At 35.5% G+C, this 255,337-nt stretch overlaps 7 protein-coding genes across 12 annotated transcripts; 2 read left to right on the top strand and 5 right to left on the bottom strand.

Moving 5' to 3' along the window:
- Positions 1-11,106: 11,106 nt before the first annotated feature.
- LOC123537043 (dentin sialophosphoprotein-like) lies at positions 11,107-35,990 on the bottom strand. Its single transcript, XM_053527897.1, has 12 exons — positions 35,895-35,990; positions 34,308-34,394; positions 33,949-34,012; positions 32,642-32,819; positions 30,734-30,950; positions 30,284-30,402; positions 24,901-24,973; positions 23,621-24,383; positions 22,849-22,961; positions 20,259-20,413; positions 14,580-14,907; positions 11,107-11,165 (listed from the first exon to the last, which is right to left on the bottom strand). Exons 3-12 carry the CDS (start codon positions 34,008-34,010, stop codon positions 11,107-11,109), a joined length of 2,067 nt encoding a protein of 688 aa, XP_053383872.1. The 5' UTR covers positions 34,011-34,012; positions 34,308-34,394; positions 35,895-35,990.
- A 22,789-nt stretch (positions 35,991-58,779) lies between these two features.
- LOC123537136 (mediator of RNA polymerase II transcription subunit 25-like) lies at positions 58,780-157,696 on the bottom strand. Of its 5 annotated transcripts, none has more exons than XM_053528556.1 (22): positions 157,385-157,695; positions 145,359-145,404; positions 142,722-142,846; positions 140,808-140,909; positions 139,166-139,286; positions 138,709-138,774; positions 131,269-131,356; positions 130,639-130,695; positions 128,293-128,403; positions 124,340-124,524; positions 119,304-119,468; positions 113,496-113,727; positions 107,456-107,620; positions 104,474-104,579; positions 103,960-104,131; positions 102,262-102,420; positions 86,390-86,500; positions 85,838-85,903; positions 80,835-80,886; positions 73,672-73,710; positions 68,269-68,369; positions 58,780-64,790 (listed from the first exon to the last, which is right to left on the bottom strand). In XM_053528556.1, exons 1-22 carry the CDS (start codon positions 157,495-157,497, stop codon positions 64,608-64,610), a joined length of 2,565 nt encoding a protein of 854 aa, XP_053384531.1. In that variant the 5' UTR covers positions 157,498-157,695; the 3' UTR covers positions 58,780-64,607. The 5 variants fall into 5 exon arrangements, with proteins under 5 accessions (XP_053384531.1, XP_045176645.2, XP_053384533.1 ...); XM_045320710.2 differs by having other exon boundaries at positions 107,456-107,623; positions 157,385-157,693; XM_053528558.1 differs by lacking the exon at positions 130,639-130,695 and having other exon boundaries at positions 107,456-107,623; positions 157,385-157,694.
- LOC123536115 (uncharacterized) lies at positions 74,577-239,124 on the bottom strand. 2 transcript variants are annotated; one of them, XR_008368128.1, is made up of 5 exons: positions 238,973-239,124; positions 223,248-223,439; positions 222,851-222,895; positions 219,558-222,369; positions 74,577-77,044 (listed from the first exon to the last, which is right to left on the bottom strand). XR_008368128.1 is itself a non-coding variant. In XM_045318939.2 (4 exons), exons 1-4 carry the CDS (start codon positions 239,025-239,027, stop codon positions 222,215-222,217), a joined length of 447 nt encoding a protein of 148 aa, XP_045174874.1. In that variant the 5' UTR covers positions 239,028-239,124; the 3' UTR covers positions 217,184-222,214. The 2 variants fall into 2 exon arrangements, 1 of the variants encoding a protein (XP_045174874.1); XM_045318939.2 differs by lacking the exon at positions 74,577-77,044 and having other exon boundaries at positions 217,184-222,369.
- On the bottom strand, positions 162,532-165,511 carry LOC123536361 (actin-like protein 6B). The gene is made up of 5 exons (XM_053528560.1): positions 165,353-165,511; positions 164,927-165,007; positions 164,465-164,560; positions 163,726-163,812; positions 162,532-163,127 (listed from the first exon to the last, which is right to left on the bottom strand). The coding sequence occupies exons 1-5, from the start codon at positions 165,494-165,496 to the stop codon at positions 163,047-163,049; spliced, it is 489 nt and encodes a 162-aa protein (XP_053384535.1). The 5' UTR covers positions 165,497-165,511; the 3' UTR covers positions 162,532-163,046.
- LOC123536884 (complement C1q tumor necrosis factor-related protein 3-like) lies at positions 194,504-196,022 on the top strand. The gene is made up of 2 exons (XM_045320375.2): positions 194,504-194,819; positions 195,400-196,022. The coding sequence occupies exons 1-2, from the start codon at positions 194,615-194,617 to the stop codon at positions 195,852-195,854; spliced, it is 660 nt and encodes a 219-aa protein (XP_045176310.1). The 5' UTR covers positions 194,504-194,614; the 3' UTR covers positions 195,855-196,022.
- Positions 206,883-211,632, top strand: LOC123537034 (heavy metal-binding protein HIP-like). The gene is made up of 2 exons (XM_045320574.2): positions 206,883-207,426; positions 211,119-211,632. The coding sequence occupies exons 1-2, from the start codon at positions 206,982-206,984 to the stop codon at positions 211,580-211,582; spliced, it is 909 nt and encodes a 302-aa protein (XP_045176509.1). The 5' UTR covers positions 206,883-206,981; the 3' UTR covers positions 211,583-211,632.
- Positions 239,125-240,511: 1,387 nt separating the features above from the next.
- On the bottom strand, positions 240,512-253,802 carry LOC123536479 (uncharacterized). Its single transcript, XM_045319683.2, has 3 exons — positions 253,370-253,802; positions 244,259-244,411; positions 240,512-241,622 (listed from the first exon to the last, which is right to left on the bottom strand). The coding sequence occupies exons 1-3, from the start codon at positions 253,452-253,454 to the stop codon at positions 241,417-241,419; spliced, it is 444 nt and encodes a 147-aa protein (XP_045175618.2). The 5' UTR covers positions 253,455-253,802; the 3' UTR covers positions 240,512-241,416.
- Positions 253,803-255,337: the final 1,535 nt, after the last annotated feature.

Here is a 255,337-nt window from a genome sequence, read left to right as displayed (position 1 = left end):
ACATGACCCAGTTTTGAGTATGAAGTCGTTTTTTTCTATTATTTGTGACCTAGTTTTTAACTTGACCTAGATATTATCAAGATAAAAATTCTGACCAATTTTCATGAAGATCCATTGAAAAATATGGTCTCTATAGAGAGGTCACAAGGTTTTTCTATTATTTGACCTATTGACCTAGTTTTCGAAGGTAGGTGACCCTGTTTTAAACTTTAACTAGATATCATCAAGGTGAACATTCTCACTAATTTTCATGAAGATCTCATGAAATATATGGCCTCTAGAGAGGTCAAAAGATTTTAATAATTTTATACCTACTGACCTAGTTTTTGATCGCAGTTGACCAAGTTTCAAACTTGACCTAGATATCATCAGATAAACATTCGCCAAACTTTCATCAGACCCCATAAAATAGGCCCTCTAGAGGGGTAAAAAGGGTTTTTTTTTTTTTTTGACCTCTGACCATTTTTTTAACACGTGCCCCAATTTCAAACTTGACCTATTTCAAAAGGGAACATTCTCCCAAATTTTTTATAGATCCATGACAGTATGGCCTCTAAGAGTCACAAGTTTTTTCTATTTTACCCCTACTGACCTTTTTTGCCCGCACGCCCCCTTTTTGAACTTGACCTAATTCATCAAGAAACATTCAACCTTTTTCATCCGATCCAAAAAAATAGGCCTTTAGAGGGGCCCCAAAAGGTTTTTCTATTATTTCCCTACTGCCTATTTTTGACACTTACCCATTTTTCGAATTTGACCTGATTCACAAATGAACTTCGAAAAACTTTCATACAATCCCTAAAAAATATGCCTCTAAGAGTCAAATTTTTTTTATTATTTACCTAGACCTTTTTTTTTAAGGCCGTGACCCTTTTTTCAATTTGACCTAGATTAAAAGGGACTTCGCCCAATTTTATAAGACCTTTCCCAAAATTGGCCTCTAGAGAGGTCCCCCAAAAGGTTTTCTTTTTTTAGCCCTACTGACCTAGTTTTTGACCGCACTGACCCTGTTTAAAAACGACCTAGATATCATCAAGGAACTTAAACCAAATTTTCATACGATCCCATAAAAAATATCCCCTTTAAAGGCAAAAGGTTTTTTTTCTATTATTTGACCTACTGACCTAGTTTTGGGCACATACCCTTTTTCGAACTTGACCTAATATCATCAAGATGACATTCGACCTTTTTCTACAGATCCCAAAAAAATATGGCCTCTAAGGGGCAAAAGGGTTTTTTTTATTTGACCTACGGACCTAGTTTTTGATGGCACGTGATCACTTTCAAATTTAACCAATTCATAAGGTGAACATTCGAACTTTTTTCTGAAATCTCATAAAATAGGGCCTCTAGAGAGGTACAAGGGTTTTTTTTTTTTACCTACACCCTATTTTGACCACACTGACCGGTTTTCGAACTTGACCTAATTCATAAAGATGAACATTCAGCCCAATTTTCAACAATCCCTGAAAAAGGGGCTTTAGAATTTTCAAAAGGGTTTTTTCTAAATTTGACCAAACGACCTAGTTTTTTAAGGCACATGACCTGTTTCAAACTTGACCTAGATACATCAAGTGAACATTCCCCAAATTTTCTGAAGATCTTGGAAATATAGGCCTCTAAGAGGCACAATTTTTTTTCTTTATTTGACCTCGCCTAGTTTTTGATGGACGGACCCGTTTTCGAACTTGACCTAATATCATAACTAAACTTCTCCCAATTTTCATGAAGACTTGTGAAAATAAGGCCCTCTAAGAGGTCAAAAAGGTTTTTTTCATTTTTAACTACTGCCCTATTTTTGATGGCACAGCCCCATTTCGAACTTGCCCTAGATATCATCAAGCTAAACATTTGACCAATTTTTATAAAGATTTGTAAATTTGGCCTCTGAAGGTCCAAATTTTCTTTTTGACCTACTGACCGTTTTTTGATGGCATGTCCCCCGTTTCGAATTTTGACCTAGATATCATCAAGATGAACATTCTGACCAACTTTCAAAAAATTTCCAAAAAAAGTGCCCTTTTAAAGTGGTCACAAGCAAAAGTTTACGGACGGACGCACGCACCCCCCCGGACCACAAACGGACGAGGGGACGACGGACACCGCCGTCCCAAAACTCACCTTGTCACTTTGTGACGGTGAGCTAAAAATTTAGAACATTGGAACATCAAAAACCTTAAATACATGCGTAACAAAAATGCAAATTCAAGCCGCCCGGGGATTTGATCCCCCCCTCTCACAAAGGAGCACAAACATTTCCTTATAACAGCTGTATCAAAGCTGGGCTTTTTAAGTAAATCCTTATTCTCTCCAAAACTACATTCGTGAACGGGAAAAATTTTTGGTCTCCTGAATACACTTATTCTTTTTTGGTAAGGGCAATTTCGTGTAAAAAAAGTAACCCAAATTTCTGTAACAAAGGCCGAACCCTGAGAGTGGGCTAATGTTGTTACTGGTAGTATACCCCTCCCATTTTTTCATTTTTTTTTTTTTTTTTTTCCCAAACTAAAACAGAGATTTTGTTCAACAATGAAATTGCATTCAATCGTCCTAATAAAACTTTGATTAAAATTATACAAGTATTTAAACCCAAATTTTTCTCTAAATTGAAGGGGTTTGCAAAAAAAAAATTTAAATAAAAACTCTTTTTTACAGCTGACACAAGATACTCCCCTGCTAATATTTTTTTTCCAGTAAATTTTTCCCCCGGCTTACCAAAACGGGCAACATGGGCGGTATTTTTGCCATGAAAAATTTGAATATGAAAATTTATATTTAAAATTCTAATTTATAGCGCAAATTGCACTAAAATTTTGTAACAAGGGGCGAAAAAACGTTCGATATTTACAGATAACTAGCCGGGCTAACCATGCACACGCTGGGTGATGTAATTTTTAAAGTATACTTCTTTTTGCTTTTAAAAGATATTAAATGTTCTGAGTTCAATAAGGTCTGAAGGGTTTACACTACAGGAAAAATTGCGCATTCAAAACTAAGGGAATTATTGGGACAGCCCCAAATTTGGGAAAAAGAAAACCCGTATTAAAAAATGCGTTCTTTTTTATTAAACCCCATTATTCTTTTTCAGACCTTTAACCCCTTAAAAAACCTGTCGTAGCCCCAAAGTCATGCACTTTAAATTTTCCCTTTTGATCATGTGCAGAGGGGCCCCAGACGGGGCCAAAAAATGTTTGAGCCATTTTACGGGGTCGTAGCAGGGTGGGTTGGCGGGGGTTTTGTTTCCCGCTTTGAACGCGTCAGATTTTGAAATGGGCCTGTGGCAGGTGGAAAAAGGGGGCAAATGTCCAAACTGAAAGGGGAAATATGGGGGGGGGGTTGGGAGGAACCCTCAATAGGTTTGGGGTATCCCCACAAGAAAATTTGAAATTAACCCTTGATACACCCTTTTGGGGGGCTTTTCTAACAAAAATTTTAGTTTTCACTTTTAAATACCCCTAGATTTTTTTTGTATTACAATACCAAAGTAAAATGACGGGTCACTTCAATTTTTCTTTCGGTCTGCCTCAGACTTTTTTTTTTTTTTTTTTTTGTTTCGTTTAAAACCCCGTTTTTCACAGTATTTCATCTTTAAAAACGGCGGGCATTTAACCTAACCTGTCCTGGTTCTGTACCAACAAACTTTTTTCTCCCAAGAACTGCCATTTCCCCCCAAACATAAATTACAAGGGGGGACAATGATTTCAGACCAATGTTTTTTTAAATAAAATCGTCACGGAAACATACCCCCCCCCGGGGATCCAACCGCGCCCCCCCGCGACCCTTTTAACCATCGCTCCCCTAGGGGCTAAGGGGGCGGGCTCATGCCTCGATAAATATAATCTGATATAATTCATTACGGTTATAAAAAAAATTCTAGAAAAATTTCGTTAAAAATAATCTATCATTCTGTTCTTAAAATTTTAAAATTTCATAACACACCGATATTTACCCAAAATTATACCCGGATACTTCCCTTTTTCTTTTACTACCAAAATCTCCAACCCAAAAATTTGTTTTCCCAAATTGTATGACACAGACATTTGCAGAAATTGGGCGTATCTACATTGATTTTACGGATATTACCTCTTATTTAATTTTTTCAAAAACAAGAGCTGTCTCCTAGGAGACATTTCCCCCCCGGGGATTTGAATGAGTATTTGGCCTTTTAAGTTTAGGACCTTTGACCTAGGGACTGGGTTTTCGCCGACACGTCGTTTTAACTGTCCACCTTCATGCTAGTTTTTTTAAAATCCATCTAATGACAAAGATAGGACCGGACCCGCCCATCAATGCACTATCATAAAAAATGCCCTTTTAAACGTCAAAGTTGACCTTCCCTTTTGAGCTGGGACCTGGGCTTGCCTGACACTTGGGTTTTCTGTGACACATCATCCCAAATTATTTGAAATCCTCCTTTGGTTACAAAAAATTGGCCCGGACACCCCCATCAATGCACAAAATCCTTTAATGTCTAATGGACCTTCCCTTTTTGACTACAGCCCGGGGTCTTGCGCGCGACCGTCGTTTTACTGGGAACCTTCAGCCAATTTTTAAAATCCATCCCGATACAAGAAGGCCGGGACCAAAAATTGGGGACAGACTGACAACTGACAGACCGCAACTGACAACGGTTAAAAAACATACCCCCCTTGGGGGCAAAAATTGTTTCTTTCGTAAAAGCGTCTAACAAGACGTCTATTTTTCGATTTAAAAAACTACAAGAAATACAATTTAATTTTTCGCCGATTTGTTTATTTCTCAAAAAATAAGAAAAAATCTTTTTTTAAAATCGTAGTTAAAAACAAACCTAAGAGCTTCTTTTCCCGATAATTTTCCGCTTACTGACTCAAATTCAACCGTTTCATCAAAAACCAAAGGGGGGGCCGTTTCTTTTTTTTTTGGACCTGAACGTAAGCAATTATTCGAACCATTCAAAATTCCCAAAAAGGTTACGTTTTTAGAAAAAATTGTATGAGATTTTCTTTTTTCGCCCTCGGATTTTTGCATCTTTTTTGACCTGGCCGATCTTCGTAGTTTTTTTTTTGGGTGAACCATACCCCGATTTTCACGCAAAGTCGAAAAAGCGTTTTTAAAAACAGGTCCGGTGTTGGGCGACAGTGCCCAGATGTAATTATATTATCTAAAAAGTCCCCCGCGGAAAAAATAATGTACTGCACATATCTTATTCGCCTTTAAAGAAGTGTCATAATTTTTTTTCACCAATGTGGAAAACTCTTTGTAAAACAGCCAATGTTTTAGAGGTACCTGACCAAAAAAATACTAGCAGTTTTTCTGGAACTTATTTGTTTTTGCTGATTTTACCAAGCGGGAAACCGCGCAATTCAAAAAATGCACAGCGCAAAAAATTTGTTATTTCGAAAGGATTTTAAAGTTTTTTTTTTAAAACCGCCCGGGGTAAAAAAGGGAAAATTTGGGCAAATAATTAATAGGCTTTTTTTTATTTGAATTTGTAATTTCATAATTCTATTTTTGACAAAGGGCAAAAAATTATCCCAAATCTTTGCGAAAATTTTTAAAAATCCCGCAAATCTTTAAACTTGTTTTGCCAAATGGTTACCGCGGAAGAAAATCTGGCTTTATTTAGATTTCACATTACCTTCAAAAATTTGACAGATTACATCGTATATTGGTCATGCAAAGGGGATGACATAACTAAACTTTCACCGAAAAGAACTCTTTAAAATTAGAGACAACTAAGGGAAATACATCATTCGCTGTTTTTGGGAGCCATTTAAGAAAAATGAAAATCAGGGATAGCAAGGACTCGTAAAACGCTTTCCCTTTAGAACTAAAAAACCCTTTCCAAAAATTTCTCCCTTTGTGATTTTTTGATATGAACTTAAAACGGGTTTTACCAGACTAATTGACTTCAACCGTTCTTTTATTTTTGCCCCTTTAAGCAGGGGGAATGGAAAAGACGTGAGCTTTGTCCAACAGCTTTAAAATTTTACAAGTTTTAAGGGGATTTCAATGTTGGGAAAATTAATTTACAAACACTTTTCTGTTCTAGAAGTAACTTTTCGCTGTAAATCATATTATCAAAGATAAACTGCTTCATTTTTTTCCATGTTTCTTAACAAGTCCATTGTTGCATTTTTACTTGTTCCCCCGGGTGCCTTTTTAAAACCCACTAATTAAAAAAATAAAAGTACACGAAAAACTAGACGCTACAGATTTAAATAACTTTTCTAATACTTTCTCCCATCTAGCACACATCTCACCTCTCTGTGACGGTTTTTATGCTTTTTTTTGGGTTTTAAAATCAAAATGCCTTACTACCTATGGGGAATTTCCGCTTTTGAAGACCCAGTGCCCCTTTTGCACTATTTCAATCCAAGTGGCACAGGGTAGATCCACCTTCCCTAAGCCTCTCCCAGAAAGAGTTTTAAAAACCCCCAATTTAAGAAGTTTTGAACCCAAAAAAGTTTTGAAACCCCGACAAAAAAGGGCAAGTCATTTAATCAAAACTTTTAAACCCTCACCCCAGAACCCCCCTTTGAAAATTTTGTTAGCATTTTAGTTGGGGGAACGGAACTTAAACTCGCAACCCTCTCTTTCACGTCAGCAATTTTTCATCTAGTCCAGCTTGTGACATAATTTTCTCTTTATTTTTATTTTATAATTTTTTCCCTTTTTCTAACGAGATTCACTGAAAAAGGGGTAACATTAACAATCAACCAAACAAAATTGTACGCTGAGAATTTTAAAAATGATAAAAAGTTTTTAAATTGCGCGGTAAAATATTCATCTGGGGAAAAGATTCTTTTTTTTTATTCCCATAGAACGTAGACAAGGGGGGGTCTGATGACCCCTATATCGCTCACCTGTTAAAATTGGCCTTGGGAACATCAAGATAAACATTCTGACCAATTTCATGAAGAAGGGCAAGCTTTTTTCCCTTTTATTAATGAGACCGATTTTTTTACCCCACATGACCTAGTTTTAAAAGGCCTAGGGAAACTCAAATAAACATCTACCAAATTCATGAAAATGGGCAAATGTGGCCTCAAGAATGTTAAAAAACTTTTCCTTGATCGACGGGTGACCTGTTTTTGATCCCATATACCCGTTTTGAACCGGCATGAATCATCAAGAAAAATTCTGATCAAGTTTCATGAAAATAGGGTCAAATGTGGCCTCTAGGGGTTAACCAAACTTTTCCTTGATTGACCTGGGGCCCAGTTTTTAACCCACATGACCCATTTCTAATCTGGCCTAAATCTCAAAATAAAAATTCTGGCAAGTTTTTATCAAATCAAAAAAATAAAGAAACCTCTTATGGCTTAATGGGGCCCAAAAAGAAAATTTTTCCCCTTTTAGGGGCATAATGGAAACTGCTGTTTTTTTTTTTGACTTTAATGTTTTAAGTGTTTAAAATTGAATGTAAAATGTCACTTCTATTGTGTTTCGGTAAAAATTAACAATTTTGACTCTTTTTTAGGGGGCAAACAGGGGTAACTCCGGAAACCCATGACTGGATCGATAGATTCATCATGGAACCAAGATCTTTGTTTTTAAAATATTTTCAAGTTTGTATCAAATCAAACCATAAAGATTTTGTTCGGGTTTAACACTTTTTCAACATTTTTCATCATACAAACCCGGGGTTTTCTGTTGCATGACACAATGCCCAAATTTAACTGCGCCTCACTGGGAAAATTCCCCCACCGAGACACTGGGATAACCCTACCCGTCCTTTTACTGAACCACGACCTCCTAGCAATTTCCCCTTTTAAAGCTGGTGCCAAGCGAGGAAGCTACTGTACCCTTTTTTACGTCTTTGGTTGATCGGGGCCCGGGGGGGCAACCCCCACCTCCCCACTCAAAGCGGACCTCTACCACTACTACCGGACGGTCAGAAATCATAAAATAAAAGGTGAAAAAGCAAATATGAAATAGTCCTCGCAAATGTTTTTGTTAAATCAAATCCTGTCATGGTGTATCCTTATAACTACAGAGTGTCAATGCACTTAAAACTGAGATTTTGCTTTCCATAATATCAGGGCCCCGTTTTATGCTGAAGTATTTTGACTACAATGATTTAAAAAGAAAATTTCTATTTTTGGAAAAATTTTCTTTTTTCTGTTAAAATTTTACCAATTTTTGCAAACAGTTGGTCACAGTCAGGAAGAGAGCATAGTCCGATTGGCACTACTTATCACTGAACCATTTTCTTTATTAAAAACTTTCCTTTACAAATTTCCCCCAAGTTCGCATATCCCTCCACTCAGTCTTCTGTTTTTCATAACTTAATTGTGGATAGGCCTTTTTCTCTTTCTGAAAATAAAACCCCAGAGAAATAACTCTTTTAACATTTATACCAAAACAACAAATGTATCTAAATCTTGTACAAATTTTAAAATGAAATTCTTATTCTTTTTAAAGGGAATTTATCTCATCCCCTTTTTGGGATTTTTAAACAAACTCTCAGAAGAAACAGCTGCTTGACTATTTAAAAACTTTATGGGACAAAGGGCCCCCCCCATATCGAGAATGATGGTCAAAAGGGCCCCTATCATATCGGGAAGCTAAGCTTGATGGTACAATAACCACTTCTACTGGGGAAATGACTTGATGGACAATAGCCCTATCATAATCTGGGGAACAGGCTTGATGTACAAAAGGGCCAACCTATCGGGGAAACACACTTGAGGGACATGGCCACTATCATTCTGGGGAAACTAACCCTTTATGGGACAATAGGCCACTAACATATCTGGGGAAACTACAGCTTGATGGTAATAGGCCACTATCTACAGGGGAAAAAAGAGCTTGATGGTAATTAGGCCCCTATCATATCTGGGGGAAATAAGCTTTATGGTACAGAGGCCCTACAATCTGGGGAAACTAGAGCTTATGTACATAGGGCCCTATCATTCTGGGAAACTAGACTTGAAGGTAAAATAGGCCACACATTTGGGGGAAATGAGCTTTATGGTCAAAACCCCTTCAACTGGGAAAATAGAGCTTATGGTAATAGGGGCCAATATCATATCGGGGAAGTAGGCTATTCTGGGAAAAATTAAAGCCCCCAAATTTTTATGATGTTTTTGGAATACAGTGTAATTTTAGTCAACTTTATTTTGTATAACAGTGAATAATAGAGGAGGGTAATGAAAACTTAACCAAATTTTTAAATATAAAAGGATAAGTAAGGAATATTACTGCTAGAGTGATGCACTTGTCTAATACATGGTAGTGATTAGTTTATTTGGGTTTTTGTTTTTTTTCAAATATTTAAGTTCCAGTATGTAATGGAGGGGAGTTAAAAAAACCATGTTCCTAATTCTTTCCAGTACTTATTTGTTATCTGTAAGTAACTTCTAATTTCTCCACATGAATCAAGGTTGAAGATGAAATGACCTCCACACAATGTCTTCATTCAAATCATCTGAGGGAACATGAATAAAGTTCGAGGATAAAAACCTCCACAGTCTTTATTCAAAACACACGGGAACATGAATCAAGGTTGAGGGGAAAAATACCTCCAACAGTCTTCTTCAAACATCTGAGGGAACTGAAAAAGGTAGGATGAAAAGACCCCACACAGTCTTCATTAAAAACAGGGGAAATGAACAAGGGTTTGGGTGAAATGACCTCCCACAGCTTCATTCAAAACATCACAGGGAAAATGAATCAAGGGGTTAGGGTAATACCTCCACACGTCTCATTCAAAACCCTCACAGGGAACATGAACAAAATTAAGGATGAAAAGATTTCCCCACAATGCTTCATTCAAATCATTGCGGGGCGAATCAAGGTTTAGGAAAATGACTTCACCAAAGTCTTCTTCAAATCACACAGGAAAATGAAACAAGGTTGAGGATGAATATTTTTCCCCACAATGTCTTCATTCAAACTCACAGGGAAAAATAATAAGGGTTTAGATGAAATGACCTCCCCACGTCTTCATTAAAACATAAGGGAAAATGAATCAGGTTGAGGAGAAATACCTCCACACAGTCCCCTTTATTCAAATCACACAGGAACATGAATCAAGGGTTTAGGTAAAGACCTCCCACATCTTCTTTAAACCCACAGGGAACATGAATCGGGTTTAGAGAAAAGATTTCCCCCACAATGTCTTCATTTAATCTTGCGGGGAAAAGAATCAAGGGTTGGATGAAATGACTTTTACCCAATGTCTTTTATTTTTAAAAACATCACAGGGAAAAATGAAACAAGGTTGGAGAAAGATTTTCCCCAAAAAGTTTCATTCAAACACACAGGGGAACATAATCAAGGGTTTTGATGAAATGATTTTCCCCACAAGTCTTTTATTCAAAACATCGCAGGGGAAAATAATCAAAGGTTTAGGATGAAATATTTCCACACAAGTCTTCTTAAATCAACGAGGGAACATGAAACAAGGTTTAGATAAATGATTTCCACACAATGTCAATTCAAACAACACAGGGAACATAACAAAGGTGAGGATTAATGACTTTTCCCTTCTTCATTCAAACCATCGCGGAAAATGAACAAGGTGAGGTGAAAGATTTTCCCCCAATGCTTCATTCAAAACCGCAGGGAACATGTAAGGTTAGGTAAAAGACCTCCACACTTGCCCCTTTATTTCAATCATCAGGAAAAAAATCCTTGCCCCTGGCCTGAAACCCGGGGCTGTTCTGTAATATCTGTGCCTCCTTAAAAGGGGGGAAAAATTCTGGGTTATTTAAAATGGAGTTGTGGGCTTAAATTACTATGTCTGGATGATCCCCCACAACTACTTAATTTGAATCAAAACAAATTTTTTATCCTTAAAAGGTGAAAGTACATCAAAACTTTAAGCTGATTGAAAAAACTGTTGGGACAGTGAAACTGCTGAAAAAAAACAAACAAGGCAAAATTTGGGAACAATGATGTGTTCTTATAATGCGTCAAACGAAATGTTTTAATTCAACAATGTTCTACATCTTATTTTTTCCTCAAAAAAAATTTTTTCAAAAAGTGGCTGGGACAAAAAAACTTAACCAAATAGTCAGCTAAATATGCATGTACAGGTCAAATTTAAATTTCATTTGTAGATTTCAAATGTAATCGTCCTGAAGGAATTGTGAGCTTTCCTAAATTGATCCCAACCACTCACATATATTCATCACCCCCCCCCTCTGCCTCCAAATTTTTTCTTGGCATCAACTGTTCTGAAACAAAAATTAAAAAAACTTAAAACTCAGTCTTTTTTTTCATTTAAAAAATAAATTTTTCTGATTTTTTATTATCTATTAAGACTTGGTACATATTTAAAACCGTCTATCATGTAATTGCTGAAAACTTTTTTTACATATGAAAAAAAAGTGCATAAAGTATAAGCACAGTACAATAAGTTCTAAGACAACACCTCCATCTGAATTTATCTTTTTGCATCCAACTTTACATGTTGTATGTACAGGTATGTATAGAAAAAATGGCATAGCAGAGAACTTGTATCAAAACTATTATCACTACAACTATGGTCCATACACTTGAGACTTCTGTGTCAAAACATCTTTAATACATGTAAAAACTGAGGGCAATAATCAACTGAAAATACAGTAAATCCTGTGCTAAACACAACCTCTGAAAAAGGAGACCACAAGACTTAAAATCTAACTTCTAGTCTGCTGTATATTCCAGCTTGTAAAAACACCTGTAAACTAGACCTTGCTTGTGAAAAAAGTGCATGTCTCCCCATACTGCTTCATTTAAATGGCATGACCAATGGATATGCAACATTTGACCATAGCACAAAGACATGTGATCAAAGATAAGGTAAATTACAATATGTTTGGGGAAAATAGAAAGGTAACGATAACTTATCAGCATCAGCAAATAAAGAGGGAGCCATGGTCATTCTTTATCACTCACCTAAGTAATACTGCTTTTGTATCAAGGTCAAATTCAAAGACCTAACATAAATACAGCACACAAATGAATTCACATGTACTAAGTTTGGTATATGTATGTGTAGTAGAACAGGAGTTACATTGCATCTATACAGATTTTCAGTTTAGTTTTATCACCTAGTAATACGATATATTTAGAGTTGTCAAGTTTATTTTTCAACATCTAAAGTAGGATTTAGGACTGGTTAAGAAATGAAGGTGCTCAAGTGCACAAACAGTGAAATATGGCATTTCTAGAAAACCAAGGGCAAATAACTCTGGACTTCAAGCTCCTATCATTAATCTTAAACGAGATTTTATACATTACATTCTGTGTAAATATGAAGGACAATGTTAGAATGTAAATATAGCGAAATATAGTATATTTATTTCAAGTGCCCATTCAACCAAAATTATTAAACAACACATAACAAAACTAGGCCTAATACTGACCAGTCTTATTAATTTCAATGAAATCCAATGGGGAACATTAGTCAGTTACTTCTCTGATTATGTCCAAGAAGTAGATTGGTCCTTCCTCTGTTTTTATCATCGACTTCTTTGTAATTTTCAAAATCAATATCTATACTAAATTTCATTGAATTGGAAAATGATTAAGGACAAGTTTTCTTTTAGTGCCTCTCTGCTAAATTTAGGTTTGGTTAATCATTTTTATTTAGAAACTTACACATAAAATGTATATTTATTTTGACCAACCGCAACATCTTGGACAAAGGTTATAACGAAAAAGTCAGAGGAATCCAACTGAAAGGGACCAATGTTACATTTGGTTATCTTTGCGCTTTATCATACAACCTTTCAAGGGAAGTAACAAGCTAATGTTCCTCATTGGTAGTATTGGAGAAGTAGCCCAGACACATTTATTCCAACTAGAACTGTCTAGCTTTTGACAGACTAAATAATAACCCCTTAAAATTGCGTTCTTGTATGAAACAAAGACCTGTTTCACAAGTTTTAACTTTAAATTTGACCAAAAACTGCCCAAAATTGGTGGATTGTGACCAAAATCAAACCTGACCTTTATTTTACATTTATACACCTGTATACCACAAACGTATTCAATCCATTCACCCTTTCCAGTGTTACCAAACTGACATTTCACATTTTTCTAGAAGTAAAAAAGGTGCCGTAACTCTGACCAAAATGTGTGGATTGTAACTAAAATCATCCTTGTCTTGTATCATATGACAACATACCCGTGTACATACATTGAGCAAAATCTACCCATAATTTCAAGAGTAACCACAGGTGCATAGACAGGGATGCATGGACTTAGTAACTCCAGTATACTCCCTCCTAACCTTTGTTTACCGGGTCCATAATGACTGTAAAATGCTGATAACCTGCAAAACTAGTCTAGATACTGAGAACTTTTCTACATAGTTTGGATGCATTCAGACAAACTTCCAGACAAACTTTCGTGACAGATAGACAGTCAGATGAACAGATGGACAGTCAGATGAACAGATGGACAGACAGCACAAAATCAATAAATCTCCCCTCACATGGAGAGACATAATAAAAGACTATTTTTGGGCTCTCCCATATGTGGTCTGTATGCACGGGATTGACTGTAATGCATGAACAATTGAAAACTAGAGCTATCACTAAAGGTGATGAATGTACCCCCCACATGCACTGATACAGTACATTGCAATTTGACGCACACAAGATTGCATAATTATGTGGACTGTATGTATATAGACTGTATGTATACAGTATAGTAACAAAAAACAAAGTCCCATAACTATGCAGAATATTTATCTAAAAGAATGTAACATGCACCATGCACAACTAGGGTTGGTACTGATCACTTGTGTGAAGTTTCATTAAATTGTGTGCAAGGGTTTGGTAGATTAGGCACGCACAAGATTGCATATGCAGACTGTATGTACATAGTATGTTAACAAGAAACAAAGTCCCATAACTCTGCAATTTTTGTCACTGAAAGAACCTAACATGCCCCATGCACAACTACTGTTGTTACTGATCACTTGTGTGAAGTTTCATTAAATTGTGTCAAGGGATGAGGAGAGATGGTGCGCACAAGATTGTGTCTATGTATATAGTATAGTAACAAAAAAAAACAAAGTCCCATAACTCTGCAAATTTTTTTTCTGAAATAATCTAACATGCCCCATGCACAACTACTGTTGTTACTGATCACTTGTGTGAAGTTTCATTAAATTTTGTCAAGGGGATGAGGAGAGATGGTGCGCACAAGATTGTGTCTATGTATATAGTATAGTAACAAAAAAACAAAGTCCCATAACTCTGCAAATTTTTTTTCTAAAAGAACCTAACATGCCCCATGCACAACTACTGTTGGTACTGATCACTTGTGTGAAGTTTCATTAAATTGTGTCAAGGGGATGAGGAGAGATGGTGCGCACAAGACTGTGTCTATGTATATAGTATAGTAACAAAAAAACAAAGTTCCATAACTCTGCAAATTTTTTTTCTAAAAGAACCTATCATGCCCCATGCACAACTACTGTTGGTACTGATCACTTGTGTGAAGTTTCATTAAATTCTGTCAAGGGGATAAGGAGAGATGGTGCGCACAAGATTGCGTCTACAGACAGACGGACAGACAGACAGACGGACAGACAGACAACCTGAAACCAGTATACCCCCACTTACAACTTTGTTGTCGGGGGGTACAATAAAGACCTTTATAAAACTCATCATCACAGTCTTCCCCACCGGCTTTCAAAGCAAACCACAGAATGTAATGTTGAAGCAAATTTAATGTGCCATCATCATCTTTTTGTATTGCCCTTAACTGCTGTATATAGCTGCTCTCTACCGGACTCTCTTCAACCCACATGCCGTCCATGTCACCATGTCCAGAGTGATAACTGTGGGTATCGGAACTACTGCTGCTGCTGCTACTGTCTGTGTCTGATCCACTGCTGCCGCTGCTGTGTTCATCACCATCTTTCTCTTCCTGGTCTACAGACTTCTCAGTTTCTTGTGAAGATGTACATGTTGTCTTTATCTGTAAGTTTAAGAGTAAATAGACAATTTTAATTATAAACATCTAATACTATACCCACTGCTGAATACCGTCATTTGAGCACTTTTATGTGCAGGTCTGTATAAACTGATAATGCCTTAAAGAAGTGGTATTGACCTTGTCCATTGTAATTTTCACAGGGTGAAGTCACAGTTTTGTGTGTCTGATAAAAAAATGTGTAAGAAATGAGAAAACTGAAATGCAAATCCAATGCATTGTTGGTATGTACTATAACAATATATACACCTACGCTTCCATCAACATGTACAGTCAGTATCACTACAGGAAGATCAATAAAACTATATATTGATCTTACCACAAGTATATAATTGTGTAATAATGAACCATTACCTAAACATCAGAAAAAAAAACACAGAAAAACAGACAAAATTTGAAGAACTAAAATTAAAGGGTCATTCTGGTACATTCGATGTCAACAAACAACACTATGTGTGTGTGTCAACCCACACTCAGTATTTCCTGCAATCAGGGCACATGTAAGAAATACATGGGTTATTGAGAATTTATTCAGGAATCACAAGATTAATCCATCAATGCTTACAATTAAGGTAGTTCAGCACGTTTGAATTGATGGCGTAACATCATTTATCCGGAAAACGTAGAATAAAGCTTGGATTCGGCTGCGCAAATGAAAATCATTTTATGAATTAATGGCAACCTCTATGTAAATTTGTTACAATGGCACTGTTACTGTCTTTCTAAAGTTGAAATATGATATTAAAAAATCAGACGTTAAATAATTCAAAACAATGTCTTAAAATTAGCTTTAAATGTGCAGTTCACTTTAATCATGGTCAAATGTCTCAAAAATAAGCACACGGACCTAGAAATTTTATTTTATCACATTGTAGACCATATGTTTATTTACACCTGTGAGAAGTTTCATTAAAATCTACATTGTAGAAAAAATTCTATTTGTGAAAATGTTATGAAAGTTATAATTTTCCCATAGACTCCCATTACGAAAAATTGCGTGGTCCAAATTTTTCAAATCAGTCTAGCAAAAAATCAAGCACACAACCCTATCTTTTTTATTTGCTGTATTTCATAAGTATATTCTGAAGTTGTGAAAGACCAGAGTTTAATCAAATTCTACATTGAAGAAAAAATTTCGATCTGAACATGCAGAACTACCTTAAATTCAACTCATGGCAGCTCTAAGTCTCCCAGAAAGCTCTATACCTATCTGTAATCTGAGTGATAAATGACTGCTCACCGAGATCTAATAAATTTGTTTGTATGTAAGTTTATTTGTAACTGCAAACAGTTGTCCATATTGGTGACTCCTGAAGATTGTTATGTCAGTTAAGTTTGGTAGGATAGTGCTAGCTACAGACAATACTATGGCTAGTGCTCTGATACTGAGACCAGCCTCCTGTCGGTTTTAAACCAATGACCTTCACCTTCTATAGCCAGTCTACCGGTACTTACCACTGAGCTAGAAGAGGTTCAAAAATCTTATAGTCTTACTTTGAGCTGATAACCCCTGGAAGACCTGTACTCTTTCATTGCTATAGTATTTTCTTACCCCTGGAAGACCTGTACTCTTTCATTGCTATAGTATTTTCTTACCCCTGGAAGACCTGTACTCTTTCATTGCTATAGCATTTTCTTACCCCTGGAAGACCTGTACTCTTTCACTGCTATAGTATTTTCTTACCCCTGGAAGACCTGTACTCTTTCACTGCTATAGTATTTTCTTACCCCTGGAAGACCTGTACTCTTTCATTGCTATAGTATTTTCTTACCCCTGGAAGACCTGTACTCTTTCACTGCTATAGTATTTTCTTACCCCTGGAAGACCTGTACTCTTTCACTGCTGTAGTATTTTCTTACCCCTGGAAGACCTGTACTCTTTCACTGCTATAGTATTTTCTTACCCCTGGAAGACCTGTACTCTTTCATTGCTATAGTATTTTCTTACCCCTGGAAGACCTGTACTCTTTCACTGCTATAGTATTTTCTTACCCCTGGAAGACCTGTACTCTTTCACTGCTATAGTATTTTCTTACCCCTGGAAGACCTGTACTCTTTCACTGCTATAGTATTTTCTTACCCCTGGAAGACCTGTACTCTTTCACTGCTATAGTATTTTCTTACCCCTGGAAGACCTGTACTCTTTCACTGCTATAGTATTTTCTTACCCCTGGAAGACCTGTACTCTTTCACTGCTATAGTATTTTCTTACCCCTGGAAGACCTGTACTCTCTCACTGCTATAGTATTTTCTTACCCCTGGAAGACCTGTACTCTCTCACTGCTATAGCATTTTCTTACCCCTGGAAGACCTGTACTCTTTCATTGCTATAGCATTTTCTTACCCCTGGAAGACCTGTACTCTCTCACTGCTATAGCATTTTCTTACCCCTGGAAGACCTGTACTCTTTCATTGCTATAGCATTTTCTTACCCCTGGAAGACCTGTACTCTTTCATTGCTATAGTATTTTCTTACCACTGGAAGACCTGTACTCTCTCATTGCTATAGTATTTTCTTACCCCTGGAAGACCTGTACTCTTTCATTGCTATAGTATTTTCTTACCCCTGGAAGACCTGTACTCTTTCACTGCTATAGTATTTTCTTACCCCTGGAAGACCTGTACTCTTTCACTGCTATAGTATTTTCTTACCCCTGGAAGACCTGTACTCTTTCACTGCTATAGTATTTTCTTACCCCTGGAAGACCTGTACTCTTTCATTGCTATAGTATTTTCTTACCCCTGGAAGACCTGTACTCTTTCACTGCTATAGTATTTTCTTACCCCTGGAAGACCTGTACTCTTTCACTGCTATAGTATTTTCTTACCCCTGGAAGACCTGTACTCTTTCATTGCTGTAGTGTTTTCTTACCCCTGGAAGACCTGTACTCTTTCATTGCTGTAGTGTTTTCTTACCCCTGGAAGACCTGTACTCTTTCACTGCTGTAGTGTTTTCTTACCCCTGGAAGACCTGTACTCTTTCACTGCTATAGTGTTTTCTTACCCCTGGAAGACCTGTACTCTTTCACTGCTATAGTATTTTCTTACCCCTGGAAGACCTGTACTCTTTCATTGCTATAGTATTTTCTTACCACTGGAAGACCTGTACTCTTTCACTGCTATAGTATTTTCTTACCCCTGGAAGACCTGTACTCTTTCACTGCTATAGTATTTTCTTACCACTGGAAGACCTGTACTCTTTCACTGCTATAGTATTTTCTTACCCCTGGAAGACCTGTACTCTTTCATTGCTATAGTATTTTCTTACCCCTGGAAGACCTGTACTCTTTCACTGCTGTAGTATTTTCTTACCCCTGGAAGACCTGTACTCTTTCATTGCTGTAGTGTTTTCTTACCCCTGGAAGACCTGTACTCTTTCATTGCTGTAGTGTTTTCTTACCCCTGGAAGACCTGTACTCTTTCATTGCTATAGTATTTTCTTACCCCTGGAAGACCTGTACTCTTTCACTGCTATAGTATTTTCTTACCCCTGGAAGACCTGTACTCTCTCATTGCTATAGTATTTTCTTACCCCTGGAAGACCTGTACTCTTTCATTGCTATAGTATTTTCTTATCCCTGGAAGACCTGTACTCTTTCACTGCTATAGTATTTTCTTACCCCTGGAAGACCTGTACTCTTTCATTGCTATAGTATTTTCTTACCCCTGGAAGACCTGTACTCTTTCATTGCTGTAGTATTTTCTTACCCCTGGAAGACCTGTACTCTTTCATTGCTGTAGTATTTTCTTACCCCTGGAAGACCTGTACTCTTTCATTGCTGTAGTATTTTCTTACCCCTGGAAGACCTGTACTCTTTCACTGCTGTAGTGTTTTCTTACCCCTGGAAGACCTGTACTCTTTCACTGCTGTAGTGTTTTCTTACCCCTGGAAGACCTGTACTCTTTCACTGCTATAGTATTTTCTTACCCCTGGAAGACCTGTACTCTTTCACTGCTATAGTATTTTCTTACCCCTGGAAGACCTGTACTCTTTCATTGCTATAGTATTTTCTTACCACTGGAAGACCTGTACTCTTTCACTGCTATAGTATTTTCTTACCCCTGGAAGACCTGTACTCTTTCACTGCTATAGTATTTTCTTGCCACTGGAAGACCTGTACTCTTTCACTGCTATAGTATTTTCTTACCTCTGGAAGAGCTGTACTCTCTCATTGCTATAGTATTTTCTTACCCCTGGAAGACCTGTACTCTTTCACTGCTGTAGTATTTTCTTACCCCTGGAAGACCTGTACTCTTTCATTGCTGTAGTATTTTCTTACCCCTGGAAGACCTGTACTCTTTCATTGCTGTAGTGTTTTCTTACCCCTGGAAGACCTGTACTCTTTCACTGCTATAGTATTTTCTTACCCCTGGAAGACCTGTACTCTTTCACTGCTATAGTATTTTCTTACCCCTGGAAGACCTGTACTCTCTCATTGCTATAGTATTTTCTTACCACTGGAAGACCTGTACTCTTTCATTGCTATAGTATTTTCTTACCCCTGGAAGACCTGTACTCTTTCACTGCTATAGTATTTTCTTACCCCTGGAAGACCTGTACTCTTTCATTGCTATAGTATTTTCTTACCCCTGGAAGACCTGTACTCTTTCACTGCTATAGCATTTTCTTACCCCTGGAAGACCTGTACTCTTTCATTGCTATAGTATTTTCTTACCCCTGGAAGACCTGTACTCTTTCACTGCTATAGTATTTTCTTACCCCTGGAAGACCTGTACTCTTTCACTGCTATAGTATTTTCTTACCCCTGGAAGACCTGTACTCTTTCACTGCTATAGTATTTTCTTACCCCTGGAAGACCTGTACTCTTTCACTGCTATAGTATTTTCTTACCACTGGAAGACCTGTACTCTTTCACTGCTATAGTATTTTCTTACCCCTGGAAGACCTGTACTCTTTCACTGCTATAGTATTTTCTTACCCCTGGAAGAGCTGTACTCTTTCACTGCTATAGTATTTTCTTACCCCTGGAAGAGCTGTACTCTTTCATTGCTATAGTATTTTCTTACCACTGGAAGACCTGTACTCTCTCATTGCTATAGTATTTTCTTACCACTGGAAGACCTGTACTCTTTCATTGCTATAGTATTTTCTTACCACTGGAAGACCTGTACTCTCTCATTGCTATAGTATTTTCTTACCCCTGGAAGAGCTGTACTCTTTCATTGCTATAGTATTTTCTTACCACTGGAAGACCTGTACTCTCTCATTGCTATAGTATTTTCTTACCCCTGGAAGAGCTGTACTCTTTCATTGCTATAGTATTTTCTTACCCCTGGAAGAGCTGTACTCTTTCACTGCTATAGTATTTTCTTACCCTCTTGAACTTTTTCTTTGAAGACTTCTTAGAAGACTTAGTAACATCCTTTTCATCATTACTCTTGTCATCGTCTTCACCATCATCGTTATCCGAAGCTTTCCGTTTACCAGAGGAATTTGATGTTTCTAAATATGATACTGTGGCATCAGAGTCTATGGAAAAGAAGACAAATTATTCTACGGCATTTCTTTATGGCCTCTACACAATGAAATTCAACACAGTTTCAAGGTTCATTCAGTAATACTATAACAGCCATTCTTTCAAGGCAATCAAAGATACATCTAAAGTTTATTGCTAGGCATGTGAATCAAGTCAATAAATGAATTTCTACAATAAGTTTTACAAATTTGAGGGGACAAGTAAATAAAGAAACTGGTAACTGAATTTCACAAGATGACAGTTTTTAAAAATCTCATTTGGTCAAAAAAAAAAAAAAATAGAAAAAAAATTTAAGTGTGGGAAAATTACTGTTTATAGAGGAAATACTTCTTCTAACAAGCTACATCAATTGGTTTTACTCAATTCAAACTAGAGCTATCACTGAAGGTGATCAATATCCACAGAAACTACTTTTATACAGGGAAAGTAAAATACCGGTATGGTTATTATCACCTTTAACCTTTAAGTGTGACATTGACCTTAGACCTAGTGACCTGGGTTGTGCCCTCTGCATGTTGTCTTGGCAAGGTGAACAACTGATGCTAGTTTTATGAAAATCCTTCCTGTGTTAAAGAATAAATCAAGCAGACAAAAATTTAAGCTATTTGATCTTTGACCTCTACTTGTGACCTTGACCTTGGATCTAGTGGCCCAGGCATGAAGCTAGTTGAATGAAAAACATCAGTTTATAATATAAAGAGCACACATAAATTAAGCTACTTGATCTTTGACCTCTAAGTGTAAGCTTGGACCTAGTGACCCAAGTTAGCATTCTGCACGTCGTCTTGGTGAGGTAAACAACTAAAGTTAGTTTTATATAAATCTTCCAAGCTGTTTAGACACTATGGCGCGTATATCAAGTTATGTTATATTACCTTCGATCTCCAAGTGTGGCCTTGACCTTGGACATAGCGAACTGAAGTGAACTTTCTGCACATCCTCTTGGTGAGGTTAATAAATGCTAATTAAAAGTAAATCTTTGACAGACAGACAAACATGACTCCAATATATACTATGTATCTGGGGGTAAAATGACAAATAAAATTAAACTGGCATTTATAAAAAATTCTTTGTGCTGAAGAAAATACATGTATGTCAATAAACAAGACCTGTGTGTAAAACACATATGTCACCATGACAGTCTGTCAAATGCAAGTGGGTGCAAATGTGTATACTTTTATGTTGACCTTTGACAAAATGATGTCAAAAACTATAGACAACCATCCTATGGAGGCTGACATCCAAAGCTTTCTCTAACAAAAGACACAACTGACCCCCATGATGGCCTATTCCATTTTCATTGCCAACATCATTATGACCTTGAGTAACTTGACCTTTGACATACTTACCCCCAGTTTAATTCGGGAAATTTGCTAAGTACAGACAATCACCCTATGGAGCCTGACAGCCAAAGTGTTCTCTAACATAAAACATAACTGACCCTCATGATGGCCTATTCCATTTTTAGTGCCGACATCATTATGACCTTGACCTTTGACATACTGATCCCCAATATAATTCGGGAAATTTGCTAACTACAGGCAATCATCCTATGTTCAAGTGTTCTTTAGTTACTGAGCAGAAACTGTATTCAGTCACTATGGACCACTGGGTTCCAAAGCTACTTAGCAGAAACTATTTTCAGTTTTGAGGTCACCGTGACCTTAAACTTTGACTTAGTGACCTCCCTAACAGTAGGGGACATCTACTAACCACAGGCAGTCACTAAATGAAGTTTGATGACAGTATGTCAAACTGTCCTTTAATTATTGAGGGGAAACCATTTTGCAATGTCGAGGTCAATGCGACCTTGACTTTTGACAAACTGATCCCTAAAATAATAGGGGTTACGTATTGACAACAGGCAATCTCCCTATGAAGTCTAATAACCATATGCAGAGCATTCTTTACTATTGTGCCAAAATTGTTTTCAGTTTTCAGTATCAAGGTCACTGTGACCTTAACTACTGACCCCAATGAATTGAGGTCACAATCTGGCCACATGAAATCATTCTGAGAAGTTTGATGACTGTAGACCAAAGCATTATTTACTTACCGAGTGGAAACATTTTCGTCACAAGGTCATTGTGACCGTGACCTTTGACCTAGTGATCCTTAAAACATTAGAGGTCATCTACTACCCGCAGGCAATCGGCAATCATTCTATGAAACAAGAATATTGTGACACCAAGCATTCTCTAGTTACTGATCAGAAACTAAATGGTCTACCAACTAACAGACAGATGGACAATAAGCAAAACAATATAACCCCTCTATTTTGAAGTGGGGAATAACTCTTCAATATTACTTCTTTTCTTACATTTCTTTATACTGTCTTCAACTCATTACTAAAGGATCTAAGAACCCTGCTGCTCATAAATATAAATGACTATAAATAGAACTGGATATATTTAAGACTGAAATTTACCATCACTAGAGTACATCTTGCTAGCTTTTTTGGCAGATGACACTGGTTTTATACCATCATCATCAGATTCTTCATCAGTTTCAATAGAAATCACAGTGACAGGTCCTTGTAAGCTGCATCAGATATGAAATATAAATATGTGATATAAACATATACACCAATGACTGTATTAAGAGTTGGACTGTAAGACCAGGACCCACCAGAAAATTCTGGAGTAAACATATAATTACAAGTTTGATGAGCTACCTGGTGAGCAACCACTATAATATCAAACACTGCTACAAGATGTCAAGTTCATAACCACAGGAAGAATGTAGATCTGTGTATTCTTTTATCATAATATTTGTAAAAGCATATTAACTAATCAAGGCATTCCTGTCATTTATTTTCTAAATAAACCAGTGTACAAAGTTGAGATGTGCATGACTTCAACCACGTTTGTTTGTTTTGAAATATTTTTCACTAGCATTACTGTTATGCAAGTGAGGGCACTTTATCTAAACATTGTTCCCGGATTCAGTACCAGTTCTAATCTGCTCTCCGTAGTAACTTCTAACTTCTCCACATTGATTAGAGGTGGAGAATGAATGATTTCAGACACAATGTCATTTATCAAATGTCACAGAGAACATAAGTCTCACCTTGGGACTGAACTTACAACACTACAATATGCTGATCTGTTCACTCACTACTCAGCTAAGTGCCAAAAAAACATGCAGTTAGACACTGTCCTTTAATAAAATAAAAATTTTACCCTACCCAAGGTACATACCTGCTCGAAGCTTTTTTGGGAGAATCTGTAGTGGATTTCTGTCTTAACCTTGTAAGTCTGCCTGATGACGTTTTACTGGCACCATCGAGCTCTTTGTCCAAACTTCGCTTGCAAGGTCTTCCCCTTCTACGAGTCTTCATTCCATTTTCCTCATTAGCATCTTCCTTATCATTATCAATGGCATCATCATCATCAACATCATCATCAGTGTCATCAGAGTCATCATCACTATCACTATTATCATCATCTGCAACTGACATAGTGCTCTTCCTTGTACAATGTCTCACAGGTCTTCGCTTTTTCTTGTATTCTCTCAGATCGTCAACTTCAGAATCCTCTATGTCAGACTCCTCCTCATCATCAATGAAATCATCATTGTTGGTGACTGATCTCCGCCTTCCACGACCTCTACCCGTTCTGTTACCATCAAATGAATAGTTTCTCCTACCCCTTCTACCATGTCCAGGTCCACTTCCTCTCCTTCTACATATAGCACCATTGGTCAAATTATTCTTATTACATTTCCCTTTGCCAGTACTAGTACCGGAATCATTCCTCTTCCTATGACAAGCAGGGCTATTGCTTCCTCTACGTTTCTGACATCCCCTACAATGACTGGCATCATCTTCTGAATCTCTCATGTCATCAGACAATTCATCAACGATTTCAGCTATACCATGGATTTCTCGGAGCACTATGGCCTCTGGATCAGATGGCTTGTACTCAATTTCCGTGTTTGGAGTACTTTGAAGCTCAACTTCTCCTAACAGATAGAGATTTATAAGGGTTATAATTAAGGGTTATTATACGAGTAGCCTGATCTTCATTTTCCATTGCAGCCCAAGTGGATTTTGCCTGGCCTGGATCACACAAGGCATGCAATGTTAGTGTAAACCAGACATGTGAAATACGTAATATATAGACAGTCATTATAATAATAATATGCACTAAATACAGGCAGACAATACATTCAAAATAAAAAGAGACAGGGAAAATACTTTTTGATTATCATTATTTTTTGGTACCCATGTGTAATCAAAGAGATATCAATTCAGTTATTTTTAGGTTATCCAACAAGATTATACATATCAGTCCCATGTTCATACAAACATCATTTTCAATATAATTCTGTAGCAGGTTTATGAAGAACTTTACCTAAATAATGTCATTATATATTTTTTTATGAAACTTACTACATGTATATATTGTGCACATGTGAGCCTTCATCACTGGAGGAACTTAAGTAAGTAAACATTAAATCTAACAGAAAAGTTGTTTACCATTTTCTTTCTTCACTCTTACATTCTTCAAAGACACAACACTGCTTATTGACCTCACATCAAACTCGGTGGCCTGTGAAACAAAACAAATAGAACAGAAAGATATTACATATGAGCCGTGCCATGAGAAAACCAACATAGTGGGTTTGCGACCAGCATGGATCCATGCTGTTCGCTTTCAAAGCCTATTGCAATTAAAGAAACTGTTAGCGAACAGCATGGGTCCTGACCAGACTGCAGGTCTGGATCCATGCTGACGCAAACCCACTATGTTGGTTTTCTCATGGCACGGCTCATATAATTCTACCACATCTTCCTGCATAAAACAAGACTAAAATAACTTATTAAAGACCTGAGTAAACTGAAGAATCAAATTCTTAAAACAGTAGATTCTGGAGTCTGACAAGTAGTGGTTTTCTTTTATGGTTTTCCATTATAATTTTCCAAAACTTCTATTGAAACTTCACAGGTGAACTGTATAATTCATGCTTGATGAAAAATGTTTCTTTGTTTCTGCTAGAGAAGAGAAGATCCCATTCTACATTTGTACTTTTTACATCAGTAATCAAACAAGAGCTGTCGGAGGACAGCAACGCTCGACTATTCAACAGCCTTGTCAATTAAATAAATATGAAAGTCGAAAAAGTGGCATAATTTTGTAAAAATGGATAAATAGGGTTATGGAACCTGCACAGTGCTTATCAGCTCAAGACAGTGGACAAGTGTGTGAAATTTTGATCCATTCCCATTAGTGGGTACTGAGATACCAGCTTACATACTAAAACTTAACCAAAAACTCCTAAGTCGAAAAAGGGGCATAATTTTGAAAAAAATGCAAAATAGAGTTATGGGACCTGCATAGTGCATGTCAGATGATGACATTGAACAAGTGTGTGAAGTTTCAACCCATTCCCATCATTGGGTACTGAGATACCAGCTTACATACAAAACCTTAACCGCAATTTTCTAAGTCGAAAAAGGGGCATAATTTTGAGAAAATGCAAAATAAGTTAACCAAAAACTGCTAAGTGTAAAAAGGGGCATAATTTTGAAACAAGAGAGCCATGAAGGCCCTGTATCGCTCACCTTACCTATTGACCTAAAGATCATCAAGATAGTTTCATTAAGATATGGTCATAAATGTGCCCTCTAGTGTTAACTAACTTTTTCTTTGATTTGACCCGGTGACCTAGTTTTTGACCCCACATGACCCAGATTCGAACTTGACCTAAAGATCATCAAGATCAACATTCTGACTTAAGTTTCATGAAGATACAGCCATAAATGTGGCCTCTAGAGTATTAACAAGCTTTTCCTTTGATTTGACCTGGTGACCTAGTTTTTGACCCTACCTGATCCAGATTCAAACTGGACTTTGAGATCATCATGATTAAGATTCTGACCAAGTTTCATGAAGACAGAGTCTTAAATATGGCCTCTACAGTGTTAACAAGCTTTTCCTTTGATCTGACCTGGTGACCTAGTTTTTGACCCTACCTGATCCAGATTCAAACTGGACTTTGAGATCATCATGATTAAGATTCTGACCAAGTTTCATGAAGACAGAGTCTTAAATATGGCCTCTACAGTGTTAACAAGCTTTTCCTTTGATCTGACCTGGTGACCTAGTTTTTGACCCTACCTGATCCAGATTCAAACTGGACTTTGAGATCATCATGATTAAGATTCTGACCAAGTTTCATGAAGACAGAGTCTTAAATATGGCCTCTACAGTGTTAACAAGCTTTTCCTTTGATCTGACCTGGTGACCTAGTTTTTGACCCTACCTGATCCAGATTCAAACTGGACTTTGAGATCATCATGATTAAGATTCTGACCAAGTTTCATGAAGACAGAGTCTTAAATATGGCCTCTACAGTGTTAACAAGCTTTTCCTTTGATCTGACCTGGTGACCTAGTTTTTGACCTACCTGATCCAGATTCAAAACTGGACTTTGAGATCATCATGATTAAGATTTTGACCAAGTTTCATGAAGACAGAGTCTTAAATATGGCCTCTACAGTGTTAACAAGCTTTTCTTTGATCTGACCTGGTGACCTAGTTTTTGACCCTACCTGATCCAGATTCAAACTGGACTTTGAGATCATCATGATTAAGATTCTGACCAAGTTTCATGAAGACAGAGTCTTAAATATGGCCTCTACAGTGTTAACAATTCCTTTGATCTGACCTGGTGACCTAGTTTTTGACCCTACCTGATCCAGATTCAAACTGGACTTTGAGATCATCATGATTAAGATTCTGACCAAGTTTCATGAAGACAGAGTCTTAAATATGGCCTCTACAGTGTTAACAAGCTTTTCCTTTGATCTGACCTGGTGACCTAGTTTTTGACCCTACCTGATCCAGATTCAAACTGGACTTTGAGATCATCATGATTAAGATTCTGACCAAGTTTCATGAAGACAGAGTCTTAAATATGGCCTCTACAGTGTTAACAAGCTTTTCCTTTGATCTGACCTGGTGACCTAGTTTTTGACCCCAGATGACCCATTATCAAATTCATCCAAGATTTTATTCAGGGTAACATTCTGACGAAGTTTCATTAAGATTGGGTCAAAATTGTGACCTCTAGAGTGTTAACAGCAGGGCTCCAGATAAGATGCGTATTAGCGTAAATTACGTATAGAAATAATGCAAATACGCATGTCTAATAATTTCTAAGCGTATAAAAACGTATATGAAATTACAGAAACGCACACAATGCTTTTTTACTAGCGTAAAAACAAAATCTGAATCGTCTGGATGCGCTACATAACATAGCCAATCAGCATTGATTCTCCCACATTGAACGTATACACGCATCGTATGATCTCTATAAACCTAGGTTAAACTATACACTCAATGCGTGCATTAACTAATATTGATGGTACGGTAGTGTATTTAAAAGCGGTGTCGATTTAAATTATCAACTTCCGGAGTAATTACTCCTAGGCCAAAACAAGAGCACCGCCTTGCGGGTGCTGACGCTCATCTGATTTTTTTTTGTATAATAGAAATATTGTCCTACCCATGATTTTCTAAGTCTAAAAAGGGCCATCACTCTTGCAAAAAGCAGGATAGAGTTATGTTTCTTGATGTACAGTGTCCACTTATGATGGTGAAAAACTGTTGCAAGTTTTAAAGCAATAGCTTTGATAGTTTATGAGAAAAGTTGACTTAAACATAATATTCAACCAAGAAAATGATTTTTCTAAGTCCAAAAGGGGCAATAATTATTGCAAAAAGCAGGATGGAGTTATGTTGCTTGCTGTACAGGGTCAGCTTATGATGGTGAACAAGAGTTGCAAGTTTTAAAGCATTAGCTTTGATAGTTTAAGAGAAAAAGTTGACCTAAACATAAAACTTAACCAAGAAATCTGATATTTTCTAAGTCCAAAAGGGGCCATAAATCTTGCAAAAAGCAGGATGGAGTTATGTTTCTTGCTGTACAGGGTCAGCTTATGATGGTGAACAAGTGTTGCAAGTTTTAAAGGAATAGCTTTGATAGTTTAGGATAAAAGCTGACCTAAACATAAAACTTAACCAAGAAAACTGATTTTCTAAGTCCAAAAGGGGCAATAATTCTTGCAAAAAGCAAGATGGAGTTATGTTTCTTGATGTACAGGGTCTGCTTATGATGGTGAACAAGTATTCCAAGTTTAAAAGCAAAAGCTTTGATAGTTTAGGAGAAAAGTTGACCTAAACATAAAACTTAACCAAGAAATCTGATATTTTCTAAGTACAAAAGGGGCCATAAATCTTGCAAAAAGCAAGATGGAGTTATGTTTCTTGCTATACAGGGTCACCTTATGATGGTGAACAAGTATTCCAAGTTTCAAAGCAATAGCTTTGATAGTTTAGGAGAAAAGCTGACCTAAACATAAAACTTAACCAGGCAACGCCGACGCAGACGCCGACGCCGACGCCGACAACCGCTCAAGTGATGACAATAACTCATCATTTTTTTTCAAAAAATCAGATGAGCTAAAAATTATCTGGAGCCCTGAACAGTCAAATTGTTGACGACGGATGACGGACGGACGGACGACAACAGACGATGGACACAGGGCGATCACAAAAGCTCACCTTTAGCACTTTGTGCTCAGGTGAGTTTAAAATGCAAAGCAGAGTTATGGGACCTGCTTAGTGCATGTCAGATGATGACTGTGAACAAGTGTGTGAAGTTTCAATCCATTCCCATCAGTGGGTACTGAGATACCAGCTTACATACAAAACCTTAACCAAAAATTTCTAAGTCGAAAATGAGGCATAATTTTTTTAAAAAGCAAAATAGAGTTATGGAACCTGTGCAATGTAAGTCAGTTTATCACAGTGAATAAGTGTGTGAAGTTTCAATCCATTCCAACAAGTGGTTACTGAGATACCAGCTTACATACAAAAAACTTAACCAAATCGGGACACGGATGTGGAAGCAGATGCTGACGCGGACGCATGGGCGAGTCCAATAGCTCTACTATTCTTTGAACAGTCGAGCTAAAAATTTACAACTACACATACAGAATATGTAAACGAGTTGAAATTGTACATACATGTATAATGCTGGTATTACACCCAAGACATGCTTATTTCTTTAATATTTAATTGTCCATGTATCTCAAACATCACTCATCAATACTGCTCCTTTTCATTTTAACTAAAATCAATTTCATAATCACTTAAGTGTCATGGCTTCACAGAAACAGGTAAGTTTGGGAGATGACGCCTTAAAATTTCAGCCATAAATTTTAACATATACCTTAATTGGCCAAAAAAGTGAAAATAACAAGAGCTGTCTATACAGCAGAATGTACAACTATTAAACAACTCCTAAGCTGAACAAGAGCCGTAAGTTTGTAAGACTTATGTAACTCAATTATTCTATTAAAATTTACTACAAATCAAAGTTAAATTACAGCAATAGCAACAACTTGCATGCAAGATTTCTACCCAATTTTCTAAGTCAAATAAGGGTCATAATTAGAATTAATTTCAAACAAGAGTTATCTAACTTGAATATGTATGTCTAAGATGAAGGATTTCTTGTGTGAAGTTTCAATCATTACTGAAATATAGTTTGATAGTTAGTTGCACAGAGAACTTTAACTGAATTCACATCTAAGCTGAGAAAGAGCCATAATTTGTACATGATTCAACCAAGAGTTATCTAATTTAATTATTTCAACACACTTGGGTGAGTAGAACAGCTCTCACTATTCTTAGACAGGTTAGCTAAAAGTTCTAGCAAATAAAACGATTAACAGAGTAAGGGCTTAAAAGAAAACTGTTGTAGCTCATTGAATTAAAGAATAAGTAATGACAGTTTTCCATTCCATTTTCCCTAGATTTACAGTACTAGACAGAGAGAGAGAAAAGAATTACCAGTTTGCCCCATAATGCAACGTTAACATCTGAGCCATTCTCGTCTGTTATATTTATACTTCTGTATTGCGTGTATTTCATCTCCAACTTCCAGACTCCAGTCACAATACCAACAACATCTGAAAAATTGATACATAGTTACACAGTTATAACTGAGCTGAACAACATCTGTACACAGAGATCATCTGTAGAAAACAATCAATATTTACACAACTAAACCTGGGGTAATCAAAATGCTAAAAAAGTCAATCAAATCAAACTATGACTGTCAACGGCTTGAAATAGAAATAGACACCTGAGCCACATAAAAATAAGGTTTTACTAAAAACTTTACTTTTGCAAACTTAAAATGTATTTCATAGCTAAATGGAAACTACTAAACTACACTTTATTTTAAAAATACAGAACATAAATTTGAAAATGATACATTCAAAAAGTATCACTTCTCACCGACAAATGTTTTGGTGGACTGTTTGAGCTGTGTCACTGGTGTGAATGGACTTCTGGGCTGGTTCTCCTCACCACTGCATGTAACAACAGTTCCCGACTCTAGGTGTATTTGACATGGATGTCTTTTTTCTTTTTCTTCTTGTCCTTCATCACATCGTTGCTCCTCATTTGGAACATTTTCGTTCACTGTCAATTTTCCGTCCGAGATAAAGTAAAGCTAAACAATAGAAGATGGGTTTTATCAATTATTTGCTAAACAAAGCTGATTTCAGCATTTCAAACAGCATCCTACTTGATCTATAAATATATACTATTGATTTTGTAGCACAGGCACTTATGCCACAGTATAAAACTTGCATTATAAAAAACTCCTATAACCAGCTGAAAGCAAGTCTCAAGTCTGTGTGTCATATACTGGTGAAAACTAAAGATAGGAGTACCGACTTGTGGGTGCAGATGCTCATCTGATTTTTTTGTCTCTGTATAATAGAAATATTGTCCTACCCGTGTGTTTTTATGATATTTTCTAAGTCCAAAAGGGGCCATAATTCTTGCAAAAAGCAGGACGGAGTTATGTTTCTTGCTGTACAGAGTCAGCTTTTGATGGTGAACAAGTGTTGCAAGTTTTAAAGCAATAGCTTTGATAGTTTAGGAGAAAAGCTGACCTAAACACAAAACTTAACCAAGAAATCTGATTTTCTAAGTCCAAAAGGGGCCATAATTCTTGCAAAAAGCAATGTAGAGTTACGGTACTTGTTGTGCAGAATCAGCTTTTAATGGTGAATAACTGCTCCAAGTTTTAAAGCAATGGCTTTGACTGTTAAGGAGAAAAATTGACCTAAATGCAAAACTTAACCAAGAAATCTGATATTTTCTAAGTCCAAAAGGGACCATAATTTTTGCAAAAAGCAGGATGGAGTTATGTTTCTTGCTGTACAGAGTCAGCTATTGATGGTGAACAAGTGTTGCAACTTTTAAAGCAATAGCTTTGATAGTTTAGGAGAAAAGCTGACCTAAACATAAAACTTAACCAGGCAACACCAACTCCAATGCCGACGCTGATCAAGTGATGACAATAACTCTTTTCTTTCCAAAAAATAAGATGAGCTAATAACAACTGATCCTGTAGTGTTACATCACTGACTGTAAAACAGATTGTGTAGTTTTAGCACAAAGATTGTAACAACAGTTTCTATACTTTTAAAACACAGATTATAACAACAGATTCTGTAGTTTTAGCACACATGTTTTTATAACAACAACTTCTGCTATTTAAGAATATACAACAACTAATTCTGTACATTTAGAACAAAGATTGTAAGAACACATTGTAGTTTTAGAACACATACTGTAACAACAGACTGTGTAGTTTTCAAGAGACTTATTAAAATCTCTATCTGATTCTCTTTAATACTTTGTACAGAAAAGATTTCCAAATCCTGTTGCCTGCAACTTAAATGATTTAACACAACTTGGCCTTGGTGAGTCTTTAGAGCAGAAGAAAATTGGTTTGAATCTCTACTATGCACTCTTACACCTTTAGTCTTTGACATTTTAATACAGTTGAACCTTTTATCTTAAATTCCAAGGGATCAAGCATTTTACTTTAAGTTAACAGAAATTCGACTTAAAATAGTATTTTGTGCACAAGTTTTTGAGACAGGACTTAAAAATGTCTTCAAGAAAGCCAGAATCTGGAGATAAGTGGGTTCAGGATATTGAGTTTCAACTGTATAATGTAAAAGATTTACTGCAGATAACGTACAATCAAGCTGTGAGAAACAGTTGTTGTTGACTTACAGTATGCCAGTGTGATGCTCATCTATCATGTCTTAAACTAGCGGTACGATGCTAGGCAATTAAAGCCCTCAGCCAGATAGCTGACACCTCACAGATTTATATATCTACCTTATTTTCTTCAAATCTATCAAAGAACCTATGAACGTTCTGACTCCCAAAAGCAAGGGCTTCTATCTGTCCAGAATCATCTTCCAGGACAACTTTGAAATAATCTGTTCCATTTTCCAAGCTTGATTTCCCTGATTTACTTTTAACCTTCACACATATCTTCCATCTTTCACCAAAACTGAAAGAAAAAAAACAACATAAAATATCATTAATATTTACATTTCTAATGCATTTTGCCTGATAAATTCATGGAGAGACTTATTCAATTGTTATTCAATGAACTACAGGAAGGTATCAGTGAGCAGTTTGATTCCAGTGACTGCTGATATGGATGATTTACTTAAATTGGTACTGCAGCAGCAGTATCTGCCTACACCGGGTGTTGGGGAGGTAAATATGACACCAGACCTGACATGGGCTTGTGTGGAAACAAGTTGTTCCATCTATTCCAGACTGGTGACTATGCTAAATGACTTTACAGACAGAGCAATTCCAATGTCAAGGTTGCACTTGTTTCATCCTAAATGATATTAGATGTTGACTGTGTGCGAGCATGTATCATGACGTGATATTAGAATCTTCCTTCTTCAAACAACTGCCATATTGAAAGAGATATGAGAAGTCCACAAAAGTTTAGACATTGCAATATTGAAACTGAAAAAGGACATTGAAAAAGTGTAAATATGTCAAATGAACTAAAATTTAGGAATTATCTAGGTGTATAAAATCTAAAAACATGTCATTCCTTCCCTACATGATAAACTAGTATTAAGAATGTCACTATATCCTAACACTTTTCCATCAAAGAAATATGAAAATTTGGCTGCTCTTTCCCTTTGACAGCTCATTTCTCTGTGACAATTTGATAAAAGTCACTGTGTCTGAAACAATTTGTCTCTCGCCTCTAATTCATGTGGGGAAGTTAGCAGTTACTTGTGGACAACAGGTTAATACTGGTGCAGAATCCAGAAACACTGGATTCATCTAGGTTACCTGCCATGACTAACTGAAATATTGTTAAAAATTGCATTAAACCCTAAACACACTTTTCCTTGACAAGTCTAACACGAGGTGACAGCATCAATTTTTGGTCAAGATGCTTAAATATCAATCCAGATATTCTTCCAACCATTTCCTATCCTACTAAATCCTTTTCTCCTGTCCCAACATTCACAGATGCTGCAACGAAATACAGTCAATATTTTTAGTCCTGTCTTTTATCTAAAGTGGAAAATTGTGTTTAATAGCTATGAAACATTCATATGAATACTACATCTACATCATGCAGTTTAATGTCTAAATCCTACCTGTCACTTGTTAACGATGAAACTTTTGTAATTTCTGGTTTAACAGGTGTCAAATCTGCCATATCTACAACAAAACAATACTAAATTTCATATCAAAACATAAATTTTCCAGACTTGTGATATACAGCACTAACAACTTAACAGGGGGAAAACTGGAAATTATATATCTATGAATTTGCTTTATTTAATATAAAAAGTGTAACTGAATACACTGATTAATTTCAATAAAAAAATGCATATACATGCAGAACTAATTTAAACTGAGATAATGATTTGGCTAGTACATGGTTATTGAGCTGAATGTGTGAAAACTCTAATATAGTCGGTTATGTTGACAAACATACAAAAAAAAACTATACCTGTATTTAACAAAATCAGCTGTTTAATACATATATACTGTCCATCTATTCATGTTACCATACAGTAGCTGGCTGGTGGGTGTTTCCCTGTTGAATCAGATAAAACAGACATTGATACATGAATATTGCTTCAGGGAGATTCAAAATACATAACTAACAAAGATGAGACAGTTAAATCAGGTTAGTATGTGTAAGAATAATTATGGAATGCCGGTCACGACATGCCAGTTGCTACTTGGGTAAAATTTATATGTACACCGTACGATTGCATTTGGCATGATGCTTGGTAATTAGTGTAACGTTTTAGTGCCACACAAATCCCGTCAGTGAAAAGCTAGCTCATCACCAAAGGTGATTTAATGTGCATATATACTGTCATACTTACTCCAATGCACAATTGGACAGGTTTACAAATTTGATCATTAATGGAATTATCTTCCATTTATGCATTCAGTTATATGTTACATTACTTTTCCTCTCGAGAAATCTGTCCCGGATTTGGCCTGGGAATGACATGGGGGTAAGGCAACTCCTAGTCGGGCAGCTGACTTCATCCCACCCCCTGCCAACCATTTGTCAAGTTTCATTTGCCACACAAATCCGTCAGTTGAAAAGCTCAGATTCACAAAGGTGAATTTAATGTGCATATGTAATAATTCATTTTACTCCAATGACTATTGACAGTTTTACAAAATTTTGCATATTAAATACAATAACTCGCAATTATGCATTGAAAGTTGATCGTATCTTTAGACAAGTGCAACTGGCAACTAGCAACTGGCAAGTAGCAATTAGCAAGTGGCAACTGGCAAGTAGCAGTTAGCAAGTGGCAACTTGCAACTAGCCTGTCCCTACCCGCATTCCATAAAAAAGCAAAGTCCCATAACTGTGCGTATTTTTTTCCTGAAAGAACCTAACATGCACAATGCACAAATAGGATTACTAGCAATGTCTTAAAAATTGTGTTAAGTTTCATTAAATTGTGTGGATGGGTTCAGGAGATAAGCCGTGCACAAGATTGCATATGCAGACTCTATGTATAAAGTATAGTAACAAAAAAAGTCCTGTAAGTGATTTTTCTCTGAAAGAACATAACATGCACCATGCACAACGACTGTTGTAACTGATCACTTAATTGTGTGAATGAGGAAAGTTGGTGCGCACAAGGTTGTGTCTACGGACAGACAGTCTGACGGATGGGCAGACAGACAACCTGAAACCATTATACACACACCCCCCTCAACAACAACGAATACTTTCTCATCTCTCATTATCATTGTACAATAAGAGTGCCATTATCAGTTGTTCCAGACCCAAGTCAGATTTTCAGAAGATGGTAAATTTGAAATATGATATGTAAGTAAATTACAATCAGATGTTGTAGCCTTGTGGCACACATTTAATCTGCATGTGGATCTAGTCTGAAAAATAGTACTAAAATTTTACTCAAAAAAATCAGATAACCTCGCGAAAAGTAATGACAAATTGAAAAGTTGACAGCATATTCCTTTTATGAAGCATAACCTTTTTTTCAATTTAATACTGAAAAAAAAAAAAGAATAAAGACTGAGAGTTTTACATAGTCACCTTTGCAAAGTCACTTTTTGCCATAATTTTCCGTTTCGTCGATTCCCTTTTTTTTCTAAAGGGCGACAAATATACAAGAATGCGACAGCGTCCGCTTCTCGGTTATTTCCCTTAGTGCACGAAAAAAACCTATTCTCCATCCAGCTTACCAAGATATATAACCGTCCATCTAGATCTATAATGTACTCTGTGTTCTTGCTCGTGTATGGCATGTCAAACGTTGCTAAATTATATATGTATGTTCTGTATCTGTATCTGTTCAGTTACGTAGGAGGACCAATTCTGGTATAACCCTTCTGATATGTTATTATTATTGTAGATCTATGTTTGTCATTGTTATTCAATGTCTTGTCATTCATATTCTAAAAGTCATTATTGTTATTCTATATTTCGTTATTCTTATTGTATCTTTGATATTGTTATTCAATGTCGTGTCATTCATATTCTAAGTCTTACCATTGTTATTCTATATGTCGTTATTCTTATTGTATGTTTGATATTCTTATGGTAAACGTCATTATTATTATTCTATATTTCGTTATTCTTATTGTATCTTTGATATTTTGTATTTCAATGTCGTGTCATTCATATTCTAAGTCTTACCATTGTTATTCTATATGTCGTTATTCTTATTGTATGTTTGATATTCTTATGGTAAACGTCATTATTATTATTCTATATTTCGTTATTCTTTTTGTATCTTTGATATTGTTATTCAATGTCGTGTCATTCATATTCTAAGTATTACCATTGTTATTGTATATGTCGTTATTCTTATTGTATGTTCGATATTCTTATGGCAAAGTCATCATTTTTGTTCAATATCTGACGATTTTATTTACAAAACGTGTCATTCTTATTCTATGTTATGTGATTGTATTTGTATAGCGTCGCTTAGCTATTTATATCGCGGGAAATCGCACATACAATAAGAATATCAAGCTTACAAAAACAATAATGAATATACAACAACAATAACGTCTTTTACAATAAGAATATCGAACATACAATAAGAATAACAACATATACAATAACAATAACGAAACATAGAATAACAATAATGACTTTTACCATAAGAATATCGAACATACCATAAGAATAATGACATATACAATAACAATAGCAAATTTTAGAATATGAATGAAACGACATTGAATAACAATAACAAACATACAATAATAATAAAATACATATATAATTTAGCAACGTTTGACATGCCATACTCGTGTGCCAGTATCAACAGCTACCGCTGAAAGATCGATCAGTGTAATGGGACGAGTAAAGACATACTTACGGAACACAATGACCACTGACAGGCTATCGAGACTTGGTCTGTTAAACGTTTACCGGGAAAAGGAACTGAACAGCGAGTCTGTTCTAGACAACTTAACTAGAAGGAAGACTAGGAAATTGGCGCTTATTTTTGAATGAACTGAAACATGTTGTTAAAATTTAATGTCGGTACGTCGGATTTATGTTGTTCTTTGTTTGATTTTTCTAGTGCGACGTAACCACTGTGTTATACATCCGTCAATTCGATTTTCTATCGTCAGAACAATATGCAAATAATATTATTGCCCGACTTTATACAAATTAAAGTCAAGTCGCAAGTAAGACTCTTTGCAGACGACTGTCTTCTGCATAGAACCATCAGAACAGCCAGAGACCATGCCATGCTTCAAGATGACCTACTTCAACTGGAAAAAATGGGCTGAAACTTGGGGCATGAGATTCAACGCCAAGAAATGTTACATCCTCCGCATCCGCCAAGCATCATCTTACTTCTACCAGCTAAACAACACCTTTCTTCAACAAGTACCATGTAACCCATACCTTGGTGTCACCATATCTGAAGATCTGCAGTGGGGCACTCATATCACCAACATCTGCAAGAAAGCCAATTCCAACTTGGGCTTCTTACGGCGCAACCTCCGAAACTGTCCGCAAGACTGCAGGAAGCTTGCATACATCTCCCTCGTACGTTCTACGTTAGAGTATGCATCTGCCATCTGCGACCTATATCTTGGGAAGGAGGTGAACGCAATCGAACGAATACAACGACAAGCGGCACGCTTCATCAAGAAAGACTATAGATCCCGCGACGCGGGCTGTGTCACCAGGATGCTCCAGGAGCTACAACTCCCAACATTACAGCAACGGCGAGAGTACAACAGACTGACGCTGCTATTCAAGATAGTGGAGGGTATGGTACCGGCAATAGACACCTGTGACTACTTAGTTAGGCTAAGACCCCGACGTAAAATCAAACCCGTGAAATATAAAGACTGTGTGACCAAAAACATTCTTGAAAATCAGGTTACAAACAATTCTAAATGTTTTGAAGTTGATAATGCGAGCAGTGACCAATATAAAAACTCTTTCTTTGTAAGAACTGTTGTGGACTGGAACCATCTGGAAGAGAGCACTGTATGTGCCGGATCCGTCGAGGCATTCAAGAGTGCCATTCAGGCTCACGATTAGAGCGCACACACCCCCGAAGTCATACGCCAGTACTGGTTTCTGCTTCGTAACCTACAGATACAGATACAGATACAGATATCTGTGCTAAAATAACGCTATCATTTGGACGGGCAACCAGGATAGGAAAGTCAAGTCTTCAAATCAATTCCAGTGAAAATCTGACGTGTAATAAGAACTCGATGAACACAAATAAGTGTAAATAGTGAGTCAGTTACTTTCTAACAAATCCATTAATTAACTAAAATTTGATTGACCATCTATAACCGATACACAATGGATACAGTATATAGCCAGTCGCTCGACTGGGGCTTGACTGTACATAAAAGACGAATTGTTGCTACACATCGGACTGGCATTTCCGGTGATTTTAGCCATGACCGGTTATTCCCATCTGCATGTACAGCCGGTGACATATTATTATTATTATTATACCAGATTTATATAGTGCCCTTTTCATGATCAATTTCACGTTCAAAGGCGCTTTACATAGTTCAAATGCAGCCACACAGGGCGCATAATTCATCCTCTACTACTACAGACACAGCGATCTGACCAGAGGGACAGAGTGAGACAAAGCCCCCACGACAGAAAGATCAGATATCAGATACAGGCTTGTCCGGCTAACTTAGCCTAGCTCGTTGCGAATAGACATATATATAGCACTGATACACGCAAGGATTGCCTGCGTTCCTGACCAGTACACCTCTAGTTGGGTGGGAAACACTGAAAAGCGTTTCTGAAAATTCCCGAGTTCCCAGGATTGGAAGGCCAGTGTGCAAACCACTGAGCTATCCGTCCGTTATATTCTTGGAAAGAATGAATCGAAGTAATATTGTGAATGTGGGATTACATAGTTTAGATTCCTGGTGGGTTGAGGTGTTGTGATACATAGACTAGGTTATAGATCTAGGTAGAATGATCAAAGAGGTTTCATGACGGCGTTGTTCTAGGGTTTGCCAGTTAAGAGCATTGGTGGATGTTTTTACAAAAATGATGTAGATAATAATCCGTATCAAAGTTGGATATACATACATGTCTCGCAGATCTTGAATAAATCTTTGTTTGTCTTTTAGATATGTAATATCGTAATTCCGAACCAAGTTTTACTCAACCATTGTTTGGACATATGACGAAGTTTGTAAAGCCATGACAACATTTACGTCAAGTTTGTTCAGACAAGTAAATGATACTCCCATTGGAACACGATGAGCCGTGGTAAACTAGAAGATAAACCACAAGAATGCCTTGATTGATTTCATTTTTCTTCTTCATTGAAATATTATGATGAAAATTATGCCGGACTTCCTGTTGCGAGTACTAATGAACCGGATGTCATACGGCAATTTGTCGTCATAATTGACGTCACAATGCTCTCTTACCAGTCCGCGCGCCAGTTTTTTATCGCAGGAGATACAAAGCCTGACCATTTTGGCAATCAAATCGAGCCATAATGATTTAGATTAGAAGGTGTTAATTTCATTTCAAATTTATGCATGTGTCACGTGTACCGAGCGTAACTAATTATTAAACTGTATATATATATATATATATATATATATATATATATATATATATATATATATATATATATATATAATTTTCCTTAAGCTATCTGCTTTTGATTAGAATAAAAGTTGTATAAATAATTTTCCTTAAGCTGCCTTGCTTCTAATTGGTTTAACCAATGATTTGTAAATGATTGTTTGAAACATAATTAACTAAAAATCAAGCAAATAATCAATTCAATTTATGATCCTTATTGTTCACTTACTGGTATCAAACAACCTAGATTTCTGTCCATTAACCAGCTGTTTCAAACCGTACGTTTCAACACCTTGTCTCGAACCACTCGACCTAGAATGAGTATATGGACTGGAAACCCCACAAGTATGAGCATACGCTGCAAGGATGAGGGACTGACCTTTCCACAACCCACCTAGGTCCAAAGCTTAAAACTAATTCAACCGAAATGTCTCAAACACCCAACAATTTTGTCCTAAACCACTGTTTTAACCCTTGTCTCAAACTATGTTTTAAACCTTGTCTCAGACCTACCAAGGTTCCGCACTATAACCCTAAACCATCAGCTTATACTGCGACCCGGACCACTAAAACAATATAGCTATCAATAGGACCCAGCAAGGATGAGCCGAAGCTGCAAATATGAGGGTGCCTCACCTAAATTATTTATTACCAAAGTCCCAGTTATAATTATGGCTTATTTATTATAAATTATTTCTCCAGTTTCTCTTCGATGTGCACTCTTTGAGCTCCCAGGACGATCTGCCCAAAATGGATGCGCAGTGTATATTTATATGGCCGTATGACGTCATTTGCATACGGACATACCTCTGACTTTTACATAGACCGCCTATAACAAATTTACATGATTAAAACTTTGTACATTGTTGCTGACTGAGGGCAAAGAGATCGACAGTCAGCTGTGGCTGCTGCGAGAGGGTAACTCCATTTGCTCACTGTTCTAGGGCAGAACGAATAGTATAGGATCTTTGGATGTTTTAATGTGTCTGAAGCTGTTTATTTTACCATGTCCTTGACTTGTTCTTGAATCAGAGCCTTTCCAGATTCATAGCTGCTAATCTATTTTATGTAATATAAGTGTTAATCGTCATACATAGTGTGGCAATTTGAACAATATATGGCCTTGTCACACACAGGGCCAGAATTGACATATAAAAAAACTTTGAAAGAAATTCGAATACATAAAGAAATTTTAACCGACTCGTCGCTGCCGCCGCGATGAATGCTACAATATATAGCCCTCCTTCGAATAGTCGAGCTAAAATTAATAAAAAAACAAGAGCTGTCCGTAAGACAGCCAAGCTCGACTATTCCAAATATTGTCACAGAAGCAGAAAATTATTACCCAAAATGTTAAATATCAAAAGAGTTTTAAGTTCGAAAGGGGACATAATTTGACCAAAATGCATATCAGAGTTATGGGACTTGATGCTATCAACTAGTTTTATAACCCCGAAGAAACATGTTAAGTTTCAATTCAATATCTGCATTAGTTTTGGGATAGTAACTTGCATGTAAAACTTTAACCAGAACTTTCTAAGTCCAAAAGGGGGCATAATTTGCTCAAAATACATGTTAAGAGTTATGGAACTTGAAACAGAGAGGTTAGTAATTGACCTAGAAAAAGAATAAATAAGTTTCAAAGCTATATGCCTTTTGGTAACAGCTGTATGTACTTGCACGCAAAACTTTAACCAGGATTTCTAAGTCCAAAAGGGGGCATAATTTGCCCAAAATACATGTCAGAGTTATGGGACTTGATTCTATCAACTAGTTTTATAACCCCGAAGACACATGTGAAGTTTCAATTTAATATCTGTAGTAGTTTTGGAGATAGTAACTTGCATGTAAAACTTTAACCAGGATTTTCTAAGTCTAAAAGGGGGCATAATTTGCCCAAAATACATGTCAGAGTTATGGGACTTGACCCAGTGAGGTAGGTAATTGATCTAGAAAAAGAAGAAATAAGTTTCAAATCTATATGCCTTTTAGTAACAGCTGTATGTACTTGCACGCAAAACTTTAACCAGAATTTTCTAAGTCCAAAAGGGGGCATAATTTGCCCAAAATACATGTCAGAGTTATGGGACTTGACCCAGTGAGGTAGGTAATTGATCTAGAAAAAGAAAAAATAAGTTTCAAATCTATATGCCTTTGATTAATAGCTGTATGTACTTGCACGCAAAACTTTAACCAGAATTTTCTAAGTCCAAAAGGGGGCATAATTTGGCCAAAATAAAGGTCAGAGTTATGGGACTTGGTGCTATCAACTAGTTTAATAACCACGAAGACACATGTGAAGTTTCAATTCAATATCTGCATTAGTTTTGGAGATAGTAACTTGCATGTAAAACTTTAACCAGAATTTTCTAAGTCCAAAAGGGGGCATAATTTGCTCAAAATACATGTTAGAGTTATGGAACTTGACCCAGTGAGGTTGGTAATTGACCTAGAAAAAGAATAAATAAGTTTCAAAGCTTTATGCCTTTACATGATAGCTGTATGTACTTGCATGCAAAAACTTAACCAAGGTGTGACGCCGACGCCGACGCCAACGTGAGTAGAAGAGCTAGACTATTTTTCGAATAGTCGAGCTAATAAACATAATTAAATGACCCTTTCTATTCTATTTGACTCGACATTTTCGATTCCAGGTTGTGCATGTCTGACAATAACGTCATGTGGCAAGTAGACTTTATATAAAACCCTTAAATACTAAGTTAGAATTGAATGATTGTTTAAATTTATACCCAACTCTAACTATTAATATTTGACTTGATACTTTTTCAAGATATTGATACAGTTATTTGTTATTCTAATTTCTTCTCTTGCATATAGCTATAGAAATGTGTATACGCTATTACTAGTAATTAGAACTAGAGCCTAATTCAGAAAGAACTTGCTGCCAAAAACAGACATGATGTAGTAGTTTATGGTTAAATTTCTGTGTGAAGTGATTTTGAAATACATACATGCTGTAGTAGTTTATGGTTAAATTCAATTTCTGTGTGAAGTGATTGTGAAATACAGACATGCTGTGGTAGTTTATGGTGAAATTCAATTTCTGTGTAAAGTGATTGTGAAATACATACATGCTGTAGTAGTTTATGGTTAAATTCAATTTCTGTGTAAAGTGATTGTGAAATACAGACATGCTTAGGTAGTTTATGGTTAAATTCAATTTCTTTGTGAAGTGATTGTAAAATACAGACATGCTGTGGTAGTTTATGGTTAAATTCAATTTCTTTGTGAAGTGATTGTGAAATACAGACATGCTGTAGTAGTTTATGGTTAAATTTCTGTGTAAAGTGATTGTGAAATGCATACATGCCGTGGTAGTTTATGGTTAAATTTAATATCTGTGTGAAGTGATTGTGAAATACATACATGCTGTAGTAGTTTATGGTTAAATTTCTGTTTAAAATGATTGTGAAATACAGACATGCTGTGGTAGTTTATGGTTAAATTCAATTTCTGTGTAAAGTGATTGTGAAATACAGACATGCTGTAGTAGTTTATGGTTAAATTTCTGTGTAAAGTGATTGTGAAATACAGACATGCTGTGGTAGTTTATGGTTAAATTCAATTTCTGTGTAAAGTGATTGTGAAATACAGACATGCTGTAGTAGTTTAGGATTAAATTTCTGTGTAAAGTGATTGTGAAATACAGACATGCTGTGGTAGTTATGGTTGAATTCAATTTCTGTATAAAGTGATTGTGAAATACAGACATGCTGTAGTAGTTTATGGTTAAATTTCTGTGAAAAGTGATTGTGAAATACAGACATGGTGTAGTAGTTTATGGTTAAATTTCTGTGTAAAGTGATTGTGAAATACAGACATGCTGTGGTAGTTTATGGTTAAATTTCTGTGTAAAGTGATTGTGAAATACAGACATGCTGTAGTAGTTTATGGTTAAATTTCTGTGTAAAGTGATTGTGAAATACAGACATGCTGTAGTAGTTAATGGTTAACTTTCTGCATAAAAGTGATTGTGAAATACAGACATTTTGTAGTTGTTTAGTTTATACATGTTTAATTTTTGGTCGATTGTGAAGCAAGTAACCACTCAGGACACTTCATTCCTGATAGAATCCATCGCCACGAGGGTATGAGAGAAGAGGCCAGTTACCCTTTTAATATTGACCGCCAAGCAAGGGAGTTATACTGGTACCATTTTTCACGTCTTTGGTATGACGCTGCCGGGGATCGAACCCACGACCCCCCGCACTCGAAGCGGACGCTCTACCACATGGCTACTGAGATGTTGTAGTTGTTTATGGTTTCATTTCTGTGTAAAATGATTGTGAAATACAGATATGCTGTGGTGGTTTAAGGTTAAATTTCTGTGTAAAGTGATTATGAAATACAGACGTGCTGTGGTAGTTTATGGTTAAATTTCTGTGTAAATAGATTGTGAAATACAGACGTACTGTGGTAGTTTTCTGTGTAAACTAATTGTGGAATGCAGACGTACTGTGGTAGTTTATGGTTAAATTTCTGTGTAAAGTGATTGTGAAATACAGACGTGCTGTGGAATTTTATAGTTAAATTTCTGTGTAAAGTGATTATGAAATACAGACGTGCTGTGGTAGTTTATGGTTAAATTTCTGTGTAAAGTGATTGTGAAATACAGACATGCTGTGGTAGTTTATGGTTAAATTTCTGTGTAAAGTGATTGTGAAATACAGACATGCTGTGGTAGTTTTCTGTGTGAAGTGATTGTGGAATACAGACGTACTGTGGTAGTTTATGGTTAAATTTCTGTGTAAAGTGATTGTGAAATACAGACGTACTGTGGTAGTTTATGGTTTAATTTCTGTGTAAAGTGATTGTGAAATATAGACGTGCTGTGGTAGTTTATGGTTACCTTTCTGCATAAAAGTTTTAATTTCTTATTAATTTCTGTGTAAAGTGATTGTGGAATACAGAAAGAGGTTGTGAAATATAGACATGCTGAAGTTGTTTATGGTTAAATTTCTGTGTGAAGTGATTGTGAAATACAGACGTACTGTGGTAGTTTATGGTTGAATTTCTGTGTAAAGTGATTGTGAAATACAGACGTGCTGTGGTAGTTTATGGTTAAATTTCTGTGTGAAGTGATTGTGAAATACAGACATGCTGTGGTAGTTTTCTGTGTGAAGTGATTGTGGAATACAGATGGACTGTGGTAGTTTATGGTGAAATTTCTGTGTGAAGTGATTGTGAAATACAGACGTACTGTAGTAGTTTATGGTTTAATTTCTGTGTAAAGTGATTGTGAAATACAGACGTGCTGTGGTAGTTTATGGTTACCTTTCTGCATAAAAGTGATTGTGAAATACAGACATGTTGTAATTGTTTAGTTTATACATGATTTATTTCAGGTGGATTGTGAAGCAAGTAATCACTCTCGACACTTCATTCCAGATGGAATCCATCGCCACGAGAGTATGAGAGAAGAGGCCAGTTACCCTTTTAATACTGACCGCCAAGCAAGGGAGTTATACTGGTACCATTTTTCACGTCTTTGGTATGACGCTGCCGGGGATCGAATCCACGACCCCCGCACTCGAAGCGGACGCTCTACCACATGGCTATCGAGGTGTTGTAGTTGTTTATGGTTTAATTTCTGTGTAAAGTGATTGTGAAATACAGACGTGCTGTGGTAGTTTATGGTTAAATTTCTGTGTAAAGTGATTGTGAAATACAGACATGCTGTGGTAGTTTTCTGTGTAAAGTGATTGTGGAATACAGACGTGCTGTGGTAGTTTATGGTTAAATTTCTGTGTAAAGTGATTGTGAAATACAGACGTGTTGGGTAGTTTAAGGTTAAATTTCTGTGTAAAGTGATTGTGAAATACAGACATGCTGTGGTAGTTTTCTGTGTAAAGTGATTGTGGAATACAGACGTGATGTGGTAGTTTATGGTTAAATGTCTGTGTTAAGTGATTGTGAAATACAGACGTGCTGTGGTAGTTTATGGTTAAATTTCTGTGTAAAGTGATTGTGAAATACAGACAATATGCTGTGGTAGTTTATGGTTAAATTTCTGTGTAAAGTGATTGTGAAATACAGACGTGCTTTGGTAGTTTATGGTTAAATTTCTGTGTAAAGTGATTGTGAAATACAGACAATATGCTGTGGTAGTTTATGGTTAAATTTCTTTGTAAAGTGATTGTGAAATACAGACATGCTGTGGTAGTTTATGGTTAAATTTCTGTGTAAAGTGATTGTGAAATACAGACAATATGCTGTGGTAGTTTATGGTTAAATTTCTGTGTAAAGTGATTGTGAAATACAGACATGCTGTGGTAGTTTTATGTATGAAGTGATTGTGGAATACAGACGTACCGTGGTAGTTTATGGTTAAATTTTCTCTTTAAAGTGATTGTGAAATACAGACATGTTGTGGTAGTTTTCTATGTAATTGTGATTGTGGAAATCAGACGTACTGCGGTAGTTTATGGTTTAATTTCTGTGTAAAGTGATTCTGAAATACAGACGTAATGTGGTAGTTTATAGTTACATTTCTGTTTAAAGTGATTATGAAATACAGACGTGCTGTGGAAGTTTATGATTTAATTTCTGTGTAAAGTGATTGTGAAATACAGAAAGAAAGTGGTTGTGAAATACAGACATGCTGAAGTTGTTTATGGTTAAATTTCTGTGTAAAAGTGATTATGAAATACATACGTACTGTAGTAGTTCATGGTTTAATTTCTGTGTAAAGTGATTGTGAAATATAGACGTGCTGTGGTAGTTTATGGTTAAATTTCTGTGTAAACTGATTGTGAAATACAGACATGCTGTGGTTGTTTTCTGTGTAAAGTGATTGTGGAATACAGACGTACTGTGGTAGTTTATGGTAAAATTTCAGTGTAAAGTGATTGTGAAATACAGACGTAATGTGGTAGTTTATAGTTAAATTTCTGTGTAAAGTGATTGTGAAGTACAGACGTGCTGTGGTAGTTTATGGTTTAATTTCTGTATAAAGTGATTGTGAAATACAGAAAGTGGTTGTGAAATACAGACATGCTGAAGTAGTTTATGGTTACATTTCTGTGTAAAAGTGATTATGAAATACATACATACTGCAGTAGTTCATGGTTTAATTTCTGTGTAATGTGATTGTGAAATATGGACGTGCTGTGGTAGTTTATGGTTAAATTTCTGTGTAAAAGTGATTATGAAATACAGACGTACTGTAGTAGTTCATGGTTTAATTTCTGTGTAAAGTGACCGTGAAATATAGACGTACTGTGGTAGTTTATGGTTAAATTTCTGTGTAAAGTGATTGTGAAATACAGACGTACTGCGTTAGTTTATGGTTTAATTTCTCTATGAAGTGATTGTAAAATACAGACATGCTGTAGTAGTTTATGGTTAAATTTCTGTGTAAAGTGATTGTGGATAACAGACATGCTGAATTAGTTTATGGTTAAATTTCTGTGTAAAGTGATTGTGAAATATAGACGTGCTGCGTTAGTTTATGGTTTAATTTCTCTGTGAAGTCATTGTAAAATACAGACATGCTGTAGTAGTTTATGGTTAAATTTCTGTGTAAGTAATTGTGAAATACAGACATGCTGAAGTAGTTTATGGTTAATTGCTGTGTAAAGTGATTGTGAAATACAGACGTACTGTTGTAGTTTATGGTTTAATTTCTGTGTAAAGTTATTATGAAATACAGACGTGCTGTGGTAGTTTATGGTTAAATTTCTGTTTAAAGTGATTGTGAAATACAGACATGCTGTGGTAGTTTTCTATGTAATTGTGATTGTGGAATACAGACGTACTGTGGTAGTTTATGGTTTAATTTCTGGGTAAAGTGATTGTGAAATACAGACGTACTGTGGTAGTTTATGGTTAAATTTCTATGTAAAGTGATTGTGAAATACAGACGTAATGCGGTAGTTTATAGTTAAATTTCTGTGTAAAGTGATTATGAAATACAGACGTGCTGTGGTAGTTTATGATTTAATTTCTGTGTAAAGTGATTGTGAAATACAGAAAGTGGTTGTGAAATACAGACATGCTGAAGTTGTTTATGGTTAAATTTCTGTGTAAAAGTGATTATGAAATTGCATACGTACTGTAGTAGTTCATGGTTTAATTTCTGTGTAAAGTGATTGTAAAATACAGACATGCTGAAGTAGTTTATGGTAAAATTTCTGTGTAAGTGATTGTGAAATACAGACATGCTGAAGTAGTTTATGGTTAAATTGTTGTGTAAAGTGATTGTGAAATACAGACGTACTGTTGTAGTTTATGGTTTAATTTCTCTGTGAAGTGATTGTGAAATAGAGACATACTGTAGTAGTTTATGGTTTATTAGTGTATTAGTATATACAATATACATTTGTATACAGTCAATATTATATCAAAATTCAGCCTTTCTTTGAGGTATAATAGGTTAATGTCACCTGAAATAGTACCATCACAGATTTCAATAATTAGACATATATACAGTTATTACATAACTTCTTATCTAAACTGCCGGTCCGTCCATATTCAACATTTTCGGTATTTTGCAGGACTGAAGTCAAACCCTGAAGAAGAAGAAAATGACAAAATTGCTGATGTTATAATACACTCATTGAAATACTTCTCGGTAAAAACTGAAATACTTCTCGGTAAAAACTATTTACCTCTGGTCATTACCTCAGGTTATCTTTTATACACAGGAAAACCCAAACTTACTAAAAAGGTAGTTACAACAGTGTCACGGCTCACTGGAGATCTTCGATCTGAATTAAGATAATGATTTTAAAGATACAATAAAGTCAGATTTATAATAATGTTACTTTAAATATATTGCGAAATATATATTCCATAAATTATAATGATATGAACGGAGAAGAAGAAAAATACAGGATGCTTTCCTTATTCTTTGCCCTTTGTAAAAAAAAATGTTGCTCTTTTATTTTTGGTATTTTTAAAATAACATGTTGCTCTTTGATTTTGTGGTATTTTTATCATAAATAGTGATCACGCAATCTGTCTGTTATTATGTTTTAAAAAACAACACGGCTACTAAACAAGCTACTGCAGTCGGTGGGTTGTTCTGTCCGCGACCAGAAAGCCATAAGTGTCTGTTTAGTTGAACACAGTTTAAGTTAATCCAATCCTTTCCTCATTTTACAATATGTTCGTTTGTAGTATTCCGAATAAACACATTATTTACATTATATTTTTCATTTTCTACACGCTACAACACAGCCTATAATCAACTCAAAGGGATCAAAAAGAACATCCAGACCGAGGCTGACGATTAAAAAGACATGTTGCCAATTATTCAGATCTATTTCGTCTTTTCCGATTATTGTACCAGCGCATATGGTCGCAGCAAACAGCACGTTTATCGCTTTAAATGCCAAGAAAAACCAGTTCTTTCGTTTCTGAATTACCTCATCATCAGAGTCACCAACGATTGCTGCTATCACAAGTCCGGTTAAAATACAAATTACGATGAAAGACACACTGATCAAAAGCACGATTGCGACATTGGAAGCCATCTCTAGCTCGAAATTGTCTTCAGTCAATTCCTTCAGTACTGCGGACAGCACCAGTATTTCTGCCCCGTCTAAAAGTAGTCCAATTAGAACTCGGATGATGTAAAATATAAAGCTCCAATTGCCTTTGCAACATTTTGAAAGAATTTTCAGCACAAGTAAAGACAGATCCACCGGATCGCTGCATAAATCCGACACCATTTTTACATATGTTTATATAAAACACGTCAAGTAGGAATTTAAATTAAAGCAATTTGAATTAAGCCAGTCTTTCGAGTCGTGAAATCGATTTGCTGTCGTAATAAATAGGTTACTACACGGTCCGCTAGCGAAGACATTTCATCTCGGGTACATTCTATAGTGGCTTCGGGGCGACTTTGTCCGTTTAAAAAGCTATAAATCCGTTTCTCCTATACAAACACGTTACAGTCCAGTGGTTGGGATGTTTTATTTAATAGTCGGACATTAGTCCGAAAACACGCAAGACCAAAATTCAGGGGGAGGGACCGCTGTAACAAAAATGGCAGAAATTTAAACAGAAAATACACGTGGCAGGGATATTTTTGACTGGTAAGTGGGTTTTTGCTAAACATTTCACGAAATAAATATGCCAATGTTATGCGCAAAGCCTATTCTTTAGCTACATTGTTTTTTTTTTCAGTCGGATAAGTATAAAGACCAAAAAGTTTGATGCAAGGTTTTGCGCTCGAGTGCAATTTTTACAAATAAATGTCTTGATTTTTGACGTAATTTTGCCACATTCCCTCGTAAATATGACACTTTTCTGCATGTTATACGTGTCCGTTCATGTAGTTGTACCTACTTGCCAAAATTGATGGTTCCACTTCAACGACCCACATGTTCTGGCCATTGCTCAAATACTTAGAAATAATCAATTATCACCGTTGGAAGTGACAGAAATGTCTGAAAAACAAAGCCGCTTTGACAAATATATGTTTACAGCCAGACTAAACGTGCTTCATGTGTTTTCACTCTACCAAAACAGGGTTTACAGTTAAAGAAAATGGCCAGAAGATGTGGGTAGTTGAAGTGGAACCATCAACTGTGGTAAACAGGCACAATCACATGAACGGACACATATAACATACAGAAAAGTGTCATATTTACAGGGGTAAGGGGCAAAATTACGTCAAAAATCAAGACATTTATTTGTAAACGTTGCACTCGAGCGCAAAACCTTGCATAAAACTTTTTTGTCTTTATACTTTTCCGACTGTAAAGACGAATAGGCTTTGCGCCACAGCACTGGCATATCTATTTCGTGAAATGTTTAGCAAAACCCCACTTACCAGTCAAAAATATCTCTGCCACATGTATTTTCTGTTTAATTTTCTGCCATTTTTGTTACAGCGATACATTTCGCTCACTTAATCCTTACAGCATACCACCATACGTCCTCTCCCCTGAAAATTGTACTAGGCGGCCAAAAGTGTTGGACTAGGCTTTTGGGCTGTTTCGGTTTTGGACCACTCGGCTGTCATTCACACAGACTTGCCTTAGTCGGGACCGGTGCCACATGGATTGGGTGTGTTTAAATGTGGATGGCTTGTAGGGACTAAATATATATATAGAATATAATATGGGTCTTTTGTTTATTTTGGTTCCAGAACAATTAGATAAGTCGTTAAATTTATTCCAACCTCATAAACTACACAATCCATACATGTGGCGAACCCCTTTGGACCCGGCTTAAACCCCGCACAACAGCTATCGCTGGCAAATGGACACTAATTATTATTTACTTACATTTTTACAGTTATTGTTTTGAGGAAAGTGACATATATTACATCTGGTAATTGGTTCTTGCGTCCAATGTTGTAACTAAAAGCAACTTACGTGATGGGTGAACCCATGAGTATTAGTTGTTTTTACTAATTTTTACGATGAACGCTTTATTCGAGGCAAACTGCCTCGATTATAAATATGTATATTTAATGGGCATTGAACAGTAAATCCTCCTTAGTGTTATTGGTAGCGACTTAGTCTAAGTATTGCTGTGGCGGTCCTGGTTCGATTCCCCATGCGGTCATCTTTTTTTATTTGGCATTTTTTAAATAGTTTAGAATCAAAAACTCTTATTCTAATGTTCATGATATGAACAAACTTTAATATGAAAGAAAAATAATTTTCGCTAATATAGAGGTCAGTGCCTTTAAAATCCTGGATTATATTCTGAATAAAACGTGTGAAATGTATTTTACAGGCTTTCATATGTAAAATTTAGTTACTTACTTACGATGATAATAGAAATTATTGAAAGTATTGCTATGGTCATATCCATGTAGCTATCACAGGGAGACAATGTGCGCCAGGACTCGAACGGGGCCTCGAATAGTTCATAGCTATACTGACGTATGCTTACGGACCGCTCTTACAAATCTTCTCCCGTTTTATATTTAAGTCGACATAGTACTGGAAAGTTATGCTAAATGTATTTGTGTGTTAATGGTATATGGTTGATGAACAGGATATTTGATAAACTATATATAACCGGAAATTTGTCGAAATATCATTGAATTAAGACGGAATAGAAAGAGATTTTTAATGCAATATTACCTTCGAAAGTTGCAGTGTAAAACGTCCTTCTTTTATGCAGTTAACAACAGTTCTGCCTATGGAAATGTTCACAAAAATCTTTTGTGAATGAATCATTCAGGCTTTTTAAAACAAATTTACCTTCATTGGTGCAATTACAAATACAGCGATGTTTCTAAAGTATTATGAAAACTCCATTCTATTGGATAGAATATATATAAGATTTTCAGAACACCAATACGTTACGTTATTTAATATTAGCTAGTACGTGAGTGAATTAACATTCAGTGAGCCATTAATTGTGTATAGTTTTTTTGTAGGCCATAATTCTTCACGTTGGAAATTTTTAAGCCCCAGATACGTTTAGTTGTATCAACAATTATCAGGCTCATTAATGCATTACCAAAGTTGGCAGGTCCGCTAAAACCTTTAGTTGTATCACCATTTGTTTGTCAGGTCTACTCATACGTTTAGTTCCATAAACATTTACCAGGCGCATAAGTACGTTACGTTGTATCAACATTTGTCAGGTCCACTAATACGTTTAGTTGTATGAACATTTACCAGGTTCATTGATAATTACATTATAGTAAATTTGTCAGGTCCACTAATACCTTTAGCTGTATCAACATTTACCAGGCTCTTTAATACGTTACGTTGTATCAACATTTGTCAGGTCCACTCATACGTTTAGTTGTATAAACATTTACCAGGTTCACTAATACGTTACGTTGTATCAACATTTTTCAGGTCCACAATACCTTTAGTTGTATCAACATTTACCAGGCTCCTTAATACGTTACGTTGTATCATCATTTCGCAGGTCCACTAATACATTTAGTTGTATCAACATTTACCAGGCTCCTTAATACGTTACGTTGTATCAACATTCCGCAGGTCCACTAATGTGTTTATATGAATCAACATTAACTATGTTCATTCAGACGTTACGTTGCAATAGCATTTGCCATGTCCATTAATACATTACTTTGTATCAACATTTGGCAGGTCCGTTAACACGTTACTTTCTATCAACATTTGCCATGTCCATTAATACCGGTACGTTACGTTGTATCAACATTTGCCAAGTCCATTAATACGTTACGTTGTATCAACATTTGCCATGTCCATTAATACGTTAAGTTGTATCAACATGGGCAGGTCCATTAAAACGTTGCGTTGTATCAACATTTGGCAGGTCCATTAAAACGTTACGTTGTATCAACATTTGGCAGGTCCATTAAAACGTTGCGTTGTATCAACATTTGGCAGGTCCATTAAAACGTTACGTTGTATCAACATTTGGCAGGTCCATTAAAACGTTACGTTGTATCACCATTTGAAACATCTAATAATACATTACTTTATATTAGTGTTTGGCGGGCCTATTTACATGTTACGCTGTATCGAGTTAACGTCTAAATAAACTGTGTATAACTAACATAACCTATGTTTGCCGTCCAATCAGTTAAATTTCTATTACAGTCACTATATTACAGGATAAGTTCGATATTAGGTAAATGCATTCAGTGTTTCAGTTTCTGCAACATATGCAACATCCTATGACAAGTTCTATAGGATCAAAGAGAACATCCAGACCGAGGCTGACGAGTAAAAAGATGTGTTCCCATTTATCCAGATCTATTTCCTCTCTGCCGTATATTGTTCCGGCTCCTATCACAATAGCAAAGAGAACGTTGGTAGTTTTAAATGCCACGAAAAACCTGTTCTTTCGAATTTGTACTTCTTCTTCATCAAGACCAGACTGTAGCACCATTCCACCTAAAATGCTCACTATGATTAAAGAAACACTAAACATGAGACCTATTGCGATGTTAGAGCCGAAATCTAACTCGTCATGGTCCTCTGTCAACTCCGACAGAACGGTCGTCTTCAGTACCAGCATCTCTGCACCGTCCAAAATCAACCCAAACATAACTCGGATTGCATAAAATAAAAAGCTCAACTCTCCACCAAAACATTTTGAAAAGACTTTCAGTACAAGTAAAGACAAATCCGCCGGATCGCTGCATAAACCTTCCGAAGCCATTATTATATTCCGATATTTTATAGAGAAGTTGACTTTGAAAGAATTTAGGTATTCATTTCACCCTACATAACCGTCGAGTCGTGAAATGATAAGGAAATTATGTTTAAACTGATCGGAGGGTAACTTAAATCGGGTAATATTACATTCATAAAAATGCGCAACAACGATACATTCACATATACATCGAAATTGAATACTCGTAGTATATTGAAGATTTGGAAAGTCTCACAATTGCCTTGAATTTCAAACCAACTGCAAGCCAATCCTATTAGTACAATTTAAAGATTTAAGTCCCTAGCATAATATTATTAAGGTTGGATTATTTCTGTTTGGGACTTAGCCGACTGGTAGATATTATTAGTCATTTTTTTATTAACGACAATCGCTGTGGAATATGGACTGAGATTATACCAAGGCGTTGTCCCACTGTCGTCCCTTCATATGATTGTTCTAGATCTGTATCATTCTGCATTTTGATGCAAAATTTTACCGTCAACACCTTCATACATACACTGTTGTAGAGTTAGTTTTGTATCTCAGAGCATGATGTCCTTGAAAATCTCCTCAAATTCGATAAAATCTCTGTAACTTTTAATTGCACAATATCTAGCGGCGTTAAATAGTATTATAAAAACGTAAAATTTCATGGTAATATCTGGCGGGCCTACACTGGTACAACCACATTGTGATTTTGATCATTTTACAGCATACAGAAAGCTCCTTACCATAGGAAAGCTCAGCACTGTAGAGAGCAAACGATTCATAAAAACAACGAGAAACATCATATAGGACTAGTTACGTGCCAAGAACTCTGCCTACCTAAACATGGCACATAGGTGTGTAAGGCATGTGTAGATGATTATCTTTTGAACTATACACACGCAATTAGAAGAAAACAGTTTGTACAAAATCAACGAAAGAACGCCATGGGTACTACTTAGAAGCAGTGAGATCCAAAAACAGCATTGAGGAGTTTAAACCGATCAATGTTCCAAAGCCATACGAGTTTGTCCCCGCAATTTGAATCTCAAACACGTGCAACAACTACAAAAGGAACGACACGTAAAGTACATGTGTGTATGCTTATGTTAAAATATGTAGATTGCAAGAACAACATATGCAAGTATTCAGTGCCAATAAGCAAACAGACCCAGTCATGAAGCATTACGATCTGTCTGTCATAGAGTCTATCACATGTTACTTAGAGTAGCGCCGATGAAGGTTTCGTGCTGCACACAAGGTCCACGGGAAAATTGTTTTCCCTAGCTTCCTCTTTTTATATATTGTTTCGGGTAATAATGACAAGGTTCCGTGCTTTTTTGTGCGTCTTTTAGTCACTGTTGTCTATTTGTAATACGTTGTCTACCATTAGCACCTCAATCCATACACTGCTGTAGGTTGGTCTGTATTTGAGGAAGCTGCGTTCTTGAAACATTGACATTCATGTACCGTCATTGTCCTTGAAAATATCAAATTCAATTATACCATTGTAACATTTATTTGTACAAGATCAAGCAGTGTTATATAGTACAATCAGAACACGTATAATAAAGGAACGTACGTCTGATATGACCATTTTAAAATTCATGCAATTACGTTGTATCAACAACATTTACACGTAAGCCGCATAACATATATATTTACACATCTTGTAGATTACTGAAATTCAAACACAACATGGCAAAACTCGACCCAAAACACAGCATATATACATGTACAATTCTTATGTTCAAGTCCAAAGAATGTTTGCATTTTGTTTCAATTTCTACAACATACGCAGCATCCTATAATCAGTTCTATAGGATCAAAGACAACATCCAAACTGAGGCTGACGAGTAAAAAGATGTGTTGCCATTTATCCAAATCTATTTCCGCTCTCCCGTAATATGTTCCAGCCCCTATCAGAGCAGCGAATAATACGTTTGCAGACTTAAATGCCAAGAAAAATCTGTTCTTTCGAATCTGTACCTCATCGTCATCAATGCGCGGCTGTAACACAAGTCCTCCTAAAATGGTTACTATGGTTAAAACAATAAACACTGTAACACTTACTACAGTTTTAAAGTCATCTGGTAATTCCGACAGAATAGATGTTTTTAAAACCATTATCTCTGTTCCGTCTAAGCCAAGCCCAAGTAGAACTCGGCATGTATAAAACAAAAAACTCAGCTTTCCACCAAAACATCTAGTAAGAACCTTTAAGACCAGTAACGACAGATCCGCCGGGTCGCTGCAAATACCGTCAGACGCCATTTTTAGTTTCCTAATTTGTATAGAAAACACGAAAATTTAAAGCATTTATATTATACCTGTCTTGTATTCACTTTATCCTACATAACTGTTGAGTCGTAAAACGGATTTATGTTTAAACTGATCATATGGTTACTCGATTAAGAAAATGCGTTCATTTAAAAGCAATATTACACAATTTATAAAATTCATAATTATTTTATAGTGCACGCCGTAAGTAGAAAGTTTGATAGTTAAAACTTGGTAGTTTCAATGCATCAAGGTTTCATATCATTGCACATAATATAGCTTCTGAGCATTATGTTTTAATCGGTAAAGATACATGTACATGTATTCTGATATAATAAAGCAGGTTTTTTTAAGTCGTGCGAGGAAGCTAGAGTTCTTTCTATTTTGTCTATTCTAAAGGACTATGAAAATGTTTGATAATGTTGCTGAGCCGATGGAGATCTTTTTGTTGCACTTTTTGCAGGCATATACAGAAAATATATCTAATACTAGTAACTACGCACATTGATAGAGGTGAACATCGTTGTTCCCCCCGTATAATGCCAGGCCAGTCAGCCAATGCAATTTAATTCAACTTCAATGGTTAGCTCGTTATGAGAATATTGGACTGCAGTTTGTGTTGTTGCAGGATGGTAACATTTTGAATATAGTTATCACAAAATCGTACATATTTTGAACCTTTTGATTGCCTTTGATTATATCAAATGCCATTGAATACTGAAATTTTAGAATGTTACACACCTTTTCAAATATGAAACTGTGACAGTCGATTTAACCATGTTCAATGATTTGTACTGAATATACATTAAATATTACTTAAGTTATTTAAAGAAACACAGACCACACTTGAGATCCAACAATAAATGCATGTAGTATGATCGGTCAGTTATCGATTTTCTTAAAGAGGGCTATTATATGTTAATATTAATCCAAACAAGGAATTATAATGGTCACTCATTCATATAATATCTGAATGTTAAACATGTATTATATTGTAAAACTTTAACTTTCGTCTTCTGTTATAACAAACAATATTAAACAATCCCGTCTTAGGTCAGTTATTGAATTTAAAATCTTACCTGAGATATATAATTAGAACATTACAAACAGGACTGCATTCACCACAATTCTTTCAAATGATTTGACCTAGTTTTTAACTCATGATCATCGAGTTTCGAACTAGACATAGATTTGATAAAGACATTGCCACCTACTTATATTGTACTGAAGTAACATCAAGAAAGCGAAGATTGCCAAAAAAATTTAAGTATGAAAGGGGCTAAATTCTGTCAAAAATACAATTAAGAGTTATAGGGATTGTAATACACATTATAAAGAAATGTTTTTAATTTCAAGTCATTATCTTTTAAAGCACCAAAGAAATGTCTATAAACAAAGCTTTCAAAAAAATTTAACATGAAAATAATTCTAAGTATAACAACTTTGTGACCTTGACCTTGGGTATAATCGGCCCAGGTCCTGCACATACTTTGTTTGTATGCTGGACAATGTTTATGTGAACTTACAGTAAGATATCAGCAATAGTAACAAAGATATGACAGAAAAACAAAGGTTGCTGAAAAACTTTAACCAAGAAAGCTCACGCCGATGCCGACACCAACGCCGGGGCGAGAAGAATAGCCCCCCTATTCTCCGAATAGTGGAGCTAAAAACATGCAGGACCAAAACAGCAATCTTGCTCATAACTGAACTTGACTGAGATCTTGTGATCACATTAATTCTGTGTCTATTTCATAAAGATTGGTTTCTAGTGTATTATCAGTCGAATTGTTATGGGATGATGAATGGACAACCACAGATTAAGGGGAATTGTAACTAGAAAAATAAAAACATCCAGTTGAAACTATTTCAGCCTGCAACAAGAGCTCGTAGAACACGAAATGCCCCCCTTGAAGCATTCAGTAATTGCACAAGGAACAGAAATTATCTGGTCACTGTTCTACTGTTCTGGGTCACTGTGACCATGACCTTTGACCTACTAACCTTAAAATTAATAGGGGTCATCTGTTGCTCATGAGCAACCTCCCTACAAAGTTTCATGATCCTAGGCCCAAGCGTTCTTATCATCCGGAAACTGTTTAACTGTTCCTGGTCACTATGACCTTGACCTTTAACCTATTGACCTCAAAATCAATAGGGGTCATCTGCTGGTCATGACCAACCTCCACATCAACTTTCATGATCCTTGGCCCATGCGTTCTTGTGTTATCATCCGGAAACTGTTTAACTGTTCTGGGTCACTGTGACCTTGACCTTTGACCTACCAATCTCAAAATCAATAGGGGTCATCTGCTGGTTATGACCAACTACCCTATCAACTTTCATGATCCTAGGCCAAAGCATTCTTGAGTTATCATCCGGAAACTGATTGGTCTACATACCTACCAACAGACCGACCAACATCTGCAAAACAATATATCCCTCCTTCTTTGAAGGGGGGCATAAAAATCTTAGTAAATTTAAAAAGTTAAAAAAAAACAAGTTTCACAATTTAGCACATTTTTAATTTTTTCATCAATAAAGCATTATATATAAACACTGACATTGCACAAAAAAGAAATTTGCTTTAATATAGCACTAAACACTTTGTAATGGTCAAATGAATTAAAGTCATAAAAACTAGACAAAAATTAATTCAGTTACAAAACAAACATGATTCTGAATGAGAGGAATGTCATGTTTACAAGATGATTCAAAATGCGGAACTTGTAAGTCAGTTTTCTAGAGAAAAATAATACAGACTGACATACATTTCAATGTAAACTTTTGGTATTATTTATCAAGTAAAGGACTTGACACTTCAAATAAGACTGGACAACAATTTCCACTTCTATTCAGTACTTTGTAAAATTGATTATTACTTTTTGGAAACTAACTGACACTAATTTGGCAAACTCTACTGCATGCTTGACACACTTTGTATAAATATCAGTTCTAAAACATTTGGTTCCACTTCAATGATAAACCAAGTTGAAGCAAAGAAAGAGAAAATATCATCAGAAGTACAGTAACAGAAAATGAGCCATGCCATGAGAAAACCAACATAGTGGGTTTGCGACCAGCATGGATCCAGACCAGCCTGCGCATCCGCGCAGTCTGGTCAGGCTCCATGCTGGTCGCTTTTAAAGCCTATTGGAATTGGAGAAACTGTTAGCGAACAGCATGGATCCTGACCAGACTGCGCGGATGCGCAGGCTGGTCTGGATCCATGCTGGTCGCACACCCACTATGTTGGTTTTCCCATGGCACGGCTCAAATATTTTGATTTACAAAGCATTCAACAATAAGCACATGTAATGTGTCACCTTGGTGCAAAAAGTGGATAACTGCACTGATATAAATTATCACTTATTGCACGGAGGCGACAAATATTATGTAAATAACACTAATCAATTAATTATCAATTATGTTAAACAGTTCTAAATCTGTAAAACGTTCACAAAAATATCATTCAGAAAAAAACTGTTATCAAATCTGTACAAAAATGTTTATCATGCAAGCACAATCAATAATAAATATCATAAACAATAACAAGTACACTGGTCATACAGTAAACACAGGTTCATAGGTTTTGTTCTAAGATTTACTGAGAGTGTTGAGTGTAACAGGTCTGTATGCTTTGGCAACCACTGAAAAGTAGTAACTCTCTTCAGTTACTCTCTTCAGTTACGTTGGGTAATTAGAAAAATTCTGAGACATGTATCTTTACATTAACAAACATTTTCTATGAGACGGGTCAAGTTATACAAAGCTGATACTTGTTCTGTGTGAATATGGAATACCAACAAAAAATGAGATCACTTTTAAATTTTCATGACAGCATTATCTGCAGCATAACATTTTGAACTTCTCATTGAATTGCTAAAATATGCTATAAAGGAAGAACAGCAATTACAATTTTCATTCTGTTTTATACACAAAACTAACGAATTAATTTACAATGTACCAGTACATTGCTAAAGTTAATCACACTAACATTGTGACAGATTCAAATTATATCACACTGCTAATCCAAAAAAATGCATAAAATAAGTTCAGATATTTTCTGTAGAAGTGACCATGCAGAAACAGCAGATGATAACTGCTAATGATGACATTATAATGATAAATAATGATGAATGATGGTTATGATGATCATAAGGCATGAACACACTAAATAGCTTGTCTTCTTTTATATACAAGAGGACCATGATGGTCCTGAATCGCTCACCTATCCCCACATGACCCAGTGTTGAACTAAGTATGACGTCGTTATTTCTATTATTTGACATAGTGACCTAGTTTTTGAGCACATGTGACCTAGATATCATCAAGATAAAAAATTCTGACCAATTTTCATGAAGATCCATTGAAAAATATGGCCTCTAGAGAGGTCACAAGCTTTTTCTATTATTTGACCTAATGACCTAGTTTTTGAAGGCACGTGACCCACTTTTATACTTGATCTAGATATCATCAAGGTGAACATTCTCACCAATTTTCATGAAGATCTCGTGAAAAATATGGCCTCTAGAGAGGTCACAAGGTTTTTCTATTTTTCGACCTACTGACCTAGTTTTTGACCGCACATGACCCAGTTACGAACCTGACCTAGATATCATCAAGCTGAACATTCTCACCAGTTTTCATAAAGATCCACTGAGAAATATGGCCTCTAGAGAGGTCACAAGGTTTTTCTATGTTTAGACCTACTGACCTAGTTTTTGACCCCACGTGACCCAGTTTCGAACCTGACCTAGATATCATCAAGGTGAACATTCTGACCAATATTCATGAAGATCTCATGAAAAATATGGCCTCTAGAGAGGTCACAAGGTTTTTCTATTTTTAGATCTACTGACCTAGTTTTTAACCCCACGTGACCCAGTTTCAAACTTGACCTAGATATCATCAAGGTGAACATTCTGACCAATTTTCATGAAGATCTATTGAGAAATATGGCCTCTAGAGAGGTCACAAGGTTTTTCTATTTTTAGACCTACTGACCTAGTTTTTGATCCAACATGACCCAGTATCGAGCTTGACCTAGATATCATCAAGGTGAACATTCTGACCAATATTCATGAAGATCTCATGAAATATATGGCCTCTAGAGAGGTCACAAGGTTTTTCTATTTTTAGATCTACTGACCTAGTTTTTACCCCCACGTGACCCAGTTTCGAACTTGACCTAGATATCATCAAGGTGAACATTCTGACCAATTTTCATGAAGATCCATTGAGAAATATGGCCTCTAGAGAGGTCAAAAGGTTTTTTCTATTTTTAGACCTAATGACCTAGTTTTTGACCCCACGTGACCCCAGTTTCGAACCTGACCTAGATATCATCAAGGTGAACATTCTGACCAATATTCATGAAGATCTCATGAAAAATATGGCCTCTAGAGAGGTCACAAGGTTTTTCTATTTTTAGACCTAATGACCTAGTTTTTGACCCCACGTGACCCAGTTTCGAACTTGACCTAGATATCATCAAGGTGAACATTCTGACCAATTTTCATGAAGATCTTGTGAAATATGTGGCCTCTAGAGAGGTCACAAGGTTTTTCTATTTTTAGACCTACTGACCTAGTTTTTGATGGCACGTGACCCAGTTTCGAACTTGACCTAGATATCATCAAGATGAACATTCTGACCAACTTTCATAAAGATCCCATGAAAAACGTGACCTCTAGAGTGGTCACAAGCAAAAGCTTACGTACGCACGCATGCACGGACGGACGGACGGACGACAGACGACGGACGCTGCGCGATCACAAAAGCTCACCTTGTCACTTTGTGACAGGTGAGCTAAAAACTGACAAATTTCCAATGGCTGAAGCACACATCAGGACCCATTTTAAATGTCTGTAACTTATTATTATATTTTCTTGAAGAATATTGTCAGTTCTGAATAAAAATTGGAAGAAAAGTGGGGGTCATGTTTAATGCAAGAAAAATATTTTCAGTCAAAACAAATTGCAAAATCAGCTAAAAAATGAGACCCCAAATTCTTGTGGTGATGTTTGACCTAAGTTTCCATGAAAAATTCTGTCATGTTATCATTTCATTATGAAAATGCTTCCTAACCATCAAGCATAGATCTGTCAGGTTATCTGAGCAAAAAAAATGCAAAGAAAGTAAGGAAAATAGCTGTACAGAACAAAAAACTGAGAACTATTTGAATCCGCCATTTTGCAACTACATTTTTTTCACACCATTTTCCTATGTTGTGTCTGTATACCATAAATGAAGATGATGAATGATGATTGTGATGAACGAGGATGATGATAGTGATGAATGATTTATTTATTTATTTGGGTTTTTACGGTGCACCAACACAGTAAGGATGGTGATGAATAATGATGGTGACACAAATGAGGATGGTGATGAATGATGACGGTGATGAATGAGGATGGTGATGAAAGTGGATGGTGATGAATGATGATGAATGATGGTGATGAATGATGATGATGAAAAATGTTGATGATGGTGATGACAGCCAATGAAATTACAAATAAAGATCCTAATACTTTCTCAATATGGCTGCCTTTCTGTAGGTAAGGAGATTTTCACTTTATTTTTATTTGACAGTCTATAGATATTTTCACGTTGTTCAGAATTCACACTACATAGCTGGATATAAATTTTGAGACAGTTATGTTTAACAAGCACAAGTGTTTAAATTGTGTATTTAGCTGTATATGCGACTGATAGCACAAATAAAAACACTGCAAATAAACACTGCAAATATTACGTCATCTACAGTACTTAGATACAGCGTATCATTACATTACAAGGGTAGGACAAATAATACTGCTGGTTGTGTACACACATATTGCTGCTACTGTTGATGATAATAACTTATACATCTGACAACTCCTAATTTTGGCTCAGTTACGTTAACATTTATACTGAAACTAGAGATGCTTTTGAGAAAAGCGCATGTCTCCCACAACTGCCCCTATGAAAAATGTTAGTTTCTCTAGATGTTTTAGATGAGTGGATCCAATTAGATGGTCTGGATGAGTGGATCCAATCAGTAATTCAAGGGCCATAAATCAGAAGTGCCTGGGTGGATTTGGCTAGTTATCGTACTTGGGTAAAGTCTTATGGCCAAACACATTTTGTTCAAGTTTGGTGAAGATCGGATGAGAAATGTTCAACGTAGAGAGCGGACAAGAATAAACAGATTTTTTCTGTAATTCAAGGGCCGTAACTCTAAAATGCCTGGACCGATTTGGCTAGTTATCGAACTTGGCTGAGGTATCATGGTCAAACACATTTTGTTCAAGTTTGGTGAAGATCGGATGAGAAATGTTCGACTTAAGAGTGCGGACATGAGTAAAAAGGCCAATTTTTCGATAATTCAAGGGTCGTAACTCCAAAATGCCTGGACCGATTTGGCTAGTTATCGAACTTGGCCGAGGTCTCATGGTCAAACACGTTTTGTTTAAGTTTGGTGAAGATTGGATGAGAAATATTCGAATTAGAGTGCGGACAAGAGTAAAAAGACCGATTTTTGGTAATTCAAGGGCCATAACTCCAAGACGCATGGACCGATTTGGCTAGTTATCGAACTTGGCCGAGGTCTTATGGTCAAACACGTTTTGTTCAAGTTTGGTGAAAATCGGATGAGAAATGTTCGACTTAGAGTGCGGACAAGCTTTGTGACAGACACACACACACACACACAGACTGGAGTAAATCAATATGTCTCCCACACCACTGTGTGGTGGGAGACATAATAACAATACTGGAAGCTATGGTGTTGATGAACACTGTGAAGACTAGCTACAATGAAAATGATCACCAGAGACAATAAATTTCTGTGAAATCATAAATTTTGACTGACATTATTGTGGACCTATGGTTGTGCAAGTCCAACAATTACATACAAGCAACAAGTCAACAAAATAAGAATCCATCTTTAACAATTACACACAAACATTCAATATTTGCTTCTTCCAAAAGAGCACCACAACTAGAAAATTTTTCCTCCATATGTATCTGGACCCCATCAATGTAAGACATTGGGAACTATTATGCAGGCTTGGAAGGTCACTTTCTCCATAAAGATCGAATTTTCAAACAAATGACATCTGTGAAATTTTCATCTCGAGCGTTTTTGGAAAAATTTGCAAAGCCACGATAATGTGATAAGCTGTTTTGGGCTCAAACAGTTGAATGTTGATATCTTAAAAGCTACTGCCATCATTTTTTTTTTTTAGAAATCAACAACATAAACAACATGTTACAAGCTGCACTGAACTCAAACAGCTGGTGGATACTGATTTTTCATGTAAATGAATGTTTTAGAAATCAAGCTTTTCACATAGGCAGATCAAAGTCGTCAAACAGGAGATTCTGCTGTTGGGGTTGAGACATCTGGTTGCCCATACCGCCAGGGCCCTGACCTGGCATCCCTTGCTGGCCTCCCATCATGCCCGGTGGCTGACCTTGACCTTGCATCATCATCTGTTGTTGTTGCTGTTGTTGTTGTTGTTGTTGGCGCTACAGAAGACACAAAAATACAACTGAATATTTAGAGTCAGTGTACCCGGTTTCGCACTGTACGCGGTTTCGCACACCCAGTAAATTCATGTACTTTGTGAGAATAAAACAGAAAATTTAACAATTCTTTGTTATTGTTTCACGAAACTGAGTTATTCCTTACATTATTTGACACAAGGGGTCTTTCCCCACTGAAGCCTCGTTCTGGTAAGTGCAGACGAAAACAATAACAATATCAATGGAGACCAGTAGGTCAGCTGAAAAATATTAAGTTTCATGAAAAAAATGACTATGCAAACAACAACAAGGTGCAAAATAAATTGAAAAATCCCTATTCTATCATACAGGTAAGTTTTTACCTACTACTTTACCTAAATGAAAAATATTTCAACAGTTATTGAAGTTCTCCCAACCTGCAAAATGCCTTCAACTTGATTGTTTGCTTTACGTTTTTATTAAAACAGAGAACTTAATCGAATAATTAGACTTGTGGGGGTCTTTTATGATTCAACAGCTTCTATTGTTTTATTTTTGTTTCATGTATTCAGTTGTTTTAGCCTTTTCTGCTTTTAGAAGTAAAAACAGGGTTTGGTACCTAGCTTTCACTTTCATAACTGCTTTTAAATTTCACTTTGAAAATACATGTTTAAATTGAATTATATAAATGGTTAAAAAGTTAATTAATATTTTTCTGTTGAGTAACTGCATTGTTATCACCGAGTTCTATAAATAGCAGGGTGTGCGAAACCGGGTACACTTAAATGCAACAACTGGTCAAAATATGTTATCCGAATCAAGTACACTTAGAGGTATGACGTCATTGTAGTGGGAAGTGAAAGTAGCGTGTTTCAAACCGAAATAAGTGTGTTTATTAAAACATATAGAGGTAAATTCAAATTTAATCATTTTTAGCTAGACAGGAAGGTATTCTTAGGAAATGTGTGCGAAACCGGGTACACTGACTCTAAATGTATGACACAATTTGGCATATTTTTACTGAAAATGTTATTGTTCTAACCGATCAGACTTAGCTTACACCGAGCCTACACTAGTTATCTAAACAAGAAGGTCATGATGACCCTGGTTCACTCACCCGAGCAATAAGAGCTACATGTTTCATTCAAATGTCAAACTGATGCTAAAATTTTAAGAAAGTAGGTCAGTAGGTCACCGAAAGTCAGTTTTAAGGTGTGCAAAACTGTATAAGTCGTCTAAATTTCAAGGCTGTATCTTAAAAAACAAGAAAGAAGGTCAGTACGTCAAGGTCACAGTCAAGTGACCCCTAATTACTTGGGGTCATTAGGTAATTATAATTAAACAGTCTAGTCTAGTCTATGATCAGATAATTTTTGAAGTATTTTTTTCTTATATAACTCATATAAACAAGTGACCCCGGGGCGGGGCTTACAATGGACCCTGGGTCATGATTTGAACAATCTTAGACCACTAGACAATGCCACATGTAAATATCTAATCTCTGTGCCTCTCTGTTTTAAAGAAGAACATTTTTTTTATGTTTTTCCTATAGAACTCTATGTAAATTCAAGGGAAATGGCTTAAGCAATTTTGGTAGAAAGTCACCTAGAGACAATTTCTACAAAATATTTTTGAAAACCGGCTAACAGTTTGTGAGAAAAAGATCTTTAAAGATTTTCCTTTCGGTTGCCATGGCAACCACAGTTTTGCATGGATTTTAATTCTTTGGGCAATTTTGAAAGGGGGCTACCCAAGTATCATTCCTGTGAAGTTTGGTGTAAACCTGCCCAGTTATTTTGAAAAAGATTTCTTAAATTTACAATATAGCCATTGAGGAAAAATAAGCCCTGCCCCTGGCGGCCATGTTTTTTACCGAAATAGAACGGCTTAAGCAATTCTGATAGAGGGTCACCTAGAGATCATTTCTACAAAATATTTTTGAAATCCGACTAACAGTTTGTGAGAAGAAGATTTTTAAAGATTTTCCTTTTGGTTGCCATGGCAACCACAGTTCTGCATGGATTTTAATTCTTTGGGCTAATTTGATAGGGGGCCACCCAAGGATCATTCCTGTGAAGTTTGGTGTAAATCTGCTTAGTTTTGCAGCAGAAGTTTTTTTTTAGGAAGTGTTGACGGACGGACGACGGACATCAGGCTGTCACAAAAGCTCACCTTGAGTCTTTGGCTCAGGTGAGCTAAAAATATCCCAATAACTAACAAACATTTCAATATCAAGAGTTCCTGTGATATCAGTTATATCCATGTGACCAAAACTTTCCAAAATTTAGGGGCAGTATTATTACCCAAGGTTTAATTGCAGCATAATGGAAATCTTTCCCAAGAAACCCACCCTCATCTCACCCTACCCCACCTCTACCAAACTAATGAAAATCTTTCACAAGAAATAATTCTTGCAAAATAATCAAAATGAAAATAATAAATGAAGAGCTGTCACTATTAGTGACAAATGCCTTTAAGCGTGCCCAAGAATACTACAGTTGTCTGCGCAAAATATGCCAGAATAGTTTAGGTATGAATCATTTTGTGACCATGACCTTGACCTGAGAGACACATGTCATAAGCACGACACACCTCAATATGGTTAACATTTGTGTCAAATTATTTTCAAATCCCTAGATAAGTGGCATAGGTGTGGACCAGACATGTTAACCTTTGACTTCTAAGTGTGACCTTGACCTTGGAGCTAGGAGTCTGGGTCTTGCACATGACAAGTCATCTCATAATAGGGAACATTTATGCCAAGTAATTTTAAAATCTCTTCATCTACGACAGAGTTATGGACCGGACAAGAAACAGACCATGTTAACCTTTTAACCCCTAAGTGTGACCTTGATCTTAGAGCTAGGGACTGGATCTTGCGCATGACATGCCGTCTCATTATGGGGAACATTTATGCCAAGTAATTTAAAATCCCTTGATGAATGGCAGAGTTATAAACCGGACACAAAACAGACCCTGTTAACCATTGACTTCTAAGTGTGACCTTGACCTTGGAGCGAGGGGTCTGGGTCTTGCACAAGACACATCGTCTCATTATAGTAAATATTTATGCCAAGTTATTTTAAAATCCCTTCATGGATGGCAGAGTTATGGACCGGACACGAAACAGACCCTGTTAACCTTTGACCTCGACCTTGGAGCTAGGGGTCTGGGTCTTGCGCAAGACACATCGTCTCATTATGGTGAACATTTATGCCAAGTTATTCCAAAATCCCTTTATGGATGGCAGAGTTACAGCCCTAACAAGAATTTACACAGACACATAGACAGACAGTGTGATTTTAATATGCCTGCCTTCAGGGGCATAATAACAATATGCCCACCTTCAGGGGGTGGGAGGGATAACAAATATTGATTCCTTGTGAAAATGATCTGATTTCACAGTAGATAAAGTATACAGATAAATGTAAATGAATGAAATGTCTGGAGCATAATGCATATACTATATTTTCCAACAACTATTGATTTTTCAGTTATATACCTGATTTAGCAGCAGATGTCTAAGCTGCTGCTGTTGTTGCTGTTGTTGTTGTTGCTGCATCTGTAACTGCTGACGTTGCTGCATCTGCTGCTGTTGTTGTACTGTTAAATATATATATATATTAAGTAAACATTAATATTTTACATTTTTGTTATAATCACTATGGTGACCAGGATAAAAGTGGAGGAAAATGAATGAACTTCTATGACTAATAATGAGCTTATGTTCTCATACTGTTACTTCCATACAATTCAAATGTAAATTGCTGAATCCAAGAAAATCTGAAAATTCTGATCAATGTTCTTACAACCATTGTTGCTAACTTAAACTCTGCTGCTAAATGAAACAAAGGAACTTTGGAACTGACTCCGTGGTAACATAACTCTGAGTTTTGGAATTAGGTGTCAAATAGTAGTCTTGTCATTGGTCGATTTAAAAATTGTTCACAGAAATCCTGTCGGATACTTAATTTAAGACTTCACTCATATCAATTACAACATACTGTGTAATCAATAACATTTGCGCGGGATCTAGATTTCATAGATTTCGTGGTTATGTCAATCCATGAAATTAAGTCTCAATCCAAGAACAAAATTTTATTCCTTTTAACTTTAAAAGTTGAACTCCACAAATTTAGATCTTTATGAAATAATATGCAACCACTTTAGCATAAACCATGAAATTTTACGCCAACAAAATTAAACCAGGTTACAAAGGTTTCACATAAATAGGCTTATCAGTAATTTAAATGTTTTTTTGTGCTAACGTGTCTGCTGTGACAAACAGTAGCACAGTCATTTTTTCAGAAACAAAGGTGGCCCTGATATTGCTTTTGAAATTTTATTTTAGTACTGAAAGGAGTTGTTGCCCTCTAAGTAGAATATAACAGGATTGTACAAGTTTAAAGTTGTGCTAACATAATCAGAGACTATGATCTGCTTGTTGAACATGATAAATGATCTGCAATTGCCCAAAATGAGATAGATTAAAATTCTTACTTCTACTAGAAATAAACTTAAGTGCCGTAACGTTACAGAAAATCTGTTTCAAAGAAAGCATAATACGGCAATCATCACAGACAAAATAATCAATTTATCATTTCTTGGCAAATATACAATACACATGTACATGTCAAAGACAACAAATTTATAACTGTATGACTGCCAAACACAAATTCATGCAAGGGTTAGGGGTTACAAAAACCAGGTACACTTGGTCATGCAAGCCATACTAACCAATTCGAAATACAAAATAATGTACACTGATACAACTTCATTCTTGTTATCTATAATACTGGATTAAATACAGTATCAATTTCTTCCATGATTTGAACAACCTCTTTGCTAATCTGACATCTAAATATCTATTGTGTATCAAGTGGGTGAAGGAACAAGTGCTGTCAATCACATGCATAAACACCATACTTTACCTCAGGAAAGATAAAAGGTAGGGGCAGATTTCCAGGAAGCACAGAGCTCCCCAAACACAGCCATAGAGCCATGTATGTTACCATTATGCCTTTAATGTTACCAGTATGAACTCTCTGGTAACAAAGGCTGAAAGATAACTCTTCCCATCCCTGGGTACACTAGGTACAGTAAAGTCACATACAAGAAGCTGAAAAGAGCTGACTGAATCCTTGTTTTCAGCAGCTATGGACTACCGACAGACATACAGGAAAACCTATGTTAAAGACCACCATGTGAGCAGAGACCACCTGAACCTAAACATCACACTTTTTATTTCATATTATTTACAGCTGAAATTTCCGACCAAGCCTTTGTGTCATTGTTCTTTCATTTACTGTACTGAAAAACATTATCAAAAATAAAATTTTATTCAAGGTTATGATTTAAGGCATCATAAAGTGCTTTATATTGTTGATGAGCACGATTTTAGTTATGCTACATGACTATACAAGATAACTCAGCCAGACTAATAGTTACAACCAGAAGCTATATATCCATGTCTCTAACCATACACCTAGCATACTAACAGGCACAGCACATCTCCCAGTCAACCTATACAGCTTGTTTAGGCTATCATAGCCTGATCAAACTAGTTAACTACAACATTTCAAAAAATAATTTTATACAGCAAAATGTATCATGAATATCTAATTTTCACTTGCTAAAAAAATCCTATTTTCAACAAAAGCTAACTTCAAACTAACAATTACTGCAGAGATACAATACACCTCCACAGCAAGGAACAGAACATTTTGTCATTTTTCTTCATTTGGTTTTAGAGTCACACCCCAAAAGGTCACATGGTGATTTGAGCACTATTTCAGGCATGGGTGGGCACCAGGTAGAACCACCATCCAGGCACCAGGTAGAACCACCATCCAAGCACCAGGTAGAACCACCTTCCAAGCACCATGTAGAACCACCTTCCAGGCACCAGGTAGAGCCGCCTTCCAGGCACCAGGTAGAACGACCTAAGTTCTGTGAGTGGGCACCAGGCAGAACCACCTTCCAGCCACCTGGTAAAACTGCCTATGAGGCAACAGGTAGAACCACCAACCTTCTGTAAGCCAGCTGAATAACTTCCTCACCTGAAGAATTCTACACCTCAAGCGTGGTTGGGAACTCACATTGGTGGAGGGCAGGTGGCTCGAAGTCAGCGACATTAATGTGGCCATAGAGACCCCAACATTTTGTAACAGGGTTGCCTCTTAGTTGAGAAAATGAAATTCCCTGACTTTTTCCTGACTAAACCATACTTTTCACTGACCAATGCCACCATATTTTTTCAGCCTCCTACTCCCCTACAGCTGTCCAATCCCCCCTTTTATATTTTATATTCATTTTGTTTCGGATATAACAAACTTTTATTAACAAAACCAAAATTCCAAAGTTAACATAACAAGAGGACCATGATGGTCCTGAATCGCTCACCTCTTCCCACATGACCCAGTTTTGAGTATGACGTCGTTTTTTCTATTATTTGACATAGTGACCTAGTTTTTGAGCTCATGTGACCCAGTTTTGAACTTGACCTAGATATTATCAAGATAAAAATTCTGACCAATTTTCATGAAGATCCATTGAAAAATATGGTCTCTAGAGAGGTCACAAGGTTTTTCTTTCATTTGACCTATTGACCTAGTTTTCGAAGGTAGGTGACCCTGTTTTGAACTTTACCTAGATATCATCAAGGTGAACACTCTCACTAATTTTCATGAAGATCTCATGAAAAATATGGCCTCTAGAGAGGTCACAAGGTTTTTCTATTTTATACCTTCTGGCCTAGTTTTTGACCGCACGTGATCCAGTTTTGAAACTGACCTAGATATCATCAAGGTGAACATTCAGATCAATTTTCATGAAGATCCGTTGAAATATATGGCCTCTAGAGAGGTCAAAAGATTTTAATAATTTTAGACCTACTGACCTAGTTTTTGATCGCAGTTGACCCAGTTTCAAACTTGACCTAGATATCATCAAGATGAACATTCAGACCAACTTTCATACAGATCCCATGAAAGAGGTCACAAGGTCTTTTTATTATTTGACCTACTGACCTAGTTTTTTTAGGCATGTGACCCAGTTTCAAACTTGACATAGATATCATCAAGGTGAACATTCTGACCAATTTTTATGGAGATCCATTCATAAGTATGGCCTCTAGAGAGGTCACAAGGTTTTTCTATTTTTAGACCTACTGACCTAGTTTTTGACCGCACATCACCCTGTTTCGAACTTGACCTAGAATTCATCAAGATGAACATTCAGACCAATTTTCATACAGATCCCATGAAAAATATGGCCTTTAGAGAGGTCACAAGGTTTTTCTATTATTTGACCTATTGACCTAGTTTTTGACAGCACGTGACCCACTTTCGAACTTGATCTAGATATCATCAAGAGGAACATTCAGACCAACTTTCATACAGATCCCATGAAAAATATGGCCTCTAGAGAGGTCACAAGGTTTTTCTATTATTTGACCTACTGACCTAGTTTTTGAGGGCACGTGACACACTTTCAAACTTGACCTAGATATCACCAAGGTGAACATTCTGACCAATTTTCATGAAGATCTCATGAAATATATGGCCTCTAGAGAGGTCACAAGGTTTTTCTATTTTTAGACCTACTGACCTAGTTTTTGAAGGCACGTGACCCAGTTTCGAGCTTGACCTAGATATCATCAAGATGAATATTCAGACTAACTTTCATACAGATCCCATGAAAAATATGGCCTTTAGAGAGGTCACAAGGTTTTTCTATTATTTGACCTACTGACCTAGTTTTTGATGGAACGTGACCCAGTTTCGAACTTGACCTAGATATCATCAAGGTGAACATTCTGACCAATTTTCATGAAGATCTTGTGAAATATATGGCCTCTAGAGAGGTCACAAGGTTTTTCTATTTTTAGACCTACTGACCTAGTTTTTGATGGCACGTGACCCAGTTTCGAACTTGACCTAGATATCATCAAGATGAACATTCTGACCAATTTTCATGAAGATCTTGTGAAATATATGGCCTCTAGAGAGGTCACAAGGTTTTTCTATTTTTAGACCTACTGACCTAGTTTTTGATGGCACTTGACCCAGTTTCGAACTTGACCTAGATATCATCAAGATGAACATTCTGACCAACTTTCATAAAGATCCCATGAAAAATGTGACCTCTAGAGTGGTCACAAGCAAAAGTTTACGGACGGACGGACGCCGGACGACGGACACTGCGCGATCACAAAAGCTCACCTTGTCGCTTTGTGACAGGTGAGCTAAAAATCGATTGACTCAAACTCATTAAAATTATGTTTATACACAATTACGCCAAAATGTGTTTGAGAACACTTATAAATACTGCTTAAAGACTGCCATAGCCACTGAACATTTTAAACATTGACCCAGACTTTCCCCTGACTTTTCTAAAATTTCATTTTTCCCTTACCATTATCAAGATTTTCCTGACAATTCACTGACCTTCAAGGTAAGTGGCAACCCTCTGCATAGCTCCCTTGGGCACCAATAGTCAAAATAAACTGTATACCCCAACACTGGACTATACCGGTAATAGCCGAAATGAACTATAATAGTCGAAACAAACTTTATTCCCCGACTGGGAGCTGTGGCAGCTTACTAACTCATTTAACCAATGAACTCTTCTACTATTTATCACTTAATCATATATACATCAATGATAATGGTATGACATAATAATTAATAAAATGATATTTAAGACAAAAGTTCAGATACATAAATACATGTATATACAATATCAAAATATTACATGTGAAATACATGAATCAAGCAAATCAGCTAATCAAGAAACACCTAGAAAAACCTAAGAATTGGCAGTCATACTTTGTTCATGTAACCATGGGGACAGATACCATGGCAACCAACACCGTGTGAAGGTGGACAGATACACAAATACCTACCAGAAAACATATTTTGTGGTGGCCCATAATACATCTCGTCTACGAAAGAAAAAAAGTTAGTCCAATTCTGTTAACTAGTATGTTAGGTGGAATAAATAAAGCTGTTAGCAATATAAATGATAAAACTTCAATACAAATCTATAGTATAAAGTATGAGGGATGGTCAAAAAATTACATGGCAATTTTCATGACACATGAAATAAATAAGCAACAAATTTTATTTTTTCACAGTAGTAGTAGTAGCTACGACTGTTGTGCCGTCTCACTATGACATGGCTTTAGACACACAGTCTTTCTCCATATTACTTTGAACCTTTGTTTCTAAATGACTGACAAACAGTAAACATCGAAATGATTTTCTGTCACAATCTGCTACAATTAAAATTAGTATACTTCGATCTTAGGTGCTAAAACTTTTTAAACATCCCTCATTTGGTGCAAAATCACTTAAAAGCCAACTTCAGTAAATCATATTTAAACTGACCCAATAATAATTATAACTGTACAGTCAACCCACAGTGATTTCACTTTTATATCAGGGACTATATTTATCAGCTTTCCAAAAAATATTCCTACGTAGATTTTATGATAACAAGAGCTGTCCGTAAGACAGCCAAGCTCGACTATTCGAAATATTGACCCAGAAGCAGGAAAATATTACCCAAAAAAGTTAAATATCAAAAGAGTTTTAAGTTCAAAAGGGGGAATAATTTGACCAAAATGCATATCAGTTATGGGACTTGCTGCTATCAACTAGTTTTATAACCCCGAAGGCACATGAGAAGTTTCAATTCAATATCTGCATTAGTTTTGGAGATAGTAACTTGCATGTAAAACTTTAACCAGAATTTTCAAAGTCCAAAAGGGGGCATAATTTGCCCAAAATACATGCCAGAGTTTTGGGACTTGATCCAGTGAGGTTAGTAATTGATCTAGAAAAAGAAAAAATAAGTTTCAAATCTATATGCCTTTTAGTAATAGCTGTATGTACTTGCACGCAAAACTTCAACCAGAATTTTCTAAGTCCAAAGGGGGCATAATTTGGCCAAAATGAAAGTCAGAGTTATGGGACTTGATCCTATCAACTAGTTTTATAACCCCGAAGACACATGTGAAGTTTCAAATCAATATCTGCATTATTTTTGGAGATAATAACTTGCATGTAAAACTTTAACCAAAATTTTCTAAGTCTAAAAGGGGCATAATTTGCTCAAAAAACATGTCAGAGTTATGGGACTTGACCCAGTGAGGTTGGTAATTGATCTAGAAAAAGAAAAAATAAGTTTTAAATCTATATGCCTTTTAGAAATAGTTGTATGTACTTGCACGCAAAACTTTAACCAGAATTTTCTATGTCCAAAAGGGGCATAATTTGGCCAAAATGAAAGTCAGAGTTATGGGACTTGCTGCTATCAACTAGTTTTATAACCCCGAAGACACATGTGAAGTTTCAAATCAATATCTGCATTAGTTTTGGAGATAGTAACTTGCATGTAAAACTTTAACCAAAATTTTCTAAGTCTAAAAGGGGGCATAATTTGCTCAAATAACATGTCAGAGTTATGGGACTTGACCCAGTGAGGTTGGTAATTGATCTAGAAAAAGAAAAAATAAGTTTTAAATCTATATGCCTTTTAGAAATAGTTGTATGTACTTGCACGCAAAACTTTAACCAGAATTTTCTAAGTCCAAAAGGGGGCATAATTTGGCCAAAATGAAAGTCAGAGTTATGGGACTTGCTGCTATCAACTAGTTTTATAACCCCGAAGACACATGTGAAGTTTCAAATCAATATCTGCATTAGTTTTGGAGATAGTAACTTGCATGTAAAACTTTAACCAAAATTTTCTAAGTCCAAAAGGGGGCATAATTTGCTCAAAATACATGTCAGAGTTATGGGACTTGACCCAGAGAGGTTGGTAATTGACCTAGAAAAAGAAGAAATAAGTTTCAAAGCTATATGCCTTTCACTGATGGCTGTATGTACTTGCATGCAAAAACTTAACCAAGGTGTGACGCCGACGCCGACGCCGACGCCAGGGTGAGTAGAATAGCTAGACTATTCTTCGAATAGTCGAGCTAAAAATCTTACACGGTGATTTATTTTGCTTAAGAATAGGACAAATACATAATACTTGTCTTATTTTGTTAAAAGCTATTTAACAACATGGCAGTATTGCAAAACCACAGGACCCTGATGGTCACTGATCGCTCACCTGTGTTGCAAAGCTCAAATTGGTAACACTGTAACTAGAAGAGAGTTAACTCAGGAACATTTCTGCCAAATTACTTTAAGAACTGGCCCGTAGATTCTGAGGAGAAGATTTTCAATGTTTTCAATAGAACCATGTAAGGAGGGACTGAAAAGCCCTTTCAAAGACAGATTTTTGTTTGTATTCTTTTTTCAAATGGCTTTGTCACCCAAGGAACATTTCTGTTGAATTATTTCAAAATCAAATAAGGAATAATTTAGGATGAGGTAGCCTTTGAACAATTTTTTTTATGTTTTACCTCTTGCAGTCTTTTTTCACAAATACATTATGGCCATTAATCAGAATAATTTAAACAAGAAACACGGCAATGCCACGAAACCAGGTTTTCAACACTTTTCATAAGAATAAACAAGAGTGCCAGAATGTCACAATATACACCCGTCAAAGCAAATTTCTTTACTCTAGCACCTGTATTTGCAGATGTAATTTTAATTTTGTGGTTGTTTAGTAATCATTGTAATTCTTTTGTTTTTCTAAGTCCACAAAAAAACTCCTTACCAGGTAGAGATACCTTAAAATACACCTAAAATTAGAAAGTAACAACTATGTTGTACCACAGAAAAGTGGTCTTGGTTTTTCCCTATGGTCAATTATAAAAAAGTTACAATATAAGTTATTTATAGTAACAACTAAGGGAAGTTAATCTTAAAAAAAAAAAAAAAAAAAAAAAAAAAAAAAATTTTAAGTCCACACAGAAATCCTTACCAGGTAGAGATTGGTCAAAATACACCTCAAAATTGGATGTAACATGCATGTTGTACTACAGAAAAGTGGTCTCTATTTTTCCCTACGTCTAGTAATGAAAGTTACAATATCAGCTATTTATAGTAATAACAAAGGGAAGTAATTCTAAAGAAGGGAACTGCGCAAGACACTTCGTCTCATGATGGTGTATAATTGTGCCAAGTTACATCAAAATCCCTCTATGCATGAAGAAGATATGCTCCGGACAAAGTTTTCATTCTTGTATCCTTTGACCTCTAAGTGTGACCTTGACCTTAGACCTAGGGACCTGGTTCTTGCGCATGACACTCCGTCTCATGATGGTGAACAATTGTGCCAACATTCATCAAAATCCCTCCATGCATGTAGAAGATATGCTAACCCTAACCCTAACCTAACCCTATTTTTAGTAACAATGACCTTGACCTTGATCCCAGAAACCCCAAAATCAATCCCAAGCTACAACTTTATATAAGTTTTCTATACACCAAGTTTCATCATGATAGCTCATTCCTAAGTTAAGTTATTGACCAACAACCCTTTTTCTATTTTAAGTAACAGTGACCTTGACCTTGACCCCAGAAACCCCAAAATCAATCCCAGCCTTTGTCTTGATATAAGCTACATACATACCAAGTTTTATTCAAATATCTTTACCGAAAGAAAAGTTATTGACTGAATACCCTTTTTCTATTTAAAGTAACAATGACCTTGACCTTGACCCCAGAAACCCCAAAATCAATCCCAGCCTTTGTCTTGATATAAGCTACATACATACCAAGTTTTATTCAAATATCTTTACCGAAACAAAAGTTATTGACCGGAAACACCAGTTTGACGCCGCCGCCGCCGCCCGCCCGCCCGCCCGACATCTACCCCAATCTAATAACTCAGGTTTTCGTTGAAAACCTGGTTAAAAATCAGTCTAGGGGTTTAGGAGGAAATGTTGTTTGAAGATTTTCTATTTTTAGATCTGGTAGCCATGTTTATCAATGAACGCTCTTGGTAAAAGGTCTCTAAAGAAATATTTGTGAAAATTAATTTTAAAACAAGTGACCGAGTATTGCAGTGGCAATACAGAAGTCCCCTACCGGTGTAAAACGTTATTAGTGTTTGTCCCTTGTGGTTGTTGCAGTGTTAGGACTAAAAATGCTTCAAGGCATTTAGAAGCAAAGAAACAAACTATTTTTACATAAATTTCAATAGTGACCTTGACCTACAAGCATAGATCATACATGTATATGTGACACATTGTTTCATCATGGAGAACATTTCTTGTGTGCAGTACCAAGATCAATGCACATAAAAATATGAAGCAGAAACAATTTTATTTGACCTTCTGTAGTGACCTTTTCCTTTGACCAACAACCATGGGTCACATAGTCTAATAATGGTGAACATTTCTGTGTGGTAATTAGAAAATCCTTCAATGCATATAAAAGTAATGTAGTGGAAACAAATTTTTACTCGACCTTAAACAGTGACCTTGACCTTTAACCGCCAAGCATAGATCATGTGTTGACACATAGTCTCATCATGGGGAACATTTGTGTGTAGCACTAAGATAATCCTAGAAGTTATGGAGCAGAAACAATTTTTACTAACACTTTCAATAGTGACCTTGACCTATGACCTACAAGCATAAGTAATGCACGTGCATAATCTACATATTACTCTCTATTCACACAATGATAATGAACCAAACTTGAATACTTTTTGAGTAATTGCAGGGTTTAGATTTGTGGACAGACAGATGGACGGAGGGCTTTCCTATAGTTCTGTCCAGTGTTCTATCATTTCCTGACAGAAATACTTTTACAGTTCCTACTATATACATACAGGGAAAAGTGACCACCTCTAGCATACAAAGCAGAATCATCTGATGGAACTTGGTAGAGGGCCACTTCAGTAAAACTATTTTGAAATCAGGCCCTGCCCCACCATCTGGCGAAGTGAACTATCTGGAGGAATATGATAGGAAGTCACCCATGGAACACTTCCGTGAAATTACTTTGAAATCATATATCTGATATAGATCTGAGGGAATCTGAAAAGGGACCATCCAAGGAATATTCTTATGAATTTTGGTTGAAATTCGGATTTGGGATTTAGGACAAGATGTCCTTTAAATAAATCATGGACAAAGGATAATGGATGGACAACAGACATCCAACAATCTTGAAAACTCATCCTGAGCACTCTGTGCTACAAACATATCTTACAAATCTTATATCTCACATAACTTAGAATGCTGATAAAGAAAGCCCTAATTATGTGCATAAAAAACTGCAAAAATGCATTACCTGCATTATGTAATATATAGGTTCAATAATACACTTCATTTCAAACAACTGATACATTTTCTACCTTTAAATGAATTTATACTGTATACAAATAACCTAAAGTTTAAGCCATTACCATGAACGGTGCTTCAAAGATGTTCTCTTTAAAACTATTGTTAACCTTTAGCCTGCTGGCGGCAAGTGATTCTGCCTTTGCAACAAGTGCTGACCAAGATCAGCCTGCATGTAGACGTGCAAGATGATCATGGTCTGCACTGTTTGCTATTCAGTCAATAAATTTTCAGTGAACACCCCTTCCAGTAATAAAGGGTACTGCCCAAATTGAATGATGGACCAGTCCAGTATAAAAATTTAACAGGGTAAAGGTTAAAACTTTTGTTAAAATGCAAAGGCAAACAAAGAGGTCAGTGGTAAAATGAAACTGTAACATTTGTCAAACATGTGTAGCACTTGTAAATAATGAATCGACCCATTTCCTACAAGCAGTATAACAAAGGAATGTAATTTAATAAATGTTATATCACCCTGATGAAGGGGAGAAAGTGATATGTGGGGGTCAACATCTAAAACATTTTGTTTAAATCTATTTATTTTAAACTGATAGTATAGAATGTTCTTGCAACTTCTGTTAACTTCAGTCTGGATTTCATATCAGAATTTGTGTTTCAGAAATGTATTTTGGAAACTGTGCTCAAAATCCTTACCCTAAGCTATTCCTGATTAGTGGCAGAATTATGACCATAACCATAACATTTTACAAGACAAAAATAAAGTCAGCAGCCATTGTTATTGCGTTTTGTGACAAAATACTCAGAAAATGAAAGTCACAATTTAAACATTTAGAAACAATTTTCAATTTACCACCAACATGATACAGGTAACTACAGTTACACGAATGTGAAATCACAGGTATAAAATTAAAGGCTAAAATCAAATAAAATATACCAGCAAACCATCATAGTACATTAGTGGGGAACAGGCCCGGGGATTCAGCTAAAAATCAGAAGCTTGCAAACCAACATGCCAAAACCAAATGTCTTTTTTCAAAGGAGCTATAACAGACCAAATTTTAAAGATCAAATGCCTGAATTCAGAACAAATCCTGAAAAACACCAGAACTGTGAAATAATTATTATTTGTGGGCAACTAAATTTTACAGATTTTTTGGTAGTGTCAATTCAAACAAAAGCAATTGTAATAAATGGTATCATAAAAATTAAATCAAATAACTATTACAGCAAACATCTAGAAACTATGCCCAAAAGATAAAATAATTTCCCAGTACTTACTGGTCTCCGTTTGTAACTTCTTTTCAAATGTTATCTCTAAAGAAACACATAACAAGTGATAACAAGAGCTATTTGTAAACATATATGTCCCAATGATAGCCTGTCTGAGGAAATTTGGTAGATACTTTTGAATCCTGTGATCTTGACCTTTGACCTAATGACCTCAACAACAACAGAGGTCATGTGCCTAAAAACAGTGAAGGCCATTGGCCCAAACATTCTCCAGAAATTGATCAGAAACGTTTTGAAGCTCACAGTCACTGTGACCCTTGAGGTACTGACCCCTAATAAAACCCCGAGGGGACATCTCTTTACCAGGGGTAATCATCATATGAAGTTTACCACTGCAAGGCCCAACCTCTTCTAGTTATTCTTGGAAACCGGATGGTCTACCAAGGGATGGACAGTCCAAATGGCATGAGCAAAAACAATATACAGCCTCTTCTCTGAAGATTAATGAGCCAGACAATGAAGTTAGAACAATCTATGCAAGTTCACCTTGAATTAACACCTATGATTTCACACACTCCTGGTTATTATGAAGGTGTATTTATAATCTACACATGTGTACACACCTAGAAGTTGTTGTCTTGCTTTTTGTTCTTGTTGCATTTTCATTGCTTGTACCTGAAAAATATAAATTTCACACACATCAGTTTAGTACTTAGTGAAGCCTTGCTCATTCAGCTTCACTGTCACATTTCCAAGAGTTTGGACACCAGTCTCAGAACTGATGTTTGTCATTGGTCAATTTCAAGACTGAACTCAAAATCCACCAATCAAATACTACTAATTTTAAGACTGATTCCAAACCTCAATTTTATAACCCAGGGCCCATATTCCTCAAAGTTTGAAGTCTAAAACTTATATTTTGAAATGCTAAATTTCATTTTTGCTCTGTCACTGTGTAACCAGCATAGGTAATAATGAAACTCTGCACCAATGTTCATTCTACAGCTACAGACAGCTATGAAAATTTCATTGCTACAAATCTGTTATAGACAATGTTATATTAATGTAAATATTTGTTGTTCTGAAGCTAAAAAGACTTAAAACTGATGAATATGGACTCAGGGCGTTTTCATCAACATTTTAAGTCTGCAATTTGTAATTAAGACATTATAAGAAAATGGGGCAATATACTCCCGCAGTTCTTTAACGAAGGGGGGTGGGGCGAGCAGGATGTATTTTGGTAGACGACAAAATATACAGATTTGAAAGCAATTTGTGACCCTGACCTTTCACCTACCAACCAAGTACATGTTCTTGAATAGTACATGAATACTAAGGCACAAAAATATAAAAGTGTAACAGAGGTTTTTAATTTCTATTTTTTTTTGTGTGTATGGTTGTGGTGTGTGTGTGTGTTGGGGGAGGGGTCGGGAGTGGTGGAAGGAGTAATGTGGATTGCACACTCCTCAAATCACCTCATCACCACCCAAATGTATTCCAAATTTAAAGTCAATACCTTGATTAATAGTACTGAAGTTGTGCTCTGGATACAAATTATAAAAGACAGATTTGAACTCAATTTGTGACCTTGATCTTTGACCTACAGACCAAGTTCATGCACTGTGCACATTGTCTCATCACCACCTACCTATATACCAAGTCTGAAGTCAAATCGACAGATCTGACCTTGCTGTGACCTTGACCTTTCATCTACAGGCTTGGTTAATGCACTCTGCATTATCTCACTGCCACCTACCTATATGCCAAGATTAAAGTCAATACCTTGAATGGTTAAGCTCCGAACACAAAATATGAAGGACAAATTTGACTTTTCAGCTCCATTTGTGACCTTGACCTACTGACCTGACCTATAGACCTAGTTCATGATTGTGCTCTGTACATTGTCTCATCACTATCTACCAATACGACAGATGGACGGACAGACACATGCGCCATCATGTAATACGTTGGTTTTTTTCAAAACGGGCGTATAAAAATGCTAACTTCTTATTTTGCTCTCTGATTGTTTAATGAGTATAAATTGTAATGGAACTTTAAATATTTGTTTCAGGAATGTTGCCATATTCAGACAGACAAGTATTTCATGATGTCACAAAATCAGACTTTTTTTGCATTTGTCTAACTGGCATTTTATTGGGTACATTTGTGACATGTTGCTTTGGGATTTAAGGGATGACAGGAATAGTAAGGGATGTCGAATATACAACTCAAAGACTGAAGGCATTTCGCACCCGACATGCGATAATAGCCTGGCGAGAACACTGGATTTGCAATGAATTTTGCTAGCAATGAACCTAGTTAATGCTAGAAACTTGACAGCTATGCTGTCATATCATTATTGGTGGTACAGATAAAGTTAATAAACACAGGTGGCAGCTAATGTTAAATATTTCATTTTCATTCACTTGGTCGTATGGTGTTGTTTCTTCTTGCAGACAAGTAGAAAGAAAAAACAAGAGCTGTCGGAGGACAGCAACGCTCGACTATTCAACAGCCTTGTCGACTGAATGAATACAAAAGTCGAAAAAGGGAAATAATTTAGTAAAAAAGCAAAATAGGGTTATGGAACCTGCATAGTGCTTATCAGCTCATGACAGTGGACAAGTGTGTGAAGTTTCAATCCATTCCCATTAGTGGGTACTGAGATACCAGCTTACATATAGGAATTTAACCAAAAACTCCTAAGTTGAAAAAGGGGCATAATTTTGTAAAATGCGAAGTTGAGTTATTGACCCTTTGCATTGCATGTCATATCATGACAGTGAACAAGTGTATGAAATTTCAATCCTTTCCCATTAGTGGATACTGCGATACCAGCTTACATACAAAAACTTAAGCAAAAATTTCTATGTTAAAAAAGGGGCATAATTTTGAAAAAAAGCAAAATAAAGTTATGGGACCTGCTTTGTGCATGTCAGATCATGACAGTGAACAAGTGTGTGAAGTTTCAATCCATTCCAATTAGTGAGTACTGAGATACCAGCTTACATACAAAACCTTAACCAAAAAATTCTAAGTCGAAAAAGGGGCATAATTTTGTAAACAAGAGGACCATGATGGTCCTGAATCGCTCACCTCTTCCCACATGACCCAGTTTTGAGTATGATGTCATTATTTGACATAGTGACCTAGTTTTTGACCTCATGTGACCCAGTTTTGAACTTGACCTAGATATTATCAAGATAAAAATTCTGACCAATTTTCATGAAGATCCATTGAAAAATATAGTCTCTACAAAGGTCACAAGGTTTTTCTATTATTTGACCTATTGACCTAGTTTTCGAAGGTAGGTGACCCTGTTTTAAACTTTACCTAGATATCATCAAGGTGAACATTCTCACTAATTTTCATGAAGATCTCATGAAAAATATGGCCTCTAGAGAGGTCACAAGGTTTTTCTATTTTTATACCTACTGGCCTAGTTTTTGACCGCATGTGACCCAGTTTCGAAACTGATCTAGATATCATCAAGGTGAACATTCAGATCAATTTTCATGAAGATCCATTGAAAAATATGACCTCTAGAGTGGTCAAAAGATTTAAATAATTTTAGACCTACTGACCAAGTTTTTGACTGCAGTTGACCCAGTTTCAAACTTGACCTAGATATCATCAAGATGAACATTAAGACCAACTTTCATACAGATCCCATGAAAAGTATGGCCTCTAGAGAGGTCACAAGGTTTTTTTATTATTTGACCTACTGACCTAGTTTTTTAAGGCATGTGACCCAGTTTCAAAATTGACCTAGATATCATCAAGGTGAACATTCTGACCAATTTTAATGGAAATCCATTCACAAGTATGGCCTCTAGAGAGGTCACAAGGTTTTTCTCTTTTTAGACCTGCTGACCTAGTTTTTGTCCGCACATGACCCTATTTCGAACTTGACCTAGATATCAACAAGATGAACATTCAGACCAATTTTCATACAGATCCCATGAAAAATATGGCCTTTAGAGAGGTCACAAGGTTTTTCTATTATTTGACCTACTGACCTAGTTTTTGATGGCACGTGATCCACTTTCGAACTTGACCTAGATATCATCAAGATGAACATTCAGACCAACTTTCATACAGATCCCATGAAAAATATGGCCTCTAGAGAGGTCACAAGGTTTTTCTATTATTTGACCTACTGACCTAGTTTTTGAAGGCACGTGACCCACTTTCGAACTTGACATAGATATCATCAAGGTGAACATTCTCACTAATTTTTATGAAGATCTCATGAAATATATGGCCTCTAGAGAGGTCACAAGGTTTTTCTATTTTTAGACCTACTGACCTAGTTTTTGACCGCACGTGACCCAGTTTCGAACTAGACCTAGATAACATCAAGATGAACATTCAGACCAACTTTCATACAGATCCCATAAAAAATATGGCCTTTAGAGAGGTCACAAGGTTTTTCTATTATTTGAACTACTGACCTAGTTTTTGTCGGCACGTGACCCAGTTTCGAACTTGACCTAGATATCATCAAGGTGAACGTTCTGACCAATTTTCATCAAGATCTTTTGAAATATATGGCCTCTAGAGAGGTCACAAGGTTTTTCTATTTTTAGACCTACTGACCTAGTTTTTGATGGCAAGTGACCCAGTTTCGAACTTGACCTAGATATCATCAAGGTGAACATTCTGACCAATTTTCATGAAGATCTTGTAAAATATATGGCCTCTAGAGAGGTCACAAGGTTTTTCTATTTTTAGACCTACTGACCTAGTTTTTGAAGGCACGTGACCCAGTTTCGAACTTGACCTAGATATCATCAAGATGAACATTCTGACCAACTTTCATAAAGATCCCATGAAAAATGTGACCTCTAGAGTGGTCACAAGCAAAAGTTTACGGACGCACGCACGCACAGACGGACGGATGACGGACAATGGACACCGCGCGATCACAAAAGCTCACCTTGTCACTTCGTGACAGGTGAGCTAAAAAGCAAAATAGAGTTATGGAACCTAAGCAATGTAAGTCAGTTTATCACAGTGAATAAGTGTGTGAAGTTTCAATCCATTCCCACAAGTGGTTGCTGAGATACCAGCTTACATACAAAAATTTAACCAAATCGGGACGCGGACGCGAACGCATGGGCGAGTCCAATAGCTCTACTATTCTATGAATAGTCGAGCTAAAAACATTTGACTGTGTGTGTGTATGTGTGTGTGTGTGTGCGCATGTGTATCAGGGTTTAATATCTTTTTCAGTCATATAAATGACGGTGTCTATTTGTAGCAGTGAGCACAATGCCCAATTTTATAGTGCTGCCTGACTGGAATATCATGCCATAGACATGTGACATGATACCACACCCAGTAACATTATTACTGACACCGGGCTGACCACTCCTAGCACTATCCCCTTAATGCTGAGCGCCAAGCAAGGAAGCTTCTAGTACTGTTTTTTTACATCTTTGGTATGATGCGGCCAGGTATCAAACCTATGACCTCCTGCACTCGTTGACTATTAACTATGCTGCCAAAAATGTCTATATTTTATTCTCCTATGTAGATATCTGAGTGTCTTATGAGGGATACCACTTTATACAAATAAGAATTCATTAAAAAAAATGTTAAAAAGTGAAGAAATATAGGATACCATCTGATTGTCTTGGTCCATCCCCCCCATTCTAGGTTGCTGCATTCCCATAGTAGCTCCTGGCATCTAAAATATATAAGAAAAACATTTTTGTTTTACAGTTAGACCTCAATAAACAGGAAAACCACAACATTGGCACTTTTGAAAAATAAAGGGTAACAGTAGACTCACTGCAAGCACTGAGAATAGCAAAGAGGTCACATAAATATGATATCTCTGTTTTAATAAACTCAACTCAACAGTTTTGATGTGTCTTTTACAGAAGTATTTGTAACCAAACTAAATTAACTGTTATTCTCAGTGAAAGGATATCACAGAAATTGTTTACAATTATATATAGGCTTGTAGTTAAAAGTTGTCTTATTTTTACCAAAACAATTGCTGGAAAACAGCTCAGTGAATACATCACTCACACGAAATAGTAAGTGAATGTGGTACATTAAGGCATACCGGTACTTACTGGTCCTGCACCCAGAACATAGACAAGAGCAACCCACATCTACAAATTTGAGAACAACAATTAATCACTATGTGTATGAAAAATCTTCTTACCTGTGCAGCCCCCGGCCCCGAACCGGGCACCATACCACCCATATTTGGTTGTCCCATTCCTGGCATACCTCCTGGTCCTGCCATCGGGTTTGGTCCAGGTGTCTGCTGCATCTATTGATAAACAATATTATAACAGTACAAGAGTTCTCAATGTTCTATTTGCTTCTTTCTAAAAAATATCTCTCAACATTCTAAAAACATGATTAAGTGCTAGGCATACAAACTGATACAATAGCTCTGTGTTTCACAAGAATTCTAAAGAAAAACATTCCCAAAATAATGTGATATTTAAATGTTATTTTTTTATTCATAGAGAGATAAGTGTATTGGATTATCTTAATAGAAAATATTGCAAACACTACATGCCACAAAATCCCAAACTGGTCCAAAGCTTAAACTATCTAAAACTACAAGGACATGCAAAATGCATATAACCAATCATTATTTGGAAACCATTTGTCTATTAATAGGGAACTGATCCTATTGATTTTTGTCGCGGAAGTCAGGACTGATCCTTCTACAGTAATATGCGATATACCGAATGAGATATATACTATCGAATTAAAAAATGTGTACTTCTGGCACATGCACAGAGCATCTGACTTCGGATATTTTGGAAGAATACGCTTTTTCTTTGTGCCTATTAAGTGTCCACATTACTTGTCCGAACCACAACGTCTTGCACATCAGTACAGATATGGGTAGTGTTGTTTTTATTCCAAAATCTACCTTTAAATTGATAGGAAATCGATCCTGCGCGAAGCAACGAAAATTGGGATCGATCCCTCTACGGTAACATGCGATATACCGAATGAGATATTTACTATCGACTTGAAAATTGTATCCTTCGGTCTGTGCCGTCATTAGACAGTTCTTTTCGAATGTTATGGGATGAGATGAAGTCGGATCGATCCCCGATTGAGGCAGTGCCTTATTCCATATTATTTATATGTGAAGTTCTTAACAGCATAAACAAGAGGACCATGATGGTCCTGAATCGCTCACCTCTTCCCACATGACCCAGTTTTGAGTATGACGTTGTTTTTTCTATTATTTGACATAGTGACCTATTCTTTTTAGCTCATGTGATCCAGTTTTGAACTTGACCTAGATATTATCAAGATAAAAAATTCTGACCAATTTTCATGAAGATCCATTGAAAAATATGGCCTCTAGAGAGGTCACAAGGTTTTTCTATTATTTGACATATTGACCTAGTTTTCGAAGGTACGTGACACTGTTTTGAACTTCACCTAGATATTATCAAGGTAAACAGTCTCACTAATTTTCATGAAGATCTCATGAAAAATATGGCCTCTAGAGAGGTCACAAGGTTTTTCTATTTTTATACCGACTGGCCTAGTTTCGAAACTGACCTAGATATCATCAAGGTGAACATTCAGATCAATTTTCATGAAGATCCATTGAAAAATATGGCCTCTAGAGAGGTCAAAATATTTTAATAATTTTAGACCTACTGACCTAGTTTTTGACCGCAGTTGACCCAGTTTCAAACTTGATCTAGATATCATCAAGATGAACATTCAGACCAACTTTCATACAGATCCCATGAAAAATATGGCCTCTAGGGAGGTCGCAAGGTTTTTTTATTAATTGACCTACTGACCTAGTTTTTTAAGGCACGAGACCCAGTTTCAAACTTGACCTAGATATCATCAAGGTGAACATTCTGGCCAATTTTCATGAAGATCCATTCAAGGGTATGGCCTCTAGAGAGGTCACAACGTTTTTTCATTATTTGACCTACTGACCTACTTTTTGATGGCACGTAACCCACTTTCAAACCTGACCTAGATATCATCAAGATGAACATTCTGACCAATTTTTATGGAGATCCATTCACAAGTATGGCCTCTAGAGAGGTCACAAGGTTTTTCTATTTTTAGACCTACTGACCTAGTTTTTGACTGCACATGACCCTGTTTCAAACCTGACCTAGATATCATCAAGATGAACATTCAGACCAACTTTCATACAGATCCCATGAAAAATATGACCTTTAGAGAGGTCACAAGGTTTTTCTATTATTTGACCTACTGACCTAGTTTTTGACGGCACGTGACCCACTTTCGAACTTGACCTAGATATCATCAAGATGAACATTCAGACCAACTTTCATACAGATCCCATGAAAAATATGGCCTCTAGAGAGGTCACAAGGTTTTTCTATTATTTAACCTACTGACCTAGTTTTTAAGGCACGTGACCCACTTTCGAACTTGACCTAGATATCATCAAGGTGAACATTCTGACTAACTTTCATGAAGATCTCATGAAATATATGGCCTCTAGAGAGGTCACAAGGTTTTTCTATTTTTAGACCTACTGACCTAGTTTATGACCGCACATGACCCAGTTTCGAACTGGACCTAGATATCATCAAGATGAACATTCAGACCAACTTTCATACAGATCCCATGGAAAATATGGCCTTTAGAGAGGTCACAAGGTTTTTCTATTATTTGACCTACCGACCTAGTTTTTGATGGCATGTGACCCAGTTTCGAATTTGACCTAGATATCATCAATGTGAACGTTCTGACCAATTTTCATGATGAAATTTTGAAATATATGGCCTCTAGAGAGGTCACAAGGTTTTTCTATTTTTAGACCTACTGACCTAGTTTTTGAAGGCACGTGACCCAGTTTCGAACTTGACCTAGATATCATCAAGGTGAACATTCTAACCAAATTTCATAAAGATCCCACAAAAAATGTGATCTCTAGAGTGGTCACAAGCAAAAGTTTACGGACAGACGGACGACGAACGCTGCGTGATCACAAAAGCTCACCTTGTCACTATGTGACAGGTGAGCTAAAAATGTGGACAAAATGACCATGTCCCCAGCTATTATAAATGATCTACACTACAAATATTTCTGGCTTTTCAATGAATGTCTTTTTTGAAATAGCAAGCACTTCGACTTTTACCTGATATGATATCATACCTATTAACCATTTAACATTATCTGTCAGCTGAGCAAATCTACATAAACATGTCTCATCTGTCTGATGTAAGTGAAGAAATGACTTATCAAGAAAAATAGTTATACAGTTGAATTCCGCTATTAAGACCACCCAAGGTTCTTTGTAAAACTGGTCTTATTAGTGGTCTGGTCTGATTAGTGGACAAGGCTATACGGGGAAGGTCTTGACTTCGACCATTGCTATGGTCAATTAGTTCAACTTTTTCTTTCAAACTTAACTCTTTCCGTTTTCGTTTTTCCACGGCTATGTTAGTATCAGATCAAAAGAAGACTGATAAAGATAAGCATTTCATTAGCCTTAAATACTTGATCACTGTGTTAATCAAAGAATTACGGATCAAACTGTGTATTAATTAAGGACGCACTTCACTGATAATGATTTGAATTTTGTTCAATTAAAGACAATTACAACAATATGAAACCTTTTCAAACCTCATTCTCCGCTGAAATCCCAAACGTATTTACATTAATAATAACAAACAAACACCGTTTAGATCTAATTAAATCCGTTTTAATCCAGTCAATTCGATCAACGGGCATTGGTCTAATTACAAACAAATTAATTATTTCAATAATTTCTTATGTTAAAATAGCGATGTAAAACACCAAACATCTTTAAATTACAATTTCAGACAAACAGTTTGATACGTTGTTTTGATAACGTTTAAAAGACTTGTTAGCAAGTAACGGATAAATACACAATGTACACGCTTAATGTGTTAACACGATGTCGCACGTGTTAATTCCCGTGGCGATTCGCGGTAACATACAGAAAAATTAGAGTGGTCGTAATTGCGGTGATTAATTAAGTGTGAAAAAATCAAACAGTTCTGAAATTGGTGGTCGCATTAGTGGATTAGCGGTCTGGTCGCAATTTCGGACAAACGACTATTGGTTTTAAGAAGGAAATATTCCGTTCTTTGCAAAATCGGTCGTATTAGGGGTGCGGTCGTAATTTCGGCGTGGTCGTAAGTAGGAATTTTACTGTATCTTATATACTGACAGAACATTTTCAGTACTTGTTCACACTGCATATAAAAAATTACTATGTTTAAATTGATCTGCTCACTGACACTATCCTAATGTTTAGTAATCTGAAATATATAAATCCAATTAATACATTGACATCCCCTCAAACACGGCTGGAAAGTGTTACTTAGTAATCATTAATGCAGAGGATTCTGTAAATACAAGCAGGTAACATCTTATTCCAGCAAAATATTTACCTACGTTGTTACAGCGAAGTGGGTGTCCTGTACAATGCATCCACTATGTATTGTGAAGACAGGAAAGTGTGTGTCCTGCACAATGCACCCACTATGTATTGTGAAGACAGGAAAGTGTGTGTCCTGCACAATGCACCCGCTATGTAATGTGAAGACAGGGAAGTGTGTGTCCTGCACAATGCACCCGCTATGTAATGTGAAGACAGGGAAGTGTGTGTCCTGCACAATGCACCCGCTATGTAATGTGAAGACAGGGAAGTGTGTCTCCTGCAAAATGCACCCACTATGTATTGTGAAGACAGGGAAGTGTGTGTCCTGCACAATGCACCCAGTGTGTGTCCTGCACAATGCACCTGCTATGTAATGTGAAGACAGGGAAGTGAGTGTGTCCTGCACAATGCACCCACTATCTAATGTGAAGACACCCAGTGTGTGTCCTGCACAATGCACCCAGTGTGTGTCCTGCACAATGCACCCGCTATGTAATGTGAAGACAGGAAAGTGTGTGTCCTGCACAATGCACCTACTATCTAATGTGAAGACAGGAAAGTGTGTGTCCTGCACAATGCACCCACTATGTAATGCAAAGACAGGGAAGTGTGTGTCCTGCACAATGCACCCACTATGTAATGCGAAGACAGGGAAGTGTGTGTCCTGCACAATGCACCCACTATGTAATGCGAAGACAGGGAAGTGTGTGTCCTGCACAATGCACCCACTATGTAATGCGAAGACAGGAAAGTGTGTGTCCTGCACAATGCACCCACTATGTAATGCGAAGACAGGGAAGTGTGTGTCCTGCACAATGCACCCACTATGTAATGCGAAGACAGGGAAGTGTGTGTCCTGCACAATGCACCCACTATGTGATGCGATGACAGGGAAGTGTGTATCTTGTGTGAATGCATCCACTATGTTATGTGAAGACAGGGAAGTGTGTGTCCTGTACAATGCATTCACTATGTTATGTGAAGACAGGGAAGTGTGTCCTGTACAATGCATCCACTATGTTATGTGAAGACAGGGAAGTGTGTGTCCTGTACAATGCATCCACTATGTTATGTGAAGACAGGGAAGTGTGTGTCCTGTACAATGCATCCACTATGTTATGTGAAGACAGGGAAGTGTGTGTCCTGTACAATGCATCCACTATGTTATGTGAAGACAGGGAAGTGTGTGTCCTGTACAATGCATCCACTATGTTATGTGAAGACAGGGAAGTGGGTGTCCTGTACAATGCATCCACTATATTATGTGAAGACAGGGAAGTGTGTGTCCTATACAAATGCTTCCACTCTGTAATGTGAAATCAGGGAGGTGTGTGTCCTGTACAATGCATTCACTATGTTATGTAATGACAGGGAAGTGGGTGTTCTGTACAATGCACCTACTATGTAATATGATGACAGGGAAATGTGTATCCTGTACAATGCTTCCACTATGTATTGTGAAGACAGGGAAGTGTGTGTCCTGTACAATGCTTCCACTGTGTATTGTGAAGACAGGGAAGTGTGTGTCCTGTACAATGCTTCCACTGTGTATTGTGAAGACAGGGAAGTGTGTGTCCTGTTCAATGCATTCACTATGTTATGTAATGACAGGGGGTGTCCTGTACAATGCACCTACTATGTAATATGATGACAGGGAAGTGTGTGTCCTGTACAATGTTTCCACTATGTACTGTGAAGACAGGGAAGTGTGTGTCTTATACAAATACAGCCACTATGTAACGTGAGGGCAGTGTGTGTCCTGTATGAATGCATCAAGTATGTTATATGGAGACATTGAAGTATGTGTCCTGTTCAATGCAACCACTATGTAATGTGCAGACAGGAAAATGTGTGTTCTGTACATGTACCCACTATGTATTGTGAAGACAGGGAAGTGTGTGTCCTGTATGGATGCATCTGCTATGTAAAATGAAGGCAGGGAAGTGTGTGTCCTGTACAATGGACCCACTATGTCATGTGAAGGCAGGGAAGTGTGTGCCTTTTACAAATAGATCCAATGTATAGTGTTAAAACAGAAGTATGTGTCCTATATGAATGTATCTACTTTGTAATGTGAAGATAGTGAAGTGTGTGTCCTCTACAAATGCATCCACTATGCAATGCGACAACAAGGTAGTGTGTCCTATATGAATGCATCCACTATGTAATGTGAAGACAGGGTAGTGTGTGTCCTGTATAAATGCACCCACTAGGTAAAGTGAAGACCGAGAAGTGTGTATCCTGTACAATGCACCCACTCTGACCTAATGTAATGTGGCAACACAGAAGAGTGTGTTATGCACAAATATATGTACTACAAAAAGTGAAAACGTAGAAGGGTGTGACCTGTCTTATTATGGAGGTCAATTGTGCCGTGTTATTTCCAAATCTGGGAGAAATTTAGTAATGTGAATATCCCTTAATGGAGAAAACATGCTTTGACAAATGGTTTTTGTTTTTTTCTACAGTTTCGATACAAAGCTTTTCTTCTAAGGACACATATCATAACAGTATCTAGTAACAGAATTTTAAACATGAGATGACTGCTGACAGCACGCTCAACTATTAGAAGAACTGATGTAAGTATGGGGTCAAAATATTACCAGATTTTCAGACAAAAGAAGGAAAATAGTTAAGACAAACAATGTACTTCTATTTGTGGAACTGGAAAAGTCTTGCACTATATGGCAATGTGTAATGATATTGTAGTGATCTTGCAGTATCACTAAAGCATTGCTTGTGGAGGATTTCAACATGTAGGATGGTGAAACTTAACTAATTTCTATGTCAAAAAAGGGCCATAACTGCGCCAAAATCCTTGTCCTGGTCATGTAGTCTTGCCTATATATGGAGACTATGATGGTAAACAAATTATCAAAGTTTCAAAGCCATATGTCAAACAGTTTAGACAAAATATGGACTGGTACCAAAAACTTAACTGATTTCCAAGTCCAAAAAGGGCCAAAATTCAGCCAAATATCTTTGACTACAGATGGAAATCATAACAATGAACTAGTGTTCAAAGTTTCAAAGCCACATGTCAAATAGTTTTGGCAAAACATGGACTTGTACGAAAACTGAACCAATTTCCTAGTCCAAAAAGGGCAGTAATTCCACCAAAATATCTGATAGAGTTATGTACTCTTGTCTACAGATAGAAACTATTACAACAAACAAGTGATACAAGTTTCAAAGCCATATGTCAAACAGTTTACACAAAATATGAACTGGTAAGAAAAACTTAACCAAGATTTTAAGTTAAAAGGGGCCATAATTCAGGCAAAATCCTTGATGGAGTTATATACTCTTGCCTAAAACTGGAAATGGTTATGGTACACAATTGTTGAAAGTTTCAAAGCTATATGTCAGAAGGTTTTGTCAAAATGTAGACTGGTACAAAAAACTTAACCAAGGTGTGACGCTGACAACAAAGGAGATCCCAAACCTGTGTTGAGTAGGACAGCTCTCTTTATTCTTCAAAAATTCAAACTAAAAATCCGTTCAGTAGGTATATAATTATGAATCTTGAATACTAGTAATTAGCATAACTAAGTATAAGGTAATAAATTCAATTCTTTCTCATCTTAATAAAGAATTTATAAACAGTTTGTGAACTAATTTCTGCATTGGTAAACTAAACTCTGGGAGACTGATAAACTGTAAAAGCAACTGTGATAAACAGCGAGATTCCAAGCCTAGTTTTGTTCCAAATGACCTATAGATGTGACATTTAAACAAGAAAAATGAACAAAAATAATATACAATGAGAAACTACCATATATACTTGCATATAAGGCAGATTGCTTATAAGAAGGGGACCCGAGTTTGCAACAAAATCAGCAGTATTTTACTAAGACTCTCTTTTAAGATGGATTTGATTTTTTGGAAATTTGTGGAAACTTTCCTCAGAAAACTAGGCCAAAATTGAGGGATGTCTTCATCTTCATTTATAACACTGGACAGATGAAAAAGAGAAAATAAGTGTTGCATGAAATCAAACTTGGACATTGTGCATGATTACAAATAATGCACCATCAACTTTCATAGTTTTCACGATGGACAGGAGTCAATTAGAACAATAGATATTCAATAAAGAAAACAAAATACAAAATTGTTTGTTGTATTTTAGTTCATTTGATTGGTTGTCTTCTAAAAACTTCTTGAGGATCGATAAGATTTAAATGAATATATTCAGTAAATATTCCCACTGGTAAATAACTAAAAATAATCAAAAATATTTCCCATCTATTGCTTAATTTCACCCAAAAATTCAAATATCGCGTGACGACCTTGACGGTTAATTCTAGTACAACAATCAAATTTTAATGAAATGTATTAAGAAAAATTCCATCTGGAACTAAACTAAAAATTATCACAAAATATTTCCTACCTCTCCCTTAATTTTACACTAAAATTCCAATATCAGCACAACGTGCTAATGTGATAACTATTACAGAACTATTGTATAGCTGAGGACAATCGTAAAATAATTTACAAAATAAATAACAACATATAAACATTTCCTCAATAGATTTTCTATTTTTCTCTAAAGGGTTTTCGTAAATTCAAATGTCCGTTTTGTACTATTCTGACTCAATGCAACTGTATACAGATAAATGTAATACTAGCGGTAGTACACAACACTAATCTGTCGTGATGATTTTTTACATCTGTTTTGGTAATAGTTTAGACATGTCCAATTACTATATTCCGTTTCCTATTTCTCTGTAGACAAACACTGTTTCAATGCATCACATGAAAATACGATTTTCTACTTGTTTTGCAAGTATAAGTTTAAGACTTTCCTATAAGAAATGTAAATTTAAATGTTAAAGTTCCTTTATTAATAGAAATGTCTCCATTTTTCGCCAAATTTCAGACTGATTTAGACTAGGGAAAAAATTTTAATATATTTTTGATCCGCTTATTAGACATGTTGGACACCACTGACATGAAATACTCTTATTAGATGTGTTGGCGACCTCTGACATGAAATAATTATTAAAGTACCCCATTTTACAAGCAAGTAAATATGGTAGGGTTACTGTAAAAGCAGAAATTTTTGCGAGGGTTCAATTTTCGCTGTATTTGCGAGGTCCCTCTCCTAGCACACATTAGCCTTCGCATAAATATTAACCATTAGTATAATACATATCAAGCAAATCTCTTTATTACACAAACCTCCCCCAACATATCAAATGGAAACGGCCATATTTAAAACAAGAGGGCCAAGATGGCCCTAGGTCGCTCACCTAAGAAACACTCCATAACAGTGTAAAACATGTTTGACCTAGTGATTTCATGGAAACAAATATTCTGACCAATTTTCATTAAGATTGGACCAAAAAATTGGTCTCTTGCGATAAAACAAGCATTTTCTTAGATATGACCTAGTTTTTGACCCTAGATGACCCATGTTCAAACTCGACCTAGATTTTATTAAGGCAATCATTCTGACCAAAATTCATGAAGATCAACTGAAAAATACAGCCTCTATCACATACAGAAGTTTTTTCTTTGATTTGACCAAGTGACCTAGTTTTTGACCTCAGATAACCCATATTCAAATTCGACCTAGATTTCATTAAGGCAATCAACCTGACCAAATTTCATAAATATCAACTGAAAAAAACAGTCTCTATCGCATACACAAGATTTTTCTTTAATTTGACCTAGTGACCTAGTTTTTGACCTCAGATAACCCATATTCAATACCGACCTAGTTTTCATCAAGGCAATCACTCTGACCAAATTTCATGAAGATCAATTGAAAAATACATCCTCTATTGCATACACAATGTTTTTCTTTGACCTAGTGACCTTGTTTTTGACCCCAGATGACCCATTTTCGAAATCAGCCTAGATTTTATCAAGGTAATCATTCTGGCTAAATTTCATGAAGATCAGTTGAAAAATACAGCCTCTACTGCATACACAAGGTTTTTCTTTGATTTGACCTAGTGACCTAGTTTTTGACCCCAGATGACCCATTTTCGAACTTGGTCTAAATTTCATCAAGGCAATCATTCTGACCAAAATTCATGAAGATCAATTGAAAAATACAGCCTCTATCGCATACACAAGGTTTTTACGCGATATGACCTAGTGACCTAGTTTTTGACCCCAGATGACCCATTTTCGAACTCGGCCTAGATTTCATCAAGCTAATCATTCTGACCAAAATTCATGAAGATCAATTGAAAAATACTGCCTCTATTGCATACACAAGGTTTTTCTTTGATTTGACCTAGTGACCTAGTTTTTGACCCGAGATGACCCATTTTCGAACTTGGCCTAGATTTCATCAAGGCAATCATTCTGACCAAAATTCATGAAGATAAATTGAAAAATACAGCCTCTATCGCAAACACAAGGTTTTTCTTTGATTTGACCTAGTGACCTAGTTTTTGACCCGAGATGACCCATTTTCGAACTCGGCCTAGATTTCATCAAGGTTATCATTCTGACCAATATTCATGAAGAAGAATTGAAAAATACAGCCTCTATCGCATACACAAGGTTTTTCTTTGATTTGACCTAGTGACCTAGTTTTTGACCCGAGATGACCCATTTTCGAACTCGGCTTAGATTTCATCAAGGTTATCATTCTGACCAATATTCATGAAGATTAACTGAAAAATACCACCTCTATCGCATACACAAGGTTTTTCTTTGATTTGACCTAGTGACCTAGTTTTTGACCCCAGATGACCCATTTTCGAACTCGGCCTAGATTTCATCAAAGTTATCATTCTGACCAATATTCATGAAGATTAAATGAAAAATACAGCCTCTATCGCATACACAAGGTTTTTCTTTGATTTGACCTAGTGGCCTAGTTTTTGACCCGAGATGACCCATTTTCGAACTCGGCCTAGATTTCATCAAGGTTATCATTCTGACCAATATTCATGAAGATTAATTGAAAAATACAGTCTCTATCGCATACACAAGCTAAATGTTGACAGACGACAGACGACGGACGCCGGACATCGAGCGATCAGAAAAACTCACCTGAGCATTGCTCAGGTGAGCTAAAAACTGGCTGTGTTTTGTAATAACTATAGGACAGCATAATTTTAAGATGAACAGAACAAACCATGTAACTGTTTAATTTAAAGTAATATGATAACTTTAGTTTGCAGTGTGTTAAATTAAACAAACATTGACATCTCTGCCCCTGGATATAAGATACATGTATAGTCGTGTTTGTTACAGGTATATAGAGTCGTCAATATTTACAGATAAATAGAGGTGTTAAAACATTCATACAATTAATAGCTATCGATCTTTACAGTAGACGCTTTATGATGTGAAACCTGTACACCCAACTTAAAAAGCAGAAACAAGCAGATTAAATTTTTACAATTTCACGATTATAAAACCATGCAAAAAAAACTTAATATTTCAAATTGCTGAAATTTTGACCCAGCAAAAATATGTGCTTTTACAGCCCATAAACAAATTTTGCATAAAACATAATTAACCTTAAGCCTGCTGGTGGCAAGTGATTTTTCCTTTGCGACCAGTGCAGACCAAGACCAGTCTGCATGTCTGTGCAGGCTGATCATGGTTTGCACTGTTTCCTATTCAGTCAGTAAATTTTCAGTGAACATCCATTCGAATAATAAGCGGTACTGCCCAAACTGAATGATGGAACAGTCCATTTTAGAAAGTTAGCAGGGTTAAGGTTAAAGTCTTATTATTTGAAACCTTGGAGCTGCAGGCTTTTTCCAGTGCTGAACACCTTGACTTGTAGAGAACACAAAACAGATCCCCTAAACTTTTGAGGTAGTACTTTAATTTTTTCAATGTCAGAATAAAATAGCAAAAAGCTTAGAAATTAATTATGGCAAAATGATTTTACAAACTTGTATTTTGTGCAATTTTTTACTTATTTAAAGACAATTGCTATATAAGTGATGGTAAATAATGACACTTCTTGCCCAGAACAGGTGTTTATCAACCATAAACTAGAGATGCTTTTGAGAAAAGCGCATGTCTCCCACATCTGCCTAATCATCTAAATAGTAAGTCAGTCTTTATATACTGTTTACTTAATCCACATGTGCATGCGCTTTCTTGACACCAAAAGGACGCCTATACTACTACTTTTAAAAGTAGTATAGGCGCCGGTTTGGGGGCAAAACTGCGCAAGAAATCTGAGTGTTTTTTGGTAATTCAAGGGCCATAATTCCGAAGTGCCTAGGCCGATTTGGCTAATTATCGAACATGGCTGAGCACTTATTGGCAGACACATTTTGTTGAAGTTTGGTGAAGATTGGATGAGAAATGTTCGACTTAGAGTGCAGACAAGCTTTGTGACAGACAGACAGACACACAGACAGACTGGAGTAAATCAATATGTCTCCCACACCACTGTGTGGTGGGAGACATAATGATATATAAACTAGAGCTGCTTTTGAGAAAAGCGCATGTCTCCCACAACTGCCTAATCATCTGAAAAGTAGTATAAGATCGGATGAGAAATGTTCAAGCGTAAACCCTACTCCGTCTATATTCTTAATTCCTAATCAGACTTTCAGTGCTTTGATTATCAAAAACAAACCAATCAGACTTTCAGTGCTTTGATACAACCCAATCAGACTTTCAGTGCTTTGATTATCAAAAACAATGTTTCAAGGGCCATAATTCCGAAGTGCTTGGGCTGATTTGGCTAGTTATTTAACTTGGCTGAAGACTTATTGGCAAACACATTTTGTTCAAGTTTGGTGAAGGTCGGATGAGAAATGTTTTACTTAAGAGTGCGGACAAGATCTGTGACAGACAAATGGACACACAGACAGACAGGAGTAAATCAATATGTCTCCCACCACACAGTGGTGTGGGAGACAAAATAATATGTTTCACAGTTTAAGGCAGACAATCTTTGAGTAAATAAATGAAAGGCAATGTTAAATGTAATATTAGCTTGTTTTCAGAACTAAGGCCAGATTTATTCATGAACAGGACTAATCTATGCACCACTGAGACAGATGTTTATGTGAATTTACTTCCTGAAAAATTAACTTTTAAATGTGTGATGAAAAAGTAACTAATTGAAATATCTCCAATATTTTACAACACTGTAAAAACAGAATCCAAAATGGTACATGAAATTTCAGGCCTAATATAAAATGCGATCTTCAGTAGGAAAGTGATAAGGTAAAATACCTGGGTAGGTATTCTTGTTAACATCTTGAAATAATTTATATCCTAGAATTTCTATCATGTAAAATATCACATCTATAACTAAGTTCCTGTCTATACATTCTTACTATGAAACTGTACCCCATCAGTATATCACTGCATAACATATACTGTAGGTTAGGTATATTTTGGCGTAGGCTTTACTTAGTGATTCCGTGGTTACTATTTCATGGTTGCAATATTAAGAATTCGATAAATGTGTCTGTGTTTTAGGAAATGTTGCAGATCTGTATCAATGAATATTTTGAATTAGCCAGTGGCATCATTTACGAATTTTAATAAAAAATAAAGCCTTAGCTAATATTCCCTAATCTACATTATAATAAATAAACACTGAGGATGTGTTTTCCCTGAGCCCAGGCAAGGATAAGCTGGGGATACCAATGCCTTCAATGTCAACCAAAACTGCAAACACTGATGGTTGAAGTTAACTGTATAAAACAATCATGTACTATCTATCTAATATGGTAAGTCAGTGTCTGTCTTTTCATGAGTTTATTCAAACATTCATGTTTTTTCACCAGGCGCTATACATACTTTTTAAAAGTATAGCAGTTTTAAAGGGAGAAATAATTTTTTGTAATAAGGGCTATTCAATCAGGCCATTGCTAATATCACTGTGAACTTTGCAACACGATTTTTTTTTGTCAAGTTTGAAATTCATAGGTGCAACATATAAACAACGCACACAACATGAGTAAACGAATGTCTTGTGTGTAACAAAGAAACAACAGACGCTTTGTGAAAAGGATGTTCCAAAATCAAACCTGGGAGTTAAGGGAGTTAAGGTAACCCAACGTATATCTATCAATCAACTTAGCTTGATTCTAAAAACAAAATAATTTAGTTAACACTATCAATCATTTGATATCAAACACAAGGGCCTAAATTAATCTTGGTGATTCAAAAAGGCAAAATATTCAAACAATTTGCATCACAGTTGTGATATTCTATGAATGTTTTACTTCAAGATGCCAGATCGTGACAACAAAGACCAAAACAGCACAGAGTAAACAATATGTGAAACTCACACAATGTGTGAGAAAAAGTAAATGAAAAGGGCATCTTTTAGTACAAATAAATAAAGATGTTAAATGTATATTCTGTTTTAAAAACAGATTTTCAAACAGACATCTTCATACGAACATTCTAGTTTCTTCTGATAAATATTTTTGTTGAAAAAGTAACTAGTATCTCCAATATTTTACCTGTAAAATCAATCTTATATTTCAAGCAATATATGATTTCATTGAAAGTATAGTACCTTCGTTTCTGTTAGCATTGAAATAATTTATAGCTGAATTTCTATCTTTTCTCCTATTAATCTGTCTATATTCATACTATACAACTTACCATCAGTATATAGCATAAATAATGAAGTATATTTTCTTAGATTTTAAACTTAGTGATTGTGGTTTACTAGTTCACAGGTGCTTCACTTCTTGTGTCTGTTAGATGTTTCAGATTATTAGGAATATTTTTTGTTTGAAATTATATGCAGCTAACACTAATCTCTTTAATAAATAACATGAATGTGTTTTTACCACAAATAAGCTGGATACCAATTAATTCCTGAAACTGCCACGATGTGAAGTTACAAACAATCATTCACTTATATGTACAATGCCTTTATAGTTTTATGAACTCTTATGTTCCAAACAACTGTTCTTAAGTAACAGTAGTGAAAAAATTGCTTTATAGCTATATTTTGATTCTCATGATTAAAGGAACTTCAGTCAATTCATACTCTGACAGAACGAAGTCTCGGAAAAGAAGACAAACACCAAGTATGCAAATGGGGGGCTAAATTTCACCGCTAAGGATGATCCAAACTTAGATCAAGATTAGTATTAAAACATGTGAAATAATTTATATACCTTCTATAGAAAGTTTTTGTATAATAAGGCAAAATCATAATATCCATAGTCTCGTACTGTTAATTGAAACCTATCATCAGAAACCCAGATAGACAAATCTTGACATGTGTAAAATAAATATAGCTCGTTTTTATACAATAATCTAGTGTAATTTAGTCTGTTGCTGAAAAGTCAAACACTCCATACAATTTAGTCTTTTATCATTTTTGACTAAGACAGTCCCAATTTGTCTCTTTCTCTGTTCAAGTTTCATATTTTGACCCCAATGCACTTCCTCATGCTAGAATGATAAAAGCTGTATTTTATACTCCTGTTTTAATTTGCATTTTATATCAAAAACAAATTGCATGGAGGAAGAAGGATAGACAGATGGTTGGACAGCTGGATGGACAAGGGTAACTCATAGTGCCCTCTACACCCACCCACCCCCCCCCCCCTCAAAATTTTTGGTGGGCACATATAGCTGACCCGAAAGAAATGCTTTTTAAAATTCTGCTACTGTGCAAGTCCCAGGTCACAATAATAAAACCTTCAGAAAATCAGAATAAAGCAATAGCATACCCGCTGTTTATGCTGTGTAATCACTTGACGTATCCCATTCACAACTCCACTCTGATCATTCGGTATTAGACCCACAAAAGACTTTCTTTTATTACTGAACAGTAACAATAACACGCGAATATCACAAGCTGTACTTGGTGGAAAATGTACACATCCCGCCTGTAATAGGATAGTAAAACAATATAATCTATGTACACAATGTAATACTCCAACTTCATCTAAATATTCTTGTGATTTAGAAGGTAAACATGAAATCCCAGTATTAACAACGCCATGAGTCAAAGCAACAGGATTTGATAAATAAGTGGTAGATAGTAACAACATTATTTGTAACTGACGGTGATAACACAAAGGCTTATGGGTACAAAGATTTTATTTTCAGTCAACAGTTAAAAATCCATTCTACTGAAGTCCTTCGCAAATTTTCTCTCTGACTTGCAGTATGCCTATTTCTCATCAATTGGGACACTACTAAATGTAATAATTTACACTTGTGCAAACTCTGACCTTATCCGAAATAAACACAAAATTGATCCTTGCAAATCAGTGTCAACTAAATGCTGTATTAATACAAATTCTCCATTATTTTCTCCAACATCATTATGATGAAAGCTGGTTGGCTCCTGATCAAAAGCATGGAGGAACAGATTGATTACTTTTACTTCTTAACAGCTAGCTAGGCCCTTGCTACTGGGAGACTTTGGCATCAAAGTTGCTTGCCTTTCTCTCATGCCAAAGCAAAAATAACTTCGCCCTAGATTTCCAGCTATGACATGTGTGATAAACAGCTTTCTAGTGAACAGGGATAGGAAAGCAAATTGCTGTACATGTATAACAAGAACACCGCCTTGCGGGTGCTGACGCTCATCTGATTTTTTTTTGTATAATAGAAAAATTGTCCTACCCATGATTTTCTAAGTCCAGAAAGGGCCATAATTCTTGCAAAAAGCAGGATGGAGTTATGTTTCTTGCTGTACATAGTCAGCTTATGATGGTGAACAACTGTTGCAAGTTTCAAAGCAATAGCTTGTGTAGTTTAGAAGGCTGACCTAAACATAAAACTTAACCAATAAATCTGATATTTTCTAAGTCCAAAAGGGGCCATAAGTCTTGCAAAAAGCAGGATGGAGTTATGTTTTTGCTGTACATGGTCAGCTGCTGATGGTGACCAACAACTGTTGCAAGTTTAAAAGCAATAGCTTTGATAGTTTAAGAGAAAAAGTAGACCTAAACATAAAACTTAACCAAGAAATCTGATATTTTCTAAGTCCAAAAATGGCCATAAATCTTGCAAAAAGCAGGATGGAGTTATGTTTCTTGCTGTACAGGGTCAGCTTATGATGGTGAACAAGTGTTGCAAGTTTCAAAGCAATAGCTTTGAAAGTTTAGGAGAAAAGTTGACCTAAACATAAAACTTAACCAAGAAATCTGATATTTTCTAAGTACAAAAGGGGCCATAAATCTTGCAAAAAGCAGGATGGAGTTACGTTTCTTGCTGTACAGGGTCAGCTTATGATGGTGAACAAGTGTTCCAAGTTTCAAAGCAATAGCTTTGATAGTTTAGGAGAAAAGCTGACCTAAACATAAAACTTAACCAGGCAACTCAGACGCCGATCAAGTGATGACAATAACTCATCATTTTTTTTTTCAAAAAATCAGATGAGCTAAAAATATGTATTTTAAAGCAAATAAACTTACAAATCCACTGCCCATAACTTTATACAAGTTTCTTAAATCATCTAGATTTGTGTTGTGGAAATGGAACCCCACTTGACGGCTATTTTTAAACAAGGGATGTAACTGCTGGGAGTTTAACAAAGTCTGTGGCATCAACTGCATGATCAAAGTACTTGGCCAACTCTGTGTATTACTGAAATATAATAGACACTGCATGATTAACTCTGGGTAATACCAAACTATACTACATATTGCATGATCAGTGAGGCCTTCACCTTATGACACAAATTCAGACAGAGGGATAGATGTCCATGTGGACAGACAGACATAAGGAAAAGGGTAAATCAAAGTGCTCCCCTCACATTTTGGAGACACAAAAATATGTGCAATAATTTGTATAGAGAAATACAAGACAGGTAAGGAAAATGAGATTAAAGTCACAGACAGCAGATTTATGTTCAACAACTAAATGGAAGAAACTACTAGATCAGGCTGAATTGTATTACTTATATATATGTAAAGAAGAAAAAATTACATCTCTTGGTCTGTTCTAGCAATGGAGACCATACAGCCGAGACTTCGTGTGATTCTAGCACTGGGTCCCTGCATCACCGTCTTCTTATCTTGCCACTCTAATTGTCCTGAAAGTGTGATACAGGAATCAGTTATCACTATTCCTTTTTCTAAAATAATACTGACAAAACTGTTCCAAAGTGTGTGCATGAGTTACAAACTTGGTGTGTAGACACAGAGCTGGCTGCATATAATTACTTTAAGACATAAGGTTTGTTTTACCATTTTTTCGACTTCTTTTAACCTTAAATTCTTCCTTCTTGTTGTGTTATAAGCTCTGCAATAATTCAAGGTCATGCTTTTGAAAGTGGAGGAAGACCCTAGGTGTCCCTTCTAGGTATCTTATCCTACCACTATGCATTTATCAGGCCGATATCTGCCTGCCGTGTAAACTTGAGGTTTATTCAGTCAATGCAGGGTCTATGCAATTGACGGACTACTTTTTTAAGTATATATGCTATAGGCAATGTAAACTGGGCCAAGTGCTTGAAGCTCAAACATTTCATCATTTTATGAGGACAGCCACGGGAAAAAAAATTAAAAATTGGTTCACTCTATCCTAGTAAACCGCCCTACGGAATAGTACGGTGACGGTTTTTAAAGTCTGCGTGAATCGACCTTGACTTTGTAAAGCTGGCGTTCACTCAATTTTAGTTAGAAATTTACACAAATAACCAGATTTAAGCAGTCGTTTATTGTTATTATTGGATCTAACCATTCATGGTGGAAAGAATTTCATTATCTCACATTGTCTTGTACGAAAACGGAGTAAATTTAAGACTGCAGGCATTTGAATTCATCTCGGCTGTATTTTATCCGAGTCAAAACCATTCTGCTTGTTTTGAACGCGAATGCCCTGTTAACACTGATAATTTATAATACACAGAACTTCAGAAGACAAAGTATGACGCATGAAATAATGTTTTACTGTAAGGAATCGTGTGTAATAGGATCAAGCAGACACGGGGTTGAAGGGCGTAGGAATTCACAAGTGAGTGAAAGTCTGGATTATTTTTGTATAGAAAAAAAAACATTTTGAAAGTAAATATATGTTATACACAGATTTTATTGACTGCAGGATAAATAGAATATTAGGTTACTGTCTTTCTTAACTTAAGTTTATCCACCTCGTCTCCGAAAGGTTTATCCCCCTCGGCAAGCCTCGGGCGGATAAACCTTTCTCCAACTCGGTTAAGAAAGACAGTAACCTAATATTCTCTATATTTCTGACATGTGTAGGCCAAGTGGTGAACCAGCAACCTTCCTACAGCCAGCTAGATGGCTTCCTCACATGGAAGAATTCTACATCCCAAGGGAGGTTTGGAACGCACAATGGTGAGGGGCATTTACTCAAGGCAAATATTCTTGTGCTTTTAGGAGTGCGTAAGTTAATACTCAATTCTATATACACATTTTTCTTTAAATATTTTCATAAGCAGTTGCCGATTTACATCCTATATCGCAACGTTTTATATTCTTATATAAATTAAAACAAGAGGGTCATGATGACCCTAAATGGCTCACCTGAGTAATATGAGCAACATGTTTCAAATGGCAAACTGATGCTAAAATATTAGAAAGTAGGTCAGGTCACATTCATTTTAACTGAAAGTCAGTTTTAAGATCGGTATGCAAAACTGTACATGACATCCAAATTTCAAGGCTGTATCTCAAAAAACAAGAAAGTAGGTCAGTAGGTCAAGGTCACAGTAAGGTGACATGTAATCACTTGGGTACATCAGGTAAATATAATTCAACAGCCTAGGAAATATGATCTGATAATTTTTGAAGCATTTTTTCCTATATAACTCATATAATAAGTGACCACCATGGCGGGGCCTCTTATAACCCCAGGGGCATAATTTGAACAATCCTGTTAGAGGTCCACTAGGCAATGATATATACCAAATATAAAAGGCCTAGGCCTTGAACTTTCAGACAAAAAAGGTTTTTATTTTTTTCCCTATATAAGTATATGTTAAACTTTGGACCCCCAGGACAGGACCTCTTTTCACCCCAGGGTAAAAATTTGAACAATTTTGGTAGAGAACCACAAGGCAATGCAACACACCAAATATCAAAAGCCTAGGCCTTGCAGTTTCAGACAAGAAGATTTTTAAAGCTGTTCCCTATATAAGTCTACGTAAAACTTGGGACACCCTATGCGGGGCCTCTTTTCACCCCTGGGGTATTTTTTGAACAATCTTCAAAGAGGACCACAAGGCAATGCTACATACAAAATATCAAAGGCCTAGGTCTTGTAGTTTCAGATAAGAAGATTTTTAAAGTTTTTTCCTATAGAAGTCTATGTAAAACTTGAGGCCCCCCGAGGCGTGGCCTCTTTTCACCCCAGGGTAATAATTTGAACATTTTTGGTAGAGGACCAAAAGGCAATGCTACATAATATATATCAAAGGTCTTGGTCTTGTTGTTTTAGACAAGAAGATTTTTAAATTTTTTTCCTATATAAGCCTATGTAAAACTTGTGACCCCCGGGGCGGGGCCTCTTTTCACCCAAGGGGCACGATTTGAACAATCTTGATGGAGGACCATGAGATGATGCCACATGCCAAATATCAAGGCTCTACGTCTTGCGGTTTTGGACAAGAAGATTTTTAAAGTTTTTCCTTTTGGTTGCCATGGCAACCAGAGTTCTGCATGGAATTAATTTCTTTGGAAAATTTTGAAAGGGGACCAAGGATCATTCCTGTGAAGTTTGGTGTAATTCTGCCCAGTGGTTTTCAAGAAGAAGATTTTTTTAGAAAAAGTTGATGGACACACGACGCACGACGGACAACTGACGACGCACGATGGACATTGAACAGTCACAAAAGTTCACCATGAGCCTTTGGCTCAGGTGAGCTAAAAATATCAGTTATGCATATAGAAAAATTCATAATCATATACCTCTTCTTCAACAACAGTAAAAATCCCTTTCATTTACCTTTCCATATAATATTCCTGTTCTGTAGTGGGTTTGCACCTTGCTGATCCGGTCCTGGAATTGCAGGTTGACCAGGCTGAGCCCCACTCACGTTGCCTGGCATAGGGTTACCCCCAGCCATCATATTTGGCTGTGGCTGTGTCTGGGTTACACCCACACCTCCACCTGCTGAAAAACATTCAGTAAAAAACATCTATGCAAAAACAAATCACTGTGTCAAAAATTCTCATTCTGCGATACATCACTTTTTCCAGGCATCAATGACTCCAGCACCAGGACTGATACGAGCAATATTAACTGTATCTTGGTTGCTAGAAACCATGGATTTACATGAGCATTCTGCTCGACCCACTGCAACATCTAGCAGACTGGTGTTATACAGCACATACTATGAAATAATTTCATTTCTTGGACATGAAATTTTGTACTTTTGGTCAAAATGGCTATTTCCTTGAAACATGAATTTTGTGTATTTTAAATTTTGAAGATAAAATGAATGGGAATACTATAACATCACTTATTAGTAGGGATGGGAACGAATATTCGAATATTAAAAAATCGGCTGAATATTCGAATGTGAAAATCAAATTCGAATATTCGTAAATTAGTGTATAGTCTGTTTTTTTTGTTTTCAAAATAGGTATCGTTGATTTTGAGCAATCTAAACGTGCTAATTACAAAACCGTTCTTTCTTTCTTTCCGTTTGTTTATCGCATGTCAAAAACTGTTCAATTAACAAGAATATTGCAATTCAAAATTGGCAGTGGCCACCATTACGGACTAACAGACTGCAACAGGCGTAAATGTGATGCGTGTCAAAAATTGTCCAATTTACAAGAAAATTGCCATGCATAATTGGCAGGGGTCATAGTTACAGACAGGCGTAAATGTTATGCCTTTTTATCTTTTGTTCATTTTAATTGGCGCCTATTTAATGTTACAAATTTTAAAAGTTGTTTGTACATTTTTTTATAAAATACGTTTACCATTGTACGATTATGACTGTGATACTTTTTGTAGCTGTATAAGCTACACTTGAATAAACGCTGACACGTTGATTTATGCATGTACATTTGTAAATGAAATTATCTTTTTTTTTTATTTTCCCATATCTCGACTGAAAAAGAAAAACAGCCCTTTCCATTTTACCCAACAGTTCATATTTATTACCATGATTCATGTTTTAAACAACGGAATATATTGTGTATATGCCAATCACTTAATAAGTATTTAAAGCTTCTATTAAACAACCTGAATATTCGAATATATTCGAATATGGCAAACCGAATATTCGAATATTGATTTCAGTATTCGTTCCCATCCCTACTTATTAGGATCTTGTATGGATTGATGCAATAATGAAATCAACAACATTGGTACCCAGTACTAGTATATCAGTTTTACTCCATGTTACAATGCATTGCATCAAACATTTTGGTAACATATGTATACCATGACTTAGCAAATTCTGCTTTATATTTTTGTAGACAGAACTTTATATGTTCAATAACAAGAGGGTCATGGTGACCCTATATGGCTCACCTGTTAAACTTGGCCTTGGAATCATCAAAATAAACATTCTAACCAAGTTTCATGAAGATAGGGTCGCAAATGTGGCCTCTACAGTGTTAACAAGCTTTTTGTTTTATTTGAGTGGTGACCTAGTTTTTGACCCCACATGACTCAGTTTCGAACTGGGCCTAGGAATCATCAAGATAAACATTCCTACCAAGTTTCATGAAGACAGGGTCATAAATATAGCCTCTACAGTGTTAATAGCTTTTCTTTTGATTTGAGCGGCTGACCTAGTTTTTGACCCTACATGACCCAGTTTCCAACTTGGCCTAGGAATTACCAAGATAAATATTCTGACCAAGTTTCATGAAGATATGGTCATAAATGTGGCCTCAAGGGTGTTAACAATCTTTTCCTTTGATTTGACTGGGTGACCTAGTTTTTGACCGCATATGACCCAGTTTTGATCTTGGCAAAGGAATTATCAAGATAAACATTTTGACCAAGTTTCATGAAGATATGGTCATAAATGTGGCTTCTACAGTGTTAACAAGCTTTTCCTTTGATTTGACTGGGTGACCTAGTTTTTGACCCTATATGACTCAGTTTCGAACTGGGCCTAGGAATCATCAAGATAAACATTCCTACCAAGTTTCATGAAGACAGGGTCATAAATATAGCCTCTAGGTTGTAACAAGCTTTCCTTTTGATTTGACATGGTGACCTAGCTTTTGACCCCACATGACCCAGTTTCTGATTTGGCCTAGATATCATCAAGATAAACATTCTGTGCAAGTTTGTATTAAATCAAAGCATAAATGAAACCTCTATATGGCTGAAAGGGCCAAAATAGGAAAATTTGCCCCTTTCAGGAGCAATAACTCTAGAATCCATGATGGAATCTAGCCAGTTTTCAAAAGGAACCGAGATCTTTTTGTGATTTAAGTTGTGTGTAAGTGTGGTTAAAGTCAAATGTAAAATGTCACTTCTATCGTGTTCACAAGGTAAAAATCAAAAACCTGAATGGCCTGAGTCGGCTAATGATTGATGCACTGACAGTATAGTCTACCAGTTTCAGTTTGTTTTTAGTTTTTTTCTTAAAATTTCATAACACAGCTCGATATTTACCAAAAATATTACATCCAGATACGATTACACTTTTCTCCAGTTTGAACAATATATTTTACAAATTGTGATGATACGAAGACATTTAGCAGCAATTGGCAGTATCTGACATTGAAGTTTACGGTTAAATTACCTCTTATTTAAATCTTTTCATAAAAAAACTGTTTCGTTTCGTGAAGGCTGAGTTGAGTTAAGCAGCCAAACATAGACGATCTATTTTCGATTTCGAAAACTACAAGAAAATACAATTTAATGTTTCGCCGATTTGTTTATTTCTCGAAAAATAAGAATTAAAATCATTTTTAATATCAGTAGTAACTAAACAAACCAGTAAGAGCTTCTTCTTCCGATAATTTATCCGTTTACTGACTGCAAAATTCAACCCACGCAGAGAGAAATCATACAATGCGTGTTTACGTTCAATGTGGGAGAATTAAGGCTGATCGGCTATGTTACCTAACGCATCCAGACGATTCAGATTTTGTTTTTAAAAAAGCATTGTGTGCGTTTCTGTAATTTTATATACGTTTTTATACGCTTAGAAATTATTAGACATGCGTATTTGCATTATTTCTATACGTAATTTACGCTAATACGCATCTTATCTGGAGCCCTGTGGAACTATTTTTTGTCTTTCGTTGGATGTTACCCAAGCTTTGTAAGCCTGCGCAATTCTTAAAATGCACATTTATGCTTAATGAGTTACATTCGAGAATTGCACAATTACAAGTCAAAAATATGACAGATTACATCGTATATTGGTCATAGCAAAGGGAATTGACACAACTTAACTTCATTCATGCAGTGAACTGTTTGAAGTTTGAGAAATCTAATGGAACTACAACCCTTCACTGTGTTATTTGGTCCATTTAGAGAATCTTTGGATAGCAAGGACTCGTCAAAAGGCTTTCAGCCTTTAGCCGACTCAATTAACAAATTTTGGCTCTTTCAGGGGTCAATCAGGGGCCGTAACTCCTGAACCTATGATTGGATCTGACGGATTCATCATAGAATCCAGGATCTATTGTGTTACAGATACTTTGCAAGTTTGTATCAAACCAAACCATAAATGAAGTCTCTATTGGCTGCAAAAGCCAAAATAGGGGCCATAACTCTGGAACCCATGATGGGATCTGGCTTTTTGGAAAGGAACCAAAATATTATGCCAATTCAATTTGTGTGCAAGTCTGATTAAAACTGATTGCAAAATGTGGTCTCTATCATGTTCACAAGCCAAAATAGCAAATTCAATATCAGGAATGGAAACCATGAAGGAATCTGGCCAGTTTTCGAATACCAGTTGTCAATACATGACAGGTATGCTAACAAGAAAAGGTATTAAATTTTACATCTAGATCTTTGTGTAACCATGTTAAAACTGCTTAAGCAACTGTAAAAACATTTTTGTTCACATAAAATTCAGTGATTTAGGATAAAACAGCTTATTCTGAGGTCTTAAAATCACGAAATCCATGGAAATTGGTCCCACACAAATATTAATAATATCAGTCTGTTAAGCATTCAGAAGTTCCTGTATGAACACAATGTTCCTGTATAAACACTATGGTAGATAAAAAATATGAAATCCAGTCTAAAAATTCAACAAGAGAGCCATGATGGCCCTATATTGCTCACCTGAGCACCATTGCTGATCAAGTTTTGACATAGATCACATAGGCATACACACTAAATATTATCAGGACAAAAATATTCTCTTGTAATAACATTTAAAACCAATCTCATTAGATGCTGCTGAAGTGTATTCATTTATATAAAATAAAGGGAGGTAATTTGTCATAAATTCAGTCAAAAGTTATCTACCCTGGTTGTCTGAGTCCATCTGATAGCATAAATGACATTTCAAATCAGTATCTTCATTGGTTACTAAGATACACCCATTTTAATTTGAAACAAATGGAGGTAATTTGACATAAAATCAGTCTGTAGTTATCTACCCCGATTGTCTCAGTCCATACTTACTGAGATAAATCCATTTTTATTAAAATTAGGGGAGGTAATCATGCATTGGTATATGCATATAGATGATACGGAGTACAAGCCTTTACAACAATATATTAGAAAAGTATTCATATCGATAAACGGTCAATCAAGAGTTATCTAACATGACTATTTCTTACCATGGAAGGCATAAATAACGTTTCAAACCAATCTCAGAAGCTGCTAGGAATATTCATTTACATACAAAATAAAGGGAGGTAATTTGTCATAAATTCAGTAAATATATATCTTCATTGATTGTCCAAGTCAATCTGATGGCATATAAAATGAAATTTCAGATCAGTATCTTCATTAGTTACGAAGATATATCCATTCTTGTTTGAAATAAAGGGAGATAATTTGACATGATATCAGTCGAAAGTTATCTACTCTGATTGTCTCAGTACAGCTTATGACATTAATGAAATTTCAGATGAATCCTGTAAGTACTTACTGATATAAATCCATTTTGATTAAAATCAGGGGAAGTAATCAGATATAAAATAACTTCGGAACCTATGATTAGTTCTGACACATTCATCATGGGATCCAAGATTTATTGTTGTTGAAGATATTTTCCAGGTTTGTATCAAATCAAACCATAAATGAAGTCTCTATATGGCTGCAAAAGCCCTAATAGCAGATTCTGGACCTTTAAGGGGCCATAACTCTAGAACCCATAAAGGGATCTGGCAAGTTTTTGAAAGGAACCGAGATATTATGCCAATACAAGTTGTGTGCAAGTTTGATTAAAGTTGATTGCAAAATGTTGTCTCTATCGTGTTCACAAGCCAGAAATAGCAAATTCTGGCCCTTTAAGGGGCCATAACTCTGCAACCCATGATGGGATCTGGCTAGTTTTTGAAAGGAACCGAGATATTATGCCAATACAAGTTCTGTGCAAGTTTGATTAAAGTTGACTGCAAAATGTTTTATCTATCATGTTCACAAGCCAAAATATAGCAAATTTTAGCCCTTTAAGGGGCCATAACTCTGGAACCATGAAGGGATCTGGCCAGTTTTCGAAAGGAACCGTGATATTATGCCAATACTAGTTGTGTTCAAGTTTTATTAAAGTTGATTGCAAAATGTGGTCTCTATCATGTTCACAAGCCAAAAATGGCAAATTTTGGCCCATTAGAGGCCATAACTGTGGAACCCATGATGGGATCTGGCCAGTTTTCAAAAGGAACCAAGATATTATGCCCATACAAGTTGTGTGCAAGTCTGATTAAAATCAAATACAAAATGTGGTCTCTATCGTGTTCACAAGGAAATTGTGGACGGACAACGGACGGACGGACAGTCACAAAAGCTCACCCTGTCACTACGTGACAGGTGAGCTAAAAACAGGAATGGTTTGTTCTGATCACAACACGAGGCCTGGCCTCAAATCTTTTACCTGTGCTTGAAGGCATCATTGATGTAGAGACCATTGTATGTGGCACACTGCCAATATTTTGACCCATATTTGCCATCATGCCCTGCTTCGACTGAATATTTGACATCTGTGGATTGCTCCCTGCCATTGCCATGATACCTGGGTCCTGAGACATCTGCGGACCACCTAAACTTCCTACCATGTTGGGATTCTGTAGTCTAGCTGCATTCATATTGTTCATCCCAAAATTATCCTGAAAAAGGATGTTAAACCAAACATTGACATATCATTTTATGACTCGTAAATTCCACTTATCTCAATGGATGATAACTGGTCGCATTGAGGTCCATAGAAAGTGATATCCACCGCAAAAAGTGTTATTCTTGTAAGAAAACTTGAATGAGCTGCTATTCTTCAAAACAAACTCATGTTCAATACTTAATATAGATCTGTCAAACACCAGCAAATCTTATATGGTTTATATAAAAGCATAATCCAATCAGCAGCCTTGTTATATTTTGATAAAATTGTGTATTGTCTGTATGAACAATCTAACTTGAAAATCAGAGAAATTAACCACACTACTCTGTAGTCATAAAATACAACACTTTCTGTATGATAATATCAGCGAATATCCAACTCTATTGACCTGACCAAGGAGATATTCATCTACACTTACTGACCTCGGTGAATATCACCTTGGTGAGGTCAATAGATAGAGGATATTTGTTTGTTTTGAGTGAATATGGAATATATCTCACTGAGATGTGAGAAAATTCAAATATTTTCATGAGCGCTACGCGTGAGTGAAAATATGAACATTTTCTCACTTTGAGGTGAGATATATTCCATACAAAACAAACAGATTTTCTTTTTTTTATATGCTTAATTACGTTGAGATATGCATTTTGCAACAAATTTTAATCACAGAGCGGGAAACAGACGCGCATCAACGAACATGACGTCAGACGTGTTGTGACGTTAGAAAGACGCACATGACATGAAGTTCCATTTTATTTTACTTCTTGCTGCATAACGTTATGAAATTCTCATTAAGTAAAATAGTTTGAATCAAGAAATATACTGTAAAGAACAAAGTGCGACTACAATTTTCATCCTGTTTTATGCAAATAACTAAAAATTTATACACAATGTACAAGTAGATCGGCAAAGCAATATCATTTACAGTGAGTGATATGGATTATATCTCACTGATAAAACACAGTATTTCATCAGTTAGCATAAAATAAACATGGATATTCACCTCATCATCATACAATAGCTGTTTACTAGTCATCTAATAAGAGCTGTCCGTAAGACAGCCAATGCTTGACTATTCAAATTGTTCCAGAAGCAGGCATATTACCCTAAATGTTAGAATACCTATAGAGTTTCAATCCAGTACCTCTATTAGTTTTGGAAATAGTAAGTTGCATGCAAAACTTTAACAAGACGTTTTAAGTTCAAAAGGGGAAATAATTTGGCCGGAATGCATGTCAGAGTTATGGGACTTGATGCTATAACCTAGTTTTATAACCTCGAAGACACATGTGAAGTTTCAATTCAATATCTGCATTTAATTTGGAGATAGCAACTTGCAAGCAAAACTTTAACCAGGATTTTCTATGTCCAAAAGGGGAAATAATTTGGCCAAAATGCATGTCAGAGTTATGGGACTTGATGCTTTCAACTAGTTTTATAACCCCAAAGACACATAATTCAAAAGGGGACATAATTTGGCCAGAATGCATATCAGAGATATGGGACTTGATGCTATAACCTGGTTTTATAACCTCGAAGACACATGTGAAGTTTCAATTCAATACCTGCATTAGTTTTTGAGATAGTAACTTGCATGTAAAACTTTAACCAGGATTTTTTAAGTCCAAAAGGGGGCATAATTTGGCCAAAATACATGTCAGAGTTATGGGACTTGACCCAGTGTGGTTGATAACTGACCTAGAAAAAGAAAAAATAAGTTTCAAAGCTATATGCCTTTAAATGATAGCCATATGTACTTGCACACTAAACTTTAACCAGAATTTTCTATGTCCAACGGGGTCATGACTTGGCTAAAATGCATGTCAGAGTTATGGCTCTTGATGCTATCACCTAGTTTCATGACACTGAAGACACATGTGAAGTTTTATTTCAATACCTGCATTAGTTTTGGAGATAGTAACTTGCATGTAAAACTTTAACCAGGATTTTCTAAGTCCAAAAGCGGGCATAATTTGGCCAAAATACATGTCAGAGTTATGGGACTTGACCCAGTGTGGTTGATAACTGACCTAGAAAAAGAAAAAATAAGTTTCAAAGCTAGATGCCTTTAAATGATAGCCATATGTACTTGCATGCAAAACTTTAACCAAGGTGTGACACCGACGCCAACGCCAGGGTGAGTAGAATAGCTAGACTATACTTTGAATAGTCGAGCTAAAAATTGTCCTGAAATGGAAGTTACAACCAAACATAAGACATCCTACTCATCTCAAAATTATCCTGAAAGGAAAATTAAATCAAAACTGATTTATAACCTAGGACCTTATTCATCATCTTTTCACAGGACCAGTATTGAAAATGACAAAGACCCTACATGTACAGGTTTAAATTCACTAGGATAATTGATAAAATAAGGTACATAAAAGCCTTGAACAGGACACTAACATTCTGGAAAGCTCTCCTTGTGACATCCATGATAACATAGAGCTATCACATCACTTTTTATGCTGCTGTATTAAATAAATACGAGGGTTGTCCGAGAAAATCGTAGACTTTTTTTTTATTTTTTCTAAAATAAGCCACGCATCAAATAATTATTTCAACTGGTGTTATTTCAATGTATGCTCTCTAGGACTATAAAGTTTAAAATTAAGTATCTGTCATATTATTCAAGTATTTTTTAAATAATGGACGTCAGTCAATGCTAGTTGGCGCACGCTCAGTTTTCCTTCTACTAAAAGAAGCGGCTTCCTTTTCAAATTCATGTAACTTTCCCGATATAGATTTTACACGATTAAAATTTATATCCTCGTTAATGGTAACGTGTGGCACATAATTATGTTGCGTTTCAAGTCTTTTGCGTCACTTACGTTAAAATAGTGATATAACTCTGAAAGTCACGGTCGCACGCACTTTCAGAAATGACTACATCAGATAAGTTGGTGGCGCAGAAAGTTTTAAAAGCATTTTGTCGCCCTCTCTTTGAATCACTCGCCCAACTTCCCTTAAAACGTTTGTACAACGTACAGCCATGTGTCCTGCTTATATCTGCCTGACTTCCAGAATTTTCCACTTCCTGTTTTGTTTGTGAAGGAGTCACAATGCGACCTACACAGTTTTTTTATTAATACTGCCTGCGCCGCTTACTTTACTGACGTCGTAATTTCTGAAAGTTTGTGCGACCGTTACTTTCAAATTTACATCAGCATTTTAAAGCAAGTGATGTCAAAAACTTGGAACACAACATAATTACGTGTCACACATTGCAATTAACGTCGATATAAATTTTAATCCTATGAGCTGTATATCAGGTAAATTACATGGTTTTAAATGGAAGCCGCTTCTTTTTGTAGGAGGAAAAATGAGCATGCGCCGTCTAGCCCTGACTGTCATCCATTATTTAAAGAATACTCAAATAATATGAGAGATATTTAATTTTAAACTATATATTCCTGTCAAGTATATATTGAATTACCATCAGTTAAAATAATTATTTGGTGCGTGGCTTATTTTAGAAACAAGAGGACCATGATGGTCCTGAATCGCTCACCTGTTCCCACATGACCCAGTTTTAAGTATGACGTCGTTTTTTCTATTATTTGACATAGTGACCTAGTTTTTGAGCTCATGTGACCCAGTTTTGAATCTGATCTAGATATCATCAAGATAAAAATTCTGACCAATTTTCATGAAGATCCATTGAAAAATATGGCCTCTAGAGAGGTCACAAGGTTTTTCTATTATTTGACCTATTGACCTAGTTTTTGAAGGTACGTGACCCTGTTTTGAACTTGACCTAGATATCATCAAGGTGAACATTCTCACTAATTTTCATGAAGATCTCATGAAAAATATGGCCTCTAGAGAGGTCACAAGGTTTTTCTATTTCTATACCTACTGGCCTAGTTTTTGACCGCATGTGACCCAGTTTCGAAACTGACCTAGATATCATCAAGATGAACATTCTGACCAATTTTCATCAAGATCCATTCAAAAATATGGTCTCTAGAGAGTTCACAAGGTTTTTCTATTTTAAGACCTACTGACCTAGTTTTTGATCTCAGTTGACCCAGTTTCAAACTTTACCTATATATCATCAAGATAAACATTCAGACCAACTTTCATACACATCCCATGAAAAATATGGCCTCTAGAGAGGTCACAAGGTTTTTTCATTATCTGACCTACTGACCTACTTTTTAAAGGCACGTGACCCAGTTTCGAACTTGACCTAGATATCATCAAGATGAACATTCTGACCAATTTTTATGAAGATCCATTTACAAGTATGGCCTCTAGAGAGGTCAAAAGGTTTTTCTATTTTTTGGACCAACTGACCTAGTTTTTGACCGCACATGACCCAGTTTCGAACCTGACCTAGATATCATCAAGATGAACATTCAGACCAACTTTCATACAGATCCCATGAAAAATATGGCCTTTAGAGAGGTCACAAGGTTTTTCTATTATTTGACCTACCGACCTAGTTTTTGATGGTACGTGACCCAGTTTCGAAGTTGACCTAGATATTATCAAGGTGAACATTCTGACCAATTTTCATGAAGATCTTTTGAAATATATGGCCTCTAGAGAGGTCACAAGGTTTTTCTATTTTTAGACCTACTGACCTAGTTTTTGACCGCAGTTGACCCAGTTTTGAACCTGACCTAGATATCATCAAGATGAGCATTCTGACCAATTTTCATAAAGACCCCATGAAAAATGTGACCTTTAGAGTGGTCACGAGGTTTTTCTATTATTTGACCTACTGACCTAGATTTTGATGGCATGTAACCCAGTTTCGAACTTGACCTAGATATCATCAAGGTGAACATTCTGACCAATTTTCATAAAGATCTTGTGAAATATATGGCCTCTAGAGAGGTCACAAGGTTTTTCTATTATTTAAACTACTGACCTAGTTTTTGAAGGCACGTAACCCAGTTTCGAACTTGATCTAGATATCATCAAGGTGAACATTCTGACCAATTTTCATGAAGATCTTGTGAAATATATGGCCTCTAGAGAGGTCACAAGGTTTTTCTATTTTTAGACCTACTGACCTAGTTTTTGACCGCACGTGACCCAGTTTCGAACTTGACCTAGATATCATCAAGATGAACATTCTGACCAATTGGCATAAAGACCCCATGAAAAATGTGACCTCTAGAGTGGTCACAAGCAAAAGTTTACGCACGGACGGACGACGGACGCTGCGCGATCACAAAAGCTCACCTTGTCACTTTGTGACAGGCGACCTAATAATAAAAAAAGTCTACGATTTTCTGGGACAACCCTCGTACTTACCAGTCATAATTTTGCCAAAATAAAGTCAAACAGGTAAAGTAGAGCTATCAAAATGAATGGTTCCTAAATATTCACAGAACTGTTTTGTCACAGAAAATATGAACTTTCATGATTTCTTGTAATATTATCAGTTTATAGTTCATATTACACAAAAAATTCTCTTTAAGGAAGTTATGGTTATAAAGGCTTTCAACTGCTCTTATTCTCATTAATCACTGTGTAATAACAGCTTTCCTTTTAATGTACATTGATTACTCATAAACATTTTGTAATTAAAGGATCAAAGACTATTTCTGGTACCTGACTGGCTGTCGAGTTAACTCCCTGTGCTGCCTGGTTCTGTGGTCGTCCCATTGTACTGTATGGCAGCTGTGGTTGTTGTTGAGCCATGCTGGTCACTGACATCATACCCCCACTGGTTTGTTGCTTGTTCATCTGATTTCCTACAAACATTCTCTGTTGTTCCTGAAAGTAAGTTTACAATTTTCAAATCCGTTTTGAGCCGTTATATGCCATATTTCAGTTATAATGTGACCAGTCTGCTGTACAGCTGGATTCTATACCAGTATAAAACAGTTCTCCAACAGTAACCGCTACTTCCCCATATCAATCAGAAGTGGAGGATGAATGACCTTGAGTCATGTAACTCATATTGTCTTCAGTTAATCATTATGAATAATCTGTGTTTGCTTTCTGATTTAAAGGCAGGATCTCCATATAGGAAGCTTTGTGTTCTACTGAGATAATTAAGCAAGATTTCACATCTGTAGACACACATCATAACCTAGAGCTATCACTTAATGTGATTACTTTCCCCACAATACCACCTTGTCAGAGGAAGTAAGGACCCTTAACTCGGCAACTGACCGGTCACGAAAAAAGTTAACGCACATCAGTTTAAAGTGCTCATATGTAATTTTACTGGAATCCCTTTAAAACCTTTTGGAATTACTTTGCACAACAAATCTTTTGCAATGGACAAACCATAAGATGGACTTTTAGAAGAGCACATATGGACAGTTTATTACTTCAAGTTACTTCATGCTGTACAAACATTATTTGCAAACTAATCCACTGTAATATAAATAACTTCTCGTACATTAGCTTATTTTGTAATATTCTCCTCTCTACCTTCCCCTTTAACCCATAAGAGAAAACAATTAATTAGCCGTATTGTTTTGGCAGTCAAGGTTGTAGAAAGTGATTTATGTCTCAAAATTGAGAAAGGTGTTGAATTAAAAGTTATAGATGTTGAAACACCCAAGTAACTGCACAAGTGTTTCTTCCTTGTTTATCATTACATGGAAATTCAGTGAAATTAAAGGTGAGTCATAACTGCCGAATCACTTATATTCTATGATTTACAAATGTCAGGAAGGAACATCTTTTGCATTCTGCAGAACAACTTGATGCTCTGGATTTTGCAAGGTAACTGAAGTGTATATAGGTTTATGGTTCCATGAGTTTTGATTTGTATATTTCTACACCAAGAATATCCGTCTTTTACAACATATTCCTGTGGTTATAGTTACATGTTTAAAGAGATCCACATGGAGGGAATTAACTTTATTTACACCATCTCGTAATAAAGGAACACGGCAATGGATGAAAACTAAGGTTTAGTGCCTGCAAACAAGTTTAAACTCTCAACTGGTGCTTTTATCATTCAACCTTCAAAAGCTGTGCCATGCTGTGTTCCTTCTATTTGTATGTTTGTGTACGTTTGTTACATGTGTTTTATTGTTTAAATTATGTTACTGTGTACATGTAATCAGCCACTCTGTACATGTTTAAATTTACATCTATGTGGAGTGGTGTATGGGAGACTGTATTCTTTGAATGTGGCTTTTCCTATTGAATCTTTGTTCTTGTTTTTTTAAAGACCTTAAAATCCAGGGCTGAATGTGAAAACTATTACTACAACTTGTTCTTTATTTATATACGTTAAAATAGTTTTGCACTAAGCCTTCACTTTCTTCCCTTAACATGTCATTGTTTAATTGAATGTGACTGCCTCATTATTACATGACAGACTGAAATTTTGCCTTGATCTGTTGTAGTTGTGAGGTGACTGACTGAAATCTTACCTGGGTCTGTTGTTGCTATGATGTGATTGGCTGAAATCTTACATAGATCCTTTCTTGCTACCTTTTTTTTATAGGCTGAAACCACAGCCTGATCTGTTGTTGCCATGATGTGATTGACTGAAATCTTACCTTGATCTGTTGTTGCTGTGATGTGATCGCCTGGAAATACACCCTGATCTGTTGTTGCTGCAATGTGATTGGCTGAAATCGCACACTGATCTGGCTTACTTTGATCTATAGTTGCTACCATGTGATTTGCTGAAATCACAACCTTGCTGTTGCCATGATGTGATCAGCTGAAATCTTACCTTGTTCTGTTGTTGCCATGATGTGACTGGCTGAAATCTTACCTTGTTCTGTTGTTGCCATGATGTGATTGGCTGAAATCTTACATAGATCCTTTCTTGCTACCTTTTTTTTATAGGCTGAAACCACAGCCTGATCTGTTGTTGCCATGATGTGATTGACTGAAATCTTACCTTGATCTGTTGCTGCTGTGATGTGACGGGCTGAAATCTTACCTTGATCTTTTGCTGCTGTGATAAGAGTGGCTGAAATCTTACCTTGATCTGTTGTTGCTGTGATAAGACTGGCTGAAATCTTACCTTGATCTGTTGTTGCTGTGATGTGATCGGCTGAAATCTTACCTTGATCTGTTGTTGCTGTGATGTGATTGGCTGAAAGCTTACCTTGTTCTGTTGTTGCTGTGATGTGTTTGGCTGAAATCTTACCTTGTTCTGTTGTTGCTATGATGTAAATAAAATGAATAAACAGTCTAGGCGGTGTATTTGTCGATTCGGCTATGTATGTTTTCGGCTATGTGGGGTGACACTTTGAGAAGATAATTGCGTAAATATGTGTGAACTGATAATCAATCAGTTATAAAAACATCTGCCAACTTGTATATTTGAAGTATGCCGAGGATTCACCAAAATTAACAACAATTACGGCATCCTTATTGTGCTTGGATTTTTACAAAAAGAACGACATGTACTATGTTTGTGACATGCAGTTGTATGACAAATTTTTAATACGTACGAAAGAGACATATTAAGTTTGTTAAAGTTTGTCACTTTTTGCTAATATTTTAGATAATTTTCTAATTCGTCAGTGAAATCAAGATTGATTTAATAAGTTAACAAGAGGGCCATGAAGGCCCTGTATCGCTCACCTGACCTATTGACCTAAAGATCATCAAGATTAACATTCTGACCAAGTTTCATTCAGATATGGTCATAAATGTGGTCTCTAAAGTGTTAACTAGCTCTTCCTTTAATTTAATCTGGTGACGTAGTTTTTGACCCCACATGACCCAGATTCAAATTTGACCTAAAAATCATCAAGATTAACATTTACAAAGATGACCCAATATTGAAATCGTCCAAGACTTTATTGAGAGTAACATTCTGACCAAGTTTCATTAAGATTGGGCCAAAATTGTGACCTCTGGAGTGTTAACAAGCTTTTCTTTTGATTTGACCTGGTGACCTAGTTTTTGACCCTAGATGACCCAATATCGAACTCGTCCAAGATTTTATTGAGGGTAACATTCTGACTAAGTTTCATTAAGATTGGGCCAAAATTGTGACCTCTAGAGTGTTAACAGTCAAATTGTTGACGACGGATGACTGACGGACGATGGACACAGGGCGATCACAAAAGCTCACCTTTGAGCACTTTGTACTCAGGTGAGCTAAAAATTGTCAAGATTTTAACGATGTCAATGGACTCAATTGGTATCCTGGCTAATTTCTTTAAAATGTTCTGAAACTTTGGAAAATAATGTAAATAAAAGACAGTTGATTATAGAAATCTCATGACAGTTTAAGTTATATTCTACTTTAGATTTGGAAACTGAACTTTTTATTTTGTATTTGCTTATACAATTATTCAATAAACATTGTAATTATTCCTGTTAAATGTGATTATTGACAATAATTAATTTCCCTATGCACAATATGACAGTCAACTGAGAGAAATAAGTGGCTCAGAACTTTGGCTCAAAAGTGGCTCTAAAGTGGCTCCAACTTTTTTAATTTGGCGAAAAGGGTGGCGATAAGTATGAACAAGAGCACCGCCTTGCGGGTGCTGACGCTCATCTGATTTTTTTTGTATAATAGAAATATTGTCCTACCTATGATTTTCTAAGTCTAAAAAGGGCCATCATTCTTGCAAAAAGCAGGATAGAGTTATGTTTCTTGATGTACAGTGTCCACTTATGATGGTGAAAAACTGTTGCAAGTTTTAAAGCAATAGCTTTGATAGTTTATGAGAAAAGTATACTTAAACATAAAACTCAACCAAGAAAATGATTTTCTAAGTCCAAAAGGGGCAATAATTATTGCAAAAAGCAGGATGGAGTTATGTTGCTTGCTGTACAGGGTCAGCTTATGATGGTGAACAAGTGTTGCAAGTTTCAAAGCAATAGCTTTGATAGTTTAAGAGAAAAAGTTCACCTAAACATAAAACTTAACCAAGAAATCTGGTATTTTCTAAGTCCAAAAGGGGCCATAAATCTTGCAAAAAGCAGGATGGAGTTATGTTTCTTGATGTACAGGGTCAGCTTATGATGGTGAACAAGTGTTGCAAGTTTTAAAGCAAAAGCTTTGATAGTTTAGGATAAAAGCTGACCTAAACATAAAACTTAACCAAGAAAACTGATTTTCTAAGTCCAAAAGGGGCAATAATTCTTGCAAAAAGCAAGATGGAGTTATGTTTCTTGATGTACATGGTCTGCTTATGATGGTTAACAAGTATTCCAAGTTTCAAAGCAATAGCTTTGATAGTTTAGGAGAAAAGTTGACCTAAACATAAAACTTAACCAAGAAATCTGATATTTTCTAAGTACAAAAGGGGCCATAAATCTTGCAAAAAGCAAGATGGAGTTATGTTTCTTGCTATACAGGGTCAGCTTATGATGGTGAACAAGTATTCCAAGTTTCAAAGCAATAGCTTTGATAGTTTAGGAGAAAAGCTGACCTAAACATAAAACTTAACCAGGCAACGCCGACGCCGACGCCGACAACCGCTCAAGTGATGACAATAACTCATCATTTTTTTTCAAAAAATCAGATGAGCTAAAAACCCAGAGGAGGCCTTGGATGTGATTGGCTGAAATCTTACCTTGATCTGTTGTTGCTGCCATGTGATTGACTGAAATCACACCCTTGTCTGCTGTTGCCATGGTGTGACTGGCTGAAATCTTACCTTGACCTGCTGTTTCTGTGATAAGATCAGCTGAAATCATACCTTGATCTGTTGCTGCTGTGATGTGATTGGCTGTTGGGGATGTTGCTGTGGCATCATGCCTGGTTGTTGTGGTCCAAGTTTAGCTTGTTGTGTCGCTGGCCCCTGTCCTGGCTGTTGCTGTTGGAAGGGTAACTGTTGAGGGGCTTGTTTCTGGACTGATGGATTAGATTGCTGTGGAAGATTACCTGTAAAATGAACAGCAAAACAACTTCCATTACATCTCAATCTTCCAGACTGAATCACTAAAATTCAACAGATATCAACTGTTACAAAAAAGACTGCCACAACCTGGATATTAAACTATCTGAAGAGCACATTTAGATTATACATAATTTATTTTAGGGTGATTGTGAAACAAGTTCTACAACTTATATTAATCACTCTCGACACCACATTCCTGATGGAATCCATCGCCACAAGCACTATCAGGAAAAGTTCTGACAGAACAAAACAGGAGTTGCCAATGTCCAGAGGAAACCCTGACTGGAAATAATTTTTATCAAATATAATTATGGAATATATTGTGGCTATGTAGTTAGCATCTAGATATAAAATACACTGTGCTGTATAAGGTGTATATAATGTTAATCTTAAATTATGTATTCTCTTTCTTTCAGACTGATTCTTATATCAATATTGCATTTTTTTCAAGTAAAAGGTCCCTGAAACAATATAAATCTAAACTCACTGTGGCTATTGGAACAGCAAGCTTTAAAGACCTATTGGACAGTTTTCTATATGTATATAGGCAAAATTTTTGTCTACTGACTAAGAGTCAAGTTTAAAACGGAAATATGTATTAACAAGGAGCTGCGTTCAATAAACGCTTGATGCCCTTAGTGGCATCCTTGTCAATACAAAGCAACCTAAGTCCAAAACGAGGTCAAGGTCAAACTGAGGTCAGGTGATGTTTGAAGATGAGGAATGGTCACAGGTTACATCTGTATTAGTATCAATTCATTCTTGTAACTGGTATTAATGCTAGACGAAAAGGTCCCATCTGGTTAACCAAGAGATGGCCCATATAAAGCAACTAAGTCCAAAATGAGGTCAAGGTCAAACTGAGGTCAGGTGATGTTTGAAGATGAGGAATGGTCACAGGTTACATCTGTATTAGTATCCATTCATTCTTGTAAGCGGTATTGATGCTAGACGAAACGGTCCCATTTGGTTAACCAAGAGATGGCCCATATAAAGCAACCTAAGTCCAAAATTAGGTCAAGGTCAAACTGAGGTCAGGTGATGTCTGAAGATGAGGAATGGTCACAGGTTACATCTGCATTAGTATCAAGTCATTCTAGTAAGGGGTATTGATGCTAGACGAAACGGTCCCATTTGGTTAACCTCGTACGGACGGATGAACGGACGAACAGACGGACGGACAGGACAGTCACTATATGCCTCCCGCATTAGTAGATGCCAGGGGCATAAAAATCATAGGTACTCAGGCTTGATCTTGAATTATCTGCCTTTGAAAATCAGAAAATACTAAAATATCCAATTTTCAAGGGCAGATAATTCAATATCAAGGCTAGGAAACTGCATTTTAATTCATATTTCTGTTTCAGACTTCATTTGCAGTCAGTAGACAAAGTTTAAAGAAATTCTGTCTGTAGGAAAATATTTGCCTTTATACATACAGAAAACTGTCCGATATGTCTTTAACACTGAATCAAAATGCAAGCTTTCCATGAGCAACTACAAAACATCATCAACAAACACGATAAAAGAAACTGAAAGATCTTTTTTATTGTAAGTGGAAGGAGAGGCTAAATCCCTAAGGAAACTCTAGGTGCACAACTTTAAATGCTGAACAACATTCTAAATGTTTCATCACTCTATGTGAAACAGTTTTAAGCGAAATTTGCAATACAAACATTTTAGCTCTTCACACATACCGTACGTTATCACATATAAGGCGCACTCGCTTATAAGACGCATCCCGACACTGGACGTGCAATCTGGGATCTTTTCCAATAACCTGCGTATAAGACGCTGTCATTTTTTGATATCAACAATGTCAAATATTTGTAGAAATGCATTATTTTTCGAACATTCTGTGTTTTGGGAAAAATAAAATGGTAGAAATCGCCGATGTTTTGGTAAAAAAATGCAAACTTCAGTCATTAAAAGTTAAAATATGTAATCAGCTTATATATAATTATTTTTCTGTGATAAACACATTGAAATGAATTAGAAACAGAGAACTTGCGTCTACAAAACAGCCGAAATTTTGACAATATTTGCCAATGTTACACAATGAAATAAAATAAAGTATTTTTAAAAATATATTTTTGTGTATAATAAAATGCATATGAATAACCAAGATACGGCGAAAATACGTCTAGAAAATATTGGCGTTATAAACCAAGATTATTCAATACTTTGCAGACTTGTTTAATAAAATGTAACTCTTTTTTTTGTATGTAATAAAATACATTTTAGCTCCTAGGAAACAGCAAAATTACGTCTACAAATCAGCCGAAATTTTGACGATATTTGCCGATGTTACTCAACAAAATAAAAAAAAAGTATTTCAAAATGTATTTTTATGTATGATATAATGCATTTGAATAACCAAGATTCGGCGAAAATACATCTAGAAATGATTGGCGTTACTCACCAAGATTATTCAAGTTTGCAGACTTGTTTTATAAAACGTAAAACTAAACAGAATGTTTTAAAATCCTTTTTTGTAGGTAATAAAATATATTTTAGCTACTAGGATACGGCAAAATTACGTCTACAAATCAGCCGAAATAATATCGCAGATTTTATTGCTGGGCTGTCAAATGATATGACACGTGTCAATCAATCATAGCTTGACATCTGCCAGTCAAATACAGGTATGCCAACTTCGATATATTACCCAATCGCGTTTGAGTTTTGAGTAGCTAGGCATCTCTATATGCCTGTCATTTGGCAAGAAGATTAGTCCAAAATAATTTCCGTTAAACTTTGCCATTCTTTGAAGATGCCAAAGTTTGACATCAATCAGTGCCAATCACAAAGCTGTTTATTTGCGGATTTGAAGCATCAAATATTTCATAACGAGTGTGTGTTTAACAATTAACACCCTAAAACAGTTCTCTGTAATTGGCGCCAATTAACTTTTATTTTCGGTTTGCGGGCTGTGAAAATATTTCTATGTTCAGTTAATGTCCATTACAGTTTACAAGTTAATTTAAAGCCAATATATTCTGGTGTTTTAAAAGGAAAAAAAAAAATTTATCAAAAAAAATATACTTCTGAATCGTAAAATAAATTAATATCGATATTTATAGCGGGCCAAAATACGGTACGTGCTGTTACAGATTTTATCACCGCTATGCAAATGGCTGTCGAAAAACGTAAGTAGCAGTTTGCAATGACTGAAATAAAGATGTACTGAGGTGTAAATTGAAGATTTTTTAGGATTTTCTTTAAATTTCCTTGTAGTACGCGCTTATAAGACGCATCCCACTCCTTGGACTGGAAATACGACTCCTAAAAATGCCTCTTGCAAGCGAACATGTATGGTATTTTTGACTAAGCCAAGGTCCATAATTCTGGTCTTGTGGATTGAAATCCAAAACAAACGCCAGGTGCAAAACTTCAATGAGTAATATTCTTTCATGGTTTCACTACCGGTACTCTAGATCAAATATTTTTTTAAATGTATGAGACACAAGCTTTGAACCCTTTCATGCATATTTTTGCTAAGTTATAGGTCGTAACTCTGGTCTGTCTGTGTGAAATTCCAAATAAACCCCCAGGTGCACAACTTCACAAGCCAAATAACAATCCTAGCATCTGTCATAAATCTAAGTCAAATACTTTTTGAGATATGCAAAATATAATTTTGAACAGGACATCCAGACAGATGTACAGACAAGGGTAAGTCTAAGTGCCCCTATCCCCTAAACAAAAATGATTGGAGGGCAGAATAACGTCAATTCAGAAAGACTACACACCTTGTTGTGGTTGTTGAGACTGTGAATGTTGTGTAGTTTGGGGATTTGGCTGTGGCATCACAGAGGGCGCTGTTGTAGGTACCTTGAAAATGTCTGTCGGAGCTGGTGATGCTACATAAACAAATTATATTAATAAGACTTAGCAAAAAATCTTGGCTAATATCTGAAAACATAAAAGCAAATTAACATCTATATCCCCAATTACCATAAAGTGCATGTTACTTTCCTTCATATTAAGGAATTTAGTAAATTTCTAAAGAAATAAAACTTAAGCTAGAAAATGCTTTTGTAAAAAAGCGCATGTCTCCCCCAGTGCAAAGTCCTATAGGCAAGAAGTCAATAGGGGTCAGGAGCGAAAGTCAAAGAGACACTGATGGTTGGCTGGAGTGTATATCAAAATCCCCTTGATCAAAATCCCCTCCACTGAAAAATGACTGGGTGTTACAAAATCCCCTTCATACTTTTGCAGGGGGTATCATAATCCCCTCTGTGATTTTCATTATAGATATATAGATATCAGTGCTCCAAATTATATTATGTTTGCTAAAGGCATTGTATTTACATGTTTTATGCAATAGACTTTTAAATCGTATATAGATGTATTTGAACTTAATGAAATAAGTAAAAATCACAGAGGGGATTATGATACCCCCTGCAAAAGCATGAAGGGGATTTTGTAACACCCTGTCATTTTTCAGCAAAGGGGATTTTGATCAAGGGGATTTTGATTGTCTCCCGGTTGGCTGCAATAGGGATCATCTACTTGGCATGTCCAGTCATCCCGCTAAATTTCAACACTCTTGGCCTAGTGGTTCTCAAGTCACTGTTCAGGCTCCTGTGACCTTGACCTTTGATCAAGTGACCTCAAAATAAATAGGGATCATCTACTCTGCATGTCCAATCATCCTATTAAGTTTCAACATTGTAGGTCAAGTGGTTCTCAAGTTATTTCCAAAAAATGATTTTACATGAACAGGCCACTGTGACCTTGACCTTTAATAGACTGACCCCAAAATCAATAGGGGTCATCTACTCTGCAAGTTCAATCATCCTATGAAGTTTCAACATTCTGGGTCAAGTGGTTCTCAAGTTATTGATCAGAACTGGTTATCAATGTTCAGGCCCCTGTGACCTTGACCTTTAACGGAGTGACCCCAAAAACAATAGGGGTCATTTACTCTGCATGAACAATCATCCTATGAAGTTTCAACATTCTGGGTCGAGAGGTTCTCAAGTTATTGATTGGAAATGGTTTTCCATGTTCAGGCCCCTGTGGCCTTGACCTTTAACAGAGTGACCCTAAAATCAATAGGGGTCATCTACTCTGCATGACCAATCATCCTATGAAGTTTCATCATTCTGGGTCAAGTGGTTCTCAAGTTACTGACCGGAAATGGTTTTCAATGTTCAGGCCCCTGTGACCTTGACCTTTCACAGAGTGACCCCAAAATCGTTAGGGGTCATCTACTCTGCATGACCAATCATCCTATTAAGTTTCAACATTCTGGGTCAAGTGGTTCTCAAGTTACTGACCGGAAATGGTTTTCAATGTTCAGGCCCCTGTGACCTTGACCTTTAATGGAGTGACCCCAAAATCTATAGGGGTCATCTACTTTGCATGTACAATCATTCTATGAAGTTTCAACATTCTGGGTCAAGTGGTTCTCTAGTTATTGATCAGAAATGGTTTTCCATGTTCAGGCCCCTGTGACCTTGACCTTTGATGGAGTGACCCCAAAATCAATAGGGGTCATCTACTCTTCATGACCAATCATCCTATGAAGTTTCAACATTCTGGGTCAAGTGGTTTTCTAGTTATTGATCGGAAATGGTTTTCAATGTTCAGGCCCCTGTGACCTTGACCTTTGACGGAGTGACCCCAAAAACAATAGGGGTCGTCTACACCAGCAGCCCTACAACCCTATGAAGTTTGAAGGTTCTAGGTCAAATGGTTCTCCAGTTATTGCTCGGAAATGAAGTGTGACGGACGGACGGACGGACGGACAGGGCAAAAACAATATGTCTCCTGGGGGAGACATAATTAGTTCAGGTATGGTGTCCTTGTTTTGTGGTTTGGTGTTCAGTGGAAATTACAAAATATCAAACATAGTATTCTCAAATACCAAAATTTTACAACAGTTTAAATATGGGCATATTTTTGTTTGTTTGTTTGTTTTGTAATGACTGGCAGTTAACCTAACCAGTGATCCTGGATTCTGTATCCATACAAACCTGTTCTCCGCAAATAACTGCCAACTCCCCACATGAATCAATGGCAGAGGATGAATTATTTCACACACAATGTCTTGGGCAAATCAATAAAAGAAAGAAGTATAAATTATATACCACCAAGAAGATTTTTCATATGTTCATCTTCACCAGGTACTGGGGTGTGAGCCCTCTCTGAAACATAAACCCATCAGTCATGCAACCACTCTAGTAACGCTTTAGTAACCTTGAACTGTTTGTCCTCAGTCCTTCATGTTTTTCAGTTTTATACTATTTCAAAATGCTACTAAAAACTATTTCAGTTACACTGCATCAATACATCATGCTGGAAATTTTAACAAAAATAAACTCAGTTCTTTACAAGTATCAAACACCTCCTACATAAGTGGATCAGAAACAGGCTTCTTAAAGTTCTTTATCATTTTAATTCAGGTTTAGAAAGACCTACACAATTTAGGTCATATGTAATTTTTCCAGCTACAATGATGCAGGCAATCCTAGGTGTGCCCCTTGACACTACTTTAGACAAGGACTTGCACACTGGTAGGACCAGCTTGGTGCATAATTTCAGACTAGCATGAATACCTGGGTAGACCACCGACATTCTACAAGTCACCTGCATAGATTCCTCACACGACAGCATTCTACAACCTGAGTTTATACCCACCCAGCTGATAGGTAGTTACTACTACTAAGTCACAGAGGCTCAAAAAAACTGTTTCTTGTAGTAAGATTAAAATATATTACCTTCAAGTTCATAACCATGAAGCAATATAAGATGGTGCAGATCTATGGAGAAATCTTTGCTTTGTGCCGGGATATCTGTTGTACTGGCCTACATAAAAAGAAATAAAAACAATCTTCCATGTAATTTTTGTTCAGGATGTACAAACAATGCCTCCTTTGACATCAGTACTTCAGCACTGTACTGAGGTACAATTATCCTATAGCATGTCTAACATATTTGTGTGCCCTTTTTACACTGAAACTGAATTACATAGTGTTGAGTAAAAAGAGTTAATCAATAACATACTTTGAACTGATCTATAAACACCTTGCAATCAGCTGATTTTTTTGCTTAACAAGAGCTGTCCAAGGAGACAGCGCACTCGACTATTTCGATGATGGATAGTGAAACTGGGCACATCTGAGGAAACCAGAGCTGTCACTGGAGTGTTTAATGACTACAATTGTGGATGAAGATATTGCACAATAGCCTGTCTCCATGTCAAAAATATCAACTTAAAGTAATAAGAGAGGTAAAGATAAAATGTATCAAAACACTATATAAGTATATCCTAAGCAAAAAGGGGAATAATTAATGAAAAATTGGTGCCAGAGTTATGCACCTTGCGTCATATGGTGTGGGTGATATGTTGAACAACTATTTTAAGTTTGAATCAAATCCATTCAGTAATAACAGAGACAGAGTGAAAGTGCATCAAAACTTTAACCTAAAATTCTAAGTAAAAAGGGGAAATAATTCATGAAAAATTGGTCCCAGAGTTATGCACCTTGAGGTCATATGATAAGGGTAATGATGTTGAATAACTGTTTAAGTTTAAATCAGATCCATTCAGTAATAACAGAGATAGAGTGAAAGTGCATAAAACTTTAACCTGAAATTTTAAGTAAAAAGGGGAATAATTCATGAAAAATTGTGCCAGGTTATGCATCTTGTGTCATATGATGTGGGTGATGATGCTGAACAACTATTTTAAGTTTGAATCAAATCCATTCAGTAATAACAGAGGTAGAGTGAAAGTGCACCAAAACTTTAACCTGAAATTCTAAGTAAAAAGGGGGAATAATTCATGAAAAAATGGTGCCAGAGTTATGCACCTTGTGTCATATGATGTGGGTGATGATGTTGAACAACTATTTTAAGTTTGAATCAAATCCATTCAGTAATAACAGAGATAGAGTGAAAGTGCATCAAAACTTTAACCTGAAAATCTAAGTGAAAATGGGGGGAATAATTCATGAAATATTGGTGCCAGAGTAATGGCCCTTATGTCAGATGATGTGGATGATGATGAGGAATATGTATTTCAAGTTTGAATCAAATCCATCTAGTAATTACAGAGATAAGTTGAAACAAGAGGGCATGATGGCCCTATATCGCTCACCTGTTATCATTGCACTTGAGGACAAAAAGGTCCTCAGAAAAAATATCTAAGTCCAAAGGACAGGAACAACAAAGGGAAGAAATTTAACTAAAAAGAAAAAACAATTCTTACAAGGTACAGATATGTCAAAATACACCTAAAAATTTGAGGTACCATCCATGTTGTATCACAGAAAAGTGGTCACTGTCTTTCCCCACGGCCAATAATAAAAAAGTTACTAAAAATAAGCTATTTATAGTAATGTAAAAGGGAAGTAACTAAAAAAAAAATATTGTAAGTGAACAAAAGAAGGATCTGCCAAATAAATCTGTTGACATAAATGAAATTTCAGATCAGTATCTTCATTAGTTACGGAGATATACCCATTTTAATTTGAAATCAAGGGAGGTAATTTGACATAAAATCAGTCCATAGTTATCTACCCTGATTGGCTCAGTCCAACTAATGACAATAATGAAATTTCAAATAAGTCCTATATTAAGTACTTACTGATATAAATCCATTTTGATTACAATCAGGGGAGGTAATCAGATATAAAATAACTCTGGAACCTACAATTGGATCTGTTTGTCATGGAATCCAAGATTTATTGTTGTTGAAGATATTTTGGAAGTTTGTATTTTGGTGTTGATACTCATATTATTCTATTTTATCATATACGTTTTACCAGGAGACAGATATCTAGGCCGATTTCACTTCATAGTTGCATTAGACTTTATCTGATAGTGCTTTCAGGGAACGTAGCAACAAACCCAGGCCCCCCTGCTCATCCGTGTGGTCACTGTGCTAGGGCTGTAGCGAAAAATCATCGGGCAGTATTTTGTGAATCATGTTACCACTGGTGGCACACCAAATGTGGCAGTATTTCAGCAGCCGAATACAAAAATCTCATGGAGGTTGACTCTGTGTGGATTTGCCCCGACTGTGATCTTGACCACTTCAGCGATTCGTTTTTCTTCGATGGTGAAACTTATGAACATACAAATATTTTACCTAGTGAAATTAATAGAGATTTGCCTAAGCAACGAGATATTAGTAAGGCTGATTTTGCCAAACTTGATTGTTTTTCAAGAAAAGGACTACATTTCGTTCACTTTAATATAAGATCTTTATTACCAAAATTATCAGAAATTCGACAGTTCATTCTTTCAACTAAAATATCAGTGTTAGCAATCACAGAGACCTGGCTTGATGAATCAGTGTCCAATGCAGAAGTCTACATTTCTGGTTATAATATTATAAGGAAAGATCGTGATCGACAGGGAGGTGGAGTGTGCCTTTACGTTAGAGAAGACATTGCTTATACAGAACATCCAGATTTGAATAATAACAATTTAGAGTGCATTTGGGTAGAAATCCTATTACCTAAAACAAAACCTATAATTGTAGGTTCTTGCTATAGACCACCAAATCAGAATGACTTTTTAGAACATTTTGAAAGTGTTTTATCTTCTATAAGATTTGACAATGAATGGTATATTTTAGGAGACTTTAATATTTGCTTTAAAGATACTAAGTCTACTCTTTTTAAATGTTACCAACAGGTTTTAAATATTTTCAACCTGAAACAACTGGTAAATAGTCCAACTAGAATTGCTAAAGAATCAGCAACTTTGATTGACCATATTCTCTGTAGCAATGAAGAAAAAATTTTACAAAGTGGTACTTTACCAATCTCTTTCAGTGACCACCTGCCTGTGTTTTGTACCAGAAAGACTATTAGGGGTAAATTCCATAAACATAACAATGTTACTATTAGATCATTACGTAACTATAATGTTGAAGAGTTTATAGCAAAATTGAAGGTTTGTGATTGGTCTAGTATGTTTACAGCAGACACAGTTCAAGAATGTTGGTTGAATTTTAAGGAGATTTTTTTATCAGTATTAAATACTGTTGCACCAGTTAAGGAGGTACCTTTAAAGCAAAGAAGTGAACCTTGGATGGATTCTGACATTTTAGAACTTATAAAACTTAGAGATTATTATTTTTACTTGTTTAGAAAACATAATAAATCAGAATTTTACAAGTTATATAGTCAATTTAGAAACAAGGTCCAGAGAGTTATAAAAAGGGCAAAATCAGAATACTTAGAAAACAAATTGGAAGAGAACAAAAATAATCCTAAGGAGCTTTGGTCGCAGATCAAAAGTTTAGGGTGCAATAACAAGAGTAAATCTAACACAAATGTGGTTTTGAAAATAAATGGTAGTAACTGCTTTGAGCCAAAGAAAATCGCAGATCATTTTAATAACTTTTTTACAACTGTGGCTTCTGTTTTGGTGCAAAAATTGCCCAACCCATTAAATTTATTCACTGTTGATTCAGAACTGTTCAAAAAATTTTATGAACAAAGAAATCCTAAGGGTTTTAGATTTAAACTTCATACTGTAAATGAAGAATTTGTGTATAGGGAATTATGTAAATTAAACAGCTCTAAAAGCACAGGGTTAGATAATATTCCTGCTAGATTTTTGAAGGATGCAGCTTCTTACTTAAAAATTCATGTTACTTTTTTAGTGAATAGTTCAATTGTTAGCAATACTGTTCCAGAAGATTTGAAAAGTGCAAAGGTTAAACTTTTATTTAAGAAAAATGATAGGTCTGATGTCTCCAACTATAGACCTGTAAGCATTTTGGCAATTGTATCTAAAATTCTTGAAAGAGCAGTATATAACCAGTTAGAATCTTTTCTAGTCAAAAATGGTTTATTATATGAATTCCAAAGCGGTTTTAGAGGAAACTACTCTACTGACTCATGCCTGATACATTTGACTGATCACATAAGAAATCAAACATCAAAAGGACTATATACAGGGATGATTATGTTAGATCTTCAAAAGGCTTTGGATACAATCGACCACCAGATATTATGTCTTAAATTGAAGGCGATGGGTATTGAGTCGGTGGAGTGGTTTCGCTCATATTTAACTGGAAGGACCCAAGCTAGTCATGTGAATAATACTATGTCGGATTTTGATAATATAGTTTGTGGTGTGCCTCAGGGTAGTATACTGGGACCATTGTTATTTTTGTGCTATGTGAATGATATGGGTATTAGCATTAGTAAAAATTGCAAGTTAATTTTATATGCTGATGATAGCACTATTCTATTCTCTCATAAGAACCCAGAAGTGATCAGTTCTGTTTTAGGTAATGAACTTGTTAGTTGTAGTAAATGGCTGATAGATAATAAACTATCATTACACTTAGGAAAAACAGAGTGTATCCTATTCGGCTCTAGACGTAAGCTCAATAAAATTCAAGATTTTTCAGTTCATTGTAATGGACATACAATTAAGGCACAGGACACTGTTAAATACTTGGGAGCTATGTTGGATAAAGACCTATCTGCCACTTCTATTGTTAATAATATTGTTAATAAAGTCAATTCAAGATTAAAGTTTTTATATAGGCAAAAGAGTTATTTAAATGAATCATTAAGAAAAACTCTATGTAATGCACTCTTACAGTGCCATTTTGATTATGCTAGTTCATCATGGTATTTTAGACTCACAAAACAATTGAAGTGTAAACTACAAATTGCTCAAAATAAGATTGTGAGATATATATTGAATTATGAATGTAGAACTTCTCTGTGTGTTTCAGATTTTAGTTATCTAGGTTTTTTAAATATTGAAAACAGGTGCAAGCAACTTAGACTTAATCATGTGTATAAAATATTTAGTGACAAATGTCCGGCATATCTTAAAGAAAATTTTAAAAGGTGTAATGAACAACACCAGTATAATAGTAGAGGTAGTAGTACCAATTTTTATGTGCCAGCTGTAAATGGTTTTACAACTTCAACTTTTTATTATAATAGTATTTTAGACTGGAACCAGTTACCTCAATTTATACATAATACTAAGAGTAAATATGCTTTTAAAAAGGAAGTTAAAAAACACTTGATTTTAAATATGAAGTTGACTGAAGATTCCAGTTATATCTATTTTTAATTGTAAGTATAGTCAAATGTAGATTTTATGTGATATGATTTTTAATGTGATAATATTGTTCATGTAATATATGTATGTCTATGTACTGACAACATAATTGTGCACTTACTCTGCATAAACTGTATCTATTACTATTATCTAAATTATTTAAATACTCTTATTCATTATGACAATATTTTCAAGGACCCTGTTGGAAATAAGCCGCAAGGCTTTTACAGGTTATCCTGTGTTTTTATATATGTCTAAATTGTGCACTAGTCACCAATAATATCTGTGATATCAAAGCTGTGTTAATATATTATGTGCTGTTTAAATTCAATGTATGTGACAATTGTGTCAATGTGATGTATATATTTACACGAATAAATCTATCTATCTATCTATCTATTTGTATCAAATAAAACCATAAATGAAGTATCTATATGGCTGCAAAAGCCAAAATAGCCAATTCTGGACCTTTAAGGGGCCATAACTCTGGAACCCATGATGGAATCTGGCCAGTTCAAGAAAGGAACCAAGATCTTGTGGTAATACAAGTTGTGTGCAAGTTTTGTTAAAATCAAATCATAAATGAAGCTGCTATTGTGCAGACAAGGTCAAAATAGCTAATTTTGGCCCTTTCTGGGGCCATAACTCTGGAACCCATTAAGGGATTTGGCCGGTGTAAAAAAAGGAACCGAGATCTTATGGTGACACAAGTTTTGTGCAAGTTTGATTAAATTCAAATCATAAATGAAGCTGCTATTGTGCAGACAAGGTCAAAATAGCTAATTCTGGCCCTTTCAGGGGCCATAACTCTAGAACCCATACTGGAATTTCGCCAGTTGAAGAAAGGAACCAAGATCTTATGGTGATAGAAGTTGTGTGCAAGTTTGGTTAAAATAAAATCATAAATGAAGGTGCTATTGTGCAGACAAGGTCAAATAGCTAATTCTGGCCCTTTCAGGGGCCATAACTCTGGAACCCATACTGGAATCTGGCCAGTTCAACACAGGAACTGAGATCTTATGGTGATACAAGTTGTGTGCCAGTTTGGTAAAAATCAAGTTTTAAATAAAGCTGCTATTGTGCAGACAAGGTCAAAATAGCTAATTTTGGCCCTTTCAGGGGCCATAACTCTGGAACACATAATGGGATCTGGCCAGTTCAAGAAAGGAACCGAGATCTTATGGTGATACAAGTTGTGTGCAAGTCTGGTTAAAATAAAATCATAAATGAAACCACTATCGTGCAGACAAGAAATTGTTGACGCAAGGACGCACGGACTGACGACGGACGAAGGGTGATCACAAAAGCTCACCTTGTCACTATGTGACAGGTGAGCTAAAAAGAGAAAGTGTAAAAAAACTTTAACCAAGGTGGGGACGCGGAAAGACGCAGACGTCGGGTCGAGTAGGATACCGATAGCTCTCCTTATACTTTGTATAGTCGAGCTAAAAAACAACAGCTCTTTGTAAAACACATTTGGTTCCATGACGGCCTGATAAAGGTGACGAGTATGTAATTTTGTGTTGACTTTTGCCTCTAACATAATGGCTGAAGGCAAACAAAAGAGATCACTGGTAATCATCCTATGAAGTACAAGGCCAAAGAAATTTCCAATTAGATAAGTACCGTAACTGTTTCCAGTTACAAGGTTACTGTCATCTTGGCCCTTGATGTTGTGAGCCAAAAAACAACATGTCTCATGTACTGACCTCATGCAGTTTGGCAGTCGTAGCCTCAAGCACTCTCCAAGTACTGGTTGGTAAGCATTTTCAATCGCAATGTCAATGTGACCTTGACCTTTGACCTACATACCTTTAAAACTATTAAGGTCATCTGTTGATCCTATTAACTTAAAGGCAGTAGTCCAAGCAAGTTACAGTTTTTTAGCAGAAACTATTTCCAGACTAAAGGTTTTTTAGCAGAAACTATTTCCAGACTAAAGGTCACTTGGCCTTTGACCTACTGACCACATAAACAATTCACTTTATGGACCACAGGCTATCTACCTCATAAGTATGACCACCACAGCCCTAAGTGTTCAAATGTTTACCAAACAACCAACCAACTGACAGATGGATATAAGCAAAGGAGAATATCATTGCATAACTTACCTCTTCATACAACTTTTGTAGTGCAGGAATCTTTCTTGGTGATATAATTGATAAATTTATACCTCTCTGAAAAAAGAATACAATATTTAGTATGGTTTACAGGAAAATTCCAAATGAACCAACAAAAAAACAAAACAAAAATAGATGAAAACTAACAAATTACAAATGTTTGCTTCAAATTAACCATCGTACGATATAATTTCACTCGGGCTCTCGTGAAATTATTACGCCATCGTGTACAAATAGCTTGAAAACACGGTTTTACTATAAATTATTTCTTAAATATCTTCTTTGCATGAGAAAATATAATTTTCGTACTGCATTATTTAGGTTCGAATAATAATGTCACTAAAATAACCACTCAGTCCCATATAAGCAACATGTAAGCCATATTTGATCACAACAGTACCATCAAGATTTCTGTATAATTTCAAAAAGTTGATGTTATAAAACAAACCTTGGCAAGCATGTTGGCAAGCTGGTCACTATAGTAACCAGTATATCTACATCCCTCCATACTTGGCAGCTGGTACGGTGGTGAGTTACATATCAATATACAGTGTCTCTCTGGTGACAATCTGTCAAAATAAATTGCAAACATTTACCCTTGCAGTTTCCCATTGAAACAGAACTCCAAACTGGATCCATTTCATTCTTTCAAATTAGAAGGAGAAATCTGATAGGATTATACAATACACTTTGATAATTTATTATCAACATATTTCTGGTTATGATGACACCTTGATATTCCTTAAGAAAAAACAACAACACTATTTTCTTTTTGAAGTTTCTACTTCTGCTAACTATATTAGGCAGCTTTGTGTTTGGACCAGACGGTACAGATTTTAGCAGCTATAAGCAATGTTAGGTATCTTTTCTTTGCAAGATGTAGGCTATAAAGCATGTAACTAGAGCACCGCCTTGCGGGTGCTGACGCCCATCTGATTTTTTTTGTGTAATAGAAATATTGTCCTACCCATGATTTTCTAAGTCTAAAAAGGGCCATCATTCTTGCAAAAAGCAGGATAGAGTTATGTTTCTTGATGTACAGTGTCCACTTATGATGGTGAAAAAACTGTTGCAAGTTTTAAAGCAATAGCTTTGATAGTTTATGAGAAAAGTTGACTTAAACATAATACTCAACCAAGAAAATGATTTTCTAAGTCCAAAAGGGGCAATAATTATTGCAAAAAGCAGGATGGAGTTATGTTGCTTGCTTTACAGGGTCAGCTTATGATGGTGAACAAGTGTTGCAAGTTTCAAAGCAATAGCTTTGATAGTTTAAGAGAAAAAGTTGACCTAAACATAAAACTTAACCAAGAAATCTGATATTTTCTAAGTCTAAAAGGGGCCATCAATCTTGCAAAAAGCAGGACGGAGTTATGTTTCTTGCTGTACAGGGTCAACTTATGATGGTGAACAAGTGTTGCAAGTTTTAAAGCAATAGCTTTGATAGTTTAGGATAAAAGCTGATCTAAACATAAAACTTAACCAAAAAACTGATTTTCTAAGTCCAAAAGGGGCAATAAATCTTGCAAAAAGCAAGATGGAGTTATGTTTCTTGATGTACAGGGTCAGCTTATGATGGTGAACAAGTATTCCAAGTTTCAAAGCAATAGCTTTGATAGTTTAGGAGAAAAGTTGACCTAAACATAAAACTTAACCAAGAAATCTGATATTTTCTAAGTACAAAAGGGGCCATAAATCTTGCAAAAAGCAAGATGGAGTTATGTTTCTTGCTAAACAGGGTCAGCTTATGATGGTGAACAAGTATTCCAAGTTTCAAAGCAATAGCTTTGATAGTTTAGGAGAAAAGCTGACCTAAACATAAAACTTAACCAGGCAACGCCGACGCCGACAACCGCTCAAGTGATGATAATAACTCATCATTTTTTTTCAAAAAATCAGATGAGCTAAAAAGAGCACTTGCTCAAACATTAACGGCCTCAAGCACCTGGCTGCATTCGAGCAGTTCATGCAGTCTTGGCCTTTTTCTTTTCAAATCTCTAGAAAACTTGATCATTTTGCTAATACCCTAACAAGCAACATGTTATTGTATTTAACTAAGCAAATACATGTGTAAATCTACATTGTCTTACCTGTCATTGTTTCTCTTCTCTTTGATATCATCAAACACATGAAGTGCTGTACGTAATCCCTCAGATATATGACTGTGACACTCACCACAACCTCCAATAAACCTGCAATATAATAACACTGATATGTGTTCCTACAGAACAACCCCTGATAAACCTTCACTGACATGTCACTGAAACAGTCTTATAGAACAACCTCCAATAAACCTGCAATATAATGTAACTGATATAAACATTCCTGCAGAACAACCCCTGATAAACCTTCACTGACATGTCACTGAAACAGTCTTATAGAACAACTTCCAATAAACCTGCAATATAATGTCACTGATATAAACATTCCTGTAGAACAACCCCTAATAAACCTTCACCGACATGTCACTGATAAACATTCCTGCAGAACAACCCCTGATAAACCTTCGCTGACATGTCACTGAAACAGTCTTATAGAACAACCTCCAATAAACCTGCAATATAATGTCACTGATAAACATTCCTACAGAACAACCCCTGATAAATCTTCACCGACATGTCGCTGAAACAGTCTTATAGAACAACCTCCAATAAACCTGCAACATAATGTCACCGATAAACATTCATGCAGAACAACCCCTGATAAACCTTCACTGACATGTCGCTGAAACAGTCTTATAGAACAACCTACAATAAACCTGCAATATAATGTCACTGATAAACATTCCTACAGAAAAACCCCTGATAAACCTTCACCGACATGTCACTGAAACAGTCTTATAGAACAACTTCCAATAAACCTGCAATAAAATGTCATTGATAAACATTCCTACAGAACAACCCCTGATAGACCTTCACTGACAGTACTGAAAAACAGTCTTATAGAACAACCTCCAATAAACCTGCAATATAATTCACCGATAAACATTCCTGCAGAACAACCCCTGATAAACCTTCAATGTAATGTCACTGATGAATATTCCTGCAGAACAACCTCTGATAAACCTTTAATGTAATGTCACTGATGAACATTCCTGCAGAACAACCTCTGATAAACCTTCAATGTAATGTCACTGATGAACATTCCTGCAGAACAACCTCTGATAAACCTTCAATGTAATGTCACTGATGAACATTCCTACAGAACAACCCCTGATAAACCTTCAATGTAATGTCACTGATGAACATTCCTACAGAACAACCCCTGATAAACCTTCAATGTAATGTCACTGATGAACATTCCTACAGAACAACCCCTGATAAACCTTCAATGTAATGTCACTGATGAACATTCCTACAGAACAACCGCTGATAAACCTTCAATGTAATGTCACTGATGAACATACCTACAGAACAACCCCTGATAAACCTTCAATGTAATGTCACTGATGAACATTCCTACAGAACAACCCCTGATAAACCTTCAATGTAATGTCACTGATGAACATTCCTACAGAACAACCGCTGATAAACCTTCAATGTAATGTCACTGATGAACATTCCTACAGAACAACCTCTGATAAACCTTCAATGTAATGTCACTGATGAACATTCCTACAGAACAACCTCTGATAAACCTTCAATGTAATGTCACTGACGAACATTCCTACAGAACAACCTCTGATAAACCTTCAATGTAATGTCACTGACGAACATTCCTACAGAACAACCTCTGATAAACATGCAATGCAGTATCACCCACTGAAGCATGTCTAACAACTGAACTCAAATACACCAGAATTCATCAAGTCTTTAATTCATGTATTCCATTTTCCTTGTTGTATATAGCTTTATTCTCTGGCATAAAAGACAATAACTTAAATGCATTAAGTTTAGTCATCAATTTTAGTTGCTCTGTCACAGATGAAAAGCATAATTCATAGACTTTTTAACACGACAAATCATATAGGTTGTTTGTGCCACTGCCCTCACGCTGGTACTTACTGCACATGGTCCAGCCATGTTAGGAACTGATGGGTACTGGTTGTAAGGTCTGAGCACCGTGTAGCAGAGTCCGGAGCAATATCCGCCGAGAAAAATGTCACTAAATTATACAACGTACAGCTATACTGAAAAGGAAGAATAAGAAACATACAGGACTGTATATATGTCAAAGATTAAACAATATTTTATATGTCAAAGATTTAACAATATTTAACTAGTTCCATCCTTTAAAACAAGAGGACCATGATGGTCCTGAATCGCTCACCTCTTCCCACATGACACAGTTTTGAGTATGACGTCGTTTTTTCTATTATTTGACATAGTGACCTAGTTTTTGAGCTCATGTGACCCAGTTTTGAACTTGACCTAAATATTATCAAGATAAAAATTCTGACCAATTTTCATGAAGATCCATTGAAAAATATGGTCTCTAGAGAGGTCACAAGGTTTTTCTATTATTTGACCTATTGACCTAGTTTCCGAAGGTACATCACCCTGTTTTGAACTTTATCTAGATATCATCAAGGTGAACATTCTCACTAATTTTCATGAAGATCTCATGAAAAATATGGCCTCTAGAGAGGTCACAAGGTTTTTCTATTTTTATACCTACTGGCCTAGTTTTTGACCGCACGTGACCCAGTTTCAAAACTGACCTAGATATCATCAAGGTGAACATTCAGATCAATTTTCATGAAGATCCATTGAAAAATATGGCCTCTAGAGAGGTCAAAAGATTTTTTAATAATTATAGACCTACTGACCTAGTTTTTGACCGCAGTTGACCCAGTTTCAAACTTGACCTAGATATCATCAAGATGAACATTCATACAGATCCCATGAAAAGTATGGCCTCTAGAGAGGTCACAAGGTTTTTTTTATTATTTGACCTACTGACCTAGTTTTTTATGGCACATGACCCAGTTTCAAACTTGACCTAGATATCATCAAGATGAACATTCAGACCAACTTTCATACAGATCCCATGAAAAATATGGCCTTTAGAGAGGTCACAAGGTTTTTCTATTATTTGACCTACTGACCTAGTTTTTGAAGGCACGTGACCCAGTTTCGAACTTGACCTAGATATCATCAAGCTGAACATTCAGACCAACTTTCATACAGGTCCCATGAAAAATATGGCCTCTAGAGAGGTCACAAGGTTTTTCTATTATTTGACCTACTGACCTAGTTTTAGAAGGCACGTGACCCGGTTTCTAACTTGACCTTGATATCATCAAGGTGAATATTCTGACCAATTTTCATGAAAATCTCATGAAATATATGGCCTCTAGAGAGGTCAAAAGGTTTTTCTTATTTTTAGAACTACTGACCTAGTTTTTTAAGGCACATGACCCAGTTTCGAACTTGACCTAGATATCATCAAGCTGAACATTCTGACCAACTTTCATACAGGTCCCATGAAAAATATGGCCTCTAGAGAGGTCACAAGGTTTTTTTATTATTTGACCTACTGACCTAGTTTTAGAAGGCACGTGACCCACTTTTGAACTTGACCTTGATATCATCAAGGTGAATATTCTGACCAATTTTCATGAAAATCTCATGAAATATATGGCCTCTAGAGAGGTCAAAAGGTTTTTCTATTTTTAGACCTAATGACCTAGTTTTTGACCGCACGTAACCCAGTTTCGAACTTGACCTAGATATCATCAAGATGAACATTCAGACCAACTTTCATACAGATCCCATGAAAAATATGGCCTTTAGAGAGGTCACAAGGTTTTTCTATTATTTGGCCTACTGACCTAGTTTTTGACGGCACGTGACCCAGTTTCGAACTTGACCTAGATACCATCAAGATGAACGTTCTGACCAATTTTCATGAAGATCTTATGAAATATATGGCCTCTAGAGAGGTCACAAGGTTTTTCTATTTTTAGACCTACTGACCTAGTTTTTTAAGGCACGTGACCCAGTTTCGAACTTGACCTAGATATCATCAAGGTGAACATTCTGACCAATTTTCATGAAGATCTTGTGAAATATATGGCCTCTAGAATGGTCACAAGGTTTTTCTATTTTTAGACCTACTGACCTAGTTTTTAAAGGCACGTGACCCAGTTTAGAACTTGACCTAGATATCATCAAGGTGAACATTCTGACCAACTTTCATAAAGATCCCATGAAAAATGTGACCTCTAGAGTGGTCACAAGCAAAAGTTTACGGACTGACGCACAGACGGAAGGACGGACTGACGGACGGACGACGGACACCGCGCTATCACAAAAGCTCACCCTGTCACTTTGTGACAGGTGAGCTAAAAAGTCAAGTTATTTTAAAAGTTTGCTAACCTGAAATGCTCTTACCTTTTTTGCAGTTACACACACCAGTTCTTCATTATTAATTTTTATCATATACTTTAGTATCTTATTTCAACATAAACATGAGTGAAATACTCTACAATGTATAAATAAAGCAATTGCATCTCTACTGTGCTATTCTCTTAAGTTGAACAGTACATATTCTAGAAGCTTTTGTAAGGAGCAAACAGAAAATTTGAAATGCTGAACACTTTCAGTCTGAAAACTAGAACAATCCGATTTAACTTTGATTGCAGTCTAGTTCATTCTCTATTCTAACATCTAATACTAAATATGTATGTATCAACTTACATCATCACCATAATCTATGGGATCTGGTGGGCCACCGTTGAATTTCCTGGAAAATGTAACAATCACACATGATTAAGTATTAGGCCATACCAAATTGATTAATAGTTCTTCGGAAAATTTTCAAAAAAAAATGGAGCGGGCGAGCGAAATTTTTATTTTATTTTTTTTTTCTCAATTTTGATTTTTTCAGAGGCGGGTAGATTTTACATGGAGCGAGCGGGCTTTATTTATTTTTTTTCCCAGCTTGGACCCTTGAGGAGGCGGTTATGATTATACATGAAGTTAACATTTCTTTAGAAATAACACAGAAATCAAACATTTACAGTGTGGGTAACACAGTATATAGCTTTTCTATTATGTTTTAAAGACTACATGAATGATTTTGCAAATAAATTCTTGCCAAACCTCACTGAATCACTTTGGTTTTTTTTAGTTATAATTTCTAAGGGATGAGTGTCTTATCTTTAATTTTGATTTTTTTACATTAATCTGAAGGCCTGCCTATTTAAGACAAAACAGGCACATGTGTGGAATAACATTTCTTCTGAAGCACAGTTAGATGGCTTTGGCACATGAACAAATTTGTGCCCCTAGTGGAACTCCAACCCATAGAGGTGAAGGGAAGTAATAAACCACTTGACCAGTGAGACCAAACAGAGTTGGTCATACAGATGCTTCGACATTGCTCGAATCCCTTTGGAATAATTTCTTAACAGATCAGGCTAGCTTATGTTTTTGTGGTGGAGATTCATTTCAGGCAAAAATGATAACAAGACTGACAAAGAATGATCCCAATATGGTCACCCTTAAAGTGTTATATGGCCACCCTTAAAGTGCTGTTTGTTTTGCTTTGACTGAACTAGAAATTTAGAGTTGGGGAGGTCTGTTTTTTCCAGTTTTTTTTTCGTTGTATCAATTCACAGCCAAGTAATAGACAAACAGGCAAAATTGGGGTTACAAAAGGACATATTTTATATCTACACTACTTATTTGAAAAGCTAAACAATTTTTATATTGACTAAATGCGTTTCGATAGAATATCTGACTGCTGTACTAAAGAAGTTACGTTCAAAAAGATTTGGCCTAGACAATGTGATAGGTCGGTCCGGATCTGTGAACAAACATTTTTTTAAGATAGTAGTCGGCCTCAGCTTTGGGCTCTAGATATACCATACTGAACTAAACAACTGATAACAAATGGTTTGAAAACTATATCTGAACAATATTTCCAAATATTTTTTTAACTGCATCCCCGTGCACGTCTTACAAGTCGTGATTCGTTCCTTTCACTGTATTGAACAAAAGTAGAACGTGCCTACTTCATTACCTACCGACACATCGAAGGCCATGTGTGGCACTAGCACAGACACTCCAGATTTAAAACAAATGATGAACAACACCATAATTCCTGACTTTTTGAGTTTTGGTCATCAGTAACATGTATTACGGATGCATGAAATCCGATCAATATCACTTTGACGCATTAAAACAGCGATAAAACCTGCTTTGCCGTTATTATTCCGGACCGCGTAATCGGGAAAAAAAATTTTTTTTCGGAGATTTTTATGTACGTGCGGGCGGGTGATTTTTATTTTTTTTTCTCGGGAATGAAATTATTGATGCGGTAGTTCCGACGAACGACATATCAATTTGGTATGGCCTTGCAAGGAAATATCATAAAGAGGGGAAGCATTTATACTGGGGTGTAGGGTAGTATATATATATATATATATATATATATATATACAAAAATCCAGTATTGTTGGTATCTCAGTTGCCAACGTCCTCAAAACAGTAATACCATCTAGAAAGCACAAAGAGAAACCCAGTGCTAGTAAGACATCCTTATTATTTCTTTTTTGTCTTCTGGCATGTCAGACCCCAGACATTGAACCAAACCCAGGCCCGCCAGGCGCTTCCTGTCCTACCCAGTACCCGTGCGGGATATGTTCCCAAAATGTGTCCTGGTCACAAAAAGGCATCCTGTGTGACAACTGCGAAACTTGGTTTCACACAGACTGCGAAGGCATTGGCAGTCATACTTACGACAAACTCTCAGACTCAAAGTTCAGCTGGTACTGTCAACAGTGCGGCTCCCTAAACCACTCAAGTTCACTGACTGAATCCCTAGATACTCTCAGTGACACTTCTTACTATTCCCCTCTAAGTCACGACCACAGTAAAGTAAGTTTCAGCTTAAATAGCTCTTCTTTCCTCCATGAGCCTCCAGAAACCCCAAAGGCCTCATCTACCCCAATCCCTAAAAAGAAAAAGGTTACTCCCAAACCTAAACTAAAAACATCTGAACGTCTCACAGTCCTTAACATTAATTGTCGTTCTGTCAAAAACAAAATCCCTGAATTACACCTAGTTTATTGACCAAATTAAACCAGATGTTATTTGCCTTACAGAAACATGGCTTAAGCCAGACATCAGTTCTTCCGAAATATTTCCTGATAATCTTAATTATAAGGTATATAGGGATGACAGGAGTGAAGGTCAAGGTGGAGGAGTGATGATAGCTATATCTAACTCACTGATCAGCCAAGAACAACCAGACCTCAGACTTCATGCAACATAACCTGGGCCAAAATTACCATCACTGGCCTTAAAGATATCTTTGTCGGAGCCTACTATAAACCCCAAGAATTAGATGCCGACTCCCTATCCCAACTCTGGTTATCCCTCAGTAAAATACCCAAGGGCAGCATAGTATGGCTACTTGGAGACTTCAATCTCCCCGACATTGACTGGTCAAAAGAGTCCCTAAACAAACTTGTAAAAACAGATCCTTTTATGAAGAATTTATTGAAAGATATTCCCATTATAATCTTGAACAAATAGTTAAGATCCCAACTAGGTTATCCAACACCCTTGATCTCTTCTTTACAAACCATCCATCCCATGTTCACTTGGTTAAATCCCTACCGAGTCTAGCCACCTCGGATCATGATATTATATTTCATGAATTGAATCTTAATAGGGGCCGCCCAACCCAACCTAGACGCCCTATAAAACTCTACACGAAGGCTAATTGGGAAGGGCTAAAATCTGACATGAAGGCTTTTGGTGCTAGCTTTTTCACCGAAAACCATTCAGACCCTGAAGTAGCGTGGAATTCATTCAAGGACTGCCTTAATGAATCCCAGTCAAAACACATTCCATCTAAAATGTCTAAACCCCGTGCCGACTTGCCATGGTTACCCCGAGAATTATCAGGCTTATACATAAGCGTGGATAAACTGTACCAGAAACTACACAAATCTCCCTCCTCAGCCCGCCAACAAAGATTCAAATCCCTTAAGTCTTCTATCCAGAAGCAAATAAGAGCCCAATACTGGTCATATATGGAAAGTGTCATATTTGACCATGACTCACAACCTGGTAAAAACAAAAAGTTTTACAGCTTCATCAAGCACAACAAAAAAGAAAATGTCGGCATTGCCCCCCTTAAATCAGATGGTCTTACCTACACAGACCCCATCCAAAGGCTACTATCTTAAACAAACAATTTGAATCTGTCTTTTCCCCTCCCCAGCCCCTTAGTCTGAAGCATATATGTTCCAACGTCCTCTCATCCCAGTCTCCATGATGAATAAGATCCAGGTCACCACTGAAGGTGTGGAAAAACTGCTCTATGGCCTATCCCCACATAAAGCCTCAGGGACCTGATGAATTATCCCCACGCATCCTAAAAGAACTCCACCATGAAATTGCTCCTGTACTTGCCCATATATACAGGTTATCTCTCGAATCTGGCCTAGTACCCAGTGATTGGAAAAAAGCCACCGTAGCCCCCGTATTTAAAAAAGGTCCCAAGTCTAAACCTAGTAACTATCGCCCAATTTCCCTAACTTGCATTGCTTCCAAACTCCTTGAACACATTGTTGTTTCCAATCTTATGACCTATTTTGACAAGCATAAGCTACTTAGCCAGTTCCAGCACGGCTTTAGATCAGGTCACAGTTGTGAGACTCAGCTCATTAATTTCACTCAGGAACTTTACAATAACACTGAACAGGGTCAACAAACAGATGTTATTGTCATGGACTTCTCCAAGGCGTTTGACAAGGTCGATCACATTAGACTAATTTATAAACTACAAAGCCTTGGTGTCAACCCACAAATTACCAAATGGGTCAAATCTTTCCTGTCCAACCGCTCCCAGAAAGTCGCTGTTGATGGTCATTTTTCCAGTGAACTTCCTGTACTGTCTGGAGTTCCCAGGGGTCTGTTCTTGGGCCATGTCTCTTCCTGGTATATATCAATGACTTACCAGATTCCGTCAAATGTAACGCAAGAATGTTTGCAGATGACACCATAATATACCTTACCATCAACTCCATTTCAGATAGTATATCTCTGCAACAAGACCTGATTAGCATAGAAACCTGGGAGAAGACATGGTCCATGGAGTTCAACCCAGACAAGTGTGAAGTCCTTAGAATTTTTAGAAAGAAAAATCCTGTAGTCTACCCCTACAAACTTCACAACATAGAGTTAAAAACTTGTGAGGCAGCTAAATACTTAGGCATAACCATTTCCAAAGATCTAAACTGGTCCAAACACATGACAGTATCACTTCCAAAGCAACTTCCACTCTTCGCTTCATACAACGAAATGTCAAAACTGATAATAAAAAGGTCAAAATTGCTGCCTATAACACCTATGTCCGCCCTCAACTTGAGTACTGTTCAAGCGTCTGGCATCCTTGGCAACAAACCCTCACTAGCAAAGTCGAAAATGTCCAAAGGTCAGCTGCTAGGTACGTCATGTATGACTACAGTTACACCAGTAGTGTTACACATATGCTGAAAACCTTAGAATGGAATACACTCCAATATAGAAGGTTACACAATTCATTAGTAATGTTTTATAAAATAAGGACCCAGACAGTTGCAGTCGACCAATCTCATCTTATTCCAACTAGAAACCTAAATTACTTAATCCCCATGTCTCACACTCAGTACTTTTCTAACTCCTACTTCCCTAGGACCATCCGACTCTGGAACTCCCTACCAACTCATGTTAAATCTAGCCCCAGTCTCAGTATCTTTAGAGAGAGGCTGGCGGTGGTCAGTATGTAATTCTGTTGCCTCTGTCCCATTTTAACTGTAGCATACTGTCTTTTTTAGCTTTTATTCTTTTAACATTGTAACATATCAGTTCTTTAACAACTGTTTCTCTGACAGCGCCGCCCAGTGATAGTCGGAAATCGACGGTTGGGTGAAAGATGTAGATAGATAGATAGATATATATATCCTGACCGGGACTCGAACCCAGGCCGCCTACACACTTTCTACCCGTTTTAATATTCAAGTCCTATACCGTGACATACGGTTGTAAATATATGAAGAAAACAAGTATTTCTTTTTTATTTTTGGCAAAATAGAAGGGGGCTGTGCATTTATTAAGGGTAGGAGAGCATTTATACTGGGACCCAGTGGGTTTTATGGTTATACAATCTGGCTATATATACTGGGGTATATGGTAGCACATATTGACAATATGAAATAATTCTGTCTGCAACAGTTGTCTTTGAAAAAAGGAGGGAGGTAGGGGGGCATTTATGTTAGGGTATAATATGGTATATGGTACTGCATATATAACGTAAGTACTAACAATATGTACAATATATGGAAGTACATGTATATATATACACAACATAAAAAAAAAATATTTTCTAGTAAACAGGTAGGGAAAAGGGTGTATTTATTGGGAAGGGGCAGCATGACCTATAAAAAATTCTATTTTCCAAAGGATGAGTCTAGCCATCCAGTAAACCGCGTCAGGGCTGACGCAGTCGGTTTCCTATAATTGCCATTTGCCTTTATTTAATTTAAATGTTGAATATTTTTTCCAATTTGGCGACAGAAACAACAACTGTTTCATTTAATAGCTGTACACTGGCACCAGATCAGAAAGAAAATGCCTCCGTACGTGTTACACCCTACCCCTAGGTATTCTATAAGAACCATGGTCGTGAACGGGAAAATATACTAACCCATTTCAATCGCGTATTTCATATCTAAAACACGCAGTTCAGTAAATGTGTACTATTGATATTAAACAAGTGGTAATTTATCTTCCGTTGTGTACCGGTCACATTTCTTCAATAATTCTTATCTTAGAAAAAGAACGTGTAGTTTACAGTTTTTTCACAGGTACACAAAAAACTTGCTTGAACTTCCCTGGTGAAGTTCCGTTCTAGATTATAGACACACTCTGATTGGCTGATGTGAAAATGTATGTCAGTCGTCATTTTACTACACGTGTACGCTAAAATGTTCATATGCAGCATAAATGTGCAAAATGAATTAAATAAACAGAATAGATGTATAACTATGTATGATTTCAAATTCAAAACCATATACAAGATGAATTTCATTCATCATTTCGAGTCTTATCGTAAAACTGTGAATATATTGCATTCTGTTTTTGTTTGTTTACATTTCGCTTAACATGTGCACACTGTCGTGACCTCTAGACCGGATGTTCATTAGGGAAGTTCACGCAAGTTTTTTCTGTAACGTTGACTAAAGCATAAAATATACGGAGCATCTCTGCAATATGGAATATTGAGACAAGGTGACTGGTGCACGATTGAAGATAAATTATCGCTTGTTTAATATCAGTAGTACACATTTACTGACCTGCGTGTTTTAGGTATGAAATACGCGATTGAAATGGGTTAGTATATTTTCCCGTTCACGACCATGGTTCTTATAGAATACCTAGGGGTAGGGTGTAACACGTACGGAGGCATTTTCTTTCTGATCTGGTGCCAGTGTAGCTGTATAAATAATTATGCCAACTAAGAAAGTAACCCTCGGTCAGCTAGTGTTGCCAGTGAAGTGTAGGAAATCAATAAAGAGGACAGTTGATTACCTCGTGTATTCAAAACGCAGGTCAAATATGCCGGTGACATTGCCTATGGCAGAAGAATGCAGATGACAATTATTTTAAAACCAATTATAGCTGATTCTGCTGGAAGGCAACTGACAGAAGTACACAATCTGTAATACTAACTAATCTAGCATTTTAGGAGATTCTTTCAGTCAGATTAGTATTTATTGAACAAAGAATCAAAATGTTGTTTGTAGAAAATCGTAATTTCATAGTGAGCATATATGTCAAGTTTCGTGTATTTTTGCCAGCCAGTTTGTTTTTGCTTTTCAGGCAGCTTAACTGCAGTTGTGGACAAAGAATGCTGAAAACACTTTCTGATATATATATATATGTAATAATTCATCTTTTGTTTATTGTTTTAGATTATGACGTTTCCATGGTAACAGTTGGCGAAGTCCTTTTGGTCGGAGGATTGCTGCTCCTTCTGGGCCTTGGCACTCCGGTTGGAGCAGCACTCCCTTCAACGAATATACTTGACTCCGCCCATTGTTACCATATTGGGGTATAAATACATTGATTTCGTCATACTTATAGCAGAGTGTTATTTGAAAGTTTGGAAATGATGTTGAAAATACATAAACCAACACAGTTTTGTCAAAACATGTTTCGCTTTAATAAATATAAAACTTGAACGGAGTTGCGCTTTACGTTACACACATATATATATATATATATATAAAGAAAAAGATATAAAACATGAAAATGATACTTAACTCTCAGAAAAATTTCCTTTATGGCTTTATGTGCAACTGTGTCAGTATTGTGTGCATGAGATACCAGGCTTTTTTTTTTTTTACAAGGAGGGGAAGGGGCCCAGGCCTGTGATTTGGGGGAAAAAATAACTACCCTGTAGGTATTTGGGCAAAGGGGAAAAAATACCCTGATGTAAAGTCAATTTGGGGGGAATACTGCATGATTTAGGCCTTAAAAAAATAGCTGTGTTTCTGGTGGCCCGACCGACTGTAAATTTTAACTGCCGACCGTAATTTTTTTCTTCGACTGATTAATGCATGACCACGATAGCGCGATGTTTTGATTTTAAAATCGAACAAAACCGCTGCGCTATTATACCATCCGCGGTTCTACAATTTAATTGATAATTACGTCAGGCTTAAGTGCGTTTGCTTCTTTTAATTTTCTGACACGTGTCACTAATTCAAAAGCGGACTGACGGTTTATGATTGTATTAATTTTATTTCAAACTTACAAAATATATTATGCACCAAATGATTGCAAACAAAAGCTGGTGCACGTGACTTTTAACGCGAGAAATGAACTCTATAGAATACTTTGCGATTTACTTAAAACTTTGAACTAAACTAGATTTACGTCCAACAACGGCTGTATTTCGATCACATATCTAAGTATATATGATACTTTTCAGCCTAAAAACACTTGAACAATGCAAAAATAATTTAAGGCAGATGACATTATGCACAAAATGGTAATGGTTCTCTACCTAAGTAGTTACTAAGCTTACATACAAAAACTTAACCAAATTGGGACGCAGAATAGTCGAGCTAATAAACCTATCAGGATAGGCTAAGCATCTGGTTATCGGACGGCTGGAAATTATGCAAGCTATGAGTCTACTGTAAGGCTAGAACTAGTCCAAATAATAGGACGTTTCAGGACAGCATGATAACTTTTGACTGTCGCTGTCTCTGTCAAGTCCAAACTTATTCTGCATATTTCTGTTAGGAAATCCCCAATTGAAATCCACTGGGAACATTTTTTGGTACATGTACAAAGTTTTTGTAAAGATTACATCTCTGAAAATGAATTTATGTTGACATTAAAGCATAAACTTGCCTCGCTGACATTTTATGAATATATATTTTTTGTTTTGTTTCTGCTTTGTTGAATTGGGCAGTGTTGTGTTATTGAAACGGGGCCGGATAGATATCTCCTCGCACCTGTCACATCATATTTTCGAAGATTTAAGTCTCTTATATAAAATTATGAATTAAATTCAACTCATTTGAAGTTTCTACATGAATATTAATGTTTAATTTATTAAAGCAAGTAAGAGTTAGACTGCCCAAAGAGCCAGGGCTCCAGATAATTTTTTTGGCCTATGAGTATTTACGCCTATGAGTATTTACTCATCATAATTTTTGAGAATGAATTGGAGTAATTTTTCTCCTGAAAAATTGTAAATGTTAAAAAAAAAAACAGAAATCAGTTTTATAACATATTTATTGGGTGTAACACCCATGGATTTGTTTGCAATTCAGTTTCAATTCAGCATTCAAGTTTTTTATTCTTTTTCTCCCTTGGCTTGCGTTGGTTTCACACTCACTACCAAATCTAAGAGAATATATTCAATATACCTTTAACTATATTGGGGATATATTTTGTTGGTTTAAAGAATGTGTAAAGCATTTGTTTTCTTCTTACATTCCAAGAAAGAGACATTTTGTTGTTTACTCCGAACTGGAAGTTGATACTTTAAATCGATACTGCTTTAAAATACACAACCATACCATCAATATTAATTCCCAACTGTTTGATTTACACACACACTGAGTGTATAGTATTAAAATTTCACTTAAGTTTATAGAGTACCACTCAATGCATGTGTACGTTTAATGTGGGAGAATCAATGCCAACAGTGCTCTGTTACGTAAAGCATCCAGACAATTCAGATTTTGTTTACACTAGTAAAAAATTATTGCGTGTGTTTCTGTAATTTCATATACGTTTTTATACGCTTAAAAATTATCAGACATGCGTATATGAAGTATTTCAAAGCGTAATTTAGGCTTATACGCATCTTATCTGGAGCCCTGAAGAGCTATAAATATAAATAGGTGGTCAACTTGAAAAGCATACAGAGCAAATCTTGCCAACATCCCGTGACAACTGAACGAGATCTCGTTTACCAGAAGTGACGCGTTCTCCAAGCGCCGTTTTGTATGCGAAAGCAATTATTCATTGGTAAATTAATTATCACCGTATGACCACGCTTCTTTTGATGGTAAGAAACATGTACTTTGCGTCTTAAGACCATTTCACATTAAACTAATGTTTTAGAAGCTAAAATGTATTTTAAATGTAGTTTTAAAGGTACTTGTTGTAACTCCATGCTCGCCGATGTTTGTTTTTACTAAGATATCGCCGATTCACGCGCTGACACGAGATCAGGTGAGATTACAGTCACTTGCCATTCTGTGTATTTTATATTTCTTTGGACTGACCAGTGTATTATGACTTTTTTAGATTTTTTAATGTCTTTGTTTTCCTAACAGTAAAATGCAGATACGGGTAAGGCTTAGACGGATGACAACTATAAAATATCAGATCATAAAATAAGTCATCCCGATAAACCAAATGAGTAAGGCTAGGCTAGAACCCATGACAGTGCCTTTCATATTGATAGAACAATAATATGAATTAAGGCACTGCCTAGCATGGGTATTTATTTTTTATATATCCACTTGCAAAGAAATATTCAACACTCAAAAGAAAGTGAAACTTCACTCTAAATAGTGAAGTTTACATTTAGTGTCATCATACCTCTTACAGCGAATATCATACTTTGCAAAAGCAGTGATGTTGACGTAATTCACCGCGTTCTCGCACTGGCTTCAGGATTTTTTTGTTTGTTTGCACTCCACGCAGAAACTTGACGGCCTTTACACTTCCTTACTGTTTTAAAAGTGTTTTTCATTTGCATGTACTATTTTTTATTACAAAAAAGAGGTAAAGAATCGTGTTGGCATGGTTTACGAATTTCTGTGACTGATTCGGGGTGCTCGGATGTTCATGCAGACAACCAGTCTGCGGCATGTACATAAACCGAAACCGGAAAACATCGAAAAAATTGCCTCAGTATTAGTTCTGGCTACCATAACTTAACTGACGCTGTTTTTATTTTCTGACGGTCGCGTCCATTAAGTTATGGCGAAACCCCATTTGGTTAATTAACCAGTATCAGACCGCAACATCTCGCACAGTCTCTCGTGAGAAACTGATGACGTCATGCAACAGTTCAGAGCACGTGGTTATTTTTGAAAATCAAGATCAAAATTTTACCTATTTATGAATTTAATTTAATCATAAACATAACCATTTTCAATAAAATTCATAAAAAACATACCTTAGAAGGTTTAAGTTCTCAGAAAAGGTCAATAAGTAACGATTCTATACCGCCTATTTGTTTTCAAAATGAAGAGTACCCTGATCAGGTAACAACTGCAATGGCGGACAAAATATTGCAGACTGGGTTACCAATTTGAAACTTGTGTGTATAACTTGTGTTCAAATTATGTTTCATGTATTGTTTTGTGCCAGATCAAAAGAAAAATGGAATGGAAATATTTTAAAGTAAAAGGTGAGTCCATTGCATTTCATTTGATGAAATTATAGTGTGGCAGACTTCTGGCACAATTCCTGGTTAGGTTTCAATACGGGATTCGTTTCAGCTCAGAGATCCGTAACAGCATATAAACATCTCTGTCTGAGCTGAAATTTTTTAGCTACCTCAGTATATGCAGACAACAAAGACGAATAACTATAACTAAATTACAGCAGTGTCACACACATGTTAAAGCAACTGGGGTGGCGTTCCCTTGCAAACAGAAGAAATGATGCCAGGCTACTGATGTTTTACAAGATTGTCCATGGACTGGTTGCAGTGCCAATGCCATCTTATATTTTACCTCCTACCCGGCTCACTAGACACATGCATTCCCAATCTTTCCGGCAAATTCAAACACCCTGTAATTATTACAAGTTCTCTTTCTACCCGGCTACCATCATTCTCTGGAATTCTTTGCCGGCTGACATTGCTCAAGCACCTACCCTGGACCAGTTTAGGCAAGGGGTAACCAAACTGGGCCAGGACTTCTGAGTGACCAGGCTGTTTTTAATCCTTTTACTGTACATTTCGCCTTTTTATTAGCACTATCAGCTTTTTCTCAAATTCTCACAAATACCTTATGTATTACTTTAATTCTTCTGTACATTCCTGCTTTTAAACTCTTATGCACTGACGCGCACCTGCATAAAATACTCGCAAGGGTGTCATGCAGTATTTATAGATAGATAGATAGATAGATACGGACGTTACCGTCTCGGGGATTTTCATCCCCTATAAAGTGGATATTACTTACTCCAGAGTTGGTAGAATGTAATTAGTTTTAAGGTCTTCAATATAAGCACCAAGGTTAGCTGTTCCTTCAACAACAAACACCACATCTGAAGGTGTTTTATCCAACGCCACCATTTTATGATTTTACGACGCAATAAACAACTTTCGGTTTATAAACTGCTTTCAAAGCAACACTATTTTGTTAGTCTATTATAAAAAGTCATCAAACAGTATCACCAAACGGGTGACTTGTTTCAAAATATGCTAAATAAAATTTCCCTTCTTTCAGCATTTTTTATTTTTTCCCGGAAATGCCTTGCAACACCTTTTCAAGTGTACTACACAAAAGAAAAAAGTCCTAAATTTTTATACGTATTGTGCTCATTCTTTCGAATAATTACACTTTAATAAGGAATGTAAACTCATATTTCAGTACTTCATTTATACTATACTGTGTGTCAAATTACAAACACTAAGTAAACTTTGTTTCATTAAAAGTCCTCGTAATAAAATAGTTCTTTAGACATGTTAATAACCGAATCAGATATCTATTTTCGCGAAAAGTTCATCCGTTTCAACGAAAAGTTTAATTGACTCTGCTTGCCTCGTCGCCAAAGTTAAAATCAAAGGAACACAGAAAAATGAAAAAGAGGCAGAACTTGAAAAAGCAAATAATTTATGGACCTTTTGTGTTGTATTTAATATCACCCCAGTGAAAAAGTGTATGAAGTTTCAAATCATTAGTGCTACAGATGCCTAGATATTGGCCAGGAATGTGCATTTCTGCGCAAAGGCATGTATAATTTTCATGCTTTAAATTATATACATTTTTTTTTATAATTTTTTCATTCCAGTACATATTACATTTAAAGAAAATTAACAACACATTTTTTCCCAAATTTTATTCAATGTAATTATTCTCAAAGATTAATAATTATAAATAAATGTTTCTATGTTAAGAATGTAACCAAAGACATATAGAATGTAACCAAAGGTATTTAGACAGTTGCAAATTGATGGCTGCAAAATTGATAGTTACCTATGTTCAATCACAATATGTAACCAAAGACATATAGAATGTAACCAAAGTAACCAAAGGGTTATAGGTGGTTACAAATGTATACCTATGCGCAGAGGTGCACTTTTTGGGCCATATATGTAGCAGATGCCAGCCTACATACAATAACTTTACCAAATCGCAACATCATTTAATGACAAACAGGCAAGGACAAGAGCCGTACCTGTTTTTTGAATAGTGAAACTAAAAAACAAAACATCACCAACCTGCCCATATTCCAACACAGTGTTACTTCCCCTTATCGGTACAGTCGATTGTTCGACAATATTCCTGAGTGGCATTAATTAATTTAATTACTACAAGTGAATCTAATGTTTCTTTTAAGCATTTTTCTTCAATAAGAGGAATTTTGAACTTTGGTGTGTCACTATGTTTGACTTTTAGATTTTCTTTTAAAACTGATTTTATTCTTTCAGATAAAGATGTTATAGATTCTGCCCTTTGGAACACATTTGCATAGAATGTATTAAAAGTTTCTGCTGTTAATTTTTGGTTTCTAGTGTCATAATTGATACAGTTTTTTTGTCCAAAGTGATTTTGTATCTTTACTATTTTAAATGTATTTTTGGTTAAAGAATTCCTTTTTAGCATAATGTGAGACAGTTCTTTTACTAGAGATCTCCAGTACTTAAAATCTTCAGAATTTTTTTTTTTTCATTTAGGCATAGACTATATATAGCTTTTGTTAAAACATCATTGAACCAATCAACTTGATTTTTGTATTATACACGTTTTTGTTTGTATGGAGCAGGAGAATTAAGAATATTTAAAACAAAATCATAGAATGTCAGAAGCATCATCTGGGTCATCAAAAGCTTTAATTACTGACCAGGGTTCTTTTGTTAAGTCTTCTATAAAAGTTTTTTGCATCAGATCTCTTTACTTGATAGTTATATGTACTGTTCCTTTTCTGAGCTTTTGATTCATCTTTCTTGTGAAGCATATTGGATAGTGATCACTAATAGTAATAATTAATACATACATCAGCGCAAGTTATATTTTGTGGCTGGTTGGAACAGATATGGTCTATAATTGTTGATGATGTTTTCTGTGACTCCAGTAGGTTTTGTGACAAGTTGGTTAAAATCAAAAAAATAATTATGTTATTATATTTTTAATTTGGAGAAACTGCGTTTTGAAAGTTAAAATAAATATTTCCCCAAAAATGGTTTCCTTATCTTAAATGTACAGCTTATCTAATATCTCTTCAATTTTATCATTCCATGTAGTTGTGGATGTTGGTGGTCTGTAAATATATATAGTAATGAAAGGTTTTTATTTCTAACCAAATAGCCTCAGTATCTTTTGCTTCAAGATCAGTTCTTAATTCACATGAGTTAACATATGAAACTGTTCAACCACCATTTGATCCTCTCTCTTGACGAAAGAGTTTTAGTTGTTTATGGGTAACAACAGTTGGTATAGTAGACGCAACTTGACCGCGATGGTTGACCTTAGGCTGATTATTCATATCGGTTATTTCATTATAGAAATCAAGGGTGTTTAGGGTAGCCGTGTATATTTATATGGAATTAGTTTGTATACAGTGCAGTATCAAAGTATATATACTTTCATTTGATCAATTAAAACTTTCCAATACACTAATTTATATTTACACAAAATTATATTTCCTTTTTCTCGTGCAGCTCATGTTTTACGTACACTCCTTTTCAATAATAGGTTGTGCCTTATTATGTATTATAATGCAAAGGTCAACCATCGGGGTCAAGTTGCGTCCACTATACATGTAGTTGGAATTTCGTTTCCCATACTTTGTTTCTGGTTTTTGTTAGCTGCAGAGGAGATGCTGATCAGTACCGATTTTTTATTTGCCTCTTCAGAACTGTAACTTTTAACCAATGAGGTGTCATCAGGTGTTACACTTGGAGCTGGCTCAATCTGTTGCCTTTGGAAGTAGTTTCTGTTGGCTGGATTGCATGGGGTTGAAGACTTTTCCCCCAGAATGAAGTAAACAAGCCTTTTGAATTTTTATTTTAGGCTTTGCTGTCATGTAATATACACATTTTCTCAAAGTTTCACAGCTTTCAACTAAGGATGTATCACCTAAAGTAACTTGTTTATTTTCAGGTTCTAACTGAACTGATTGTGTATCTTCTGTGGCGCTTTTTTTGACTGTCACTGACATTCTGCACAGATTTCAAAGATGTCTCATCTGTCCCTAGTTAATTTTGGTGACTTTGTTTTTTATCAAAGGTGAGCTAAATTTAAGAGTTCAAAGGCGTTGAAACTTTTGTTGAATAATTTTGCGACCTATTGTATCGTGCATCTGTGGATGTTTTTTAGACTTCCTATTACAGAAATAGTCACTGTTTACAGGATGCACTCCTTTTCTTGCAGCTTTTCCTACTTTTTTCATTTGCCAAGCTTTTAATATTTCTTTGTTGGATGATGGACCAAATAATTACAGAATTTTAAGTAGACTTGTGGATTTTCTTTTCTGTTTAGCTGTTTACCTGACGGTGTTACTGGAGATGTGCTTTTGATTATACTTGTATTATTTTCTGCATTTGAGACTAGAGTGTAATTTTGTTTGATGTGATGAAGCATGGTATGCAACCACTGTCAGGACACTGGTTATATGACCCAGGGAAGTGCCAACGCCTTTAGTATCTTGAACAATGGTTTGGGTCCAATCGCTAAGGTGACTATGTCTTAGACTAGCTGACAAACGATGTAGAATGTCCTTTGTTAAAACGTAAAGCTGGTGAGACCAAATATCTCAGATATAGAATTTTCCTCTGGCTACCTTGCCTAAATGATTCGTGTACCAATGATTCGTAAATGATTTCTTATTATGAGCTAGACAATTTCAGAGATCAGGCAAATCACTAAATGTTTCAAACTAACAATCTTCAATTAAAAATGATTAGCTCAAACTCCTATAGGCTGGAGACTCTATACTTGACTGGTCTTTTTGTTGAAGTTCCCGTCAGACAATGTCTTTGAATCAACAACATACAAGTCCTATCGCATAGATGCTCGGCCTCTGTCCTCTCAAACTCTATATAATTGCCCTGACTCCTGGATGCTCAGCGCCTATATGCTATCATATGTAGCATTCAACTACCATATAGGTATTCCCCGATGCCTTGGCTGTAACTTCGCCAATAATGCTGAACCTTCTATAAGCTGGAACTCTCCTACTATCTCAGTAGATTACCAAACTCTGGGTCTCTGTCTCAGCTTCCCGATGCTCAGCCTATATATGCTGTCGTCTATAGCATTCAATTACCTTTAAGGTTAAACTCCTATGCGCTGACCCTATAGCTCGAAACCTTGTTGAAATTCTGCAACTCTTCTTTAGTCTACAAACTTCCAAAGTCTTCTTTTTAATAATTTATCCGCCCTGACAGGGTAACTGCAACAGTCTCCTTCTCAAGGTACTGGGATAAATTATTAGTTGAATCCTCGATGTGTCTTCTGCAACCGCTGGATACCGAATGAGCTCTCTGTCATCCATCTACCTATTTATACCCCAGCAGACGTGCTATTTTTAGAACTTGTTTCTGATTGGTCCAAATTTAAACATAACGTTTTACAACGAGTACTTGCTGTATTAAATATCTGGTTCCCTTTAACTTTTGTATACGACATAATGTGCGAAGCTGGCACCCAGCTATCTATATAATAAACCCCAATCAGCCATAAATGACCCAAATTCTATTAATAACAGCAATTCAACAATAATTATAGCAATGACAAAATGAAAAGGGAGTCAAGCACTATCTGTGCTTATGGGTTACATTATCAATATATTAAATATACAAATTATTCTGACAACCACAACTTGCATCCTTTTCCATGCACTAACATACTTAACGTCTTTGTAGGTTGTCAGCACAACTTTCTTTCCAGATATACTTATTTTCACTGTCAAACCTGTAAAATCTGGCATTTCATAGTCGTGTGTGATATAATAGCTATTGGGCTATCTGGACTGGCTCTCTTCCCGCTAAGTAAGCTGGAAGATAAAGGTGACCAAGGCTATCATTCCACACTACAAAAACTTCCTAAGTGGATAATATGGAAGGCTTGAAAGTTATGGGAAATCATATACATCTGGGAAATGATTCATTAAGAAATATTTATTTTTCCACAAAATTCATAAACACGGCAATTTTTGCTACAAGATACAAAGTTCATATGGTATCAATAACATGTTCTTTGCAGTTTTAATCAAACTTTATCCCTGAACACTTGTTTATATCCTCAGTAACACTTTAATCATCATGTAATATCATTTGATTCAAAACATCTGTCTTCATTAGGAATGTTAAATACTGCATGTAGAATAATATACAGTTGTTTCTTATTGACAAAGTTCTTGCTAAAATTCATATAAAGGCTGCACAATTTACATCTATAGTCCAAACACTTTAACTGAAGACTGTATATGTCACATAACGGTAATCCAAACACAAAGCACCATTGCAGTACAACTAGTGGGATCAACATTTTAGCAAATTAACACAATCAGAGTGTTTATTTATTTGTTCCATCAAGCTGCTGTTTATTTGTACTCCTGACGTAACTCGAGTTCAATGAACACATCTGGTTAGTTCTAATTCAGAATTTATTTCACATTTCATGGACACTTCTTCTCAATACAGCTCTTCCCACCTTCGTCATACTCCTGTTTTGAAATCCACATCTGCTGGAACGAGCCCTGTAATAAACAATCAATAAGGTGTTTGCCAATATTTAGATAATTTACCTTGTTGTTTTAACATTTCTGTTTTATGTTATGTACTGCTTGCTGGGTTTAACGTCACACAGATGCAATTATTGGTCATATGGCAACTTTCCAGGTTTTGATGGTGGAAGAAGACCCCAAGTGTCACTCCTAGAACTGTTTCAGGCATCGGTGTGCACCTAGGAAGAACACTTGACCTTCCACAAGCCAGCTGGAAGACTTCCTCACATGGAGAATTCTACATCTACAAGTGAGGGTGGAAACCCACATCAGTAAAGGGCAAATGATTCCAAGTCAGCGACCTTAGCCACTTCACTATGTTTGTTTGTTTGTATTTAAGCTGATTTAAAGTTGTCACCAGTCCTCTAGGGCTTTTAGTAATTTTTAGCTTCAATGCCAGAAACCCCCCTGATTCTTTTGCTTGTAAGATGTAAATCAAGGAACTTATCCTAGTATGACTTGATTAGCTGGAGCAGCAAGACTCAAAGTCACGACCCCAGGTTCCGGTCAGCCAGTGTTAACACTGGGTGGGCTCTTCACTATATAGGCATTCTATGGAGTAAAGATTTACCAATGAAGCGAGAATAGATCCACCAATCCAGCTGCTGAATCGTCGCTCTGATGAGCCCGTTGCAGCAATCAACTTCAGTCTCATTGTCTGTAAAACAAGACATACATGTTATTAAACCAGAAACAACAATCAATAATGCATTCAAAAAAATAACAGCTTATGTTTGACTGTTTGGTTGGTTTTGGTTTAACATTCATTTTTCTACAGTATGTATACTAAGTAATAGAGGACACTCAACCTTACCAATTTTCCTGGATACAGTATTGAGTTCTGTAACAGTGAGCACTCAACCTGACTAATTTTCCTAGATACATTTTTTCAGTAATGGTGGCTACTCGACTACTGTTCCTGTATACAGTATTTCAGTTATGTTACAGTGACCACTCGACCTAACTACTGTTCCTGTCTACAGTATTTCAGTTATGTTACAGTGACCAATTGACAACTACTGTTCCTGTATCCAGTATTTCAGTTATGTTACAGCGACCACTCGACCTAACTACTGTTCCTGTATACAGTATTTCAGTCACGTTACAGTGACCACTTGACTCAACTACTGTTCCTTAATACAGAACCAGTACTAACTTTGTTCACTGCAAATAACGGCTAATCAGTGATAACCAGAGGATCTCACATATTATCTTTTTTCCAAATGTCACTTAAATCCTAACACATACTGACAGCAATAAACAATGTTGTACATAAGAAAGATATAAGAAATTCCACTTTAAGTTCTTACTGAGGGTGTTTTATTACTGAGGTCCCTGTTGAGTCTGTCTGTAAAACCATTCAAGAGAGAATTCCCTCCAACTGTAATCACACTGCTGTATAAACTCTACAATGTTAATGATACATGTTTATAATTAGAAATCTATATCCGCTTGTACAGAAATTTTGCATGACAAATTCAGATATTATATGAAATTGATGTTGTAACATGTGAGGTAATGAATATAAAACAAATAATTGTTTACTTTGAAGTGATAAGCATCTTTCTGTGTATGAATCTACTTCTCTGATGTAAAATTCAATAGCAGTTTGACAAGTTTCCTGTAAAAGGCATTTGACAAGTGACAATGCAAAAATACTTACCGTAATGTTGAGTGTAAAAGAAATGTGCAAATATTCATTCTTGTATTTACCTTCAAGTAAAAGTTTCATGTTTTTCAATAAATATTATAAAGATGAAACTGATACTTACTGGTCTAATATCAATGTCACACATACCAACACTGGTTGTGATCACATGGCCCATACTCAACATTGTGTTACTAGGTACATCCTGAAAAACAACAAAGAAACATATCTTTCCAACATTACACTGACCAGAATGACACTCCATGACAAAACTTGTTAACATACTGCCAAAAAATTTACAAACCATTTTATGAAAGACAAAATGCTTGGACTACAAGTTCATTAACATCAGTATCACAATACATCAAATATAAACATATCCTGTACAGCCAACTGTTAAACAAACTTTCTGCTACACTATATCTCATTAACTGCGTGATGAATGAATCAATAAAACTTGATTGTTCCCTACATTAACATTTCAACTTTGGCCTTGTGTCTACTTGTACAACAAAGAAAACATGCTTATAGCTTTTCAGTTAAACCATACCTTGATGAAAGAAGGGTCAAACAACATTTCAGGTATTCGGATTCTTTCCTCACCAAAATCTCTATGGTAACCATTGGGAAATTCATACTGTTGACATGGCATTGTTTCTGCTCCACTGAAATACAGTTTAATATCATAAGACATGTAGTCAAATACAGATCTAATAAACACTTTCTGTTTGATCAACCAAGTCTGTAACCGAATTATCCGTGAATTGCGGCTTTGTTCACAAGAACCTAGACATCAAACATACATAATTCTTAAGGTCTCCGAAGATGGTAGCAGGATCTTTTCGAATTACCAAAGAATTTTTAATATCAATTTTATGGTCAAAAATGTATTTTCCCCTTCGAAAAATCAGGCAAAATAACACTTTAAAAACAAGAGGACCATGATGGTCCTGAATCGCTCACCTCTTCCCACATGACACAGTTTTGAGTATGACGTCGTTTTTTCTATTATTTGACATAGTGACCTAGTTTTTGAGCTCATGTGACCCAGTTTTGAACTTGACCTAGATATTATCAAGATAAAAATTTTGACCAATTTTCATGAAGATCCATTGAAAAATATGGTCTCTAGAGAGGTCACAAGGTTTTTCTATTATTTGACATATTGACCTAGTTTTCGAAGGTACCTGACCCTGTTTTGACCTTTATCTAGATATCATCAAGGTGAACATTCTCACTATTTTCATGAAGATCTCATGAAAAACATGGCCTCTAGAGAGGTCACAATGTTTTTCTATCTTTATACCTACTGGCCTAGTTTTTGACCGCACATGACCCAGTTTCGAAACTGACCTAGATATCATCAAGGTGAACATTCAGATCAATTTTCATGAAGATCCATTGAAAAATATGGCCTCTAGAGAGGTCAAAAGATTTTAACAATTTTAGACCTACTGACCTAGTTTTTAACCGCAGTTGACCCAGTTTCAAACTTGACCTAGATATCATCAAGATGAACATTCAGACCAACTTTCATACAGATCCCATGAAAAGTATGGCCTCTAGAGAGGTCACAAGGTTTTTTTATTATTTGACCTACTGACCTAGTTTTTTAAGGCACGTGACCCAGTTTCAAACTTGATCTAGATATCATCAAGGTGAACATTCTGACCAATTTTTATGGAGATCCATTCACAAGTATGGCCTCTAGAGGGGTCACAAGGTTTTTCTATTTTTAGACCTACTGACCTAGTTTTTGACCGCACATGACCCTGTTTCGAACTTGAGCTAGATATCATCAAGATGAACATTCAGACCAATTTTCATACAGATCCCATGAAAAATATGGCCTTTAGAGAGATCACAAAGTTTTTCCATTATCTGACCTACTGACCTAGTTTTTGATGGCACGTGACCCACTTTCGAACTTGACCTAGATATCATCAAGACAAACATTCAGACCAACTTTCATACAGATCCCATGAAAAATATGGCCTCTAGAGAGGTCACAAGGTTTTTCTATTATTTGACCTACTGACCTAGTTTTTGAAGGCACGTGACCCACTTTCGAACTTGACCTAGATATCATCAAGGTGAACATTCTGACCAAATTTCATGAAGATCTCATGAAATATATGGCCTCTAGAGAGGTCACAAACTTTTTCTATTTTTAGACGTACTGACCTAGTTTTTGACCGGACGTGACACAGTTTCAAACTTGACCTAGATATCATCAAGATGAACATTCAGACCAACTTTCATACAGATCCAATGAAAAATATGGCCTTTAGAGAGGTCACAAGGTTTTTCTATTATTTGACCTACTGACCTAGTTTTTGACGGCACATGACCCAGTTTCGAACTTGATCTAGATATCATCATGGTGAATGTTCTGGTCAATTTTCATGAAGATCCCATGAAAAATATGGCCTCTAGAGAGGTCACAAGGTTTTTCTATTTTTAGACCTACTGACCTAGTTTTTGATGGCACGTGATCCAGTTTCGAACTTGACCTAGATATCATCAAGGTGAATGTTCTGACCAATTTTCATGAAGATCTTGTGAAATATATGGCCTCTAGAGAGGTCACAAGGTTTTTCTATTTTTAGACCTACTGACCTAGTTTTTTAAGGCACGTGACCCAGTTTCAAACTTGACCTAGATATCATCAAGGTGAACATTCTGAGCAATTTTCATGAAGATCTTGTGAAATATATGGCCTCTAGAGAGGTCACAAGGTTTTTCTATTTTTAGACCTACTGACCTAGTTTTTGATGGCACGTGACCCAGTTTCGAACTTGACCTAGATATCATCAACATGAACATTCTGACCAATTTTCATAAAGATCCCATGAAAAATGTGACCTCTAGAGTGGTCACAAGCAAAAGTTTACGGACGGACGCACGCACAGACGGACGGACGACTGACGACGGACACCGCGCGATCACAAAAGCTCACCTTGTCACTTTGTGACAGGTGAGCTAAAAAAACAAGACCTGTCTGTAAGACAGCCAATGCTCGACTATTCGATTTATTGTCCAAGAAGCAGGAATATTACCCTAAATGTTAAAATATCTATAGAGTTTCAATCCAGTATCTGCATTAGTTTTGGAGATAGTAACTTGCAAGCAAAACTTTAACCAGAATTTTCTAAGTCCAAAAAGGGGGATAATTTGGCCAAAATGCATGTCAGAGTTATGGAACTTGATGCTATCACCTAGTTTTATAATCCCGAAGACACAATATGGAATTTCAATTCAATATCTGAATTAGTTTTGGAGACAGTAACTTGCATGCAAAACTTTAACCAGGATTTTCCAAGTCCAAAAGCGGGCATAACTTGGCCAAAATACATGTCAAAGTTATAAGATTTGACCAAGTGAGGTTGGTAATTGACCTAGAAAAAGAAAAAATAAGTTTTAAAGCTTTATGCCTTAAAGTAATAGCTATACCTACTTGCATGCAAAACTTCAACTAGGATAGGGGGCATACTTTGGCCAAAATAGAAGTCGGAGTTATGGGACTTGACCAGTGAGGCGGTAATTGACAAAAAAAAAAGAAAAGAAGTTTCAAAGCTATTACCTTGAAATTGAAGCCTATTATTGCATGCAAAACTTAACCAAGGGGGACCTAAACCCCGCCCCGTGCCTTGGTGAGTAGAATAGTTACTAAAAACGTTCCAGAAATTTTAAAAAATTTTTTGCATGAAAATATTGTTTTATTTAAATATCCTGGAATTTTGAAATAACCTTTCAAAAATAAAATCAAAAAATGAGTTTTTAAAAATGCTGGTGTAAAAATAGCAAAATTACAAGGGAAAAATACCCCCAGGAATTTTTTCCCCAAAAAATTAAAAAATGATCAAGACATTCTGAAAATTTAAAAAGATCCTATTACCACACTCAGTGTTTGTTAGAATGATGTTTAATATCAATGCTATTGTTTTGTATTTTGAAGAGAAATCAAAGGACACAACAGCTGTCAGAACACAAGCGACTTTTCAACACCCTTGTCATTGAGCAATAAAAATTTGGAAAAGGGGCAAAATTTTTGTAAAATTGAAAAACAGAGTTATGGATCTTGAAATGCATATCAATTAACACAGTGGAAAAGGGGGAAGTTTAAACCCGTTTTTCCTATGTGGGTATGAGAACCAGCTTACAAAAAAAACTTAACCCAAAAAAATTTTAAGTCAAAAAGGGGCAAAATTTTTGTAAAAAAAAGAGCTGTCCGTAAGACACCCAATTTGCTTTCGAAAATATTGTCACAGAAGAAAAATTTTTACCCAAATGTTAAATATCAAAAGATTTTTTAAGTTCAAAGGGGGGACAAAATTTTGCCAAAAAATATCAAGTTATGGGATTGAGTTATCAATAGTTTTATAACCCGAAAAAACCTTTAATTTCAATTCATATCTGCATTATTTTGGGGATGTAACTTGCTGTAAACTTTTCCAGAATTTTCAAAGCCCCAAGGGGGACATAATTTGCTCAAAATCATGTAAGAGTTATGGAACTTGCCCCGTGGGTTGGAAATTGCCCTAGAAAAAGAATAAATAAGTTTCAAAGCTATGGGCCTTTTGGTAATAGCTGTAGTATTTGCCGCAAAATTTAACCCCGGTTTTTCTAAGCCCAAAAAGGGGGGATAATTTCCCCCAAATTTTACAGTCGGATTTTATGGGCTTGTGCTAAACTATTTTTAACCCTGAAGACACTGGAAGTTTAAATTTTAAATATCTGTTTGTTTTGAAGATATTATTCATGTAAACTTTAACCGGGATTTTCGGGTCAAAGGGGGGCATAATTTTCCCCAAAATCAGTCGAGTATGGGATTGACCCATGGGGGGAAATTTGATCAGAAAAAAAAAAAATTTTCAAATGTATATCCCTTTTTATAATAGTGTATTACTTGACGCAAAATTTTAACCGAATTTCTAAGTCCAAAAAGGGGCTTTTGGCCAAAATACTGTCAGATTAGGGGACTTGCCCCAGTGGGGTGGTAATTGATCTAAAAAAAGAAAAAATAATATCAAATCTTATCCCTTTTTGTAAGCTTAGTACTTGCCGAAAAACTTTACCAAAATTTTCTAAGCCCGAAAGGGGCACAATTTCCCCAAAATGAAGGCAGTTATGGGATTTGGTGCTTCAATAGTTTTATAACCCCGAAGACACATGTGAGTTTCAATTCTATCGCATTGTTTGGAATGTAACTTGCATTAAAACTTTAACCTTTTTTTCCAAGCCAAAAAGGGGGGGATAATTTGTAAAAAATACAGTTAATTTTGGGAAACTTGACCTGGGGTTTGGAATTACCTAAAAAAAGAATAAAAAGTTTAAAAAGCATATGCCTTTAATATAGCTGTATGTACTTATGCAAAAACTTAACCAAGGTGTGACCCGACGCCGGGGTGAGTAGAATACAGATATTTTAAATAGTCGAGAAAAAAAGGAAAACGGGGTACTGAACTTTTGCAAGTAGCTTTCCAAAAATGAAAAAGTTATGAATTTAAACCCTTCCCAAAAAGTGGTAAACGGGAATCCCAGTTTACATAAAAAAATTTAAACCCAAATGGGGCCCCCAATGCTGACAAAGGGGTGAGTCCAATCCTAATTTTTCTTGAAGAGCCACTAAAAAGGTAATTAAACAAAAATTTAAAAGAAATTCTTAAAAAAAACAGTAAAACAAACAGGTTCAACCGGGGTTTTTTGATAAAAATACAGGAAAAATACAGATTTCTTATTGTAAAAATTAAGAATTCGACCAATTTTTGGAGTAAAAAAAAGGGAAATTTAATTTAAAAAATTTGGGTATGGACGGTGAAAATTTCCCTATTTTTAATTTTATTGTCCCAATCTTTTTTTTTTTAATTTTAAAAAATATTTCTAAGAACGTTCCCAAGGGCAAATTGCTGTAGCAACAAAAATTTTTGATCATCAAAATGGAAACTACTTTTTTAAAAAAATTTCATCAAAACAAAGATTCAAAAACAGTACAGTATTTAAATGAAGTCCCTTAAAAAAAATTTCGGGGTGGTAATTCTTGAAGCTGAAAAAATTTTTCAAACCCTTTAAATTGAAAAAGATAACCACAGATGTTGAAGCACTTGAAATCAAACTTCTGTTTCTTTTTATCAATCAATCAAAACAACTTAAAAAATGTATTATTTGTATGATAAAGCAGAGAGCAGGGACTCCCAAACTTTGACAGAATAATCCCTTTTTAAACTTCAACTTTTTGTCTTTTTATAAGTGTTCAAAATTGTATCATGCAATCAAAATCTGGCAACAAAAAATTTCCCCTTTGAAGGCGTGGGTTTTTTTTTTCTTGTTTAAAATGATCACTGATAAAATTTTAAAACACAATCAATTTAAGGGGTTAGCAGTTCCCCCAAGAACCAAAGAGGCAATTTTTTGGCTATTTTACTGACCCCAGTAAACACTTTAATTTTTCCCCAAGCGGGGTTTGATATACGCTTTTCTTCAACACTCATTTCTACTGTTCAGAGCAAGATGAGCTTTCACGGGTTTTAAATTTATTCCCTTTGGTTTTGAAACATGGTCAAACGCCTCTCAAATTTGGAGTGACGGTAAGAAGAAAACTGGAAAAGGAGCTTTATTTTTTTAAACTCGGGGGAAATGTCACCCATCATTTGGGACCATGTTGAGAAACGGGTTTTTACCCCTATCATAATCCAGGGGAAAGACACCAAAACCTTCTCTTTTTATGGTTTTGTTTAAGACTATGCATACAAAGGTTAGTTTCCCGATCCACCACATCATATAAGTTTTTTCTAAAGGCAATGTGAATTGTATGAAGATTATAAGGCCCCCAAATGCTAAACCCATTCCATCTGCCCTGGCTTTTTCCCAATTTTTGGGTTGTCTAGTACGCTTGCCACAATTCAGCAGTGGCATCCTAGGGCAAAGTTTTTAAAAATAAAACCCTTACAGAAACTCCCCACAACACCCAATACCACTGAGGATGTTAACTGTCTGCACTGTTGTGTTATTGTGGTTTTGTCTCAGTCTAAGATTATATGTTGACATTTTTTTCAATTTCATGATGTTGCCACAGAAAAATCATAATAGCACAGCAACCTTTTTGGAAAGATGGTGACCCTTGGGAACACTGTAACAGCAAAGCTAAAATACAATAATCTTAAGGCAGAATTTAAGTAATTTAAGTTTTGCTCCGTCATTTTTTACTTTTTGGTAGGAAAATATAGGATTTTTTTTGAAGATAAAAAAAATTTTAAGTTTTTTTTAAATGCAGGTTTTTTTTTCAATATGAACTCGGAATACAGGAAGTGGTTGACAGCCCGGATTATGTATATTAGAAAAATCACGAAAACAATTTAGAGAAATGGCAGGGCCATCCCATACAAATCTAACTTTAAATTTTTTGGCTTCAATGTTAGCATATGTTAGGATAACAAGATTTTTAACCTTTTTTAAAAAATATTAGTAATAATCCGATTTCAAAACATCTACGAAAAAAGTAATAACAAAAGGGTGCCCCTCATCAACAAGAGCGGTTGGAAACGAAAAGTGACTATTCAACAGCCTTTCAAGAATAATATAAATTTGAAAAAGGGGAAAAATTTTTTAAATTGCAAAACAGGGTAATAAAAACCTGTATAATGAATATCAGTTCATGACAATGAACAATTGGGTGAAGTGTCAATCCATTTCCATTAGTAGGTACTGAGATACCAGCTTCAGGGATCGAAGTTAATTTTTTTTCCCACTAAAAAATGGTGATTTCCCACACAATTATTTAAAGGCTTTTACTGCAAAAATTATAAAGTTTTTTTTGTTGTTTTTGGTTTCATAAAAAGTTAATGTTCAGCTTTTCCCCTTTTTCAGGTTCGAACGGGCCGGGATTTCGGGTTTGGGAAAAAGGGACCCAAAGTACTCGAATTCTTTGGATTTTTGGTTGGATCGCAAGGTTTAAGGTTATTTAGGTCATGCCTTGGATCGATAGCATTTTCTGTTCCAACCCTTTTTGCACAAACAAACTTGTTTTTTTCCTCTCCATTTTCGCAGTTGTGAATCACCCCCAAAAACAAAGACAAATATCATTAGAGCTTTTTTTGATATCCGATAATTACATTTGTATAAAGCACAAGCGGTTACATTTTATGGGTAAAATAACTACCCAAAGGATTTTTTTAAAGAGCAAGGGTTTGGGTCGTTTTCAAACATGATCGCGAAAATTCAGTCCCATGATTTCCTACTCGTTTTTTATTTTTCTTACTCGATTTTGCAGTTGCAACCGCAAAATTCGACCCCTGCGCTTACATACAAAAATTTTAACCAAAAAACTGCAAATAAAAAAAGGGGTATAATTTTGAAAAAATGAAAAGTAAGTTAGGGAACCTGTACCTGCATGTAGATCATGGCAGGAACAAGTGTGTGAAGTTTCAATCCTTTCCCCATTAGGGGGGTACGAGATACCAGCTTTACATAAAAAAACTTAAACCCAAAAATTTCAAAGTCGAAAAAGGGCAAAATTTTAAAAAAAAAGTTATGAACCTGTGAAATGTAAGTAAATTTTATCACATGATAAGTGTGTGAATTTTCAATCCTTGATGGGGTTATGGTACCAGCTTAATAAAAAAACAAAACAGAGTGTTTGGCCCCCACCATTACCCTTTTTTGAATTTTCCCAAATTTCAAACTAGTGGAAAAATCAAGGTCAAGTTTCATTTTGGTACGCAACACTGTGCTGGGGCCAATTTTTAAAAAGTTTTGAAAGCTGTGCCTTGAAAAGTGAAAGTGGTCACGATCAATTTTAAGGCAAAATCATTTCGGGAACAGAATATGCATTGCTTCAAATTTGGAGGGTGTAGCTGAGAAATGGAAGTGGTACTAGGTAAAAATCAATGTCAAATTTCAATTTAGAACACAAAAATATGATGTGGTCCAAATTTAAACCGTCTTCAGAAATGTGAAAGTAGGGCACTAGGCCCAAAGTCAAGGTCAAAGTTTGTTTCGTACACAACCCATGCAGTGGGTTTAAATTTTTAAAATACAGAAATTGAAAGTTGGTCACTGGTCAAGATCAAGGTAATATGTCAAGGGTTTATTTGCCCCTCAAAAAAAACATGTGTCCAAAATTTTAATGTTGTAGGTTAGGAATGAAGATTCAAAAAATTTTTTTTTCCCAATAAAATATGTTTTAAATTTTAAAAAAAAACAAAGGGGGCCCTAACTCACTCAAAAATTTTTTATTTTTTGTTTGTTTTTTTGGGTTTAACGCGTTTTTTAATGATTTTAGTCATGTACGGGAGGCGTTAACCTAACCCGTGTTCCCGGGGTTTTGTCCGTTTTAACCCGTTCTCCGCAAGTAAATGCCAACTTCCCCACTGAATTATCAGAGGTGGGGGACTATGATTTCAGACACAATGTCGTTTTTCAAAAAGTCACGGAGAATACACCCAGCCCGAGGACGAACTCGCGAGTGACCCCGCGATCCGTAGACCAAACGTCTTTCCCAGAGCTAAACGGGGGGCTCAAAAATTTTTAACCATTGACTTTTAGGTGGCACAAACAGGGGACCAAAATCATTCTGACCAAATTGGTCTAAATCCCCCCAAAGTTTCTGAGGAGATCGTAACGAGGGAATTTACGGACGGGCGGCCATGGACGCAGAGTGATTTTAAAAGCCCACCATTGATATGGTGGGCTAAAAATCAAACCGGCCCAACACACGAGTGAGCCCCTAGCTTACCCTTTTTTTGAATAGTCGAGCAAAATGACATCAAATACACCCCAGATTTTTTTTGGACGCCAAAAAATTTCAAGAAAAAACAAATTTTTTTAAAAGGAAATCGCCCCCTTAACCCCGGGCTGCAAAAATCGTGTAAAACAATCCTGGAAATCATTTCAAAAACAACATGATTTCCCTTTTTGGCCAGCTTTGAGCAGATCATATATTCATTTAAAATATTTTTCAATTTTCTACGAAACTTTTTTCTTTACAAAAAATACTTTGTAGATTTTTGAATTATTTTCTCAAAAGTTAAGTTTTAAAAATACAACAAATGTAATGTCTGATTCAAAAATGCATTTAGGGTTTTCAAACAAGAGGGTCGATGACCTGGATTGCTCCCGAGAAATGAGCTACATGTTTCAAATGACAAACTGAGATAAAATATTTTGATTTTTGTTGGTCTATTTATGGTCAATAAATTCATTTTGCGATTTTGGGGGGAAAATCTGTATGTAATTAAAAAATTTTAACGCGTATCTTAAAAAACAAGAAAATAGGTCGAGGTCAAGGGCACAGTCAAATGACATCATATTACTTTGGGGGGGGTCAGGTATTTATAATTAAACGCTTGAAATAGGATCAAAAAATATTTTTTCCAAATAACTACATAATAAAAGTGACCCCAGAGCAGGGCCTCTTTTAACCCCCGGGGGGTAATTTTGAAAATTTTTGGGGAGGACTAAGAAAAGTATCATATTAATACAAAAACCTAGCATATGGGTTTTAGACAGAAATTTTAAAATTTTTTTTCCCATATAATTTATAAAAATTGGGGCCCCCAGGGCAGGGCCCCTTTTTTTCCCCCCCGGGGGGACATTTGAACAATTTTGTTTAGGACCAAAACAATGCTACAAAAACCCAAAAATCATTTAAATCAAGTGTTGTGGTTTCCCACAAGAAGATTTTTAAATTTTTTTCCATAAAGTCTATGTAAAACTTGGGGCCCCCCGGGGGGGGCCACATTTACCTGGGGGGTAATTTGAATAAGTTTTAGAGGACCCTAGATGATGCTACATACCAAAAATCAAAGCCTAGGCCGTGTGGTTTTGTAAAGAAATTTTCAAAATTTTCCCTTTAATCTAATAAAAACCCTGTACCTCCGGGGGGGGGACCATATTTGACCCTTGGGGGGTAAAATTTACAATTTTGGTAGAGGACACTAAATGATGCTAAAAACAGTTCAAGCCCTAGGCCCTGTGGGTTTTGGGGCAGAAGATTTTTAAAGTTTTTTCCCTTTTGGTTGCCATGCAACCCCGGTTCTGCATGAATTAAATTCTTTGAATAATTTTTAAAGGGGGCCCTCAAGGTCATTTCCCGTAAGTTTGGGTTATTTCCCTTGGTTTTCAAGAAAAAAAGGAAAAAGACACACGTCCAGGGGGGTGACGAGGACTTGAGCGGGCACAAAAAGCTCACCCTGAGCCCTTTGGCTCAGGGACTAATAAAAACTAGCAAACGCTGACCAAATTGTATCGCACGCATGTTTTCATTTTTAAAATTTGAAATTCTGCCATTTATTGAAAACACTTTTGTCTGAAAATGCCCCTGAAAAAGAAATGGTACAAGTAATTTTCAGTCTATACTACTAACCTTGACCAAAAGTTAGGAAGGACTTGTCCTTTGGTTATCCTTTTTCTTCCATTTTGGGGGGTGGTTAAATTTTTTACGGTTCCTATTTTAATAAAAAATTATAAGATTTATTATAAAAAATGAAAGTCTTTTTTTTATTATAACCCCATATTATAGCAGAAGGTTCTAAAATGATACTGATAAACTACAGTTTTAAAAAAGGGCAAACAATTTGACTTTGACTTAAGCAAGAGTTGAACTTATAAGATACATGAGGTAACACCGATCATTTCCAACAACTTTATAAATTAGCAGTGTTTCATTTCCAAGAGGGGAAAGAGCAGTACTGATTTTTTCAGAAAATACGTTCAGTATTTGGGGAAAATTGGGAAGAAAAAACTCAACCTAGTCAATTTCAGAAAAAAAGCACAATTTGAAAGCATTTTTGTTGAGAAAAAGGGTTTTTTGATAGTCTTACTACAGAAAGACAAAAAGCTCGGTTAAGATATATGTAACATAAATACCTTTGCAGCAATCATGTAAGGTGGAATAACTTCAATATTTAACTCCTCCATGAGTTTACGACACTCTAAATGATAAAGTCTCCCCAGCGGGATTTTACAATTCCTGACCGAGGAAAATCCATCGTAGACCGGTCGGTAGTGTGAGTAGTCCCTTCTAAAATAGGGCCCGTGATCTACCATTGGGAAAATTTCTTTTGTTAAGGGTAATTCAGTTTTCCAGATAACCTAGGGAAAATTATTTCAAGTATTTTTTAACAATAATTTAAATAAAATTTACATATCTATCATTTCCCCTCGTCCCATGAGTTGGGTGTAGAAAATTTTTTAAGGGGGGGTGGTCTAGTGGATAGGTGTCGGCCGCTAATCCGGGGTTTTGGGTTTGGCCCCCCGGGGGTCACGACCGTGACTTTTTATTGGCACATAACTGGTTTTTTCAGGAAGCAACTCGAGAGTGGTTACAGTACGCTTTTAAACTTTCTCACAAAAACTAGCTAGAACAAATAAGTATAAACTAAACTGAATTGGGAAGGGATTCGCGTTTTTTCAAGGGGCGGGCCAGACTTGAAATAATTCTCCCAAAGACACGATTCTTCTTTAAAATCTAAAAAGAATATCAAAGACCCATATTTTTTGGGGTACAAAAAAAAACCAAACCAAAACAAGGCTATTGTGAAACAATTTTTCTACCCCTGAGGGGCATGTCTGAGGTGCTATTACAATGTAAACCCTTTACTTTACCTTTGAAACTCATTAACATGTGCGGAGATCTGTATTTCATGGTTTCAATATCTGTCAGTCAGTAAGATAAATTTACAGTCAAACTTTCCTGAGACACCCCGTTTAAAGAGACCACTTTTTCAGTTTTTTGGTTTTTGAAGAATTTTTGTTGCGATTCATACAGAAAATCAAGATAAAAAACAATACTTTTCAAGGGCAAATTTTTCAAGTATATTTTTTTATAACGACCTAAAACTGAACAAGTTTTTTTTGTGTTCCATCTAATGCAAAAAAAAAAAAACCATCACTTGCCTCACCCTTGGGAATGAGTAACTGGGTTTTTAATTTATGTGATCACTTTTGCTGAGTTGAACGTTTTTTTGTGACTTTTTAGCGCACTCTCTCCCATGATATACGTTAGAATTTTGTCCACGAGTACAAATAAAACCTTTTGTTCTTCTGCTATTAGGCTTCACCTGTTTAATTCATCCCTTTTCTTTCACTTATTGGTAAAAACCCTTTATTTTTTTTTACTCATTTTAATTCACTAGAAACATCATTATTACCTTTTTTTTTTAAAAAAGAAAGGGGGAAAAATACAAAAAGGGGATTAAAAATAGAAAATTTCTTTACAGCAAATATCGATAAAATCGGCCGTAACCCTATATAAATACGGGGAAAAACAATGAGTGATCCGATCCCGGCAATTTCATGAAATTTTTTTTCACTTTTTTCCCATTTTTTAGTCTTATTCTTTTTGCAAACAAAGTTTCGGCAGAAAGTTTTTCAAGGGGTGAAAAGGCAAATTCAAGCAGTTTTTTTTTAAAAAATTCAAGTACATTTCCGGTTTTTTTGGGTTTTTACATTTTCAAGGACTACCATCGAATTCAAAGGGCTTTTCAAGGGCCCGTGCGAACCCCGTTTGTAGTAAGAAAAAGTTATGTTTAGGGCCACTTTTTTAGGTCCTTTTTTTTTGTTAAAAAAAAAAAAAAATTTTTATTGTCAATTTTGTTAAAGACCCCCTTTTTTACCTTTCTTTGGGTGGTCTCTTAAAAACAATATGTATTTCAAATTGTTTTTTTTCAAGATTAATTTTTTTTGGGTTTTTTTTTTGAGAGGTTTTTATTTTTTGGGGTTTTTAATTTCATTTTTAGTTTTCTACAAGACGGTCTTCAAATTGGTTAAAGTAAATTTTTAATTAATTACACATTAAAGCAAATGCCTGTTTTTACACTGCAAAGTCTGAAAATTTACAAAAAAATAAAAAGGGTTTCATTTTCAAATTTACATTGGGGAGTGACACTAAAATAAAATTACATTTGTCGGGAAAAGGGATGGGATAAACAGCTTTTTTTAAAAGGGGAAAAAAGGGGAAATTTTTTTTCAAAAATCATTCGAATTTTTTTCCCTTTTTCCCCCCGGAATTCCATGAAAAAAAAAAAAAATTCCCTACAAAAAGATTTTTAATTCAGTAAAAAGGGGAAAGGGGAACTTTATAAAAAAATAGTAATCCACAAAAATATGTTTCCACAAGTTACTGTTGAAGAAACGTTTTTTGTGAAAAATTTTACTTCATTTTTTCCCCAATTGTGAAAATATTATAGTTTTTTTAAAATTTTTAAGAATCTGTTCCTTTTAAAAAACCAAAATTTTTTCCAGAGAAAGGTGCAATAAAAAAAAATTTCTTTTAAATTAAAAAATTTGAAAAATATTTAAAAAGAAAAAAAAAATACCTTATTGTTAATAAAAAAATTATAAAAAAATATTTTTGAATTCAAATGTTTTACAAAAGCCTTGCTTTTTAAACAGAATTTCCTAAATTTTCGACTTACTTACTGGGGCATCTGCCATTAAACCATTTCCCGAGATTGACTGTATTAGAGGATTCCCATTATGCACATTTCCCCGAGATTCAACTGTACTTACTGAGATCCCATTATAGCAGCATGTTCCGAGATTCAGACTGTACTTACTGGGATCTCCCTTTTTCAGCAGCATTTCCCCGAATTCAGCTTACTTATGACATCTGCCATTTTAGCGGGCATGCCCCGAATTAAAACTGTACTTCTGGGGGCTCTCCATTATAACAGTTTCCCCTGAGACCCAGACTGTACTTAGAGGATCTCCCTTTAATTAATAATAACTAATTTCCTAGATACAACTGAGTAGTGGCTCTGCTGTTTTCCCTGAGATTTATGTCCCTTCGGCCTCTCCTTTTTACTCTGTTACGTACCTTTGAGCCCTCCTTTATTACCATTTTTCTGTCCCTACTGAGACTTGCCTTTTTATCTCTGTTACTGTACCTTTTGGCCTCGCCTTTTTTCCCATTTTTTAATTGTTTAGATTGATTTTGGGGCCTCGGGGACATCAGACAGGTTTTCCCGAGTTTTGATGTATGTGTTTTTATATGTGTAGCCCAAACTGTTCAAACTTTCCCTTCTAAACAAAAATTTTTAAATGCGGTATTGAAAACTATAAATTTTTTTCTCATCCATTTTCATTGAAAAATGTACTTTACACTTTTTAAAAAATTTCACCCTTTTAAAATCAAAAAAAAAAAATTCAAAAAACTGATTCCCCAATCAATATCTTGGAGAAACCCTAGATTGTTTGAGTTTTTGGGTTAGAAAACCACATTTGTCTAAAAGGGGGGGCCGGGGGGTTTTTTTTATTTTTGGGTTTTTTTTTAAAAAAAAAAAACTTAATTTCATGTTTCATAGCATTAAAAACAAGTTAAAAGTAAGGAAATTTAAAAAATAACGTTAACTTCAATCACCTGACCTTTTTTGATCTTGAATAAAGTTTACTTCTGAAATTTTTTCCAAAAAAGGGGGAACTTTTAGGAACTCACTATGCCAAAAGGGAAATAAAATCCTATGATTTTCTAATGACAATTTTCCCAAAGCGCTCAATTAACAGTTTAAATGTGCCCTAAAACAAACGAACGGAAATTCAATTACTTCATTAATTTCCAAAATGTATGATTGTTTCAGTTAACAACGAAATATTTCACTTAGTGAATACCAGAGGCATTTTTTTTAAACCAAAAGATCGGGTTTCCCCCCAATCTATTTTTTTCCCCCAGAGTAAAAGAAACTGATCCCCAGCAAAAACAAATTTTTTTACTGATATTAAACAAAATTTTTTTCCATTTTTTTAATGAGATTTAGCCTTTTAAAGTTACAAAAATGTATTTCTTTGTTTTATAGTGAAATCACGGGATTTTCTTGAAACTGTTTTTTTTTCAATTTTTTAAAGAAATGTTTTTTTTGCATGTTCGTAAAAACATAAATTTCAGTCACAATAAATTTTTGTCTGTTTTGAATCGGGAAAATTTTCCCCCAATTTGGTAGTCGGGGAGAAAATTTAGTCCCATTCAAGAGCTTATTTTATATTATAAAATTCATAATCATCCTCATTGGGGGAAGGTTGTTTTTTTTCCATGCCTTTTGGTACTCTCAAGAGTTTTGTTATACAGTATTGCTTGCCACCTCTTTTTTTACATTTTGTTTCCCCCATGGGGACCCCTTGCTTCTTCTATTACCCAATACTGGGGGAATTTCCCCTTATATATAAAATAAATGTAAAGTTTGCTTCTTTTAAATTTTTTGGGTTTTAGGGGCGCACCCACAAAAAAGGGTTATATGGGCCAAACAGGACAAAAAAATTTTTTGGTCCAATCTCTTTTTACATTGAAATAAAAATGAGGTATGGAAAAATTTGCTTCAACTACTAAAGTTAAAATTCAAATAATAATATTATTCTACGGAGCCCTGCTTTTTAAAAAAAACTTTTTTTCCTTCTTGGTAACCAAAAGCACTACAAAATTGTTCAAGTGTTCTACAAAAAATTTTCAAGATTTAGAGCATTTTCATTACCAAGGGCCATTTTGGCCAGAAAAACTTTAAGTTTACACCCCTAAGGGTAACAATTTTGTTTAAAAAATCCCCCATTAAACACTTTCCCCAAATTTTTTTTAAAGGTTTGCTGGGGGAAAATTTAGCCCTGTACGCAATTTTGGCATTTTTTAACAAAAATTGGCAAAAACACTGGGAAAGTGAACAAAAGGAAAACATTTCGGGGAAAAATTATTTCTTTTATACCAATAATACTTACTTTTTAGTGCGTACCAAACCAAATGGCCAGAAAATTGTTTTTTTTTTTTCTAAAACTGAAATTATTTTTACTTCCCTTTGGGATTTCCCCCCTACCCCGGGGCCTAAAATGACATGGAACCAAATTTTTAAAAACACAAGTCCCCCAACCTCTTGAAAGTCATTTTAAAATTATCAATCTGAAGTAAATCTTGGGTTATTAATTTCAACACGGGTTTTTAGTAATTATAACTTTTGGGGGACGCTATCAATAGCAGAAGAGACTCTGTTTGACCCAAAATTCTGTAGCAATAATAATAAAAATTAATGGCTTTTTTAAAGGGTAAACAGGGGGGTTGAAGGCCCCGGAAAATAAAACTTATTACATTTGTTCAGTTTTTCAAAAGTCAAAAAAAAAATGGTGTATTGTTTCACAAAAACTTTTTAAAAAACGTTTCTCATTTAAAATTGTTTTTAACAAAAGCTTCTTTTTCTTACACTGTAAAAGGTAAAAAGCGCACGGGATTTAAATGCCCCGGGGAGGTTTCCCGGGAGGAGGTTCCAAACTAATCCTATCCTGGGGAAAAAGGGAAAATTGATAAAAATTTATTTCTTGTCCGATGGAAAATAAATTTCAAATTTTGATGATTTTTGGGCCCTGTATTTGCCTAAATGGATTTAAAGTTTTGGAACAGAGTTCAAATTTTGTACATTGTGTAACTTCCCAAAAAAAAACGCTTTTTTGTAAGTGGGCGTAAAAAATTTTCTTATTAACTCCTAAAAATATTGGATTTTTGGGGATGAAAGGTTATTCGGGTCACACATTAAAAAACCGGGAATCCACCAAAAAAAACCGGAATACCTTTCCATAACGGAATACACCTGTATTTTTTTAAATCAAAGGTTTTTTTAAAGGGTTTTTTGACAAAAATTCAAAATAAATAAAAAAAATATAATTACAAAAGGAAAATAAAATACTTTTGCGCAAAACAATTTTTTTGTATAGTTGAAATTCGGGGGGAGGAAAGGCAATTCCAAAACCGAAATCCCACCGTATATTTTTTAATTTTAAAGGCGTGCTAGTCGGGCCTTTAAAAATTTAATACCCACTTTTGTTTCAGGGAAAAATTAAAAGACAACTGTCATCGCTTTCCGTGCATTTTTTCGCATTTCAATTTTTTTTTTTTTTTTTTAAAAAAACAAAAAAGGGTATTTATAACTATTTTAATCTTTTTTTTTTCATGGACCCTTAATTTTAAACACAATAAATTTTTCAAATTAAATTTTCGTTTTCAAGGCTTTGGAAAAAAACCCTTGAAAATAAATTTTAATAAAATTTTTCGTCAGTTTTTTAAACAGTATGTACTTATTAAAAAAAAAGGGAAATAATGTTTTTTTTTTTTTGTTTTGTTTTTTTTTAATTCAAATTTTCATTGCAAGTTTCTTCTAGTGCAAATCGAATACATCATGTCATACATTCATATTTACTGATTCCTTTGCATTTTTAAAAAATGTAAATTTTTATGACCCCGGGACCAAACCCTGAGTCGTGAATTGATTTTTTTAGGGGGTTAGACGATTTTCCAAAACTTTAAAAAATTTCATTTGCGATTTTTGCCACTTCGGTAAAGGGAAACTACTAGCAGCGCTTACTGTCTATGGTAAAATCTAAGATTGCTGTTACATCCCGTAAAGGGAGCGAGTGTTTTATTTTTTTCTTAAACAATTTTAATTTCTTAAAATTTTAATATTTTTTTGAAAAAAAATTTTAAAAAATAAAGATTTTATGATATAATTAAAGATTATGTTATCTCCAACCGGTTAAACGGGAAAACAAAAAAAAACTTTTTTACTGTGATTTAGACCAAAAACCTGATTTTTCAATGGCAATCTGGAATCTGTAAAAAAAAAAACCAAAAAATTTAAACAGATTGAACAAATTCAAAGAAAATTTTTTTTGTGCTGAGGGGTAATGAAAAAAACCGGGTCCAAAAAATTTTAAAACCAGAACCCACCAAAAAAACCGGAAATACATTTCCATAACCAGAATACACCTTATTTTTTTAAAGGTATTTTTGAATTTTTTTTAAATTATTTTTTTTTAGATTGAATTATGAAAAAAAACCCTTCAAAAATACCTTTAAAATGCTTCGCTCCCATTCAAATAAGATTTTTTTTATTCAAAAGTCGTTTAAAAAACGCAATTTTTGGCGATAGAAAATGGCGTTTAAATTAATTAAAATTAAAAAAAATATGAAAAAAAAAAAGCCCTAAACGCTGGAAAATACTATTTTATCGACAAAAATGTGCAAAGGGGTCCCGGTAAAAAAAAAAAAAAAAGTGTAAAAATTTGCCCAAAGGCAAATTCCCCCCAAAAAACGGTATTTTTGAACACTTAATTGAACCCGTCTGTTTTTATTAAAGGGCCCAATAAAAATTTTTTTTTAAATTTGTTCAATCTGTTTAATTTGGGTTTTTTGATACAGATTGCAGATTGCCATTGAACATTCAATTTTAGATCTAACTAACTCAGTATAAGCTTTTTCTTTCACTTTTTTCGGGCAGTAACGAAATTTCCTTTTTTAAAAAAACCCAGTATCTAAAACAAAAAGGCCCAAAATGCATATCAGAGTTAGGGTTTTTTTTGGGGGCCTAACATAGTCAAAAAAGTGTAAAAAGTGTGCAGTCTTATAGTTTTGTAAAAGGGGGACCAAAACAAAAAAATTTAACCTTGCCGCAATAAAGTGACGACAACCTCTAATGCTTTTTACAACGCTATTCCCCGCAAGGGTTTTGACGAAAAAAGGAATAGTTTTTCCCAAAAACTGACTATCCAACTTTTTTACGCGTCCTTGGAAAATTTTTGGGATTTTTTTTTTGTATGGGCAATACCCCCCACTGGTCAAACACTCAAAGACCAAAAAGTTGAAGAAAAACTTCCGAGGAAGTTTCATCGCTGCGGGTGTACTGTATAGGTTTTAATGCGGTTATTTCACGGGTTGGCATAAAAAAAAAAAACTTACTGTTTAAAGGGGATTCAATTCTCTTAACTATGTAGTATTTAAAATTAATCAAATAATATCCAAAAAAAAAAACGAATTTTTGGTGATTTAAAACCCTTTTTATGTTTTTGTACACATCAACGTTTTTCGTTTTTTTTCAGCCCCTATAAAAAAACCATAACTTTAAGTTGTATAACTTACAAAGTCTTTTTTGGGTCAAAGTTATCTGAATAAAGTTTTTCTTTCTTATTTTCTGACAGTTTTTCTAAGAAAACCATTTTCCAGGGTCATTAACAGTTATTAAAAAAGCGATTTTGGGGTTATTTTAATTTTTGAAGAGGATTGTCCCCCCTGTCAACAGCCCCCCCTAAACTGCGAGCAACAAGATTACTGAACATTTCAAATTACCTGTAAAAATGTTTTTTATTTTTCTCTAGAAAAAGAAGAAACTAAAAGCTTTCACTTTTTTAAAAATTCCCTATGAAGTATGCCAAAAATTTATAGTCTGAAAATGCGGGAATCTTTTTAAACATTTAACCCTTCAAAAAATTTTTATTTAACTTCGTTTTTTATAGACAATATCACAGGATTTTATTTTTATCATAAAAATTTATTAGAACTGTAAAATCGTTAGATAGACTTCTGTGGTCAATTTTATAAGGGTTTTTTAGTTATTATTTTTTTTTCAGAACCAATAATTTAAAAGTAGACATACATGTAAAATTTTCATTAAAATTTTTCCCGATTTTCTAAAAGTTATGTATTTTTTAAATAATTAAACATTTCCCCTTTTTTAATGCTGCAAAAAGTCATATGTATAAATTAAAGCACATTTTCCCCGTTCTGAATTTGACAGAGAAAATATCTTTAAATTTAGTATTGTTTTATTTTAATTTTTTGGCTTTTTTTACCCCTGCCCGGTTTCCGGTTTGTCTGTCTGTTGTCCCTAGACACAATCTTTTTGCCACATTCTCCCCATCCCCCCCAAAAAATTTAATGAAACTTCACCACAAGTGATCGTAAAAAAGTAGTTGTGCATGGGGGGATGTTAGGTTCTTTGAACAAAAAAAATTGCAAGGTTTTGGGCGTTTCGTTACATCTATGTAAATACAGTCGGTATGCAATCTTTTGCGCGCTAATCTTTCCCAACCCTTTACACAAAATTTAATTTTAAACTTCAACAGTCAGAAAAACCAACCTTAGTTGTGCATGGTGATGGTAGCTTTTTGTAAAATTTTTTCAATTATGGGGTTTTTTTTTTGTTATTATGTTTTTACATCCATATTTTTGCATCCTGTTGCGAAATTTTATTGACTGTGTCGTGCAGTGGGGGGGGACATCTTACTTTGGTAGCTCTTTATTTTTTGTTTTTTTATTTTTTGGGGGGTTTATTTGGGTTAGCCACTGTCACATTGATTGCTCATTTAAAAGGGGAAGGAAACCCCAAGTGCACCCCTAGGGATTGTTCCAGGTTTTTGGGCAGGGGCTAGGTTAAAATCGCCGACATTCATATATAAGCCCCCGGAAAAGGTTTTAGATGAAGAATTCAAAAAATTTTGGGGTTTCGAACCTTTACCATTCCCATGGAGGCCCTTTTAAATTATTAGACAGTGAAAAGTTTGATTTAAAAATATTCAGAAAGTTCTAAATAAATGCCCCCAGTTTTTTGTTTTTCCAATTTTGTGTGATTTGATTAATAAAATTTCTCTATTAAAGGCATTTTACCTACAAATTTTGGCTAAAAAAGATCTTTTTTTAAAATTTTTGTTGGTCATTTAATAAATTAAAAAACGGTTTTTTTTTTTTAAACTACCCCTTTTAAACTTTCATTAAGAAAAAAAAAAAACATGCCAATTTTTAATCGAACCGGGGTGCCACGGGAATGAAAAAATTTTTTCTGCCCCGGGGGGAATTTATAAACTTATTTTTTAGGCAGTTTTTACATAGAGTAAAAAATTACAAAAAACCCTTTTAAATTTTCCCGTGTAAAAAAAAATTTGTAAAAACAAAATTCCAGGTTTCAATAACATAACAGTATCTGTCATAAATTATTCAAGTTTTTTAAAAAGGTATAGCATTTTAATTTTTGATACCAAAATTTTCTCTTTTTTGTTGCGTAGATTTGAGGACAGTGATTTTGTAATCAATATCGTTTTTGGGGTTATATCATTTTTTTTTTACTTTCAGGTAAGTATTAGTTTGTTAAGGAAAAATTTCTGTAAACTGCTCTAAGCATGATTTTTAAAATGACAATAAAAATATTGATATTTTTTTTGGTATTTAAAAATTTCCTTTCTACCTTTTTGCATTTTAAAAAACATACATTTATGAAATTTTTTAAAGTATAAAGTTGATTAACCAGGGGGCACCTTTTCGGGCCCCTTGGGCCCTTTTCGACAAAAATTAAATGTGGCTCCGAAATTTTTTTAATTGGGGAAAAAGGCCCCAGCTATTTTTCTGCAAAAAATAGAAATTGCCAGTTTTTGGACCAGGGTGGAAAAAAACGAAACTGGAAGACAAAATCCGTTTTTTTAAAGGGAGGGAGCCAAAATTTTAATTTTATTGTTTAGGGGAGTTAATTGGCGATAATTTGATTTTTTGAATAACAAATAGATAAATTTTAATCATATGTTTTTTCACCCGTAATTTATGAGCAGTCGGGGGTTTAAAAAAATTTTCTATGATTTGCCGAAGGGTTGTTTGGGGAAAAAAAAAAAAATAAAAAATTTCTTTAGACAAGCAAAAAGTATATTGAAAAGCTTTGGGATAGAAAAGAAAAAAAATAGGTATTTTATAAAAATTTTTTTTAACTTATTTTTTCCCAATTTGTACCCTTTTCGCGACCCCTGATTTTCAGATATTTCTGTCATTTCTACGCGATTTTTTTGGCGGGCTTAAAAAAAAGCAAATAAAAATCACATTTTAAGAAAAAATATGCAACTGTTGCAAAAGGAGCTCTTATTTTGAAGTAATTTTTAGAATAAAAAAAAAAGCGAAAGATCGAACCCCCCCACTTTTAAGGGAAAGTGAAAATAAGACACTGTTTTTTTTTTAAAACATTTTTTTTTCATTTTTTTGACATCTTTATTTTAAATGTGATTTCAGAATTTTTTTATTAAATGGCAGATGTTTATAAAAAAATAATTTTAGAAATCACCACAAATTGTTTTCTAATAGCGTTTTAAAAAGGGTTATAAGAAATTGTAATCTACTTATTTTTTGATAGATATACTTTGGGGCATAAAGTAGTCCTACAAAACTCAAAAATTATGCCTTCGCCATTTTTGGTTTTTAAGAAATATGTAAAAAACTACATTAATTTCTTGGTGTATATACTTTGGTTTTATATAATTTTTTTTCCTACAAAAAAGTCAAAAGTTATGCGCTTCGCCATTTTTGGCCCCAAATTTTACTTCGGGAAAAAGCAGTGGCAGAGAGAAAAATTCCCCCGGTGACCCCGATTAACCCTTTTTAAAAGGTTTTGGGAAAACACTTCCCCCTACAGAGGGGAAGTCATTAAAATCATCAGGGGTTCCATAGACCCGAAAACCCCGGGTCCCAGGCCTTGGGCCCCAAATTTTTTAAAGGGGCCCTTTTTCCAAAAAACAGGAGCCTGTCCCAAAAAAATCCATATAATTGACTTTTTTTTTTTTTTATTTTTTTAAACTTGATTTTACCTAAGAAAACAATAAAAATAAGTCAGTTTTCAGCATAATAAAAAAGTCGTTTCAGGGCATTGTCTCATATTGTAACTAAAATTTATCAAAATTCATGTTATTTTGATAAGGGTTTTTTTTTTATTTTATTTAATTTTTTAAAAAACAGAACATGTATAACCTCTATAAAAATGTATCCAAAAAATTTCTATCCGGTACTAGACACTTTTGGAATTCATCGGAAAGATTTTTTGCCTTTTTTCTTTTCCCAATTAAAACTAAACAGAATGTTCCTAAACAATGATGTATTATCATTAAAAATCATTGAAAGTAGTTTTTTAAGGGTTTGGAAAAATTGCAATGACATCGGGTTTTAATTAATTGAAAAGGGGCATTCTAAAAAAAATTTTTGCTTTCAAAATTCATCAAAAAATTTGTGAATTTATTGTTAAAACGGGATGTCCTAAAAAAATGGGGCTAATTTTAATTGACAGAAAAAAAAACTTCAGTGCACTTTTCAAAGCCGGGAATAGCTGCTTTTCGATAATTTAAAATTGGCCCTTTTTGACATTTCAAGGATCAATATCTTTATCAAAATTTTAAATTTTATGTTCTTTTTTACCCCATGTCACTCACTGTGACGTAACTTGCTGAAAAAAAATCGCGAGGCAGTTACGGGAAAGGGCGGGATTTGCAAAGATCAAAGTCAGGGGGGGTATGACCCCAGTGTTTTTTTGGAATACAGGTCTATCGTGGGAAAAAGTTTAACTGAAAAATGAATGAAAAAGAAAGGGTTATCAAAGGAAAAAGCCCCGGGGGGGCCCCAGGACGCACAGGCAAGTATCAGGGGGGTCCTTTTAGCATCTTTTTAAAATCCCCGGGGCCGGACCCGGGGGCCCGGGGCAATGGAACCCCCCGATCTAGATCCGGGCCGGAGAAACAAGGGTTAGTTACATCAGAAAAAAATTTTTCAATGATTTTTTGGGAAAGGTATTTTTTAGATGGGTGTAAAAAGGGGCCCAAATCCCATCCATTTTTTTTGTCCTCCCTTTTAGTCAAGGGGGTTAAAGATATTGAATTTTTTCAGAAAAATGCTCTGTACAAAGAGGGTTTTTTTGGCCAAAAATCTTTTCATTTATGACTCTAAATGATGCCATTGATGGACTGTGATTTAAATTCCCTTTTTTTTTGGGGGCCCTTTAAGTTTAGAATTAATTGCCCGTCACAAAAATAAACAATCTGAAAAGCAAATTATTTGAAAATAAACAGACAAGCTAAAAATACACTAAATTTTTACCCACGAGTTTGATAACTTTCAATACTAAGCCAGCTTTTTTGTCGTACAAAAGCTTTTTTACTCATGTGTCCCTTGATCATAACGTTTAATTCAAGGGGATAATTAAAAATTTCGGACATTTTTTTTTAAAATTACAGGCTTTACTTTCTTATTGTAAAAGAATTACAAAGTATTTTACCTCCTCCATAAAACCTCCGCTCATTGTTATCGCTTTATTTTCGATCCAAAACAAAGAGAAAAGTACCGGCGAAAATAAACTTCCGGTTTTTCTTTTAAATAATGCCAAAGAACTATATTCAGCGAAAACGGGAGCATTGTCGCTTTTTATATGTAATAGTTATAGTATGTGTGAGAGTGTGTTACCAGGATATATCAGAGCTAGGGGTACATCGAGGGTATTTTTCTCTGCACATATCGTCGAGGCCGTTAGGCCGAGACAGATATGTGAAGAGAAATATACCGAGATGTACCCCTAGCTCTGATATATCCTCGTAACACACGAGCATCACATATTATAAACTGTTTTATCGCATAGTTCTATCATTTCAATTTATTTTTTATTTTTCGTTTATAGATCTATCATTTAAATTAATTTTTATAATTATTTTACACTTATGATTCCCTTTCTGCACCTCACTGACTGAAACCCAGAAACGTTCTGTTTTAGAAAATGTGTTCCCCAGGTAAAAGTATCCAACAGATTTCTACATTTGTATTTACTCTTTGCATTTCATTGGCCAAACGCTTATCTCGGAGTCTAATTTGCTTCAGCGCCCAAGTAATATTTTTCATTTCAGTGCGCTATCTCATGCTGTATAGCTACGTAAACGCGAACAAGCTATCAGAAATAAAACAACGTAAAAAAAACAACAAAAACGGAGTATAAAAAATCAAAATATGTCGGATTCCGATTTAAAATTAGATGATGGACAGGACATATTTTTATCTCAGGTTCTTGACGAGATTGAAAGTATGCAAGAAGACGATATAGTGTTGTCGCAAGCTCTGGATTTATTTGAAAACAAGAAATCGTTTGACTTGTCAGATTCTCAGTTTAAAAATCTTGTAGAGGATTGTACCAGTGCAGACTTTTTCGGAAACTGGACGGAGAGGAAATTCCACCACTCGAGGAATGCGATATCAACACACACCTTTCACGGTAAGTCAAAAAGCACATGTACCTTTGTTTCAATTATAATGCAATCAAGATGTAGCATTGTGAATTATACAGGTTTGTTGAAGTGACGAGATCAGTTGCAAACGCTTTGAGATTTGGCTGCGACTGCATTCTATATAAATTGGAGCCTATTCACTGTAGACTGGATATTTCGAACTAGCCCAACAGTTTCTAGTTTTTGCTGAATGAACTCCAAATGTTGTTGAAAAATATATTTATGGTCACTAAAAATGGCATTCTTAGGATATATATTTCTAAATACAGTTTTATCTAACTCATCCTTAATAGAGCTTTGCTTGGCAAGATAGTTTTAAACTAGACATTCCTGAATAAAGGTATCCGATGGTGATTAAAATAGCTTTTAAGAATCACTTTTCATGTTTAATGGCGTAAAAATGTAGCTTTCCAATTATGAAAATAGGCAAAATTACGATTTCGAAAACGGTACTTTTCAGAAAGTTTTCAACATTTTTGCATGGAAATGTACGTTGTTAGTCAAAATAAATCGACGGCCATGTCGATTTAGATTTGTAACTGGTAAAATCTTAGTGTGTGTGTTCGGATTTAACGTCTTTTTCAACAAGTTTTCAGTCATATAATTTATAAACAATGGTGTCTACTTGTAGCAGTGAGCACAATGCCACATTGATATATTGTGCAATTCTTTTTAGATTTTTGAATTCATGGAGAGTACAACATTAACTAGTATGTTTTTATACTTGCAGTTTTGTGGTAGAAGCAAGAAAGCAGGATGGTTCCCCCTACCCACCTGGATCGCTATATAATATTGCTTGTGGACTCTTGAGAAATCTCCGATCTTCTGGCATCTATGATAAAAACTTCTTGGATGAGACGAATGCACGATACGCGAGGTTCCGCGAGGTACTAGATGCTCAGATGAAAAAGCTGACAAAAGATGGGTTAGGTATTGGTCAGAGGGAGGCAAAACCAGTCAATGAAGAAGATGAAAAGATTTTGTGGTCTAAAGGTGTATTTGGGAACAGTTCATCTGTTGCTCTTCAGCATACCATGTATTTCTATAACTGTAAATTTTTCGGATTAAGGGCTTTGGATGAACACCGAACATTAAACTGTAACCAATTTGCAATCGGGAGTGACGAAAATGGTCGTTACATAGAATTTAAAGGTACAAACAGTAAAACGTACAATGGAGGATTAAAAACCAGGCGTATTGAACCAAAAATTATAAGACATTATGATGAAAATAGTGGAATTGTTGACTTTTATGAGCAGTATCTGAATGCATTGGGGCTTCGGGTCCATTTTATCGGCGGCCTTTAAACAAATCCGAGGGACACTTGCGTTACGGGGAACAAGTTGTTGGAATTAATAAGTTAAAAACTTTCATGAAAGACATTTGTTCGTCTGCAGGTTTAGAAGGTAGATACACAAACCATAGTGGTAAGAAAACGTGTGCCACAACACTCTACCAAGGAGGAATTCCCGAGGAAGAGATTATGAAACGAACTGGCCACAGATCCACTACCGGGTTAGGAAATACCAAAAACCGTCTCCCGCAATGTTGAAAGAAATTTCAAACACACTAAATCCGCCGCAGACGACAATCAAGGCACAGTGTGAAACGGTCAATGAGAAAAAATGCTGAAAGTGTTCTAAAGGATAACGACGAGTCAGTGGATAATAAACGCAGTGATCCAAGTTTTAAGGGTTTATTTCTGGAAATCACTCATTCTCTGGATGCACTTTTCAGTTTTAATATCGTACGAGAACTGTTGTAACAGTGTGTTGGAATTGTTGTTCATAATGATTATATAATTGACCTACCCGTAGCACATACATTATAGTGCCATAGCAGATACATTTTAGCAAAATAGCACATAACGGATACTTTTTTAGCGCTTTTCAGTTTTAAGAAACATTTAAGAAAACTTTGAATTTCATATTTCATGACAATCATGTATTTCTGATGTTCATTTAGAGATAATGATAAATATCGAATCTTCGAAATATTCTAGTTTATTTATTCTTTTACTTTATAGATGCAGGTATTTGTGATCACTCTATCTCCGTGAACAATAAATTTGAAATAAAATCATGTTTTCATTGGCAGGAAAAAATAATACTCCCTCCATAGGACCTTGCCATTGTAAGAAAAAAAGTGTTGCGATAAATATATTCTTTCTCTGTGAACTGTAAATTGGAGCTAAAATCATCTTTTCTTTGAAAGGAAAAAATTATACTCCCTTGATAGGACCTCAATAGAGAAAAAGTGTTCCGATATATATCAGAACAGTTTTACTGTGCTGATATATATCGGAACACTTTTTTTCTTATGAAACTCATAGAGAAAAAGTGTTCCGATATATATCGGAACAGTTTTGTAAGATATCAGCACAGTTTTGTAGTAATAATGTGTGTTACTATGTATAACATGCTGCAAAGATCAAAGGAAAATTGCCGCACTATGCGATAATTACTCATATGTTTTGTTTTTTTCAAAGATCATGAGACGATTTAAAAATGACATAAAACGGGATGTTAACTCGCTTATGGAAATTATAATATAGAAAAAGCGGAAACTCCACAGGTCGCTCAACATGACAAAAGTGAAAATGTTGCAGGCTTGGTTTGTTTGAGTCTGTTCATGCATAGACGGTAGTCCATCAACTTAGAGCTACTATAAACCTTGTCAACTCTACGACGTCAAGGCCTGCTGTAGAGCTATTCTGATATGTTTGGCATTTAATCAGCAACAGAAGAATAAATGTAATTTGTAAAATGACAGGTTTATCCATTTCAATTACATACTTTTCAGTGAATTATCGAAATACTAGAGTGATAGATATCTGGTATTTTCACAGTGAATCAGTGGTAAGAAACTAAACAATGTGTAAATTTTGTCGAAAAATGAAATAAAAAGAATATTTGTTTGTTTTACATGTAAGATCGAAAGATATTTCAGTCGTGAACCCGATAGTTTACATTTATATTATTGCATATATAGTTTTCACTTGGTAAAATATATTTTGATCTTACATATCCTCTATTTATTCACATTCATTTACATCCTTATTCATTGAATCGGTAATGAATTTGTCTTAATTTTTTGCATTAGCTAATAAGAGATATCCATGCAGCACTGGCATTGAAACAGGCACACATACAGTTCCCTGATGTAAATCAATCATTGATCAAGTAAAGTCAAGTAATTTTTATTTACAGGTAGGATAAACAAACAAGGGATAACAGGCTACAGTAAATTTCTGATGCCGACAGTTTTCGCATGTTTCGGGAAAATGTTTTTGGAAACTATTTTCTTCGAAGACGCCAATTTAGCTCTACATGTAATCTTAAGCATAATTTAAATACAAGCTGGTGCCAAACTTTGTTCCATTATTTGTTTGTTATGTCTATGATGTGTTCATGTATCTGTATAATGTCAAGCATATTTCAATGATATACATACATACATACATACACTGCTATAGGGTTTCAGTGTGAGAAGAGACTGTATTCCTTGAACATAACTGTTTCTGTTGGATCTCAGTCCTTGATTTATGAAATAAAAGTTACTAGACAATACATTAAATACTAGAACTTTATTCTTGCTCTAAAAAACCAACATATCTACGTTCAATATATTCAAAGTGTTCTCTACTGCTCTGGCCTTATATATTTTACAAGCAGAATTTTCTTATAGTAAATTTGGTATGTAGCGCCCTTTTGCCGATGTTTTCTTTTCATGCTTGGTGGTTGTGGAAAATCGACAACCCATCTTATCTTCTATTGTTATAACATGTATTTACTTACATGAAATAACAATATTTTGAGGAGGTCGTGGGAATGACTTACTTTAGAACATTTAAGATGATAACTATCTTTACGTACATGCAGTAAGTACGTAAGAAGATCATGACCGCTACGGCTAATTTAGATAAGGATTTGCTAGTTTAAAAAGCAGTACATCGTATATAAATATATACTTTTTCGTAAAGTATCGCCGAAGTTTAAACACAATTAGAATGAGTGAATACTTATTTGTTTCAATAATTTCTTTGGTGTTAGCTTTCCATTTTGCAGCAGGGTCAGCTGAGGACGGCACACTCCTAGAACATGTCGTAGAGCGACTGAACCAGAAAGACACGGAAATTGATATGCTTATGGATCGAGTTAGGGGAATGGAGCAAGAGCTCACTGGCTTGAGAGCGCAATGTTCTGGAAAAGGAGGCAAGTACTTTACAATTCTTTTTGTTTAGCTTTGAGTGCCATATCTAAATACAAAGTGTTCCAATCCTATTATGTCCTTTATGGAAAGGAATTAATATAAGCATTTACTTGCTTGTTTTCTGATCCAACATTTCATAAATGTATTTTGCACAATGACTATGTTACTTGATCGAATGAAATAATCTGTTAACTCTGTACGGATTGTTATTTCTGTTTCTTCCAATATTCAGCTGAATCAAAACAATACAGAATCTGATATCCGCAATGTCAGGCCGTGGAAGTAATAAAATTCAGTGCCGTAGTAATACTTTTAGAAATAAATGTCAATGTTATACGAACTTTTTGTGCACCGAAAGTCATATCTGCAAGCTAAACTTTTAAGATAAGAAATGGCAAGATTAAAAAGTAGCTATTGAACATTCCTAGTTCAGCATCTATTGACAATCTTTCATCAACAGTCAAGCTTCATCTTATATTTTGATATTCTTTATGCTTATGCTTTAAGCTTAAAACTGAGAGCGAAGGGTGCACAAATCAAACATTTCTATAGATTCGTATAGTAATTGCATTTAATTTTTAGGACAGCAGAAAAGAGACTACCAGAAGCGCGCCAATGAAAACAACGTTGCGTTCTATGTAGAGATGTGGAATTTCACAGTACATGCTCAAGCACATCAAAACCTCATCTTTGATCGAGTTACAACAAACATTGGCACTGGCTATGACTCAAAGTCTGGCATCTTCGAAGCACCTGTACCAGGAGTTTACGTCTTTTCTGTGACAATGATGGCCGATCCAAGCCACTACGACCGCTATCAGATAATGAAAAATGGGTCCGAACTGTTGGGGAACATGCTTGCTCACGCCCCTACGAACGCGTACGACACGACGGCTCAAACAATTGTTGTGGTTTTACAAGCCGGGGACCAGATCTCTGTCCAGCACTCTGATCCCGACGGATTTGCCCATGGCCATCTTTATAGTACATTCGCTGGCTTCCTACAACAAGAAGACTATTCAACAATTGTTGGATGAAATCAAATATTCGAAATGATATCCCAAGTGGCTAAAAAAGAATGACTATTGGTGTAAGATAAACTCTTACAAATATATTATTCATTAGCATTGTTATAACTTATTGGAACTAAATTCTAAGGCATCTAATATTTCAAAATTTCCGATTCAGGAGATTCGTAAAGCATTCCTGTGTTGGTGTTGCTTGTGAATTAATACCGGTATCGGCCGACTTACTGTTCCTTATGAAAAACATTTAAATTACTCGTAAGTTAAATGGTTTGTAAATGATAAGACAAATTTGAAAAGTATAGAGACACTATGACTAACTTAGCCTAGCTCTTTGCGAATACAGTCTGGTTCTTTAACGTGCCCGGTGTATAGCACCAATACACGCGAAGCCGTACTTCCTGAGAAGAACAAGTACTAGCCTCTTAGTTAGGTGGGAGACACTCAACAGCATCTCAGATATTTCCAGTGTCCAGACCGGGATTCGATTACCGGACCCCTGGATTGAAAGTCAAGCGTGTTACCACTAGAAACACACTAGACCATCGGGTCATATTTAGGGACTTTTCGAATGCCAGTGATACTAGATCAACGGTCTCGTAGCGAAACTCCTTTAGGACATTAGTCGTAAAAGGAAAAAAAAATGTTTGTTTCCGGTATCCCGACCTACCCTAATATTTTGGCCCGACCCGAAATGTGTTTATGGCCTTGGAGATTTTTTTTTCAACTTTAACAAAAAGTTGCAAAACTGCACTTTTTATGCTTTAAACATGATCAGTGGTGTTAGAAATCAAGTTACTGATGCTCTAAAGGCATAGCCTCCTTAATTATTTGTATTCATTTTTTGACATGAAAATAATTTCCGAAAAGTCTCACTTAATAAAAATAATCCCCCCCCCCCCAAAAAAAAAAAAAAAAAAATTACCGACCTACCTACTCTAATTTTTTAGCATGTCTGCTGTCACATCCACTTTGAGATTTTAGCAGTTATATCCACTTTGAGATTTTTTAACAATTCTAACAGTATTTTTCACAATATGGATCACTGCTTATCAACTATCAACAAATTCAGCTTATTAGTTTTTCAGTTTTCATGTTTCACCAGAGTACATATGTTTATGGTTCCATGGGTTTTGATTTATATGTTTTTACATGAGCATATTTTGTATTTTATGAAGTGTTCATGTGGTAACTGTTTCATATGTTAGGGATTCACCTGGCGGGGATCAATCTTATGCAATTTTATTTACACTGTCTTAGCATATGGGCAAAAGGTATGGCTTAAAGAGAGGTTTGGCGCCAGTAAACTAGTTTAAACTCACCAGTGGTGTTTTTGCCACTAACAATTCCAAGGAGGTGCCCTACTGTATTCCTTCTTCATGTATGTTTTTTGTGTGTTTATCACTTCTTTGTTATTAATGCATTCGCTTGTGTTGCTGTGTACATGTGCTAAGTTACTGTGTGCATGTATACAGTTACGTATACACATATTTCCATGTGGTGCTATATGGGCGGCTGCGTTCTTTTAATGTGGCTGTTCCTGTTGGACTTTTGTGCTTGTTTTAGAGTACGCTACACTGGTGGGAAAAAATCTGTGGGCTAATACTACAAGACATTCTTGTTTGCATGTGAAACTGCTATTCCCCATCAAGCATGGCGTGCAATCTATAGATGAGAGAAAAAACATGCCCGCAAACAGGCAAAATTAAGCTGCTTTTGATGCTTGTAAACCATTGGCGTATTTAATAGAATAATTGAATCATTTCATTCGCTGAAGTATCTATTTCCCTAAGACGGCTTTTCAAAAATTTACAAATTCTTAAATTTCACCCTCATTTCTACTACCATCAATGAACAGGCTCAATCAAACCGAGCCTGCAACATTTTCGTTTTTGTCGTGTTGAGCGACTTTTTCTGTTTTATCATTAGGTCAAATTGAACTTTAGCCAACATATTTCGTTGGTTTCTATAAACGAAAATGTTGCAGGCTCGGTTTGATTGCGCCTGTTCATGGACAGTAGTGGAAATGCATGCTACCGTCCACGCCCTCTTGCCCCGGTTTGAGCAGAACTGAACATTTACGTATGCTACAAGTATTAAAAAAACAATTTAGAGACATCCGCAGATGTGTTGTTCATACGGCGATGCACATGGAACCTTCAATAATTCCACGAAAAGCGGGTTATGGTCCACAATTAAAAAATATGCATGACCTCAGAGTATGGGAAAGAAATACATTTGCGAAATAAACTCGACAAAAAATAGACGTTTTCGATCTGATTTTTAAAAATCAGAGAAATAAGGTAAATACCATGAAACAGTATGGTGAACAAATATCTTTGGAAAATGTTAAATGAATTATTAACAATGTAATGACAACAGATTCAAAGGAATATGTAAACTAGCAAAATCTTCATACCATCATAAACCGGTTTAAGCCCCCCAGTGGTGTTTTTGCCACTGACCGTTCCAAGGCAGTGCCCAATTCCTTTATTTGTTCGGTTTTTTTTTCACCGTGTGTTTGTGAGTGTGTGTGTTGGTAGTGTGCACATCTGCGTGCTGTGAGTTTCGTTTTGGGGATACTGTGTTTTTGGAACTTTGTATTCCCTGTTTGATATTTATCCATGCTTTTTTTTCTCTTAAAACAGTCCGTATACATTCTTTAATCAGAGGAAATAGTTGATGATAAGTGTAAACAACTATTTTTCCTTTATCTACAATCAATGATAATGATAAAAAAGAAAATATCAGTAAAACCGACTGATGCTTCCCGAAATATGATTATTGTATATTAAAAGAACAAAAGTGGAATTTATCGAATGGGCACAATGCTTGTCTTAGTAGTGAAGCTTCCAAAGAAGTTTATTAGAATTCCAGCATGTAGTTGCTAAGAAGTGTACACAAAACATGTGCCTCTTCTCTTGAGAGTGAAGCTTCTTATGACGTTTTGCTAAATATCAGTCGTGTGGTTAAGGTTGCTGACTTCAAATTACTTGCCTCTCATCGATGTCGGTTCGTTGTTGATGTTGAATTCCTCATGTGAGGAAGCCATCCAGCTGGCTTTCGGAAGGTCGGTGGTTCTATCCGGGTGCCCGCTTGTGATGAAATAATGCACGGAGGGGCACCTGGGGTCTTTCTCCACCATGAAAGCTGGAAAGTCGCCATATGACCTATAATTGTGTCGGTGCGACGTTAACCAAACAAAATATATAAATAAATGAATATCAGCTATTGGTTGCTAAACAAATACTCCGGATAAGAAGTGGTACTATAGTATACAAATTTTTAATAATCAAAGGGCAATCACTGAGTAAAAATCATCAGACCAAAACATGAAGATAATACGCACATCTCCTCTTGAGAGTGAAGCTTCAGATTCACTGAATTTAAGCCAACGGATTCTCATGAATACTCCAGACAAGAAACTATAGTATAAAATTGCTAAGTAATCAAAGGGCAAAGAGCAGTGAAAAATTATTCGACCGGATCATGAAGATAATATGCATATCTCCTCTTAAGAGGGCAGCTTCCTATGAAGTTTCGGTGGTTTCTATCGAGTGGTTGCTGAAGAAGCCTCCGGGCAAAAATGGTACTATAGTACACTAATATTAAATAATCAAGGGCCATAAGTCAGTGAAAAATTACCCGACTGCAACATGAAGAAAATATGTGCATCTCTTCTAAGGAATGATGCTTCCTATGAAGTTTTGATAAATTCCACTTAGTGGTTGCTGAAGAATACTCCGGACAGGAAATATTACACTAATGTTGAATACTAAAGGACAATAACTCATTGAAAGAAATTATCCGACCGGAATATGAAGACAATATGCGCACCTCTTGATAGTGAAGCTTCCTATGAAGGGGAGCATAATGACCCTGTTATTTATTTTGAAAAGCAAACTAATGCTATATTTAGTGTCTGCTGAAGAAATATGTGATGTTGATATGAAGTATACAATTAATCAATCTGAATGAACTAGAAGATGCTTTCGTAGAAAAACGCATGTCTCCCCCAATGCATAGTCGTATAGACAAGAAGTCAATAGGGGACAGGAGCAAAAGTCAAAGAGACACTGATGGTTGGCTGCAATAGGGATCATCTACTTGTCATGTCTAATCATCCCACTAAGGTTCAACATTCTGGGCCTAGTGGTTCTCAAGTTATTAATTGGAAACAGCTTTCCATGTTCAGGCCCCTGTGACCGTGACCTTTGATCTAGTGACCCCAAAATCAGTAGGAGTCATCTACTCTGCATATTCAATCATCCTATGCAGTTTCAACATTCTGTGTCAAGTGGTTTCAAGTTATTGATTGAAAATAGTTTTCTATGTTCAGCCCCTTGTGACCTTGACCTTTAATGGAGTGACCACAGAAACAATAGGAGTCATCTACTTTTTAGTCCTATCACCCTATAAAATTTGAAGGTTCTAGGTTACTTGTTTCTCAAATTATTGACTGTAAATGGATTTCCGTGTTCTGTCCGCTGCGGCATTGACCTTTAATAGAGTGACCCCAAAAACAATAGGGGTCATCTACTCTGTAAGCCCTATCAACCTATGACGTTTCAACAATCTGGGTCTAGTGGTTCTCAAGTTACTGACCGGAAACGGATTTCCATGTTCTGTTCACTGTGACCTTGACCTTTAATAGAGTGACCCCGAAATCAACAGGAGTCATCTACCTTGCATGTCCAATCATCCTATAAAGTTTCAACATTTTGGGTCTAGTGGTTTTCAAGTTATTGATCGGAATGGTTTTCCATGTTCAGGCTCCTGTGACATTGACCTTTATTAGAGTGACCCCAAAACAATAGGGGTCATCTACTCTGCATAACCAGTCATCCTCTTAAGTTTCAACATTCTGGGTCAAGTGATTCTCAAGTTATTGATAGGTCCCTGTGACCTTGACCTTTGATGGAGTGACCCCAAAAACAATAGGGGTCCTCTACTCCATAAGCCCTGCCACCCTATGAAGTTTGAAGGTTCTATGTCAAATGGTTCTCCAGTTATTGATCGTAAATGGACCGGGCAAATACAATATAGTGGGGGAGAAGACAAAAATACATTAAGCGTAGCGTTTTAGTTGATGACTTTAATCAGTTTTGATAATCAATCACCAAATCTTAAGAAGCACTAAATCATTTGTATGCATTTTTTTCGGCGACGCCGTCTAAATTCGTTTTCGTTACCTATGCCACGTTACTTCAGTTAGCAAATCAAACTACTTGATAACGCATTATAGATAATTTATCAAAATGGAAGATTTATGCAACACTCTGCTTGATTGGACGAGAGTGTCAATTTCTTTCACTCTGTTGATTGTGCTACGCTGAGTGAAATGTAGACAAAGCGTTTATCCTAAACGACGCTGTTCACAGTTTTAAAGCTAACTTTGGCTCAGTATATTTAGCAAAATATTGATATATCTCAAAATGATAAGTAAGTTTAATAAATATGATAAAAACCTGTTCAAATACCAACATATATCAAATTAAAGAAAGAGCTGAATACGGTCTGCGTATCACATGAATAAGGGTGTGATAAGAGTCTTTTATGTAGAGAAGTGCTTTTTAAAAGATTTTCCTTGTTACAATTGTCGTCTGTATATGAAAAGGTTTCTTGCTTTTGTGACTTATTCAGGTTGCATATTAAAATGAGTACTTGTTTGCTTTGATATATTTGTTATAAATTATTTAACTGATTTATTATATATGAATATCTTTCTTTAGTATGGTATGCAAATATTGAACTCAGTTGAAATCTGTTTTATTATATATATGCTATATAATGACTGAATCTCATTACACTGAAATGAAGGTACGCTGCATACAATTTATCTATGTGATATGACTATGGTCAAACTTTGCTTATAAAACAGAAATATTGAAATAATTACAATTGTATGTTTTGCTTGACCTTCACTTTTTTATAGGTGTGACGTCATTGTTCAAAGATTCATGAATAGCGAATATGCATTTGTTAAAGCGGGATCAGTTGGCCTATTTTAGAAATAAATAAAAATAATAAATAAAAAAGTCCTTTAATTGATTTTTTTTCATGTATTCTAATCAAACTTGATTTGTAGCATCTTTATTAGGCCCGCAGCCAACTTTGTTCAACTGGGACATTTAACCCCTTGTAGGGGCTGCTAGACCTAAAACTAGAAATGCCTTTATACAGCGTCTCATGAACAGCTTGGTGGATCTTTGTCATACTTGGTCTGGAGCATCATTATAAGGTCCTCTTCCAAATTTATTTATATAGAAACTTGGGCCCTATTAGGGACCACTATAGTTAAAAGTAGATATGCCTTTCTTCGCATTAACCACTAATATGTAATGGCTTTTTATCAAACTCGATGTGTAACAATATCGTAAGGTCTCTTGCTATTTTGTTACAAATGGGGATAGGGACCAATTTAGCTAAAAATATAAACACGTTTAATGACCTCTTCTCATGAACCGCTTCATGAATCTTCATCAAACTACTGCTGTAATTATTCGTCTAAGGATAAACGAAACAAAATTGCAACCCTACGAAACCTTGCGAAAAATTAAAAGAGAACCATTTAAATTGTTAAAGTGCGGTGTTTTGTTTTGCAAAATGTTAGATGAACGATGAATGTTAGATGAAAAATTCATAAACTTCTTTCCTTATTACAATTCGCCGACCATCATTTTTAAAGATATTTCTTGTTTTACATATTGTTCAATTTTCTTTTCAAACACAAACGTTTCCAAATTGGAGGTTTTCTTCCTTTAAAAAGTGATACGCATGAATCACTAATTAGCGGCTAATTATATCGCTTATATCTCGTTTTTGAAATGATTTTGAAAAAGTAATACAATACTTAAACTTTTACACAATTATTTTGTAACCATTATGTTAAAGATACCTATACCCTCTCACTGCACTGTTTATAACTTTATTGAAATTAATGTTAATACGAGATGCCAGTCTCGTGAAGAGAGGGAGAAAATATATGTTTATAGTTTAGGCAACATATCAAAGGCTTTTGTTACAGTTTGGCATCATAAATTAATGATAATTGATAGGAGATGGAATTTTATCTAACAAGTTATGTAATTATATTTCTAGCATGCATGGAGCGATGTATTTTACTGAATAATATGACATCATCTATAGGTAAAACAAATGTTGTAGTCCCTCAAGGATTAATGATCGGGTCTCTTTTGAAATAATATTCACAGGTGACGATACCCAAGCTCGGCAGTTTGAGAACGATGCATCTTTGTCTTACTCTTCCGTTTCATCAATTGATATTCAAGAAACCATTAACGTAGATCTGTAGAAACTCAAAATATGGTTAGATAAATGGTTAATAAACTTAATCCAAATATAGCAAATATTTTGTTTATAAGTAATTATATACAAATACAAAATATGTCCCTCAAGTTTAAAAATAATGACCTTAGCACAACATGCCATCATGAAAACATCTTTGAATAACAATTCCATCGAATGCATAGGGACTTATCATGATGAAAGTTTCTTTACATCTTGTAGGAAGAAAATTACATCTTGTTAAAAGAAAGTGAATATTAAGTATATCTTGAACTTCAAAGCTCACTGTACAGTTATTTCATTCTTCCTGGTTTAGGATGTGCTTCAGAAGTATGGGGATGCTGCTTTCTAGAAAATAGTAATTTACTTGAATCATTTCAGTTAGAAATGACTAGATTGTGGTTTACATATGTTTTATAACTTAAAGATGCACTTTGTACTCTCTATATGATTCATTACATTGTATCCTCCTTTTTAAGGCAATCATTCCATAGGATTTTGTTGTTTATCCGCTGAGTAACAGCAACAGTTATACTTCCAAACAACAGATTGACATTGATAAAATTTACAAGAAGAAGAAGATCGTTTGGAAGAATAGAATGCAAGCAAGCAATAAATGCTGTATATCATCTACAATAAAGCGGTGGAATGGTGTAGAAATGGACTGTATAGGATCAGCATTTGCTGAAGAAAGTAAATGTTGCATATGGCAGTACAAGTTTAACACATCATTATAGTAGTTTAAATGCCGATTTAAATCATAATTAGAATTTTCCTGGAGTACATCTAATTTTTAGCTCGACTATTCATATAATAGTAGAGCTATTGGACTCGCCCATGCGTCGGCGTCCGCGTCGGCGTCCGCGTCCCGATTTGGTTAAGTTTTTGTATGTAAGCTGGTATCTCAGCAACCACTTGCGGGAATGGATTGAAACTTCACACACTTATTCACTGTGATAAACTGACTCACATTGCATAGGTTCCATAGCTCTGTTTTGCTTTTTTACAAAATTATGCCCCTTTTTTGACTTAGAAATTTTTGGTTAAGGTTTTGTATGTAAGCTGGTAACTCAGTAACCACTTGTGGGAATGGATTGAAACTTCACACACTTATTTACTGTGATAAACTGACTTACATTACACAGGTTCCATAACTCTATTTTGCTTTTTTACAAAATTATGCCCCTTTTTCGACTTAGAATTTTTTGGTTAAGGTTTTGTATGTAAGCTGGTATCTCAGTACTCACTAATGGGAATGGATTTAAACTTCACACACTTGTTCACTGTCATGATCTGACATGCCCAAAGCAGGTCCCATAACTTTATTTTGCTTTTTTACTATAGAGTGAGAAGATCCGTTTTAGATATGGTAACTTAATAAAAAAAAGCTTATAATTATTTTAATGATGTGTAGATGATGACGAACGAATTACTCTCATGTGACTAATGTCTATGTATTATATTGCTTGGCTTGTTTGTTTATTTTTCCCTTGTGTGTTTGCTTTGTGCGAGTGTGTGTGTTGGTCGTGTGCGCTTCCGCGCACTTGGTTTACGTTAGGGCAGGCCGCGATTTTAGAACCTGGATTTCCCTTAGATATACATGCATGTATCTTAAAGAACAAGAAAGTAGGTCAGTAGGTCACATTCATGGTCACTGAAAGTCAGGTCATCCAAATTTGAAGGCTGTATAATAAAAAACAAGAAAGTAGCTCAGTGGGTCACATTCATGGTCACTGAAAGTCAGTTTTAAGATAGGTGTGCAAATCTTCACATGTCATGTAAATTTCAAGGCTGTATCTTAAAAAAGAAGAAAGTGGGTCAGTAGGTCAAGGTTACAGTCAAGTGACCCCTAATCACTTGGGATCATCAGGTAATTATAATTAAACAGTCTAGGAAATATGATCTGATTATTTTTTAAGTATTTTTCCTATATAACTCTTTTAACAACTGACCCCCGGGGCGGGACCTCTTTTTACCCCAGGGGCATAATTCGAACAATCTTGTTAGAAATCAACTCGGCAATGATACATACCAAATTTAGGTCTTGAACTATCAGACAAGAAGATTTTTAAAAAATTTTCCTGTATAATCTGAAACTTTCTACAAAATATTTTTGAAATCCGGTAAACAGTTTCTGACAAGAAGAATTTTAAATATTTTCCTTTCGGTTGCCACGGCAACCAACGTTCTGCATGGATTTCAATTCCTTAAGCAATTTTGAAAGGGGAACACCCAAGGATCATTCCTTTGAAGATTGGTGTAAATCTACCCAGTGGTTTTGAAGAAGAAGATTTGTTTTACAAATTATTGACACAGTGACACTCACACAAAGCAAACAAACAAGGAAAAAACAAACAAACAAGCCAAGCAATATAATACATAGTTACTAGTCACATGAGAGCAGTCACAAAAGCTCACCTTGCGCCTTTGGCTCAGGTAAGCTAAAACTAGTTCAGAAACATAGTCCTGAAATTTATGGGAAAAGTCTTTAAGAAATTATGTTAAATTTGTTTTTGGTTGGTCTGAAAATAAATATACAATAGCTTAGACTGGTAGTACAGCAGTAACCTCAGAGGTGTTACCCTTGGATTGTTTTAAATCCTAAAATTACTACATAACCTAAAGAAGCCAGTTGACAGAATTTTATTTTAGTTGAAATATATATACAACAGAAAAGTGCAGTGATGCTCTCATTTTTGTGAGGATTTCTTCAGTAACCTTTAGAGTTATTGCCCTTTAATTGTTTCATAATCCACAGATATCTACATTATGAAGAAGCCAATGCTTGAAATTCATTAATGGTGTTTGTGCAGCTTTTTTACAGGATTTCATTAATGATTGTCTTATAGTTACTCTTTAACTGCTACTTTGACACGGTGAATACTTTGGCAAGGGATATCAATTCCATAAATTTGCTTGTTTAATTAAAGGTGGTTTTTAAACCCATTTAACAATATTTTTGTACATTTCAGGAGGACGTTTTCAGAGAAAATAGCAACAGACTTCGAGGTCATCCCAATCATTTATCTGGCATGAACTGGTATTTGATTGTTTTCCATTCAGGACAGTGAAAATAATACTACAATTAAATAAAATTTAAATACGTTTGGAGTGTTACTATAGAAAATTCACCCTTTCACTCTTCTTTGATATTGAAGGAAAAAACAGTCACAGCATGGTTGGAAAAAGCCTGTTATATTTCCGTTGATAAGAACTATTTAATTATTTAAATGTTAGAAGATAAAAGACAGATTAAATAAATAAATAAAAATAAATAAAAAATACTTTATAAGATATTACCTGTCTATAGATGGAAAAAAGGACAACCTTATAACAGTCTCAGGGGTAACATCTTTAGCATGATTGGAAATTACCCATTATATCTCTGTTTAGAACTATTAAATTGTTTAGATATTTGAAGATAAAAGACAAATTGTATGATCTGTCTTGATAAAATTTAATATGTCTGTAAAAGGGACATCATCACCAGGAACTGTTTTAATTCTACATTAAATTTTAATGGAGCATAAATATTTGTAAAGAGTGGTTTAAGTGTGGTCAGTCAGCAAATGATGTAAACTTTAAACTTATATTCATGACTTGTTTCTTGAAGACTAAAGTTAAATTATTAATTTAAAACTACAAGCTTCTTGGATTTGTCTCACATGTTATATAAGTGTTGTCCTCACTGAACTATATTACATGAAAAGTTGTGACATTGAAATTCTTTTGCAATGTTCTGATAAGTTCTGCGACCTGCAATAGCCTACTTTCTTATCTTAACATCTTCATAACGTGGTTATCTCACCATTACGACTCAAGTGCTGAAAGATGGATATTTCTGTAATCATTATCTTCCTAAGCCTCTTTAAATCTTCATACACCAGTGCGACACAAGGAGAAGAAAATAACACTCTGTCAAAGTTACCAGTAGACAACACTCAGACGGACAGTAGGCCAGATAGTGACCACGAGAGCGACATGAGCAGAATTCTGAAACGTCTCGAAACCAACGAGAAACTCACGCAGCGACTGCTTAGCCGTGTGGAACATCTCGAGTCTCGCGAGAAGTCGCAACAACAAGAGATACTGAATCTTCATAATCAACTGGATCTTCAAAAACGCCAAACAAAATCTCTACAGAGAGTTCTGAACCATATTTTCAATCGGAGGACTCCACTGAAAAGTCGGACTGGAGAAAATCAAACAGCGAGTACAGTTATCGAAGTTAAGAGTGTGGAAAAAGAGATTAGTTCTGGTTTAAGAGCAACTGAAGGTAAATACTGTTCTGCAATCAGCCAATACTGTTTTTAATCTACTGGTATATGATCTATATCATGTATTTATATTATGTTGCATTTATCTACATGTTGTAAACTCATGGGCATATTGCCTTCTGTTTGAATAATCTATCTATCTATCTATATCTCAATCTTACCATATCAGACTGTCCACTATAATATCTGGTTAACTTCACTAAGCAAAGTAGCTGCTAACCTAACAGGTTTTAATTAAGGTCTGTGTGTAATTTATTAGTTCCCTACTGCTTGAAAACCAGTTTCGGGGACTATAGGATTGCGCTTTTCAATCAGTCCGGCATTCTGTTATTCCTTCTGTCCACAAATGTTCCCCATGATGAGACGACGTGTCATGCACAAAACTCAGACCCCTAGCTCAAAAGGTCAAGGTCACACTTGGAAGTCAAAGGTCAACGGCTTTTTTCCTGTCCTGTCTGTAACTCTTAACAATCCATAAAGGGATTTTAATATCACTTGGCACAAATGTACCTCACAATAAGACGATGTGTCATGCACAACTTTCAGACCCCTAGCTTAAAGGTCAAGGTCACACTTGGCAGTCAAATATTATTATGGCATCAATGGGGTTTGTTTCATGTCTGATCCAGAACTCTGTCATCCATCAAGGGATTACAATATAACTTGGTATAAAAGTTCTCCATAATTAAACAACATGTCATGCGCAACGCCCAGAACACTAGCTCAAAGGTCAAGGCCACACTTGGAGAGCAAAGGTCAGTATGGTTTCTTCCTGTTTGATCCATAACTTTGTCATTCAAAACGGGATTTAAATATTAGTTGGCACAAATACTCACCTGGATGAGGCGATGTGTTATGTACAAAATCAGGACCTTTAGCTCAAAGGTAAAGGTCACACTTGGAGTTAAAAGGCTAACAGAGCTTTTTTCCCGTCCAGACTGTAACTCAACAATCCCTAAAAGGATTTTAAATTACTTGGCAGAAATGTACCCCATAATAAGATGACATGTCATGCGCAACAACCAGGCCCATAGCTCAAAGGTCAAGGTCACAGTTGAAGGTGAAAGATCAAAAGTGTTTTTTTTTTCCTTTCTGATCTAGTAAGGGATTTTAACATTTACTTGACACAAATGTTCCCCATAATGAGAAAATATGTCCACTGCAACACCCAGACCCCTAGCTCTAAGGTCAAGATCACACTTGAAGGTCAAAAGCCAACATGGATCTTTTCCTGTCCAGTCTGTAAAATATTTTAATATAAGCTCATGTGTCATAAAATTATGGACCCATTACTGTACTTTCTTCAGAATTGTTTCCTTTTAATCTGAATTCCATTCATTTTTAGCTCGTCTGATTTTTGAAAAAATCTATGAGGTATTGTCGTCACTTGATCGTCGGCGTCGATGTCGCCGTTGGTTAAAATTTTTGTTTAGGTCCACCCTTTCTCAAAAACTGTGAAAGCTACAGCTTTAAAACTTTGCACACTTGTTTATTATCATTAGGGGACTGTGTAAGCCAAGAACCATAACTCTGATATGCAATTTGTCAAAATTATGGCCCTTTTTGTACTTAGAAAACTTGAGTTTCTTGGTTAAAATTTTTGTTTATGTCCACCTTTTCTCAAAAACTGTAAGAGCTACAGCTTTGAAACTTTGCACACTTGTTGATCATCATTAGGGAACTGTGTAGATCAAGAACCATAACTCCGATATGCATTTTGTCAAAATTATGGCCCTTTTTGTACTTAGGAAACTTGAGTTTCTTGGTTAAAAGTTTTGTTTAGATACACCTTTTCTCGAAAGTTATAAGAGCTACAGCTTTGAAACTTTGCACACTTGTTTATCATCAGTAGGGAACTATTTATGCCAAGAACCATAACTCTGGTTTGCATTTTGTCAGAATTATTTGGAAATTTGGGTTTCTTTGTTAAAATTTGTGTTTAGGTCCACCTTTTCTCAAAAACTATTAGAGCTACAGCTTTGAAACTTTGCACACTTGTTTAGCATTATTAGATGACTATGTATGCCAAGAACCATAAATCTTACCTGCATTTTGTCAAAATTATGGCCCTTTTTGTACTTAGAAATTCTGAGTTGTAACTCTTTCCTTACATACTGTCTAGCACTTGCAGATGAGCAATGGCACCCGTAGGCGGTGCTCTTGTTTATCAAATATTTCCTCCAGTTTCAAAATGAAATGTTATCAAAATTGAAATTGTATACTTTTTTTATATTTATAGATGTTTTAAGCAATCAAAAATGGGGTGTTTTGTATATAATCCAAATGTTGTGATATAACATATTTTATATGATACTCCTCATTTAAATGAGTCAACAGTGTTGTTGTACTTATAAAATAGACTGGCCCGGTTTATAGCTTGGTCAGGGCTACGTCATTATTTTTGAGCATGGATCCCCTTCAGTTTGGAACCATCCATGTTTACAAACACATTTGTTTATTTTATGAGGAGTAGTACAATATTGTTTTAATTCACTGACTGATATCAGATCATTATGTTATGCTGCAGTAGAGAAAATTAGTTGCAATCCAGTAGGGGACTTTGTATTGCATGGCAATAATTGTTATATACCTATATATATTCTGTAAAAAAAATCGGCTTGTATTTCACAAGTAAATATGAACAGATAGAAAAAATTCTGTATTGTACCTTTTGTATTGTATGTTGCCAGACTACTTTCATTAATATGCATGACCTGACACAGTTCTATAAATAGCTCACATAAAAACTTCTCTAAGTTCCATTTTAACATCGTTAAACATTGAAGATTTCATTCAATACCAAAACAACAAACAAATGGGGAGGTATATAATAAAAGGGTCATTATAACAGTAGCTCGATCAGGGATTTTATATTCTGCTCTCGTGGATTTTGCAAGGTCGGGTCACACTCGACGGTTGCGCGCCTCATGAGATCCGATCTGGCAAAAATCCACTCGAGCCAAATACATTATCCCAGATCAAGCTACTATTATAATAACCATATTATATTAACTTCATTCAGGAATATTACTTAAAGAGACATTCAGTCCATTTCATATAACAGGTAACATATGTCTAAATTGAAATAGACTTCTAAGGAACGATCTGAAATCAACGTAAAGCTATTAATGTCCAGAACATTGTCTCTATAAATGGAATAACTGAATACAAGTGTTTTAGTTTCATGGCACAACACGAAAACATTTTTTATTTGAAAACAACTTTGAAATGTCTTAAATTGGACTGAAATGGATGTCAGTAAACCAATTCTGTCCATTACGATCATTTTAACCGTACCTAGGGTTCTGCTAAAGCAAAATTAATGCATTACAAAATCAGATTTTTAAAGAATTTTTGCCCCAGTTGATTATAGGTCGATTTTTCTAATGTTCCACCATTTCTGGTAACCAGAAGCATTCCATTTCTGTTGTTCCTTTTTGCAGAGCTCTTGTTAGTGTGTAAAATGTCATGGAAAACTGAAAAAGTTATAGAAAGGTAAAGAATTTTGTCAGATTGTCCTTGCAAACCATAGAACAACTTCTTGGAAATTTCTTTTGCAATGAAAAATGAAGTGAATTACCCTTTAAAATTTCGCTTGATCTCTAGTGCAAAGAGATTTTAGAGACATCTGTGAATATGCAAGTTAGATTTTTTATCTTAACAAAGATTTCATCACCAAAACTACTTTCAGAGCACAAATCCTCACAGAGAATTCGCCGGGCAGAAAACGAGAATCAAGTTGCCTTCTTTGCGACCCTCTCTACCGATATTCAACATGCCGGAGTCCACCAGACCTATGTCTTTGATCACGTGATCACAAACCTTGGCAGTGCATACAACAATCACAATGGAAACTTCGTAGCCCCTGTCTCTGGAACTTACGTGTTTTCTGTCACACTGCTTTCTGTGTATCATGTCAACGCACATGCACAATTCTTAAAAAATGGCCAACTTGTTACAAGGTTGTATTTAAGTGGAGTAGAAAGTGGTCATGACACGGCAAGTCAGACATTTGTCCTCCAACTGCACAAAGGAGATGACGTTTGTGTCCACAATTTAGATCTGGACGCCTCATTAGGTGGTTCTCACTATAGTAGCTTTGCCGGATTTCTTTTGTATGAGGATTACTCAAGTTCAGCCATTGTTGGAAAATAAATTGAATCTTACTATGTATCGCATTAAAGCAATAACGCAAGGTAACATAATTTCTTCTTGTGACATAGTTATTTATAGTAGACAAATAATCATTTACAAGTTCTCTAATTGGTTGCTTGATGTATTGATATCTGGGTAATGTGACGGGTTTAATTCCACTGGATCATGCAAAAATGCTGCTTTTTTATTCATTACTGAAGATACTCGGTTGGAACTTGCTGTAATTGCTCATAGTGACAATGTACTGTCAGTAGTGTGACAAGATGGTTTACTCTAACTGCATTCTCTCCAGAATTATGCCCCTTATTAACTAAGAAATTTTCGTTAAAGTTTTTTTTTAAGGTTCAAAACCTTAATTGCTTAAGTTATTCAATTAAAACTTGCTGTACTTACTTGTAGTTATAATGTACATTAGTTTACAAGATGCATAACTATACCTGCAGTATTCCCAGAGTTGTGCCCCTTTTTAACATAGAAGTTTTAGTTAAGATTTTTCAAAGAGTTACAGATACTTCGTTAAAACTTCGCACTCACTCTTTCAGGTAATAACCTAAGGTTACATCATCAAGTACCATTAATTTTACATGAATTTTAACGAAATTACCGGTATCACTTTTCTTGGACTTAGGAAATACATAGATGCATGTCCCCTAACTCTGAATTGTATTTTGGCAAAGTTATGCCCCATTTTGGACTTTGAAAATGCAGGTTTAAGTTTTGTATAAAAAATACTTTCTCCAAAACTAATGAAGATACTATACTTGATTGAAACTTCAGACATATGTTGGGTGAAACTGTACATGATCACAACATCTTCCATAACTCTGACTTTAGACAAAATACCTATTCTTAGATAGAAAATCCATTTTTCTGTCAAGCCTTCGGAAATAGTAAAGCCTGCTGTGGCAGCTCTTGCTTATAAAAATTGCACCACTCTACTTAATACATGCAATGCTTTCAACAGTTAAATATAAAATACGGAGAGGCAACACAGAAGTATTCCTTAGATATCAAAAAAAGTAAATTGGTCCTGTTTCAAGGGCCGTTTTCGCTTTTATTTAAATAATGTCATCCCTAGATAGAGATTATTTTGTTTATTTCTCATCTGTACTAATTCAAAGCATTTCATATCTTTAGTCCCCTACTGGTGGAACACCATAGGGGACTATAGGAATGTCATCCGTCCGTCTGTCCATCCGCAAATCTGGATCCTGCGATTACTCAAAAAAGTATTCAAGCTAGGTTCATAAAACATGGTATGCATATAGAGGGTAATGTGTAGATCATACGCATGACTTATGCTTGCAGGTCAAAAGTTAAGGTCACTATTGAAAATCAAGTAAAAATTGTTTCTGCTCCATAACTTTTATATACATTGATTGATTATCTTAGTGCTACAAACAAACATTCCCCATGATGATACAATGTGTCAATGCATAATATATGCTTGTCGGTTAAAGGTCAAGGGCAAGTACAAATTTGTTTCTGCTCAATTACTTTTAATTGCATTGAAGGATTTTTAGTACTACATGGACATGTTCTCCATGATAAGACTATGTGTCAAGCTCAATGACCCATGGTTGTCAGTCAAAGGTCAAGAAAACTATTGAAGGTCAAGTAAAATTGTTTTTTCACCAGTAGGGGATTTCTGTACTGCCTCTGCAATATTCGGTCACATGTTTGTATTATGTATATATTTTTTAAGCATTCTGTAAACAAAGGTAATAAGGAAAGAGTCCTGGTTACCAGTAGTTCATTCAGATTCTTCAGTTAATATAACTGAAAAAATTCTCTCAGAGGTTTTTCCAAATCCGGCTGTCACCTATACACAATTTTTTTTTGATTTGGGAACGGCCAGTGCATTTTCTATCTCTTGGATATTTGTGTATGTTAAAATAGAGGATTCAGATTATCTTACCTTCTTATTGGCCAAATGCAATTTCAGTTAGATTGCATTTAGTAAAAAATATCATTCCCAAATGCTTGATCAAATACTGTATGCCAGCTGGTTGCTTCTTGCCAAATGGTAAATGCTAATAGTTAAATGTGAATGGCAAAACTATGAATACTAAATGCTTTTTGTCTGGTGCTTATTTAGTAGTTTTCAAAATATCATAGTGCTGCTGCAGGCAGGCTCAATTTATACAAAGCCAGGCTGTCCAGATTACGTGTTCAATGATGTTTCAATGAGACTATTAGGCATGTCCCCCAGGTGTACCAAATTAATGTGTGCGCAACTAGCCCGACTGAAACGAGTGCAAATCGTGCTACATCAGTGTACCAGGCAAAGTCAGGGTATAAAATCAAGGCGGCCTAGTGATGGATGAATGTATTCTGTGAATGGTCATTGGCCATCTGTACATAAATTTGACCTATGTTCACATGACTAGCTGGTAGAACATGTTATTGTATTATATAAGACTGAAAGACATGACAGTTGTATGACCTTGAAAGTCACATGCATTTACTATAAATTTAGATCTAGACATACAGATACAGATTTATAACCCATAAAGTTAAATAATTAGGATATAGGCCAGTTAGTATTAAGCATAAAGTGCATCACAGAATTAAGTATTACCAGACGTAAAAGAGGTATGTAATTTTCAGTCTCGAAAAAGCAAACTGTGACCCCAAGATTGATGGGATAAGGTCTACTGGCTACAGGATATCGTCCTATGAAGTTTGAAAGTTGTAGGCCTAACTTTCTCCTGTTACTGGATACCAATCTTTAAATTGAAACACAACAAGGCTCATCCACTGTCATTCCATAAAATTGACAACTGTATCTAAGTTATTGATCAAAACCATTTTTAGTTGTCCTTCTATCTACTGAACCATAAAACAAAAAGAGCACCTGCTGGTCATGGGCAATTAACCTTTGAAGTGGCGAGTAAGAGCCCAATTATGCTCCAGTTATTCTTTGAAAATCATTTACAACAATCTAGTTGTCCTTCAATCTACTGAACCATAAAACAAAAAGAGCACCTGCTGGCCATATGCAAATAGCCTTTGAAGTGACGGGTAAGAGCCCAATTATGCTCCACTTATTCTTTGAAAATCATTTACAACAATCTCGTGGTCCCTGTGACCTTGACTTCTGACCCACCTAAAGAACTGGTGTAGTCTACGGAACACAAGCAATCATTTCTGAAAATTGACAGCCAAAGGTGAAAGTACTTTTAGTTTAAATGACACTGTGAAGTTTGCCAGACAAACTGTTTGTAACAGTGACAGACTGTTGGAGGTGTTAGGCAAGTATTTTCAGTCTTGAATATACTGTCATCTTTATCATTGACTAGATAACCCCAAAACACATTCTTGTTCATCCGCTATACTACTGAAAGGAAATTATTGTGTCTCCCCCCACATATTGTTTTGCCTGTCGTTTGTTGTTGTTTGTTGTTTTGGGTTTAACGCGTTTAACAGTATTCAGTTGTAACGGGCGTTACTACCAGTGTTCCTGGGTCTGTACCGTACAAACTGTTCTCGCAGTAATGCAACTCCCACATGAATTATCAGAGTGAGGATAATGATTTCAGACACATGTGTTTATCAAATAGTCACGGAGACTACCCCCCCGAGGATCGAACTCGCGACCCGCGATCCGTAGACAACGCTCTTACCTACTGAGCTAAGCGGGCGGGCTTTGCCCTGTCCGTACGTCACACTTCATTTCCAATCAATAACTGGAGAACCATTTGACCTAGAACCTTCAAACTTCATGGGGTGGTAGGGCTGCTAGAGTAGACGACCCCTATTGTTTTTGGGGTCACTCCATCAAAGGTCAAGGTCACAGGGGCCTGAACATTGAAATCCATTTCCGATTAATAACTTGAGAACCACTTGACCCAGTGTTGAAACTTCATAGGATGATTGGTCATGCAGAGTAGATGACCTCTATTGATTTTGGGGTCACTCTATTAAAGGTCAAGGTCACAGAGGCCTGAACATGGAAACCCGTTTCCGAACAGTAACTTGAGAACCACTTGACCCAGAATGTTGAAACTTCATAGGATGATTGGACATGCAGAGTAGATGACCCCAATTGATTTTTGGGTCACTCTGTTAAAGGTCAAGGTCACAGAGGCTCTGACAGGGTTCCCGCTGTCGGTCGCCAATGGCGCCAAATGCGACAAAATGTCAATTCTGGCGCTAAAAATCTTCAATTGGCGAATTTCATTGGCGCCTACAAGATAGTCGTCGATCTGATCTTCTGATCTTTCTCAAGGACAATAACGGATTATCCGATATTTTACATTACACGAAGACAATACACAAAGTGTCAATATCGATTTATACGTCGGGGCATAATTAAAACTTCGCCGAGTCACTAGAGCGTTCCTCCACGCAAGAACGATTATCAGTCAATCTGATTCGCCAAATTTAGCCCCGCCTACTTACACGAAAGCAAATGAAATGAAATATTAGCTGCGTGCTTCGTCTAATGCACCACCTTTTTTATGATGCAAAAAACGCGAGATAAATTTACAGGTTATTTTAATGACAATCCGATTCGCCGAAGTAATCGAGACCAAGAAAATACCGGAAATAATGACACGTCAAAGCGCGATCAAAAGATACACATATTCTCCGATCGTAAATTGATAAATTTCGCACAAGCGTTGTTAAATAAATCTACGCGTTCGTAAATTTCAGTCGCGGTAGTATAATTTCAATCGAAGAATTTTTGAGATACAAATGAACTAAAGCAGTTCCTTTGGTTCTTTTACGTGCCCAACGTAAAGCATTGATACATGGGGATAGTAAAATCATTTCCAGACAGTAACTTGAGAACCACTTGACCCAGAATGTTGAAACTCCATAGGATGATTGGACATACAGAGTAGATGACCTCTATTGATTTTTGGGTCAGTCTATTAAAGGTTAAGGTTACAGCAGACAGTAAATTGAAATCCATTTCTGGTCAATAACTTGAGAACCATTTACCTAGAACCTTCAAACTTCATAGGGTGATAGGACTTACAGAGTAGATGCATGGCCCCAATTGTTTTTGGGATCACTCCATCAAAGGTCAAGGTCACAGGGGCTGAACATAAAAAGCTCTTCTCAATCAATAACTTGAGAACCACTTGACCCAGAATGTTGAAACTTAATAGGATGATTGGACATGCAGAGTAGATGACCCCTATTAATTTTGGGGTCACTTGATCAAAGGTCAAGGTCACAGGAGCCTCAACAGCAACTAGAGAACCACTAGGCCCAGAATGTTGAAACTTAGTGGGATGACTGGACATGCCAAGTAAATGATCCCTATTGCAGCCAACCATCAGTGTCTCTTTGACTTTCGCTCCTGTCCCCTATTGACTTCTTGCCTATATGACTATGCACTGGGGGAGACATGCGCTTTTTTACAAAAGCATCTTCTAGTTCCAAACAGTTTGACATATGTAGGCCCAAGTGTTCTCTAATTATGCAAACAGTCTATCCAGTACAGGCAGAGATACCAACTAACCAACAGCAGTAAAGGGTTGAATTATAAGTGTGCCTCTGCATGTTTTTTTTTACTGAACAAACAAATGTTTCTATAAGCTGATGAAAGGGGGTTATACAAAAATCTAGTCGAATACAAAACAAGACTTTGATATAAAATTATACCTCTTTTATTAGTATACTGGCTGTGAAGTTTTTACACAATTTTATTCAAATAGTAGAATGTTAAGTAAAACAATTCATATATTTTGCTCTTAATATTACATCCATTATTTTACTTTTAAAGATATGATATGCCTATACTACACATGTGAAGAAATGAGCAAATACTACCAAGTATCAATGTACACATAAAACAAGAGCCATGTTGGACACGGGCCCTCTTCCCCCATCCCAGGGGATAATTTAACGAGAACTGCCGGAGCAGATGACATATTCAACTAGGCCAGTTCTTGAGGGTGAAATAAAGCGTATCTGTGGAAACTAGAGCTATCACTGGAGTGATTAATAATCTTGCTTATTTTAAGCTGGAGTAAAATCCCTTCAGAAATATCAAATAGAAGGAAACGAAAAAATAATTGGTATAAAAAGGATATAATTCATGGAATATTTCTGCCAGATTAATGCACCTTGTGCATATCATGTGATATGTGTGGTGATGTGGAACAAGTCTAAATAGAAGCCATTTAGTGCGTCAGAACTTTGCCTAAAATTGTAAGTAAAAAGGAGACATGATTCATGAAAAAATAGTGCTGGATTTATTGTTCATAATAGTTAGAAACCAGTTGTTTTCCCACAGACATCCATTACCGCATGTTAGGCCTTCCATAGATCCGAACATGTATATCAACTTGCATTTCCTTCAAAAACTAAGTATATACTTCATAAGAGTAATTCGTGTGAATGATATGACCCCCTGTTCACATTGATGACATGGCAGGAGGAAAAAAAACGTTTCATGAAACTTTTCAATATACATGTAAATGTAGCAAATACTGTCAGAATTAATAATAAAATGTAATAATAAGGAAATGCAATAAAAGGGTTCAATTTTGAAAAGTCTCTTATTGGGTTTGTTTATCAGATTAATGCACCAAAAAGCTAAAGTTAAATATGTCTGCTAAGGACTTTCTAGATTTAAATCAGTTTCTAAATAATACAACACTTCAGTGAAAGACGGGCATAGTACATCTTTAATCTTCTACTGGTATATTAATTAATTTTAACTGAACTGGAAATGAATGAAACTAACTACATGATGATATCACAAGCATTATGCATTTTGTGCAAGTCATTCAGATCTGAGTATATAGTACATGTATGTGTTTTTGTAAAATTTTACACCTGAATAATCGAGTAAATGAGAAGTCACAATGTACAGACAGGCCTCTTGATATATCATCACATTAGAAATGATACCAACACGGGCTGAACTGGGAAAATAATTTCATCAGTTGTCTCAATTTGAAAAGTTTTAACATTATATATATACACACTGTATCACTGTTTGGAATGTATTATTTCTTAAATATATCATTTTGACTTATAAGAATAAGGAAATTCTACATCAAAGACAACTGTTATTTTAACTGAAACTTAAGAAGAAGTTTAGCATAAATTAAATCTTAAAACATGGAAGTCAACTTCTTCTACAATGTTCTGATATGTTAGCAAAAAGGACAACAAGAAACGCGGCAATGCCACGAAACCAGGTTTTCAACACTTTTCATAAGAATAAACAAGAGTGCCAGAATGTCACAATATACGCCCGTCACAGCAAATTTCTTTACTCTAGCACCTGTATTTGCAGATGTAATTTTAATTTTGTGGTTGTATAGTAGTCATTGTAATTCTTTTGTTTTTCTAAGTCCACAAAAAAACTCCTTACCAGGTAGAGATACCTTAAAATACACCTAAAATTAGAAAGTAACAACTATGTTGTACCACAGAAAAGTGGTCTTGGTTTTTCCCTACGGTCAATTATAAAAAAGTTACAATATAAGTTATTAATAGTAACAACTAAGGGAAGTTAATCTTAAAAAAAAAAAAAAAACAAAAAAACAAAAAAAAATACAAAAAATTTTTTTTTAAGTCCACACAGAAATCCTTACCAGGTAGAGATTGGTCAAAATACACCTCAAAATTGGATGTAACATGCATGTTGTACTACAGAAAAGTGGTCTCGATTTTTCCCTACGTCTAGTAATGAAAAAGTTACAATATAAGCTATTTATAGTAACAACAAAGGGAAGTAATTCTAAAGAAGGGAACTGCGCAAGACACTTCGTCTCATGATGGTGTATAATTGTGCTAAGTTACATCAAAATCCCTCAATGCATGAAGAAGATATGCTCCGGACAAAGTTTTCATTCTTGTATCCTTTGACCTCTGTGACCTTGACCTTAGACCTAGGGACCTGGTTCTTGTGCATGACACTTTGTCTCATGATGGTGAACAATTGTGCCAACTTTCATCAAAATCCCTCCATGCATGTAGAAGATATGCTAACCCTAACCCTAACCTAACCCTAACCCTATTTTTAGTAACAATGACCTTGACCTTGATCCCAGAAACCCCAAAATCAATCCCAAGCTACAACTTTATATAAGTTTTCTATACACCAAGTTTCATCATGATAGCTCATTCCTAAGTTAAGTTATTGACTGGAAACCCTTTTTCTATTTTAAGTAACAGTGACCTTGACCTTGACCCCAGAAACCCCAAAATCAATCCCAGCCTTTGTCTTGATATAAGCTACATACATACCAAGTTTTATTCAAATACCTTTACCGCAACGAAAGTTATTGACGGGAAACCCTTTTTCTATTTTAAGTAACAGTGACCTTGACCTTGACCCCAGAAACCCCAAAATCAATCCCAGCCTTTGTCTTGATATAAGCTACATACATACCAAGTTTTATTAAAATATCTTTACCGAAACAAAAGTTATTGACCGGAAACACCAGTTTGACGCCGCCGCCGCCACCGCCGCCACCGCCGCCGCCGCCGCCCGCCCGCCCGACCGACATTTACCCCAATCTAATAACTCAGGTTTTCGTTGAAAACCTGGTTAAAAATTCCATAAATGTTATAAAAATATGTAGCAAATGCTCAAAATGTAAAATTCTTATATACAAACAGTATAAAATTCTCACAGAAAAAATGTACCTTGATATGTTCAGCAGTACCTATACAATATACAACCATTTTGCTTTTTTCTATATTGCTTTTTATCAATATACTTTCCATAAATATATATATATAACAAAGCAGAATAAAAAAGTCATGACTCTATTGTTAAAAATGTAGAAAAAATATTTACAAAGTTTGATGTGTACAGATATATATACATTTTATGGTGATAGGAGCAGAGATTTACATATATACATGATGGAAGAGAAATTAAAATTTTATGCATAAAGGCATTGGACACGTAATAACAATCTACACTTTGATCGATTACATATTCTCCGGTTGTTGAAAAACAGTAACTTTCTGTCACAGAATAAGATTGCCGAAATCACAGGTGAGAATACGTTATTGCTTGGAAATTGCCAAAATAACACGTGAGAATATGTAATCGCTTGGAAATTGACAACTGTGATTACGAGTATACAGAAGCAAAAGAAGTCTGATCAGAGTACCAGTATAACAGCTTTAAAAACACATTCTGGCATAAAACTGCTGTTCCTGTCACTTTTTGGGGGTGTATTAACAAGAGAGAAAACATGTTTTAACGGAGAGTTTCTCGTGTTCATGTGCTGTTATTGTGCATTCCATGGCAAAGCGCAAATGTATTACAGCCCAAAATGGATCATTCAAATGAAAATGAAGTCAACATGAAAAAACAACAAATATTTCTGCAAATTTCGGGGAAATCTAATGACACTGAGGGAAAATGTATTCATTTATTAGTGGTTTTTTTTTGCGTTTTATGCAAGAATAGTGTTAGCACATGTTCATTTCATGTTATAACATCTTCAGAATCCCTTGGGATACGTTGGTGCCCTCGCCCTACAGGCTCGTGCACCAACCAATCCCTCAGGATTTTGCAGACGTTATAACATGAAAAAACATGCATTATCCCAATAAAACATGCTTGTTACTTCACATTTGTATACAGTGAAAATAAAGCTCCTTCTGCTGCTTTGAATTCTACTTTAAATCTGGAGAAAAAATAATCGTGCACATAGTTCAAGTTTCTATATTTTCTGAATACAAGAATACTTTTTGTGTCATACATTGTCTCCTGGAACATAATGAAGCTATTAGTGAACTAAAATATCAATAAGAACTTTATATGATTGACGAAATTTGAAGAAAGTGAAGAGAACGGTGTTAATTATGCTGGTTAAGAATGATAATCTTTACGATGAAAGTAATCATCGCTCCGGTGATGATAGCCATCGCAGGAAATTTTGAAACATTGGAAACAGAATTAAACTTGTTCAAAATCATCAGCTCACTTCATATTTATCGAATGCAAACTGATAATGTGTAAAAATTGAATGTATTGTTGAATATCTAAGTCTACAGACCAGACCAAGGTGACATTCACCTCATCATTATATAAAACTGTTGATTATTGGACACCTGTGTCTAAGTTCTTACAGCTTTAAAGTATAATTTTTAAAACTGCCCATACTCTACAAAACTATACATGGTATTTACAATTCTAGTAAGCAATGTTTTACATATATATGTATCATTTTCATATTAAAGCAGAATGTCAAGAAAACAGTATGAAATATGAATGATTACTGTTTCAGGTATACACTTATAGCACTGTTGTTCTCTATGTATACAGCCTAAAATACAAAAACAATACATTCGGTTCTAGAATAGTGTACATAATTTATACATTTCTAGGCACTTATTTAGTTCAAGGTATTGCAGTCCCAGCAAGGTTCAAATTATCCCAGATGCTTTATTCAGAAACTGAAATTAGAATGTTAAAAACATCCTGGATATTAATTTTCTTGTCGAAAAACTGAATACTTTTAGTACTACAATTACATGAATCCATGCAGGATACTTTGTTCCTTGCTATTATATAGCTATATAAAAAAACAAAAATATCTAAAATTAACTGGAAACGTTAAAAAAATGGTAGCATCTCTTCATATCTATAGTTAATGCAAACTTGTGTGTATATATACAGGTGCTTCTCACACCGCTTCACAATATTCTGCGTATTAAGTGACCAATCACTGCAAACGTTAATGTCAAGGTCAGACTGGAGACGATGCCCCTGGCACCATTACAGCCATCCTCCGAGCAGATACACCAGAAAAAGAAGCCAGAATCAGCTTCTATGTATTTGCAATGGTCACCTGAAAAAAAGAAGAAAAATATATCACAAGATGTCATAAAAGGCATGTACCGGTACACACTTTCTGTTGAAAGAAATTCAAGCAAAATTCTAGACTGAAAATTCACATTGTACAATATGCTATCAAATTCATATATTAAATGAATTACAAGACAATGTTTAAATCAAATGTCTACATAACCTAGTGGTACAGCGCCCACTTAAAAAGGGAGAGGTTGTGGGTTCACTTCCTAGCCACATCATTTTCCGAAGACATGACAAATTATACCAGAAGAGCGGAGTCCTTTGCTTGACACTCAACATTAACAGTGAAAACTGATATCTCTAAAACTCTCTTGTTGACGGATACCATCAGAAACAAGGTGTCAACAGTGAAAAACAGTGACTAATATAAGATAAAGAATTAGTTTCACAATCAACCTAAAACAGATTATACTATAAACTAAATGTCTGATCTAGACAACAGAATAGTTAAATTTTACCTTCGTTATCAGCACGTATACAACCTCTCGTTACAGCCACTGATTCTGAAAAACAGTTACAAAAGAAATGAAACAACCTCGAAACAAACTTTGTATAATATTTCATCAAAATTTACAGTAAAAATGGGCAACATTTTGTTTAAAAGAATGTGATACATAAATGCAGTGAATATAAAAATAGATAAAACAGTGGGGACTTCCATCTATTACCTTTGCTAAACTAGAATCCATTCCATGTGGTGACTTCTGTTGACTACAGTTATTGTTGAAGTTAGAACTACTTTTTCTACTCATGCCATACCTACCATTATCAAACCTCTGACCATTCCTAAACTTGACTTTTGGCTCGGAAACAACTCGCACTAAAATGTTATACACACACATGGAAGTAACTTACCTCTGGGGGACCCAAGAATAAAGCCAGCATCATTCAGGTAAAGGACCACTTTGCTCTTCAGACAGTGTGTGTCTTTGTCATCACAGCCGTCTATATTGTCAGCCATCTCATCTCCATCATAGGGGTCTGAACAAAATGGTGGAATTGAACCGTCATCCTTTGATGCACACTGGTGACAATCTATACATAGCCCTAGAACAACAAATTTTATTTTGTTTTTAACTATCAGCATGTACACAGGTCTGTCGTGAGGTAGAGATTAATAGAATAATACATGGACAAAACTTTTGCTTTAAAAGGTATACTGTAACCTAGAGGAACCTGGCACTTCTTACATGAGAACAGTAGTAGATAATAATGACCTCAAACCTTACCATTCAACCTTGACCTTGAACCAACATGACAGGAAGATACCTTCTGGCAAAAGGTTTCTGCATCTTCTCTCATCAAGGTTAGTCATTACAACAAGTAGTTTAATGACCTTTTACATAGGAAATACCAAGCAAATAAAATATAATCTGACATTTCACTTCAATGTGCAGCCTTGACCAACATTACCAAATGTGGTCCTCAAACTGTCATAAGTTAAAATATTTCAGGAGAATTCAGTTGTTTGCAGTATTTTTTCCATTTAATATAGAAAAGGTACATGAGACCAACTGGCTTAAAGCTTTATATTTAACAATCATTAAGTCAGTACTCCTCCATGGTGCACCTGGTCAAGAACACAGGAAAGTTTTTATTGCCGGGGCAGCCCAGGTTCGTTTCCTGATATTTATGATAGATTAGAAACATATATTCTCATGTTCTTATGTTCATAATGACTAAACTTCAATCTTAAAAGATAAGTTTTAGCCAAAGTCCAGTGGTATGTGCCCTGAAAAAGGTGGATCTTAAAAAATGACATTGGCATGTTAATAGAGAGTAAGGGACAACCCGGACCAGGGGATAACCAGGACCAGACCACCCGGACCATATTAGGGACAACCGGAACCACATTCGGGAAACCCAAGCCATGTTTTAGGACGACCAGGACCATGTTTCTGAAAGTTCTGGGAAACTACTTACTTCGAAATATATGTTATTTTGATGTCTTCGAGTTACCAGTAGAGTCGGAGATGAACAATATTCCTGATGTTCTATATTACCTAATAGCCATTATTTACAATTTCAATTATCACCTATGTTGAATTTAGCGATATTACCGAGGTGATAGTTCAATCATGGAACTTTTTTCATTGATGTGCATTATTGTGACTTTTTTTTTAAAGAAAAAATAATCATTTACACTTATTTGTGTTCACTGAGTGTTAAATGCATGTCAGTTTAACACTCCAGGTGAAAGCTATTATTTTCCTATCCAGATAAAGCAATGTTGGTAAAAAGCCGGTCAATATGAGTATTGACCAGGCCAGCGGTCAATACCGGTTAAAACCGGTCAATTCAAAATTATGGTTAATCTTCGTTGGTCAATACTGGTTTATTCAATACTTTTACATCATGTACATTCACAGATTAGCACAGGCTTTAATAGTAATACAAGAGGGCCATGATGGCCCTATATCGCTCACCTGTTATCATTGCACTTGAGGACAAGAAGGTCCTCAGGCCTCACCAAATTAAAAAGTTGTTCATCGGATTTGCCGCTCGTATATTTTCAGAAACACAAAAAAAATATTTTTTTTTGTTTTTGGCTTGCGCTCGCCCCATTGAAAAATATCAATCCAAAATTTTTTGGTGTGCTACTTTTTACGGACGTAAAAGTGTATAAATGCTTATAATTCCAGTCCTAGATTGTTCTCAAATGGATTTTAATCAAAATAAATACATACTACGCACACATCATCTATAATAAATCATAACACTTATATTTAGTTGCATTAAAGTTGTTTCCCCTTTATGCAGTTACGCCATTTTCTTCAAATGTTTACCAAATTACATGCTAAAAAAATCGATTTATTTCATTGAAAACTGGACGAAGAAAAGCTTACTAATTTATTTGATAACATCAATCTACATTATTTTGTTAAGGGTAAATACTTATTGATGCATGTCACTTATCTGTTTTCTGTTTTTCCTGTCCAAATGATCAGCATTTGCATACGAAAGTTGGTGGGGTAAGGAATTTACATTATGAGTTGTTTTCAGAACCGTTTCGATTTTCAAATTTTCCAATCATTTAGTTGACTAATGTTAATGCTAATGCACATTAATCTCCATTTCAGACTTTAATTGAGACTTTGTTTCAACAAATTTAATACTAGTATGTTATGAAAGTTTAAAGTTAGAAAAAGAGCTGTACAATAAGACATCATGCTCGACTTTTCTGAATTAGAGCTTTGCCAGTAAAAGGGGCATGATAGTCAGAAGCTTTGAAAGTACAGAGCTATTGGTCATTATATAAAACTTAATATTTGATGTATCAAAAACTTTGTAAAGTCAGCTAAGAATGCTACATTTTCATAGCAGTAAATATTCAAGTGACATATGTATGTGATAAGTATGGTGTAAGATTATGCATTGTTGTTTATTACATATTTTCTAACAGCATTTTCAAAAGCATGCATTATTTGATTACAGTGTACTGTATGACACTGTTAATACATTTTTTTTCACGGGTTCGCTTTGTTTTGCGTCTGCAGGTCAGATTTTCTCAATCCCTGGGGACTTACTTTTTAATTTAAAAGGGCTATGCATTCTATTTTGAGGTTTTTATTAGTCAGCCTAGAGCCAAATGAAGATAAATATATTTCTTCGCTCTTCCCTCGCTCTTGATTTTCTCAAAAACCTAAACAAATATTTAAATTATTTTTTCGCTCGCCGCCTCAATTTTTTCAGAAAAAAATCCGATGAACAACTTATCAATTTGGTGTGGCCTCAGAAGAAATATCTAAGTCCAAAGGACAGGAACAACAAAGGGAAGAAATTTAACCAAAAAGAAAAAACAATTCTTACAAGGTACAGATATGTCAAAATGCACCTAAAAATTGGAAGTACTATCAATATTGTACCACAGAAAAGTGGTCTCGGTTTTTCCCTACGGCCAATAATAAAAAAAGTTACTAAAAATAAGCTATTTATAGTAACATAAAAGGGAAGTAATAATAAAAAAAAATTATTGTAAGTGAACAAAAGAAGGATCTGCCAAATAATTCTGTTGACATAAATGAAATTTCAGATCAGTATCTTCATTAGTTACAGAGATCTACCCTTTTAATTTGAAATAAAGGGAGGTAATTTGACATAAAATCAGTCCATAGTTATCTACCCTGATTGGCTCAGTCCAACTAATGACAATAATGAAATTTCAAATAAGTCCTATAAGTACTTACTGATATAAATCCATTTTGATTACAATCAGGGGAGGTAATCAGATGTAAAGTAACTCTGGAACCTACGATTGAATCTGTTTTGACAATGTCATGGAATCCAAGATTTATTGTTGTTGAAGATATTTTGGAAGTTTGTATCAAATAAAACCATAAATGAAGTATCTATATGGCTGCAAAAGCCAAAATACCCAATTTTGGACCTTTAAGGGGCCATAACTCTGGAACCCATGATGGAATCTGGCCAGTTCAAGAAAGGAACCAAGATCTTGTGGTAATACAAGTTGTGTGCAAGTTTGGTTAAAATCAAATCATAAATGAAGCTGCTATTGTGCAGACAAGGTCAAAATAGCTAATTTTGGCCCTTTCAGGGGCCTTAACTCTGGAACCCATTAAGGGATCTGGCCGGTTCAAGAAAGGAACCGAGATCTTATGGTGACACAAGTTTTGTGCAAGTTTGATTCAATTCAAATCATAAATAAAGCTGCTATTGTGCAGACAAGGTCAAAATAGCTAATTCTGGCCCTTTCAGGGGCCATCACTCTGGAACCCATAGAGGAATCTGGCCAGTTCAAGAAAGGAATCGAGATCTTATAGTGACATAAGTTATGTGCAAATTTGGTTAAAATCAAATCATAAATGAAGCTGCTATTGTGCAGACAAGGTCAAAATAGCTAATTTTGGCCCTTTCAGGGGCCATAACTCTGGAACCCATAATGGGATCTGGCTGCTTCAAGAAAGGAACCAAGATCTTATGGTGACACAAGTTTTGTGTAAGTTTGATTAAATTCAAATCATAAATGAAGCTGCTATTGTGCAGACAAGGTCAAAGTAGCTAATTTTGGCCCTTCAGGGGCCATAACTCTGGAACCCTTAATGGGATCTGGCCAGTTCAAGATAGGAACCGAGATCTTATGGTGATACAAGTTGTGTGATAAAATCATAAATGAAACCACTATCGTGCAGACACAAAATTGTTGACGCATGGACGGACGCACGCAAGCACGGACTGACGACAGACGACGGACGAAGGGTGATCACAAAAGCTCACCTTGTCACTCTGTGACAGGTGAGCTAATAAAAATAATAATGCAATCTGAATAATATAAAGTTTTGTTCATTTAAAAGTATAGCGGTCAATATTAAATGGTCGATTCAATTTTGGTCCTTGGCAATGTGTCCTGGTCAGACTCCATTTTGGACAATATACTCAGACTGGCCAATACATGTACTAGTTTATTCAATGCTTTTATCTTCTTACACAGTAGCCTCTATTTTAAATTAATTAAAGATTTTATTACAACAAGAGCTCATCGAACACGAAATGCCCCCCTTGATGCATTCAGTAATTGCACAAGGAACAGAAATTATATGCTCACTGTAAACAAAAGTTCTACCATTCTGGTTTAATCTGACCTTGACCTTTAACCTATTAACCTAACAAGTGATTACAGAGTGATCTTGGCGCCATCCACTGAGCCATTTTTGAATGTTCCAAATTTCAAGACTAGCTCAAGGTCAAAATCAAGGTCAAATTTCATTTCAGTACAAAACAATGTGTATGTGGTCCAAATTTGAAAGCTGTGGCTTGAGAAATGTGAAAGCAGGTCACTAGATCGATTTCAAGGTCAAAGTTCATTTCGGTAGACAGAACTATGCATATGTGCTTCAAATGTGAAAGTAGGTCACTAGGTCAATAACAAGGTCAAAGTTGTTTTCGGTACACAAACCTGTGCATGTGGTCCAAATTTGAAGGCTGTAGCTACAGAAATGTGAAAGTAGGTCACTAGGTCAAGATCAAGGTCAACTCAGGTCAATGTTCATCTTGCCACTCAAATCTATACATGTGGTCCAAATTTGAATGATGTAAGTTATGGACATGAAGATTCTAAGTTTTTCCCTATATAAGTCTATATGAACCATATGACCCCTGGGACGGGGCCATATTTGACCCTAGAGGGAGAATTTGAACAAACCTGGTCGAGAACCACTAAATGATGCTACATTACAAAATATCAAAGCCATAGTCTTTGTGGTTTGGACAAGAAGATTTTCAAAGTTTTTCCCTATATAAGTCTATGTAAACCATGTGACCCCCAGGGCGGAGCTATATTTGACCCTAGGGGAATAATTTAAACAACCTTAGTAGAGGACCACTAGATGATGTCATATACAAAATATCAAAGCCCTAGGCCCTGTGGGTTTGGACAAGAGGTTTTTCAAAGTTTTTTTCCCATATAAGTCTATATAAACCAAGTGACCCCAGGGTGGGGCCATATTTGACCCCAGGGAAATAATCTGAACAATCTTGGTAGAGGATCACTAGATTTTGCTACATACCAAATATCAAAGCCCTAGGCCCTATGGTTTTGGACAAGAAGATCAGAAACCGTTTTACTGTTCCTGGTCAATGTGACCTTGACCTATGACCTAATGACCTCAAAATCAACAGGGGTCATCTGCTGGTCATGACCAACCTAACTATCAATTTTCCTGACACTAGGCCCAAGCGTTCTTGAGTTATCTCCTGGAAACCATTTTACTGTTCCTGGTCACTGTGACCTGGACCTTTGAAATACTGACCTCAAAATCAATAGGGGTCATCTGCTGGTCATGATCAACCTCCCTATCAACTTTCGTGACCCTAGGCCTAACCGTTCTTGAGTTATCATCCGGAAACCGTTTTACTGTTCAGGGTCACTTTGACCTTGACCTTTAACATACTGACCTCAAAATCAATAGGGGTCATCTGCTGGTCATTAACAACCTCCCTATCAACTTTCATGATCCTAGGCCCAAGTGTTCTTGAGTTATCATCCGGAAACCGTTTTACTATTCAGGGTCACTGTGACCTTGACCTTTGACATACAGACCTCAAAATCAATAGTGGTCATCTGCTGGTGATGACCAACCTTCCTATCAATTTTCATGGTCCTAGGCCCAAGCGTTCTTGAGTTATCATCCGGAAACGAATTGGTCTACATTCCGACCGACCGACATCTGCAAAACAATATACCCCTCCTTCTTCGAAGGGGGGCATAATAAATTACACTCATTGAAATGGACAGTACTCACTACTGGTCAATTCAAATTTTAGTCCTATACAATTATCCTGATCAGTACATATAGTGGTCAATACTGGTCAATTGAATACTTTGATTGCATTTTTTACTTGTTTTTAAGATAAAGTTATCATATGTTCAAGCACTGAGAATAGTACTGTGTGATTTTTTATCATGACAGCTAATTAGTGACTAGATAAACAGGCCAGCAACATACCTATTGTATATTGTAAGACATGGTGTCAGTTAGGCAATGTGACAATAGTTATCAAAACCCAAAAACCACTTCCATGAAAGGGTCTAGGTGTTCACAGTAATTTTCCATTAAGGTTTCGATGGAGGCCTTGAGAAACAAAAATCAAACAACAACAAATCATAGAAAGAAAGAGTTGTTTGACATGAAAATTGAACAGCATGTAAAACATGTATATTACTTTACGAAACAAGTGTCAGTATACTGATATAAACATTGAATTCCGGAAAAGGGCTGCCTAAAGGGGCTCCACTTCCGGACAGTTAAACGCCTTTAAAAACTCACCATTTGCAAAGGACTGTTACACATGTTTGTTTTGATGCATTTGCAATAGCGTGCGAGTGGTGCAATTTCACGTAACAAGGTGGAACATAGTTTTCAGCAATTGTTTATCTTTTTTTCTTTGCAAATGGCATTCATTTTCAAAGGGAGACAACTTTTTCTCAAAGATTACTTAAAATAATCGGAAAAAGTTGTTTCCCTTTGAAAATGAATGCCATTTGTACTTAAAATAATCGGGAACAGTTGTCTCCCTTTGAAAATGAATGCCATATGTAAAGAAATAATGATAAACAATTGCTGAAAACTGTGTTCCACCTTGTTATGCGAAATTTCACCACTCGCACGCTATTGCAAACGCATCAAAACGAACATGTGTAACTGTTCTTTGAAAATAGTGAGTTTTTAAAGGCGTTTAACTGTCCGGAAGTGGAGCCCCTTTAGGCAGCCCTTTTCCGGAATTCAATGTTTATATCAGTATACTGACACTTGTTTCGTAAAGTAATATACATGTTTTACATGCTGTTCAATTTTCATGTCAAACAGCTCTTTCTTTCTATGATTTGTTGTTGTTTGATTTTTGTTTCTCAAGGCCTCCATCGAAACCTTAAATTATTTATACCAGTAAAAACAAGTGAATGAACTATTGCCATGCAATACAAAGTCCCCTACTGGAAGGCACATAATTTTCGCTACTGCAGTAAAACATAATGAACTGATATCTCTCAATGGTGTATGAGCAATATTGTACTATATATACAATATGTTATAACAAAGCACTTGGATTAAAATTTGCATAATTATATAAAAACCTAGTTGTTTCCATATGGAATTTTTTTGGCCAAGTATAAAAAAGATACCATATAAGTTATTTATATTAACAACAAAGGGAAATTAATCCTTAAATAAAACACACTAGAAAATGCTTTTGTAAAAATGCGCATGTCTCCCCCAATGCAAAGTCCTATAGGCAAGAAGTCAATAGGAGTCAGGAGCTAAAGTCAAAGAGACACTGATGGTTGGCTGCAATAGGGATCATCTACTTGGCATGTCCAGTCATCCCACTAAATTTCAACACTCTTGGCCTAGTGGCTCTCAAGTCACTGTTCAGGCTCATGTGACCTTGACCTTTGATCAAGTGACCTCAAAATAAATAGGGGTCATCTACTCGGCATGTCCAATCATCCTATTAAGTTTCAACATTCTAGGTCAAGTGGTTCTCAAGTTATTTCCAAAAAAATTGATTTACATGAACAGGCCACTGTGACCTTGACCTTTAATAGACTGACCCCAAAATCAATAGGGGTCATCTACTCTGCATGACCAATCATCCTATGAAGTTTCATCATTCTTGGTAAAGTGGTTCTCTAGTTACTGACCGGAAATGGTTTTCAATGTTCGGGCCCCTGTGACCTTGACCTTTAACGGAGTGACCCCAAAATCGATAGGGTCATCTGCTTTGCATGTACAGTCATCCTATGAAGTTTCAACGTTCTGGGTCAAGTGGTTCTCTAGTTATTGATCGGAAATGTTTTTCAATGTTCAGGCCCCTGTGACCTTGACCTTTGACGGAGTGACCCCAAAATCAATAGGGGTCATCTGCTTTGCATGTACAGTTATCCTACGAAGTTTCAACGTTCTGGGTCAAGTGGTTCTCTAGTTATTGATCGGACATGTTTTTCAATGTTCAGACCCCTGTGACCTTGACCTTTGACGGAGTGACCCCAAAATCAATAGGGGTCATCTGCTTTGCATGTACAGTCATCCTATGAAGTTTCAACGTTCTGGGTCATGTGGTTCTCTAGTTATTGATCGGAAATGTTTTTCAATGTTCAGGCCCCTGTGACCTTGACCTTTGACAGAGTGACCCCAAAATCAATAGGGGTCATCTACTTTTCATGACCAATCATCCTATGAAGTTTCAACATTCTAGGTCAAGTGGTTCTCTAGTTATTGATCGGAAATGGTTTTCAATGTTCAGGCCCCTGTGACCTTGACCTTTGACGGAGTGACCCCAAAATCAATAGGGGTCATCTACTCTTCATGATCAATCATCCTATGAAGTTTTAACATTCTGGGTCAAGTGGTTCTCTAGTTATTGATCGGAAATGGTTTTCAATGTTCAGGCCCCTGTGACCTTGACCTTTGACGGAGTGAACCCAAAAACAATAGGGGTCGTCTACTCCAGCAGCCCTACAACCCTATGAAGTTTGAAGGTTCTAGGTCAAATGGTTCTCCAGTTATTGCTTGGAAATGAAGTGTGACGTACGGACGTACGGAAGGACGGATGGACAGGGCAAAGACAATATGTCTCCCCCAGAGTGGGGGAGACAAAATTCTATATAATGTAAGTTGACAAGGAACGCTTTACCAGGCAGAGATAGGTCAAAATACACATAACAAAAGCTGTCCATAAGACAGCGCGCTCGACTTTTCTCAGTGCTTGACTCTGAATTAGAGCTTTGCCAGTAAAAAAAAAATCCAAGTTAAAAAGGGACATAACTGTCAAAATTCAGATCAGAGTTATGGGAATTGTGTCTCCTGGTGTTGACTTTGATAGCAAATAACTGCTTTGAGTTTCAAGTCAATAGCTTTAATAGTAACAGAGATATTTGACTTTATGAAAACAATTAACAAAAATTCTAAGTTAAAAAGGGGCATAATTCTGTCAAAATTCAAATCAGAGTTATGGAGATTGTTTCTCCTTGTGTAGACTTTGATGGTAAATAAGTATTTTAAGTTTCAAGTCAAAAGCTTTGATTGTAACAGAGATATTTGACTTTTATCAACAACATTAACCAAAGGTTAAAGTTAAATTCTAAGTTAAAAAGGGGCATTAATTATTAATTCTGTCAAAATTCAAATAAGAGTTATGGGAATTGTGTCTCCTGGTGTAGACTTTGATAGTAACTATCTATTTTGAGTTTCAAGTCAAAAGCTTTAATAGTAACAGAGATAATTGACTTGATTAAAAATTTTAACAAAAAAGTTAAAAAGGGGCATAATTCTGTCAAACTTCAAACCAGATGTATGGGGATTGTTTCTCCTGGTGTAGACTTCAATGATAAATAAGTATTTTAAGTTTCAAGTCAAAGGCTTTGATAGTAACAGAGAAATTTTACTTTTATCAAAAACTTTAACAAAAAATTCTAACTTAAAAGGGGCATAATTCTGTCAAAATTCAAACCAGAGTTATGCGGTTTGTTTCTCCTGGTGTAGACTTTGATAGTAAATAACTATTTTAAGTTTCAAGTCAATAGCTTTGATAGTAACCAACGGCGACGCAAATTGGATGTAACATGCATCATGTTGTACCACAGAAAAGTGGTCTTGATTTTTCCCTGTGACCAGTAATAAAAAAGTTACAATATATCTATTCAGCAGTAAAAACCCCATAAGTGGAAGTATTCTAGAAACAATGTGTGGTGGCGTACTGGTGGAAACATTGGGGCAAGACATTAATTCCCCCATGGTGAGAAAAATGTCATCAAATGTATTCTTGAATTTGACCAGTCGAGATGGTCAGAACTACCTTTAGACAAGGCTCGTCTGTGCACGCGTCGTTTCTCATCTGATGAATTAAGCTTTGCCAGTATAAAAAAATCCTAGTTTAAATGGACATAACTTAAGATCAGACAGAATAGAATGTGCCTCCTGGGGTGTTTTGATGCAATACTGCTTTGATTTGTATGTTTAATAGAAATATTGTGACTAACCAATAGCAAATTTCTAAGTTAAAAAGGGCATCATTCTGCAAAATTCAAATAGAGTTTAATTGTTTCTTGTGAGGACTTTGATGGTAAATAAGTTTTCAAGTTTTAAAGCAAAGCTTTGATATGGAAAAGAGTTGACTTAAAACATAAACCAAAAGGAAAAGTTATTCTAAGTACAAAAGGGGCTAATTATTAATCTGTCAAAATTCATAAGAGTTGGGATATTGTTGCCTGTGTACAGGTCTTTGATAGTAACATAGTGTTGAGTTTCAAAGCAATAGCTTTAATAGTTAAGAGAAATGATTGATTAAAATAATTTAACAAAAATTAAAAGTCAAAAGGGCCCAAACTTACAAAAGATGTATGGGGATTGTTTCTTCTGTCGGGTAGCTTCATGATGTAAATAAGTTTAAGTTTAAGCAAAGCTTTGATAGTATAGGAGAAATTTTATTTTAAACATAAAACTTAACAAAAATGATTTCTAAGTCTAAAAGGGGCAATAATTCTTGCAAAATCAAACAGAGTATGGGTTATGTTTCTTGATGTAGGTCTTTGATGGTAACAAACTATTTCAAGTTTCAAGCAATAGCTTTGATAGTTAGGAGAAATGTTGACCTAACATGAATCATTAACCACAGAAATCTTATTTTCTAAGTAAAAAAGTGGCATAAATCTTGTAAAAAACAAGAGGGAGTTATTTCTTAAAAACAGGGTGGGCTATGATGGTAACAATCTTCCAAGTTCTTAAAGAATTAGCTGAAGAAGAAATGCTGACAAAATCAATACTTAAACCAGGATACCTGACCTAGACAGGCCCGAGGCCGACGCCGTGTCCATCCAGGCAAGTATGGCAATATATTCAATCCTGTTTTTTCAAAAATATAGATGACAGGAAAAAATCCTATTGACCTTTGATCTCAATGTGTGACCTTGACCTTTAAGCTAGGGTTCTAGGTGTCATGCATGACACATTGTCTCTTCAATGGGAACATTTATGCCAAGATATATTGTTTGATTTTCTCATCATGTAAAGATAAACAGGTCATTTCTACAAACATTTGAAATAAAATTCATTAAAAACAATAATCTTCAATCAATTTAAGATTAACAGAACCGCTGACATGAAATTATTTTTTTCAGTACTAGTTATTCTGAAACATCAAGAAACATTATTTGGTAAGAAATAGTAGTATAGAACTTTCTGAAACATGGTCCAGGTCATTCTGAAACGTGGTTCGGGTTGTCCCGAATATGGTCCAGACTGTCCCATGGTCCGGGTTGTCCCAGCACTTTAATGGTGTGTACTCAAATCATTTTGATGCCTTTTGTTCAACTGAGATTTTTTCAAAAATAAAAAATTAAAGTGATCTAAATTGTCTGATATTGTTTCATACCCCCAGTCTGAAAATTTACAGATAGAAAAAAATATTTAACTGATGGATTGTCCTTATATATTTACAGAATATCTGTAGAACATTGAAACCCAATTAAGGTAGTTCTGCACGTTTGGATCGAAATTATTTCTACAATGTAGAATTTGATTAAACACTGATTTTTCAAAACTTCAGAATATACCTAGAAAATTAAGCAAATAAAAAAGATAGGGTTGTGTGCTTGATTTTTTGCTAGACTGATTTGAAAAATAGGGACCTCACGCAATATTTCATAATGAGAGTCTATGGGAAAATCATAACTTTCTTAACATTTTCGCGAATAGAAATTTTTCTACAATGTAGATTTTGATGAAACTTCTCACAGTTGTAAATAAAGACATGGCCTATAATTTGATGAAATAAAATATATAGGTCCGTGTGCTTATTTTTGAGATATTTGACCATGATTAAAGTAAACCGGACATTTCATGCTAATTTTAGGACGTTATTTTGAATTATTTAACATGTTATAAGTTTTAATATCATATTTTGACTTTACAATATAGCAACAGTACCATTGTAATAAATTTACTCACAGGTTGCAATTAATTCATAAAATGATTTTCTGTTCCACTGAATCCAGTCTTTATTCTACGTTTCCGGAAAAATGGCGTCACGCCATCACTTCCGGTTTATCAAACGTGCAGAACTACCTTAAGGCTATCATTAAAAAGCATTTGTTTGCAGTAACACTAAATACTTGTGAAAATCGCTGTGACCCAACTTTTTTTCTGGCTGGTCATATGATTTTTTCCCTTTATGATTATTTACACAAAAAAATCCATACACTACCTACCCATACAAAAAACTCTGGGTCGCGTTATAATCTAAATAATGAGACCTCGGGTAGACCGATTTTACATTTTGATATTTTACGTTGTCTACCTAGAGCGGAGGCGGATATCGACAAGTCAAAAAAATATTAACGATATTCAACTCTCGAGTACAATTATTTGGACTAGGTCGCGTTACTGCAAACAAACAATTTTTAACAGTTTAACTGTTACTGGGCTGTGGCACACATCTAGCTTCATAAAGTTTATTGTTTATTGACCAATCTGGACCATTTCTGGTCTTAGCAAACACTGTCTATAATTATGGAATCATTGGCATATTCTCAGATCACTGCTTGTACAGTTGAATACCAGTCGTTTCACCCCCTGGATGTTTCACCCCTAGTTGTTTCACCTCCCAAAACCCTAGTTGTTTCACCCCCCATTTGAATATGAAAAGTATGATTGATTTAAGCTGAAGTTTCAGTTTAAATTATCTAAAAAGAGGTTTAATCCTAAAAAGTATGGCTATAAACATGCAATTTAAATTATGATATATAATAATGTTAGTTGATCAGTTGATGTATGGTGAATAAGCCTTTGTAGATAATACAGCAACTTTTTTGTTGTTGTTTTTAATGTGTCAATAAATTATAAATTTAGATATTTAGTGTTTTCAAAACACTAATTTAAAATTAAAATCAGCAACACAAATATAATTAATGACATAGTTTAATCATAAAAGATATATTTGATTGATGTAAACAAATATTTATGTGATATTAAGTATAAAAGTTTTTTTTCAAATGTGCTTACATAATTTTACGTCATTGATGATGACTAAGTTCACTTTGATTATATGTGTATAAATGAAAGTGGTGATACTTGTTAAGATACTTATGTGATTTTTTTTCAAAATTAAATGCTTATTTTTGAAGGAAAATAGTTTAATAATGTATAATATAATAAAATATATGAAAGTACAAGTGTTTCCTTGTTTAATTCAATAATGAATGAAGAATGACCCTTTCTGTCTTTAGTTATACTTTGTCTGGAATGTAGAATGTGTATCAAGTGTCAGCTGCCAATCAGTGACACATTAATTTCACAGGAATTTCAAAAATGAACTGACACAGAATTTCACAGGAATTTCATAGGAATTCACACCTCCCTGAGTAGCCTCTCCCCAACCCAACCAGCAAAACCTTGCCAGTTTATCTTTAACATCCATTAAAATTAGGTATTTTTGGCTTTTTCTTTTAAATTCTATATTCTGAAATAAATATCAAGGAGTAAATGAGAGAGTTCTAAGTGCAATTAAATAAAGAAACACTTAGAACTTTTTCGCATTTACCTCTCGATAATTATTATGCAGTCTTTACATTCATTGAAATAAGTCTTGTTGTGTAATGATGTTTTTTTTTGTTTTTTTTTTTAGAAATTAGTATGTAGTCATTTTGTTCTGATAATACTAATTATTTTTTCACTGATTTTTTTTCCATTTGACTCAAAGTTATCTACACATTTTGCCTAAAATAAACATTCAAGCAAATTAATTTATTGAATAATTTACAAATTTAACTATAATCTGCAACAATTTTTTTTAAATACTACAGAATTATTATAATAAACTTAATAAAGATTATTCTGTAATTCAAGAGGTTACTATGATAAGTTTTCTAAGTTTCTAAAATATGTAGTCTTTTTATTGAAATAAATAACAATTTTTTACTGATTCTTTTTTCAGTTTGACTCAAAGTTATCTACACATTTTGCCTTAAATAAACTTTCAAGCAATTTTATTGAATAAACAATTTTACAAGAAGGATTATCATAATGTTACCTTTTTTATATACTTTTTTTTAGAGTTTTTCTAAAAAAATACCTAAATTATTTTGATTTATTCAGAAATAAAAAATGTATGTACAAAAATTAACATATTTAATTCAATAGACCTATTAACTGCAAATTTTTTTATAAGGCCTAAAAAAAAATTCTTTGTTTCCAGTTACATGCTCAAAAAATTTAGGGTAGGTAGGTCGGAATTTTTTTTTTTTTGGAAATTTTTTTTATTAAGGGAGACTTTTCGGAAATTATTTTTTTGTCAACAAATAAGGGGGTTATGCCTTTAGAGCATCAGTAAGTTGATTTCTAACATCACTGGCCATTTTAAAGCATAAAAAGTGCAGTTTTGCATCTTTTTGCTAAAAAGTTGAAAAAAATATTCTCCAAGGCCATAAAAACATTTAGGGTCGGGCCAAAAATTTAGGGTAGGTCGGGATACCGGAAACAAACAATTTTTTTTTTTACGCCTAAGACTGCAGAATTATTCTTAAAAACTTAATCAACATCATTTTTTATTTCCAAATAAAGTTGCTGAATATGTTGATTAAGTATGTGCTAAAGTTCTGCTGTTATGCTTCTTTGATCTGAGACTGCTCAACACCTACCATTAATCAAAGATCAGTCAAGTATAACAAAAGATCATTTAACACCTATTTAATCACTATAGATAATCAGGGGGTGAAAGTCTAGGGGTGAAACAACAAGGAGGTGAAAAGTCTAGGGGAGAAACGTCTAGGAGGTGAAACGTCTTGATACCGTACAGTTTACCTGTTGACCTAGATCTCTTATTATTTCCAAACCAAGTAAAAACATAGTTTTACTGCAAACAAATGATTTAAACCACTGTCGTCATTTGTGCAATCTTATTGTACTTCAACAGTGGTCAGTTTGCATGTAAACAAAACTTGGAAATACAAAAACTTGAAAAAAAAATGACTCACCTGGTAAAATTGCACCTGTACAGGTGTGATATGTAACAAAAACAAAACAGAACTGGAAATCTAATAACTTAAAAGTAAGGTAGAAAAATATCTTTACCTGTATGGAAAAGGGTTAAACACATCACAAGGGTAAAATAGACGTTTAACATCATTATTGTTCAAAATAAGAAACTTCCAAAATTTACGGAAATGACAGCGCCGTCTGGTGTCATCGGACAATTATGTCCGAGGGGTGACAATTAGTAAATTATTTCCGGTGCAATAGGAGGCCCGACTAGCTACCGTTAACTTTATATATGTGCTGGTGAGAAAGGAACTTGATGACTGATAAAATGCACAATTTCATTTAAAAATTAAATTATTTTTGAAATCCCACTTATAAATACATAATCTTACTACTCATTTGGCTTATTGGGATGCTGCCGACTTATTTTATGATCTGATATTTTATAAATGACCTATTTATCCAAACTAACTTAGGCCTATACCTAAATTGCATTACGAAATACAAGAATATAGTCTTTTTGTGTAATTTTGCTACAAATCAAATACAAATAGTGGAATTTAACAAACAATCTACCTTTCGTATACCAAATAATATAGGCCTAATGAGAGGATTTCTCATTCATGTCCTTGCGCCACTGACAATCAGCTTAATTAATCTTACTTCAACTTCGATGTGGTTACACAACAAGGAATCTAAACTTTCTTATATCCCAGTCATGTACCCAGTATCATTTTAAATTGTTATCTGTATGGAAACATAAGGCACTGAATGGTCTTCCATGACTTAATGTCTTCTCCGGCTGACGGTGGCGTCTTGTCACTTTTTAGAACCAGTTTTTCCATGCTTTCTTTCGCTAGCATGCTAGGGAGAATGGTACTATTTTATTACGAGGTTTTAACTTTTGCACCTAGCCATCGTAAATTAATTAATAATAGAATATTTTCCAATCCAGCCTCTCCCACGATTGCGCTATGAAAACCCACCAGGGCGATGCCCTTGGTTAAAATCTTACTCATTTTTTGAAAGTTTCAAAAAATTTCTTCCTCTAGCTTTTTTAACACACTCCCACAGGCACCAGTATCGGACCTGGGACAAAAATATGTTTGTTTTCATCCTAAATGAGTTAAAAATGAAAAATATGTAGTGAAATATGAGCCCCCATCAAAATATACAGTAGACATATGTATATTTTGATGGGGGCTCATATTTCACTACATATTTTTCATTTTTAACTCATTTAGGATGAAAACAAACATATTTTTATCCCAGGTACGATACTGGTGCCTGTGCACACTCCCTGCTCAAGAAACGATCCGAAAACTGTATAAATCATATTTGTCACTCTGAAGTCAAAACCAAAAATTATTTAGGCCTATACCTAGAAATACTGTCACTGTCTTATTTATCTAATGTTTTATGAACTTGAATCGGAATGAGAGTACTACGATGATACTGAAGTCTTGTAAATTCAGTATTGATTAGCTCAACGAACACGTAAGTTTGGTGGTTGGGTTCAAACGTTCATTAACCTTATCTTACAACCCGTAGTGTTCTTGCATCTATTTTGTAAAATGGGGAGCGCATACATGTATGCCAATCTGAGGGTAATACGTATAGCTAAAGATAATTAAAAATAGTAAATTTTATTCGGACAAACACCGTTTTTGTAGATATGTTGATCAGTATAACAAAACTTTGTACACAATATGTTTGCAATATACAAAATAAAATACATGTCATCACATAATTAAAATGTCACAGAACATGACTTTTTTTTTTTGTTTCTTTCTTTAGTTTTCTGTTTAAAATTGTGTCAGACATATTCTGCAACGCCGTTAGACTTCAGCTTCACCAATTCGTTAATTTTATTAGCAGTTCGTGTAATAACAGAATAATGAATGAGGTGGATTTTACTGGGAATCGAAACAAAAATGTCAACAGCTGAACAAACTATGGCACACTAAACAGTTGTATACATACATGTATATACAAATAAAATCATATACATATATACAAATTATGATGATAACTTGGAGTGATAATCAAATGAATTTATATAATGCTAGATTGTAAGGTTATAGGTCCCTAACTTTATCTATATGAAACTTGACAGATACAAAGCCAATCCGTTTTGTACCTAACATTTGTCGTCATTCTTATGCTGCCTATATGATATAAAAACGGAACTCTTAACTTAGAATTTATGTACACAGTCATGTAACAAGCACGTTAAATCTATATACCTCGACGAAAGATTTTAATCCAACGAACACGAATATTTTAAAGTGCTCCATTCACGAATACACATACACACAATCCAACATTTTGAATGTGGTATAGCACATTTCCTTTAAAATGGGAGATAACATTATTTTGGTATATTCCATATCCAAATCGAGTTGTCACCCTTTACCGTGAACAATCTGATAAACACACATATATACGCTCAAATTTCATTTTGTTTCCTGTCCGCAGCTTCTGGATGCCTTTTCTGTTCCGTTTGTTTTTTTTTATTGCAGGTCTTAGCTGTATGTTCACATGATTCTTTTCAAGAAAACTGCAACGCTCATACACACACCACTTAACACCAGAGTGAAATGAACGCGCGAGGAACTATTGCAAAAATCGTCATAGCAGAAACAGCGTTTCATGTAACCGGAACCAGTCTCGTGCGGATGACATCCGGCTTCCTTCATATACTCTTTCGATTTTACGCACAGACGGGATTCGTATGAGGTGCCTGGAACGAGAGAAGGAAAATAGATTATAATCATTTACATTTTAAAGAAAAATAAGAAAAGAGAAGAAAAAATGCAACGGAAAATTAAAGTAGAATCTATTAGTGATGTCTTTGACCGGTAACTACTGCACGTTCTTTTCGTACAATTTTGTCTTAATATAAAAGTTATATCAATTCGCACTGAACCGCTATATACTGCAGGATTAAAAACTTCCAATATAACGGAACACATATCCGACTGGATTCATTTTAAAGGGAAATATTCAATATTTGACAGAAAGAATTTAATGAAGCAAAAAACTGGAAATCGGACGACAAACAAAGAAGATATTGCAATTTAAATATCATCAATGTCATTTTGGCAAAGTACCGTCATCTTTCTTTCCTTATATAGGCATTACCATAGTATCAATGGCAAATTATGTTAAAATTCAATTAAACAAGGGGATTAAATTTAGAATCATAGTACACTGTGGCCCTATGGTAATCCCCATAGGCTACATGTAAGGAAAGATGATGCCACTGCGCCCGAAATGGCTGCCAATTCATTACATAGGTGGTATTGGAATGGCTATACCCTTGTTGTTTTACGTGCATCTGCTTTCGCCCCTCTCCCCACCAACTTTTGACGCCCAAAACTGATTTGTTTTATCAGAAATAACAGTAGATAAGAGAAAAAGCCAATTTGAGACATTTAGATGTACTGATAAGGGTTTGGTGTGATATGTATTGTCAATAAGGGGAAGAATGTTTATTTCAGGGAAAATATGGACACATTTAGATGGCCGGTTCCCCATTGCTCCCCACACCCCCAAACATCGCTCCTACGCCAGTGCACCTAGTTCTTTCTAGCAATAAATGTTTCCAAAGCTGCATATTCCCCTTTAAATTCGAATATTTATTAGCCTTATACACAGTATATATCTAGGATCTAACCGATTTCAGAAAACAGAGCAGCCGGGTACCATATCATTTCATTTTGTTAATCAGTAAAAATGAGATAATATAGTACAAGGGTTTGACCTTTTACGTAAAGAAGCTAAATTTATGTCATGTTTGCCCGATAAAAATGATAAAAATACTTGCTTAACCTTGAAATTGTCAAAAGTGTCTCAGAACAAGACCGGTTTTGTCATTTTTCGAGAAAAAGTCGGGCAGGTTAATACAGAATAAAGCACTTGCCTGTGTTATCTTATCAGAGTGGGTTTAACTGTTTATTTTATACAAAACCCGGACAAAAACACCTTAAAATCAACTTTGTCATACCAGTCACTTTACTGTCTGAGCAGAATATATTGATATTTAAATACTTAACCCGCTAATCAACATGCAATATTTTGCGTTTCTGAATGCGTTATTTCATGATGATAAAGTAAATGTAAATGCAGGCAATCATATCTGAAAAACTGATCAAGTACCACAACACATTTATGTAATCCAAAAAAAAAAAAATGTGTGGGTTTAAGGTTAAAATAGTATACGTTAAAGGGTTACAGCAGCTTTGTTGCCACATTTTATGTTATCTTTTTTTTTTTTGTAATTTCTTGCCATTTCCGTTTTCTCACTATTTGTCAGAGATATATGAATATTTGGTTATTATAGCCTCGTGATGCCTCCACTGCAAATATTTTGTATTACCAATTATTTTATTTTATTATTTTATGAATATTTCTGAAATAGTGACAATCAATCAATCACGTAATCTGTTAGTTGAACAAAAAATAATTTTGCGGTAAAACGCATTGTTGGGACACTTTTTTTGTCTTTTCCGAATCGCAAGTCTATTCACGTCTTACAAAATATTACTTGTTTTTCTTGACGATATCACGGAGTCTTTCTTTACTCTATCTTTACTATATCGTTGAAAGCAATGAAATACACAAAAACGTGGTTTGTGCAATAAAATGAATGCATGTTATTCAAACCGCTAGACTTGTTTCGTCTTCACGGTGTATCAATATTCGCAGGGGTTACACACAGCAAGTAGATTTAATTCAAATAATTTGGTTTTTGTTACTATAATGTGATCCAAAATTTATTCATGCAGGTGAACAAACTCATTTTAATAAAATAGCGCTGAGATAACTTATTTGATAGTTGTGTGCATTAGCATGAAACCATCGCTTGATTGGTCGCCAAGATCGTGTGTATGAATTCTGAAGTGATTTATATTCAGTCTTCAATAAAGACAACTTTTTTAAATTTATACATGCACAATTTGTATTGTACGCTTCTCAATTTGTTGTCCAAATAAATCTAAAAGTGTCTTCTAAAAAGTAATAAGACCACGGATATCGGACAAATATCGGAAAGCTTACATTTATTATATTGGCACGACATTGGCTGTCCGTGCCAGACACAATATTGGACCGATATTTCGAATACATGTCTGTCCGTATATAAAACCTGCTAGAATGATTTACTGGCATGTTTTTAATTGAAAATGGTTAATACTTTTACTTCCTAGTCTAAAGCAATTCAAAAAAGATGTTTGCATGAAATGTAAATATGAAATATTGCGAGTATTATAATATGCTGGTGTATGGTCTTTTTGACGTTTCTTTATAATTTTAGTTTTATTCGATGAAACAGAGAAGAGGGAGAGAGAGGGAGAGAGGTATACTTTAGATACTTACGTAATTGATCGTGAAAAGTATTATGAAGGTAAGTTCGGGTGAAGGTTTTTAGACATGCATGGCATCCGGATACTTCCTTCATACCCCGCTCTGAGTCACATGGCCACGGAGAACCTCGGATAAATATATTACACTGATAACACGAGAGAGCATCTGAAATAGACAAATACAAAACAATGCTAAATTACTTACTAGATATTTACTTTTCTCATATTGTTACTGTAAAATGCAGGGATCCATGCACGTAGATGCGAGCACCTTTTTATAGGTAAAGAAGGAAGGGACAAAGACAGAAACACAAATCGTGGTATTTTCACCATATACTGTAAATGCAAATTAATGTGCAGATACTGTCTATAATTTCCGATGCGAAACATTTAAAATTCCTATAGCTAAACTTAAACCAATCAATTAATATACATCAGAAACAAATTAATTAAAAGCGAAACAGAAGAAAATGCAGTGGTGTGTTTTTGCAGGGTATAAGCTGAACGTGTAAGGAAAATTACCATAGCAACAGCGTATGAAAATAATGACGATGTCTGTCGTAAAAGTGGCTGAAACTTTTCATGACACAGTCAAAAGTCCACAGGGGTCGTCTCGTGAAATAACTAATTATTTAATCATGTAAATCTGTACATCTTTGTTTTTATATCTATTTCGTTCACTCTTGACCGAATGAACTTGTTGCATATAAAATGTGCTATAACATTGGTTAGGCCTACAAACAAATTACAGATACGTAAGAATGGGCCCGAGTCTGCGGGAAATTTCTCATACTAGTTCTTTTAAGTTTTATGTAAATATAGGCATATAGGAAATAGTGTGACACTAATGGGCGTCAACTGTTGGTACTATCACAAAAGTCAAGTCAAAGTCAAAATATTTATTGGCATAAACATATATATGTGTTTTTCGCCAAAAAAACACATCATTCGGTTTGTTTAACAGAGGTGAATTGAAAAGCATGACAAATTATAACAAACGTGGCAATGCTATCGATAGTATGAAAATAAGAAAGATACAAATGTACGTACCGTATTAAGTCATATTAACTTAAATTACATCATATATCATTACTACAGCGATTGGTATAAAAAACTTTACTGTATAAATTATATTAAAGTTAAATACATCAAACCTTCAAAGCAAGATAAACAAACTTCGCGAGATTAACAAGAAAAGATTTTTTTTTTGATGTAGACATCAGTTTTCTGAATTTTGCCATATTTGGCCAAGTATAATAATGTCTTTTCAAAAGACTTTATTATCAACAGAAAATGAAACTCGTACTCGACTTGATTCAAATTCCATCGACAACAAACTCTCTCAGATCTTACCACAGTTCTGTAACGACCTTCTTCTATCTCTAAATTATGAGACAAATATCTTAATCTTGCTTAAGTGTTTCTATGAGCATCATTATTTATCATGCTTAAATAATTTTCTTCAACAAAATTTAACTTAAATTGTTTCTAATAATCCACTTTAGTAGATTAATCAACTTCAGCCTACCATTGTTGTAAATACTGGTCATAAATTCTCTGGACTACTGCATTAACATTTTGTTTCAGATATTCTATCATAATTCCACAAAAAAAGAAAATCCAAGTTCATTTAATAAGTTTCTCACATTAACTGATCAGCTACTTAACAATGTATTATTGTGTCCTTGAGCCATCATTAATTTATGCATTAATGAATTACGCATATTCATAATTTTGTACCAGTACTAAATAATTCTAATGAAACTTTGGCCTATGTGGTCAGCTGTTGGTACTATCACAGTAAACATGTAGAATTTTTTTTTTCCTTTTCTTGTGTACAAAAAACGTAAGAAACCAAGCTTCTTCTTGTAACACTGGATCTTTTTATTATGACAAAAGTATATATTTATTCAGTTCCTAGTTATATTCAACTGTTTGTCTGCGAAGTCAGTGGCATATTCTTTTTCGTTATCATTTTAGGCGGACAAATTCTACATTAAAATCCATCAAGGACGGTCACACATTATCGCACATCATAGCCTTATCGCATAGTGCGGCAATTTTCCTTTGGTCTTTGCAGCATGTTATACATAGTAACACACATTATTACTACAAAACTGTGCTGATATCTTACAAAACTGTTGCGATATATATCAACACGGAAATCTCTATAGAGTTTCATAAGAAAAAAAGTGTTCCGATATATATCAGCACAGTAAAACTGTTCCGATATATATCGGAACACTTTTTCTCTATTGAGTTCCTATCAAGGGAGTATAATTTTTTCCTTTCAAAGAAAAGATGATTTTAGCTCCAATTTACAATTCACAGAGAAAGAATTGTCACAAACACCTACATTTATAAAGTAAAAGAATAAATAAACTAGAATATTTCAAAAACTTGATAGTTATTGCCAAATTCAGAAATACATGAAATATATGAAATTCTGATATTTCTCAAATGTTTCTTTTTCTTTGATTTTTTTTACAAACAAAACAACAAGTTTTACAATATGTCTGGCCAATGAAATGCAAAGATTTAAAACCAATGCAGAAATTTGTTGGGTACTTTTATCTAGGGAACACATTTTCTAAAACAGAAGTTTTAGTGTTTCAGTCAGCGAGGCGCAGAAAGGGAATCAAAATAGTAAAAATAATAATAAACAAATTTAAATGAAAATAATATATAAATTTTAATGATAAACTATGCGATAAAACAGTTATAATATGTAGTGCTCGTGTGTTACCAGGATATATCAGAGCTAGGGGTACATCTCGTTATTTTTCTCTTCACATATCTGTCTCGGCCTACCGGCCTCGACGATATGTGCAGAGAAAAATACCCTCGATGTACCCCTAGCTCTGATATATCCTGGTAACACACTCTCACACATACTATAACTATTACATAAAGCTTTATTACCTCCGGTACACCGTTACAAACGCTTTTCAATTTTGAATGGAAAAAAATCCTACGTGTTTCTATAACATATAATCTGTCAATAACTAAGTTTCAAATCCTTTTAAGAAATATGGGACTAGTATCTGAAAATTTGCTTTTTTTTTGGTTATCGTAGGCCTACGATTGGAACCCAGTGCCTTTAACAAATTTGCAAGTCGGTCAAACACGGACGAAGATAAGCTGAAAGTACAAGGACCTGTTGTGACAGAATGTAAATACTGACCAGATAAAATTGACAGATTAATGTGAAAATATTTTTCAACAACTACGACCAATATTTCAAGTGAAGATATATACTTCACCGACAAGTTTACTTCAGGCCATAAATTTATTTATTTTATTTTTTTTTTGTTGGGTTTATTAACGTCGCACAGACACAATTATAGGTCATATGGCGACTTTCCAGCTTTGATGGTGGAGGAAGACCCCAGCTGCACCCTCCGTGCATTATTTCATCACTGGCGTGAAACCCGGTTAGAACCACCGACCTTCCGTAAGTCAGCTGGATGGCTTCATCACATGAAGAACTCAACGCCCCGAATCATCGAGGCTCGAACCCACATCGGTGAGGGGCAAGTGATTTGAAGTCAGCGACATTAACCATTCGGCCACGGAGGACCCGGACCCATGAATTTATCTCAAATGTAATGATTGTAGGGGACGAATAACCTTTGTACTAAATCATGACCATTTGAGTTAACGTACAATATAACTGATCACATGGTGAGGTGATACTGACATGAACAGAATTAATTAATCAACATGATAACAAACGTTTCAAAGTAGAAGAACAAACAATCGCTACATGACCACGATAGCCTATGATACAACAAATACTACGGTGGCTGATGTATGACATCTTGTCTCAAACATTTCCCTACACGGTATTCAGTGGCCAGATAACATATACTCAGGCTTGGCTATTTTTTCCATTTTCTCAACATAACACAAATATTGTTGAAACACTTGAACAGTAAATAAATACTATAGTACATGTATATGATTTACAACTCGAGTAAACTCTGAAAAATTACAGCAGGACATATGCGAGATGCTGTCTGAGGTAACTTGGTATGCTACTTTTTCAGTCTTAAATTTACTGTTACATTGGCCTTTGACTCCAAAACAATATGGTCATTTACGTTTCCGGTGAAATTCAACTGCTGTAGGTCCAAACGTTTTTAAAGTTTTGATAGAAAATTGTTTTAGCTACGAGACCACTTAGATCTTAAACTTTGACCTACTGATCCCGAAACAATCAAGGTTATCTGCCGATCATAGGCAATCATCCTAAGACGTTTGATGGTCGTAGGTACAAGCATTTCAAACAATTGATAGAAAACCGTTTTCTGTCTCAAAGTCAATATAACCTTGACCTCAAATATCCTCGCCCTCAAAACAATTATCTTCTGACAACAGGAAGTTTCTCTTGCTATTGATCGGATAACGTTTTCAGTCTAGACAGCACTGTGACCTTGACCTTTGACATACTGAGCCTAAAAACAAAAGGGGTCATATACTGTCCACTGGTAATAATCACTCTATGTAATGTGACAACAGTACCCTTTATTGTCCGGCAACCAAATGGTCTACCGATGGACTGGCGTCGACATGAGTAAGACAATGTACTGCCTCTTCTTTTATGGAAAAAAATCTCTGGAAGCACTGATCATATTCTACACGACAAGATCAGGCCACTTACGAATTTACACTGACGAAGAACGTTGGCGAATAAGCGGTCAGGTTCCAAGACGATAAACAAAGCTGGAAGACCTGGAAGACCATCTCAAAATGCAACCCATTCTCATCCATAATAAAATCGTCAAAATCGACCTCTGGTATGCGAGAGTGAATGCAACATTGACATTGGTCAATATCAAATTTGAGATCGAAGCTTGAGTTCTGATTTATAGCTATTTAATTCGCGTCCAGATGGTATAGATCGGCCACCATAGCTTTCATATATCGCAGGAGGTGTTCTTATACATGTATCTGTCATGTTAAATTCGTTTTCAGCGATAACGCCGTCCATATACAGACACATAGTGATTGATAATGTTTATTTTTGACAACTATACATGTATATATCTGATAAATAAAATAACTGTTTATTCAAGACAAATAAAGCACAAAAAAGATTCAACAGATCAAGTGACCAATTAATCCTACAAATACCGGGAATAGACCCTCATCATTTCAATAAAAGCATTGTAAAACATTTTATTTATAAGAATAAGAAAGTGTTACGTTTTCAATCTGTTATATGAGCATAATGTGGTAATTTTGAAAATGGGTATTTTATACAGATGGCTTTTTGGTCAAATATGGATTTTCCACACCTACATTCCGCCGATACCAAATTCATGACAGATTTGTATGTCAACTTTACCTATTTTCTGTCATATACTTTGCAAAAAAAGGAATAAACAGAAAAATCTTTTAGAAAAAGCGACAAAACAAAACAAAAAGTAGCGAAAGGTGTCACAGTGCCATAAAATGTTATTGAAGAGGAAAGTGTACGTTGTTCTATTAATGTTAGAAACAATTCGTGTCATTTAAATGTTAAACAAAAAGGTAATTATATAGCACAGCAATTACAATTTGCAAAAAAGAAGAATTTGCCAAACTCAAAGTGAGATGTCAAAATCTTGTTAATTAAATATCACTGTTTTCTGCTATCAATCACAAAAACCTACTAATTAAATTGAAATCTAAGTTCGATGAGTGCACATATTCGCGGTTCCTGTTCGCTGCTTGTGACGGTGATATTACTCACAGACCCCACTCTTCACCAACCATTCCCACTCGTAGTATTTTATGGGTGTTTAGAAATAGCGTTTTATTGTCCTATTATAAATCATATGTCTGGTATCAATAAATTGAACAATTATATCATTTTTAACATTAAATGTAGACGTGGCCTTCACTACGCACTCATGTGCGTACATACATTTTTAACATTTTAAAATTAATAGTCTCGCAGCTCTTCTTCATACCTTTTACTACCTTTAGTTCCATATTGGAACAGTTTGCATAAGTGTAAAAATTTGAAGACTGTGCATGAGTTAATCTCGCCCGATTAAGAAAGACTTTTAGTATGTTGAACATCTGACGAGACGCAAATAAAATATCTGAATTGATTTTATACATTTATACATTTGATTTGCGTGAATTACTTTAAGTAATACAAGTCCTATCCTAAATTGACAAAATGTTGTGGTTACATTAATGTACGTATGAAAAAAAATTATGTTGTTTATTGACAGAATGAACCGTAGAGAAAATATTTCGAAATTCGCCGGAAAATAACAGTTTTTAAAGTGACATGCATGCTGGTTGGGCCAGGCTGGCAGTGATAACAATACAAATGCCAATCATAGAGGTCATCTATCAATTCGGTAGAAATTTAGACATCACCCTTCAAAGGAGAGACAAGGGGTCAGCTCAGCTATAACAGGGATTCTGAAAGTGAACTTTGTGGTGAAGGTGAAACAGTTTTATAAACTGTGGATGCTATTTCCTCGAAAAAAATCGTGTTATTGCAGACAGACTGGAAACGTAGGAAATAACATTGTTAACTAAATTTTGTGTGTAGTTTCATTTTTTACCAATGTGCTTAACATTATTAGTGTAATGTCATCGCAACTGTTACATCGAACATACGACATTCATCTCGATCTGTATAAAACTTAAAAAAAAAACAACGTTTGATGTAAAGATAAGAGAACAGAAAATGTGTGTGGGTTGTTTGTACACTGGCAAGATCTTCAGAATGTATTTACTGTTTGTAAACAAGGTACAGATACAACAAATTTACAGATCGACCAATAACCTAAAGTTCAAAAGATACACCAGTGTCTGTTGTCTGAGATGTATGGCAAATGGAGCTTTGCGTATACCGCATCATGACAACGGACCCCATCAAACCACCTATTCAACTAACCCTTCCCCATCATCCGCCCTCTAAACAAAAAAGAAGTCTGGTTCATATTTTAACTTCCTACTGAAATATTAATTCTGTTTTACTGAATTCATACATTTGTAATTCTAATGTCTAGTGTAAAGAACGTTGAACGTGTTGCCTTACACGTACTGGATATAAAATGGGGTATGCTGTTATCAATTCTAATAGGGAAGAGAAAACAGTGACCTTTTAAGACACGTTACATAGATATGACCAGCCCTCTGTACAAATTTAACTGTATATATGAATTACATGAACGGTAGATAGCTAATATAATGTTCTACTTTTATATTTTCAAATCTGTCCAAAGACTGTCGCAATCCTACTGTGTTCTGTGACGGTCATTGTTTCGCCAATTCGCCCTGTATATTAGATGGGGGGAAATGTGATGATACGGTGCAAAGACGCGAAAAATGATGCAAAGACGCGGTATCAATATCGCACCTTCGCATCGTATCGAACTATCATCCCTTTAGCCTAGGTTCGATACTAGAAAGGTATGATAGTGCGATGTTAATATCGCACCTTAGCATCGTACTATCGAACTATCATGCTTTTAGTATAGGGTCGATATTAGGAAGGTATGATAGTGCGATGTTAATATCGCAACTTCGCATCGTGGTTTCGCGTTTTCGCATCATATCATCACACTATCATCTCTTTGACTTAGGGGCGATATTACGAGTGTATGATAGTGCGATGTTAATATCGCAACTTCGCAGCGTGGCTTCACGTTTTCACATCGTATTATGGCGTTATCGTCCCTTCGAACTAAAAGTGATATTACGAAAGTGCGATAGCGAACTTTCACATCGTACGGTAATATCATAATTTCTCCCTTAGGCCGAAGGACGATACTGTGATACTTCGATGCGAAAGTGCGATATTTATACCGCATCTTCAAATCGTGTGTTTTCGCATCGTCTTATTGCGCCATCACATCGTACCTTTGCGACTTCGCTTACCAGGGGCGAAACAACGATGGCCCTAATAGAATACCGTATTCCGATGGGAATGTTTGGCTTTTACTTTTTCTATAGTTTGCGTGTACATTTTTGGAATAGGAAGAAAACGTTTAGTAGTCAAACAAACTCGAAATTCTACCGATATCTCAGGTAAACACGGAGAATAAATTACTCAGATTGCATGGATATGAATCATGCCAAAAATATTATATTTTCTGTTTTCTCGAAACTCGACTGAGACCGCAATATTCAACGCTAACATAACTTTTATTCATTATTCTTGTGTCTAAAATGATGTTCCTTTTCTGCTGAAACTTGTCTGCCTTTTTAAATTCAAATACTAAAATCATGCAAAAATGAAAATAAAGTATCTTATAGATGTTAGTGAAAACAGGATGTTGTCTCGTTATCTTCAAGGTCGAATATTCTTACACAACAGAGCTTTGTATAATTTGAACTATCCTGAGAATCCACTCCGACAATTTCGAACTTTTTTGCTCAGGCTATGTATAAACTTCAGATCATGGTCATCCCCTCACAAATAAAAACACTTCTATACCCTTTATTTTTATACAAGATACAAGTTGATGAAACCAGCACACAATTTACCCGTGCTTTATCTATGCGACGTTCACTTATATAATCTATACTACATGTAATATATTCACACGGATGTCGCCAAAAGGATAAAAAAAAAAAAGAAAATTGCAGAAATTGAAACATTCTTCTTAAATCATGCGGAAAGCAAAAACGGAATTTAACGTATAATTTTGTATTCGCTTGAAAACACATATATGGGTTTATTGGACTGGCTTCAGGTAAAAATCAATATCAGGTGAGTAATATTGTTGATGAACATGAGGTTTTTGATCAATACAGAAATAGTCAGCCATTTATAGCACGCAAATAATCTTAGTCTCTTGCATTTACAGAAACGTATCTTTAAAATATGCTCATGTTATAAGTATCTAAAATAGCCTATTCAAATTAACAGATATATCGATAAAAACATTACCTGTTCATATAAATAATAATAATCTTCCTTAATTACAATTCAGCGCATGTTTACCTAATATGGCCTCCAATCAATATCGAGAAAATATCCTTTCATAGAGTGAGGTCTTAACATTTTTCCCATACATATTCTTAAAAGATACCCTTAAACGTAACTCTACCGAAATATTTAATAGGAAACAAAGTTATATATAAAGACAAATTGACGCTAAATACATACTTGTTTGTGAGACTAGTACTCCGAGTAAAACACAAATTCCCCACATTCTGTTTATGAAATTCCTCTCCATTTTGGAACCGAACATTTTTTTTCTTTTTACGCATTTACTATTTTCTTGTATTTTTACACTTGTTTATTTTTACACTTGTGAATAGTCTGTTTAAACATATCCGAGTAGAGTGCTGGTTAAACTTGTTCGATTAACTCATCCGATTGGAGCGTTTTACCTTACAGTGTTGGATCATGGGAAGATTTTTTTTCAAAATATCACCAAGCCGACAGATGGCGCGCTAATTTCATCAGTAAAAGGGCCCTGGGCACGCGAAATGACTGTCGACGCAAAAATGTTGAATAAACGTTGGTGGCTACACGTTAAATGATGTTGTAACAGTTTAATACTATCTTTTATGCTATTTTGTTTAAGGTCATTTGTCAGAAATGTTTCATTACCATTATCTTTATACCAGATAAGATAAGTGTCCGAATTAATCCTAACACAATGTCGTGTACTAATCGTATCAACTTATTTCAAATTAATTTAAATGTATTCTCTGGTTTCGTAAGTGATATGGATAAGCGGTTTAGGTGTAAACAGCTTAAGATATAGTAAACCGTCACAATTACTGTGGCGTTCAAACTCGACAACTGTGCTCTCTCACAGTGCAACGTTCTCATTGGGCAATTTCCAGACTGTCCTTAGAAACAGCCAATCAGATACTCGATATTTGTGACTGGTCTATAACCTTGTACTTAAATGAGTAACTTAATTACCAGCCTTAATCATTTTAATTATTAAGTTACCTATGCATGTTTTTTGTCCTTAAAGACAATCGCAAGAGTTCAAGTATTGAAACTGATAGGAAAAATATAAGCCATCCTGCTTGTTTTGATTTGGTCAAAACAAAATTAAATTTAAATTTAGTCTACCGCTCGTTGACTTAGTTTAGTTTGTATGTTTTTAATATGTCGGTTATAAAAAATAAGCTTATATAAAAGACTGTAAATATATAAATGTCCTGGGTTAAGTTAAAAAAATTGTTTGAGGAGTGTTTTTGCACGGACACATTTATAATTTGACACCTACAAAAACAAATCGGGTATCTAAATATAACACACTGACCTTTTGATGAGTCATCGCATGGTATGTTTGGGTTAATATAAACAAAATATCTCGGCAAATCAATTTCTTTTTTTATCGAACATCCAGTTATTAAATGATATTTATTTCAACTGGATTGTGACCAAAGCTTCAAGTTAACTTGAATCACTTTCGAGTCCGATTCCTGGAAAAAAATACTAGTGTCATGCTAGGTGGTCTGGTGGGAGCTGAACCCATGCACGGCCTCCGGTATGAGCGGCAAATTCTTATAATATACAAGAGATCACAGAGTGATCTTGGCGCCCACCAATGTGCCATTTTTGAGTGTTCCAAATTTCAAGACTTACTGACTAGCTCAAGGTCAAATTTCATTTCCGTACACAACACTATGCATGTGGTCCAAATTCGAAAGCTGTAGCTTGAGAAATGTGAAAGTAGGTCACTAGATCAATTTCAAGGACGAAATGTGAAAGTAGGTCACTAGGTCAAAATCAAGGACAAATTACACTTCAGAACACAAATGTATGCATGTGGTCCAAATTTAAAGCCTGTACCTTCAAAAATGTGAAAGTAGGTCACTAGGTCAATGTCAAGGTCAAAGTTTGTTTCGGTGAACAATCCTATGCATGTGGTCTAAATTTGAAGCCTGTAGCTACAGAAATGTGAAAGTAGGTCACTAGGTCAATCTTAAGGTCAAAGTTCATTTCGGTACACAAAACTATGCATGTGGTCCAAATTTGAAGGCTGTAGCTCGAGAAATGTGAAAGTAGGTCACTAGGTCAAAATCAAGGTCAAATTTTATTTCGGAACACAGAACTATGCATGTGTTCCAAATTTGAAGCCTGCACCTTCAAAAATGTGAAAGTAGG

The sequence above is a fragment of the Mercenaria mercenaria genome, chromosome 17 (genome assembly GCF_021730395.1).
Source record: "Mercenaria mercenaria strain notata chromosome 17, MADL_Memer_1, whole genome shotgun sequence".
Lineage (NCBI taxonomy): Eukaryota > Metazoa > Mollusca > Bivalvia > Venerida > Veneridae > Mercenaria > Mercenaria mercenaria.
The sequence above is the reverse complement of the archived record's forward strand: the minus strand, read 5'-3'. Positions and strand labels throughout refer to the sequence as shown.

Bases quoted from the DNA above. Each gene is read 5' to 3' on its own strand.
- LOC123537043 (XM_053527897.1), bottom strand. From the start codon at position 34,010: ATGGCAGATTTGACACCTGTTAAACCAGAAATTACAAAAGTTTCATCG. The intron at 24,974-30,283 runs GTAATTCTTTTC...TTTGTTTCACAG, and splicing joins TTGCATTATGGGGCAAACTG to GCCACCGAGTTTGATGTGAG. The intron at 24,384-24,900 runs GTAAACAACTTT...TCTATCTGTTAG, and splicing joins AAGAGTGAAGAAAGAAAATG to GAGAAGTTGAGCTTCAAAGT.
- LOC123536361 (XM_053528560.1), bottom strand. From the start codon at position 165,496: ATGTCTTATGATATTAAACTGTATTTCAGTGGAGCAGAAACAATGCCA. The intron at 163,813-164,464 runs GTAAGAACTTAA...CTTGTTTTACAG, and splicing joins TCAGTAATAAAACACCCTCA to ACAATGAGACTGAAGTTGAT. The intron at 163,128-163,725 runs GTAAATCTTTAC...TGTTTATTACAG, and splicing joins GATCTATTCTCGCTTCATTG to GGCTCGTTCCAGCAGATGTG.
- LOC123536479 (XM_045319683.2), bottom strand. From the start codon at position 253,454: ATGTTCGGTTCCAAAATGGAGAGGAATTTCATAAACAGAATGTGGGGA. The intron at 244,412-253,369 runs GTATGTATTTAG...TGTCTATTTCAG, and splicing joins AGTACTAGTCTCACAAACAA to ATGCTCTCTCGTGTTATCAG. The intron at 241,623-244,258 runs GTAAGTATCTAA...CTCTCGTTCCAG, and splicing joins TACTTTTCACGATCAATTAC to GCACCTCATACGAATCCCGT.
- LOC123537034 (XM_045320574.2), top strand. From the start codon at position 206,982: ATGGATATTTCTGTAATCATTATCTTCCTAAGCCTCTTTAAATCTTCA. The intron at 207,427-211,118 runs GTAAATACTGTT...AACTACTTTCAG, and splicing joins TGGTTTAAGAGCAACTGAAG to AGCACAAATCCTCACAGAGA.
- LOC123536884 (XM_045320375.2), top strand. From the start codon at position 194,615: ATGAGTGAATACTTATTTGTTTCAATAATTTCTTTGGTGTTAGCTTTC. The intron at 194,820-195,399 runs GCAAGTACTTTA...TTTAATTTTTAG, and splicing joins GCAATGTTCTGGAAAAGGAG to GACAGCAGAAAAGAGACTAC.
- LOC123536115 (XM_045318939.2), bottom strand. From the start codon at position 239,027: ATGATGTTAAACGTCTATTTTACCCTTGTGATGTGTTTAACCCTTTTC. The intron at 223,440-238,972 runs GTAAAGATATTT...TTGTTGTTCTAG, and splicing joins TTTAACCCTTTTCCATACAG to GGCTATGTATAGATTGTCAC. The intron at 222,896-223,247 runs GTAAGTTACTTC...ACTGTTTTTCAG, and splicing joins TATTCTTGGGTCCCCCAGAG to AATCAGTGGCTGTAACGAGA.
- LOC123537136 (XM_045320710.2), bottom strand. From the start codon at position 157,497: ATGGTGGCGTTGGATAAAACACCTTCAGATGTGGTGTTTGTTGTTGAA. The intron at 124,525-128,292 runs GTGTGTAGTCTT...TTCATTTTACAG, and splicing joins GTCTCAACAACCACAACAAG to GTAATCTTCCACAGCAATCT. The intron at 102,421-103,959 runs GTAAGTTTATTT...ATCCTATTACAG, and splicing joins AAGTTATGGGCAGTGGATTT to GCGGGATGTGTACATTTTCC.